General features: G+C 41.8%; 5 protein-coding genes across 5 annotated transcripts; all 5 read right to left on the bottom strand.

Moving 5' to 3' along the window:
* Positions 1-25,203: 25,203 nt before the first annotated feature.
* LOC124151079 lies at positions 25,204-41,833 on the bottom strand. The gene is made up of 11 exons (XM_048389150.1): positions 41,815-41,833; positions 40,486-40,569; positions 37,516-37,705; positions 37,028-37,157; positions 35,637-35,735; positions 34,242-34,430; positions 32,421-32,578; positions 31,489-31,732; positions 30,592-30,688; positions 29,889-30,171; positions 25,204-27,988 (listed from the first exon to the last, which is right to left on the bottom strand). The coding sequence occupies exons 2-11, from the start codon at positions 40,497-40,499 to the stop codon at positions 27,695-27,697; spliced, it is 1,698 nt and encodes a 565-aa protein (XP_048245107.1). The 5' UTR covers positions 40,500-40,569; positions 41,815-41,833; the 3' UTR covers positions 25,204-27,694.
* A 49,580-nt stretch (positions 41,834-91,413) lies between these two features.
* On the bottom strand, positions 91,414-101,590 carry LOC124151069. Its single transcript, XM_048389701.1, has 5 exons — positions 101,480-101,590; positions 96,932-97,060; positions 95,866-96,004; positions 94,107-94,199; positions 91,414-91,854 (listed from the first exon to the last, which is right to left on the bottom strand). The coding sequence occupies exons 1-5, from the start codon at positions 101,585-101,587 to the stop codon at positions 91,616-91,618; spliced, it is 708 nt and encodes a 235-aa protein (XP_048245658.1). The 5' UTR covers positions 101,588-101,590; the 3' UTR covers positions 91,414-91,615.
* Positions 101,591-113,925: 12,335 nt separating this feature from the next.
* Positions 113,926-138,420, bottom strand: LOC124151081 (sodium/glucose cotransporter 4-like). Its single transcript, XM_046523383.2, has 16 exons — positions 138,236-138,420; positions 135,060-135,194; positions 133,324-133,395; positions 131,625-131,729; positions 130,936-130,995; positions 129,962-130,066; positions 127,495-127,600; positions 126,263-126,343; positions 124,344-124,552; positions 122,888-123,023; positions 121,606-121,713; positions 120,586-120,736; positions 118,870-119,038; positions 117,710-117,922; positions 115,944-116,046; positions 113,926-115,032 (listed from the first exon to the last, which is right to left on the bottom strand). The coding sequence occupies exons 2-16, from the start codon at positions 135,165-135,167 to the stop codon at positions 114,833-114,835; spliced, it is 1,926 nt and encodes a 641-aa protein (XP_046379339.2). The 5' UTR covers positions 135,168-135,194; positions 138,236-138,420; the 3' UTR covers positions 113,926-114,832.
* Positions 138,421-157,673: 19,253 nt separating this feature from the next.
* LOC124151083 (valine--tRNA ligase-like) lies at positions 157,674-206,118 on the bottom strand. The gene is made up of 25 exons (XM_048389028.1): positions 205,984-206,118; positions 204,358-204,436; positions 202,334-202,434; positions 200,482-200,600; positions 193,415-193,579; positions 192,624-192,705; positions 191,727-191,846; positions 189,643-189,751; positions 187,893-188,072; positions 180,031-180,259; positions 179,267-179,348; positions 179,048-179,124; positions 173,652-173,718; positions 171,311-171,410; positions 170,772-170,842; positions 168,785-168,910; positions 167,477-167,581; positions 166,707-166,854; positions 164,937-165,064; positions 164,149-164,304; positions 162,938-163,144; positions 162,353-162,464; positions 161,661-161,836; positions 158,676-158,810; positions 157,674-158,390 (listed from the first exon to the last, which is right to left on the bottom strand). The coding sequence occupies exons 1-25, from the start codon at positions 206,086-206,088 to the stop codon at positions 158,322-158,324; spliced, it is 3,048 nt and encodes a 1,015-aa protein (XP_048244985.1). The 5' UTR covers positions 206,089-206,118; the 3' UTR covers positions 157,674-158,321.
* Positions 206,119-212,323: 6,205 nt separating this feature from the next.
* LOC124151082 (cell surface glycoprotein 1-like) lies at positions 212,324-231,506 on the bottom strand. Its single transcript, XM_048389492.1, has 3 exons — positions 231,382-231,506; positions 227,754-228,179; positions 212,324-213,726 (listed from the first exon to the last, which is right to left on the bottom strand). The coding sequence occupies exons 1-3, from the start codon at positions 231,470-231,472 to the stop codon at positions 212,735-212,737; spliced, it is 1,509 nt and encodes a 502-aa protein (XP_048245449.1). The 5' UTR covers positions 231,473-231,506; the 3' UTR covers positions 212,324-212,734.
* Between the last annotated feature and the right edge of the window lie 56,852 nt (positions 231,507-288,358).

Below are 288,358 nucleotides of genomic sequence, written 5' to 3'. Positions count from 1 at the left end.
GCTGTGAATATGGAACTGCTATCAGTTAATCGTGAAGATAATGTTCTGGATCCAATGACGGTGGCACTAGCAACTGTGCCACCATCCTTGGATCCATCTGTAAATATAGATTTATAAGTGTCGTAAGTGTTTCTTAATTGATGGTATTCTTGTTGATAAATTAATTGGTTAGTAACTGACTTCTTTAATTTTGTTAAGGAAAGATCTACCTCTGGCCTTACCATTTGCCAAGGAGGTGATGTAAACAGTTGAAAGGGAGCTATATCTTGCAATTTAATATTTGCGGCAGACATGTCAGACTGGATTCTGATTCCAAGTGGTGGAACAACAGACGATTTTTTATTATAAATATCTTGGTAAAGAGGATTAAAGACGCAGTTAAAAGCTGGATTTGACTGATTTGAATATAATTTAGTAACATATTGTAACGATAATTTCAGACGGCGATGTTTAAGAGAAGGTTCATCTGCTTCTATATACAGACTGTGAATTGGAGACGTCCTAAAGGCTCCAAGGCAAAGCCTTAGGCCCTGATGATGGACAGTATCCAGTTTTTTTAAGTTACTTTTGCAGGCTCCACCGTATACGATGGAGCCATAATCGAGTTTTGAACGGATCAATGACCTGTACAAGTGTAGGAGGGTTGTTTGATCCCCTCCCCACTTAGAATTTGAAACTACTCTCAACAAATCGAGTGCCTTCAGGCATTTAGCTTTAAGGTAATTAATATGCGGAAGGAAAGTTAAATGACTATCAAAAATAAGGCCCAAGAATTTGGCCTCTTGAACAATTTTGATAGGGGTGCCATCTAAATATAGTTCAGGGTCCTTATGCGGCTTATATTTTCTGCAGAAATGTATACAATTAGTTTTTGATTTCGAAAATTTAAACCCGTTTTCGAGGGACCATTTTTGAATTTTATTGAGACAGATTTGTAACTGCCTCTCTATTGTATGCATATTTTTACCTCGACAAGAAACATTAAAATCATCCACGAAAAGGGATCCATCTACTGAATCACTTAAAACCTTTGAAAGACTATTTATTTTTATACTAAATAAAGTTACAGACAAAATACTGCCTTGTGGGACACCCTGATCCTGATGATAATGATCAGACAGGGTAGAACCCACGCGGATCTGAAATTGTCTGCCAGTTAAAAACTTGGATATAAATTCAGTCAAACGGCCTCTCAATCCAAAATCATGTAAATCCTTTAAAATCCCGTGTTTCCACGTTGTGTCATACGCTTTTTCTAAATCGAAAAAGATAGACACTGCATGCTGGTCATTAATGATTGCATTTTTCACAAATGATTCTAACCGTACTAAATGGTCAACGGTACTGCGATTCTTTCGAAAGCCACACTGGATATTTGTAAGTAAATTATTTGATTCCAAGTACCATGTTTATCTATTGTTGACCATGCGTTCCATGGTTTTGCAAACGCAACTGGTCAATGAAATGGGTCTATAATTTGAGGGATCACTGTGATCCCGTCCAGGTTTCGGTACGGGTATAACTATGGCATCACGCCAGGAAGAAGGAAACTTACCTGATGTCCATATATCATCAAAAATCAACAAAAGGGTTTCTAAACACTGTTCTGGTAAGTGCTTCAGGAGTTGATAGTGTACATTATCAGCTCCTGTAGCAGTATCATGAGCTTGTCCAAGAGCTGTATGAAGTTCATGGATCGAAAATATTTCATTATAATCTTCCCCATTATCTGATTTAAAATTTATAGTTTTCTTTTCCTGCTGTTTTTGAAATTTTTGGAATTGAGGGACATAATTTGAGGAAGAAGAATGTTTAGCTAACGTTTCACCTAGTTTATTTGCAATATCCGATTTATTAGTTAGTAGTTCATCCCCATTCTTAAGATGATGGACGCTACATTTAGAACCCTTACCTTTAATTTTTTGTATCATGTTCCATACTTTGGACATGGGCGTTCGCGAGTTTATCTTGGAAACATAATGTTGCCAAGATTGCCGTTTGTTTTGTTTAAACGTACGCCTGGCTTTAGCATTTAAGATTTTATATTTATTCAAATTATGGACCATGGGATGGCGACGGAAATAGTGTTCAGCCTTTTTCCGTGCCTTCCTAGCTTGTTTGCAGTCATTATTGAACCATGGTTTACGGATATGATGATTTGTAGAGGACTTAGGAATACATTCATCTGCTATTTTGTTCAATTCATCTGAAAATAATTGCACAGGATCAGTAGCGTCAAGAAACAGATCAGGTTTTAATTTAGTGGATGCAAGCATTTCAAACAAAGGCCAGTTGGCCTTATTGAAGTTCCATCGTGTTGAAGGAGGAACATCTGAAGGCAAGACAGGTTTTAAAATGGTTGGAAAATGATCACTGCCACATAGGTCTGTATGGACAGACCATTCAAATTCGTTTAATAAAGCAGAACCTGTAACTGATAAATCCAGTGCAGAGTAAGTACCTGTACCGGGATGTAGATATGTGTTTGAACCATCGTTAAAAATACATAAGTCATTGTTTGAAATGAAGTCTTCCAAAAGCTTCCCCTTATTATTTGTCTGAACACTACCCCAAAGTGGATTATGACCATTGAGATCACCCATTATAACACAGGGCTTGGGGAGTTGATCATAGAGAGCTTGAAGTTCAGACTGTCGGAGAGAAGTAGATGGTGGAATATATAACGAGCACAAAGTAAAAACTATGTGCAAAGTTACACGGACTGCAACAGCTTGAAGGGGAGTAGTAAGATGAACGGGGCTATGGATGACGTCGTGTTTTATTAAAATTGAAGAACCTCCAGTGGCTTTAGCACCTGGAGGTGAAAAGAAATTGTATGAGGTATAACCTCTAATATCAAATTTGTCAGTGTCTTTATAATATGTTTCTTGTAAACAGAATGCAGATGGTTTAAAATCCTGAATTAAGAGTTGTAAATCATTATAATTATTCCTAAGTCCTCTACAGTTCCATTGAATTAAATTTGATGATTGATTCATGGTGGCTCAATTGGTGATCTCCCACGCAAACGTGAGGGAGAGGAACTCCTTCTGGTCTCCAAAGACGGAGTTACCTCCATGTCCAGAGGTTCAAAGGAGTTGTGAACTGGTACCTCTGGTGGAGAGGGTACCCTGGCAGCTTGTCTGTTCAGTTTTTTCTTTCCTTTTTTTGATGAGTGGACGATGTCAACGGCTGGTGCTGTAACAGCTGGGTCAAATTGACCCACATTCTGATTACTGGTCTGAGTTTCTGCTGTAGAGTAAGTGATTGAGTAACTAGGCTGATGTTCAACTGACTTTGGAGGAGTAACTGATTTGGTTGGAACTGGTTGATCAGATATAATCCAAGACAAATCAGTCTGACAATGAATAGAGGAAGTAGCGACAGGACGGGAAACAGCTGCAGAATAATGCAAAGTTGAGGGAGATGTTGACTGTTTTTTTACAAGTTGTTTTGCATCATTGTAGGAAATGTTTTGTTCACATTTAATTTTGATTATTTTAGATTCTGTCTGCCACACAGGGCAGGACTTGGATGAGGCGACATGGTCATTGCCACAGTTAGCACATTTGGCAGCATTTGTACAACTGGTTCCATCATGATCGTCACCACAGCGAGAACAAACCACTGAGTTACGACATGATTTTGAACCATGTCCAAAGTGTTGACAAGTGAAACATCGGAGTGGATTGGGGACATACACCTCCACTCCGATGTTGTTATAACCTGCTTTAATAGATTGGGGAATAGATGAGCGTGCAAAAGTCAGCATATATGTATTTGTATTTTGAATGCCACTCTCTTTCTTGACGGTAAAGCGTTTAACAGCCATGACAGCCTGATCCTCCAACTCTGCAGTGATTTCATCTTCTGACATGTCAGCCAGGCAACGAGCTCTATCGCGAACAATACCTCTGCAAGAGTTCAATGTCCTGTGTGCGGACACAACAACCTCTACATTTGCAAATACATGAATGGACAAAAGATTAAGAGATTGCTGCCTCCGCAAACATTCCACCAAGAGGGAACCACCACGGAGACGCGTGACATTCTTAACCTCGCCACAAATCCCAGAAACGGCTTTTGAAATCGCAAAAGGGTTGAGTTTAAGGGGCAATTGATCCTGGGCCTCAATCACCAGAAATCTAGACCACGAATCTATGTTTTGAGATACACTGTCCGTTGAATTGTCAATTTCTAGTCGTCTCTTTTTTTCATTTCTATTGGAACCAAGTTGTGGGAGAGACATGATGACAGAAAGTAGTTCAGAACTCCCGCTCCCCACCCACCATGGAGCGTCAACAGTGACGGTGTTACATTGCAACGGATATCCAAGATGCAAACACCAGGGATACAGGGGTTCTATACTCCAGCAAATATGACGCGAATAGCTACATTTATCTACCAACTCTATGCCAGACTGGTTCCGCCAATGACAGAAGTTGGAGACATATATTATTCGGAGGTCAACATCACCAGATTGGCCCATGAGCCACCGCCTTCTGGCGTAAGACTCTAGGCAATTTATATAATCCAAAATAGTTAATTCACACAAATTATGCTTGGCCAAGGCCAAAATAGACATCAAAATACAACACATATGTGCATTTACAATATTACGCACAGGGCCTGGCATGACCAGCCGATTGATAAGACCGGGCCCATCTTACCACCCGTCTAGGCGAAGTAAGGGTCGAAGTAGTGTGTTGGACAAAGGAACACAGTTCCAGGAACCAGTGCCCTCAACTACCAGACTCCCGTCCTCCGCCGACACAGGGACGCAACCCACGGCAAACAGGTTGCCCATTTTAGTCGCCTCATACGACCAGCAATGGGAGGCTGTGGAAATATTCTGCCCCGGTTCCACACGGGGGAAGAGCGATTAGCGTTACCCAGCACTCACCACGAGGAGGTTGCTCTTCACGAGTGCCTGTTTTGATCCGAGACGCGTCGGCTGTTAGCTGCATATTACAATGGCTGCAGAGATAAACTTGCTTAACAATAAACAATTAATGCTTTAAATAAAGAAAACAGGATTAATCACATGCTTAGATTACCTCAATATCATTAAAATCAGATACAAGTTCTCGCTATCGCCAAGGACATCCCATTACAGATCACGTCAGAACAACATTTCGCGAACTATGATCTACCAATGAAATGATTAACAGGAAGTCAACGTTAGCCACTAAGAAAGCAGCTTTCTTAAGCTTTGCGGTACCAGTTTCAAACTTGCGACTTCCATTCCAGACTATGCTTTTTAAAGTATTTTGAATAAGTAGTACAGCCCGTAACAGTAGTTTTGTGTTAAGCTTTAGAGGTTGTATGATTAGAAAGCATATTCTGCTTACAGTGTAACATAACAGTATGAATATTTATTTTATATTTTTTTATTACGTCTTTGAATTGTTATCGATCGTGTAGTTGTCCGATTGTCCATCATGAGTGAGTGAGTGAGTATGGTTTAACGCCGCTTTTAGCAATATTCCAGCAATATCACGGCGGGGGACACCAGAAATGGGCTTAACACAATGTCGGGTATCGAACCCGGGTCTTCGGCGTGATGAGCGAACGCTTTAACCACTAGGCTACCCGACCGCCCCTTGTCCATCATGAACGTTGATACTACATACAGAAAGGTCAAAATAAAATGGAGGTTTAAATTGTTGCGAAAAACGAAATGTATGTGTTGAGTCGAACTGCAAACTAAAACGCATGCAAATGTCAATACAAGTACAGATTCACCGTGCTTGGGCCATACATAGCTATTTCAGTTAAGCTGCCACGGTAGCCATATTTAAAATATAATTGGAACCTCTTGAACAAATTTTGTCGTCATCATTGGTGGGAACAATAATGTAATGTGTCAGCTTCATCCCAATGTCATATAGCTGGAATATGGCGGAGTGCCGCGTCCAACAACAAACACGAAGAGAGAGTCATCCTGTTTTATAGTGACTTCGTTTTCTAAAACAACCTTTGCTTGTTGTAGCACCACGCGGATGAACAATAAACCTCTCACAAATCATACCATACCATGACCACAAAAAGAGGATCCCACAGGCAAATTGTTCTCAGGTGAGCAGATATATTAGTGCTCAGGTCGTTTAATTATGTTGATAACTTTCTGTATTTTATATTGTTAAATTGACATACTGGTACAGAAATGAAACGTCAACAATTTATTCTTAAAATGATATACTTGGGCTGATATATTTATAACATACGGGTTTAAAACTAGGGATAAATAATTCAGTCAAATAATACTATTTACATAAACATCGTTATGATAAATGGGAACTTATGAGAAATGGAATCTATACTTGCACAGGGATCAAGTACATTTTTAACGACCTTTATGGATCATCTCAGAATATTGACAAGACAGATTAGGGGCCCTTTTAACTTATCTTACAATCGTTTAATACAATTATTACAGCATAGGATATATACGTGTTTATGGTTATACAAGTAAAAATATATATCCACTTTAAAGGTCTGGCTAAGTAATTATAACTGGCAATTTAAAATTTCGCAAAAAAGCGGATCATATTTTTTGAGCGCCATCACTAGCCATACATATATTAAACTTAATTACACTTGGAAATAAAAGGCAGGCTATTCAAAATGACCGCCCTGGTGTCTTTAATGAAAATGAGCTTGGGACCTCTTGAACAAAATGGGATGCCATTATGAGACTGAAATAGTGCGTGAAATTTGAGTTTCATTGCTCTTCATTGACAGAGCTGAGCTAAATATTCAGACAGAAAGTAAGAAGCGATATTAAACTTTCTCGCTTTCCGCCTTTGAAATATAAAATGGAAATATGAATTGTCAAGTGATATATTGAAGCGTAGGCTTACACAGACCTTTGGTCCTGGGGACCTAATTATTACCAAAATAACACAACAAATAGTGACACGTCATTAAAACATTGCAGTTAACGCTTTACAGTAAGGTATTGATGCCGGCAGTTCTTAAAAAATACTGCTGATGCATATCGATGTTTCCGTGCAGAATGTACAGCCGAACACTAGTGCTATTGATTAAATAATGCTGATCTTGTCTCATCGTTAGCAACTACTGTCTCCCATGAAACCCCACCACGACAGTTGTCGGTTATTCCACGATGATTCAAAACGAACATGTGAGACTGGCGTTTTTCTTCTTAAAGTGGTTTTCCATTTGCTGGGCATCATGTCAACAAGAGGGCAACTTGATATCCAACGCGCGAATTATTAGATCATCTTTCCATATTCTTTCTACACCTGGCATAAACTCGTGTGTAGCGAACTGCCAAATGCATGGGATGTGTAGATCGTTCAGCTACCACATCCTCAACCATGTCTGCTATCTTAACTATGTGGACACCAACTCATCAAGTACCACAATGAGCAGTGAAGATGGCTATGTATCTAGTGACATCAGCACCTGGAGTCAGGTAAGAAAGACATACAGCATATCCTGACGTGTTTAAAACATTTATAAAATCTTAATCCATTTTCATGCGAAATAAATTGAAACACAGTTCTCACTATATTATGCAGATTCTTTACATGATAATTTAAAATAATCCACAATTGAATCTTAAAAAAGCTTGGACATGCTATTTATTTTATGACTAAAGCCTGTCCTCATCCTACTCCCGATTATAATGATCGGACAGGGTTGAACCCACACCGACATTAAACTGTCCCACTGTGAAAAACAATTATAATTATCAATTAAGGCGAACGGGCTCGCAATCCACTTTCATGTTGTCAATCGACTTTCTAGACATATCTTTAGCATTCTGGTAATCCTAATCCAATATTTAATAACTCATTTACATGTGTGAGTATAGAATGGAAAACGACCGAATTCATCTAGATCCAGAACAGTTAAAGTTTGGTGTTTCGTTATGAAATATGAGGCTTATATACTGAACCGCAAAAGAAACGTCACCCCATGTAACATTGCATGAAAAGTTGTCATTTAAATATCTGGGTAATTTTTGTCAAAGTTTCTAAAATTTTACATTTGCTTGTCCGGAAAATGAAATTTGATGATAAAAAAATAAAGCAGATGACAATAAAAACGATAGCCCAAACGCATCACGGCAACGGCCATGGTAACCCGATGCACGTGAGTTCCGTGTAAATGGAAATGCACATATGCATGCGTTCCCCCATTTCTTGCCCTAGAAAAATCCACCTAGATCATTCATTCGTTATTGAATTAGTACCATATGCCAAAATTGACAACAAATCGGCGACACCAAGCCCTTGGACGATTGCAAGCTGGACAAACCGAAAGCATTTCAAATCCAGGTAAGAACCATATACAGGCTTCAGCAACGGTACCAGACCACCAACACTACAGATGACCGACCACGTAGTGGAAGACCGATGGTCACCACCCGACGCAAGGATGGTCAGATTGTGCGACAGCATCTTCAAGATCGCTTTGTTACTGCTGCGGAAACTGCTCGACAGACAATGGGGACATGAGCGACACATTAGTGCGGACACCGTGCGTCGACGATTGACGAGCATACACCTCCACTGTCACAGGCCACGCCGAGGACCCATGCTGACACTACGTCATCGCCGGAACCGTCTTCAGTGGGCAGCACAGCACTCGCATTGGCGCCACCAGCAGTGGAGAAGAGTACTATTCTCAGACGAGTATCGTTACTGTATCACAACAGCAGATGGCAGAGAGCTTGGCGACGCCGTGGGGAACGTTATTCGGATGCTTGTGTTGTTGAGAGAGACTCGTGGGGTGGGCCGAGCATCATTGTGCGGGGTGGAATTTGTCTTGAACAGAGGGTCGGCCCTGTGGTCTTCCAGAACATCGGTCCAGGGAAAAGCAATGGTGTCACAGCAGCTCGGTACATTGATCAAGTCTTGAGACCACACACCATACCTCATTTAGCACGTCGCCACAGCATGATAACGCCCGTGCCCACACTGTGGGAGCAACAGGAGACTTCCTCCAGCAGAATGGCATCAGAACCATGTCGTGGCCTGCCCTCAGTCCCGATTTAAATCCCATTGAGCACCGGTGGGACGAGATTCAAAGACGCCTGAATGACGTCCAACCAAGGCCGACAACTGCAGCTGAACTGCGTCAGGCGTTCCTCAGAGTGTTGGCTCAAGTGCCTATGGCCTTCATCAACCGCCTCATCCGATCCATGTATCGACGTTGCACGGCATTCATCAATGCACATGGCGGACACACGAGATACTGACTTGTGATGCCATTTTCTCAGAGACTAGTGTTGTGTTTCACTTTAAGAACATTTGACAATTTAATTTCAACCTTGATGATCAGTTTTGCCAAGTTTCATCTGTTTAATATGTCTCAAAGTATGTTTACAGTGTTTGGACAATTAAGGTTTCTCATATATCTATCCATGGTGACGTTTCTTTTGCGGTTCAATATATGTGAACTCGTGCTCGCAATGTAGCATTATTTACATTTAATCTTTCACAAAGGTTGAAAGTGCACAAAAGTGAACCGAGCAAATATTCGTCATAGTCATTTTAACATTTATTTCGGTGGTTATTATTCCAATGTGTTTCAGAATAAACGTTTCTTAACAGGTGTAGTTTTCAATATCATGAATAGGAACAGTTAATATAAAACAAGCATGCACTGCCAATATACCCTTTCACTTGCAAGTAAACATGTTCATTTAATGCCATTAAATGCGCTGAATGATTTAAAGGGATTTAGGAATGAAATAACAATGAAATAGCAATGATAAACAGAAGGTGTCAATGTCAATGTCATTGACCAATACCAAATTCATTTTCAAACTAAAGTGCAAGCAAATCGTACTTGCTTTAATGTTCAAAGTGAGGGAATGAGTCAATATGGTTTTTATCCGCTTTAAGTAATAACAAAAATTGTAATGTGCGCATTTCAAAATATATACATTTTGCTAGCGATAAACATCGTCATTGGGTTTTGGTCATGATGCTTTTAACAAGGTTCCAGCCATATCAGGGCGAGATTGACACCAGAAATGGCCTTCACACATTGTACCCATGTTTGTAATCGAATGCGGACATTCGGCTTGACCAGCGGCCGCTTTAACCTATCACCATAATAGTGAGCGAATGAGTGAGTATGGTTTTACGTCGCTTTTAGCAATATTCCAGCAATATCATGGCGGGGGACATCACACATGGGCTTCACACATTGTACCAATGTTGGGAATCGAGACCCGTGTCTTCGGCGTGACGAGCGAACTCTTTAACCACTAGGCTACCCCACAGCTTCAAATAAATCTGTTTTTAATGTGACGTTTACACGATATACGTCGTTTCCATTGTACGAGCGGTCGACACAATTTGACGTTCATATGTTGTTCACGTGACTGTTTTTTTTAAATGACGTAAACACTGACTGACAACGTCCACGTTTATGAGGAAACCCATAGGATTTCACTCGCACGAGTGAGTAAGTAAGTGAGTATGGTTTTACGCCGCTTTTAGCAATATTCCAGCAATATCACGGCGGGGGACACCAGAAATGGGCTTCACACATTGTACCCATGTCGGGAATCGAACCCGGGTTTTCGGCGTGACGAGCAAACGCTTTAACCACTAGGCTACCCGACCGCCCCTCACTCGCACAAAGCGTTGTTTCTGATCATTTAGACCTTTCAATCTTGAACTCGACGTTTTAGCATACATCGATAAACGTTGGACTGAATGAACGTTCACGAATATCCTCGCTACGACGCATCCTAGTGATAAAAACGAATGCCCATTAAATCTATCGTAGTATCGACTTGATCCGTGTCTGTACTGACAAGAGATTCTAAAGCAATCGATAAATTTACCTAAGTATCTACATAACGCATTCTCACTCATAAAGGTTCATACTCCAATGAGGGCGGTCGGGTAGCCTAGTGGTTAAAGCGTTCGCTCGTCACGCCGAAGACCCGGGTTCGATTCCCGACATGGGTACAATGTGTGAAGCCCATTTCTGGTGTCCCCCGCCATGATATTGCTGGAATATTGCTAAAGCGGCGTAAAACCATACTCAGTCAGTCATTCATACTCCAGTGAGCTCACACAGGTGAAAGCAAATTCTGAATTATTACTGTGAAATGTGAGGTCTAGTTTCTCTGAGGTGTCATATGATGGGTAGTTTGATTGCTTAATAAAATCCTCGGCCATGTTAAACTCATTATCGGCTGAAAAAAGTAGTGTTTCTGAAACTCTAAGAAGCAGGACTGAATTTGATGCATAAATGAACAATTAAGGTCATGTCGTATCTCAGAGCAGTGTGGCAACATATCCGTTCGCATTAGACTCCACACCAATGTAGATGTGAGTACATTTATAGAGAAGACTGGAGTATCCACTCTAGATTTGAAAGAACATGCTCTGTGAACATTTGTTTGTTTGTTTGTTGTTTAACGCCGCACTCAGCAATATTCCAGCTATCTGAGGGCGGTCTGTAAATAATCGAGTCTAGACCAGACAATCCAGTGACTGACATCATGGGCATCGATCACCCCAATAGAGATACGATGACATGCATCAACCAAGTCAGCGAGCCTGACCACCCGATCCCGTTATCTTCCTAAGTAAACATACTGCCTTATATGTGGTATTATTTGATATGATACATCAAATCCTTTTATCAGACAATTTATGTTGTGACGCTTACAGATAATGGTCATCCTATTTGAGGCCTTGTCAGTGATAAGAACTACAAAATTTTCATGTGGACATTTTTTGATATTTACATAATATTTGTTTCCCTTCATTAGAGATTGGACGGACCCTGCAGTGCAGAGACGTGCGATGTACATGACAGATGTACTGTGGACAGAACAGGCGTCGCTGCATGCTGCAAGTATTTTATAGTCTCGTGGAAGTATTCCTTAGGGGCATCACACGGTACAACTAGTTGTATACATGTACAATATATTGTATGCGCCAGTAAGGTTTGACGGACACTCTTAGGCCACTGACGATTGGGACACAAGATGGAGAGGCTTTTCGGTTGCGAGAGGTTTTATTTCCGAACACCACGAGGCGAGTACAAAATAATGAGAGAGAGAAGAGCGAAGACAAGGGAGGTAACTCGGGAGTCTTCCGTACCGCTAATAACCAGCCAACACTATTGGCGTAACTTCTTCTTTCCTTCTCCAGAAGGCCAGTAACAGAAACTGAGTAAAGAATTGGGCTTTCTGCCTGGGAATTAAGATGGACATAATGGTGGCACCATACACTAACCGCGGTGTGAACTAAATGTAACACAAACATTGCCTATAATGTACGAGAAAAGGTAACATTATGGGAATAGTGACAAACAAAACGTATGAAGCATATGATAGACCGTCATAGGGTAGACTGCCCTCAAGTCTATGGGATTATTCTGCCCAACACACTGTGTGAGTCCACAATGACTCGCTTGAGAATAAACTCACAGATTGTCTATATCAGTCAAGGACGTAGTCACGTAAACGGCTGGGTAGATGACGTGAGCGTGTAGGGTACCTCTGTGTCTGTACCTGACTAGTCACGGGTTCAGAGGTGTAGACGTGTCCGGGAATATCGCTGACTGTATCTTCTTGGTCTGTTTGGATAGTAGGGGAACTGCAGGCTGGTGCAGGCATCGCATGAGTCTGATACTCAGGTATAGGGTCATTCTCTGGAGGACTAGAAAGGATTAGAGGAATATGAGGGGGGTCTGGTGGTTGATAGCAGCTTGCCATTGACTTGTCTCCTTCAGTGTCGTCATCCTCATTGGCCCCTGCATGAGTGCGTACTGACGTCAGCGGCATGAAATTAGGTACTGTGAAGCACTCAGACTGTTTCACTCTGTATGAAGCACTCCTCAACTGCTTCCCGGCAAACTTTTGAATGTTGCACCAAGAACCATCTGAGTGGACCACAAGGTAGCGGTCTCTAGCTCGAGTCTTGTTACGGTCTGTGTGAAGATAAACCAGGTCACCAACCTGTACCTGGGCACTAGAGGGTAGAACTCCCTTCGGGGCTTTTGACTTCTGGCTGTGGCGGTGATTACTGGAACGCTGGGAATGTTGGTCAGTTATCAACTGCCTGTCGCTGATAGGTAACTGACTGTTAGTGAATTGGTCCCGTTGTGTCCACATTTCTCTGGCCGATAGGCCCCGTCCCCGTATACGAGCGTTCAACCGGGCTAGGGTCACACAAAGCGCCAGAACTGTGACAGAGCCACCCAAAGGATCTTGACGTAGAAGTTCTTCTTCTAGCTCTTGGACGGCTCTTTCGGCAACAGGGTTTTTATTGACATTCTTCACTCTCCCTATCTCAAGATTTATTCTGTGCTTGTGAAGGAGCTTATCATTGATGATAGAGGCAAATCCGGTGGCAGGGTCTGTTCTGATCACAGCTACTGGACCGTCTAATGGTCTGAGTTCAACGCAAAGGCGTATGAGACCATCGCGTAGTGTATCTCCCCTATCATTTTCGATGAGACATGCGCTGGTGTACGAGGTTACTGTTTCTCGCAAGACAAGAATGAGTTGTCGTGACCGCTTCAAGACATCTGCAGCAAACGACGTACCTATTGATTCTGGGGGGGTCAGAGGTCGACTGTTCTATGATGGTATGGGTCATCTTCTGTAATGATGAGCATTGATGGCAACTCTTCGTTGTTTGATCTATAGCTCTATCCATGTCGAGAGCATAGAAGAAACGGTGCACTACCTGTTTAAGTTGGTGGGAGGAGGGATGGTCTAACTGGATATGTATGGATGTGAGTAAACCATCTAGGACTTTGCAGGGTACTGCTATGAGTTCACGAGTTGGGGCTAGAGGTTCAACTCTTGGCACAACCAACAATCCATCCTTAGCTATGGTGACTGAATGGAGATATCTCTTGACATCCTTGATGTTGGTGAGCTCCTTAGATGGCCTGGTACCCTGAAGCAGGTGAGCATGGGTCCTTCTCATATCTTGACAGTCAGATTGTATGTCGTGCCACGCAGCTCTGCTGGTGAAGGGTAACTTAGCATCTCCGGCGATGATTTCTTGAACTGACATTGTACGGACAACCGAGTCTTCAGTTTTCCAGAAAAAGGAGCAAATTTGACAAGTTGGCTCAGTACAATCAGGGGCGTTCTGACTTGAGAAGTCTGAGGGTACATTTGCCGATCCAGCCAGGTGACGAATAGTAGCCTGATATCGACTGACTGTGGAAAGGAAAGTTGATACGCGTGGGCTCGCTGAGAATTCACCCCTGCACAATTTCTCAAATGCCTGAACACAAGGCTTGCTGTCAGTAAGAATGCATGTGTTGTGGTGAGATTGGATGATGAAGGGGCTGAAGTGTTTCGTGGCCGCAGCAACAGAAAGCGCTTCAATTTCACAGGGAAGCCATGAAACCTGGCGTCCACGAAGTTTGGCACTAAAGAAACCTGCAAGAAGTTGCCTACTGTCGCGTGTGACGTAAAGTGTTGCTCCGACACCACGAGACTTGACAGCACCATCAGTCACGATCCACAACTGATCCTCCGGACGTGGGAGCACAATAGTACGGTTGGAACTCAATGCAGCCTGGGCCTTAGCAAAGGCTGTTGACAAGTCGTCTGACCATATAATTTTGTCTTTGCTTTGTGAACCTGCTAAGGCTTCATCCAACGGTGAAATGAGGGTGGCACATCCATGAATGACACGGGCTAGTACTTTATAAGCTCCAATGAACGAACGAAGTCCCCGTGTTGTCTCTGGAGGAGCGCATGTCGAGAGGGTCGCTATTCGGTGGGGGCTAGCGTGAATGGTGCCTCGGTTCCATATCCAACCCAGAATCGTGACAGTAGAAGGACAGATAACAGTCTTAGCGGCTGACAGATGGAGACCATTCCGGTGTAGGGCCTGTAAGACACGCTTCCATGTATGTAAGAGCTCTTCATGGGTATCCCTACCACAGTACAAGTCATCAGCAAGTTTAGCAACTACTCCCTCTTCAAGTAATTCTCCTAGCACTCGGCACATGAGCTCTTCAAGAGCAGTTTCTGACCCCGGCATGCCCATGGCTGACCTGGCATAGACTCTCACTCCTCTGAAGGGGGTCGCTACACCACAGTACTTCATAGACTCACGTGAGAGTGGAATCTGGTAAAAGGCATTTGTGAGGTCTGTGCTAATGATGTGTCTCCATTGGGCTATTTGGCATAACGTTGAGTCAACATCAGGCATCAGGGATGGTTGTGGCTTACTGTAACGTCCAACGTCTGCAAAGGCAGTGACCAACCGGAAGCCTCCGCTAGACTTCTTGACTAGGAAGGATGGGTTTAAGTACTCTACGCAGATATTGGCATGCTCAGGTCTGACGAAGACACCCAAGTCTTCGAGTTAGTTGAACTTTGTCTGTAGTTCTAAAAGTCTGACCCTGGAATATTGGGGAACACGTCCTTTACGCTGCGGCGGTAGTACAGGTCCCATGTTCACAACAGCTTGGAATGGACCGGACTTCCCGTTATAACCCTGGAACCAGGGGTAAAAAACAGCGTCATACTCTTCAAGAAGCGACTTGAAACTGGCCACTACCAATGGGGGAATAGTAGAATCAGGATCTAACTTGACATGGCTAGAGTAGTTTGCGCCCTGGTGATGAACAGTTGAGGTTTTAAGACACGAAGTTGGAGGGTCATGCGCTGTCGCATTGTTGTCCGGTAGGATAGCAACTGGTCTGACTTGACAAAAGTGTTCATGTCGTCTCACGGCCTGTGGACTATCAGTCAAATTTGGGATGCGGATCCTGCCTGAGACACTTGTTAAGAGGCTAGGTGGAGGCCACATGTAGTCGTCTTTTGTAGTCACTTGTCTAGAGTCGATACGTGGCTCAACTGCCACGGTTCCATCTTGAGAGTACATGTCGTCGGGAAGGCTGACCTCCAGATATTCACAAGGCCATACTGTAGCAACATGGGGAGCTCGTATAAGGCTTGCACGCCGCACAGTGTGACGAGTGGTCGGTTCGTCGGTAGAGCCATAAGTATATGTAGCATTGTCACCGACGTGCACTTGTCGTTTAGCTGGTCGAGTGTACACATCATTGCACTCAAGGAAGGGGGTTCCTGCAATGACATCGACATCGAGGTCCTTAACCACCAAGCCTTCGAACAAAAACTGTTTGTCATCGCGCGCAAATGTCATGCAGGTCTCTCCAACGACTTCTAGGGGCGAGGATCCATCTGCTTGATGGGCTGACTGTGATGACTTGGTAATCTTAGCATCTAGACGTATTGCGGCTGACAGGCGAATCATGTTGCCGGTTGGTCCAGAGTCGAGTGTGAGGCGGACACCATGATGATGGTGGAAAACATCAATATATGGAGATTGGCGGACCTGGATCCTAAGTGCTGAGAGGTTAGACTTAGATGATGTTGGGGGCTCGATGGTGAAAACATCCTCTGTCTCCTCATTGTCATTGTCGTTTATGTCTAAAATGTGCGATATCTGTCTAGCCTTCGTCATGTATTTCCTGTCCCGTTCTGGCAGGTGTGGGCACACACTGAGGAAGTGGCGTATGTCTGAACGACCAGCTTGGCTGCACAGAGGGCACATCTTGTTTGGGCGTTGGGGGGAGGTCTTTGGAGGTCTGTTGGTAAATGGAGATCTTCGGTTGCCATCTGAGGACGCTGCAGCCCTCATAATCTTCACGTCATCCCCTGTCCGTATTTCATCTAGGAGAGATGAAAGCGCCTGTGAGACTTCCGGTTTGATGGAAGCTAAGGTCCGTGAGCGTAGTTCGGTTCCATATCTTTGCTTGACCAGTCTTGGCAATTCATGGTGAATCAATCGTAGCCATGTGAGTATAACAAAGTTCTCTCAAGTGGGAGAAAGTTCCTCGTCCTCGTTGATTATCACTCCATGGTGCGTAATAGCACCATCCCGACGCAAGAGATTGTCCTCAATAAAGGCCATGAGGCGCTGATATAAATCTTCTGGGCGTTCCTCAGGGTCAAGCTTAATGTCAGAAAAGTCTATGAAGTGAGCTCCGGTAGACTGAAATCCATAATGGAGTCTGATAACTTGCCAGATCTGACCAATGGATGTAGAATTCTTCACCATAGTGTTCCTTGAGATAACGGGGCAATAATTGGCTACTTGTCCAAGCATAAGTTCCAGGGCACTGACCTTTTGTAGAGCTGTTCGTCGCAACGCGACGGGAACCTCCTCATTATCATCCGTAAATCCACGCAAGGGAGCATGGGCGGTTTTCTTGAGCCATGTAGCACCTGTCGCTAGGAATGGAGCAAAGTTCCGATCTAGTGACAATGTATACAAAAGATTTTGACGCCAGTTCTCAAATGAATTAACTGTCTCGTGTTTGGTTAAACACCACTGTTTAGGTGCTCTCGCAGTACTAGCCATGATGAGGGTGTAACTTGTGCTATCCAGTAAAAGCAATACTGACCGATCGTCTGCTGTGAAGCGATTGTGATACTTTGAGTGTTTTGCACGATCCAACCGAATGTCAGGTGTGGGAACTTGTCCGTAGCGCTGCCACCACGCCAGTAAGGTTTGACGGACACTCTTAGGCCACTGACGATTGGGACACAAGATGGAGAGGCTTTTCGGTTGCGAGAGGTTTTATTTCCGAACACCACGAGGCGAGTACAAAATAATGAGAGAGAGAAGAGCGAAGACAAGGGAGGTAACTCGGGAGTCTTCCGTACCGCTAATAACCAGCCAACACTATTGGCGATGCAACACATTGCATCCTGTGAACTTGCAAGCCGTTCCAACTTTTAATGTGTGCAACTGGTTGGACGTGAGTTGTACGACACAGGACATGATCTATTTTCATGCGACTAGTTGTACGCATGCAGGCAATCAAAACGCGTATTAATTTCACGTGATATTTACAGAATAAGAATCAGTTTATTAAAAGGTGGTACAAGAGCATATTACAATAAAAAATTATATATATATATGTTCAATTAGAAGACAAGATGGCAGTTAATAACAACATGTGATTACCTACCATTTCGAATACTAATGGACATCAAGAAAAAAAGCTATGAAAAGTAGGTAGGTTGAATGACCTGTAACAAACTGACCTGTCTACGTCCCAAGGTTAATCTCAGTGTAACCAAAGACAACTTACAGTGTTACACTCTAAACTACAGTAGCATTTCTTACTCCATCGAGAGACCCAGTCGTCAATTTGTTGCATGCATTGGCTCAGTTTATTGCGAATATGCATGGGAAAAAAAGTCGTTGCGAGAAGTGAGAAATTAATAATTCCATAGGCTGCCTGACAATGACTTTGAAAGATCAAAAGAAATTAACAAGTTTCAGTTTTACTTTCCACCATGAATGACGCAAAATATCGCACAACAAAGACGTATATATCTGCCCTTTCGTGTCGCCTCAAGGCTAGAATGGAAATCGGATTAATGGATTAATTCTAATTACTTACATGACTCATTTATGGTTATTATGTATACATCTTCATGTAAGCTTGTTGGTTGGTTTGTTGTTTAACGCCGCACTCAGCAATATTCCCGTTATATGACGGCGGTCTGTAAATAATCGAGTCTGGACCAGACATTCCAGTGATTAATATCATGAGCATCGATCCACGCAATTGGGATCGATGATATGCATCAACCGAGTCAGCGAGCCTGACAACCCGATCCCGTTAGTCGCCTTTTACGACAAGCATAGTAACCTTTTACGGCAAGCATGGGTTGCTGAAGACCTATTCTACCCCGGAATCTTCATGGGTCTGCGATTCCTGCATTAACGAAAATCCTACTCTGAACATTCCACGCACTGCCATCAGTGGTGAAAGGAAGTCAGCGATATTGATGTTATACATCCATGAAAGAATCTTTGAAGAAATATTCGTTCTGGCAAATGTACATAAAAGGTTCATTAAAAAGACATTTCATTATAATTTTAAAGTAAATGTAAACATGAAGGATATTTGTCAAGGATTTATTTTTACACATGTACACAAGTGTGCATAATAGAAGTATTTGTTTTTCAGTTGTTTTTCATCGTTTGTATTTTATGATTATAACATTATTTTATTATAAAATGCACAACGTGTGCGTTTAAAGGGCCTTATCATTTGGTGTTCTTGGGGTGCAGGCGTGTATGTGTGATATGTGTGTATGCGTGTGAGCGGGGTGGGTAAAGGGTGGGAGTAAAGTCTTAAACTCGCCTCATGCTGTATACTATGGCGACACTTAGGGGAAAGGTCAGTGATTCTGCAAAAGACAACTGGGTATAGCACTTTTTCATGATCTTATCAACTTTTTGATAGGGCTTTCTTCCATATCATTAACACATTTTCAAAACATTTTCCAAACATTTTGGATGACAATGTTCTGGGTAAAAATCCCTGGGGTTCAATATCGATATTCATGTGGGAACATTTTGGTTACACATGAACTAAAAAACACACGAGAATGAATTGTCGTGAATCATAAGAAATTCTCACCAAGAATGGCTAAAACGTAAGAATAGCCGAGTTATGCCTATATTTCTTTTCGCATATGCAGATCTCTCCATCGTGTTTTCATAGCGGAAAATTGATTTTCGCCACATACAAGTAAGCTTTCGTATCGAATGTGTCATACTCGTTATACATACTCACAATTCTGGTATGTATGTCATTATGTCGTTCAGATATGAGGCGTTATGTTGTTCGCTAACCGTTTACATACAGCTGTCAAATAAAACTTTTCGTCGCACAGTACCTTTATCGGTGTACAATAAAAAGTGGCCACATGTTAAAGGGTTTTTCGTCAGCAAATCAGTAACGTGGACAACATTTACACTTTCTGCTTTTCTTTAATTTTACACTATGATGTAGAAAATTCAGTGCAATACAACTCTTGCACAACCTTCACGCTGTAGAACTTATAAAACGTGCGTCTTAAAATTATGTCGGCAACCAGGCTTCTATAAGTGATGGACTGAATGGATGAATGACGAATTTGTATCCAACTTCTTTTGTTTGTTTGTTTGTTTGTTGTTTAACGCCCCACTCAGCAATATTCCAGCTATATGGCGGCGGTCTGTAAATAGTCGAAACTGGACCAGACAATCAAGTCATTGACATAATGATCCACGCAATTGGTTGCTTGGTTTGTTTGATGTTTTACGCCGCACTCAGCAATATTCCGTTAATATGTAAATAATCGAGTCTGGACCAGACAATCCAGTGATTGACAACATGAGCATCGATCCACGTGATTGGGATGGATGACATGCATCAACCAAGTCCGCGAGCCTGACCACCCGATCCCTTGTCACTTACGACAAGCATACTCACCTTTTACGGAAAGATTGGGTTGCTAAAGACCTATTCTACCCCAGATCTTCACAGGCCTTATCCAACTTCTATTTGTGGAACTAATTTCACACAGGTTGTAACAAGTTATAAGGAGTGAATATCCCTTTATTACAGCAAGCCAACTCATGATCAACTTCAACCCTGATAGAATTCCTGGTTAGGATAGGCTCCAAGCACCCTACATTAACGTTTGTCGTAAGTGAGTGTGAGTGAGTTAATGTTTAACGTCACATCGGCAATATTTCAGCCATATCGTGACGAGACACAATTTGACATTTATAGTTTGTCGTATAGGGGCGAATAAAGGGATTGGGTGTTTAACCTTGGTGACTCATCGCACCGAGACGGCGTAGGACGTTGCTCATTATGTCAACCATTGGTTTATCTGGTCCAGAATCGATTATTAACAGGTGGCCGTCATATAGTTTGCCTATTGCTGACTGTGGCATTAAACAACAAGCCAAGTGTGGAGTCTTCAATTCAGTGCAAAGGTAACGTGCGTGCAAGGCAACTATCATTCTGTATTCTGGGCCAAATATCTGAACCACCTTCACTGAGCCAAGGTCTGTGTTTGATAGTTAACGTTAAACTTATTTGATGTGTTTTTCTCCCTTTTTTAAACACGTATCTTCTTCTGTTCCATATTTTAGCTCCGGTGTCTTTTAATGGCGACCATCCCTACATTCTTGTTCTTAATAAGTCTGTGTGGGACACGGCAAGGGTGAACTGTATGTCTTCATTTGGAGGACATCTGGCAATTGTGGACTCCATTGAGAAGATCAACTCTCTGTCAGCTTTGATTAACGCTACAGGTACGTTTAATATGTTACAAATCATTGTTTAAACATTTGTATGTGCAATTTCTTTATAGCCAATTCGGTAAAATAGCAATAGAAAGGACAAATTAGGAACGGAAAGTTGTTTGCATCAAAAGTATCCCGTCTAGGCCAAGCAAACAGCGAATCACGCATTCTGGGTAAACTGCTGCCAACACTTCGGTGACATGGTTGATATTGGTAGTATTGGTACCCCGGCGACTTGGGAATTTGCTCATAATATTAACCACTGGTTTCTCTTACTCATACTCGATGATTTGCAAGTCGCTGTTACAGCCCTTACGGCATAAACATAATTCACCTCTCACAAAGGTGTACCATTATATCCGAGATACACGTAGCAATCTAAATTGAGATGACATACACGTAGCTATGAATTCTGTGGCTGTAATCCTTACTTCAGGTTGGTTTTGGTTGTTTTTTTGTTTAACGTCGCACTCAGCAATATTCTAGCTATATATTACGGCGGTCTGTAAATAATCGAGTCTGATATCATAAGCATCGATTCACGCAATTGTGCGTGTGCGTGCGTGTGCGCGCGCGCGCGCGCGCGTGTGTGTGTGTGTGTGTGTGTGTTGTTTAACACCGCACTCAACAATACTCCAGCAATATGACGGCGGTTCTACCCCGGATCTTCACGGGTACAATAATACTCAAATAGACGATTCCATTCCACTGAATTACCCATATATATACTTCAGGAGACTTCCACAATACCAAGTTCTACATCGGTGCCTCGAATATACAGAACGATGGCAGTTCGAGATGGGTGGATGAAAGTCCTTTGAGCTTTACATTCTGGCAACCGGGACAACCAACAGGCGTCGCTGGTCATGACTGCCTTGTATGGAAGTTTGGCAGAGGATGGAAAAACCGCCCATGCACTGAGAATAACTTCTCTATCTGTGAAAGGTCGTTTTAAACACCTTACATCTGAATTGCAATTGGGTTTGTGCACAATTATGGATATATGTTATATGGAGGTCACGTCTGACTCACTTCATTCTGAACAATGTATGCTATCTGTGTACACATCGGATTTGCCTGTTTTTACATATAACCGTATGTCTCCATTATTTATTTACGTTTAGAGTTTTCTTGCCTTTTCAAGGCTGAAAGATTGCATGGCTTTCAGTTATTGTTCATTAAATATTTAAAAGTTATTCTTGTGCGTTAGCATTGCAGCCTCCTAGACTTTCAATGGAGGGTTGGGTTCGTTTTCAGACAACGCTTTAACGGCTCAGTATTTCATCATAAAATCTGTGTACACATACATTGTTTGCAATATGCAAGTATCACGATTTCCAAATATAAGAATGATCTAACATAAACCACTTCTGAATAAAAAGCTCTGTTTATTTAAAATACCATTTCTAGTTTACTTGACTGCAATTGACAGAGTGTTTGAAGGAACTAAGGAAGCATATGGTGCAGTGTTATCATATATAGTTAGTTGATTGTGCTGGTATCCATCAAAATATCACAAACTTATCACGGTTTTAATTGGAATTATGGGGCAAATGCCGTACAAATACTTACACTTTGATTTTTGAATTTATAATTGTGGTAAAAATGGTCGGGACAAGATGACGTTGTTTATAACTGTATCAAAAGTATTGCCAAATATTTGAAATTGAATACAACTGTTCAGTACTTGCAATCAGTCGTTATATGAAATACGAAGGGTTAATTTTTCTGTGAATGTTTGTATCATGTTTTTTATGTAAAATGTGAGTTATAAATGTCCCTATCTGTGATCCGTACCCAGGTTCAAGATATCTCAATGTCTGTACGTTGCTATTTTGATGAACAATTGCTGATGCCACGAAAACCATAATAAACCCAAATGTCAATACAAAGGGTTTAATTTTTTTAAGAATGTTTGAATAATGTTTTGGATGTCAAATTGTTGTTTTTACTGGAATGTATCCGTTGCGTTTATCAACAGAAAATAAAGATTAATCTTTAATTTGTCCGTAAATATTGCAGTCACAAAAAAGGGTATGCTCCGCTGGTTATTCATTAAAATGATTGGGTGAGTTTGAACTGTATTTAAGTGGTTTCAATGCGTGTCAGCTGTACGAGAAAAGCCAGAAGTGATACAGGTCTCAGAGACATTTACCACTTTGATGAAACCCACGACCACGGATATGACAAATTAAGAAACGAAGTTTGGGCGAACCGTGATTCGAACCCACGATCATAGGTTTCTGTCCTAGTGACTGAACACTACACAGGGAATTGCGGCGCCTTAGACGACTAGGCCACCACCTCATTTATTAGACCAAGGGATGACTCTCAAGGTTATGCACGTAAGATATGTTATATTCAAGATAACTTAGGAAGTGTTTAATTCAGTCGGATAAAATATGGTAATATCATCCTCAGGGTTTGTTTGCTTGTTGTGTAACGCCGCACTCAGCAATATTCCAGCTATATGACGGCGGTCTGTAAAACAATCGAGTCTGGACCAGACAATCCAGTGATTGATAGCATGAGCATTGATCCACGCAATTGGGATCGATGACCGTGCATCAACCAAGTCAGCGAGTCTGACCACCCGATCCCGTTAGTCGCATTTTACGACAAGCATAGTCACCTTTTACGGCAAGCATGGGTTGCTGAAGACCTATTCTGACCCGGATCTTCACGGGTTTGTTTCTTTATGTACATCCCGCAAACTGTGCGTACTGATAAAAGGTTCTTCAAAAGTATAGAGTATATTGAAAGATCTCTTATAGCTGTCATGTATAATTTCCTTTGGGAACCACAACGAAGTGGTGATATAGATGATTATGTTATTGGTGATGATAACAGACACATTTTCTGTCTGAAGGTAATGGACCATGCTTGTGACACATTATGTACACTAAGGACGAGCAGTGACGATGTCTATACTAATATGGAAAGGAGTAACTGTTGTGTTCTACGCTTTACATTCATATGCTAAATGGCCGTTGTCTGGGTGGATTTATGCGGCGCGTATGCATGCATCCGAGGTGAGGTAACGAATCTGGCCGATTACTGTTTATGTTCTAGTAGTATGTTTGGATATGACATTTGGTTTGGTTTGTTGTTTTACGCCGCACTCAGCAATAATCGAGTCTGGACCAGACAATCAAGTGATTAATATCATGAGCATCGATCCACACAATTGGGATCGATGACATGTATCAACCAAGTCAGCGGGCCTGATATAAACTCTTGAATGCAGACACGATACAAAACAGACCATTCCACAATTGTAATGATTTTCGTGAAGAGTAACTTTAAATCTAATGACCAAGACTACGAAGATTCCCTATAAAGTGGTATCTGACTAACCCAAATTTACATGGAAAGATGTTTCTAACGCCTTATTGATCAGACACATGTCGATTCCTCAAGCGGATTTCACAATGGACGAATTTTTTTTAAAACAAAACGTTGTTTAATGGATATCAATCTGAAAATAAGTTAGTCGAAATTATTCAGATATCTGCTCGACATTGTTGTCTTTAAAGACAATCCAGTGATTGACATCATTAGCATCCATCCACGCAATTGGGATCGATGACATGTATCAACCAAGTCAGCGAGCCTGACCACCCGATCCCGTTAGTCGCCTTTTACGACAAGCATACTCGCCTTTTACGGCAAGCATGGGTTGCTGAAGACCTATTCTACCCCGGATCGTCACGGGCCTTATCCAACCTCTGTTCGTGCAACTAATTTCACACAGGTTGTAATAAGTTATAACGAGTGAATGTCCCTTAATTACAGCAAACCAACTCATGATCAGCTTCGTCGCATAGTCGCCTTTTACGGCAAGCATGGGTGACTGAAGACCTGTTCTATCCCGGATCTTCACAGGTCGAACCCATCGTTGATGCGAATAGTCATGTTGTCTTAACAATACAAAACGGTCCATAGCAACGTGTGACAGCATACCCAAACAGTGAGACATTATTAATAATATCAATCAGTGATTTGTCTGGTCCAAATCGAAATTTACAGGCCGCCATCATATTGCTGGAGTATTGATGAGGGGCTGTTAATTGCAAACAACAACCAAATATTAAACGAAAAATCATGCATCTATTCATGAATAGTTTATTTATTTTCTATGTTGTTGTGAATATAATTAAAGTTTGAAAAACAACATTTATATCACATGAAAAGTGCCATTTTGAATATTGAAAAGTACCATTACGAACAAATGTTAGAGAAGGTTTTTAAAGCATTGACGTAGTAACCTTATTATAATGGCTCTCGTATTCACAAGCTGATATTTGTTTGTTTGTTGTTTAACGCCGCACTCAGCAATATTCCAGCTATATGGTCGGTAAAAAAAAGGTCTGGAAGAGACAATCCAGTGATTGACATCATGATCATCGATCCACGTAATTGGGATCGATGACATGCATCAACTAAGCGAGCCTGACCAACCGATCGCCTCTTACGCCTCATAGTCGCCTTTTACGGCAAGAATGGGTCGTTGAAGACCTATTCTACCCCGGATCTTCACGGGTCGGCTAGGATAAACTGCATGTCATCATTTGGAGGACACCTGGCAATTGTGGACTCCATTGAGAAGATCAACTTTCTGGAAGCTTTGATTGTGTCTGGAGGTATGTTTAGTATGCTTTTCAAATCCGTACAAAGGGAGATACTTTGCTTGGTCTAGCTAATCCCCGTCTCAAAGATTAACCACAATCATTAACACAATGACTTTCGTTATAGCTTATTCCCTTCCAGCGATTTAACCGCCTGAACTAGAAATAGATGACCCTTTCTTCGAGGATGTCAAACAACGTCATACGACTCTCACTCAAACGTTGTTTGATCAAGGTTATGACATCCACAGGCAAGCTTTTAAAACGTTTTAAGAGGACATTTCCAAATTAATCGAATCAGTGACAAAAATGTATGCCCGATGCAATTCCCTAGTTTGACTTGTTGTACCATGGGTTCCCGTGGTTGTTTTCAGGTGAACAATTGACTTGCCTTTACATGTATTTGTGACGAATGTCACGAATGGGTACGCTCACCTTTTCGGTAACACCTGGTACCGTCATAATCTGATAGTAATTCATAAACACATGCTCATGATACGTTCTGAATCGTACAATTGTATCTGCTTTTAGCAGAGATATGTTTGTTTGTTGTTTAACGCCGCGCTCAGCAATATTCCAGCTGTATGACGGCGGTCTGTAAATAATGAAGTCTGGACCAGACAATCCAGTGATTGACATCATTGGCATTCCTCAACCAAGTCAGCGAGTCTGACCACCCGATCCCGTCAATCGCGCCTTACGACAAGCATAATCGCCTGAAATATGTATATTGTGATTTTATGGAGTCCGACATACATGTATTAAAAAGGGCGGGGGATATGAAGAATTTGTCTTCAAGTAACTAATTTGTGCAAGTATTCTTTGCCTCTGTACTCTGTACTCTGATTCCTTTAATTCTGAATACATGTGTATGCATACCTGGCATTGATGCTTTTTAGAGGGTTAAATTACATAATTGCAACATTTCTAACTATTGAAATGTACATATATATTCCTGTTAAATGCGTTCTAGACACATTAAGATAAAAAGGACAATTATACATCCGGAGGAAATGGTTAGTTTGTTAGTTTTTCATGAAGGCAATATGTCCACAAAAGAAATTTCCACATCTAATTTTACTGGAAAAAAATCTTTCAATCAAAATTGTCCACACAATCCAACATGTGGAAATCTGTCTTCATAGGAATTCATCTAGACAATCTCTAGTGCACACATGAGGCGTTGGGGTAGCCTATTAATTAAAGCGCTCGTTCGACACGCCAAAGGACCGAGTTCGATTCCCAACATGGGTACATTGTGTGAAGCCAATTTCTGTTGTATCCCATTATGATATTGCTGCACTATTGCTAAAAGCGGTGTAAAACTATACTCTCTCACATAATGCATCCTCGATAATCCAGTGTATTATATCTACATTCCCTTACGATAATTGCCCTGGTCACATTCGCTAGCAAAGCTTGGTTTTGGGACCGAATTGAAGGAACAACATGTCAATCAAAGAACACTCATGTGCTGAAGAAATTATGTGCAAAGAGGGGAAAGTTGTTGGTTGGCTGGTTGGTTTGTTGTTTTACGCCGCACTCCGCAATATCCCAGCTATATGACGGCGGTCTGTAAATATTCGAGTCGGGACTAGACAATTCAGTGGTTGAAATCATGAGCATCGATCCTCGCAATTGGGATCGATGACATGCTTCAACCAAGTTATCGAGTCTGATCACCCAATCCCGTTAGTCGCCTCCTACGACAAGCATAGTCACCTTTTAAAGCAAGCATGGGTTTCTGAAGACTTATTCTACCCCGGATCTTCACGGGTCAACGAGGGGAAAGACAATATAAGATTAGGTAATTCCATTTTCGAAACGAAGTTATGTTAGGGTATGGGTCCAGGGTATTTATGGAGACTTAATACACTGCATAATTCTTTTGTTTCTGCAAAACGGACATGGCTACCAAATGCTCCAGTTACTGTTGCTTTAAGAGGTCAGGGTTTAAATTGCGAGTAGCGTGACAGCCAGGAGAGCTGTGACAACGATGGCTGGCCCCAATTGCTCCGCACTGCTGGTGGGCGGGAAGACGGTGACACCTGGGGGGTCTTTGCGACATTCGCATGAATCCATGGCTGCGAGGAATTTCACCATGTCCATGTTGGGGTGGAGGCCCCTCAAGAGGTCCATCATGTACGGCCCAACCTGTTCGTTGAAGCATGGATGCTGTCTAACCTCTGCAATAGCTGCGGGACATTCACTGCGACATTCGCCAAAGTAGTTGCAGCTGCTGAGCACCTGAAACACATTGTAGTGGTGTGATTATTGAAGTCAACTCTTCATGTCTTTGAGAATATAATTTGATTGGTTTGGTTGGTTTGTTGTTTAACGCTGCACTCAGCAATATTCCAGCTATATGACGGCGGTCTGTAAATAATCGAATCTGGACCAGACAATCCAGTGATTGATATCATGAGCATCGATCCATGAAATTGGTTGGTTGGATGGTTATTTGTTTAGCGCCGCACTCAGCAATATTCCAGCTAATGACGGCGGTCTGTAAATAATCGAGTCTGGACCAGACAATCCAGTGATTACTATCATGAGCATCCATCCATCCACGCAATTGGGATCGATGACATGCATCAACCAAGTCAGCGAGCCTGACGACAAGCATAGTCGCCTTTTACGGCAAGCAAGGGTTGCTGAAGACCAAATTCTTTATTGAAATCGTATCGGGAAAAGCATAATGCAATAAGGGAGGGTGAAGTGAGGTGAAATGGGGTTTAACGTCGCGTCCAGCTTAATTGCCCCTATATAGAGACGTACATGCACGTGTGTTTGGGGCTGCTTGTACCAGTCCGGACTGATGCCGATTTATTGTGCCGGCCTACTGACATTCCATGCCGCAGCTTAACATGAATACCCCACTCGGACACAGTATACTGTGACTGACCCGACCAGTCCTTGTTTTAGCCCCTTAATGCCGAGCGCTATACAGGGTAACAACAAGTACCATCTTTAAACATCTTTTGATATGACGTGGCCGGGGATAGAACCCCGAATCTTCAGCTCTATGGGCGGACATCTACCACCAGACCACAGAGGCTGTCCAATGAGGGAAGACCCATAGGTCGGTGAGGTGAAACGGGTGTATCGTCGCGTTCAAGATTATTGCACGAACACCCGACCTTCCGGAAGACCTACATGTATATGAGGAATTGGGTATATTTATAGTAGTTCAAAGACCACATACTGATATATGGTCTATGAGTAGCGGTTGCAAAGTCAAATTTATAGTGTGACTGTATAATTTGTCGAGTACCTTGTGTGAGACACCATATGTTAGACACCCAGTTTGTAGACAATTTACCAAAAGGAAATGTGGGCTTGTTGTTTAACGCCGCACTCAGCAATATTCCAGCTACATGGCGGCGGTCTGTAAATAATCGAGTCTGGACCAGACAATCCAGTGGTAGATATTATGAGCATCGATCCACGCAATTAGGATACGATGACATGCATCAAGCAAGTCATCGAGCCTGACCACCCAATCCCGTTAGTCGCTTTTACTGATATACATGTTCTTATGATAAAGCCGGAAACGTACAATGGACAGTGAAGATTGCTTAACCTTTGCCGACCCGTGAAGATCCGAGGTAGAATAGGTCTTCAGCAACCCATGCTTGCCGTAAAAGGCGACTAACGGGATCGGGTGGTCAGGCTCGCTGACTTGCTTGATGCATGTCATCTTTCCCAATTGCGTGGATGGATGCTCATGATATTAATCACTGGATTGTCTGGTCCAGACTCGATTATTTACAGACCGCCGTAATATAGCTGGAATATTGCTGAGTGCGGCGTTAAACAACAAACCACTAATGATGAAATGATAGCGCACATTCTGTACCTAGCTGGTGGTGATATTACCCAATCAGCTTGTAGGCCTAGCCGGCCGTGCTAATTAAACCACGGCTCATCCTTGGCGCTTTAAAATTCGTTTGGCGTGTCACAAAATTAATACAGACCTTAAAATATGTACTTTTAATGAAGCACAACAGCGCTAGGTTTAAATTGTCACAAATTACGTGGATCGATGCTCATGATGTCAATCACTGGTCCAGACTATCATTTACAGACCACCGTCATATAGCTGGAATATTGCAGAGTGCGGCGTTAAACAACAAACAAACTTTACCTTTGCCAGGAGTGACTTCCTGGTTGGGTGTGTGGCGTTGAAGATCATGGTGTACTCGCAGCCGTGGATGGCTGCATTCTCCACATAGCACAGCTCCAAGTCCTTCCACGTGTAACAGGAGTCGTGGGTGATACTCTCTGCTGGGAAGAATGTGAATACCCCAAGACACATTTCGTCGTAGGCAGCGTCTCCAAACAAGGTCGTCGTAGACCTTGATGTTGTTCTATGGACACACGTAGTTTCAAGGACGTCTCCAGGCAAGAGTTCATAAGGCTGTTTATATCTGTGAGTTAAACGTTAAAATCATTTCAGATTCAGTCACCATGCAGTAGGAGGAAAGCCTGAAGTGATGCAAGTCTTACATCATTACTACTTTGGTTAAATTAAGGAGCATGGGTATACCGAGTAACGTTGGATTCGTACCTACTAGGACCAGGATAGAAAAGGTCTTCAGCAACCAATGCTTGCCGTAAAAGGCGACTAAGTTTGTCGTTAGAGGCGACTAACGGGATCGGGTGGTCAGGCTCGCTGACTTGGTTGATGCATGTCATCGTATCCCTATTGCATAGATCGATGCTCGTGGTGTCAATCACTGGATTGTCTGTCCAGATTCGATTATTTACAGACCGCCGCCATATAGCTGGAATATTGCTGAGTGCGGCGTTAAACAGCAAAACAACCAACCAGTCAAATAATTACTTACTCATAAACATGAGGATTGCTGTAACTGTACACCTCGTCAGGAGTGAGGACGCCGATTTTCTCTCCATTCCGAAAGTGCTCAACTCTTCCAGCATAACCTGTAGACACAATCACGTGATAGGTGGAATATTTCACTAGATACGCACAGTTGAGGCAATATTCATCAGTAAATGCCCACGGAAACCTACCGCTGATAACATAAGACCAGCACCCCAGCATCAAATTGAGAGTTGCGAGAGTAGTCGGGTGCGTCAGGCTCAGGGGACCCTCGCTCTATTGATCGGTAGTCGTACATTGTAAATGGTTATAGCTCGATTATGTAATGTCTGTAGAAGCTCTATGCGTAACTTATATATAATGCAAACCGAATTTGATGCGTGTGACTATTTGGTTTGGTTTAATAAAGTGTTTGTTAATATCTCTCGTTCTCATTAATGTCTTCAGTTCTGCCTTGTAGTTGCAAAATGAATAACGTCTCGCGATTTTTTATGAATGAAAAAAGTAGTCCCGGTGTGACAGAGGACACGTATCTTACCACCTGTATCTTCACCACGTGGGTAATAAAAACCAATATGACCGCCTTCGTTAATTCTACAAACGTATTATTGACTCTTTGCTAGAAGGTGCCTGGGACCCGTGAAGATTCCGGGGTAGAAAAGGTCTTCAGCAACCCATACTTGTAAAAGGCGAGTAACGGGATCGGGTGGTCAGGCTCGCTGACTTGGTTGATGCATGTCATCGATCCCAATTGCGTGGATCTATTCTCATGATATTAATCTGGACCAGATTCAATTATTTACAGACCGCCGTCATATAGCTGAAAAATTGCTGAGTGCGGCGTTAAACAGCAAACCAACCAACCAACCAAAAGGTGCCTGGCATAGATGACAACGCCTACCGACGTAATGCATATGGTTTCGGCCCGTCATTAAGTACACGGGAGTCTTGATGATCTTCTTGGTGCACGCCGAGGAGCAGGTGGATTTGGTCACGTGTCTAGTTTGGCCCGGGGGGATGTTGAGGTGGATCTCCCCCGTGTGGACGTAACCAGCATTGTACTTCCTCATCTTCCTGGTCAGGTACAGCGTCATACCTGAGGAGTCCACGTAGTCTGATCGTAGCTCTGGGTTGAGCCAGTGGTGCTGGGAAAAGATTGAGTGGATTTTATTTGTTTGTTCCAGGATTCGAAATTCCGTTATTAGATTTGTTTTTGTTTGTTTGAGGTTTACTGGGTGAGTGAGTATGGTTTTACGTCGCTTTTAGCAATATTTCAGCAATATCACGGCGGGGGACACCGGAAATGGGCTTCACACATTGTACCCATGTCGGGAATCGAACCCGGGTCTTCGGCGTGACGAGCGAAAGCTTTAACCTCAAGGCTACCCGACCACCCCTGTTTGTGGGTTAACCCCGCACTCAGCAATATCCCAGCTATATGACGGCGGCTTGTAAATAATCGAGTGAGGACCAAACAATCCAGTGATTGACATCATGAGCATCGATCCGCGCAATTGGGATACGATGACATGCATCAACCAAGTCACTCTTACGACAAGCATAGTCGCCTTTTACGGCAAGCATGGGTTGCTGAAGACCTATGTTGTTGGATGTACAAATAATGCTCGGAAAATGGATTATGCATTGATGGTTATTTGAAGGTAGGTCCAGTTCTCGGTGCAAGATGAAAACTTTGCAAAACAAAATAATCAAGAAGACTACAAGAACTGATTGTTAGAAGAAAGCGTGAGTTTGGTTTATAGCTGCTTTGAAATTAATTTTAAGCCACTGTGTGACGTTCGAAGACGTGTCCATATATGACATTCACTGTACCTGCATAGTTAGTTTTTTTATTCCATTTGGTCCTCCAATCTTAAACCCTGCATCCTTGTGTACACAATCTCCCGTGATCCCCAACGACCAAATAGCCAGGTACTGCTGACACTGTGCGCCAGGCATATTGCACATCTCGGGTTTAGCTACAGGTGCGGCTGTTGAGAACATAAAAATTATGAGTTGAAGAAATTTCATACATGTGAATCAGAACATAAAAAAAACATAAAAATGAAACTTAAACCAGTTTGTAAACTATGCGTCAAAATCGTCAATACTTCAGGGTGTGTATCCTCTACGTTCACCAGTGAATAAATAGGGACAAAGCATTTGACGCGTGTCTGTTTTAAGCAAAGCAACAAAACAGACCGTGTATAACTCATTGAGTGAGTGAGTGAGTGAGTTGGGTTTAACGCCGCTTTTAACATTATAACAGTTATATTAGCGTGTCAGCTTAATGTGGGAGGAAAGCCCGATGTGATGCAGGTCTCAGACCTTTAGCACTTCGCTGAAACCCACGAGCACGGGTATGGTGCTGACAAACCTAGAAACATATTCGGGGCGAACCGGGATTCGAACCCACAATCATAGGCTTCTGGCGTTCCAAGGAACGCAACTCAGCACAGCGAATCGCGCCGCCTTAGAGGACTGGGCCCCCCGTGCCCCCCGTGCCCCCCGTATAACTCATTGAAGTCAAATGTGCCCAGAATTTGGTGCGAATCGGGTTTAGAGTAGATGGCTGCATAACTGTAGCACGTGTAGCAGGAGATGTATTGCCGTGTGTGCGATGTTGGTTGGTTGGGTTGTTTTTTTACGCCGCACTCAGCAATATTACAACTATATGACGGCGGTCTGTAAAATAATCGAGTCTGGACCAGACAATCCAGTGATTGATATCATGAGCATCGATCCACCCAATTGGGATCGATGACCTGCATCAACCAAGTCAGCGAGCCTGACCACCCGATCCCGTTAGTCGCCTTTTACGACAAGCATAGTCGCCTTTTATGGCAAGCATGGGTTGCTGAAGACCTATTCTACCCCGGATCTTCACGGGTCGTGTGCGATGTAAATTGGCTTCATTGGGTCTCACTGGCTTCATTCTTTGGTAAAAAAATATACATTGCACCGCGTCCATATCTATTCACGGGTAATTAAATAGTGGGCACAAACCCGTATTGACATTGTATTTCAGTGAAAATGATAATTAATGTGTAACAATTCAAGTGCTGGGCATTTAGATGCATACCAGTCCACACAGTGCATGCTGAAACCGCGTACAGTTAACACCTCGGTCGTCGGATAAATGAACATTAAATATCATGCATTCTCAGCTTCATAGAAAGTATTCGTCCAAAGGGGCCTGCGAGGCGCGAGAAGGTTCTACATTAACAGTACGCATTGCCGGAAACCACATTCTCGGTGAGCTGGACCACAGATTCCACGTTACATGTGATTGTTTGTTTGTTGTTTAACGCCGCACTCAGCAATATTCCAGCTATATGACGGCGGTATGTAAATAATCGAGTCTGGACCAGACAATCCAGTGATTAATATCATGAGCATCGATCCACGCAATTGGGATCGATGACCTGCATCAACCAAGTCAGCGAGCCTGACCACCCGATCCCGTTAGTCGCCTTTTACGACAAGCAGAGTCACCTTTTACGGCAAGTATGGGTTGCTGAAGACCTATTCTTCCCCGGAATCTTCACGGGTCTTATATATTTGAGTAGGAAGAGAACGTGGTATTTATGACTTTCTAGGACTGTCAATTCCCAGAGCCTAGCTTCCAGTGAAGGCAATGAAGTCCAACCTTACCATAGGGCCCGCATCCGTTCAGTACGGTGTGATGCATCACATAGGCGTTATCGATGAAGGGCTTGAATGCAACCAGATGATATTCCTCACTCAAATCCAACATGTCCAGATCGAACGTCATACAAAACAAGCTACTGTCGTCAGATGGGACTTTGGTGGGTGGAAATCTCAGCGTGACGTTGAACACGTCTGAAAGAAATATAATTGTTTTGTTTGTTTTTTTGTTTAACGCCGCACGCATCAATATTCCAGCTATATGACAGTGGTCTGTAAATAATCCAGTCTAGACCAGACAATCCAGTGATAGATATTATGAGCAACGATCCACGCAATTAGGATACGATGACATGCATCAACCATGTCAGCGAGCCTGACCGCCCGATCCAGTTAGTCGCCTCTTACGAAAAGCATGGGTTGCTGAGGACGTATTCTAACCCGGATCTTCAAGGGTGAAAGAAATATAAGACACGGAAACATTCAGGGATTGGCAATTGCCCTCTGCCATTGTTCTTAGTGAAAATGGCCAGTATCATATCTAATAGTATTCTGTAAAAGATGCATATGGCATTGGCTTAAGAAGTATCGTATCCCAAATACACTCACTTAAGTACATGATAATCATCCAACAAAACTATTATAAGTGAGTGAGTGAGTGAGTATGGTTTTACGCCGCTTTTAGCAATATTCTAGCAATATCACGGCGGGGGACACCAGAAATGGGCTTCACACATTCTACCCATGTCGGGAATCGAACCCGGGTCTTCAGCGTGACGAGCGAACGCTTTAACCACTAGGCTACCCGACCGCCCCTCAACTATTATAAGTAAGATAACGTGATCTCCCCCTTGTACTCATCGGCCTTCTTGCCTGGAAAATAATATTAAAAAAAGTTTTGATGGTTGCCTGAACACCTGGTCCGCATCAAGCATGCTGTATATGGGATGTATTCTGAAATTGAATCTCCACACACATTAACGGGACTCTTATGATATCCTGAAATTATCACCTCATATTTTAGTGCGAGTGTTTCACCTGTCAGTATTTGGATGCTTAATGAGTGAGTTAGTTTTACGCCGCTTTTAACAGTAGTCCAGTTATATCACGGCGTGTCAGCTTAATGTGGGAGGAAAGCCCGAAGTGATGCAGGTCTCAGACGTTTACCACTTCGGTGAAACCCACGAGCACGGGTATGGTGCTGACAAACCTAGAAACATAATCGGGGCGAAACGGGATTCGAACCCACAATAATAGGTTTCTGGCGTTACCAAGGGACGCAACTCTGCACAGCGAATCGCGGCTCCTTAGACGACTGGGCCACCCGTGCGCCCGGATGCTTAATGAACTCACCTGGGCTCTGATTAATGAACTCACCTGGGCTCTGATTAATGAACTCACCTGGGCTCTGAATGGCGTCGCAGATGAACTCCCCCGTGGAACAGTCCACCTTGGCGTTTTCCGCTGCACATTTCTCGCTTCCCCAGGGGTCGCATATACCTGTAGAACAGATCAGGGTATGGTTGTACAAAGTACAAAGTGATTTTTTCAGCTAATGTGATCGTAAGTCCCATACCTTAACATAGACTAACCACAGGCGTAGCGCTAAGGTTGTTTTGTACAACGGCACCCTGCAGCTGGCCATTAGTCAAGCCTGCTGAACTATCTTTGGAGACAGTGAGTGTGTGAGTGAGTACGGTTTTACACCACTTTTAGCAATATTCCAGCAATATCACGGCGGGGGACACCAGAAATGAGCTTCACACATTGTGCCAATGTCGGGAATCGAACCCGGTCCTTCGGCGTGACGAGCGAACACTTTAACCACTGGGCTACCAGACCGCCCTTTGGAGACCCAGTAAAACCCAGTGTATCATATGTGCGTACAAAATATTGCAACTGGTAAAAAGATAATATAAGTATGAAAACTCAAACGGTCTGACCAGACAGTCCAGTGATTGACATCATGAGCATCGATCTACGCAATTAGGATACGATGACATACATCAACAAACTCAGTGAGCCTGACCATCAGAACCCGTTAGTCGCCTCTTACGTTAGAAAAGTCGCCTTTTACGGCATGCATGGGTTGCTGAAGAGCTATGTTATTGGATGTACAAATAATGCTTGGAAAATGGATTATGCATTGATGGCTATTTGAAGGTAGGTCCAGTTCTCGGTGCAAGATGAAAACTTTGCAAAACAAAAAAATCAAGAGGACTACAAGAACTGATTGCTAAGAGAAATCGTGAGTTTGGTTTAAAAGGTGCTTTGAAATTAACTTTGTTAAGCCACTGTGAGAAGCTCGAAGATGTGTCCATATATAACATACGGAATACAATGACATAATCAACCAAGTCAGCAAGCCTGACCATCCGAACCCGTTTGTCGCCTCTAACGACAAGCATGGACGCCTTCTACGGCAAACGTGTTGCTGAAGACCTATTCTTACCCGGATCTTCACGAGCCTATACAAGACTGACAAATGGCACTTTCAGTGCAGATACACGATAAAGTTCTTTGAATGATATTATTGCGTAATAGCATGATGCATGTTATTAAGATGTCATGGGGACCATAGAGCATTTAGTCTGAAATTGCTTATTATTCACATCAGTAAGGGGCCGTACAGTGTGTGTGTAACAGTCAGTGTATTGTTGTACTATACAACATGTGTAATAATGCTCCATGGTTGTCTCGTCCAGACTCGATTATTTACAGACCGCCGTCATAGAGCTGGAATATTGCTGAGTGCGGCGTTAAACAGCAAACCAACCAAACAGTTTACGTACCTGGATGGGTTAGCATTGTAGTCCGTTTCGGAAAGGACCCTTCTTTCCACGTGCAATCTGGATCACCTAACTCTTGACCATTGGTCAAACCATCTCCGTCCGAGTCCATCATGCACAGTTCAGGCGTCCACTGAAAAGGTCAAGACACGCACCTGTTAATATTACTTGAAACAGTCTCATGTACGAGTGCCAAGTATCACATATTTAATAATTAATTTTACGTGTATACAGCTTTGAGGGACGCACGATGTCATTCATTGATGTAAATTGAAATTCATGCGAAAATTGCTAATAATTCCATTGAATAGCACACGTAAAGCGGGAGAATATTAGGAAAGGACTTGATATTTGATCCAGCTGCTACTAACCCATATTTCATCATGGAGTAAAATGTCTCGTATAATTTTATAACACATGTTAGAGGAGTCAATCATCGCATTCATTTGTGGACGCATAAATTTGATGATTTACAGTACATAAAAACTTACCTGCTTGTAACGTGCAAAGTCGAGACCAAATGGATTTTTCAACCCTCCCCCCACCGCTCTCATATGGCCGACACCTTTCCATATGTAGTTGGGTTTGCATGGGTGGGGGACACTGTCGCCATTTGGTATTCTGTCTTGGAAGAACAGGTACCCAGTACAAGCATGCACGACCAGTAGTACACAGACGCACCTGAAATATTAGAACATCAACCGTAACACGATACTAACACAGCGACAGCACAATGTGTTTCCCAAGCTTTGAAAGAACATGGATGAACACGCTTTTCTCTTTGGCGTGAACGCAAATTCCAAACTATTGAATTACTGTCTATAAAGTTACACATGGATTGCATTGGGTCGACTGTGTTTTGTTGATTTGGTGTGATTTGGTTTTGTTGAGTTGATTTGCACCGATACGTAGCGGTATATCTGCGTAATACAGATGTAGACCTTGTCTCGTGACCATTTGTTCCCGTGTTGTTTCGGGTAAAGAATTGACTTGCCTTTGCATGTATTTCTGACGGGTGTTACCGATGGACATGGTACGCTCACCTTTTCTCGAACACCTGGTATCATCACCATTGTGATTCATAACCACGTGCTCATGATATGGTCGGAATCGTACAATCGACTCAGCTTTTAGCAATTATTTTTTATGAATATGGCAAGGATTTTCTCGCAATGTCGACAATGTCGGGTTAGGAGATGCGCAGTCAAGCAGGTGACCGACCCTGGATCCATATAGTCCCATCTTACGCCAAGCATATCTGTGTGTGATAAAGATCAACGCCGTCGGGTGATGGTTCAATCTACCAGGTCATTGAGTAGAGCTACTGAGGTCAGTGCACTTATCGGACAGAGCGAATGACGATAAGGGAGCACATTACCTCACTGTGTTGTCTGGATAGGGAAGATTGACGTACATGGATATCCCTCACCGTGCCAGTTTACTGGTATGATGTGAATGCGATTACAATTCTACACCACAGGCGCTCGTCTCGTAACCCTATGGACATGTCAGCGCTCACCGTTATATTTGCGAGGGGGACTATGTCTCATCAGCGGTATGTATAATCAGGGTATATGTATAATCCCTTAGGTTATAGCGGAATACATGTCATATAGGTAGGCTCTGATGTAAATACAGAGCCATTCCTATACAGAGCGACCCGTGAAGATCCGGGGTAGAATAGGTCTTCAGCTACTCATGCTTGCCGTAAAAGGCGACTATGCTTGTCGTAAGAGGCTACTAACGGGATCGGTTGGTCAGGCTCGCTGACTTGGTTGATACATGTCATCGATCCCAATTGCGTGGATCTATGTTCATGATATTAATCACTGGATTGTCTGGTCCAGTCTCGATTATTTACAGACCGCCGTCATAGAGCTGGAATATTGCTGAGTGCTGCGTTAAACAACAAACAAACAAACAAAAAGTTAATACAGAGCAGTGTCAGGTTATGTGTAGGTAGGCGCTGATATTACTACAGAGCAACATCAGGTTATATAATTAGACGCTGATGTACCTGTAGAGTCACGTCAGGTTATAAATAAGTAGGCGATGTTGTTACTATAGAGCACCATAAGGCTACATCTATGTAGGCGCTGATGTCACTATAGATCCACATCACGTTATATATAGGTAGGAGCTGATGTTACTATAGAGCAACATCAGGTTATATATTGGTTGGTTGGTTGGTTTGTTTGTTTGTTGTTTTACGCCGCACTCAGCAATATTCCAGCTATATGACGGCGGTCTGTAAAAAATCGAGTCTGGACCAGACAATCCAGTGATTAATATCATGAGCATCGATCCATGCAATTGGGATCGATGACATGCATCAACCAAATCAGCGAGCCTGACCACCCGATCCCGTTAGTCTCCTTTTACGACAAGTATAGTCGCCTTTTACGGCAAGCATTGGTTGCTGAAGACCTATTCTACCCCGGTATCTTCACGGGTCAGGTTATATATAGTTAGGTGCTGATGTTACTACAGAGTAACATCAGGCTATAGATAGACGGTGATATTACTATAAGGCAACACCAGGTTATGTAAATGAGATACTGACAGGAGGTTTGCGGCCCCCACGGAATGTTCCCAACTGTCATGGTTTACAGTCTCAAGTAACCACAAGTGGTTTGTCCAACTTATAAAGTGACTCGTGATATAGATAACTTTGCTGGTCGGGTTTTTTTACATTTTAAACCAAAACCGACGAGTCGTGTTTTATTCAACGTATGAACCGTCTAAATGCAAGAAATACCAGAAAAACTAAGAAAAGATCGAGATACCTTATAGTGAAACAATACAGCGTGTCGCGCTATAAAGGAATTCAATCAATGCGTGCGAGAGAAAATCCACGAGCAGCATGAACCAACTGGATTCATGACATGTGAAATTCAACACCTTTTCAACACCTGCCCCGATGGCTCAGTGGGAAATCAGTGGCTTTCAAAACTAGATACAATATGTGAGGCTGCAGGTTCGATTCCCGTTACCATAATAAAAACTTTCATTTATTGCCTTCGATTTTAGAACAATGGACGTTTGAAACAATAAGAACAAATTTATAAGTATAGAAGTATTAGTACTACCGATAGGAGGGTTTCCAATGATTGTAACCCTTGTTGGAGGGTTTACAATAAATCATTGTAAGCCCTCATAGGTGGGTTTTCAATCATTCTAAACCCGACTGCAAGATATTACATTTAAACTAATGCGCTCTTTGGGGAAATTCAACCATTTAAAAAAACCTCACGGGATTACACAACCACCTCGGAGGTTTATAAATAGGTAGAGACCGACATAACGACAATGTAACATAAGGTATCTCCATTGTAAAGTTCAACTATTCAACTATTCAGTCAGCAAACAAAACGACATATAAATAACACTATTCCAGTCGTAATCAATCTGACAATGGGACTTCTCGTAGTTTCATGTAGACATTACATACGTCGTCTTACCTTAACAACGTCATCTTCAGGCCCGCTGTGCGAGGAGGTATGTTGAAGTGACAGGGCTGAAGTAACTACTGCGCCACCAAATCCCTAGGAAATCAGAGCGGAAGATCTAACCAACGCATCATGCCTACACGTCGTAAGGCTGTGTTGCATGCATGGGTGATTGTCCTGCCTTGAACCTACCCCAGTTACACCTTTTGTATACCCGTTCTGAAAGGACCTTGGCGGGTACACCAGGCCTAGGTGTAGTGTTTGTAACGTATATATGTCGACATTTGTAAGACCGCTGTGACACAGCTTAAAGTGCAAGGATAATGAAAAGTAAGATTTCTTTTATCATTATGTAGCCAGTTATATGTACAATACGTTAGCTATAAAACAATGTGACAATTTAAACCTAGCGCTGTTGTGCTTCATTAAAAGTACATATTTTAAGGTCTGTATTAATTTTGTGACACGCCAAACGAATTTAAAAGCGCCAAGGATGAGCCGTGGTTTAATTAGCACGGCCGGCTAGGCCTACAAGCTGATTGGGTAATATCAGAATGTGCGCTATCGTTTCATCATTAGGGGTTTGTTTGGTTTGTTGTTTAACGCCGCACTCAGCAATATTCCAGCTATATGACGGCGGTCTGTAAATAATCGAGTCTGGACCAGACAATCCAGTGATTAATATCATGAGCATCCATCCACGCAATTGGGATACGATGACATGTATCAACCAAGTCAGCGAGCCTGACCACCCGATCCCGTTAGTCGCCTTTTACGACAAGTATAGTCACCTTTTACGGCAAGCATGGGTTGCTGAAGACCTTTTCTACCCCGGAATCTTCACGGGTCTAATCGAGCCTGGACCAGACAATCCAGTGATTGACATCATACGCATCGATCCACGCAATTGGGATACGATGACATGTATCAACCAAGTCAGCGAGCCTGACCACCCGATCCCGTTAGTCGCCTCTTACGACAAGCATAGTCGCCTTTTACAGCAAGCATGGGGTGCTGAAGACTATTCTTCACGGGTCCTTTAACCACTAGGCTACCCCACATCAATTATATGATTTAACCATTATGGACATGTGTTCCTATTTTCATCACTATTTTCGGTCACGGGTTCAAGCAGGTAATAGGTTAGAATTGATCCTCAGGAACCTATGAGAAGACGAGGAGACCATTCGGATCGGATTAAACAACAAACCAACAAAATATATCTGTTTAAAAAAACAACCACAAATATATTTTTTCAAACAAGATACACGCAACAAAACAGCCTTAAGTAGCCTTGAAACAAACACTCCCTCAATGTTTCTCGATACTACAGCAACATACTTATCTTGGAGTAGATTTGCTCTAGGTCTGACGGTCTTGGAGTAGATTTGCTCTAGGTCTGACGGCGTCCTGCCATGCTTTACACACACGATGTCTTCTGGGTGACGCTGTGGAGACGCTACAGGAGACAAGCGTATTGTGTTTTCCGTGATGGGTTTCGTGTTCATCTGACATCTCGCTCTATCATGCAACGTCATGCAGTGTGAAGTCAATGATAAGAGCTCTGTAACACTTTGTAGGCTTGTATGACACTGCACTCTAGATATATCCTACAATCTAGGTTCCATCGTACATGTACATTAGTCATACAATACAACAAGCTACATTAAAGGTGTTTCATTGTAGAGTGTGTTTACATGTGTTTGAGACGCGTGCACCAACGGGGCAGCAAAGGCTCATCTTTTCGCAAACATCTTGTATCATAATTATGCTGTTGATATAGTCCGATTTGGAATCAGCTTTAAGCAGATTCCTTATGAATATGGAAAGGGTTTTGTCGCTTTTATTTTTTGCATTGTTTGTTTTGTGGGCTGTGCAATATTCCAACTATATCACGGCGGCCTGTTATAATAGAATCTGCCAAATGACTGAGTGTTCTATATTTTCATCAGGGGTATTGTAAGTGGGTGCGAATACATACAATCAAGACAAGTCAGAGACCCTGACCAACCAATCAAAAATCGCGTACGACAAACAACACAATCCTCGGCACCTCCAATAGATGCCTCACAAGATGAGAGCGGAAGGTCCGGTGTTCGATCCTCGGTCGCGTCATACCAAAATACGTTGAAAGATGGTATTTGTTGTTACCCTGCCTTACGCTCGGCATTAAGGGGCCTAAACAAGAACTGGTCAGTTCGGAGTCTGTATACTATGTGAGTGGGTATTCATGTTAAACTGCGGCATGGTATCTAGTGGGCTAGCACTATAAAATCGGCATTCGTCCGGACTAGTACAAGCAACCACGCACGCACGCACGCACGCACGCACGCACGCACGCACGCACGCATCGATGTACGTCGCTATATAAGTAAAATAATCTTGAACGTGACGTTAACCCCCTTTTTAAACCACCTCACCCACACAATATGACGTCAGTAAACTAGGTTACACTCAATCAGCCTTGTCCAGTGATTGACATCATGAGCATCGATCCGTGCAATTGGGATCGATGACATGTATCAACCAAGTCAGCAAGCCTGACCACCCGATCCCGTTAGTCGCCTTTTACGACAAGCATAGTCGCCTTTTATGGCAAGCATAGTCGCCTTTTACGGCAAGCATGGGTTGCTGAAGACCTATTCTACCCCGGATCTTCACGGGTCCCGTGTAAAAGTAAGGCCAAGCAACACATGGCAGTCGAATGAGGCGACCAGATGGATCAGGTGGTCAGGCTCGGTCACTTGGTTGATTTCGTGTCAACGTACGCCGACTTGGAACGACACTCAAATTATCTGTCACTGGACTGTCTGGTCCCAACTTGATATCGCCAACATATGGCTGGAATTTAACTGGATATGGTGTTAACCAGCAACAGACAAACACGCACGGGGGACATGAAAACACCTTGAAGAATGTACAATATGACACGTGTAACTTGAGATTATATGAACTACCCAAGGCTCAGACATTTGATGAAAGCAAAATATTCTTTAGTAACAGACACTACTTTTATTGCGTTAGTTCAGAGACTGTGTTCATTGTAAACAGTAAACACCCTTCTTGGGTGACAACTTAAAAGGAGACTGGGGTTTTGGATGTGACGTTCGTTGTATCAATGACATGTTTATTTAGATCGTCTTTTCTTTGGATTAAGTTTACACAACACCCCTGAACTAAATGACCACACAGACATCACAAGGGTAACACGATAAGACTGCTGATATGCTAATGAACCGGTTGTTAACTGGAGTTGCCTAGTTTATTTGTAAACGCTATGGATGACTCATCCTCGATAATCAAGCTGTATTTTAGCTCCATTCTGTTATAATAAATATCCCAGACCCATTCTGTTGAGGTCAGTTTTGTCGGAAACTGTTCTTTTATTAGTCGATCTGTCAGCGTACACTCAAGGGGGCGAGAAATGCAGTGTCAAGTTAAGAAAATATAGATGGAGACGTCACTTCTCAAAGGACAGTTTTCTGTCAAATAAGTCCAGGGTGATATTCAGAATGAAGACATCATATACCAGGTAATCGAGGATATGGGTGACAAAGATTTTACGTTTTGTTTTTCTATTCTTTCAACATCGCGAAACCGAATTACTGGGTGGCCAGCTATCTAAAATCAACAGTTAATAACGACATTGTCAAACAAATCTGGTTTTCGTTTTGATTTGTATTTGAAAGAAAATATTGGTTATCGTTGGTCGCCTGGCAGTAGGAGAAAGGAGAAAGTGAAAGTGAAGGGAGACGGGTATATTGTAGGAAGAGAAAGGAGAAAGGGAAGGGAAGGGAGACGGGTATATTGTCTGTAGAAAGAGGAAAAAGAGGAGGGAAGGGAGAAGGGTATATTGTCAGAAGAGAGAGGAGAAAGAGGAGGGAAGGGAGACGGGTGTATTGTAGGAAGAGAAAGGAGAAAGGGTAGGGAAGGGAGACGGATATATTGTCTGAAGAGAAAGGAGAAAGGGAAGGTAAGGGAGACGGGTATATTGTCTGAAGAGAGAGGAGAAAGAGGAGGGAAGGGAGAAGGGTATATTGTAGGAAGAGAAAGGAGAAAGAGAAGGGAAGGGAGACGGGTATATTGTCTGAAGAGAGAGGAGAAAGAGGAGGGAAGGGAGACGGGTGTATTTTAGGAAGAGAAAGGAGAAAGGGTAGGGAAGGGAGACGGGTGTATTGTAGGAAGAGAGAGGAGAAAGAGGAGGGAAGGGAGACGGGTGTATTGTAGGAGTAGAAAGGGTAGGGAAGGGAGACGGGTATATTGTCTGAAGAGAGAGGAGAAAGAGGAGGGAAGGGAGACGGGTATATTGTAGGAAGAGAAGGGGAGAAAGGGGAAGGGAGACGGGTGTATTGTAAGAAGAAAAAGGAGAAAGGGAAGGGAAGGGAGACGGGTATATTGTCTGAAGAGAGAGGAGAAAGAGGAGGGAAGGGAGACGGGTATATTGTAGGAAGAGAAAGGGGGAGGGAGACGGGTATGTTGTAGGAAGAGAAGGGGAGAAACAGGAGGAAAGGGAGACAGGTATATTGTAGGAAGAGAAAGGAAAAAGAGGAGGGAAGGGAGACGGGTGTATTGTCTGAAGAGAGAGGAGAAAGAGGAGGGAAGGGAGACGGGTATAATGTAGGAAGAGAAAGGAGAAAGAGGAGGGAAGGGAGACGGGTATATTGTCTGAAGAGAGAGGAGAAAGAGGAGGGAAGGGAGACGGGTATATTGTGTGAAGAGAAAGGAGAAAGAGAAGGGAAGGGAGATTGGTGTATTGTAGGAAGAGAAAGGAGAAAAGGTAGGGAAGGGAGACGGGTATATTGTCTGAAGAGAAAGGAGAAAGAGGAGGGAAGGGAGATGGATATATTGTCTGAAGAAAGAGGAGAAAGAGGAGGGAAGGGAGACGGGTATATTGTCTGAAGAGAGAGGAGAAAGAGGAGGGAAGGGAGACGGGTATATTGTAGGAAGAGAAAGGGGGAGGGAGACGGGTATGTTGTAGGAAGAGAAGGGGAGAAACAGGAGGAAAGGGAGACAGGTATATTGTAGGAAGAGAAAGGAAAAAGAGGAGGGAAGGGAGACGGGTGTATTGTCTGAAGAGAGAGGAGAAAGAGGAGGGAAGGGAGACGGGTATAATGTAGGAAGAGAAAGGAGAAAGAGGAGGGAAGGGAGACGGGTATATTGTCTGAAGAGAGAGGAGAAAGAGGAGGGAAGGGAGACGGGTATATTGTGTGAAGAGAAAGGAGAAAGAGAAGGGAAGGGAGATTGGTGTATTGTAGGAAGAGAAAGGAGAAAAGGTAGGGAAGGGAGACGGGTATATTGTCTGAAGAGAAAGGAGCAAGAGGAGGGAAGGGAGATGGATATATTGTCTGAAGAAAGAGGAGAAAGAGGAGGGAAGGGAGACGGGTGTATTGTAGGAAGAGAAAGGAGAAAGGGTAGGGAAGGGAGACGGGTATATTGTCTGAAGAGAGAGGAGAAAGAGGAGGGAAGGGAGACGGGTATATTGTCTGAAGAGAAAGGAGAAAGAGAAGGGAAGGGAGACGGGTGTATTGTAGGAAGAGAAAGGAGAAAGGGTAGGGAAGGGAGACGGGTATATTGTCTGAAGAGAGAGGAGAAAGAGAAGGGAAGGGAGACGGGTGTATTGTAGGAAGAGAAAGGAGAAAAGGTAGGGAAGGGAGACGGGTATATTGTCTGAAGAGAGAGGAGAAAGAGGAGGGAAGGGAGACGGGTATATTGTCTGAAGAGAGAGGAGAAAGGGAAGGGAAGGGAGACGGGTATATTGTCTGAAGAGAGAGGAGAAAGAGGAGGGAAGGGAGACGGGTGTATTGTAGGAAGAGAAAGGAGAAAGAGGAGGGAAGGGAGACGGGTATATTGTCTGAAGAGAGAGGAGAAAGAGGAGGGAAGGGAGACGGGTATATTGTAGGAAGAGAAAGGAGAAAGGGTAGGGAAGGGAGACGGGTATATTGTCTGAAGAGAGAGGAGAAAGAGGAGGGAAGGGAGAAGGGTATATTGTAGGAAGAGAAAGGAGAAAGGGTAGGGAAGGGAGACGGGTATATTGTCTGAAGAGAGAGGAGAAAGAGGAGGGAAGGGAGACGGGTATATTGTCTGAAGAGAAAGGGAGAAAGAGAAGGGAAGGGAGACGGGTGTATTGTAGGAAGAGAAAGGAGAAAGAGGGGGGAAGGGAGATGGGTATATTGTTTTAAGAGAGAGGAGAAAGAGGAGGGAAGAGAGAAGGGTATATTGTCTGAAGAGAAAGGAGAAAGGGTAGGGAAGGGAGACGGGTGTATTGTCTGAAGAGAGAGGAGAAAGAGGAGGGAAGGGAGAAGGGTATATTGTAGGAAGAGAAAGGAGAAAGAGGAGGGAAGGGAGACGGGTGTATTGTAGGAAGAGAAAGGAGAAAAGGTAGGGAAGGGAGACGGGTATATTGTCTGAAGAGAGAGGAGAAAGAGGAGGGAAGGGAGACGGGTATATTGTCTGAAGAGAGAGGAGAAAGGGAAGGGAAGGGAAACGGGTATATTGTCTGAAGAGAGAGGAGAAAGAGGAGGGAAGGGAGACGGGTGTATTGTAGGAAGAGAAAGGAGAAAGAGGAGGGAAGGGAGACGGGTATATTGTCTGAAGAGAGAGGAGAAAGAGGAGGGAAGGGAGACGGGTATATTGTAGGAAGAGAAAGGAGAAAGGGTAGGGAGGGAGACGGGTATATCGTCTGAAGAGAGAGGAGAAAGAGGAGGGAAGGGAGACGGGTATATTGTCTAAAGAGAAAGGAGAAAGAGAAGGGAAGGGAGACGGGTGTATTGTAGGAAGAGAAAGGAGAAAGGGTAGGGAAGGGAGACGGGTATATTGTCTGAAGAGAGAGGAGAAAGAGGAGGGAAGGGAGACGGGTATATTGTAGGAAGAGAAAGGAGAAAGAGGGGGGAAGGGAGATGGGTATATTGTTTTAAGAGAGAGGAGAAAGAGGAGGGAAGAGAGAAGGGTATATTGTCTGAAGAGAAAGGAGAAAGGGTAGGGAAGGGAGACGGGTGTATTGTCTGAAGAGAGAGGAGAAAGAGGAGGGAAGGGAGAAGGGTATATTGTAGGAAGAGAAAGGAGAAAGAGGAGGGAAGGGAGACGGGTGTATTGTAGGAAGAGAAAGGAGAAAAGGTAGGGAAGGGAGACGGGTATATTGTCTGAAGAGAGAGGAGAAAGAGGAGGGAAGGGAGAAGGGTATATTGTCTGAAGAGAGAGGAGAAAGGGAAGGGAAGGGAGACGGGTATATTGTCTGAAGAGAGAGGAGAAAGAGGAGGGAAGGGAGACGGGTGTATTGTAGGAAGAGAAAGGAGAAAGAGGAGGGAAGGGAGACGGGTATATTGTCTGAAGAGAGAGGAGAAAGAGGAGGGAAGGGAGACGGGTATATTGTAGGAAGAGAAAGGAGAAAGGGTAGGGAGGGAGACGGGTATATCGTCTGAAGAGAGAGGAGAAAGAGGAGGGAAGGGAGACGGGTATATTGTCTGAAGAGAAAGGAGAAAGGGTAGGGAAGGGAGACGGGTATATTGTCTGAAGAGAGAGGAGAAAGAGGAGGGAAGGGAGACGGGTATATTGTGTGAAGAGAAAGGAGAAAGAGAAGGGAAGGGAGATTGGTGTATTGTAGGAAGAGAAAGGAGAAAGGGTAGGGAAGGGAGACTGGTATATTGTCTGAAGAGAGAGGAGAAACAGGAGGGAAGGGAGAAGGGTATATTGTAGGAAGAGAAAGGAGAAAGAGGAGGGAAGGGAGACGGGTGTATTGTAGGAAGAGAAAGGAGAAAGAGGAGGGAAGGGAGACGGGTGTATTGTAGGAAGAGAAAGGAGAAAGGGTAGGGAAGGGAGACGGGTATATTGTAGGAAGAGTAAGGGAGAAAGAGGAGGGTAGGGAGTCGGGTATATTGTAGGAAGAGAAAGGGAGAAAGAGGAGGAAAGGGAGACGGGTATATTTTAGAAAGAGAAAGGGAGAAAGAGAAGTGAAGGGAGACGGGTATATTGTAGGAAGAGAGAGGAGGAAGGGAAGGGAGACGGGTATATTGTAGGAAGAGAAAGGAGAAAGGGGAGGGAAGGGCGAGGAGAAAGAGAAGGGAGGGGAGAGGAGAAAGCGAATGGAAGGTAGACGGGTATATTGAAGGAAGAGAAAGGGAGAAAGAGAAGTGAAGGGAGTTTGGGAAACGGAGTCGGAAAAGGTTAGCATAGGACGAGGGATGGAAAATGAATACTGGAAAGACAGAGAAGAAACAGAGCGGGGCGGGATAGGGGAAGTAGTTGAGAAAGGTAAAGGACGAGAAAGGGGAAAAAAGTTGATACAAAATATGTGAAAAGGTAGGCGAAAAGTAAAGGCTAGAGGGGAGGGGAAGAGGGTGTGTGGAGCAGACAACAGTAGAAGGGTTTCTGCCTCGAGATTAGTGCTTAAGATCCCTTATTTTTCTTTTGGAGTGTCAGTCATGAACTCGCATGGTGGGGAATGTTACAAGGCGCCTAATACATACAACAGAGCAGGTATTTTTTAAACAGGTAAACACACTGCCAGGTCATTGACCCCGACATTTAACGGGTCGGTAGACGAGCGGGTTGTCTATCCACCCGACATGATTGTTACTCGGGCTGGGCAGGGAATTCTGTCAATGATCATACACGCTTTGTCATGCCGATTCGGCCAAAATAAGGTCACGGTCACGCTTTGGAAGTCAAGGCTCACCTGCGTTGTAAATTGATGATATTGCTTGATGTTATCGCATTGTAAATTGTTTGACTAGTAGACAAGGAATGCTCGAACACTTTCTATCCTAGATGCCTGTTCTTGTTAAATGTATTTTGCAGAAATATGAGGCTGTTCGTATTATAGTGTGATTTCTCTTTGATCAGTTTCAGTGTGGCGGGTGGTTGGAAGTAAAGGAGGCGGAGAAAGAGGTGATGTTAAAAGGGTTAAAAAGTTTATTGCACCTTCAAAGCGACGTGCATGCACGTGTGTGTGTAGCTGCTTGTACCAGCCTCACTAATGCCGGTGTAGGAGGCTAAAATGACTCCCCAGGCTCAGACGATTCAAGAGTTATTTGAGCATAGGCTCAGATGACTCCCCTCTGGCCCAAACGACTCACCCGTCATAGGCTCAGATAACTCCCCAGGCTCAAATGACTCCAGTCCCCCATTTGTTTTGAAGAATACCAATGTTTTGACACTAATTGTGCCACGGTCTGTGAATGTCGTACCCAAATAATATATTTTCGATGATGCAGCACAGTATTTTCGATGACTGCATCCAATTTATTTTAGAGATTGTAAAATTACCAGATATTTTGCATAATAAGATTTTATGTGATACATTTGAAGGACATTATCAAGTCATTTTGTATAAACATTTTAAATACTGTCACACATCAACAACTTTATTTTCTGACATAATGGATTGATATGGATATTGGCCCTTTTATTGCAATATTTGTTTAACTTAGAAAAGATTTGTATTCATTATTCTGTTTCATTTACTAACTTTGTACTTCAAATAATACTGCACCTGATGTTTGATTGTAATGTCTGTAATATTTTTAAGAAAGATAATTATTATATTGGCACTATGACCTGTTTGACAATCCTTTTTCTTCATGCAAAATGATGATATGCATGCACGATCATTATGTAACAAAATTAATGGAAATATATATTTTTAAACATATGAAAATAATTACTTTACCTAATATGATATGTTAATGATTTTCCTTTTGGGGGTTATTTTTATCGTCAAATTACCTTAAAGTGTAGCTTTGTGTTCAGAAATTATTTTTTTGTGTACGATGTCGGGTAATGGTGGTTGATACACTTATGTCTCTTTATACACGAAAACTAATCGTCTTGTAAATTATAATATATTATGGGTTTTATTAATGTTACCTATTGTTTTAATGCAGCGACACGCCAATTACAATACACTAAATCTCGGTAACTGTGCATTATAAACTGTGAGCAAATAAAATCAGATGTATTTACCAACCAGGCTTTGGAGGACTAGCCTACTGAGATACCATGCCACAGTTTAACATGAATACCCAACTCACACACAGTATACTGACTCCGAGCCGACCAGTCCTTGTTTCAGCCCCCATCACACCAAACTAGTTCTCAATACGTTCGTGAAAATGTCGAACGGGCTCCAACTGTGTATGAACGTAGTGGACGTAGTAGCAACTATTGTCTGTCTTTTTACGAACTTCATGGACGGGCTCGGACGGGGAGGGTGCTCTAGAACTTTGAGTCTGCTCAAAATTTTATCCCGTCCATCCCGTTCTGCAATTAGTCGGATTGACAACGAGAAAGACGTATAACGAACGGAATTGCCGTACGTCCAATCTACTAGGGACGTGCTACGACGTGGTGCAGTCGGACATAAATTTCGGTGCGTGTGCACACCGACCGGGTCGACTTCTCTTTGGAGGCATGAAGTGTAAAGCTTGGAGCCCTAAACTTGAATGAAGACTGGCTACAACGCGCTCGGTATCCATAGGAGTCGGGCCAGGACGGGCCAGGGCTCGAATACACACGCACTTGGGACGACATGAGGACGTACTGCGAACGAGTTGGTCGGGTTAAGAATTTGTTAGAACTGGCTTGGACGTATTGTGAACGAGGTAGAACAAGGTTGAACTGGTTAAGAACGGGTTGAGAACGGCTATGGACGTGCTCGAACTGCTTCGAAACGTTGTCGGGATGAGGTGCACTTTTACACGATATGAACTGGATACAAACGGAATGCAAGATTGGCCAAACACGAGATAAGAAAGAGATAGACGTATTGAGGACTGCTTATGAACACACTAGCATCGTATTTTACGCCAAACTACGCGTTCTACTGTGATCACAGCCCGTTCTAGTATTTGTTTTAGAACGCGGTAGAACGGGATAGAACCACTTTGGTGTGATGGTAGCATAATGCCGAGCGCCGGGCAGGACACGAACAAGAATAAGTAATCTTTTAACGTGTTTTGGTTTGGCACTCAGCAATATTCCAGCTACATGTCGACGGTCTGTAAATAATCGAGCCTGGACCAGACAATCCAGTGATTGATACCATGCGCATCGATCCACACAATTGGGATCGATGACATGCTACAACCAAGTCAGCGAGCCTGATCAGTCGATCCCGTTAGTTGCCTCTTACGACAAGTAAAGTCGCCTTTTACGGCAAGCATGGGTTGCTGAAGACCTATTCTACCCCGGATCTTCACGGGTCAGTATGGATGTTAGAATATAGAAATAGGAATGTATTTTACCATACGTCTTCCTCGTGGATAGTTATTTCATTTAATACAACATTTCTCCACGTTTTCTTCACGGGAACTCCCCTGTGCAAACGTGGTGACATACATGATGAAGTAGGTTATATTACTTAGCTGATGAAAGCAACAATCCATATAATCCATGTAAGTTATTGTTATGAAAATAATGGAGTGCCGTAGATGCGCAGAAAACAATTTTAGAAATTGAGACACGTGTTGTTTCAGAGACGCCCCAGCAGCTGTAGTCTACATTTATCAAAATAGCCAACCATACTCCAAAGGCCTAGATTAGCAATAGTGGCAACAGTGGGAGAGCGTTTGTCAAAACATTGTACAATCCTGGCAAGCTAAAGCTTGGTGCTTTCATCTAATTCAAGATCTTCCCCATGTAGAGGAGGTAGTAATTCACAGACATAAAAGCTTGTTAAAATCATTCTTTTCCCTTTCTCAATACTTGCAGACGGATAGATGGTTTATTAAAGTCTCAGCTCGTTTGCTACAAATACTAAAATATTTACAAGGTATAAGGTCGTCACCACCACCTAAAACCACATCCCGCCCACTCCATTCCACCACCACGTCCTTTACCTCATTCATACGCCATCAAACAGGCATCAACTCATTGGAAATGTTTTCACCATCCCAAATAAAATCTAAATACCTAGCCGCCACTGTAAACAAACTTTTCCATTTAGGATCGCGATCCAAATTTCCAGCGCGGACCGTCCTCTACGACGTCCGCGCCGCCAAACTCTTTCATCCAGCCTCAATATAAACATTATCGCTTAACCATACTACAAGCTACTCAATCACTGCGAGATGCACAGCACACACCAACCAAGCTCTCTTCACCCCCACCCCCACCCCAGCTAATCTAGACTTACAGTAGTCTTTAATACCTTTTTCTTTCTTTATTCCAACCCTATATACTAAACCTGCAGCTTAACTGCATTTCTATCGCCCACTTTCCTTTACACTAACTTGATTAGATTAGTCAATCAGGATACATATCTCTACTCCTCTCTTTAATAGGTTTATATCCCCCCCCCCCCCCCCATCATTACAGTTTTTTGGGTATGGTGATTATCTTTATTACAACCTTATTGTTTATTCACTTCCCCACCTACCCCGTCCGCGAAATACAATCAATGTGAAGCGGACGTTAAACCACTTAATACGATCGAGGTATAACAATATGAAGGTGTAGCACGAGCCACTCTAAGCAGAGTTATGAGAGACTAAAATCATTGGGTAAAAGCGTATGACATATAAATACATAAAAAAGATCCTAAAAACCGTAATAAAACTCATCGTAAAAATCATTTGTATAAAGCACGTGTTCGTTCTAATAAAATTCTGTTGCAGGTTTTGGCAGATGTAAAAATCATTTCTGGGCTGGAAAGTATAAAACCTAGCTTCTGGTTATCACTAAAATCGTTAAAATCGGGACAGATTGAATTGCACTTTGAAAGGAGGGTGCATCTGTAAGACTGGTATAGTGGGCAGTGTAATAAAACATGTTTTTCTCCCTCAATTGTATCTCTGCACACATAACAAGTTCTTTCTTCAGTAGGGGTACTGTTGTAACCTTACATGCTGATGTAATCACTACTATTTAGACCAACAGAGAGAAATAATAGTGCGCATTGGTTTGTTAAGCACTCTTAAATCTATAATTTAACAGAAAAATAACTTTGTAGAACAACACCCGCATATTTTATATCATCAAACAAAGGTATGTCATATTCTCTGAAGTAATAAGCATGCGTACACTGCTTCTTTTGATGAAACACAGCAATTTTACTTTTCGATGCATTATTGGTTAATCGCAATATGGATGCTTATGTAACAGCTGTAGCTAAAGCTGTGTAGACTCATGGGGCTGTACCTGACACGCGTAGTGCCATCAGTATATAACACATATGGTAAACTAACATCTCACTGCCGAAGCTCAGTTATGAGGTCATTTATGTATACATAAATGACCCCATAACTGAGCTTCGGCAATACAACATATACAACAAAGAGCCAAGCTGAGATAACTCTTCCCTGACCTATACCTTGTCTAACAGTAAATACGTCAGATTGTTCTCCCTTATACTGAACACACGCATACATGGAAGTACAACACTGATGTAAGAGAGACCACATTTTACCTCTAATATCAAGATGATAGAGTTTTACGAAGAGACCCCAATGGTGAATTCGATCAAAGGCTTTCGCGTTATCGAGAAACGCTGTGTAGAAACATGATCCCCTGTTGACATAGCTTGTACACATTCAATGAGGGTAAATTATAGAGCGACATGACAGCACCGTGCTAAAGGCAAATTGCAACATATCGGAAAAATGACAAACATTTGGGGATGTCCTCGTTTCATATATTTCAAGGAGAATTTTATCAAAACGCTAACAAGGCAAGATGTTAGCGTAATACATCTCTTACTGACAGGGTTTGATTTATCGTTTTACCCTTGTAAATAGGGTTATGTATTCTGCACAATCATGAAATATTATATTGCGCGTAGTTAACAGGCAAGATACTCATATCATGATTCACGAATTAAATGTTTTTAACACGTTTATTATGTCTCATGTGAGTGAGTGAGTGAGTGAGTGAGTGAGTATGGTTTTACGCCGCTTTTAGCACTATTCCAGCAATATCACGGCGGGGGACACCAGAAATGGGCTTCACACATTGTTCCCATGTCGGGAATCGAACCCGGGTCTTCGGCGTGACGAGCGAACGCTTTAACCACTAGGCTACCCGACCGCCCCTGTCTCATGTGAGGGTGAATGGGGGATTAAATGCATGTTGCTGTGCTTGCTATGTTTGTTGGCATGCCGTGAAAGGCGACTTTGCTTGTCGTAAGAGGCGACTAACGGGATCGGGTGGTCAGGCTCGCTGACTTGGTTGATGCATGTCATCGATCCCAATTGCGTGGATCGATGCTCATGATATTAATCACTGCATTGTCTTGTCCAGGCTCTATTATTTACAGACCGCCGTGATATCGCTGGAATACTGCTGAGTGCAGCGTTAAACAACAAACCAACCAACCAACCTTTTGTTACATGCACTCGCCAGAAAAGTTTGATTATATATACGACCCATTTACCCATTTTTCTTGTCACAATTCTCTATACAACGTTAAAACACAAATCTACACACAAAACCTATGTCTGTAACATGTGATATTAAACATTTTATTGTTAGCATTCTTGCAATATATATCACAATATATCACAGAAAAAGATATTTTCAAATGTGTTTACATTGGACAGTCCCTTGAATTTTTTAAATAACATATTAAAAAAATCAAGTGAACACGTTATCAATGTATACAAGGAGATGGTGGTGTGTTTCTGTTGGATTGAGTATCTTTTATGCCGGTTCTAGCAATATTCCCGCAATATCACGGCGGAGGACACCGGAAATGGGCTTCCCACAGTGTACCCATATGGTGAATCGAACCGGGATCTTCGTGATGACGAGTGAACGCTTTCACCACTTAGCTATCCCACCGCGCTGCTTCTATAGAAATCGTAACAAGTTTTAGTTCAAAACATCGATTGATATGAAATGCCAGCCGGTTATGACAATCATTAAAAAACATAACTACTCTAGCAGCACTGATCATGGACGTTGAAATATGGGACCATCTACACAAGATTCACGAATGATCAACTTCAAATTAAATTAGATTACTGTCGAAACACTGTGTGTGCAATGGTTTGAGACATGATGTGGATTTCCATTGTCCATGCTTGTTTCTCGACTAATGCACGTTCAACATGCCCAGCTGGAGCGTCGTTATATAACACTGTCCGATGGGGTTGGAGGCTGGTGACGTTTCACAGGGCTGTGTTGTTCAAGACGCTTGCGATTTGACAACATGCTTGAGCTTCACGAGACTAAATCATTGTACACACTTTCAGCTGATTGTCACTGAACACCTTAATAGTCCCCGGGCACGTGCTTGTTGGCTTGACTGGGGTTAAGGGAGCAGCCATTTGATTTTCGGGGGAGGGTGGTAACTTTCTCAAATAATAATCAAGGCCCTGTTTACTGGGGGACATATGTGCCATGTTCTTGTAGACGGTATGTATTGAATAGTATATTCATGTTTATGTTTAAGTTGAAAAAAGTAACTCAACTCCTAAACATAAGTAATTCTGATCTCAAACCAAAGTCCCCCCCCCCCCTCCCATCACCCCCATTTCAATCAAATGGTTGCTTCCTAAGAGTGTACTATATAACGTGAATACTGCCACAGCTGCTCGCGCATGTCGTTTATCGCTTCGCTCTCAAAAGTCTCTCAACGCCATTAGTATTAATATTATCAGAATGTTCAATATCTTCAGTTCATTAGGTTTGACTCATCAGGCCCCGCAGGCCCCACCGGCTCCGCAGGGACCACAGGGACAACAGTCAACGCAGGCCCAGCAGGTACCCCCGGGACCACAGGGATCGCAGGCTCAGGCCCAGCAGACACCCCAGGCCGGGAACCGGACTTCGTCGATGTCGTCGACGTCGTCAACGCCATTTGTGACCCCGATGACGACCACACCGGCGACCACAAGACGGACAGCAGTGGCACGTCATCGGGGGGCGACGCAAATGAATGTGAGTAAGCACAGAATGTTTTATTGAATATTCCTGTCTCAACCTGTTCTATGCAGGCCTTCTAGTTCTATGCAGGCCTACAAATTCTATGCATGCCTACTCCGTCTTACTCGCATGTGTCCTATGTATATAACGGTTGTGTTCTTTCAAAATTGGGTGAGTCAGAAAGGTTTTTACGTCGATTTAAAAACGACGTGCACAAAATATATCAACGTGTGGAATCCAACATAAGCTTAGACGGCAGGTGTCTAAAACCTCACATCAAAGGTTAACGTTGTATCTCAACTCCGTAGATTGATGCCTCAGATATCAGTCACTTGATTGTCTGGTCAAGACTCGATTATTTGCAGACCGACGTCACATAGTGCTGATTTCGTTGTTAAAAGACGAGTTAATAGTTTGTAATTCTGTAAACGTGTACATAAACTTAATATATAATCAGTATTATTATTGCAATTTGCTGACATCTTTTATTTGTTGTCTGGCAGCTGGTTCAAGCTGAGGTTATCCAGCTGCGGGAAGAAGTCCGGAGACTCCGGGAGGAGAACAGACTGCTTAAAGTGGAAAACGAGCAACTGAAGGCGAATGTAAGTCAGACACACCAATTTGAACAACATAATAGTTTTATAATGGCGAGTTTGTTTTGTTTGTTTGTGGTTTAACGACACTCGGCAATATTCCAGCTATATGACGGAGGTCTGTGAATAATCGAGTCTGGACCAGACAATCCAACGATTGACATCTGCATCGATCTACGTACTTGGGATGATATACATCCTCCAAGGCAGCGAGCCTGACCAAACCCGTTCCCGTTAGGCGCCTCTAACGACAAGCATTAGTTGCTGAAAACCTATTCTCTTCATGAGTCTGATGATGGCGAGTCACAGGTCGTACAGACAGTGTTGGTGATACGACTTCTGTCTGCACAATGACGTCATTGAGTATCAGACCGCTAGACTCTTCGACTATTAATATAACTACCAGATGAATTGAAATCAGGTATCGGAATTTAATAGTGATTGGGTTTTCTATGTGCAAATACGTTGTGGACACATATGAATAATTTGGAACAGGTACATATGCACATAATGACGTAGTACATTGATGGAATAGTAAGAGATTGTTAAGAAACGCGTGCACATGCATTTGTATTCTTGTGGACATGTACTTCGGAAATGAGCTAAGGCAAAATGAAGGCTCTTACATTCAGTTCATAACTTTTATTGATGTCTAAGCACCCATGAAGATCCGGGTTTGAATAGATCTTCAGCAACCCATGCTTGTTGTAAGGGGTGGCTTTGCTTGAAAAAGGCGACTAAGAGGTTAGGGTGGTGAAGCTCCATGACTTGGTTGATACATGTCATCGTATCCTAATTGCGTGGAGCGATGCTCATGTTATTAATCACTGAATTGTCTGTTCCAGACTCGATTATTTACATACCGCCGTCATATAGCTGGATTATTGATGAGTGCAAAGAAACAAAACATTCTTTAATCTCGACCTGTTGGTATTCTGGGTAAGAATATAGGTCCCGCGCAACTTTGTTGTAGGAGGCGACTTAATGGTCGGATGGTCAGGCTCGTATATATGGTTCATTGCATGTTATCGTATATCAATTGCGTGGATTAATCTCTGGATTGTTTGGCCAGACTCGATTATTAATATATTGACCTCAAAAAGCTGCAATATTGCTGAAACAAGAGGCATAAAGCCATACTCACCCACTGAACATGCCGCAAAAAAACAATTTCACATCAAGAGTGCGGCGTTAAACACCAGAACAAAGATGATATCTAGGCGTTGTTTAAGTGTCGGGGTTATAGCTGGGTTTTTTTTTTATCAAGGTCAAGGTGTTAAATTATACAAGCATACAATTCCTTGACAAAACAAAATATATGTTTTAGAGTTGGTAACAAACGTCATTATTGGGGAAAAAACATTAGCTTGGACCACCTAGAGTTTCCGTCTTTTTTTCATAACGAGCAAGTGCCCTGTCAGTGTGTATGTATACACGTAAATAACGCCAGCTGTTTACATTACTTTGTTTCCCACAGTCTCGCAGCACGGCAACGCCCTCAGCAACGCCCTCAGCAACATGGACAGCACTGTCAACAACGTCTGTAGCAACATGGACAGCACCGTCAACAGCGTCTGCAGCAACATGGACAGCACCGTCAACAACGTCTGCAGCAACATGGACAGCACCGTCAACGGCCGCAGCACCGTCAGCGTCCGCAGCATCGTCAACGTTCGGAGCACCATCAACGTCCGCAGCACCGTCAACGTCGACAGCACCATCGACAGCACCGGCAACTTCTGTCACAATGGCGACCCAGACTGTGCCAACAGTGAGTGTGCTAAAATTCAGTTAGTTATATATAGTATAGTATAGTTATATAACTCACTCTCGCCACATAACCTAACATGCCTGAATTAATCGCCCTTGACCATCATCGGACATTCTGTATCTCCCCCGGCAAAGACAACCCGTGGGAATGCCGGGTTAGAATTATTAGTGCCCAGCAATCTGTGCAGGGCGACTTGGTTGATTGTGTGCCAATGTACCCCATAGGCTTGGACCGTTCCTCACAATATCGTGTACAAGAGTGCCTGGAGCAGATTCGATTATTTACATGCCGCCGTCATATTGCTGGGATATTGCTGAGTTTGGCGTTAAACAACAACAAATCTACAAAAACACCACCCTGTGGTAATTCCGGTCACAATAGGCACTGTATACTTGTACAAACTGATTGAAATTGGTCCTCGTCGCTTGTCACCCAACCCGATGGAGCTGATGGTTGATGGTTTCCATGTATATGTGGTTTGCCGGGTAACTTGTCCACACTTCACAGGTCGTCATCCAAAAGCTAAATGCTGCATGTGACGATGCAATGATGCCATAATAAAGTAGGATTCATCTTTCCTTAATATCTGGGTAATCACTGCACAAGAAAATGTAACCAAGAATTAAATCTACGTTCAAAACTTCTTTGAAACAACACCGCCCTCCAAACAAACCCATCCCATCAAAGAAACAAACAAATACACAAAAAACAACAAGCACGCAACAAGCAAGCAACAAGCAAGCAACAAGCAACAAGCAAACAAAACAGGACCCCTCACATGTCAGTTATTTATCTCTTTATAACATACTTTTGCACTGTACTAATATTTGCATTGGGTATTTTCTTTCACTCAGACCCAAGCTATGAACCAGAGAAGGGCGGACAGGCGCAGGCAGAGGAATGCAATGAGGACGCAACAACAGCAGCAACAGAGACAACAGCAGCAACAGCAGCATCGGGCAGAGCAGCAAAGATTGGCGAGAGAGCGGCAACAACGGCAACAACAACAGCAACAGCAGCAACAGCCGTACCAGGAGCTCTTGCGGCTTTTGGACGAAGCTCAGAGGACTTCAGTGAGATTATATTTCAGCATCTGTTATTAATTGAGATTTCATGCTAATACTGACTTCCGTACACAAATATTGTAGAACTTCTGGTCTATCAAGGATCGACTTGCATTTTGCCATACCTCCTTGATGCAATTACATTAGTCACATTAGTCCTAATGCGCTGTCAATCCAATGTGTGACATAATACGTTATACAGTTAAATTGTCATAGACCCGTGAAGATCCGGGTTAGAATAGGTCTTCAGCAACTCATGTTTGCCGTAAAAGGCGACTTTGCTTGTCGTAAAAGGCGACTAACGGGAACAACATTGATATTGATATGTATCATTTTTATTTACTATATTCCTGATAACAGTGACTGCCCCTTAAACTAGATCCTGATAACAGTGACTGCCCCTTAAACTAGATCCTGATTTCACATTGAGCTGATACTTCACCATAATACATATATACTCGGACAATATACCCCATGCCACTCTCCACCATAGGAACGTGATATATGACCTATAGCCTTATCATATATATTCCTGGTAAGTAGCACTATCACCCTTGGCTTGGGCGGTCGGGTAGCCTAGTGGTTAAAGCGTTCGCTCGTCACGCCGAAGACCTGGTTCGATTCCCGACATGGGTACAATGTGTCCCCCGCCGTGAAATTGCTGGAATATTGCTAAAAGCGGCGTAAAACCATACTCACTCACTCACTAACCCTTGGCTAGAGTAACAATATGATAATTGTTATTTTCATTGCAGAAGAGGGGCCGCGTTCGGAAGCCGGCAGGCGTGACGCAGATGGCGTTGGGAGGAGGGATGACAAGTAAGTTCGCTGACTTGGTTGATGGATGTCACCGTAATCCAATTGCATGGATCGAAGCGCCTGCTGTCAATCACCGGATTGTTTGGTCCAGACTCAATTAATTACAGACCTGTAATATAGCTGGAATATTGCTAAATTCTACTTACTGCTTCCACCACTATACCTTCTTCCATATGTTCTCTGAGTAACCTAGGAAAAGATATGGTAACCTAGGTTCAGGGGTAGAATAGGTCTTCAGCAACCCATATTTGCCGTAAAAGGCGACTAACGGGATCAGGTGGTCATGCTCGCTGACTTGGTTGATACATGTCATTGATCCCAATTGCGTGGATCGATGCTCATGATGTCAATCACTGGATTGTCTGGTCCAGATTCGATTATTTACAGACCGCCGTCATATCGCTGGAATATTGCTGAGTGCGGCGTTAAACAACAAACAAACAAACTGAGTAACCTAGGGCAGAAGAGGTAACACGTACCTTATGCGTGTTGTCGAATAAAATGACAAGTCACCATGTGATTGTACCTGCGTACTCATCCCATTGACCACTGTTTGCATATCAGTCAAACATTAGTTGTACTGTTGTTGACCCACTCACTTACATTCCTACATGCAACGGTAACTGTGCCTCCCTCAGACGTCCCACATACCTATGACGTGTTCGAATCCTGGTTTGCCCTGGTTTTTTCAGCACCATACTCTTGTTTACAGAAGTGGTAATGTCTGAGACATGCATCACTGCTGGCTTTCCCCAAACATCAAGCTGTTCTGTCCACTTAAACAATACCTCAACATATTGTCACATGAATATACTTGTAAAACTATCAAAAATTGAACTCTGAATGTATGTTGAGTGTGGTACGGGAATTGTTTGAAGACCTTGTTTGTTTGAATTGTGCTGAAATATGCTCACAATTGTCAAGTTGTCGTTTTATATGTCTCTATAAATTATAACATTTTGAAGATTTACATACAAGATTAATGTTTCTTTCGTAGGTATATGTAGATTCTTGCAGAAGTAGATCGGTGTGTATGTTGTGTACGTAATAGGTGTTTTTATTGCCTGTTTTTACATATGTCAACGACATTTTCCTTGCACTTTAGGCGTCGTTACGAAGGACCAGGTTGCATTCCTAAGGAAAAGGCGACGATAGCCAGGTCACCGACCTCCGTCACTAGCCTCGGGTGCCGTCCATCCCAAGCTGCCATTGGTCTTACCATCAACAGGCCAGCAGTCAACGACTTATCTATCCTTCAGTGTTACCTCTCCAAACCAGTAAGTGAAACGGAGCTATGTACGAATATTTCTTTTATAGGAAGTAATTCTTTAAGGCAAGACCAGTGAAGATCCAGGAAGGGAATATGTCTTCAGCAACCCATGCTTGCTGTAAGTGGCGACTGTCCTTGACGCACGAGGCGACTAACGAGATCGGGTGGTCAGGCTCGGTTACTTGGTTGATCAATATCATCGTATCCGAATTTCGTGGAATAATGCTCATAATATCAATCACTAGGTTGTCTGGTCGAGTCTTGATCATTTACAGACCGCCGTCATATAGCTGGAATATTGCTGAAAACGTGTGCCATCATCTTGAATCAAAATTGAATTTCTGCTATATATCCCTCTTCAACGGCTGTTATGTTAGTTCGTCCACAATCCACATCTTCAATATAGGCCACAGACATGTGAATTGGATTGTCATATGTGTTTATAAAAGTGATTGAATAATTCAGAAATTAACACAATATTGTTTCTTCTTCAGGTGTGGTGACAGGCTACCTTCTCAACTCCTGCCAATTGCACCGCTTCATGTGCAGGAATTTATACCTTCTGATATACTATGATCCTATCACCTAAAGTCCAAAAATTAATTTGCAAATCTTAGCATCTTCATGTCATCAGGATCTGGAAATACGTTTAAACCTTGGCACAACGTGCTGATCTTGACACATTCGTCCACTCACAAGTCCCTGATGGTCTCCGTGTGTACTTCCCGATAACTCGGCAGCTCTGAGGTGTTGAGGGGTGTTTCATGTTTCATGGCTCAAATTTCTACCTGAAACACCCGCTAACACCTCTTAGTTGAACGGTGACTCGGTTTTATTCACAAACATCTTCTCGGTTACTTGTATTTGGAGAGGTTCGTACTCACATACAAATGAACGTGTCCAATCTCACTGGGCAGTCTGAAAAAGTACCCCTGGTTAAAAAAAATGTCATCGTAATTATTTCGAGTTAAAAAGGGACGTTCCTAATCATGTGCGGTGCTATGGTAGGTAGGATGTTAGCAGTCTACAACTCAACAAAGTGACAGGTGAGTTTGCTTAGTTGATAGTTAAAAGTGAGACTCACTTGTAGACACTCTTCCAAATAACTTTCTAAAGAAGTCAAGACCTTCTTCTGATCTATTTACATAACATCCCTTTGGTAAATTATGTTCCAAATATTTGTTCCTGGTGTGTATGAAATGACATCTGATCACAATCTGTAATGTACAGGTACCCTTGCCGAAGTTGTACACTGCAACCGTCTACCACATCTGCATACCACACCTGTCTCCGCTCTTGTCTATGGTGAGTATATGAACGCTAGATCGCTGCCATTTTACCAGATACTTTATATAAACAATATATGATAGAAACATATGATCGTGTGTTCGAATCCTGGTTCGCCCTTAGACCTGTGGATTTTATGCAGAGTACAAAAGCGTATCAAAATGAAAACTCAATGTATGTCGAGTGTGATAAGGAAGTTCTTTGAAGAGCTTGTTTTCTTGACATGTGCTGAAATAATTCAATATTCAAGCAGTCTTTCTGAATATTTCAGTTGCCTTCTTCCCTGCCTCAGTTGTCACCATCCTGCCTCGGTTGCCACCATCCTCAGTTGCCGCCTTCTTGCCCTAGTTGCCGCCTCCCTGCCTCGGTTGCCGCCTTTCTGCCCCAGTTGCCGCCTTTCTGCCCCAGTTGCCGCCTTCCTGCCCCATTTGCCGCCTTCCTGCCTCGGTTGCCGCCTTCCTGCCTCGGTTGCCACCATCCTCAGTTGCTGCTTTCCTGCCCCGGTTGCCGCCTTCCTGCCTCGGTTGCCGCCTTCCTGCCTCGGTTGCCGCCTTCCTGCCTCGGTTGCCGCCTTCCTGCCTCGGTTGCCGCCTTCCTGCCTCGGTGGCCATCATCCTCAGTTGCCGCCTTCCTGCCTCGGTTGCCACCATCCTCAGTTGCCGCCTTCCTGCCTCGGTTGCGACCTGCCCACTTGCCACCAGCCTGCCTCGGTTGCCGCCTTCCTGTCTCGGTTGCCACCAGCCTGCCTCGGTTGCCACCAGCCACAGTTGCCACCATCCTGCCCCAGTTGCCGCCTTCCGTCCTCAGTTGCCACCAGCCTGCCGCAGTTGCCACCATCCTGCCTCAGTTGCCACCAGCCTCAAGGTACTTTACCTGACATGCAATAAGCAAACAGCCTTAACTTGGCAAGACTTGGTTATTAAATTCGTCCAACCTCAAGACCGTACCACGGTCTCAGTAACAAGTCACCACACAGACAAGAGCTCCAGCTGTCGGTTGTCTCGCCGTCAACAAGCTTAATATTTCAAAAAGTTGGTGTTAGTACATTCTTGCAGAACTGTATACGTGTGTATGTTGGACAAGTAATAAATGTTCCCACTCTGTTTTAATTGCCTCGTTCTACACATGTTAACAAAAAGCTCCTTATCATATCAGGTGTCGTTACGAAGGACCGGGACGCATTTTAGAAAAGGGTGGCAATAGGTCACCATCCTCGGTTGCAAGTCTAAGCTGGCATCCATCCACAGTTGCCAAAATCCTCAGCCCCAGGCCGCTATTGGTCTACCATCAACAGTCCAGCAGTCAATGACTCATTCCTCCAGTCAGCGACGACGTCAACCTGGTGTCAGCCCTCCAGATGCAGTAAGTAAAACTGAAGTCATAAACAAATCATTTATACTATAGCACTTAATCGTTATATACAAAGATTGAATTTCAATCATGTTAGTGCCTGTAAAGTGATTGCATAATTCTGAAATTAACAGAATACTTTTCTTCAGGTGTGATAACAGTCTACCTTCTCCAACACCTCTGCCAATTACACCGCTTCATGGTCAGAAATTGATTCCTTCTTATATACGCAGCCCGTGATCATATGATCCGATGAAGTGTAGATTTAAACAGTTTCAAGTTTATGTTAACTTGAGCCAGACACTGCATCGTATCGCGAAAGCATAACACTAATTCGGCAATTTGCACATTTCCAGCCTGATCCAAGATGACATCTTAATATCTTGGTGATATCAGTATCTGGTTTTGTATGTAAACCTAGCACGATCGTCCGCTTGCAAGTCCCTGATGATGTACGTGTGTACTTCCCGATTACTCGGCAGCTTTGAGGTGTTGAGGGATGTTTCATGTTTCATGGCTCATATTCCAACCTGAAACACCCGCTAACACCTCCTAGTTGAACGGTGACTCGGTTTTATTCACAAACATCTTCTCGGTTACTTCTCATGTCCGATCTCACTGGGGAGTCTGAAAAAGTACCTTTGGTTAAAACTAAAAACGTCAACAAAATATTTTATTAAGTATTGTTAATTCGTTGAGTTAAAGAGGGATATTCCTAATCATGTGCGGTGCTATGGTATGATGTTGGCAGAATCAGCCTTCCACGAAGATGGATGTCTGCTCAACAGAACAAAGTGACAAGGTAAAATTCATACTATTTATAATGGTTAAAAGTGTAAGACTGTTCTAACAACTTTCTGAAGTCAAGAACCCCTACCTATCTTTTTACATAACACCCCCTTGGTAAATTGTGTTCCGAGTACTTGTTCCTGGTGTGTATGCAATGACATCTGTAAACAATCTGTAATGTACAGGTACTCTTGCCGAAGTTGTACACTGCACCTGCCTACCACACCTACCAACCAGACCTGCCTCCGTTCTAGTCTATGGTGAGTACTAGTATTTGAACGCGAGATCGCTGCCATTTTACCGGATATTGTTATATACTCAATCAACTCTTGCTCCCTGAGACCTCCCAGAAACCTATGATCGTGTGTTCGAGTCCTGGTTTGCCCTTAGACCTGTGTAATTTCCGGCTTTCCTCCCATATCAAACTTTCTCTGCTCACTACGAAAATACCTTCAAATATTTTTAAATGGATCAAATTTCGTGGATTGTGTATGAAGCATACCAATTAAAATATCTAAATCTAATTGAATTCTCTCGTCAAAGAGGAACAGTTTTGACGTATATGAGATTAGTGGGGTTTCGAAAATTTCTAAATTAACAAATCACAATAACATGTTTTGATAACATACATCTGAGGACTGTTATGTGGATTTATGCAGAGTGTAAAAGCGTATAAAAAAACTCCATGTATGTCGACTGTACCGAGGAAATTGTTTGTTTGACATGCTAAAATAACTCAATAATTAAGCTGTCTTTCTAAATATTTCTTTGAATTAAGAATACGATTTTCAAACATTACTTTGTTTCAAAAGTTGGTGTTGATAAATTTTTGCAGGAATATCTTCGTACGTATGTTACATAAAGGGTAAACTAAGACGTTGAACAAGTAACAGATTTTTCCATCCTGCCCCTGTGTTGTTGAGATGATAGTTAAAAGTGAGACTCACATCCAGACAGACTGTTCCAAACAATTTTCTTGAAGTACAAAATCTTCTACCTGTTTCCTTTTCATGATGGTCTATTCAATTCTAAGAAATTGTTCCTGTGTGTATAAAATGACCTGATCATAATCTGTACATGTACAGGTACCCTTGCCACAGCTGTACACCGCACCTGTCTGCCACAGCTGTACACCGCACCTGTCTGCCACACCACACCTGTCTGCCACAGCTGTACACCGCACCCGTCTGCCACACCCATCTCCGTTCTAATCAATAGTGAGTATATGAACTCAAGGTCGCTGCAATTTAACCGCACACTTATGTCAGTAGGTTAATAATGATATCAACACAGTGATAAATCATATTATCCATTAGGGCAAGGATATTGTTGCAATTGCTTTCATTAATTCTCACTGAACAAATCAGCCTGGATTAGAAGCTATATATATTATGTAATTCCATTGTCCCATTGTTTGCGAAGCATCCTATAGAAACGTCACGTCAACTCAGTGTTCGCATATTTAGTTTGACCAGAAAGTATTGAGAATAAAAACATTGTAGATTTATTAAGTCACAGACCAAGAGACAAGTTTGACCAACAAATACTGCTTTCCTAAAGCTACAAAACAACAAACTATTTCCTAATACATGCTTCATTGCCTTAGAAAGTCTTGCGTCACACTGTCCCAATATCTCACCAATTCTTATTTCATATTGCATATATTTTGGATATTTATTTATTGATCTTATCCTTCATGATTCCCCAAATATTTTGATTTGGGTTCAGGTCAGGACTGCAACTGGGCCATTTTAGGAGTGTAACATTTTGACTTTTTCTTCTACAGGCACTTCCTAGGAATACAAATGGACGAGTTTGGACTCGCCCAGCTTCTTTTATCCACGATGCATATGAACTCTCAAGGACTGGAGTGGCCAAAAAGCCATGCTGCTCCAACCTGCAATTGTCACACCGAAAACTACAACACGAGAAATAGTATAATTATAGTCAGCACATGTATCAATTGATATCCATATAGACAACATCCTTGGTAACTAAGTCGTACTGCAATTCAAATCAGTTCTCCTTGTTAAGTTAGAGAGAGAATAGGTCTTAAGCAACTCATGCTTGCCGTAAGAAGCGACAGTACTTGTCTAAAGAGGCAACTAACGGGGTCGGGCGGTCAGGCGCTGACTTGGTTGATGCATGTCCTCGTATTCCAATTGGGTAGATCGATGCATATGTCAATCACTGATTGTCTGGTCCAGGCTCGATTATTTACAGACCGCCGTCATATAGCTGGAATATTGCTGACTGCGGTGATACATTACAAACAAACATCATCCATATTGTATTCCCACTTTCTTCTCCTGAACCGCCCTCTGAAATTTACCATAGTTTTCTATCCGGAGGATGTATATATACAGGCGTAGTTGAGCCATGCTATCCTGGATGTATACATTCGTCTGCCATTCTAAACAAGCATACAGTAATCGTTAATGTTTTGCCATAGTTTTGAAATCTAAAGCCACAAAGATCAAAGGTTATTGTTTATATGTTTGGGTACACACTGTTTTCCGTCATGCTTGAAATCCTGTCTGTATTTGTCATTTATTTCGAAACTTTATTTCGGCCTGTCAGAATGAATATATACAGATGTGGTTGAGCCATGCTGCTCTGGATGTATTCATTTGATACCTTCTAAATAATCCTATGGATTCTTCAAAGTATGAGTGCATGCAGGGGTATTAAACCATAAGTAAACTGTAAAGATCAGTCAAAGAGTTTCAATCGAAACGTTCAACAGATCGAGGGTCACATTTTGCCACTGTCATTGTAAATTCAAGTTTGCTGGGTTGGGTTCGATTGCTAACACAATGTCACAATGTTGTCTGCTGATCTGATATTATTGAATACTGCTGAAAGCGGCCATTATCCACAAACACGTGACAAACACAAGCATAGTTTGTCCTGTTGCCTTCATTGTGTCTGAATGATTGTGTAATGTCATTGTTTACATAAATCTGATTGTAAAACTTAGGAAGAACACGTGGCTGTGTAAAAATGTGTGATTACTTGGTGCGTTCCATCAAAATACTTGTAAATTTGTTTTGAATAAAGGCTTAAAATAAGCTAATGTTGTCAACTTGTCGACTGATGGCGTCGCAATTTGCTGTCACGTTCTTTTCGTGCCTGGATTGGAAATTTCAATTTGTAAGCACTACACACTACACTACACCGGTTTTACTAGTCCTAGGCGTGTACGACCTGCATCAATTTGGTATTTCCTACCACACGACACGCCGTCTTTACGACTGAAATAATGTTGAACAAGACGTTAGCCCCCCTAAATGGGGTCCCTGACTATCATGCAGTGGTTTTCATTTGTGTGATAAGAATTTTCTTTCACAAATGTCGAAATGATAATCCGCCAAGTGTATAATACTGATTAAGCACCAAGGAAGCGAAAATTATGGCGATTTTTCGGCAATTGTTAGATTTCATTATATCCACTTACCTACTTTTTTATTTTCATTGTTGACGTAATCGGAAAATTAGTTTAAAAAGAATTGTAAATATCTGTCATCACCCATTTCCCGATAACGGTTCCTTTGCTCTCAGTAACATGAGAAATACCAGGAAATACCTGTTTTGGAAGCTTTTAGGAATAACACGTGCGCCGTTTCGAACAATGTTTGGTATCGTCAGTAAGCGCTGGAGATAGATAGTATTACACTAACCTTCACTGGAGTATTTTCGTAGTTGTAACCTGCGATTTTTTGGATGGAAATTGGCTATTAATGACGCCTGTTTTGTCGTAATCTGCTACAAGAACGTGATCACCCAAATTCAAGCACGTGACCTAAAGCAGCCAAAAAGAAATCGGTGGACACCGTCCTCGTGTATGATAAATTTAAGTTTGGGCGAATCGTTTATTCGTGTTATTTTTAATTTTTTTAAGCGTTATCATTTTGACGTGGCTACGCGCCAGTTTGGGTTACAAGAAGTACCATTTTTTAACGTCTTTTGGTATGATACGGTCAGGTGATCGAACCACTGACTACACTCTCTGGGCCGACGTCTATCCACTACACCACGGTGGCGAGTTTAAGGGGCTGTATTTACAGACTTTGTGTAGAGGCGATGGAATTTGCACAAGTGGTCAACACCAGCATTCAGGAACTAGTTTATTTAGAAAGGAGACCATGCATATAGCAACAGTGTACAGTGAAACACATTTCTATTTGGAGTTTATAACATTATCACATGCTAAATAAAATAAATGCTTTGGAACAGTACATATATGGCGGAAAATATGAGAATAATCACAAACTATGACAGACGTCCTTGTTTTCAGACACATATTTATATTGGACATCCAGCCAAGAGGGCGGAAATTCTCTTCTCTGTTGGGAATAGCTGTCACATATCAATAATATATGTAGTTCATCTTCCACATAATCACGACCTCCAGCATGGCAGAATACAAAGAAAAGTTCTATATATGGAGTCTTTATATGATGGTTACGTTCAACTGCCAAGTCTGACGACATCACACTGAAACCTCGCAACTAGTATTAATTTCCATAGATCAGGGAGAAGGTCACAGGTAAATGAGGTTTGCAAACAATGTAAAGATTTAAATCGAGAATTAATAATAATTATGGTGTGACTCACTTGACTTTCTGGTTCAGACCGCCGTCATATAGCTGGAATATTGGTGACTTGATAAGTGCCCTTTAAAAAATAAAACCGAGACATATTTCAACAAATAGTTTCAGCAAATTCTATCCATTTATTATTTACATTGCCTATGTGTAAGTGACGGAGTAAATGCTTTGAACAGTTTTACAGTAACATTCGCCTAGAAATATATAATTTATATCTACATTACTATAGATTTCCATACGAATAGTCATTTGTTGAAATCGTATTTTATTTTAGTTTTGACATTTATTTTAAGAAATTAAAGCAGACATACTCATATAAAAATGCAGAAACTGAAATCAATAACCAATAACAGTTTTGTAACTGATCCAAGGCAATAGTGTTTTTAAAATACTATTTAAGTTGCTTACTCAGCTTCCCTGTATCTTATGTTTGTTTATTGAGTTGTAACACGACCCTTCTTTTAGGGCGCGACGCTCTGTCTCCCGTTACCGGTTTACCGGGTTTATCCATGATATCCGTTTTAAGAAACGATTGATCATGAGCAGACGAAATGACCAAACAGTACGTTGGTATTTACATAATACTTAGGCCTTCAACACTTTATATGAAGCACGGTATTTAATCAAAATAAAGGTGATTTTAGCTGACCAAACACGAAATCCCTACGTTAATTCCAGACGATTCCTTCACTTTGAGATTTTCATTCTACCGGGGCCAGCGTCAAATGCCAAAGGTTTCATTCTTTCTCGGGTGAATTAAGAACCTATAATATCTATATTATAAAGTAAAAATATTACTATAACACGTGATCTTTGGTAACTCAAGCCGCAACAAGAAATCATGCCGCAAGTAACTGAAGCACTAAGTAACACGCACGCACGCACGCACGCACGCACGCACGCACGCACGCACGCACGCATATATATGTGTATTTTACCTTTTGATGAGAGTGCAATATGTGCATATATTGAAAGGAAGTCTGTCGGAGGATGTGGAACAATAAATAAAGCGTCGAAGCATATGCACCAGTAAATGTTTAAAGTGTCTGTAAAATATATCTACACCAAGAGTGTTGGTGGGGGTGGAGTGGAATATTTGATCAGTTCATGTGAAATAACGAGAATACAGCTTTGTGAAATAAAAAAGATGCATTTTTTATTAGTTTGCAAAGAATTTGAATTTTGTAGTCACGTTACTTCTCGTAGAAAAATACACTACATTAATTCAATATAGCCTTGACAAAGCTTTACACTCAGGTTAGCCGATGACCTATTAAAACATTCTTCTTTATATTTCTGGAACTGTTATGAATGACACGAGAGTGCCGTATTTCGTACATATTAAATTATGGTTTTGTACCACACAGGCGAAGAACCTCACCCTTATTAGTAGACTTTAATAAACTAGTTATTTTGTCTTTACACCATGCAACACAATGGGATATTATGTTTAGATCTCGTGTGTGTGTGTGTGTGTGCGTGCGTGTGTGCGTGTGTGTGTGTGTGTGTGTGTGTGCGTGCGCGTGCGTGCGTGCATGTGTATGTGTGTCCTTTTGGGGTGGGTGGGTGCATATGTGGGTTTGTTTGTTTGTTGTTTAACGCTGCACTCAGCAATAATCCAGCTATGTGACGGCGGTCTTTTAATAATCGAGTCTAGAACAGACAATCCAGTGATTGACATCATGAGCATGGTGTATGGTGCCGACAAACCCAGAATCATAATCAGGTCGAACTAGGATTCGAACCCCAAATCATAGTTGTCTGGCACACGAAGAGACGCAACTCTGTGCAGCGAATTGTGCTGCCTTAAACAACAGGGCTACCTGTGCACCAGGTCGTATTTAGGCATAGCTCCACATCGTTCTCATCGACTACAACCAAAATATAACTACAACATATTCACGAATTATCTTCCAAGCGAATATAACGCTTCCTTTGCGATGATGTACGAGTGACAGTGACGTGGAGCTATATTCCAGCTATTTGACGGCGGTCTTGAAAATAAAAGAATCTGGCCCAGACTAGCTAGTGATTGACATCATGACCATCAATCTGCGCAATTTGGATACAATGACATACATCAACCAAGTCAGCAAGTCTGACCACCCGATCCCGTTAGTTGCCTCTTACGACAAGCATAGTCACCCATGGGTGCAAGCAAGCATTAGTTACCGATGGGTTGACGGGTATACTAGTAGTATTGGTGAGGTGAGGTGAGGTGAGGTGAGGTGAGGTGAGGTGAGGTGAGGTGAGGTGAGGTGAGGTGAGGTGAGGTGAGGTGAGGTGAGGTGAGGTGAGGTGAGGTGAGGTGAGGTGAGGTGAGGTGAGGTGAGGTGAGGTGAGGTGGGGTTTAACGTCGCGTTCAAGATCATTGCATTAATGTAACGTGCATGTATGTGTGTGTGATGCTTTTTCTGGTCCTGACTTGTCGGTTTTATAGTGCTAGCCCACTGTTATGCCATGCCGCAGTTTAACATGAATACCACACTCAGACACCTTATACTGACATCGAGCCCACCCGTCCTTGGTTTAGCCCCTAAATGCCGAGCGCAAGGCATCGTTTGACGTCTTTTGGTATGGAATTGAAGCCCGGACCTTCCGCTCTACCACTAGACCACGGTAGTAGTAGTAGTAGTAGTAGTAGTAGTAGTGGTAGTAGTTGCTGTTTTTGCAGTGGTTGTTGTGCCGGCGGTGGCGGTGGCACTGTATCATTCTATCAGCCATTGGTTTGACTGTTGCGATGACTGATAGTCAAGAATGAAAGTGGGAGACTAACTTAAAATGTACTGAACACAGAAACGTGTCAAATATTTACACAAAGGGAACACCATAACACGGGTAGAATAGGTCTTCAGCAACCCATGCTTGCCGTAAAAGGCGACTATGCTTGTCGTAAGAGGCGACTGACGGGATCGGGTGGTCAGTCTCGCGGACTTGGTTCATGCATGTCATCGATCCCAATTGCGCGGATCGATGCTCATCACAAAAAGAGATATTATCAAATGTTTTTACATCCGACATTCCCTTGAATTTTTTTTAGAAAAAACTTATTAAAAATGAACACGTTATCAATGTATACAAGTAGGTGGTGCTGTGTTTCTGTTGGATTGAGTATGCTTTTAAGCCGTTTCTAGAAATATTCCCGCAATATCACGGTGGAGGACACCAGACATGGGTTTCACACGCTGTACCCATATGGTGAATCGAACCCGGATCTTCGGCGTGACGAGCGAACGCTTTCACCACTTAAATCAAAACAAATTTGAAAATTCAATACACTGATTGATATGACATGCCAGCCGGTTTTGACAATCATTAAAAAAACCCTAACTACTCTAGCACTAATCATGGACGTTGAAATATGGGTCCATTTACACAAGATTCACGAATGATCAACTACAAATTAAATTAGATTACTGTGGAAACACTGTGTGTGCAATGGTTTTAGACATGATGTGGATTTCCATTGTCCATGCTTGTTTCTCGAGAGGTGCACGTTCAACATGTCCTGCTGGAGCGTCGTTGCATAACACTGTCCGATGGGGTTGGAGGCTGGTGACGTTTCACAGGGCGCTGTTGTTAAAGACGCTTGCGATTTGACAACATGCTTGAGCTTCACGAGACTAAATCATTGTACACACTTTCAGCTGATTGTCACTGAACACCTTAATAGTCCCCGGGCACGTGCTTGTTGGCTTGACTGGGGTTAAGGGAGCAGCCATTTGATTTTCGGGGGAGGGTGGTAACTTTCTCAAATAATAATCAAGGCCCTGTTTACTGGGGGACATATGTGCCATTTTCTTGTAGACGGTATGTATTGAATAGTATATTCATGTTTATGTTTAAGTTGAAAAAAGTAACTCAACTCCTAAACATAAGTAATTCTGATCTCAAACCAAAGACGGACAGCAGTGGCACGTCATCGGGGGGCGACGCAAATGAATGTGAGTAAGCACGGAATGTTTTATTGAATATTCCTGCCTCAACCTGTTCTAAGCAGGCCTTCTAGTTCTATGCAGGCCCACACATTCTATGCATGCCAACTCCGTCTTACTCGCATGTGTCCTATGTATATAACGGCTGTGTTCTTTCAAAATTGGGTGAGTCAGAAAGGTTTTTACGCCGATTTAAAAACGACTTGCACAAAATATATCAACGTGTGGAATCCAACATAAGCTTAGACGGCAGGTGTCTAAAACCTCACATCAAAGGTTAACGTTGTATCTCAACTCCGTAGATTGATGCCTCAGATATCAATCACTTGATTGTCTGGTCAAGACTCGATTATTTGCAGACCGACGTCACATAGTGCTGATTTCGTTGTTAAAAGACGAGTTAATAGTTTGTAATTCTGTAATCGTGTACATAAACTTAATATATAATCAGTATTATTATTGCAATTTGCTGACATCTTTTATTTGTTGTGTGGCAGCTGGTTCAAGCTGAGGTTATCCAGCTTCGGGAAGAAGTCCGGAGACTCCGGGAGGAGAACAGACTCCTTAAAGTGGAAAACGAGCAACTGAAGGCGAATGTAAGTCAGACACACCAATGTGAACAACATAATAGTTTTATAATGGCGAGTCCCCATGATGTTGACAGTACAGTGTGATACGTCTTGTCTGCACAATAACGTTGTTTGTTTTGTTTGTTTGTTTAACAACACTCGTCAGTATTCCAGCTATATGACGGAGGTCTGTGAATAATCGAGTCTGGACCAGACAATCCAACGATTGACATCTGCATCGATCTACGTACTTGGGATGGTATGCATCCTCCAAGGCAGCGAGCCTGACCAAAACCGTTCCCGTTAGTCGCCTCTAACGACAAGCATGAGTTGCTGAAAACCTATTCTCTTCATGCGTCTTATGTTAGCGAGTCACAGGTCGTACAGACAGTGTTGGTGATAAGACTTCTGTCTGCACAATGAAGTCATTGAGTATCAGACCACTAGATATACTCTTCGACTATTAATATAACTACCAGATGAATTGAAATCAGGTCTCGGAATTTAATAGTGATTGGGTTTTCTATTTGCAAATACGTTGTGGACTCATATGAATAATTTAGAACAGGTACATATGCATATAATGACGTAGTACATTGATGGAATAGTAAGCGATTGTTAAGAAACGCGTGCACATACATTTGTATTCTTGTGGACATGTACTTCGGAAACGACCTAAGGCAAAATGAAGGGTCTTACATTCAGTTCATGACTTTTACTGATGTCTAAGCACCCATGAAGATCCGGGTTTGAATAGATCTTCAGCAACCCATGCTTGTTGTAAGGGGTGGCTTTGCTTGAAAAAGGCGACTAACAGGTTAGGGTGGTCAGGCTCCATGACTTGGTTGATACATGTCATCGTATCCTAATTGCGTGGAGCGATGCTCATGTTATTAATCACTGAATTGTCTGTTCCGGACTCGATTATTTACATACCGCCGTCATATAGCTGGATTTTTGGTGAGTGCAAAGAAACAAAACATTCTTTAATCTCGACCTGTTGGTATTCTGGGTAAGAATATAGGTCCCTCGCAACTTTGTTGTAGGAAGCGACTTAATGGTCGGATGGTCAGGCTCGTATATATGGTTCATTGCATGTTATCGTATATCAATTGCGTGGATTAATCTCTGGATTGTTTGGCCAGACTCGATTATTAATATATTGACCTCAAAAAGCTGCAATATTGCTGAAACAAGAGGCATAAAGCCATACTCACCCACTGAACATGCCGTAAAAAACAATTTCACATCAAGAGTGCGGCGTTAAACACCAGAACAAAGATGATATCTAAGCGTTGTTTAAGTGTCGGGGTTATAGCTGTTTGTTTTTTTATCAAGGTCAAGGTGTTAAATTATACAAGCATAAAATTCCTTGACAAAACAAAATATATGTTTTAGAGTTGGTAACAAACGTCCTTATTGGGGAAAAAACATTAGCTTGGACCACCTAGAGTTTCCGTCTTCATGCGATATGCAATATTCATAACGAGCAAGTGCCCTGTCAGTGTGTATGTATACACGTAACTAACGCCAGGTGTTTACATTCCTTTGTTTCCCACAGTCTCGCAGCACGGCAACGCCCTCAGCAACGCCCTCAGCAACATGGACAGCACCGTCAACAACGTCTGTAGCAACTTGGACAGCACCGTCAACAACGTCTGTAGCAACATGGACAGCACCGTCAACAACGTCTGCAGCAACATGGACAGCACCATCAACGGCCGCAGCACCGTCAGCGTCCGCAGCATCGTCAACGTTCGGAGCACCATCAACGTCCGCAGCACCGTCAACGTCGACAGCACCGGCAAGTTCTGTCACAATGGCGACCCAGACTGTGCCAACAGTAAGTGTGCTAAAATTCAGTTAGTTATATATAGTATAGTATAGTTATATAACTCACTCTCGCCACATAAACTAACATGCCTGAATTAATCGCCCTTGACCATCATCGGACATTCTGTATCTCCCCCGGCAAAGACAACCCGTGGGAATGCCGGGTTAGAATTATTAGTGCCCAGCAATCTGTGCAGGGCGACTTGGTTGATTGTGTGCCAATGTACCCAATAGCCTTGGACCGTTCCTCACAATATCGTGTACAAGAGTGCCTGGAGCAGATTCGATTATTTACATGCCGCCGTCATATTGCTGGGATATTGCTGAGTTTGGCGTTAAACAACAACAAATCTACCAAAACACCACCCTGTGGTAATTCCGGTCACAATAGGCACTGTGTACTTGTACAAGCTGATTGAAATTGGTCCTCGTCGCTTGTCACCCAGCCCGATGGAGCTGATGGTTGATGGTTTCCATGTATATGTGGTTTGCCAGGTAACTTGTCCACACTTCACAGGTCCTCATCCAAAAGCTAAATGCTGCATGTGACGATGCAATGATGCCATAATTAAGTAGAATTCATCTTTCCTAAATATCTGGGTAATCACTGCACAAGAAAATGTAACCAAGAATTAAATCTACGTTCAAAACTTCTTTGAAACAACACCGCCCTCCAAACACCCCCATCCCATCAAAGAAACAAACAAAAACACAAAAAACAACACGCAAGCAACAAGGAAACAAGCAAACAAAACAGGACTCCTCACATGTCAGTTATTTATCTCTTTATAACATACTTTTGCACTGTACTAATATTTGCATTGGGTATTTTCTTTCACTCAGACCCAAGCAATGAACCAGAGAAGGGCGGACAGGCGCAGGCATCGAAATGCAATGAGGTTGCAGCAGCAGCAGCAACAGAGACAACAACACCAACAGCAGCAACGGGCAGAGCAGCAAAGATTGGCGAGAGAGCGGCAACAACGGCAACAACAACAGCAACAGCAGCAACAGCCGTACCAGGAGCTCTTGCGGCTTTTGGACGAAGCTCAGAGGACTTCAGTGAGATTATATTTCAGCATCTGTTATTAATTGAGATTTCATGCTAATACTGACTTCCGTACACAAAGATTGTAGAACTTCTGGTCTATCAAGGACCGACTTGCATTTTGCCATACCTCCTTGATGCAATTACATTAGTCACTCCTAATGAGCTGTCAATACAATGTGACACAATACGTTATACTGTTAAATTGTCATAGACCCGTGAAAATCCGGGTTAGAATAGGTCTTCAGCAACCCATGCTTGCCGTAAAAGGCGACTTTGCTCGTCGTAAAAGGCGACTAACGGGAACAACATTGATATTGATATGTATCATTTTTATTTACTATATTCCTGATAACAGTGACTGCCCCTTAAACTAGATCCTGATAACAGTGACTGCCCCTTAAACTAGATCCTGATTTCACATTGAGCTGATACTTCACCATAATACATATATACTCGGACAATATACCCCATGTCACTCTCCACCATAGGAACGTGATATATGATTTATAGCCCTATCATATATATTCCTGGTAAGTAGCACTCTAACCCTTGGCTTGGGCGGTCGGGAAGCCTAGTGGTTAAAGCGTTCGCTCGTCACGCCGAAGACCTGGTTCGATTCCCGACATGGGTACAATGTGTCCCCCGCCGTGAAATTGCTGGAATATTGCTAAAAGTGGCGTAAAACCATACTCACTCACTCACTAACCCTTGGCTAGAGTAACAATATGATAATTGTTATTTTCATTGCAGAAGAGGGGCCGCGTTCGGAAGCCGGCAGGCGTGACGCAGATGGCGTTGGGAGGAGGTATGACAAGTAAGTTTGCTGACTTGGTTGATGGATGTCACCGTAATCCAATTGCATGGATCGAAGCGCCTGCTGTCAATCACCGGATTGTTTGGTCCAGACTCAATTAATTCCAGACCTGTAATATAGCTGGAATATTGCTAAATTCTACTTACTGCTTCCACCACTATACCTTCTTCCATATGTTCTCTGAGTAACCTAGGAAAACATATGGTAACCTAGGTTCCGGGGTAGAATAGGTCTTCAGCAACCCATACTTGCCGTAAAAGGCGACTAACGGGATCAGGTGGTCATGCTCGCTGACTTGGTTGATACATGTCATTGATCCCAATTGCGTGGATCGATGCTCATGATGTCAATCACTGGATTGTCTGGTCCAGATTCGATAATTACAGACCGCCGTCATATCGCTGGAATATTGCTGAGTGCGGCGTTAAACAACAAACAAACAAACAAACTGAGTAACCTAGGGCAGAAGAGGTAACACGTACCTTATGCGTGTTGTCGAATAAAATGACAAGTCACAATGTGATTGTACCTGCATACTCATCCCATTGACCACTGTTTGCATATCAGTCAAACATTAGTTGTACTGTTGTTGACCCACTCACTTACATTCCTACATGCAACAGTAACTGTGCCTCCCTCAGACGTCCCACATACCTATGACGTGTTCGAATCCTGGTTTGCCCTGGTTGTATCATGGTTTGTCAGCACCATACTCTTGTTTACAGAAGTGGTAATGTCTGAGACATGCATCACTGCTGGTTTTCCCCAAACATCAAGCTGTTCTGTCCACTAAAACAATACCTCAACATATTGTCACATGAATATACTTGTAAAACTATCCAAAATTGAACTCTGAATGTATGTTGAGTGTGATACGGGAATTGTTTGAAGACCTTGTTTGTTTGAATTGTGCTGAAATATGCTCACAATTGTCAAGTTGTCGTTTTATATGTCTCTATAAATTATAACATTTTGAAGATTTACATAAAAGATTAATGTGTTTCTTTCGTAGGTATATGTAGATTCTTGCAGAAGTAGATCGGTGTGTATGTTGTGTACGTAATAGGTGTTTTTATTGCCTGTTTTTACATATGTCAACGACATTTTCCTTGCACTTTAGGCGTCGTTACGAAGGACCAGGTTGCATTCCTAAGGAAAAGGCGACGATAGCCAGGTCACCGACCTTCGTCACTAGCCTCGGGTGCCGTCCATCCCAAGCTGCCATTGGTCTTACCATCAACAGGCCAGCAGTCAACGAAAAATCCATCTTTCAGTGTTACCTCTCCAAACCAGTAAGTGAAACGGAGCTATGTACGAATATTTCTTTTATAGGAAGTAATTCTTTAAGGGAAGACCAGTGAAGATCCAGGAAGGGAATAGGTCTTCAGCAACCCATGCTTGCTGTAAGTGGCGACTGTCCTTGACGCATGAGGCGGCTAACGAGATCGGGTGGTCAGGCTCGGTGACTTGGTTGATCAATATCATCGTATCCCAATTTCGTGGAATAGTGCTCATAATATCAATCACTAGGTTGTCTGGTCGAGTCTTGAGCATTTACAGACCGCCGTCATATAGCTGGAATATTGCTGAAAACGTGTGCCATTATCTTGAATCAAAATTGAATTTCTGCTATATATCCCACTTCAACGGCTCTTATGTTAGTTCGTCCACAATCCACAACTTCAATATAGGCCACAGACATGTGTACTGGATTGTCATATGTGTTTATAAAAGTGATTGAATAATTCAAAAATTAACACAATATTGTTTCTTCTTCAGGTGTGTTGACAGGCTACCTTCTCAACTCCTGCCAATTGCACCGCTTCATGTGCAGGAATTTATACCTTCTGATATACTATGATCCTATCACCTAAAGTCCAAAAATTAATTTGCAAATCTTAACATCTTCATGTCATCAGGATCTGGAAATACGTCCAAACCTTGGCACAACGTCTTGATCTTGACACAATCGTCCACTCACAAGTCCCTGATGGTCTCCGTGTGTACTTCCCGATAACTCGGCAGCTCTGAGGTGTTGAGGGGTGTTTCATGTTTCATGGCTCAAATTTCTACCTGAAACACCCGCTAACACATCTTAGTTGAATGGTGACTCGGTTTTATTCACAAACATCTTCTCGGTTGCTTGTATTTGGAGAAGTTCGTACTCACATACAAATGAACGTGTCCGATCTCACTGGGCAGTCTGAAAAAGTACCTCTGGTTAAAAAAAATGTCATTAAGTATCATAATTATTTCGAGTTAAAGAGGGACGTTCCTAATCATGTGCGGTGCTATGGTAGGTAGGATGTTAGCAGTCTACCACTCAACAAAGTGACAGGTGAGTTTGCTTAGTTGATAGTTAAATGTGAGACTCACTTGTAGACACTCTTCCAAATAACTTTCTAAAGAAGTCAAGACCTTCTTCTGAGCTATTTACATAACATCCCTTTGGTAAATTATGTTCCAAATATTTGTTCCTGGTGTGTATGAAATGACATCTGATCACAATCTGTAATGTACAGGTACCCTTGCCGAAGTTGTACACTGCACCTGTCTACCACATCTGCATACCACACCTGTCTCCGCTCTTGTCTATGGTGAGTATAGGAACGCTAGATCGCTGCAATTTTACCAGATACTTTATATAAACAATATATGATAGAAACATATGATCGTGTGTTCGAATCCTGGTTCGCCCTTAGACCTGTGGATTTTATGCAGAGTACAAATGCGTATCAAAAAGAAAACACAATGTATGTCGAGTGTGATAAGGAAGTTCTTTAAAGAGCTTGTGTTCTTGACTTGTGCTGAAATAATTCAATATTCAAGCAGTCTTTCGTAATATTTCAGTTGCCTTCTTCCCTGCCTCAGTTGTCACCATCCTGCCTCAGTTGCCGCCTTCCTGCCTCGGTTGCTGCCTTCCTGCCTCAGTTGCCGCCTTCCTGCCCTAGTTGCCGCCTTCCTGCCTCAGTTGCCGCCTTCCTGCCTCAGTTGCCGCCTTCCTGCCTCAGTTGCCGCCTTCCTGCCTCAGTTGCCGCCTTCCTGCCTCAGTTGCCGCCTACCCACTTGCCAGCAGCCAGCCTCACTTGCCACCAGCCTGCCTCGGTTGCCGCCTTCCTGTCTCGGTTGCCACCAACCTGCCTCGGTTGCCACCAGCCACAGTTGCCATCAGCCTGCCTCAGTTGAGACCCGCCTCAGATGCCGCCTTCCTGCCTCAGTTGCCACCAGCCTGCCGCAGTTGCCACCATCCTGCCTCAGTTGCCACCATCCTGCCTCAGTTGCCACCAGCCTCAAGGTACTTTACCTGACATGCAATAAGCAAACAGCCTTAACTTGGCAAGACTTGGTTATTAAATTCGTCCAACCTCAAGACCGTACCACTGTCTCAGTAACAAGTCACCACACAAACAAGAGCTCCAGCTGTCAGTTGTCTCGCCGTCAACAAGCTTAATTTTTCAAAAAGTTGGTGTTAGTACATTCTTGCAGAACTGTATACGTGTGTATGTTGGACAAGTGATAGATGTTCCCACTCTGTTTTAATTGCCTCGGTCTACACATGTTAACAAAAAGCTCCTTATCATATCAGGTGTCGTTACGAAGGACCGGGACGCATTTTAGAAAAGGGTGGCAATAGGTCACCAACCTCGGTTGCAAGTCTAAGCTGGCATCCATCCACAGTTGCCAAAAGCCTCAGCCCCAGGCCGCCATTGGTCTACCATCAACAGTCCAGCAGTCAATGACTCATTCCTCCAGTCAACGACCACGTCAACCTGGTGTCAGCCCTCCAGATGCAGTAAGTAAAACTGAAGTCATAAACGATTCCTCTATACTATAGCACTTAATCCTTATGTACAAAGATTGAATTTCTATCATGTTAGTGCCTGTAAAGTGATTGCATAATTCTGAAATTAACAGAATCCTTTTTCTTCAGGTGTGATAACAGTCTACCTTCTCCAACACCTCTGCCAATTACACCGCTTCATGGTCAGAAATTGATTCCTTCTTATATACGCAACCCGTGATCATGGGATCCGATGAAGAGTAGATTTAAACAGTTTAGTGTTTCATGTTAACTTGAGCCAGACACTGCATCGTATCGCGAAAGCATAAAACTATTTCGGCAACTTGCACATTTCCAGCCTGATCCAAGATGACAGCTTAATATCTTGGTGATATCAGTATCTGGTTTTGTATGTAAACCTAGCACGATCGTCCGCTTGCATGTCCCTGATGATGTACGTGTATACTTCCCGATAACTCGGCAGCTTTGAGGTGTTGAGGGATGTTTTATGTTTCATGGCTCATATTCCAACATGAAACACCCGCTAACACCTCCTAGTTGAACGGTTACTCGGTTTTATTCACAAACATCTTCTCGGTTTCTTCTCATGTCCGATCTCACTGGGGAGTCTGAAAAAGTACCTTTGGATAAAACTAAAAACATCAACAAAATAGTTTATTTAGTATCGTTAATTCGTTGAGTTAAAGAGGGGTATTCCTAATCATGTGCGGTGCTATGGTAGGTTGTTGGCAGAATCATCCATCTTCGTGGAAGACTGTCTGCTCAACAGAACAAAGTGACAAGGTAAGATTCATACTATTTATGATGGTTAAAAGTGTAAGACTGTTCTAACAACTCTCTGAAGTCAAGATCCATTACCTATCTTTTTACATAACACCCCCTTGGTAAATTATGTTCCGACTACTTGTTCCTGGTGTGTATGCAATGACATCTGTAAACAATCTGTAATGTACAGGTACCCTTGCCGAAGTTGTACACTGCTCCTGCCTACCACACCTGCCTACCACACCTGCCTACCACACCTGCCTACCACATCTGCCTACCAGACCTGCCTCCGTTCTAGTCTATGGTGAGTACTAGTATATGAACGCGAGATCGCTGCCATTTTATCGGATATTTTTATATACTCAATCAACTCTTGCTCCCTGAGACCTCCCAGAAACCTCCCAGAAACCTATGATCGTGTGTTCGAATCCTGGTTTGCCCTTAGACCTGTGTAATTTCCGGTTTTCTCTGCTCACTACGAAAATACCTTCAAATATTTTTAAATGGATCAAATTTCGTGGATTGTGTATGAAGCATACCAATTAAAATATCTAACTCTAATTGAATTCTCTCGTCAAAGAGGAACAGGTTTGACGTATTTTGGGGGTTTGGAAAGTTTCTAAATTAACAAATCACAATAACATGTGTTGATAACATGCATCTGAGGACTGTTATGTGGATTTATGTAGAGTGTAAAAGCGTATAAAATACTCCATGTATGTCGACTGTGACGAGGGAATTGTTTGAATAACTTGTTTGACATGCTGAAATAACTCAATACTCAAGCTGTCGTTCTAAATATTTCTTTGAATTAAGAATACGATTTTCAAACATTACTTTGTTTCAAAAGTTGGTGTAGATAAATTCTTGCATGAATATCTTAGTACGTATGTTACATAAAGGGTAAACTAAGACGTTGAACAAGTAACAGATGTTTTCATCCTGCCCCTGTGTTGTTTAGTTGATAGTTAAAAGTGTGAGACTCACTTCCAGACAGACTGTTCCAAACAATTTTCTTGAAGTACAAAATCTTCTACCTGTTTCCTTTTCATGATGGTCTATTCAATTCTAAGAAATTGTTCCTGTGTGTATAAAATGACCTGATCACAATCTGTACATGTACAGGTACTCTTACTAGAGCTGTACACCACACCTGTCTGCCACAGCTGTACACCGCACCTGTCTGTCACACCCATCTCCGTTCTAATCAATGGTGAGTATATGAACTCAAGGTCGCTGCAATTTAAACGGACACTTATGTCAGTAGGTTAATAATGATATCAACACAGTGATAAATCATATTATCCATTAGGGCAAGGATATTGTTGCAATTGCTTTCATTAATTCTCAATAAACCAATCAGCCTGGATAAGAAGCTATATATATTATGTAATTCCATTGTCCCATTGTTTGCGAAGCATCCTATAGAAACGTCACGTCAACTCATTGTTCCCATATTTAGTTTGACCAGAAAGTATTGAGAATGAAAACATTGTAGATTTATTAAGTCACAGACCAAGAGACAAGTTTGACCAACAAATACTGCTTTCCTAAAGCTACAAACAACAAACTATTCAATATTTTGTCAGACCACATTTTCCTAATACATGCTTCATTGCGGCGACTTGCCTGTCAAGGAAGTTAGAAATTCTTGCGTCATACCAATTCTTCTTTCATATCGCATATATTTTGGATATTTTTTTATTGATATTGTCCTTCATGATTCCCCAAATATTTTCATTTGGGTTCAGATCAGGACTGCAACTGGGTAATTTCAAGAGTGTAACATTTTGACTTTTTCTTCTGCAGGCACTTCCTAGGAATACCAACTGACGAGTTTGGACTCGACCAGTTTCTTTCATCCACGATGCATATGAACTCTCAAGGACTGGAGTGGCCAAAAAGCTATGCTGCTCCAACCTGCAATTGTCACACCGAAAACTACAACACGAGAATCAGTATAATTATAGTCAGCACATGTATCAATTGATATCCATATAGACAACATCCTTGATAACTAAGTCGTTCTTCAATTCAAATCAGTTCTCCTTGTTAAGTTACAGAGAGAATAGGTCTTCAGCAACTCATGCTTGCCGTAAGAAGCGACAGTGCTTGTCTTAAGATGCAACTAACGGGATCGGGCGGTCGGGCGCGCTGACTTGGTTGATGCATGTCATCGTATTCCAATTGCGTAGATCGATGCATATGTCAATCACTAGATTGTCTGGTCGAGGCCGCCGTCATATAGCTGGGATATTGCTGAGTGCGGTGATAAATAACAAACAAACATCATCCATATTGTATTACCACTTTCTTCTCCTAAACCGCCCTATGAAATTTACCATAGTTTCTATCCGGAGGATGTATATATACAGGCGTAGTTGAGCCATGCTATCCTGGATGTATACATTCGTCTGCCATTCTAAACAAGCATACAGCAAGCGTTAATGTTTTGCCATAGTTTTGAAATCTAAAGCCACAAATATGAAAGGTTATTGTTTATATGTTGGGGTACACACTGGTTTCCGTCATGCTTCAAATCCTGTCTGCATTTGTCATTTATTTTGAAACTTTATTTCGGCCTGTCAGAATGAATATATACAGATGTGGTTGAGCCATGCTGCTCTGGATGTATTCATTTGATAGCTTCCAAATAATCCCATAGATTCTTCAAAGTATGAGTGCATACAGGGGTATCAAACAATAAGTAAACTGTACAGATAAGTCAAAGAGTTTCAATCGAAACGTTCAGCGGATCAAAGGTCACATTTCCCACTGTCATTGTAAATTCCAGTGATGTTAATGGCGATAAATATGTTTCATGTCTACAGACAAACATTCACACATGCATTAAGTATTTTATAAGAATAAACGTTTTCCTTCAGGTGGCATAGGGGTTAAAGTGTTTGCTGGGTTGGTTGCTAACATGGTCACGATGTTGTCTGCTGATCTGATATTATTGAATACTGCTGAAAGTGGCCAATATCGACAAACACAAACATAGTTTGTCCTGTTGCCTTTATTGTGTCTGAATGATTGTGTTATATCATTGTTTACATAAATCTGATTGTAAAATCTAGTAAGAACACGTGGCTGTGTAACATGTGTGATTACTTGGTGCTTTCCATCACAATACTTGTAAATTTGTTTTGAATAAAGTTTCAAATTTAGCTCTAATGGCTCTATTATGTTATCTTGTCGCCTGACGGCGTCGCAATTTGCTGTCACGTCCTTTTCGTGCCTGTATTCGAAATTTCAATTTGTAAGCACCACACCTATGCAGACTGCTTTTACTAGTCCTAGGCGTGTAGGACCTGCATCAATTTGGTATTTCCTACCACACGAAGTTGACACGCCGTCTTTATGACTGAAATAATGTTGAACAAGGCGTTAACCCCCTAAATGGGGTCCCTGACTATCCTGCAGTGGTTCATTTTGACAGAAAATCTTGTTATGTTGGGATAACTTTCTTTCACAAATGTCGAAATAATAATCCGCCAAGTGTATAATACTGATTAAACACCAAGGAAGCGAAAATTGTGGCGATTTTTCGGCAATTGTTATATTTCATTATATCCACTTACCTACTTTTTTATTTTCATTGTTGACGTAATCGGAAAATTAGTTCAAAATAAATTGTAAATATGTCATCACCCATTTCCCAATAACAGTGGCTTTCCTCTCAGTAACATTAGAAATACCGGGAAATACCTGTTTTTGAAGCTTTGTATGAATAACACGTGCGACGTTTCGAACAATGTTTGGTATCGTCAGAAAGCTCTGGAGATCAATAGTATTATACTAACCTTCACTGGAGTATTTTCGTAGTTGTAATATGCGATGTTTTTGATGGAAATTGGCTCTTAATGACACCTTTTTTAATCGTTATCTGCTACAAGAACGCAATCACTCAAATTCAAGCACGTGACCTAAAGCAGCCAAAAAAAATCAATGGACACCGTCCTCGTGTATGATAAATTTAAGTTAGGACGAATCGTTTATTCGTGTTATTTTGAACGTTTTAAGCAAGACAACGCGACCTATATCAAAACAAGGATGAATTGTGCTAGGGGACGACTTGTGAGAAAGATTACACATTACTATAATTACCTCATGTCTATAATTTTGGTTTGGTTTGTTGTTTAACGCCGCACTCCGCAATATTCCAGCTATATGAAGGCGGTCTGTGAAATAATCGAGTCTGGACCAGAAAATCCAGTGATTGAATACATGAGCATCGATCCACAAAATTGGGATCGATGACATGTATCAAGTCAGCGAGTCTGACCACCCAATCCCGTTAGTCGCCTTTTACGACAAGCATAGTCGCCTTTTACAAGTATGGGTTGTTGAAGACCTATTCTTCCCCGGATCTTCACGGGTCAGCGTGCGTGCGTGCATCAGTACTCCGGACGTATGCCGGTTTGATAGTGCAAGCCAAATGAGATACTATGCCGCAGTTTAACATGAAAACCCCACTCAGTTTACTGAGATACTTGCCGTAAAAGGCGACTAACGGGATCGGGTGGTCAGGCTCGCTGACTTGATTGATACATGTCATCGATCCCATTATTCACAGACCGCCTTCATATAGCTGGAATATTGCTGAGTGCGGCGTTAAACAACAAACAAACAAACAAACAGTATACTGAGTCCGATCTGACCAGTCCTTCTTTTATCTTTTTGAAGCCGAGAGCTGGCCAGGGTAACAACAAGTGCTATCTTGTACCTTTTGGTATGGCGCGGCCAGTGTATCGAAACGCCGACCTTCCCCACTCCCGGAAGGCGTTCTGGCCACAAGACGTCGAAGGCGATACGACAAGCATGAGATGACGGAAATCTGTTCTGAATATTTGAATGTAATTTACAATGTGATAGTAATGTGGACAAGTAAAACTAGCGAGTCCAGGGCCTACTTGCACAAAACGTCATTTTGTTACTGATGCGTCACATTTGGAAATGTCCTCCACATGTCTTCAATAAAACTTTTACGAGGCTTTTGAGGGCTTAAATGTTGTAACCTTGATCAAACAACTCTTGAGAAAGAAATCTCCGTAGAAAGCGCATGCTCGATTTACCTTTTGTTATGATAGGCCAAAGCTGCAGGGATATTGCTCAACATAAACGGAAAGTTGACGATTGGAGGTGAGGTGAGTTGAAATTGGGTTTAACGTCGCGTCCAAGATTATTGCACTTATATAGCGACGTGCATGCACGTGTATGTGTTTGTGTGTGTGTGGCTGCTTGTACTAGTCCGGACTGATGCCGATTTATAGTGCCAGCTCACTGATAAACCATGCCGCAGTTTACCATGAATACCCCAGTTTTATTTTTACACAAAAAACAGCCCCAAATTACTTTTTATAAACTGTTGCAGGAAGGAGTGATGGTTGAATAGACATAATCATATTTAACAACAGTTCTTTCAATGTTCAATGACATAAAAAAAACCAACTCGGTGTACCTTCTATTTGGCCCTCAGTTTATATATTCGTCACCTAGTGGACAGAGCGTCTACAGGAAAAGCGGTAGGTCACGTCATACCAAAATACATTAAAAGATAGTACTTGACCCTACCCTGCCTGGCGCTCTGCATTAAGGGGCTAAAACAAGGACTGGTCGGCTCGGAGTCAGTATACTGTGTCTGAATGGGGTATCCACGTTACAGTGCAGCATGGACCGTTACCTCAGTGTGTACCTACAATCTCGACATCCCCCCCCCCAAACTGATTTGTAACCTCTTTGCGTGTTATTTATACTAACATATTTACCAATGAATGTGTTGCATTTGTGATAAGTCATTTGTATCATCTTCTCATATTAAACTTCTATAAAAGACGATGAAAGTAGCGTAACAGTAAATCTAAGTGAATGTTTGCTTAAAAGGATCCGGGATGTCGTAGGAAAAGCCGCAATAATCGAAATGTCATATGAATTCTTCGATACACATTAAACTGATTATATAGTCAAAACGCCGTGATACACATTCACAATTTCCAAGAACGTTTTGGTATTTTGGTAATAAAAATTTCATTTTCTGTTTCTCTTGATTTATAATTTTTACACCAGAGTAGAAGAGTTTTATATATAATGCAATGATGCATATAAACTGCCGGGAAAAAAGTATTCCCTCATGGTGGATGGTGGCTAAAAATGACAGACAGACAAATTTATTCGGTACTTCAGGCCACCGGCCCATAATACAATGGAAATATCCCGTATATATATTTGCATGCTGAGTAGATTTAATAATGATTTACTGTTCCACACTGATTTTCCTTTCGATGTTCAAAGAGTTTCTTCTTGCTCTAGAATACTCGTCACAAATCATAAGAACATGGATTCATCTTCAACATGGTTATGCCCCTTTGAAAAACAGAACGTGCAGACACGTTCATTATATGGGATGTTGTTGTGACGCCCCAGTTCAACAGCAAGTCTGAAATTATTACACCGGAACATGGCTATAAGTCTACGTTGGTAAGAAGACATATCACAAGTAATATATGATTCCGCATTTAGTAATGACTTGATGTGTGAGTAATAATTGCATTTCGTTGATGATGTCAGGGAAAAGTGCCAAATTGAGTGAGGCAGTCGTAAAATCTTCGTTTAAAATCTGTCATGAAATGTTGAATATTACCAATCTCCTGGCTTAGCCAAACAAAACCAAATCCAAACTGGAATAAAATCATTCTAATATGTGATGCCCAGAGATTTTAGTATATAATAAGCTTGGATGGGTAGCCTGTGTTGTTCCATCTGAATTAGTCTGCACCAGTACTTGACTGCTCTTGACATGTAGTTATATATCCTACCACAGTCTCCTAGAACCATGTTGTTGTTGGTGAACTTATTTACTTTCAAAAAGGATTTGCAGAATCTGTTATGGACACTTTCAATAATATCCCAAGATATCTGATCCATAACACAGGATTGGTGAAATCATAGCATCAAAAATATTAAAAAGATCATGGTGATTAATGTATCCAAATTGTTTTTGATAATTATATATTGATAGAAAATTGCTAAAAATGAAACAAACAAGAAACGGTTATTCGATGGTGATATATTTGATACGATTTTCACCGTTGTGTTTGGACCTTAAATTTGCAATGTTACAGCGACTGTAGCTGTTACCCTAGTAACGTCATGATGATGTTTGTATTTTTTGGTCAATCCAATTTTACAAGTGTATATTCTTTTGCCCGGCAGTTTAAAATGAATATCCTTTAGTTTTGTGATCTGCCCTGATGTTTGTATCAAGAATGGGGCGGAGTTATGCAGATTCTTAAAAAACGAGCTCCCGTGTAGTACTAGTATTATGAATAGTCCTGGTATCTGACAAGCCAAGCGAAGTTTCTCAAATTTGAAAAATTCCTACATCGCGTTGGACGTCTTCGGTCCTCGATAAGTGTGAAATAAAATCAAGTGTGTCTTTATGTAAAGTAGATAATCTTACCGAAGCGTAAACCTGGACTTAATCCCATTTTAATAACTAGACAGGGGCGGTCGGGTAGCCTAGCGGTTAAAGCGTTAGCTCGTCACGCCGAAGACCCGGGTTCGATTCCCGACATGGGTACAAGGTGTGAAGCCCATTTCTGGTGTCCCCCGCCGTGATATTGCTGCAATATTGCTAAAATCGGCTTAAAATCACACTCACTCACTCACTCACTAATGACTAAACACATAGTCCCACGGCACTGTAGCTCACCTTGGTATGTAGTCAACAACGTACATGTACAATGACCGCCACACTAAAATCAGGTTCGGTCTTCATTACAAATTCTGGTGTCGACATTCGTACGAACAAGCCTGTTCTAAGGAGATGGTGTTCACAGACAACACGCCGCCGAGGACAAAGAGGCCATGCATAAAGCTCACTTGACTTTAAGTCAGGTGAGCTAATATATCGAAGTGTACATAAACTCTTAGCAACATTCCACATTTAACTTGTTAAGAGTAAGATAAGTTCAGAGAACTGTATTTGTTCCTGTTCGTCCTTTTTTTATCTGGAAGATCCAGTTGGCTCACCTCAGTTTCATAGGTCATCGTGGCCAGCACTGACAGGATCATGACTCACTAGTTTCACTAGTCCACGTTACTATCATATTGTACACCACAGAACAGATCCTCGTTACCCCCTGATTGTCGTACAGCCTCCGTGGTCTAGTGGATAGAACGTCTTCCAAGAGTGCGGAAAGTGTTGGTTCGATCCCCTGGCTGAGTAATACCAAACTATGGGTTTAAATTGTATATATGTATCAATGATTATCATAATAAATATACATCCAGGTGTCTATTAGAACATACAGAAGTCTTCTGAAACATACAGCGGTCTATGGAAACAGACGGGTTTTGTTTGTTTGTTTGTTTGTTTGTTCTTTAATGCCGCACTCAGCAATATTCCAGCTATCTGACGGCGGTCTGTAAATAATCGAGTCTCGACCAGACAATCCAGTGATTAATATCATGAGGATCGATCCACGCAATTGGGATCGATGACAACCAAGTCAGCGAGCCTGACCACCCGATCCCGTTAGTCGCCTTTTACGGCATGGGTTGCTGAAGACCTATTCCAACCCGGAATCTTCACGGGTCGAAACAGACAGGTGTCTATTGGAACATACATGTGTCTACTGGAACACACACATGTCTATTGGAACACACAGGTGTCTATTGGAACATACAAGTATCTATTGGAACATACAGGTGAATATTGAACACACATGTGTCTATTTATTGGAACATACATGTGTCTACTGAAAAATACAGGTTTCTTTTGCAACCTCCGTCCCGTAGGCCTGTGGGTTTGACGGGCTAGCAGGTTGACTGCGAGTCATCGTAAACTGACAGAGTGAAACACTGCTTATATACAAGCCGCCGTCATGTAGCTGGGATATTATTGAGTCAAGCAAACACACTACATGATATATTAACACTGCATTAAGATTCATAGCAGCATTTAACCAACAGGACCTAGTCTGTCAATAAATTTGGCTGCATCTATATCAGATGCCTTCACAACATATCTGAAGATGTTTCCGGGATTTGCGTTATCGTAAAAGTCATGGCAGTATTTCGTATCCACGAGCTCCCACACGCCCTGCTCTTCCATCAGCTCCATCAGGGGAGCCAGCCTGTCAACGTAGTCCTTCACCTCAGTGAAGCGGGAGTCCGGGATGCCGAAGCATATCAACCCATCTGAAATGCGCCATTCATTTATGGTCCTATTAAACATTGCGATTGAGTGAGTGAGTGATTGAGTATGGTTTTACGCCGTTTTAAGCAATATTCCAGCAATATCACGGCAGGGGACACCAGAAATAGGCTTCACACATTGTACCCATGTCGGGAATCGAACCCGGGTCTTCGGCGTGTCGAGCGAACGCTTTAACCACTAAGCTACTCGACCGCCCCGTTTTTAACATTGTGGAGACATCCAGCACATTTTTGTTCAATGAACAATTATTTTGTGCAATTTGACCTGGAGCAAAATTATGTTTTCTAGTATTTCTTGAAACAAGTGGGCGGTCGGGTAGCCTAGTGGTTAAAGCTTTTGCTCGTCACGCCGAAGACCCGGGTTCGATTCCCGACATGGGCACAATGTGTGAAGCCGTGATATTGCTGGAATATTGCTAAAATCGGCGTAAAACCATACTCAGTCAGTCTTGAAACAAGTTATTTTTTTCAGAACATTTCCAACTCGTGCTTCCGATTCCTGACTTTGGACAGTATTCATGTTCATTCGAAATTGTTGGAGTACTTAGGGTGAAAGGTTTGGGAACTAGAGGATATACAATATGCTTTCTTTGTTTATTGTTTAACGCCGCGCTCAGCAATATTCCAGCTATATGACGACGGTTTTAAATAATCGAGTCTGGACCAGACAATCCAATGATTGACATCATGATCATCGATTAACGCAATTGGGATCAATGACATGCATCAATCAAGTCAGCGAGCCTGACCACCCGATCCCGTTAGTTGCCTCTTACGACAAGCATCGTCGCCTTATACGGCAAGCATGGGTTGCTGAAGACCTATTCTACCCCGGATCTTCACGGGTCCCACAATATGCTTAAGGGTACACTCCGAAGGAGCTTGTGACTTCCGGTGAAAACTCAGTATCGGACAAAGAGAAATGGATTCGTAGCTTTGAATATCCATTTGGTATGTCCGTTATAAAAGCAGAGCAGTATATACCGGAAATGTACGAATTTAAATCTTTCATTTTTGCCCATGGGCATAAACATACAAAAAATAAAAAAAACTTTTTTAATTTAGTCTCTAGGCACAGGAAAAAACCACACCCCTCCATATACAATGTACATTATTTTCTATACGAATATATTATGCTATACACGCTGTCATCGAGTTCCTGTGTCTCAAGGGTCTGGGAGGGAAACGAGTGTTTTGGCTGCTTGTACTTGTCTTGACGTATGCCAGTTTTATAGTGCTGGCCTGCAGTGTACCCTTCTCAGACATAAACCCTTGATAGCCGACCCCTGACGCGGCCTGGGAACCGAACTCCTAACCTCAGACGGCACATCCACGAGACCATGTCTTTAAAGTGATCATTTGTTCCCTTTAACTTTAAATGTCAAATTTTGTTATTATCCCAGGGCTTAAATTTGAATATAGATTCCCACTATATAAATGAGAGTGATTTAACGCCGCTTTGATGAGTATAACATTTGAATGATAAAGGTCGTAGAAGCCTACTTTTGACAAACTTAGGCTAGAGACATATTCAGGGCATAGCTGAATTCGAGGTCAAAGGTTTCTGGCAGGACTAAGAGGTGAATGACAGCGCCTTAGATGACTGAGGTACTCGTGCCCCCATACGCGATAAGAATGATTAAATCCCGTGAGTGAAAAGAGCGACATTAACATTTCCATAATCATAAGAAATCTCTACTAAAAGCAAAATCCGTTGAGTGAGTGAGTGAGTTTGGTTTTACGCCGCTTTTAGCAATATTCCAGCAATATCACGACGGGGGACACCAGAAATGGGCTTCACACATTGTACCCATGTCGGGAATCGAACCCGGGTCTTCGGCGTGACGAGCTAACGCTTTAACCACTAGGCTGCCCGACCGGCCCCAAAATCCGTTGAACGATTCCACTTATTCAATAAGCATGTGTCATCACTATCAATTGGAGATGATAACAGGTGTTCGCGAAAAGGTGAGCGTATCCTGCCACACTGGTGAAACCCGTCACAAACACATGCAAAGGCAAGTCATGGTTTTACATACACACATTGCCCGCAGTACGACATCGCTGCTCACTTGGTTTAAATGAGTGAGTTTTACGCCGCTTTTAGCAATATTCAAGTAACATCACGGCGTCGGGCACCAGAAATGGACTTCACACATTGTACCCATGTGGCTTTTCGATCCCGACGTGACGAGCGAACGCTTTAACCACTCGGCTACCCCACCTCCCCTCACCTGGTTTGACTAAGCGCGTCATCTCGGGAAGAGCTGCACAGGGGATGAATCCTGTATTGAAGGCAGCGGCCACCACCAGACAGTCGTAGGCATCTGAAAACACGAGACGTTGTTGTCATGAACACAAGACCATCCACATTATTTTGTGCTCTTGTCATTTACATGCTCAGTATCCGAGAGGGCGGGCGAAGAATATTAAAAAGTTTAATTTAAAAAAAATAGAAAACTGGTGTAGATTACGATATGTGAAAGAAAGGTTCACCTTTTGACTATCGTCCTCGAGAGTTCAATACTGGTTATGAATTTTGAACATTGGCCAAAAGTGCATGTAACCCATAAGGTTGCGGGATCGGTAGAGCTTGAAAGTGCTCGTGAGTTTCACCGAAGTGGTAAACGTCTGAGACCTGCATCACTTCGGGCTTTCTTCCCACATTAAGCTGACACACCGCGATATAACTGGAATACTGTCTGTTAAGAGCGGCGTTAAACCCAACTCACTCACTCACTCACTGCAATGAAATCTGAGTTTTCGCATCCTATTATGAAGTGCCACACCGCCCGTGTATCAAGAAGACCAGTTTTGATTTCGAAATGTAAGAATACCTCCATAAAATACTTATTTTTGTACCAAATTGACGAGGCATGTAATAAGTCTTTGAAATTCATTTAGAAGTGTTACCCATAAGGGACTAAGTATATACTCCGAAACGTTGCGTTCCTCATAATACAGGAGTTGACGTCCATAATTTCTCTTCCTTCAGATTCAGAGAGTTTAAATTCTGTTACATGGAATTATATATATTATAAGTCACACAAAAGTTTTTTGCAGTTTCCATTGTCACAGTAATGCCATCAAATAATAGCCACAGTAATATTACACTGAAAACAATTATATTTCTATGTTTAAAAATAATATATTTTTTATAAATGTTATTTATTTTATTGACATCACCTCGTTAGGATGTCTCATAACATAAAGTGTTTTGGCTGGTGAACTATAAAAAAATGGTAATATTTACACTAATGCGTAACAAAAAAAACTCTGTTTGTCTCCACCATCTTAATTCTAGTTTTAAACAATTATTCAGTCATATCATGACATCCATAAATTCTCTTCCTTTGGCATGTAACGATCACCGATACCCCCTGCTGCGAAAGACCCGTGAAGATCCGGAGAAGAATAGGTCTTCAGCAACTCATGCTTGCCGTAAAGGTGACTATGCTTGTCGTAAAAGGCGACCAACGGGATCGGGTGGTCAGGCTCGCTGACTTGGTTGATGCATGTCATCAATCCCAATTGCGTAGATCGATGCTCATGATATTAATCACTGGATTGTCTGGTCCAGACTCGATTATTTACAGACCGCCGTCATATAGCTGGAATATTGCTCGATGCGGCGTTAAACAACAAACAAACTAACCAACCAACGAACTCTGCTGCGATATCGTGAGCTCATATATACACACAAATAGGTATTAAATAGGGGGGACATGCTAAAGTAAACACTGTTTTCTGCTGATATATTATGGGGTCTCAATCCGTTCTTTTTTAACTGACCAAATTTACGAATTTTGATTTGGCGGCTTCTATGATTTTTTTTGGTGATCGAACGTTCCCTATCAAGTGTCGAGACATACTGTACTGTAATGTGTTTTGCATCGCCCAAATATTGATACACGCTATAAGTGGTTCTTTTATAAAAGGGCCTTAATGTATTTTTAGATTCGATTTGAAACAAGAGGAATAGTTAATGCCCACCTGTCGCAAAACAGTCCAACCTTTTGCCATCCATGAACTCCGTGTAGTAATTGGTGTAGACACCTTTCTTGGAGGCTTCGACCTTCATGCCATGCGAGGGGTCAAGGCCGTCGATTAGCCGAAACCCCTTTCCCCATAACTGCAACAGATCATAACATACCATTGCTTGTTTTACTAAGAGTTATCCTACCGTGAAGGTCCAGGTTAGAATTGGTCTTCAGCGAACCATGCTTGTCGTTAGAGGCGGCCAACGGGATCGGGTGGTCAGGCTCGCTGACTTGGTTGATGCATGTCATCGTCTCCCAATTGCTTAGATCGTGAAGATCCGGGGTAGAATAGGTCTTCAGCAACCCATGCTTGCCATAAAAGGCGACTATGCTTGTCGTAAGAGGCGACTAACGGGATCGGGTGGTCAGGCTCGCTGACTTGGTTGATGCATGTCATCGTCTCCCAATTGCTTAGATCGTGAAGATCCGGGGTAGAATAGGTCTTCAGCAACCCATGCTTGCCATAAAAGGCGACTATGCTTGTCGTAAGAGGCGACTAACGGGATCGGGTGGTCAGGCTCGCTGACTTGGTTTATGCAGGTCATCGATCCTAATTACGTGGATCGATGCTCACAATGTCAATCACTGGATTGTCTGGTCCAGACTCTATTATTTACAGACCGCCGTCATTTAGCTGGAATATTGCTGAGTGCGGCGTAAAACAACAAACCAAACCAAACCAAACCAAACTAGATAGATAGATTCTCATGATGTCAGTCACTGGATTGCCTGGTCCAGACTCGATAATTTACAGGCCACCGTAATACAGGTTGAATATTTCCGAGTGCGGAGTTAAACAATAAATAAACAAAGTTATTGCGAACGAGTCAAGGTGTTCCCAGTTGTTTTGTTGAATGATGATCGAGACACGTTTATGATTTCTGAACAAAAATACGTTTTACGTATAATGCAATATATCTTCCATTAAACATAAGCGAAGATGGGAAAAATTACTTTTGGGTTTGAAAACAATCCAGGTATGACGAAATTGCAAAGTTTTGTAATGTCTCCACACCAACCTCCTCTGCCAACATGCCAGTCCCGGCACCCACGTCCAGCACCTGGACAGACGCTCGGTCCCCAGGGTAGAAGTCGGCCACAGCCTCGGCTACATACACGTGGTCCTTATAATGTCGAGCTTTCCAGGTCTGGAGCACAGAAACCGTGAGCTTTACGCAGCAGTCTTGTTATTATTATGATGGGACTTTTTTTAATTTGTATTCAACAGACTCAGTAAAGGAAAGTTGAAAAAGAAATAAACCTAAACCAAATGTTTTGTTCCAAATTACGTGTTCACCGCAGACATTGGCATGCATACATGAGTGAGTGAGTGAGTGAGTGAGTGAGTGAGTGAGTGGGGTGGGCTTAACACCCCTTTCAACAGTTGTCCGGTTATATGACGGGGTGTGAGCTCAATGTGATGCGAATTGCGGCCCCTTAGACGACTGCCCCCGTGTACATGATGTTAAACTGCAGGACAGTAGTAAAACGACGAGACAAAGCTTACCCAATGCTATACACATGGCAACATATTCAGATAACCTCTGAAGGCAAACAAATACCTGTGATTTTTAAAATGTATCATCTGCCTACCTGCTAAGAATGTTATTAATAAAATAACATATTTTCAAAAAAGAAATATAATAAAAATGTCTGGCCTAAGCTTAATGGCAATACCTACACTTTTCAAGAAAGCTACAGTCTCTTCTAGATCCTACGAGAGGTTATTCTGACGTGACTCATCACACTCCGGGTGGCCCAGTCGTCTAAGTCGCCCAGATTCCCAGAATGATTGTGGGTCTCGAGTCCCGGTTCGCCCCGATTATGTTTCTAAGTTTGTCAGCACCATGCCCGTGCTCGTGGGTTTCACCGAAGTGGTAAACGTCTGAGACCTGCATCACTTCGGGCTTTCCTCCCACATATAGCTGACACGCCGCGATATAAGTGGAATATTGTTAAAAGCGGCGTTAAACCCAACCCACTCACTTTATATGGTCCAATCAAAATTGCGTTGCGAACTAGATTTTGTCAATGCATGGGTACCTCCAACTTGGCGTCGACAGATAACTTGCAAATGATTTCATGTTTTTAATCAAGATGCTCAAGTGATTTGATGCACTTCGCGGGGTTAGACCCGTTTTATTATACTATTGATCTTGATTATCGATCAGATCGTCTTACTGGGCGCCGCCATTTCGTCTGAATCAAATGCAAGCGACATGAGCCATGGAATCAAAAAGAGGGACTTAGAACGGATATAAATAGTATTATAGCTAAGATGGATAGACTTATCATTAAACCGCCCGCATGTTATCAGAAATCAGTGGGCCACTGTAACTTGATAATGCCCTCATATTGCTTGACGACTGGCCATTATCACGCCAGTTGTTAGGTGACGTCATAGGATAGGGATAGGTGACGTCACCTGACCATGTTGAATAGTGACGTCATCTGGTTTGTTCTATGTCGTTTCCATATGCGTAAAATGGGGCAGTGGTATTCGTGTTGATTGCAGTAAATGTTTCAAAACCGATATTGTTGCTTATTTCTATCCATTTTAGCTATAATAATGGTAACACTATTTTTCAGGGCATTATCAGTTGCAGAAGCCCTCGGTCTTTTCATATGCCCTCCTTCGTCGGGCCGTTAATGGAAGACCTCGGGCTTCTGCAAATGATAATGCCATGAAAAATAGCGTTACCCTTATAATTGCCACTGGTGTCGCTGTGATCGAGCCTGGAAATTCCATCCTAGTTCGGCAAGGGTGGAAACTGTACATTTATAGTCACTTAACTCCATTGTCTCGGGATTATGGGGGTAAACAACAACAAACAAACTTATCACGGATGAAAATAAGTACCCGAAGCGGACATAAAATATTCAGAACGCAATAAATAATTTCCAAAACCCTTTTTATCGATGCATTATCCCACGTGGCCGATAACTTGAATGGTCGGTGATCTATCCGAGGGAGGAAAAGACGGATATTCCGTTGAATAGGAATTTAAATCACGCGTTACAAATTTTTTTTTCGCTCTGCAGCAGTAAAACGTACTATTTAACACCATCGGGACTGCCGCATAAGACTAAAGGTCCCAAGCAACCTATGCTTATCGTAAGAGGCGACCAAATAAATCGGGTGGTCAGGCTCAGTGACTTGGGTGATTGGTTGTCATCGTATGCCAATTGCGTGGATCGATACTCCAATCACTGGATTATCTCGTGCATACTCAACTATTAACAGATCGCTGTCGTACAGCTGGAATATTGCTGAATGCGACTGTAAACAAGAACGAAAGAAATAAGCAAATCTGAAAGTTTCTCTTCATTCCGCCGTCTCAGTGATAAACTCACCCAAAATACCCCTTGATTCTACCCTTACTGATACATTGGCACTGTACATGGATGACGAATCTGACCAAAGAATTGACTTTGGTTCCGATGAGGGGCCGTTGCTCCAAGATTACTAAAAACAAGTATCAGTAATATAACAGGCATATCTGCAGTAAGGTATCTTCAATGACAGTGTTAAAGACACAGTGAGTGAGTGAGTTTGGTTTAACGCTGCTTTTAACAATATTCCAGTTATATCGCGGCGTGTCAGCTTAATGTGGGAGGAAAGCCCGAAGTGATGCAAGTCTCAGACGTTTACCACTTCGGTGAAACCCACGAGCACGGGTATGGTGCTGACAAACCTACAAACATAATTGGGGCGAACCGGGATTCGAACCCACAATCATAGGTTTCTGGCGTGTCCAAGGGACGCAACTCTGCACAGCGAATCGCGGCGCCGTAGACGACTGGGCTAGAATACAATGGAGATTCCTAGTCTTAGCAGTCTTAGCAAATTTGATTTGCGTCCCTCAATAACAGTTTCTTGGTATTCTTCTAAAACATTAAAATTGTATAACGTATACAAGTTTACTGTTAATTACACCCCTAATTACACAGACACCATGTCAATGATTCACTCATGGTATTAATAACAATGTCCAATGTCTACACCTTAGCAGGTGGCATCTTATATTTCAAGATTCTTAACTTTTAAACGGCATACCACGCTATATGTGGCAAATTGTTGTTTGTTCAAATCGGTATACTTTAATGCGCAAGATCTTACACAGTAGTTTTCTGAAAGCGGTGTACCATTATTACCCCGGTCAGTGGATTATCAGCTCCCTGGGGAGTATACAACGCAAGCTGCCTTTGTGGCTCTAAAAAGTTGACAATCATATTGTCATTGAATCCTACCGGGTTCTGGTGTCATATTGCGGGACTTAAGCCAAGAGCGGCGTAAAACCGTGCTCACTCACTCCTACCGGGTACCCATTCGCTGATGAGTGAACAGGGGCATATTCGCTTACTTGCATGAGTTGCAGATACACCACAAGTAAAATGAAAACTGAAGCCCTAAAAACTCCCAAGTGTGATTCTTGCACCCAGACATCCATCCACGGAATCTCCGCGACGACGGACGTTGTTTAACTTCATCTACAGCAAACTACGGTTACAACGAACTCAAAGGGACTACTATTTTCAGTTCGTTATAACCGTAGTTCGTTATAAGCATATAGACAGCATAACTACAGCAAATAGTCGGGACTAAAAAGTAAGTTCGTTATATCCGCCAGTTCGTTATAAGCGTGTTCGTTATAACCGTAGTTTACTGTAGTTTGTGATCTGTAGCCTGTGTGCAGGACCAGGTGCCACCATGAGATGAAAAGAGTGACATAAAATACTTTCTATTTTCAACGTTAATCAACGCGACACAACACTTCATAATCATAAGAAACATCTATTGGAAGATTCGGTTGGTTGGTTGGTTGGTTGGTTGGTTGTTTAACGCCGCACTCAGCAATATTCCAGCTATATGACGGCGGTCTGTAAATAATCGAGTCTGGACCAGACAATCCAGTGATTGACATCATGAGCATCGATCCACGTAATTGGGATCGATGACCTGCATCAACCAAGTCAGCGAGCCTGACCACCCGATCCCGTCAGTCGCCTTTTACGGCAAGCATGGGTTGCTGAAGACCTATTCTACCCCGGAATCTTTACGGGTCTGGAAGATTCGGACCACATGTATGTCAATAGCACGTGTTTAAGTGGTGATGATAGCAGGTATTTGCGTAAACGTAAGCGTATCCTATCACACCGGTGGCATGGTGTGATACACAAAAAACACATGCATGGGCAAGTCAAGTGTTCATTTGAACAAACAAGGGAACGTTTAGCCTCAAAATGTTACACGTGAAATGTTAAAATCGGAACTGCTGGAATATTGCTCGACATAAGTGGAAAGTTGATTATTGGAAAGTTGGAAGTCTCGAGGATAGTTTTCGTCACTCTTTTTGAGACGGAAAACAAGAATTTTGTTTGCGGACGTAGTGATATATTGTATGGACAGGCCACCCTTGCACCCACGCTTTCACTGAAAACATACTCACTCACTCACTCTTTCAGGATAAGCCACAACATACCATCTTTTGTCTCGATATTTCGTTCAGAGAACAATTTCCATGTCATGTTTGCTCACTCACTCACTCACTCACTCACTCACTCACTTCATCATATGTTCCTGCGACCTTTGTGAAGACTTCAGCGACCTGATCAGGTGTCATTTCTTCTCTCTTCTCAAAGTCACAGAATGCAATGCGTCCTGGTTCAGCCATCCTGAAACTACAGCATCAGTCATCAGCTACATGCACGGATTCAAACAATACAGTTGAACGGTCCTATTGAGTTCCTTGTGAGTCAGCAATAACGTAAGCATGTATGTCTACCTGTTACAGAGAGGGCCTTACACCCCCACATCATGTACTGTTAGCAACATGACATAATCCTTGTTCAACACAGTACAGCTCATGTTACATGGATGTTCCACAAAGTACAGCTCATGTTACATGGATGTTCCACACAGTACAGCTCATGTTACATGGGTGTTCCACACAGTACAGCTCATGTTACATGGATGTTCCACACAGTGCAGCTCATGTTACATGGGTGTTCCACACAGTACAGCTCATGTTACATGGATGTTCCACACAGTACAGCTGATGTCACATGGATGTTCCACACAGTACAGCTGATGTTACATGGATGTTCCACACAGTACAGCTCATGTTACATGGGTGTTCCACACAGTACAGCTCATGTTACATGGATGTTCCACACAGTACAGCTCATGTTACATGGGTGTTCCACACAGTACAGCCCATGTTACATGGATGTTCCACACAGTACAGCTGATGTCACATGGATGTTCCACACAGTACAGCTGATGTTACATGGATGTTCCACACAGCACAGCTCATGTTACATGGATGTTCCACACAGTACAGCTCATGTTACATGGGTGTTCCACACAGTACAGCTCATGTTACATGGATGTTCCACACAGTACAGTTCATGTTACATGGATGTTCCACACAGTACAGCTCATGTTACATGGATGTTCCACACAGTACAGCTCATGTTACATGGGTGTTCCACACAGTACAGCCCATGTTACATGGATGTTCCACACAGTACAGCTGATGTCACATGGATGTTCCACACAGTACAGCTGATGTTACATGGATGTTCCACACAGCACAGCTCATGTTACATGGATGTTCCACACAGTACAGCTCATGTTACATGGGTGTTCCACACAGTACAGCTCATGTTACATGGATGTTCCACACAGTACAGTTCATGTTACATGGATGTTCCAAAAAATACAGCTCATGTTACATGGATGTTCCAAAAATTACAGCTCATGTAACATGGATGTTCCACAAAGTACAGCTCATGTTACATGGATGTTCAACACAGTACAGCTCATGTTACATGGATGTTCCACACAGTTCAGCTCATGTTACATGGATGTTCCACACAATACAGCTCATGTTACATGGATGTTCCACACAGTACAGCTCATGTTACATGGATGTTCCACACAGTACAGCTCATGTTACATGGATGTTCCACACAGTACAGATAATATACCATGGATGTTCCACACAATACAGCTGACATAACATAGATGTTCCAAACTGCAGCTCAAGGCAAATGTTAGAGTATATTCACAGTCTTTTGCTTTCCGTCAGAGGCGACGTATGTGGGCAGGCTTCATCGCATTATTTACTTGTTGTAGTGATGACGCTAACAGTGGCGTAGACAACACATAAACACCTGTCTCCGGCCTGACCCAAATAGACGACTTACATGTCGACAATGTGAGTCTCTTGTCACAAACAGATGGTATTTGCAATTAGTTCCAACACCCAACAGTCACTGAGTAAGTGAGTGAGTGAGTATGATTTTACGCCGCTTTTAGCAATATTCTAAGCAATATCACAGCGGGGGACACCAGAAATGGGCTTTACACATCGTACCCATGTCGGGAATCGAACCCGGAATTTCGGCGTGATGAGCGAACGCTTTAACCACTAGGCTACCCAACCGCCCCTTTATGAGTAAGTGAGTACAGAGTGTGCACACACAGGGCACATAGACAACACAAACAGAGCATACACTGGGCATAGAGAAAACACACACAGGGCACATAGACAACACAAACAGAGCATACACTGGGCATAGAGAAAACACACACACAGGGCACATAGACAACACAAACAGAGCATACACTGGGCACACACAGGACACACACAGGGCACATAGACAACACAAACAGAGCATACACTGGGCATAGAGAAAACACACACACAGGGCACATAGACAACACAAACAGAGCATACACTGGGCACACACAGGGCACATAGACAACACAAACAGAGCATACACTGGGCACAGAGAAAACACACACAGGGCACAAATAGAACATACACAGGACACATACAGGGCACAAATCGAACACACAGGGCACAAATAGAACACAGAGAGAGCACAAATAGAGCATACACAGGCAACATACAGGGTACACAAAGAACACACAGGGCACAAATAGAGCAAACACAGGACACTCACATGGCACACATAGAGCATACACAGGACACACAGGGCACACATAGAGCATACATAGGCCACACAGGGCACACATAGAGCATACATAGGACACACAGGGCACACATAGAGCATACACAGGACACACACAGGGCACACATCGAACATACACAGGACACACACAGGGCACACATAGAGCATACACAGGACACACACAGGGCCTTCATTGTACAAACACGGGACACACACATGGCACAAACAGAACATACACTAGGCAGAAACAGCATACACAGGACACCCAAAGGGCACAGATAGAGCATACATAGGGCACACACATGGCACAAAAGAGCATACACTCGACACACACAGGGCACACATAGAGCACAGACGGAACACACAAAGGGCCACATAGACTATACACAAGACAGACACATGGCACAAATAGAGCACACACAGGGCACACACGGGACACAAATAGAGGACACTCACTGGACATACACTTGGCACACACAGAGAATACACAGGTCACACACATGGCACAAATAGAGTACACACGGGATACACACGGGGCATATATAGAGCACACACAGGACACACACTGGGAACAAATAGAACACACACAGGGCACACCCAGGGCACAAATATAGAATACACAGGGCACACACAGGGCACAAATATAGAGCACACACAGGGCACAAAAAGAGCATACCCTCGACACACACACACCACACACAGGAAACACACAGGGCACACATAGCGCATACACAGGAAACACACAGGGCACACATAGAGCATACACAGGACACACAGGGCACACATAGAACATACACAGGAAACACACAGGGCACACAAAGAGCATAAACAGGAAACACACAGGGCACACAAAGAGCATACACAGGACACACAGGGCACACATAGAACATACATAGGACACACAGGGCACACAAAGAGCATACACAGGACACACAGGGCACACATAGAGCATACACAGGACACACACAGGGCACACATAGAGCATACACAGGACACACACAGGGCCTTCATTGTACAAACACGGGACACACACATGGCACAAACAGAACATACACTAGGCAGAAACAGCATACACAGGACACCCAAAGGGCACAGATAGAGCATACATAGGGCACACACATGGCACAAAAGAGCATACACTCGACACACACAGGGCACACATAGAGCACAGACGGAACACACAAAGGGCCACATAGACTATACACAAGACAGACACATGGCACAAATAGAGCACACACAGGGCACACACGGGACACAAATAGAGGACACTCACTGGACATACACTTGGCACACACAGAGAATACACAGGTCACACACATGGCACAAATAGAGTACACACGGGATACACACGGGGCATATATAGAGCACACACAGGACACACACTGGGAACAAATAGAACACACACAGGGCACACCCAGGGCACAAATATAGAATACACAGGGCACACACAGGGCACAAATATAGAGCACACACAGGGCACAAAAAGAGCATACCCTCGACACACACACACCACACACAGGAAACACACAGGGCACACATAGCGCATACACAGGAAACACACAGGGCACACATAGAGCATACACAGGACACACAGGGCACACATAGAACATACACAGGAAACACACAGGGCACACAAAGAGCATAAACAGGAAACACACAGGGCACACAAAGAGCATACACAGGACACACAGGGCACACATAGAACATACATAGGACACACAGGGCACACAAAGAGCATACACAGGACACACAGGGCACACATAGAGCATACACAGGAAACACACAGGGCACACAAAGAGCATACACAGGACACACACAGGGCACACATAGAACAAACCCTCGACACACACAGGACACACAACACATAGAGCATACACAGGACACACACAGCACACAAATAGAGTACACATGGGATACACACAGCGACAAATAGAGCACACACAGGACACACAAGGGACACATATAGAGTATACACGAGACACACAAGGGACACATATAGAGCATACACGAAACACACACAGAGCACACATCGAGCCTACACAGGACACACACACGGCACAAATAAAGGCCACACACTGGACATACACTCGGAACACACATTCACCATGATACACGCCCATCATTACACTGATAATGAAAAAACACAGCGCCATCAGGTGTGTTCGTTTACCGAAATATATGAAATCAATGTACAGCGGCTTTTGGCAAGCTTCAGGAAAAGACCTAAATCAACGTTACGTGCGTTCCATTACGTCCGCTGACAGTCATCGATTCCCGAGAAACTATTTTAAATTAGTAATTACATGCCGTTATGACGAGATCGTGCTTCGTCATGGGTCTGTTTCACGTGAAAGGGATCGATACACCAATAACCATGTAGACAGTCCTTGGATGTAGATATTCCCAACGAATCTGATTTCATAGTATGGGCTCACCTGATGAGTGAGTGAGTGAGTGAGTGGGTGAGTGAGTGAGTGAGTGAGTGAGTGAGTGAGTGAGTGAGTGAGTGAGTGAGTGAGTGAGTGAGTGAGTGAGTATAATATTTCATTTTGTGTTTAGTGTCCCAGTCGTCTGAAGCGCCGGAAGTTGTCAAACAGAGCTGTGTGCCATATGCGTGCCAGAAATGTAGGTTTGCATCCATGCCGTCATGAAAACGTTTCTGGGGTTGTCAGCGCCATACCCGTGCTTGTGGGTAATCACTTCGGGATTTCCTCCCATATTAAGCTGACACGCCCAGAAATAACACAACTAATATATAAAGCGGCGTTGAACCCATCTGACTCACTTACTATTACATGTAATGGGTTTCACATCATTTGTTCGTGTATGCTTTGTTTGATTGCATTTTGTTTAACGCCGCATTCAGCAATATTCCAGCTATATGACGGCGATCAGTGAATGTGAGTCTACAAAAATGGAACATGAAGTCAGCGAGCCTGCTAATGGCATCCTATGACAAGCTTGACAGGTTTTTATTTCGTATAAATATGTGTATTATTCATGTACTTCTCGTCACGATTTGACTGAAATACTGCCGATGTGACGTTAAATCTTAACTCACTCACTCACTCACTCACTCACTATGACAAGCAAGTCAAACTCGGGTCTTCACGGGTCTGTTCGTACATGTACAAGGCGACAATACATAAGTTATATACTCAACTATAAAAGCCACTGAGCGACATGGTTTCATGAACATTAGAAAATGTGTCCTGGTTACTAAGCACTCAATTATGTTATTTTCTTTCATGCAATAATAACAACAACAATAACCACAATAATAATAGTAATAATTATCTCCAGGCCATCTTCCACACTGAAGTTACGTACGAATAAAGAACATGAGAGAAGGAATGAGTGAATGAATGTTGTTTTACGAAACAGTCAGCACCATTCCAAATCTTTTCCCATGATCTGTATCAAAACAACTCTGGACAATTCAAATAGGTGGATGACAGTATGTTTGTTTGTTTGCTTTTTGTTTAACGTCGCACTCAGCAATATTCTAGCTATATGGCGGCAGTCTGTAAATAATCGAGTCTAGACAAGACAATCCAGTCATTGACATCATGAGCATCGATCCACGCGATTGGGATACGATGATATGCATCAACCAAGTCAGCGAGCCTGACCACCACATATCGTCAGTCGCCTCTCATAACCAGCATAGCCGTCTCTCACGAAAAACATAGGATAACAGTATGACATCGGTCGCACCTGTAGCCACATTTGTCAGATGCTTCGGCAATACGGGTATCTATTCTGTTTCGGAATCCCCACGGGAGAAGTGACAAAAAATACTGTTTAAACATTATGGAAACAATTCAAAACTAATTTTGATTCTTAAAATACTGTTCCCAATCCAAACTATAGCAACGTGGTTTTCTTCTTTCTACGTAAAGAGACCCAGAACGAAAACAGCTCACAAACAATCAATACTGACTTACCTTACCGCCTGTACAGAAAAGATATGTTCAAATTTAGAACGACGTTTCCCTATCCGATGCACAAAAAGTATAAACCCACCTGATCCCTTCCACCCCTCTCGCTCTAGTTCACTCGGGCGGGACCAAAGCACTATATGACACGTCATTTGCGATTGTTTCCGAACAGGTGGATCAATACTCATTAGGTCACTAGTCGTTGCAAGCAGTGACAGTTTAATTTGGTATATAAATGTACAACAGCTCAAATTACTTTAGTCCGGATCGCGTAAAACCACATATCCGGATGTTACTGTTTCCAACGTTTCTAAATTTTCCCTTTGGGCGGTCGGGTTGCCTAGTGGTTAAAGCGTTCGCTCGTCACGCCGAAGACCCGGGCTCGATTCCCGACATGGGTACAATGTGTGAAGCCCATTTCTGGTGTCCCCCGCCGTGATATTGCTGGAATATTGCTAAAAGCGGCGTAAAACCAAACTCAGTCAGCCAGACTAAATGTCCCTGGTTTCTCCTGCAATGGCGCTGACCAGGCCACAGGCTTGAGTCATATAGAGACAACCTTATCAAGATATAAGAGTATGGAGTGCGTTACAAATAATAACATAGCATCAAGAATACCATTGAACAGACACATATGTAAGACTCCACATCCATCCGACATCATTATTCGTCTCATAATAACCAGCTGAATGCAAGATGGACTCGTTGGTGGTTTGCCAAGCGAACCGTTTTACCTGGTCGACACAACGACGCCACAGTCAAGTATCATCATGCTCAGGGTAAACAGATGTATGGGAAAAAAGTTCTGCTCGAACCGACTGTGTCAATAATTTCAACAAATGTTGTAACATTTGATGAAAGGTGGTTTTCCTCTGATGCACAGCCAAATAAAATATAGTTTAGCGAGAACATCACATTAGTGAGTGAGTGAGTGAGTGAGTGAGTGAGTGAGTACACCAGAGTACACTGGGACACCAGAAATGGGCTTCACACATTGTACCCGTGCCGGGAATTGAACCCTGGTCTTCGGCGTGACAAGCGTACGCTTTAACCACTAGGCTACCCGACCGCCCTCATCACATTAATATATTGTGGGATTAGTTAAGTTTCAAAATGGGACCAGACGAGACTAATGCCTTTTATGCAGGTGGATATTGTTGTTGACAAGATGTGTGAAAAATGATCGATAAACAAATCCTTAGATAACTGTCAGATGATACACTCCGTAGCATGAATCACCAGCAGGGCATTGAATCGATACCAGAGGTTTACATCAGCTACCCAACGGCATGTAAGTAGCCGACAGCGTTCCACCAAAGAGCGGGAGGCAGGTTTCTCTTGATTGCAGCAAGACGTCATCACTTCGTGACTGCCACCACACTCAGAAATGACCTGTGGAACGCCAGTGGGGTTAATGTTTCTACTCAGACAATGCGTAATCGTTTCGACAGGCAGGGACGTTTGGTTGGGCTGAAGATCACGTCAGTTGGACAGGCCGGGACTGGGCTCTAGTACATTTCACTGATGAATCCAGATACTGTTTAGACTTCACAGATCGTCGTGTCCAAGTGTAGCATAGACCACGAGAAAGACCATTTTTTCAGACTTTCAAGGTAGCCGGACACGATGAATTGGGATGGGATCAGTAGACCTTGAAGAACCGATCTCCATGTCCTTTACAAAGAATGATGACAGTTGTGTGCTAGAGGAGGGATATCTTGGATGTGTACGTGAGACCGTATGTTGGTGTAATCGGACCGGACTTAATCCTCGATCGCGGACGATAACACCTGATTCGTACTTAGTGCAGGAGACAAAAGTTTGCACGTACTGGCCAGCCCAGTCACCAGATCTATCGAGCTCATGTGGAACGAAATGCAAATCGCCCTCTCGCGACTCTACAGGAACTCGGAAATTCTCTTACTAAAAAGTGGAACAATCTTCCCTTGGCAACCATCCAGACACTTACTGGGAGTATGAGAAGGCGGTGCCAGCTTGTGATTGCATCATATACGCACCACTGAGCGTTGATTTTTTGGACAATGAATTTGATTTCGTGATTTTGTTTTCCGATTTGATGAGGTACTTTCATTTTGAAGGGTGATCTGACTGATTATTGGTCACATGTTGTTTGCTGGCATTGTCTTTGGCTATTTCAACAGACGCACGCAATTTTACGTCTTATACTTGGTGATCCTATGCAAACGTTGAGAAGTATATTTATCTTTATTTTATTTCATTTTATCTCAATTTAAGGTTCGTGTCGACCACAGTCAAATGTTTAAATTATGAAGCCACGATAAGAAAAATGAAAAATACGTAAGAGAATCGAGGATGATCAACATTAGTACACAGTTTACTGTTCACGATGCTTGTAAGAAACGCGACAACACAAATAGAGCATACACTGGGCACACACAGGACACACACAGGGTACATAGACAACACAAACAGAGCATACACTGGGCACACACAGGACACACACAGGGCATATAGACAACAAAAACAGAGCATACACTGGGCACACACAGAACACACAGGGCATATAGACAACACAAACAGAGCATACACTGGGCACACACAGGGCATATAGACAACACAAACAGAGCATACACTGGGCACACACAGGACACACACAGGGCACATAGACAACACAAACAGAACTTACACTGGGCACACAAAGGGCACATAGACAACACAAACAGAGCATACACTGGGCACACACAGGGCACAAAGACAACACAAACAGAGCATACACTGAGCACACACAGAACACACACAGGGCATATAGACAACACAAACAGAGCATACACTGGGCACACACAGGGCACATAGACAACACAAACAGAGCATACACTAGGCACACACAGGGCACATAGACAACACAAACAGAGCATACACTGGGCACACACAGGACACACACAGGGCATATAGACAACACAAACAGAGCTTACACTGGGCACACACAAGACACACAGAGGAATAGACAACACAAACAGAGCATACACTGGGCACAGAGAAAACACACACAGGGCACAAATATAGCATACACAGGCCACATACAGGGCACAAATAGAACACACAGCGCACAAATAGAGCATACACAGGACACATACAGGGTACACAAAGAACAAACATGTTCATCGATTTACGTAATGGGAATACGATGACATGCATCTACCAAGTCAGCGAGCCTGACAACACATCTCGTCAGTCGCCTCTCATAACCAGCATAGTCGTCTCTCACGAAAAACACAGGATAACAGTATGACATCGGTCGCACCTGTAGCCACATTTGTTAGAAGCTTCGGCAATACGGGTATCTATTCTGTGCCGGAATCCCCACGGGAACAAGAGACCAAAAATACCGTTTAAACATTATGGAAACAATTCAAAACTAATTTTGATTCTTAACATACTGTGCGAGCCTGACCAACCGATCACGTTAGTCGCCTCTTACGACTCGCTGACTTGGTTGATGCATGTCATCGTATTCCCATTGTGTGGATCGATTGCCTGGACAAAAACCACATAAAAATCGTAAAAAGTAAAAGTATGATCACTTACCTTTACAGTTTAATCTTTAAAGCAAATATCCTAGCTCTGAAACTGCAGCCGCTTGGCCTTCTGCACCAGTATGATCAAGTTGTGAAGGGAGGATAACTCTTAGTGTTGCTTTGATTTGTCTTTCAGTCATTTTGTGTCCCACGCCCGATGATATCACCATTATGTGCGTTTACAAAGGAGTGCAAACTCTTTGAAATGTTGAATGTTTACTTTACACATAAGGATAAGAGGGGAAGAAAAGAAGAAAAATATTTTATTAATGTGTCACTTGATGCATAAAATCAGTAACATTGCAAATATGACATGAATTAAAAGTACATCCACCGGCCAGCATTGGCCTACGAGACCGGAATATACGTATTACATCAATAGTTAAAATATAAAATATACAGCAATGCATTAAAACGGGATTAATTGGGTAGTGACATGATATTAAGAACGTGTGTGACAACGACGCTTATACATTTTTGTTAGCAAAACGGCTAACTTATTACATATTGAATCATTATTCATTATATAATTAAACTGGTCTGCTGGATTAAGTTGTACGAAGGAGGGGTCTAAACTAGAAATAGAATTAAACAAATTGTAACGTAAATCTGAGTAAAGATCACTAGTTACAAGGAAGTGTATTTCATCCTCAACACAGTTGGTACAAAACTTGCAGAGTCTATTTACTAAAGGTGTTACAGGTTTTTAGTATCTCCCTAATTCAATCTCTAAAGGCAGGGTTCCACACCGGAATTTATTCAGAATACTTCTTTCATATCCATCAAGCGAAGCACTGACATACTTCTCAATATAAAAATCAGTTTAAAATTGTCTATACGTTCTTAGCTTATTACCATTTACTAAATTTCTATCATTCCATAATTCTACAAGCCAGAGATGTACAGAGATGTATGAAGTCTTTGGAGTCTTCAGATCATAGGGGGGGCACGGATGGCCCAGTCATCTAAGGCGCCGCGATTCGCTGTGCAGAGTTGCGTCCCTTGGGCACGCCAGAAACCAGTGATTGTGTGTTCGAATCCCGGTTCGCCCCGATTATGTTTCTAGGTTTGTCAGCACCATACCTGTGCTCGTGGGTTTCACCGAAGTGGTAAACGTCTGAGACCTGCATCACTTCGGGCTTTCCTCCCGCATTAAGCTGATACGCCGCGATATAACTGGACTACTGTTAAAAGCGGCGTTAACCCCATCTCACTAACTCACTCACTCACTCTTCAGATCATAGAGTCAAGCCTAAAGATGGTAGTAATGTTACGTGGTTCTGGCATATTTCTTCCTCAGTTCACAAACTGGCTTATATATAGCAATATTCGATATGTCACTCAAACTAAGTTCTTCGAAGAAACAATTGAAGTAGTGATGCTCACATTAATTATTAATGATCACACCATGTGAGGTTAGTGGAAACAGATACAAACTTTCCATTTAGGACAGCCATACTTTGGATCATAGCCGACTGGGACAGAAAGAGTTTATTTAAATTCAGTTGTCATATCAATGACATATCTAGCACTGACATCAACCACTCTGAAGCAACGTTCATCAGGTTCACCTTCTCCATTGGCCAAATTTTGAACAAATGATTCAACAGCATAAATTATGATTTTAGTTGTGATCCTAATTGATAGCAAGGTGTTAATATTTGGGTCATATTCGAAAAACTGACGAAGGTTGTTGTCAACACTAGAGAAATCACACGTGATTATATGACATTATAAAAGGTTTGGACTTGTGCTCATTTTCTGTTCTGAAATCCTTACCCTAAACCCTGTTATAAAATGTAATGCGTTGCGAAACACACAACAACAAAATTAGTAAGTTTCAATCTAGTTTGGTGTATGATCGCTGAAATCCTGGACAATGTTCACTTGTAACATATACCACCTTCTGATATATGCTCTCTGTCATTAACAATGACAATATAGCTACTATGAATTTGTCAAGTGTTTGATTTGCGGGGATGTTTTTGAAAAATAATAATCAGTTCCCAAAGTGCTGGAAAACATCCCTTCCCACCCAATTTCACACCAAAATACTCTATGTTCTGAAACAAACTGTGATCCCAAAACAGTGTTGAGCTCTCTCACTTAAAATGCCTGGCACTCGGCATTCTAAGGTGAGGACTGGTCGGCTCGGAGTCGGTGTTCTGTGTTTGTGTGTGGTATTCATGTTAAAACTGCCGCATCTCATTGGGCCAGCACTATAAAATCGGCATTTGTCCAGACTAGTACAAACAGCAACACGCAAGAACACGCACATCCACCCACCCACCTTTCCACTTGCACATAGCGATCTTAGAGCTACGACGATCGTTACTCCAATACTTTAACATAGAATTCTGTAACGCTAATATCGGTGTGTACAAGTGGGTCCTGAGCAGTTTAGATTTGGCCTGCGCCAGAGACACGTCAATTTATTGTCGTTGTAGACCAACAGACAGCAGGTCAGAGACACGTCAGTATATTGTCGTTGTAGACCAACAGACAGCAGGTCAGAGACACGTCAGTATATTGTCGTTGTAGACCAACAGACAGCAGGTCAGAGACACGTCAGTATATTGTCGTTGTAGACCAACAGACAGCAGGTCAGAGACACGTCAGTATATTGTCGTTGTAGACCAACAGACAGCAGGTCAGAGACACGTCAGTATATTGTCGTTGTTGACCCACAGACGGCAGGCCAGAAATACGTCAGACGTATTGCCTTTGTAGACCCACAGACAGCAGGTCAGAGACACGTCAGACGTATTGTCAGCGAAGACCTACAGACACACTTGGGTCAAGCTCTAACTTCTATAAACGGGAAACATGCCCGAAATTCCATGCACAGTATATTTCAGCTGGTGTGGTATATATTGTGGAAATCATTGTTAAACCTCGGTGGCACTGCAAGTGCCAATTGTTTTGCTCAGGGACCGACCATTCAAAGTTCTGGAGGAGGGGAAGAGCAGTGTTGGAAACAGTAAAAGAGTTTTGCCTTCAAAACATAAATTCTGTGTATTGTAGAACAACATGTAAGGGAGTCACAAATCACTATTTATCAGATCAACAGATTTATCAGGTTTGCTAAACCTGAGGATAAGTTTTTACAGTATCTTTGGGAACAGCATTTCCCTTCCCAGAATATGAAATGGTAGGACCCTTATAACGTATTACTATTCAGCAAATAGCACAAGTTGATATTAAATAACTTCTTATCACACGAAAAACATGTTTCTGAAGATCAAGGCTAAAACACAAATGAACAAATGAATAACGGCGCATTCTGCCTAATTGTGTAAAATAAACTTCATAGGAACTGTTCAGGCTGTCCACTGACAAGTAAAATCCAAATAGGGCGGGTACTATTTCGGCGAGTCAGGCGCGGTATTCCCGCATCCCAAACTACCACCATCGCTAAATTCAGTCGCCCTTATTTAAACTAGTGGTAGAAACCTATGATAAAGGCAGTTATGCCTAAGAGAATCACTGCATTTATGTCAAGTAATAATTTGGTTCTTGGCTTCTCCTTGATGGAGGTCAACTTTGCTTGGATGGCCTTCGACTCATCTTCAGAGAGCTTGTCTGGTCGCTTCTGTAGGCCGCAGCACGTTTCCAGTCTTGACAGCCATTTTGGTGTCCCTGAAACATGCAACACACCATTTTCTTCATGGTTGGGAGTTCTTCCAGGCCTCCAAATTCATTGCATGGGTGCCAATGGCATGGCTAGAATCTCATAGTACGGTTAAAAAACCGTTTCCGGAGCAACAGCTAACAAATAATATATTTGAAACAAAACCTTTTATGGTATGAAGCCAGTGGAACGTCTAAACAGCTTGATGCTGCTCTGTGGCACATTACAAAAAACACCTTTTCTATCCTGTGATGGAGTGGTCGGTCATTTTGGGTCTGTCTCCACAAACCACAGGACAACTGAGTGAGTGAGTGTGTTGGGTTTAACGCCGCTTTTAACATTATTCCAGTCATATCACGGCGTGTCAGCTTAATGTGGGCGGAAAAGCGCGAAGTGATGCAGGTCTCAGACGTTTACCACTTCGGTGAAACCCACGAGCACGGGTATGGTGCTGACAAACCTAGAAACATAATCGGGGCGAACCGGGATTCGAACCCACAATCATAGGTTTCTGGCGTGCCCAAGGGACGCAACTCTGCACAGCGAATCGCGGCGCCTTAGACGACTGGGCCACCCGTGCCCCCACAGGACAACTGAAGGTTCTTGGGGACAAATATCACTAGCATTGGTAAGGTGCTGAATGACAAATAAAGATAATATTTGGAGCCAACTGTCAGCTGATTCTACCAAGGCTAAAACACTGCCCCGGAGCTACGATGTATTATATTTACAATGAATGAATTTGTTTTAATCAGCAGATATAGATTTGAGCTGTGCTTCTGTCCGGGCCACAAACCAGAAACAGACAGAAGTCTGACGTAAAAGATTGAGATTATTTTTTTGAAATGGTGTATATAATCCATATATTATGTTTATCTTTATTTGACGAGATGAAGTATGCTGGAAAACATAATATTACCGTTTCCATTGTTTGGATCATCGCCGACGTCAGCTTCTTCTTCGTCATCAGTGAGATCGGGCAGTGTTACGTCATTTCTGGTCCACCACGTGACCCGGTGTAACTAAAGTATAAATACAACACTTGATTGGAAACTCTTAGAGATAAATGAAGGTCATGTACATAGTTTTGAGTGAGTGTGCTTTTTTAAGGATGGAGAGGATCATATTCCCCTTCCGATTCTCTGCGTTCATTCTCTGTACGAGAGTGCTAATTTAATTCCTGGCTTCCATTTGTCCATTGCTAATCACCTATCAACGTTCATTAACTGCTTGTTTTCCTTGCAATTTGCGAATATCTGGTGTCATCACTGATTTATAGACCTACAGGTGATAATCTACGTCCGCTCAATAGTACTCCAATTCCTACTCTATCTGGATGCCCTGACCAAGGGCGCTACTTGACATTGACATTATTCCTAAGATTAAGAAAAGACAAATATTTTCGAAGTGATTCAAAGTTTTTAGTCCACTCGCCCAAGTACTTCTATATACTTTGAGTGCAAACGTCATGGTTTTCTAACTCGAACGAGAACTATTTTAAAGGCTTATCCCACTGACTAAGATGCAGCGCTATTTTTATACTACCACATCTGAGCGTTTCATGTTACTGCATTAAGGAGAGTTACTTGAAACTGTGTAGCCTGTACGCCTCTATCCTTGTAAGAGCAAATGTTTGCAGTAATACGTATCTTTACTGTGGTAATCTGTCTTTTTGTTTGCCTGTCAGGGATGAAATGATCCTATCGTTATATGATCGACAAGGTCGTCTGCTATTCATCTGTGTGAAGCAAAATAAGAACAGCGATCTGATTGGATACCGCGTTTTCATTATAAGGGACACAACTCGTGTTCTACACCAGGTGGCACCACGATCAAGGCCCGAAAATTAGGTTTGAAATAACAAGGGTGGAAACAGGCGAGTGATACATTCTAGTGGACACACGATCATGCCTCGGAAAGACAACAAGAATTGGGCTTCTCCTTGTACCCATCTGGGAAATCGAAAACGGGCTTTCGGCGTGACTGACAAGAGAATGCTCTATCCTCCAGACTGATCATAAAGGATAAGGGACTATGTACCACGAACATGTACCTTCGACCGGGAGCGTCTCTCAGTCAGGAGACTCAGACTGATCATAAAGGATAAGGGAATATGTACCACGAACATGTACCTTCGACCGGGAGCGTCTCTCAGTCAGGAGACTCAGACTGATCATAAAGGATAAGGGAATATGTACCACGAACATGTACCTTCGACCGGGAACGTCTCTCAGTCAGGAGACTCAGGCCGATCATAAAGGATAAGGGACTATGTACCACGAACATGTACCTTCGACCGGGAACGTCTCTCAGTCAGGAGACTCAGGCCAATCATAAAGGATAAGGGACTATGTACCACGAACATGTACCTTCGACCGGGAGCGTCTCTCAGTCAGGAGACTCAGACTGATCATAAAGGATAAGGGAATATGTACCACGAACATGTACCTTCGACCGGGAGCGTCTCTCAGTCAGGAGACTCAGACTGATCATAAAGGATAAGGGAATATGTACCACGAATATGTACCTTCGACCGGGAGCGTCTCTCAGTCAGGAGACTCAGGCTGATCATAAAGGATAAGGGAATATGTACCACGAACATGTACCTTCGACCGGGAGCGTCTCTCAGTCAGGAGACTCAGGCCGATCATAAAGGATAAGGGAATATGTACCACGAACATGTACCTTCGACCGGGAGCGTCTCTCAGTCAGGAGACTCAGGCCGATCATAACAACGCCTGACACTGCCGTCTCTATGGCAGCTACGTACAGGAAGTGGATCTTCAGGAAGTAGATGCGGTTGTCTTCCTCGCCGCAAGGTGGCGTTGGGTACACAAACGCCAGGATGAGACGCGAAAACCCGACCGCTTGTCCAGCCAACATGCCGAAAAATGCAGCCTGCAAAAGAAACGGACAGCAACATATAAATAATACATCTGAAAAATGAAGCACCGCTAACTTTATATTTGCATATAAAATTATATCATTTTTTAAAATCGATTACTATTTGTAACAGGTTTGTTTTTGTTTATACCTTATACGACAATACAGAAACCGATATCGATTATGTATCGACATCATTTGCAACTTTTTCGAGTTAATATTTCTTTTCCCTCTACTTTCAATGACTTAATTTGCAACTTGAAATCGTAGAAAATGACCCAGTCCTTGGACCAACTGGAGGAACATATTATGCTCTTATACATACTTTTCAGCAGGTGTGGGTGTATTAGTATATTCTCAAAATGGGGTCATTGTGATATGTAGATATTTACGCAAGATACATGGAAGGTCGGAATATAAGAGAGTATATAGTAGGAGCAGTGCTTAATGTTTTTCAGGTGTATATATCATCGATGGGCCGGACAAACCTTGTCATCTCACTGCCTACTCCTGTTAATGCCATCAGACTGTCGACATCAATTTAATGTTGAAACGACGTCAAATAATGTCTAAGACGTCATTAACAGTACACAACATCACTGTAAAATAGTTACGCTTGTTTTAAAATTTTAAGACTATCAGATTAGGATGGCTGGGGATACCAATAACATCTCGGTTTCAACAATTCAAGGAATTTTTTTTCGGATCGTGTCAATCAGGTACCTATATGATTTTCGAAAGGAGGGTGTTTCAAGCACCAACCCGTCGTCCAATCCAATAAACCTGTAGCGGTCTTATTATATCTGAGTACACTGATGAATTCGAACCACGGATCCGAGATCGGACGCCTTGTCCACATGACCAAAAAGGTTCACCCCGTCAGCAAGGTACGGATGCCATCTTATGGATGACTCCACGCCCTGTAACACATTCATGCTACACTCATGGTGTCTGCTACTCACAGGCTCTGTTGTCCCCTTCCAGAAGAAGCCCATGATGAAGACCATGGCCCACGGGGGCCCGACCGCCGACATCAGCATCTGCCAGTACTGCCACAGCTGGTCCCCTTGTGCTGCCTGCATGATGGGAATCCACATGATCGCCAGACCAACTAGCACAATGACGACCACCCTGGAAAAGACAGGCATGAGATTTCTTGAAAGACGTAATATGTTGACCAATGTCAACGGATCGAAATCAGAAGTGGCTCCAGACTTTGGACTCTTTATTATCTGTCCAGTCGGTGTTATCCACCGACACAGATTCCATTGGGCGTAAAAGGTACAATAGTGGTGATCCTCTACATGAATGGATCTCTGAAAAAAAGTAAAGAAGTCCCGCCCTACTAAAAACGCCTCGCAATTGCGATCCGATCGCTATCAAAGGTTCGCCTAGTCACGATGGGGCCGCGATTTTATATGTTATATTTTATTTGCCGTGCCACATCGTTATCGGCGTCAGTTTTTTTTTTTTGCAGTGTGTGTTTTGTACACACGTGGTTTCAACATATACTATTTGTGAAGTGGAACACTTGCTTCGACCGTTACGTAGCATCTCACGTCAAGTTAATATTTCCATACAGCCGAACATTTATATACAGTATTGGTCATCCAAATGTCGTCTTTTATATTCCGCGCGGAACATTTACAGACAGTATTGTTCATCCAAATCTCGTCTTTCATATGCCGCGCTGAACGTTTACACACAGTATTGTTCATCCAAATGTCGTCTTTCATATTCCGCGCTGAACGTTTACACACAGTATTGTTCATCCAAATGTTATGTTTCATATTCCGCGCTGAACATTTACACACAGTATTGTTCATCCAAATGTCGTCTTTCATATTCCGCGCTGAACATTTACACACAGTATTGTTCATCCAAATGTCGTCTTTCATATGCCGCGCTGAACATTTACACACAGTATTGTTCATCCAAATGTCGTCTTTCATATGCCGCGCTGAACATTTACACACAGTATTGTTCATCCAAATGTCGTCTTTCATATGCCGCGCTGAACATTTACAGACAGTATTGTTCATCCAAATGTCGTCTTTCATATGCCGCGCTGAACATTTACACACAGTATTGTTCATCCAAATGTCGTCTTTCATATGCCGCGCTGAACGTTTACACACAGTATTGTTCATCCAAATGTCCTCTTTCATATGCCGCGCTGAACATTTACACACAGTATTGTTTATCCAAATGTCGTCTTTCATATGCCGCGCTGAACATTTACATATTGTATTGTTTATCCAAATGTCGTCTTTCATATTCCGCGCTGAACATTTACACACAGTATTGTTCATCCAAATGTCCTCTTTCATATGCCGCGCTGAACATTTACAGACAGTATTGTTCATCCAAATGTCGTCTTTCATATTCCGCGCTGAACATTTACACACAGTATTGTTTATCCAAATGTCCTCTTTCATATATCGTGCTCAGCATTTTACTTGCGGAATTGTCACGATATGACTGAAATATTACCGATGCGACGTTAAATACGCGCGTCCGATGTAAAGTCACCGACTTTGATATTCTGGTGGAAAACTGTACTATTCTGTACGGCTCTTCCTTGTATGCTTGTATTAAGTGACCGAAACAATTTCCTGTCTCCAACAAAACACCCAGACACACCCAATCCCCAACACCGTACTCTTCTCAATACGCACCTTCCAACAATGAGCAACTCGAAATCCTTGGCCTGCTTCCTGTATCTCCTCCACAAGTCCATGGTGAAGATGCTACTGGCAGAGTTGAACACTGACGTCAGTGTACTCATCACTGCTGCGAACAGCGCAGCCAGCATCAAGCCTCTCAGACCTACAGCGTGTGAGTGAATTGGCCTTTACGTCGTAGAGAAATATACTATCAATATCACGGCGAGGGACAACAGAATTGTGGTTCACATATTGTACCCATGTGGAGATTCACCAGGCCGATACGACCCGTGAAGATCCGGGGTAGAATAGGTCTTCAGCAACCTGTGCTTGCCGTAAAAGGCGACTACGCTTGTCGTAAGAACGGGATCGGGTGGTCAGGCTCGCTGACTTGTTTGATGCATGTCATCGTATCCCAATTGCGTTGATCGATGCTCATGATATCAGCAGTAGATTGTTTGTTCCAGTCTCGATTATTTACAGACCGCCGTCATGTAGCTGGAATATTGCTGAGTGTGGCGTTAAACAACAAACAAACAAAAACAAACAAAAAAACCAGTCTCTATCAACAACCCCATCAATAAATGGTCGGTATAAACAGTTTATCTGGCAACGTGATACTACTTAGAACGGATACGCTTAGGTTGATGTTGATTTTGTTTAACGCCGCACTCAGCAATATTCCAGCTGTATGGCAGCGATGTGAAAATAATCGAGTCTGAACCAGACAATCCAGTGATTCACATTGTGAGCATCGATCTACGCAATTGGGATACGACGAATGCATGAACCAAGTCAGCAAGCCAGACCACCCGATCCCGTTAGTCGCCTCTAACGACAAGCACAGTCGCCTTTTACGGCAAGCATGGGTTGTTGAAGACCTATACTAACCCGGATCTTCACATGTCGGTTCCGCTTAGGGGTTTCTCTATTAATTTCAAATCTTAATTATTCAATACAAATAATAAATACAACAAATAATTTGCATCACAAACTCTATTTCAGGATTGTTGATGACGGCAATGGGCTTACCTGGGCCGAGGATCCTGACGACGAGTAGTGGGTATGCTATATTTGAACATCCGGTTGGATTATCACAGATACACTTGCATACCTCAGGATCCGCGCACGCAACTTCGTCTGAAACAGTCATGACCATATACATGCTTTCATTCAGTAAGTAGGGGGCACGGGTGGCCTAGTCGTCTAAGGCGCCGCGTGCAGAGTTGCGTGCCTTTGCCAGGCCAGAAACCCTTGCTCGTCGGTTTCACGGAAGTGGTAAACGTCTGAGACCTGCATCACTACGGGCTTTCCTCCCACATTAAGCCGACACGCCGTGATATAACTGGAATAATGTTAAAAGCGGCGTTAAACCCAACTCACTCACTCACTCACTCACTCACTCACTTACTTACTCATTCAGTAAGAAACATTTCATTAGTAGGATGCATTGGATACACAATATAATCCTGAGAAACAATGAGTTAAAATACAATGTCTTTTTAATATGAAGTTTTTAGTTTATCCCGAGCTTGTATTCTGTATGTTATCACTGACGGACTACTTCCACATTCCCGTGGATACCGCTGGGAATTCCCTGGCACGAATGTCTATAGAAGCGTTGTTAGGATCAATTAGCCTTCAATCTGGAACTCGTTATTTTGCATACATGTATGCGACCTCCGTGCAGTTTGGCCTTCACGTTTTGAAGGTTTACACAAAGTGAAAGTCATTTCGTAAATTCATGATTCATGTATATCAATCTTATAGTTCACAATATTTCACAATGACGCCTATTACAATTCAGAGATAGAATTGAAATGGGGCGCAGTCCCTCTTTACTAGCCACATCTCTTGGACAAAGATGATTATTTCTACCCTGCCTGGCGCTCGCACATAAACACGCACACATGCGTACATGCAAGTCGCTATATAAATGCAGCAATCCTGAACGCGATTTTAAAGCACATTTCACCTCACCTCACCGCACCTTACTTCAGCTCACCTCACAGCACCTCACCTCACCTCACCGCACCGCACCGCACGTCACCTTACCTCAGCTCACCCCACCTTACCTCACCTCACCGCACCTCACCTCACCTCACCCCACCCCACCCCACCTCACCTCACCCCACCGCACCTCACCTACGCCCCGCTTGTGACATGCCTGTGAGGACATTGTCTCCTGGTATGTGTTTCCATAGATGTGTGTACAGTAACCCCATTAGTAAGATCGGCGCTGGTCGAGATATACTAGTGGACCGAGTGCGGTTAGTGTTAGTCGACTGTGTAAGAGTGTGACGATCCGAGTTACCTGGGTAGAGAATCCTTGCTACCATCCCTGGCACCATGAACAAAAAGAAGGGGAGGATCTTCAGGTACCCCGCCAATATAGACCCGCCCTTAGCGTGGGACAGATTCTTAGCTGCAAGCGACCGTTGTACCATGATCTGCAAGAAATCATACAACATTCTTGACAGACCGTTGTACCATGGTCTGCAATATACCATACAACATTAGCCAGAGACGTTGTACCATGATCTGCAATAAAGCATACACTATTAGCAAGGGACCGTTGTACCATGGTCTGCCATAGAGCATACAACATTTGCCAGAGAAGTTGTACCATGATCTGCAATAAAGCATACAACATTATTGACAGAACGTTGTACCATGGTCTGCAATATACCATACAACATTAGCCAGAGACGTTGTACCATGATCTGCAATAAAGCATACACCATTAGCAAGGGACGGTTGTACCATGGTCTGCCATGCAACATTAGTAAAGGACACTTGTACCCTGATCTGCAAACATTGTTTGGTCATTCCTTTCACGCAAAAGAATTGTATGGCTTGTAGTGGTGAGTGAAACATACATTGTATGGTCTTTCCGTTCGTACAAAACATTGTATGACTTGTAGTAGTGAGTGAAATACAGTTTGTCTCCATCTCAAATCCCATGAAGGTATCAACATTTGCTGTAAAGAAAGTTGACGAATCCATGGCATTATCATAGCTAGTCTACAGAAAATTAGTTTTTGTCATTCTGAAAGAAAATGATTCTTGTATTCAATTTCAGAGGTTTATTTTCATTTTTGTTTCCTGTTAAAAGTTTTCTATATGGAAAACGAATCACAATTCCAACAATGTCGTCATGATTGTTATACATGAAAACAAGGACGTCAGTTGAGAAACAACGACCGCTCCCAAAAAATAAATAATGAATAAGTGGGGTAAGTGAGTATTGTTCCATGTCCCTTGTAGCAACATTCCAGCAATATCACGCTTGGGGACACCAGAAATGAGCTTCAAACATTGTACCCATGTGAGGAATCAAACCTTGATCTTCGGCGTGACGGGCGAACACTTTAGTGAGTGAGTGAGTATGGTTTTACGCCTCTTTTAGCAATATTCCAGCAATATCACGCTTGGGGACACCAGCAATGATCTTCACACATTGTACCCATGTCGGGAATCGAACCCGGGTTTTCCGCGTGACGAGCGAACGCTTTAACCACTAGGCTACCCGACCGCCCCTAGCGAACACTTTAACCACAAGGCTACTCCACCGCCCCATAACAAATAAGATGTGATGATTGAAGTGAACAAAGGGAAAACATACGGATTGACGTGGCTCTTTACCAACATTCAAGTCACATGACGGAAAGGACAAACGTTACTCTTTCCAATATGGATTCCTTTCAGTGCTGGCCGAGGTCCAATTATTGGACTGAGTCGAGCCGAATGTATTTGATAATTTTTTGTACCTGATCCGAACACCAGAACCAGATGTCGCCGGGGATGTTGAAGATCATAGTTCCTGGCCAGGGGTAGTCGGACTCGAGGGGGTCCCGGAGGAGGCTGAAGGAGTCGGCCCGGGGGATGCCGCATGTCGTGTTGCCATATATGGTCGTGTTAGGGATTGCTCGCATGAACTTTGTCTCCAGCTTGTCGTAACCTCCTATCTCTGAGATACCTTCAACAGTAGAGTGAGTTGGGGAGTAAGATAAAAATAAAGTGACAAAACCCTTTCCATATCCAATAGAAATATCTAAGCAGAGTCGAGAATACGATTCCGACTATAACATGAGCATGTGTTCTTGAATCACTTTCAAATAGAGTTGATACCAGGTGTTCGCGAAAAGTTGAGCGTATCCTGCCCCATGGGTGGCACCTGTCACAAACACATGCAAAGGCAAGTCAATTGTTCACCTGAACAAAAACACTGGAACATATGGTACAAGTCAAAATAGGTAATTGTATCGGACATCATTTTTGTCACTGATGCGTCAACTTTGGATATGTCCTAAACATGTCTACCATAAAACTTTTTGAAAGCTTAACTGAGGCCTTTAATGTTGAAACCTTGATCAAACAACTTCTGAGCAATAGTCGGATGACGCACTCCAGAATATACTGGGAAAGTACAGTTTGAAGCGGGCTTACCTTATTCCAGAATATACTGGGAAAGTACAGTTTGAAGCGGGCTTACCTTAGTCCAGAATATACTGGGAAAGTACAGTTTGAAGCGGGCTCACCTTAGTCCAGAATATACTGGGAAAGTACAGTTTGAAGCGGGCCTACTTTAGTCCAGAATATACTGGGAAAGTACAGTTTGAAGCGGGCTCACCTTAGTCCAGAATATACTAGGAAAGTACAGTTTGAAGCGGGCTTACCTTATTCCAGAATATACTGGGAAAGTACAGTTTGAAGCGGGCTCACCTTAGTCCAGAATATATTTGGAAAGTACAGTTTGAAGCGGGCCTACTTTAGTCCAGAATATACTGGGAAAGTACAGTTTGAAGCGGGCTCACCTTAGTCCAGAATATACTAGGAAAGTACAGTTTGAAGTGGGCTTACCTTATTCCAGAATATACTGGGAAAGTACAGTTTGAAGCGGGCCTACTTTAGTCCAGAATATACTTGGAAAGTACAGTTTGAAGCGGGCTCACCTTAGTCCAGAATATACTGGGAAAGTACAGTTTGAAGCGGGCTTACCTTATTCGAGAATATATTTGGAAAGTACAGTTTGAAGCGGGCCTACTTTAGTCCAGAATATACTGGGAAAGTACAGTTTGAAGCGGGCTCACCTTAGTCCAGAATATACTGGGAAAGTACAGTTTGAAGCGGCCTTACCTTATTCCAGAATATATTTGGAAAGTACAGTTTGAAGCGGGCTTACTTTAGTCCAGAATATACTGGGAAAGTACAGTTTGAAGCGGGCTCACCTTAGTCCAGAATATACTGGGAAAGTATAGTTTGAAGCGGGCTTACCTTATTCCAGAATATATTTGGAAAGTACAGTTTGAAGCGGGCTCACCTTAGTCCAGAATATACTGGGAAAGTTCAGTTTGAAGCGTCTTTAAACGGCGACCGAAAAGAATCACCTAGTGTTCCTTCTTATATTTGGGTCAATGTGGGGATTGACTTAAAAAACATTAAAAATTAAATTATCATTTATTTTTGTCTAGAGCTAGTTGTAACTGTCGGGCAGCAAAGTTAAGGAGTAACAAAGGGTGATAGTGTGGATTCAGTTGAGACTGGTGCACTTATTAACCACCGAATCAGATTAACGCTTTATTTCAGTGAGTGAGTTTGGTTTAACGCCGCCTTGACGTGTGCCACTTAGGAGAAACCCCCGAGCACGGGTATTTACCTCTGAACAGCACTGGAAGACGAGACCTACCTCTAAACAACAGGAAGAAGGCCCCTCCCGTCAACACGATGGTCTGTAGGGTGTCCGTGAACATTACCGCCGTCAGCCCACCTGTCACACACCGTCACAAAGTATCTCAGTAAGCGTCATATGATAAAGAATGGATGAGTGAGTAAGGTTGATTATCTTTTAATTTAACATTGCTAATATTTTGATATATGAGCTTAATACGAGAGGAAAGCAGGAAAGTCCAGTCAAGCTGACAGGCGAAATATCATAACTGCGGATCAAACAGCAAACATAGTCCATAGACTATTAGGCAACTTAACCCCCAAGTGATAGAAAACTATTGAAACATTTTATATGATAAGTGAAATAATAATCTCTTACTCTGAAGATCAACGAATGTATCTGTTCATATGTTAACTGTCAAACAGATATGAACAACATATGTTTCCATATGCGGTTATTGTTGAGTATTCGATGCCCGCTTATTTCATTTGCGAGCATATGCGTTTATCGGAGATTCCAAATCAAATATGCAATAACAACCACGATTCTAAAAGAGACGTCTATTGACGTTATTAATACAACAGTTAAAAGTAAATTTGAAAAGCAAATTAATAAAATAATATATATGTGTAGTAGACATGACGTCACTCCTAAATAAAATCTCGGCGTAAGCTTCCATGACAACCGAACGGCCAGGTACGTAGAAGGCAGAAAAGATCTCTCCGTATAAATTTGTCTGTATAAATGTAATTCAGACTGAATATAAAATATATTACAACACTTCATCTTCAACAATATTGGACTGACAAACATAATGGAAATTTTACACTTATATTTTCTCGAGAAAATATCCATAGGGCGTATAATCATTAGTCACGTGTTTCAACCAATTTGATTTAGGCACATTTATTTTACTCTGATGTTTTAATCTCTTAAATGAGAAATCGACTATTATGTTTATATATTCACAAGCTATATATTCACCTAAATTAGGACATGTTACATTCACAGGGTGAGTGAGTTAATCACGTTCTATGCAGTCTGGTTCCATACCACGGTGAAAGCGGTGAATTGGCTTCGCAACATGTTACAATTTGGGCATCGAACCCTAATTAGATGCGTATCCGGTGAACGCATTTAAGATTAGCTACTTCACCTACCTTTTAGAAAGAAAGGTCTTTGTAGCAGTATTGTATTGTCAACTAAAACTAATGATCAACGTACAGTTCTGTTATTTATTTACAGGTTACCTGTCATGGTGAAGGCTGCTGAGAAGACCAGGACGAGAATCCCAGAGGCATACATACTCCACCCCAGCAGTAGCTGAACAAACACGGCCCCAGCGTACATCTCCACCTTCAAACATATAGCGTTGGCATACATCTCCACCTTCAAAACATACAGCGTAGGCATACATCTCCACCTTCAAACATACAGGGTAGGTTTACATCTCCGCCTTCAAACATACAGTGTAGGTATTCATCTCCACTTCAAACATATAGTGCAGGCATACATCTCCACCTTCAAATATACAGTGTAGGCATACATCTCCTCCTTCAAACATACAGGGTAGGTTTACATCTCCGCCTTCAAACATACAGTGTAGGTATTCATCTCCACCTTCAAATATACAATGTAGACATACATCTCCACCTTCAAATATACAGTGTAGGCACACATCTCCTCCTTCAAATATATAATGTAGACATACATTTCCACCTTCAAATATACAGTGTAGGCATACATCTCCACCTTCAAACATACAGTGTAGGCATACATCTCCTCCTTCAAACAGACAGTGTAGGCATACATCTCCACCTTCAAATATACAATGTAGACATACATCTCCACCTTCAAACATACAGTGTAGACATACATCTCCACTTCAAATATACAGTGTAGGCATACATCTCCACTTCAAATATACAGTGTAGGCATACATCTCCACTTCAAATATACAGTGTAGGCATACATCTCCACTTCAAATATACAGTGTAGGCATACATCTCCACTTTCAAATATACAATGTAGACATACATCTCCACTTCAAATATACAATGTAGACATACATCTCCACCTTCAAATATACAGTGTAGGCATACATCTCCTCCTACAAACAGACAGGGTTGGCACACATCTCCACCTTCAAACATACAGTGTAGGCATACATCTCCACCTTCAAACAGACAGGGTAGGCATACATCTCCACCTTCATACATACAGTGTAGGCATACATCTCCGCCTTCAAACAGACAGGGTAGGCATACATCTCCACCTTCAAACGTACAGTGTAAGCATACGTCTCCACCTTCAAACATATAGTGTAGGAAAACATCTCCACCTTCAAATAAACAGTGTAGGCATACATCTCCACCTTCAAACAGACAGTGTAGACATACATCTCCACTTCAAACATACAGCGTAGGTATAAATCTCCACTTTCAAATATACAATGTAGACATACATCTCCTCCTTCAAATATACAGTGTAGGCATACATCTCCTCCTTCAAACAGACAGTGTAGGCATACATCTCCACCTTCAAACAGACAGGGTAGGCATACATCTCCACCTTCATACATACAGTGTAGGCATACATCTCCGCCTTCAAACAGACAGGGTAGGCATACATCTCCACCTTCAAACGTACAGTGTAAGCATACATCTCCACCTTCAAACATATAGTGTAGGAAAACATCTCCTCCTTCAAATAAACAGTGTAGGCATACATCTCCACCTTCAAACAGACAGTGTAGACATACATCTCCACCTTCAAACATACAGCGTAGGTATAAATCTCCACTTTCAAATATACAATGTAGACATACATCTCCTCCTTCAAATATACAGTGTAGGCATACATCTCCTCCTTCAAACAGACAGTGTAGGCATACATCTCCACCTTCAAATATACAATGTAGACATACATCTCCACCTTCAAATATACAGTGTAGGCATACATCTCCTCCTACAAACAGACAGGGTTGGCACACATCTCCACCTTCATACATACAGGGAAGAAGTACATCTCCACCTTCAAACAGACAGGGTAGGCATACATCTCCACCTTCATACATACAGGGAAGAAGTACATCTCCACCTTCAAACATACTGGGTAGGTATAGATCTCCACCTTCAAACATACAGGGTAGGTATACATCTCCACCTTCAAACATATAAGATAGAAGTACATCTCCTCCTTTAAGCATACGGTGAATTACATCTCCACCTTCAACTATACAGTTCAGGGTTCCAAACATATGTGGGGTCTTTTCCATTCTCAGTCGTCATGGAGACATAAACGTGGGGCACTGGGGATATATATTGTCCCGGAATCTCCATGGATTCACAGACATGGGGTACTTGGGATTTTTTCCATCCCGGGATCTCCATGGAGACACAGACGTGGGGTACAAGGGATTTATTCTCTCCCGGAATCTCCATGGAGACAGAAATATGGGGTACTTGGGATTTATTCTCTCCCGGAATTTCCGTGGAGACACAGACATGGGGTACAAGGGATTTATTCTCTGCCGGAATTTCCTTGAAGACACAGACATGGGGTAGTGGGGATTTATTCTGGCCCGGATTCTCCATGGAGACAGAAATATGGGGTACTGGGGATCTATTCTCTCCCGGAATCTCCATGGAGACACAAACATGGGGTACTGGGGATTTATTCTGCCAAGGGTTTACTGCGTGTATCAATGACTCATACCGATATCTTGGTGATGATGTACAGCACTATAGACAGCAGAGACAAGTACACCCTCAGCCTCGTTCTGCCGTATCGCTTCTTCAGGTACTCGGGCATAGTAAACACCTGGAAACAGTTCAAACATTAGGCAGGTCACACCAGGGTTAACTGTAAGGTGACGTATGGGATACTAGCGTAAACACAATTTCATACCACCACACATCAAAACCGCACCAATGTTCTGCAAAACGATCATATTTCTTAAATATTTTTCTTTCTTTTTAAGCAGCAGAATAATTGCACTTGTACCAAGCAGACATAATTCAAAATTAACGTATCGTTTGTATTAGTTTCAACAAAATCAGTAAACGCACTATCGCGTCACTGGATTTTCTGGTTCATCGATCACTTGATTGTCTGGTTTGGTAACAGGCAGCTGTCGTATGGCAGGAGTACTGCTGTGCTGCGTCAGGTAATAAATACTTACGTTTTTATGCAAATTTGATAAAAGACGGTTCTAGCGGTAGGGCAGGACATGCGTACCCTTTTCGCGAACACCTGGCGTCATCACTGATTTTCAGTGGACCTTTCATAATATAATTTTCACAGCTATTCTGCATTTACGTCAATTTTTAATCTGTTTCGGCGCATAATCTAGACTGGTTATTCTCTTGCATTGACAATTTATACATTTTGACAGTTTACATAATATACAATTCTTTTATAAGAGTGTACTAGTCCGGAGCTTTGCCGGTTTTATAGTGCAAGCCGTTCATATTTGAACGTATTTTATGGTGACGCGGCCAGGGATCGAACGAACGACCTTTCGTTCTCGGGGTCGACGCTCTATCCACTACACCACGAGTTAACTCTAAGGACTTACAGTAATATACAAAGTATATTCTTGAGTAAGATAGATAAGCCAATCCGGGCGGTACCGTATTATCATGGATTCTGTGTAGTTTAAGCGTGTCTTGCTTGCAACAGTAACGTACCCCCGAGGCCGTGAACACCGGCACGAACACCCACGACAACATCAGGATGAAGGGAATAGCCTGTTGAGAAAGGTTAAAATATATACAACACAACTGTTGATAGGGATATTCCTATTATTCTACCTCATGTTTACGTATCGCTATGAACTGGTATTTGTGTGAGGTTATTGCGCACATATGTCGAGGAATGCTTTTTATATTATTATTACTATTATTATTAGTAGTATCATTATTATGCACCTAATTGATTTCTTAGTACATTGATGCCATTTGCCCGGAAAGTTTCCATATATCGATATCTCTCTCAAAAGCTGAGGTGTATACATATACATCATTTAAGTACAAAATGCTCTGAACTATAGACTCTAGATACTTTGATAATTACTTTTTTATGTTAAGATTTAGACATGTTTTAATATGAGTTGATGTTGATATTGGCAACAATATCCAAGCTATATCACACAAACCGGTAAATAATCTAGTGTGAACCACACAAACCAGTGATTGATAACATGAACACCGATTCATATCATCAGACTACGATGACATATGAGTAAGCCAAAGAACAGGTGTGGTGCTGATTAACCAATGATCGCAATCGGGTCAAATCTGGGATTCTAACCCACAACAAGCAGATCCTGACAAGGGTTGTATGTGTGTACAATGCTGTAGATATATGGGATTATTACATGCCACTCAAAGATCATGCCGCCGATTCCAGCAGCAGCCGCAGTCCCAGACAGGCCCACGAAGATAGGAGCTCCGATATTGCTGGCAAATATGGAGGCGCCAATCTGAAACATGGCATCATCAGTATCGTATTTCTTCGAGAAGACGTCGTGTAAAAACCAAATGGGAAGAAACTTGGGTTGGATCTCTAATAGATGCCGGGTCACCGAATCCTATAGAAATGCACGCCTGGGGCGATATTTAATGGGTTTGAACACCGTTGTGTCGAACTCTGATATGTCGAATCCTCGGTTTTGTCGAACTGATTGTCCTGTCTCAGGGAACAGACATGTACTGCAGTCTGCTGCTGTTCACGTACAATATCATTTTTGTATCTTTAAGGTTGTATGTGACATGTATATTAATATTTTTCGGATTTGACGAACACTTAATTAGAAGATAATTCTTCATTTTGTTCAGATCCCTTCTCGTTCGACACAACGGTTTTCGAGTGTACAGGTGATGCTCGAAATTACATTAACTTCGATAAACTTGGGTTTCAGTACACGAGAAGCTGTTTCTGAATTGACCTGTAGATCATATTATTTGAAAATGTTTAAAATGCATCGCCGGAGTTCAAACTCATTACCTCACCAAAGGAAAAAATGTGAGGGACCTTTTGTTTTACATTCATGAGTTTGGATAATTCGAAATATTTTCGTGAATTTAGAAATCGGTATAAATGCTAACAGGCGTACGAATGGTACGATTATTCAGTTGAAATGTTGTTTGGGTTTGACAACCAGTGACGACAAGCATATGTTCTGGACACCAATGCTAACACAGGGTTGCGTGTATGGTGCCAAATACACAGATGAAACGTATCAAGGGTCTGCATTTAGAGGTTCTTGACAGAGTTTGATCTTATACTTGAACCTATGGTTATTTTCTAAAGTGATGCACGAACAGACCTTAAAGACGTACATTGAAACCACTGTGGACTTATTTATAACAAGTTCTAAACATCTACATTTTACACTAATTGTAGCTGTACGTCTGTCTAACTAGCATGGAATATAAAGAAAACAAGAGATGTTACTTGTTGTATTAACATGCCCGATAATTGTATTTTAAACATAAATAAACCAGAGAGATTATACAGACATCCTGAATCGGCTTGTTGGGATGAAGAGGACCATCTGTAATAAAGATGCGTGCTTGGGTATACCTTTTGTTTGTTTCTTGTTTAACGCCGCACTCAGCAATATTCCAGTTATATGACGGCCGTCTGTGAATAATCGAGTCTGGTCCAGACAATCAAGTGACATCATGAGCATCGATCCACGCACAATTGGGATACAATGACATGCATCAACCAAGTCAGCGAGTCTGTCCGACTGATCCCGTTCGTCGCCTTTTACGTCAAGCATGGGTTGGTGAAGACCTATTCTAGTCCGGATCTTCACGGGTCCTGGGTATACCTAGGTGCCGTTGTACAAAGCTATCTTAGCACGAAGGTGATCGTAACACCCATACCTTGACATAGACTTACGACAGTCGTAGCGTTAAGGTTGTTTTGTACAACGGCACCCTGGACCAGTCACGAACTAGATATCAATGAATCACATTATGGTTAAGTTGTCAAACTAAATAAAGTAAAAAATCTTGATCTCCAAGAGCAAACGCGTTTTTTCAGCTTTTACATGTAGTTTGTCCTACCGGGAAAAATGTCATGCTCTTCCCCGCCAGGAAATAGCCAGTGGCGCTTGTCTTGCTGGCTCGCACCGTCGCCTGAAATGGGAAGACCGTGGTTGAAACCAATTCCGTCAGACATCCTTGAAATAATACCTCGCCATTTTAATTTATTCATACTGAAACTTTATCCATTTATATGTAGCAATAGTGTTCTTTCTAATATAGCATGGTTGTCACGGAAACGCCCCAAAACGACATGTTGCCTTACACTGTCATGTCCACAACATTGATTTTGAAAAACTGGAGATTTCAAGCTTTCCAATGATACCAAATACATGCTATACCTCAGATAGACCCGTTCCAAGTTATGACACAAGGAACCATTGCTCAAATTACTTTGCTTTATTTACTGAGGAAAGGTCAAAGTTTTTCTTTCATACACGATTTAGGAGACTTTAAGAACATTTATTGTACCTAAAAAAGTCGATATATTTATTTTAATATCATAGATACAAATATGAAATATCTCGATAGCCACATGTTGTCGTAGTACAAAGGCATTGAAAACTGTTCATTGTCATGTCACATAAGGCCACAAGATTGCGCTGAACTCAGTATCTCGTGTGATTGCCCCGGGCAGCAATCACGGCTCTGCATCTCATCGGCACTGACTGGATACATGTACGAATTCTGCCCTGCGGAATGCTGTGCCATTCTGCTTGGCCAGTAGTGGGAGTGTCTGCGGCATGTTCTGACGTTGACGTACACGTCGATCGAGTTCAACACGCACGCACGCACGCACGCACGCACGCACGCACACACACACACACACACACACACCATGACACTACCGCCACCGAATTTGTCGCATTCACGCACACAATGTGGGGCAAAACGCTCATTTGCACGACGATAAACACGTTGTCTTCCATCTCGCCGGTCAAGAAGACATCTTCTAAACCACGCTCGGATCCAGTTTCTCAAATTCCAAGGCTGTGAGGTATGGCACCAATTCAAGCGTCGATGGATCTGTTGCAAAACAGGGACGATAACTGATCTTCTGGGTCAGATTCCAGCCTCGCGACATTCTACGTAGCTGTGGTATTGTGGGACAGCCAAATGTAGCGATCCTGTGCAGGGGTGGTAACTCTTGGTCGGCCGGTTCTCGGACGGTCTGTAGTGGAATTGAACTATATGTATCGGTCACAAAGGCGGCAGATTGTGCCGTGGTGGCCATTGAAGTGGCGTGCAAGAGAAGACTGCGAGTCCCCTCTTTAGATACGTCCTATGGCGATATTCCGATCGGCAGCGCTGAGTCTCGGTATTTTCGAACTTGAAAAATGTTGACAATTAAATGACAAATTATTGGCTTATGCTTGCCTTTTTATAGCCACTACCACGAGTTACGAATGCCCTAACTTGCACGTGCATTTTGCTTTACTGTTTTCCTCAATGACATTTTTTTAACAAGTGTGAAAACAATGCCGTCAAAGACATTGCTAATCGACAATGGCTGCGTTTTGACGCACCGTTTGTCGAATATCAAGCCACCAACATTTTCCAATAGCATATATCCAATTTATATACCGGATGTTTTGTGTAGTCAGATTCAATGAACTACATTCTACCTGTGCGTTTCCTTTTTTTGAAGAGTGTATTATACATACAGGTGTTTAAAATTGAGCAAAGTGTTTGCCAACATACTGTATTGCTATTTACTGTAAATGATACAATGTTGACCTGCCCTGTTTAAATCTCACCCATATTCCAACCGCAAGAACCACCACAAAGTACAGCGTTATAGTGAGGATGTCACCCCAGTGTAACGAGGTCGTCGAGCTGATGCTCTGGCATACGGGCTCCGCCATGATACATCAACTGGTCTTCTTGAAAATCTGAAATAAACCAACAATATCAGATGAGGTATTTCAGTTGTTGTTGTTTTATATCTACAATGTGTGTATTCAAATTTAATTCCACCTCAAGGAGCCCATTGAGGATGACTAGTTGTTTACTAGGGTCAATGATCCAGGCTGATTGTGCATCGAGTACTCCGACGACGTAGACTATATTCATGCTATCAACGAAAGAACAAGCTCAAGGCGAATTTGAGATTCGAACCTCGAGGCGATTCGTTTCTTTGCATTCAACCCGAGATATATATAATGTGTTCAGCCTTGGGAATTTACTCACAAGTAATAAATCATTACGGGTATTGATATTTTTCAATATATACTCTTCAAAAAAAGAAACTTGACATAGATGTAAACCACTTTTTGCCAAATATCTAAAATAATTACATTAATTGAGAACCAAATAAGTCAAACAGAAAGATGATGTGTCTAAAATTCGCGAAAACACATGCAAAGCACATAAACGTAGCGTTTGGGGATCAATTTTACAGCTTCATCCAAACGCAACCGCCTGTAAAAACCGTGCAGCACAGGATCCTACATTTAGGCATGCAGGTCCCCCTGCTGAATGGGTATAAAAATCCACATAACGGCTGTTTATACAGTCCTTATAACGGCAGTAGAGGCGCTGACAGAATGCCAAGACTGAATGCAGCTCAACGGAACAATGTCATTGGGAGATTACAAGGTGGGTCAATTCAGGCCAGGAACTTTGGCGTATCCAGACAGACAATCTCCGCACTGTGGACCCGATACAAGGGTGACAACCCAAGCAGAAGATCGATACATCCGATTGCGACACCTCCGAGACCGCACTACCACAGCCACGTCTACAACCACACAGATACCTGGGGTACGCAGAATATCAGATCAAACGGTACGCGACAGACTGAGGGAGGCTGGACTTTTTGCACGAAGACCTGTTCGACGTCATGTATTGACCCCGCGTCATCTGGCGGACCGTCTGATTTGGTGCCAACAGAGGGATAGATGGGCACGTGCAAGGTGGAGAAAAGTACTGTTTCAGACGTTGGGATCTACAGACGTCGGGGTGAACGTTACGCCCCCAACTGTGTGCAGCAGGTTGTCCCATTTGGCGGCGGGAGTGTCATGGTATGGGCCGGAATTCATCACGGTGGTAGGACGCCTATCGTGCATGTGGCGGGTGCATTGGCAGGTGTGCGTTACAGATACTTGATCCTACAGCCTTACGTTCTTCCTAACGTCAACGTTCATGGCGGACAGTTCAAGCAGGACAACGCACGACCGCATATTGCACGTGTTTGTCAGGACTTCTTAAAGCACAACAACATCCAGACATAACCTTGGCGAGCCCGGTCACCAGATTTGTCCCCGATTGAGCATCTGTGGGACGAGTTGGATCGACGCGTTCGCAGAAGTAATCCACCGCCCCAAACACTTCCGGCGCTTCTTTATGCATTTCAGCATGAATGGCAGCACATCCAACAGCGTGTTATTGACAACTTCATTGCATCTATGGGTCGTCGGTGTCAAGCGGTGATTGATGCACGTGGTGGGCACAACCGATACTGACATTTTCTGTACCCCTGTGACATTAACTGTATCGTGTACGTGTGTCTGTCTAGGTGACACGATTAATGTTTTGAACATTGTGTACACTGATCTTCAAACAGTGTTTCAATTATGGTTTATGTGTCCTATTTTGAAACAATCGCATAATATTTCATTTTGAAAGTCAGTGTCAAGTTTCTTTTTTTGAAGAGTATATTTTTCCAGGTGGCTTTCAAATGACATCTGTTCATTTCATGCCCAGGTGTGTCACATGCCACATAAGTTCACATAAGTTTACGGCAGTGTGTAAGATACTACTCAAAAGAACGTCTTTGGAGTAGTGTATGTCTAAGTTTCAAGGAGCTAGACTTAGCGCTTTAGTCAATTGTCCACTGCAGTAGGAGGTGAGGTGAAATGGGGTTTAACGTCGCGTCCAAGATTATTGCACTTATATAGCGACGTGCATGTATGTGTATGTGTTTGTGTGGCTGCTTGTACTAGTCCGGACTGATGCCGATTTATAGTGCTAGCTCACTGAGATAGCATGCCGCAGTTTAACATGAATACCCCACTCAGACAGAGTATACTGACTCCGACCAGTCCTTGTTTTAGCCCCTTAATGCCGAGCGTCAGACAGGGTAACAACAAGTACCATCTTTTAACGTCTTTTGGTATGACGCGGCCGGGGATCGAACCCCGGACCTTCCGCTCTCCGGGCGGACGCTCTTCCACTAGACCACGGAGGCGGTCTCACTGCAGTAGGATTATATATGTGATGCCTGTGTTCGATGAGGGCCTTATTCCACAAAGCGATCGTAGCGCTAAGACTGTCGTAAGTCTATGTTAAAGTATAGGAGTTACGGTCGCCTTAGCCCTACGATCGCTTTGTGGAACGGGGTCCTGTAAACATATAGAAAGAAATACAGATACTCAAGATGAAAAAGCTCGATGGGTAATAAAGCAGTATTAATAGGCAAGATAGACACAATTTTTATGGAAGTATTAATAGGATTTTCATTTGTTTCATGTGTATTTGAACGCACGCAGCTCAAAGTGAATTGGGTAATGGTGATTAATTTTGCGTATTTTCGATTAATCTGCAGCTTACATGGAATTGGTAAATCAGCAGAAAAGTGCGTTACTCTACCATGCTTCATCGTTTTCTCTTAAACGATGATGATCAGCCATCCCATTGTAAACCTTAGGTCTTCAGCAACCCATACTTGTCATAAAAGGCGACTATGCTTGTCATAAGAGACGACTAACGGGATCGGGTGCATGTCATCGTATCCCAAATGCGTAGGTCGATGCTCATGATGTAAATCACTAGAATGTTTGGTCCAGACACGATTATTTACAGACTGAGTGCGGCGTTAAGCAACAAACAAATGAACAAACATGATTAACATACATGTACCACCTCGCCGCCGTAACAGCGCTATTTACACTGCAATAACGATGATGCATAAACTGATGCGTCTAATACTTACAGTTGTGGCAGCAACTTCAAGCAAACATAAATCTTCCTGTCTGATCAGAGGTTTACACCATATTCCAGGTTATACAAACTGACATTCTCTCATCTTCTCGTATCATTAATCCCCGGACAAAACAGGATACACGAGACGCTACATTACATATTCGTGACCTGGCCAAGTAACAGAGCACAGACTGGGTTGCCATAGCGCCTAGGTGGAGGAACGTGGCCAGGCATATACCGTATTCCAAGTATTAAGCGTCCAGGGCGCATATAGGGGCGGAAGGGTAGCCTGCTGGTTAAAGCGTTCGCTCGTCAGGTCAAAGGTTCTGGTTCGATCACCATTTGTGAAATCCTTTGCCGTGATATTGCTGGAATGTTGCTAAAAGCGGCGTAAAACAATACACTCTCACTCCAGGGCGCATACTATAATGAAAGATTTGCCCTTGTTAAAGTGAGGTCAGTGAAATGTTTGTTTTTACGTCGAGTTAAGATTATTTCATTCATACAGCGATTGTGTGTGTCTGGCTGCTTGTGCGAGTTCTGACTTATACCGGATTTATAATTCTGTTTCGACCAGTCCTTGTTTTATCCCCTTAAAGCCGAAAATCAGGCAGGGTAACAACATGTACAATATTATAACGTCTTTTGGATCATGCGATCGAACCACCGACTTTCCTCTGACAGGTCAGAGGCTGTATCCATTACACCATGGATGCGGTTCCTTATTGGAGTGAGTTCGGATGCCAGAGGGTTTTATGCCATTTTAAAAGATTTCCAGCAAATGAACGGCTAGCTATTTGAAGTTCAGAGAAAAGCTTCCACGTAGTGACTTTGTTCAGAATCGATCTCAGTCCTTTCATTACAATTTTACAATGTTACAATGACGAATTCGTTCAGTAGTACTGTAGCATTGCTATGCGGCGGCGGGCAATAGACGAATTCGTTCAGGAGTGCTGTAACATTGCTGTGCGGCGGGCAATAAATTCTTCTTGTTTGTGCAAATTATGTGGGGGCTGGGTGTTACCGGTAGGGCAGGACATGCTTACCCTTTTCGCGTAAACCTCATATACTCATATAATTTACACAGCCAATTTAACCTTTCCGCCAAATTTTCATCTGTTTTTGTATATAATCTAGACAGGGTAATTCTCTTGCATTGACAATTCATATTAAGAATCTACGTTTACCACTTTGTTTCAATCTCAGTAGAGCTAGACTATATAATAACAAAACCGACTTTTATTTAATGTGAAAAAGTCGACAATCAGAAGAAAATCGCAGTGTTACCTGTAGAAAGTATGTATGTAAAGTTGTTTTCAAAACGTGATTGCGCAGTTCAAACGTCAGATGTCGGATTAAAACTTAGTTCCGTGCGTTCTGAGAGATACACCTACACCCTTATACTTCACTGTCAAAATTTTAAAATCCCTTCATATTTTCATAGTCTTGTTGATTTAAAAAAAAATCAAATTACCACTGCATAAACGGCCTAAAAATTTTGGACTTCAGAAGCAACACTAATACCACCAACAACATCACCACCAACACCAATATGAACACAAACAAACAAACCAAGCTTGCCGTAAAAGGCGACTACGCTTGTCGTAACAGGCGACTAACGGGATCGGGTGGTCAGGCTCGCTGACTTGGTTGATGCATGTCATCGTATCCCAATTGCGTGGATCGATGCTCATGATATCAATCACTGGATTGTCTGGTCCAGACTCGAAGATTTTGAGTTTTCTCACGATTCCGACCCCTCTTTTGTCAATGATCTTTCTAATGATCCTTTGTAAATTTTGTTTATGTCATTCTACAATCAAATCTGTGATTTACCGATTAAGAAACGGACGCCAATTATACAATTTAACAAATCATTTCCACAGAATCAACTTGATAAATTAAATGAAATTATTACTGTCACTCTCGATGCGGACTGCTCTTTGCATGACATTAACTGTTGCGTGTATGTTGCAAGTCGAACATTGTAGGAACTCCATACAGTTTCCAAAGACGATGAACCGCAAAAGGGTAATAAACAAAATCATCCAAATAATAATAATCCATAAAAAGCTTTGGAATTTAGATATTTATCTGCTTTGACTTTGGTGCTGCTCCCTTACTTCAGCTGGGTGTTTAATACGTCGAATACGGTATGTGACAACCACACGCCTGCAGGTGACAGCGACTCTCTATACTCGCGTATGTAAATATGTACAGTACTCCAATGTAAGGTCTACGCTGATATAGAAGACAAAGAAAACAAGACATGTCAAGGCCTCTCCCTAATTCTTATTTTAGACCGACCTGGTTTTACAAGATGCAATTAATCACACAACGTGATGCACATAATGCATGCTGGCAGGTTATCACGGAGAAAGTCAGTATTATGCAGCGACATAGCTACAACGCAGCGCAACAAGAACGTGCTTACACTTACATATCGTTAAATAATATACATGTAACATTAAAAGAAAGAAATTGTACCCTGACTGTACATGAAGCCAAGACATCAGACATCATTGACCTTGACATCGGGTTCATTACGCTGCATAGGACCCGTGAAGATCCAGGTTAGAATAGGTCTTGAACAACAACACATGCTTGCCATAAAAAGCGACTAACGGGATCGGGTGGTCAGGCTCGCTGACTTGGTTGATGCATGTCATCGTATCCCAATTGCGTGGATCGATGCTCATGATGTCAATCACTGGATTGTCTGGTCGATTATTTACAGACCGCCGTCATATAGCTGGAATATTGCTGTGTTTTGCGTTAAACAACAAAACACTTTAAGCTATTGGACATACAGTCTGAGTCAAATCGTTCCACATTTCTGAGAGCAACAGTCCAGAGGCAAGTGCGTTTATTACCATATCAAAGTCAAGTTTCGATGTAGGCCTGTGGACACTCTTGCCGCGAAAATATGCAAATGCAAATGCAGAAATGTCAAGTCATTTAAATTTCCATGCACAGAAATATAGTCCGGCACACCACGAAGATCACCCACACTTAGCTACTTGCCTTTGAGAAAACGTATGTTTTGTTAATCATGTGCTCTTCATGTCAATGACAACCGAAACAGTTAGTCCTTGGTCCCAGAAAGAAAATATGGCAAATTGGTACCACTTTGGGGGACAAAGGGACATATGCATTTTTGTACAGCCTAGTATACATTAGTCATATTATGATATGATAGCAAGGTTTTTACGGCAGCTTATTTATAGAAATGACCTTTGACATTTGAGGGTGTCTAAAAATAGTAACAAATATTGAACATTGGAAATGAAAGATATCCTGTCCCTTTTACCCATTTAAAGCATAAATATGTATGTCTTATTGATGCTTTAATATCATATAGCCATATATGTATGCTCATCTGGGTTGTGAAATGATAATATGTAATTATTTTAGACCTTTTTCGTATGTTGGACATGATTTTGTCCACCACAAGGTATCAAAATCCCAATAATAGAAAATAGAATCTGTTAGCAATCTTGATTGTCATTAAGGTTTTGTCTACTGATTCTCCATCCACAATTTCATTGAAACACAACTAAGTCACGGTACTGAATTCATGGTACCTACATGCACTAGTGTGTCCAAGGTCAAGGTCAACATGAGAGAACATGTCTAAATAGTCAGAGATAACATGCAATCCCTCTTGATGCTGAGTGGTTGAGATTCGTGAAGACTCTATGTCCATCTTGTTAAAGAGTGAAGTGCTGTCCTAAGAACTGTCTTCCAAGGTAAGCTGTTCTTCAACAAATATAGGCTGGATCTCACATAGAAGAGCATGGGGTGAATGACTACTGTCCTTGTAGTAATGTTGAAAATATTGACATCCACAAATCCTTTCTCTCTGTCAGTAATCAAGTTGGGTGAGATTTCAAGGTCATCGGTAATAGCTGAATGGCTAGTTCTTTGCAATATATCACATATATTCTGTTAGGGAAGCGCCTTGTCAGTGAAAGTGACATCTGAGTTGGGTGGAATGACAAGCTTCCCAACTCCTGTGCACTTGACTAATGTCTTCTCTCAAGCTCCCATTCCTGTAGCACGATGCCTGTGCTTGAGGGTTGTTTAACCAGCATTGTAGGCATCTAAGACCTGCCTTACTTCAGGCTTTTCTCCCAAATAAGAGCTGACATTAAAAAACACTTGATGATATCTACATAATCACAAACATTATCAGTTCAAGTCAATCTTTTTCGTCTCCACAACTGTCGCCTGACTCGCTCTCCTCACCAAAGTTGGTGCATGTTTGGAGTTTGCACATGCTAGTACAGGTCAGTCCATTTAAGATGCATGTGCAGCTGGGAAGTTTGCATGACTTGGGACACTTGCAGGCTAACAGCTGCAACACAGCTTCAGGCGCTGGAAGACCTCTCATCCAGTCAACTGCCAGGTCGTATCCATCAGCCGTCTGTTCCATGGTCCATCCAAAGCCATCAGGTGATGGGATGTTGGGCCTGTTGTCGAGAGCTTTCTTCCATATTGCTGTTTCATAGTTGGCTCTCTGTGAATGTTTCGTCAAACAATCTCTGCATGGTGGAAGTTGGTGGGATTCCATTTCACCTTTTTTGAAAGGAAAAGGTTGTGCCGCAATATATTCACATGCTTGAGAGAGAAACCATACAAAGAGCAAGTAAACTCCTCAAGTATGGAAAACACTTCTTCTGGCAACTTATGATGGAGTCCCAGTTCTTTGAAGCAGGCTTGGTACTTCTTGTTACCTTTAAGTAATCTCAAGGCAGACAGTTTACCTTTCCCAGCAAAGGAGCTGATGGTGTCACATCATGTGAAGGCATGGCATCCAAGAATGGCTTCAGATACATTTTGTCCCAGTGCCTTCCTAACATTGGATATACTGATGAATCTTGTTCTGTTTCTTGTTCCAAGCTTCATGTAGATGTCCGACTGCAGGTGGGAAAGCAAAGACGGGCATAGGAGAAATACATCGGTATCCTCAGAACATACAATTATGGTTCTGTAACCTTGAGTTGACGCATGGCTGGCATGAAGAGGAACAAACTTGGATGGGTTTTTCAAATCTGATGGTTGTGGTGGCCATGGCAATTCGTCTTTCATATTCTTTATACACTTGCGCAGTAGAATTGCAGCTTCCTGTACAACTTTCTCTGTGTCACTCTTTGTCCTCAAAACATTCAACTCTTCTTGCATCTTTTGATTTTCTCTGGCAATGGTTTCAATAGATAGGGTGTTTGGTAAAAGAAGAAGCTTGCCATTGTTGTCAGTAAATATGTGAAGGCTGTCACCAAATTCAGAACTAAGTTTACGATGCAGGTGCTTCATTGTTGATGCCTTGATTTCCTTGCATCCAGCATTTTCAAGCAGACTTCTCAACTTAATAGCAAGGTCTGTCATCTTGAGCACAGATGGGTTTGAAAATACTGTGGTTCTAAGGTACTCACAAACTTCTTCAAAGGCAATTGATTCAGCATGTTCATAAATTTGATCTTCTTCGGTTTGCTCCACGGGAGATGAATGGTGATACCTCTCTTCATCCCTTGTGTAATCTCTATAGCAACTTCTGTGGTAGTGTACCTCAGCTGCAACAATATCTCTGCTAGTAACTGCAAGGATTTTAGAATCTAACTTCAGTGTTGCTATTCTCCTGAGAGTTTCATCAGTTCTAAGTTGTGACGATATTACTAACTGCTCCCTAGAGTTGGTACCTTTTTTATACTTGGTCTTGCTGCAAAATACACATTTTGCCTCATGCACAGTTGTTGAAGAATGGCCTGACCTGTTCAGTTTCTCTCTCACGAGAATAGACTCTGTTATTGCTTCAGGTGACAGGAACTGTTTCAGATCTCTTTCATTTGTAAATCTGCTCCGACAATTTCGGTGGTACAGCAGTGATGGAAATTTATCTTCTTCTGTTATTTCCGCTATTCTTAAAATATCGCAGACCAGGAACAGCTAACATGTGAATGTCCGCGAGGGAGGCATCTTAAGGCGGGATACCTGCGTTGATTCCGGGGCGGAAATGAGAAATGTCAGTCGCTAACGAAGTCGAAAATTTGCTGACAGCCCCCTTTAAAAATTCCAGAATCAGAGAATGTATGTCATGTGAGTGAGTGAGTTTGGTTTAACGCCACTGAACTAAATTTCAGTTATAGCGTGGGGCGGGTGGGTTAGGCTTGTGGTTAAAGCGTTCGCTCGTCACGCAGAAGACCCTGGTTCGATTTCCCGCATGGGTACAATGTGTGAAGCCCATTTCTGGTGTCCCCCGCCGTGGTATTGCTGGAATATTGCTTTCTCAGTTATAGCGTAGCGTGTAAGTATATTTATGTCAGCACTTAGTGTGCGCCTCAGAACGATCGAGGGACGCAAAACGTCTTGATATTGTTGTAAATGTGATTTCATGAAATTAGGATGAAGGGTTGACGTTTCGAATTCGTGGAGAAACGCTATAAAACATGAGCAAGTCCGTGACCCAGGATGATCTTAATTATAACCATGTGAGTGAGTTAGTGAGTTGGCTTGAACGTTGCTGTTCACGGTATTTCAGTAATATCACAGCGTGTCAGCTTAATGTGGGAGAAAAGCCAAAGGTTAGTCCCCATCACTCCATCCCTTCAGTCCCCACCACCCCACCCCGTCAGTCCCCAACACTCCACCCCGTCAGTCCCCATCACACCTGCCCGTCAGTCCCCAACACTCCACCCCGTCAGTCCCCACCACTCCACCCTGTCAGTCCCCACCACACCTGCCCGTCAGTCCACAGCACCCCACCCCGTCAGTCCCCACCACCCCACCCTGTCAGTCCCCACCACACCTGCCCGTCAGTCCCCACCACCCCACCCCGTCAGTCCCCACCACCCCACCCGCCAGTCCCCACCACCCCACCCCGTCAGTCCCCACCACCCCACCCCGTCAGTCCCCACCACCCCACCCTGTCAGTCCCCACCACCCCACCCGCCAGTCCCCACCACCCCACCCCGTCAGTCCACAGCACTCCACCCTGTCAGTCCCCACCACCCCACCCCGTCAGTCCCCACCACTCCACCCCGTCAGTCCCCACCACCCCACTCCGTCAGTCCCCACCACCCCACCCTGTCAGTCCCCACCACCCCACCCCGTCAGTCCCCACCACTCCACCCTGTCAGTCCCCACCACCCCACTCCGTCAGTCCACAGCACTCCACCCTGTCAGTCCCCACCACCCCACCCCGTCAGTCCCCACCACCCCACCCGCCAGTCCCCACCACCCCACCCCGTCAGTCCCCACCACCCCACCCTGTCAGTCCCCACCACCCCACCCCGTCAGTCCCCACCACTCCACCCTGTCAGTCCCCACCACCCCACCCCGCCAGTCCCCACCACTCCACCCTGTCAGTCCCCACCACCCCACTCCGTCAGTCCACAGCACTCCACCCTGTCAGTCCCCACCACCCCACCCCGTCAGTCCCCACCACCCCACCCTGTCAGTCCCCACCACCCCACCCCGTCAGTCCACAGCACTCCACCCTGTCAGTCCCCACCACCCCACTCCGTCAGTCCACACCACACCTGCCCGTCAGTCCCCACCACCCCACCCCGTCAGTCCACAGCACTCCACCCTGTCAGTCCCCACCACCCCACCCCGTCAGTCCACAGCACTCCACCCTGTCAGTCCCCACCACCCCACCCCGTCAGTCCCCACCACTCCACCCTGTCAGTCCCCACCACCCCACTCCGTCAGTCCACAGCACTCCACCCTGTCAGTCCCCACCACTCCACCCTGTCAGTCCCCACCACACCTGCCCGTCAGTCCACAGCACCCCACTCCGTCAGTCCCCACCACTCCACCCTGTCAGTCCCCACCACACCTGCCCGTCAGTCCACAGCACCCCACCCCGTCAGTCCCCACCACCCCACCCTGTCAGTCCCCACCACCCCACCCTGTCAGTCCCCACCACCCCACCCCGTCAGTCCCCACCACCCCACCCCGCCAGTCCCCACCACCCCACCCCGTCAGTCCACAGCCCTCCACCCTGTCAGTCCCCACCACCCCACTCCGTCAGTCCACAGCACTCCACCCTGTCAGTCCCCACCACCCCACCCCGTCAGTCCCCACCACCCCACCCCGTCAGTCCACACCACCCCACCCGGTCAGTCCACAGCACCCCACCCCGTCAGTCCCCACCACTCCACCCAGTCACTCCCCGCCACCACATTGCTAGTCAGGCTCGGGCAGCGGGAAATGCCTGGGTGATACGGGTAAGAATTAGTCCCCAGCAAACTAACAATGCTTGTCGTAGGCTAAATGGGCGCGGTGGTCAGGTCATGTGACTTGGTAGACAGTGTCCACGAAGCCAACATCATTAAAATCAGATATTTTATTCCGATACGTGGAGACGTAGGTATCCACGGGGCGGCTTGTAGTATCAACCCTGGACTCGAGTCATTACGGTCCGCTGTACCATAGCTGTGATAATGCGGAGTTCGGCATTATAGCACGCGCGCTCGCGCACACACACGCACACACGCACACACACACACACACTACATTCAAACTAGTTTCACATACCTGCATCACACATCGCACCCCGTGGGGAATACAGGGTAGAGTAAGTCCCCTGTATCCCTTTCGTTTTAGAGTCGTATCGTTGCTCATGCTGTCATCCACTGGCTTGTCTTCTTACACTTTAAGTGAGTGAGCTAATATTGTTTAACGCCGCAGTCCATGGAATAGATTGTTTCTCGTGTTTTCAGTCACTGGTTGGCCTGGTCCACTCGATCATTTTTAGGCCACCCGATACAATATAATACTGCTGACGGCGTAGGAGTGAGTGAATTTTGCTTTTCGCCGCTTTTAGCAATATTCCATTAATATCAAGGACACCAGATATGTACTTCTCATATTGTACCAATATGGAGAATTGAACTCTAGTCTTTGGCGTGACAAGCGAACGCTTTAACCTCTAGGATACCCCATCGCCAACAAACCAAGGATTATATCAGAAGTGAATATGTGAATCCTGGCACGGCAAAAGGGGACAAGTCTGTAAATTTACATGCATCTGTCACAACTAAGGGATTGTCACGTAACATTCATTTTACGTTTTTCAAGGGATGGATTCATTAAGTGAAAGACAATCTTTGTGCATTTCAAACAAATTGTTTCAGGAAACTTTCTTGATCACCAAGTTATAAGTTTCCGAAATCATTCCGCAAACATATTCTACGCCAATACGTTCAAAAGAAACTACTTTCCATAGGTTAATGCCTGTTTCAGACATTTTATTATCTACATACGATTCAGTCCCTTTCGCAGAATGAGAAATATATCTAAACTTACACTTACTATTCTTTGTACCTCGTCACGATACCCACGTGGTGAAGATACAGGTGGCAAGATACTAAATCCGTACGTCACACGTGTGTCGTACAAGGTTGACCTTGTTTTATTCGTTTTGATTGGATAACCGTGACCTCTGTCACACCGGGACTACTTTTTTCATTCATAAAAAAAATCGCGAGACGTCATTCATACAAGGCAGAACTGAAGAAATTAATGAGAACGAGAGATATTTACAAACACTTTATTAAACCAAACAAAATAGTCACACGCATCAAATTCGGTTTGCATTAAATATAAGTTATGCATAGAGCTTTTACAGACATTATATTTATATCATGTTCGTACCATTTTGGAAGAGGGAAATCAGAGTGTTCGCCAAAGACATTCATGTTAACTGTACCACCCTAACGAGAATGAGTGTAGTATTCTCTATAGCTCAATCACTATTATTTGTACGACATTCTTTTGCGTCACAATGAGCGATATGACGTCATAATAGTGAAGTGCGGTGTAGAACGACATTTTTGCAAGGCTTGCTGTTTTCTTTAGGGGTTCCCACCTCATGTTAGTTTACAAAATTGCCGTGCTACATGCTACCCGTGCCTGTCATAAGTTCGTGTGAAATGTGACAGTGTAAACAAACTGCCTGAACATACAGAGCGCCCTATTTTTTTTAAGGCTATGATTCCGTAAATTCTGATTGACAACCCACTCAAAACACTGGACTCATCCGATGCGGCTCTACACAATATTTTTGCTGACTCCAAAAAGTTCGCGTTTTAACTTAAGTCAAGGTAGAGTGGACATAGATAAACTGTGATAGATATCAACGTTATGTACACCCTCTACAAGGATGTAAATAAAATGTACACGCTTTAAAAATATGTACCAGTATTTAAATACTGGTGTGTTTCCCTGAATACAAACCGACCTCGACAATGTCGGACAAGTCCATTTTATGAACAGGTGGGGTTAAGTTTGTTATTTTACGGATATTCCCACAATTGTCAGTGTGATTATGTGTACCTTTCCCCCTAATGCAGATTTCCATATCTCGCGCATTAGGTGAAATAATATTTGTTAACAGCCACACACTGCGTCGATCAGGTGCACGTGAACTTCGTGAGGCAAACTTGATGACGTCATATATTGGACGACGTCATTTTGAGAGGTAAGTGTGTATAGTTCTCCGTCGATGTAGCTGGGGTACGCAGATGAGCGCAATGGCCGAATGATCACATCTAAAAGAGGGATAGATATGACTACATAGATATGTACAACCTCCTTAAGAGGTTGTACATAATGTTGATATCTCATATAGGAAATAAAGGCTTGTGGACGTTGTTTATTGTACAATAAAACACTGCAGGGAGAATAAACCACTCGAGGCTGTGCCCGTCATGGGTTTTTTTGGTTGTTTTTTGTTTGTTTTGTTTTTCATAAATATCGCTCTCCGAGCAAACGCATTCGTCAGCACTCGCCCCTTTTCGTAACCTGCAAGAACATTCGTCCCCCAATCGATAAATATTATGTGCGAAAATACGACAAACCAATCAGAATGCGCGTATGATTTCAAGTTCATCGTCAAATGAATCCCTCAGAAATAATTTTTTGATTTAACCCATATCTTGCATCTAGACATATACCCAAGACACAGTTAAATGTGTTCAAGCATACTGAATAATTCCGCATGTCCCGATGTGCTTTAAATTGCATCTGTTGACAATTGTTTTAGGTATGCCCGTTTGCGCTAAGACGGAACCCGGTTGCTAAAACAGCTATGAGACGTGCACTAGTCGCTATTCGGCTTGTCCCGGAATAACACGAGTTGGTCACGAATGCGGGCAGACGCTGCACCGTACCTGTACTCCGCCAAGGTAAGGATGTCATCTGTGGGATGACTCCACCTCCTGCTAGAGGCGGTCGAAGAGTATGGAAGTTTTGATTTATATAGTGTGGGACTGAGGCTTATCCGTTCAGAGATATAATTATCCGTCTTGAAGCGCTGATATGAATAATCCTCAAAAAACATTACCGTTGTGTGAGCCAACTGTAATTAAACATACCATATCGTGTCTCTGTTATCATTTGGGTGTTAACGTGTGTGAAGGCTTACACCATGACATATAATTTTGTTACGGCCGGGGGGCTCAGCGGGAGAGCGGATTGTCTCGTTGCTGAGAAACAACAGAAACATTGTAAATGATCTGAGACTGAGCAGAGCAATAGACCGTGATGAGATTAAGGCCACTTCTTTGTACGAGTTGGTTTTCGGATGTTTTTGTCTTTAAAACCTTCGGTCGGTGGTAATTTTTTATACATATAATTGGACTCTTCGATAATGTTTAATATTTTTTAAAATTGATTTACAGTAAACTACGGTTATAACGAACTCAAAGGGACTACTAATTTTAGTTCGTTATAGCCGTAGTTCGTTATAAGCATATATACAGCATAACTACAGCAAATAGTCGGGACCAAAAAGTTAGTTCGTTATATCCGTCAGTTCGTTATAAGCGTGTTCGTTATAACCGTAGTTTACTGTAATTTTAAATTATCTATTTGTTCACATGGCGCTTCGTGAAATATTACAGGAATGCTTTGTGTTGTTTGTTTGTTTGTTTGTTTGTTTAACGCCGCATTCAACAATATTCCAGCTATATGACGTAGGTCTGTAAATAATCGAGTCTGGACCAGACAACCCAGTGATTGACATCATGAGCATCGACCCACGCAATTGGGACACGATGACATGAATCAACCAAGTCAGCGATCCCTTTAGTCGCCTCTTGCGACAAGCATGGGTTGCTGAAGACCTATTCTACCCCGGATCTTCACGTATCATTCACATAGGCACCCGCTGATTGATTACTATCAAAGCAAAATATGAGACTGCCAACCCCCTTTTGGTAGCTTAATTCGGAGTTTATTTAAGGGTGAGGTGAAGTGAAATGGGGTTTAACGTCACGTCCAAGATTATTGCACTTATATAGCGACGTGCATGCACGTGTGTGTATGTGTCTGCTTGTACTAGTCCGGACTGATGCCGATTTATAGTGCTAGCACACTGAGATACCATGCCGCAGTTTAACATGAATATCCCACTCAGACACAGTATATTGACTCCCAGCCGACCAGTCCTTGTTTTAGCCCCGTAATGCCGAGCGTCAGACAGGGTAACAACAAGTACCATCTTTTAACGTCTTTTTTGTATGACGGGCGGACGCTCTACCACTAGACCACGGAGGCGGTGCGTTTATTTAAAGAGTATTCGGGACGCGGGGCGCATATAAAAATCGTATTTTGTACGCAGATTCAAAATTAAAAAAACAATAGAACTGTTTACGTAACAATCATATCATGTTTTGTCGATGTTTTTTTCTGTAAATTAACTTCAAATCGAACCATGTTCTCTTTTTGAAATTTGCGTTAAGTAGTATTCGGAATTCAGGGCTGAGCAATGAGACTTGGAGTAAAATACAAGAGATGGTTTGGGGGATTCAAAGAGGGGGTGGGGTGGTGACACCTTCATGTATAGGTGACTACATCGCTTTGAGACCCGTGAAGATCTGGGGTAGAATACGTCTTCAGCAACCCATACTTGCCGTAAAAGGCGACTATGCTTGTCGTAAAAGGCGACTAACGGGATCGGGTGGTCAGGCTCGCTGACTTGGTTAATACATGTCATCGATCCCAAATGCGTGGATCGATGCTCATGCTGTGAATCACTGGATTGTCTGGTCCAGACTCGATTATTTACAGACCGCCGTCATATAGCTGGAATATTGCTGAGTGCGGCGTTAAACAACAAACAAACAAACAAAACATCGCTTTGAACTATTATAGGTCGATGAGCATGTATCACTTGTCTGGTTCGGGAAGCGTATATATATGATTTGTTTTGTATGTGTGATTTTCCGGCACGGTGGTAATACAAAAAAACCCTGTAAATTGAAATTTAATTCTGTCCTTATTCGCCGTGAAGATCCAGGTTAGATTGACCTTCAGTAACCCATGCTTGGTAGACAAAGTTAACGAGATCGGGTGGTCACGATGGCTGATTTTGTTGATGCATGTCATCGGTTCCCAATTGCATAGATCGACGCTCATGATGTCAGTCACTTGATTGGCTGGTTCAGATTCGATTATTTACAGATTACCGTTACATTGTTGAGTGTGGTGTTAACAACAAAGACGTTATGGCTAACAAAGAAAAAACTAACCATTGTGTGACACTGCATTTCTTGGCAGTACATAGTGCATAATCATCAATCGAGTCGGGCGTTAGTTCTGACAAGACGGGCAATTATGTACATGAGTCACGCAGTCATGAGTCTTGTCTGTGACTCTCAAGGTTGAAATTTGATATGGCGTGTTAAAATGTATGAAAACCTTTTTTTATAACCGTGCTCTGTAGCTCACCTGGCTTACATTTTGTGAGGCGAGGTGAAATGGGGTTTAACGTCGCGTTTAAGGTCATGAAAAGATCATTGAACTTATACAGCGACGTGCACCACGTGTGTTTGTGTGTGTTTGTGTGTGTGTGGCTAATTCTACTCGTCCGAACCAATGCCGATTTTATAGTGCTAGCCCTGATGTACCACGCCGCAGGTTAACACGAATACTACAGACTCAGACACAGTATACTGATTCCGAGCCAACCACTCCTTGTTTCAGCCCCTTAATGCCGAGCGCCAGGCAGGGTAACAACAAGCACCATCTTTATACGTCTTTTGGTATGATGCGGCCGGGGATCGGACCTCCGACCTTCCGCCCTCCGGGCAGACGCTCTGTCGACTAGACCACATAATAATGACACTATATCAACAGGCTCTACAACTGTATACAGCATACTATGTCTAGCTATTCCCTATGGAATACTGTAAGGGACATTTGGGTCTCGCGTTCTCGCGATCTCGCATTTTCGTGTTTTGGGAATATTTACCTCGTTTCCAAAGGTCGAGATCGCGAGAATGCGAGATCGCGAGAATGTCCCTTACAGTATTCCATAATTCCCTGTATAATATTATTGAGATAAATTCAGACACAGCGTGAATGCGAGTTTACAACCTTGTTAGTATTTTGCAAGCCAGGGCAGTGAAGTAGTCGCGTGGTTAAGCATTCGCTCGTCACGCCTATTTTCGTTCCCCCGTCGTGATAATAAAGCATTACAGCTAAAAGTCACGCAAAACACAATTCCTGTCATTTCTCGGCTCCGGACATAATGAGAAAGTGAGTGAATGGTGTTTTGTGTCACAGTCTGCAACATTCCAGCTAAGCATATAGAGCTATATACCTGAAATAATAATGGTATTACGTTATTTTTAAATCAGTACTCCCAAGCAGTAAAAGCGGTTCTGGGGGCACGAGTGGCCCAGTCGTCTAAGGCGCCGCGATTCGCTGTGCAGAGTTGCGTCCCCTGGGCACGCCAGAAACCTCTGATTGTGGGTTCGAATCCTGGTTCATCCCTATTATGTTTCTAGGTTTGTCAGCACCATACCCGTGCTCCTGGGTTTCACCAAAGCGGTAAACGTTTGAGACCTGCATCACTTGGGGCTTTCCTCCCACATTAAGCTGACACACCGTGATATAACTGGAATACTGTTAAAGCGGCGTTAAAACCAACTCACTCACTCACTAAAATCGTTTCTGGACCAAGCAATCTAGTGACTTGAATCATGAGCAGCGTTAACACGCAATCATATCACCATATACCACTTAGTTGTGTCCTTTGTGCACGCCAGAAACCTATGGTCGTGGGTTCGATTCCCGGTTCCCCAGATAATATTTCTAGGTTTGTCAGCACCATATCCTTGCTCGTGGGTTTATCCAAAGTAGTAAACGCCTGAGACCTGCATCACATGGGGCTTTCCTGTCCCAGTAATCCAACCCCTCGTGTTATAACTGAAATACTGTTGAAAGCGGCGTTAAACAGAACTCACTCACTCACCTGATCCCCATTTTACTCGCCTCTTGTGACAAGTATGGGTGGGGACCACTAACTCATTAACCACTGGACAACCGACCACCTACATCGTCTTACATCCATCAGATGTTTCAGGGGGCATATTAGTAATAGATGACTGAGACTTTGCGGCCTATCTTGACCGTAACACCATAGATCGGCAGTTTTCTTAAAATAAAGAAAACACCCCCAACACCGCCCCCCCCCCCCCCACACACACACACACACACACACACACTAAAAAAATAAAATAAATAATAATAAAGTAAAGTCAAATAAAATAAAATTTAAAAAAAATAAAAAAAAAAAAATATTAATAATAAATGAATAAAGAAAAAAATAAAATAAAGAAAAATAATAATACAAAATGTCAGTGTTGATGGTTCTGTACTGCTGAAGAGAAATGAAAGTGCCATATCAAATTGCCCCAAGGAGAGGCTATCTGAACGACCACTGCAGAGTCCTTCGCTTGGATTAAGTCGACTGGCCTGAAAAGTAAAACAGAAGGCTTTCTGTTTGCTGCTCAGGACCAGTCACTTCCCAATCAAAACCGTCAATGTGTGATTTTGCATCAATATGTAAATATGAAAAGTATAATATGCAATGAATTAAATGAGACTGTCCAACACATTGTCAGTGGATGCCCAGCTTTGGCACAAACACAGTATCTTAAGCGACATGATGGAGTGGCTCGATTATTTTATTACTGTCTTCGCCATGCTTATGGTTTTGACACAGGTCCATCCATGGTACGACCCAGAATATGTAGAGGGTGTCATGGAAAATGACAAATACAAAATTGGAATAGGCCCGTATACAGCCTCAGACTTATCCAGGCCAACAAACCTGATCTTGTCCTTGAAATCAGTTAAATCATTTATATTGAATTTTCTGTCCCTTTTGACACTAATGTGATTGACAAGATTCAGGTAAAACGTGGCAAATATGCGGACCTCGCTTTCGAAATGTCACGCTTGCATCCCAAGTACCAAGTTGTCGAACTCCCACATCGTTTTCGTCGCCTTAGGTATGGTAACTCCCAATCTGTTAACTGACATTGGGAGAGTACCCAGGCTTACTGCCTTAAATACAGCCCTTCTGACAATCTGGGTTATGCAGAAGGATGCAGTGTTGGGGAGTCTTCACATTCTCCGAAAAGTTCTCGGTGGGTTTGCCTAGGCAGCGCTTCCTGGGAGAAGTCCAATTCGCTGTGGAAACTATAGGCTTTGATATAGGCTACTGGGCACGCTTGCCTCGGGAAGCTATGTTAATATAAACATTGAAAGGATCTTAAACAGCGTTTAGTTTACAATAAACATGCGACGGACGGATAACATACTAACAGCTAACGCTAACATTTGGTTAAGGTGAGCTACAAATGTGTTCAATTAGTGGTTCAGCGCATATGTTGGAACATGCCCCAAAACACAAAAAGACTCAGATTTAAAAGCTACCAAACCTGAAACTTTAACCCACTTGTACCGGTAACGAAATGTGTGTTGTTCACAATGCTTCAACTGGGCCTAGATTTCAGAAGGCCATTAACCCCTTCAAGGTCAGAGACTCTAAGATCGTTTGTTTGTTTGTTAACGCCGCACTCAGCAATATTCCAGCTATATGACGGCGGTCTGAAATAATCGAGTCTGGACCAGACAATCCAGTGATCGACATCATGAGCATCGATCGACATAATTGGGATAAGATGACATGCATCAACCAAGTCAGCGAGTCCGACCACCCGATCCCGTTAGTCGCCTGTTACGGCAAGCCTGGGTTGCCGAAGACCTATTCTACCCGGATCTTCACGGGTCAGAGAGACTCAAAGTACTTGTCCGAGAGTGAAATTATTTTCTACAGTCATTTCTAGTGTTCCCCGCCGTGATACAGCTGGAATAGTGCTTAAAACGGCGTAAAACCATACTCACTCATTCGCTCACTATTCCCAACAGCACTGGACAACGGGGCTAAAATTTCCAATTTCAGATCTAAGTAACCAGCTTTCTCAACCCTACCAACACAGGGAGAAATCTGGCAGCAGAGAAAGGAAACATTTTTCAAGTTTCAAAAAGGCTAGAACTTCAATCAGCAATATTCCAGCTATATGACACCGGTCTGTAAATAATATAGTCTGGTCCAGGCAATCCAGTGATTGACATCATGATCATGGATCGACGCAATTGGGATCGATGCCACGCATTAACCAAGTTAGCGAGACTGACCACCCGATCAAGTTGGTGGCCTCTAACGACAAGCATATAGTCGCCTTTTGTGGCAAGAATGGGTTGTTGAAGATCTATCCTAACCCGGATCTTTACGGGGTCATGTATACTTTTCGAAGTGCATCTGACAGTGCCCATACAGATTCGTCGACTGTTTGCTTATTGGCCGATATACCGAGGTGTGGAGGTTCTTAACTTAAATTTACCTTTTTAAAACATTACATACGTATCAAAGCTGACAAAGGTAACCGAAACGGACAAAAATATACACAAGAAATCCTTGAAATGCGTCTTCAAGGCCGTGTGGCAGCGCGGTAATGCAAGTGGCTTGACAATCAGGACAGGAAGTTTACATCTGTAGTCTATACTCTTGACAGGGATATTAATTCAAGTTGAATGGTAAGAAACCATTTTGCATAAATTATTTTAACATAGCAACGTTGAAAAGTAGACATTTAAAATCGCAAATTCAACACTATCAGAATGAAATGTTGAGGTGTGTTTGTGTGCATTGTTTCCAACGCCTATTTGGTAGAGAAGAGTCATGATAGCATATAATTTCACTGTGTCTAAAACTAAGTGTTCTCTTATTCATTTCCGTCGGTCTATGTGCTGCTGATAAACCTAGAAACATCATCGGGATGAACCTGGATTCGAACCCACAATCATAGGTTAAAGTTTCTGGGGTGCTCAAGGGACGCAACTCTGCAAAACAAGTTGCACCGCCTTAGAATACTGGGGCAGACGACTACTTGCGTTCCATCTTCCCTTCAGGAGTGGGTGTGACCCGTAGGTGACACACATGGGATATTAATCAACAAATTTATTACTGTTGGCATACTCAAATCCCGGTTTGTCCCTTTTATGTTTCTAGGTTTGTCAGCACCATATGCACGTGGGTTTCATCGAAGTGGTAAAGTCTTAGACCTGCATAACTTCGGGCTTTCCTCGCACATTAAGCTGACATGCCCTGATATAAATGGAATACTGTTAAAAGCAGCATCAAACACAACTCACTCACTCACTCACTCACTCACTACTGTTGGCATACCATACAGACCTAATGTTAATAATACATAGGCGGATCCAGAGAGGGGGTCCAGGAGATCCGGACCTCACTTTTGAAAAACAAATGTAGCATGGTATAGATCCTCCCTACACCCACGCACACTCGCTGAGAGAGGATTTTGACATTTTTTTTATTTTTGACCCCTCCCTTTTAAAAATGCAGGATCCGCCTTTGTAATATGTATGTTCTTATTCAGAAATGGTTTCATGCAAATATTACCCGGAGGATAATCATTACCCAGCATATATGTTGTTATAAGCCATCAATAAAACAACCCTGAATGAATTGAAAATATGCATTAATTTAGGAAACCAATTATTATGTTGATGAGTCTATCAGCAGTATATTCGTTTCATGTTACAATGTTGGTGAAAGAAACTAAGTGGAACAATTATTGGATTTGTGTGTTTGTTTGTTGTTTAATGCCGCATTGAGATAATCCAGCTATATGACAGCGGTCTGTAAATAATCGAATCTGGACCAGACAATCCAGTGATTGACATCATGAGCATCGATCCACGCATCGATCGATCGATGACATGCATCAACCAAGTCAGCGAGCCTGACCACCCGATCCCGTTAATCGCCTCTTCCCACAAGCATAGTCACCTTTTACGGCAAGCATGGGTTGCTGAAGACCTATTCTACCCCGGATCTTCACAATTATTGGAACATACACTTGCAGTTTACAAATCTATTTAAGAACTGGCAGACTGACCATATATCTTTGTGTTTATGGAGGTATTAATACAAACAACGATGTGCATGCTGTAGGCAGATTTACACAAAGTGTACACATTGTTTTTACATTCATGCCTCCATAAATGCAAATAAATATTGAAGTTAGTTCTTATAAATATACAAGTCAACAATAATAACAATATAGATTTCATTATTTAATCAGTAACACACAAAACATGTACACAACAACATCATATAGTGCAATAAAGCAATTCCCACTCTATTATCAGCATAAAGGAAACAGCAGTCCACTCAGGGCGTGGTCTATAGTTTTTCAGTTTGTTGATAATTGCTTTGTTAGCAAATCAATAACATGGAATCACTTGCAATTTATTTACATATCTTTCCATGACACTACATGGCAGACAAATTGGTGTCCTTTGTTCTTAGGCCATTCAATTTACAATATTTAGAGAATTTATTAAACAGGCCTTCTATATATCAATAACAACTGATGGATCCTTTATAATTCTATAGATATCAACTTCATCATCAAGAAAACTGCTTTTCACTGATGGTTATTGAGTAAATATAACTGTAGCTCTGAGACAGCACAAGACGGTCAGTGGAGCACGTAATCTCCACCAATGTCATTTTAACCAGACTCCATAAAAGGCTCTGGGGTCAAACGCATCCAGGGTTTATATCATGACTGAGTAGGGATAAAATACCCTGGATAACTGAGGATGATAATCAAGATGGAGCCTGTGACACTCATGAGAATCTGGTTTTGCCACAAATAATTTTTCAGGATGTGATGTAAGAATGTTCAAGGTCTTGTCATGTTTTGTCATCGTAGTTTCTCTACAGCAGAAATATAGATCTTGATCTTTTCAATCTCAGCTTTCAACTTTCCACTCTGAAAATAAACAATAATAGTTCCATTTATTGAGGACCTAAACATTATCTTTGGGACTTCTTTACTTGTGACTAAGTGTAAATATTGTTTTTGTTTTCATTTAAATTTTTTTGTGATATCTATCAACATTTAATTATAACAGCTGTATTGTTGAGCTGATAACACAAAAAAGAAGATTCTGCAAATATTCTGCAAAAAATGGAATTACATGGAATTCTGTTAATTTTGTAACTCTGGAATCCTGGAATCCTGTAGAACCTGACCAAGTATTCCTTATCGCCTCACCTTTTCTAACATCTTATGAGTCACGAGTTTGTTTTCCGTCCGACTCATCCCGATGTTCACACGCTCCAAATCGCTCTCAAATTTGCTCTTTCTGTTTCTCAGCTTGGGCAGCTGCTCATGTGGATTGATGACATCCTGTGTTTAAAGAAAAAAACACTTGCATTGCAAGCTTCAACTCCTTTTTCACATATCTTGGTTCATGGATTTGACCAACCTGAACCAAAACCCCCAATAAGCAACCAATGAAGCTTTTTTTTTATACATGGTTGATGGATACGAAGAATACCAAAAGTACAACAACAAATATCTAACAAAAAGTATCTTTTAAGACCTTAATTTATAACTGTTCAAATGAACTGTATATATACTACTCAAAAAAAGTTAAAGAACGCTCAATTCTTTCATATTACTTTTGTTGATCTGTCATGTCATGAAAAGTATACAATGTACGGCCTCCGGTCACTGCAAACAATCATATGAATTAAAGACCGACTTATTGTGAGCAAAGTATTTTTCGACAGAAACAAACAATACACACACATGAAACTGTAAAACTAGCAAACATCCTTAACTTCAAGCAGAACAAGCTTTTATGTTTTATGTCTTCCCAACAAGTGAAGATTCCGGGGTAGAATAGGTCTTCAGCAACCCATGCTTGTCGTAAAAGGCGACTATGCTTGTCGTAAGAGGCGACTAAGGGGATCGGGTGGCCAGGCTCGCTGACTTGGTTGATGCATGTCATTGATCCCAATTGCGTCAATTGATGCTCATGATATCAATCACTGGATTGTCTGGTCCAGACTCAATTATTTACAGACCCCTGTCATATAGCTGGAATATTGCTGAGTGCGGCGTTAAACAACCAACCAACCAAACCAATTTTATGTCTTCCCCAAACTGAAGAACAGTTTGTCAGCATAAATATGCCTCTGTTTACCCAGCAGTGAATCAGTACCCGGTAGGATGAGATGGTAATATGACTGCTAACCTTCTAGTGCCTCACAGGCAGCTTGGGCTGCATACTCCCTAGGGAGCTGAGAATGAAAAATCAAGGGCACACTGATCTATTAATTGGGGTAATGATAATGTAGCGCTTTGAGCACGCCCCTATGTGGTGTGGAAATATAGTGCAATATTAATGGCTGACCCATATTTTTTAGCTGAAAAAATGTCATTTCGATTTCAACCTACCCAACTACTAGGTCAGCAAAACTGGAAAAAAATATAACACATAACAGTTCGGCCTTGACAATGAGTGGATGCTGTGACTGAATCAGACAGCAGAATTCCAGCAGCATCCCCGTGAGGTAAAGTGGTGAGGTGAAATTGGGTTTAACGTCGCGTCCAAGATTATTGCACTTATATAGCGATGTGCATGCACGTGTATGTGTGTGTGTGTGTGGCTGCTTGTACTAGTCCGGACTGAAGCTGATTTATAGTGCTAGCTCACTGTGATACCATGCCACAGTTTAACATGAATACCCCACTCAGACACAGTATACTGACCAGTCCTTGTTGTAGCCCCTTAATGCCGAGCGCCAGACAGGGTAACAACAAGTACCATCTTTTAACGTCTTTTGGTATGACGCGGCCGGGGATCAAACCCCGGACTTTACGGGCGGACGCTCTACCACAAGACCACGGAGGCGATCAGCATCCCCGTGAGGACCTGAATGAGTGAGTATTGTTTTACGCCTCTTTTAGCAATATTCTAGCAATATTCCAGCATTCTCACGGCAGGGGGACACCAGAAATGAGCTTAGCGAACACTTTAACCGCTAGGCTACCATACCACCCTACCTGGGTCGAAACTGGTCTCCAGCTACCCATCCTTGTCACAAGTGGTGACTGTAGGATTGTGTGATCATTGCATAGATCAATGCTCATGATGTCAATCACTGCACTGTCTTTCCCAGACTGCCATCATATAGCTGAATCATTGCTGATAACGGGTTTAAACAGCAAACACTCTAATCCAGCAACATCACAGCAGCTGGTAAATAATCGAGACTGGACCCAGCAAACTAGTGATTGATATTACGAGCAATGACAAACCTGCTACTGAAAACAGGAGCAAGATCCAGTGTGGTACCACAACATTTGCTTTTTGTCAGCTCTTGGGTACTGAGGATTTATTCTGACCTGGAATCGCCCCTGGGAGACAAGCAAGGGGTACAGGGGACCAATTCTGACTGTGAATCCCCACTGGGAGACATGCATGGGTAATGGGTACCTATTCTGACTAGGAATCACCATGGGAGACAAGCAGTGGGTAGTGAGAAAGTATTCTGACAGAATCCCCACTGGGAGACAAGTATGGGTACTGGGGACGTATTCTGATCCCAAACTCAACTGGGAGACAAGCATTTTCAAAATGAGACCTATTCTGACCCTAAACCCAACAGGGAGACAAGCATGGGTTAATGGGGACCTATTCTGACCCGGTAACCCCACTGGGAGACAAGCATGGGTTAATGGGGAACTATTCTGACCAGGGCCCGTTTCACTTAGCGATTGTAGCGCTAAGACCATCGTAACTCCCATACCATAGCATAGACTTACGATAGTCGTAACACTACGATCACTTTGTGGAGCAGGGCCCTGAGTGCTAAGCCGATCATAAGTCACAGAATTTAACATAGACCTACGATTTGTGGAGCAGGTCCTAGAATCCAATCTGGGAGACTATATATTAACATAGATTTACAACAGTTCTAGCACTACGATCACTTTGTGGAGCAGGGCCCTGAGTGCTAAGCTGATCATAAGTCTCACACTTTGACTTGGACCTACGATTTGTGGAGCAGGTCCTAGAATCCAATCTGGGAGACTATACATTAACATAGATTTACAACAGTTCTAGCACAAAGATGACTTTTTGCAAGTGAACTGGGGTCTGGGGTTAAGATATTGAGGCACTAAAATCCCCTTGTGGAACAGCCCTGGATGAGACCACCTGAAGAAGAGTGTCCTCCTGTTACACACCTTCAGCACTACAGCCAGACTGCATGTGTCTGACACCTGTATCTGCAGACATCCGTCTGGCACTCCCTGTCCGTCAGACATCACACTGAAGTCACTAGCCCTGGACAGTGTCTGGAGGCTGAGTCTGAAGTCTGACAACTGACCTCTCTGGCTTGAGTCTGTACACGTCAGGAAATCTGTAGCAAACAATTAAGCTATTAGCAGGGTAGACTAGTTGAAGTCTTCTAGCCCACCAATTAGTACCTAAATTCTAGGTACAAACCAGCCTAACATTCAGAAGAGCCTATCTGATTTCTGTATCTCAATCACTTTGGGCTTTCCTTCCAAAATAAGCTGACATGCTGTCATGTAACTGGAATACTATCAAAGCGGTGATGAACCCAACTCCCTCACTCATTCCTTATCTCAAAAAACAAACATAGACTGGCAGAAATAATTCAAAATAATAACGGAGCACCATGACATGCACACCCAAAAGAGAGTACTATCAACGGAATATTTGTGTTTTTTGTGCGTTTTAAGATTAAAAATATCTGAGTTGAAAATGAAGTCGAAGCCGAAATATGACATCCCACCACAAGTGGATTGGTGAGGATAATTTGCAAAGCTACATCGAGAGTTATCTCCCTTGACAAAAAATACATTCCAATATCATTATGAATTAAGAGACGTGAAGTCTATGGAGAACATACTGGCAGCTCTTGTCTTGGTCAGATTCAACTCCTTCCTGACAGACAGAGAGTGGTAGGCGATGTTCCTCACTGTGGCCATGGTGTTGTCCAGACTGGCGTTGGTCCACTTGTACTGAAATATCAAACAGTTCTCAAAGTGTTATCACACATTTTGTTTTGTTGTTGTTGTCACATTTAGCAAATATGTCATCTGAATGATGTAGCCCTGGTAATTATCAAGTCTGGACTTGATAATCCAGTGATTGATATTATGAGCAACGATCCACACCATCAGGGCAAGATGACACACAATCCACCAAGTCACCAAGGTGTACAAGTATGACTAGATTTAGACTAACATCTAGTCTCTGAAATGAACATATCGAACAGAAAAAACAGTTGTTCAGTTATCTTAATAAAAATATAATAAAAGGGAGCCCAGTGACCCTCTTCATTTTCAGATACTGCAGTGATCTAGACTTGCCAAACATTATAGACTTGCATGGGCTTTATTTGATCTATATTTGTATCAGGGTCTGTAAGACAGACTAGACTAGATTATGCCGTGAGATTATTTGTGATGCATATCCCAGTCTCCATACTTACATCTTCAGGCTGGGGATACTGAGCCACACACACGCTGACAGGCCAGTTGTCTCCCCTTGCTGGTAAGCGCTGGAACAACTCTTCAGACAGGAATGGCATGAAAGGGCTGATTGCACGTAAATATGTGTCTACGCAGTGGTACAGCACGTGTCGCACATTGTCCTGCTCAGAATGGGCCCTGGACTGGAACACTGGCTTCACACACTCCTGGCGTTCATGGGGAAAAAATTCATTTGTGAACTTTTAGAAGAATAACTAAAACTAGAAGTGGTTTGAACACTGGTTTGAACAGAAATTTAGTCATACCATGGCATGTCTGCTTAAAATGGGAGGAAAGCCCATTCAAAAATTATTTATCACTTTGAGTAATATGGTCCTGACAAGCCAAGGATGTGTACTCATTCGCGATAATATCTAGATTAGCAGATCATAGCATGGCTAAGGGAGGTAACTCTAAGACAATTCTGGGACCATAGACTAATGTACCAGCCTCCTGCAACAGCACATAACTATCCTTTGGAAGTTACTGCTACTACTGACAAAACACAAAGGAACGCCTTTCAACCTTTGAAACGAGTGAATGGGTGGTTTTGGATCAGCAGTAGTCAACTATTACAGCTACATTAGAAGATGACAGAAATATTACAAGATGACTTCTCCAGTCAGAGTTACAATAATACACTTATGAACTAGATCACAGCTGGAAGTTACTTTCCAGTCATCTATAAAGAAACCAACTATAATCCCTGTTCAGGATACAGAAAGTGGAGGCAATGAGCCTGGCAGACATGGGGAAGACTTGTTATTAACATGATTAAGCATTAGCTCGTCACCCAGAGCAACCAGATTTCTTTGCAAACATGGCTTCCTCAGAAAATATTGATTTGGCGAGATTCAAGCGATATATTTCTCCCTGCAAATATCGCTACAATGAAAACCAGTGTCTTGCTTATAAAGAACAGCTAACCAGCTTCAATGGCAGAGAGATAAGTGATTTCATGTCATCGTGATGTCATGGTAACCGATGACATCACAATGGTCTGCAAAGCGTTCTGATGCTTAATCTCGGGCTAGCGAGCTGGCGTCAAATTGCACTACTAACAAAACTTTGATGAAATAATGGATGCATTAGCCATGTTATCCTATTTAAAAATAATGGTGCTTAAAACTTCAAAATTCCTGCAGTGACAAAATGAGCATCTCATACTTACTAAATATACATCGCTAAATTCCGTCAGCCAGAACTGGTGAAGTGCCCTTGTCACATGATGCAGATCATAAGTGCCAAAGTGTAGATCACATGACTTGATCATGTGACTTAGTCGACTGAGAATCCACTGGTCAACAGCAGAAAAGGTTTCGTTGAACTGAAGTACAAAACAGGAGTAATCATAGAAGCATGTTTGTATTTAAACAACATGATGAATGGCATGGTACTTGAATAAGAACAAATTAAGTTGTGTGATATTAAATTTGAAATGACATTCCACAATACAATAGCTCTTGTCAGTTAAATAAACCATGTGACCAGTGAGTGAGTATGGTTTTAAGCAGCTTTTAGAAATATTCCAGCAATATCATGGTGGGGGACACCAGAAATGGGCTTCACACATTGTACCCATGAACCCGGGTCTTTGGCATGACAAGTGAACGCTTTAACCACTAGGCTGCCCGACCGCCCCCCATGTGACCAGGGTAGATAGCAAGCACAGTTACTGACTTATGTAGACTGATAGGGTTGTCGTTGGCATGGCTTTGTCAAATAGTACCTTTTAGAACAGAGTATCCTACATTACCATATTCACCATAATAAGTGCTCAGGTAATTGACACAAGGAGGCACTTAATAAAACAATACACAGCTTTTCATTGCATACATATTTTATGCAAATTGACAATATCATGAACATATTACAGCACTGAAAATGAGACAAAGAAATGAAATAGATGCCTAATTAAACATGTTTTTGACTAACTGACAAACATGATCTATACTGTACCCCAAAGCGAGCCCCTGGACGAAAGTCGGCACCCAAGTTGGTCTGCACAAAACGGAATGCCTGCCACACTTTGTTGCAGAAGTGTCGATAGTTCCGGGCATGTGTGATGTCCATGTTGATTTCACCAGCTGTACAATACAGTAAAATAGGTGAATAAGTGAATGTTGTTTTATGCTGTCAACAATAACATAATCTGAAAAATAATATATGTGGACTTAATAATGATTGTTTGATTGTTTGTTGCTATATGACGGCTGTCTGTAAATAATCAAGTCTGGACCAGGCAATCCAGTGATTGATATCACGAGCATCGATCCACGCAATTGGGATACGATGACATGCATCAACCAAGTCAGCGAGCCTGAACACCCAATCCCGTTAGTCGCCTCTTACGACAAGTAGAGTCGCCTTTTTCGGCAAGCATGGGTTGCTGAAGTCCTATTCTACCCTGGATCTTCACAGGTTTTCTTAATAATGAGTTATACAACAGTCAAAACTGGTAAAAATACCTATATATCATCTGTGCCAATATTAAATTTCTTTTGCCAAAATAAACCCCACGGAAGTTCACTTATAATATGTGGCTATTATTATTCTCCATTTGGAACTGAATGATCATGTACATTTTCATCACAGCTGGTGATGTGTGTTTGTTGTTTAACATCTGCATGACACAGTCTAAATAATGGAGTAACCACCAGACAATCCAGTGATTGATGTCATGAGCAACAATCCATGCCATCAACGAAGTCAGCAAGCCTGACCAGCTGATCCATTAAGTCACAACAGTATATATATGGGTATATAATCGAGTCTGGACCATTGGGTGACTATATGAGCAATGATGACATACAATCAACAAAGTCACAGATTCTGACCATGCAATCCAATTCACTATGTGAAGGGTTGACTTATCTGCAGGCCCAGTGGCCCATGGCCAAAAGAAATGGTATAGGGCCAGTTGTTACCACATGTGTTGATACTGTTTTATTTGGCAGTTTGTGTACAGTTTTCATGTTGATATAGTTTCATTTGATGAAAATTTATCCCCAAATGAGTTAATCACAATATCGCATACTATTGGTGTTCCCGATCACTGAGATTTCAAGTGGACTGATGTTTAGTATGCAGGCCCTGCACCTCCCCGCGTATGTGCTGAAGTCAGTGGTCCAGTGGGTAAACCAATACTCTTCATTCCCACAAGTTATATATAGTAGTCAGCTAGCTAGAATTACAGAGGGCCAGTTCCTTACAACAGTGTCAATCCCTACTGGCAAATAGATGATTCTTTCTCAATTCTTCTCTGAGTGTGACAATGTGAACATGCTGACATCAAGGTTTACACAGATATGGAACACTAAAATTCAAAGCCTTTTCAAGGCTTTCAACTGCAAAGGCTTCAGTTTCAAGGCTTTCAACTGTCAAGGTTTCAGTTTCAAGGCTTTCAACTGTCAAGGCTTCAATTTCAAGGCTTTCAACTGTCAAGGCTTCAATTTCAAGGCTTTTTTAGTTATTAGCCTTAGTCAGTCAATATTTTTTTAAATCCAGCATACTTTATATCATATTTGATATATAAGTGCTAAGACCTAAAAACACATTTATTTTCCAAACAAGCAAATAAAATAAATTAAGTCAGTCATGAATCTTAATACTTTCACAAATTCAAGGCTCTTCAAGTTATTTTGGTGATTTTCGAAGCTTTCCAAGATTGACACTAAAAATCATGGCTTTTTAAGGGGCTACTAAAACTCCAAGGCCACGTGTACTTACATTTGAAGTAGTACGAGCACAGCGTGAACCTGAGGGCATCAGCTCCACACTCGGGGATACCCTGGGGAAAGTCCTTCTGTTGACCTTCATAAGCCTTCTTGACCTCTGAGGGGTCAAGGTTACTTTTCTTCAACTGGTCATGGAGACCCTGTACAATGTAATCATTTATCAGCATGTGACTTGTCGAGGAAAGCTTTCCTACTGTTCATGGTTTCTTGATGGATGAGAACTGTGATTCTGTGATTTTCATATTTTATAGGTTTTTCTTGACATAGGTCACTGTTGACATTAAGGGTCAAAGGGAGACTACTCATCAAACCTTAGAGGCCAAACCTTGTTGATGATATTAAGTCAAGAATGTGATCTAAAGAAAATATTAATGCCCTTGCACATAAAAAATAAATGATATTAAAACACCAAACAGTGTCGAATAACAAATTTCAGTGTTGGAAAATCCAAAATGGCTGTTACTGACAGTATATGGTCTCGTATTAGGTCAGTAACAACCATCTTGGATATTTACAGAGGGAATAGGGGCTCAAATGGGGTGAGTAGTTCAGCTCTCTGATTGGTCAGTGGCAGAATGGGGCATCATAATGAGGTATGAGGTACTGTTTTAGGACAATGCCATGCAAACAACCAAGTCACTGAACCAGACGACCCAATGACAAGCATAGGTTACTTCTAGCCTGTATTCTCTGTGAAGTATAAAAACAAATATGACAGATAAACATTCATGATGTTTTCAACCAACAAGACTGATGACATACCTGTAATGTGGTTCCGTGTATAACATCCATAGGGTCTATCACATTGCCCAGAGACTTGCTCATCTTTCGACCATGGGAGTCTCGCAGGATACCATGGAGAAGAACCTTCAACAGGTAAATTTACTATGGAATTGTTTCTGTGTTGTGCAATGTCAGTGAATTGAGGAAGTGAGGTTAAATTCCACATTAAAGATTATTTCAGTAAAACCAAGGAAAGGTCAAGGTCAAGGTGATCATGAGTCAAGGTCAAGGTGATCATGAGTCAAGGTCAAGGTGATCATGAGTGAAGGTCAAGGTGATCATGAGTCAAGGTCAAGGTCATCATGAGTGAAGGTCAAGGTGATTATGAGTCAAGGTCAAGGAGAATCTGCTTAAGCTGAGAGGAACACCAAAGTGATGCAGGTCTTAGATGTTTACCACTTTTGGTGCGACTCACGAACACAGGTATGGTGCTGGAAGCAGAGGATCATAATCAGGTAATATTGTGCCATGATACTGCAGCTCACCTGGATATGTAGTCAGTAGTTTGAAATATCAATATGAAAAGCCACTTAACAGAAGCATTGAAATTCAAATATGTTTTGCAAATAATGAGGACCAAAAATCAACATTAAAATCCTAATGATTTAAACAAAATATGATGTCATTGTTAACAAATTGGGTGTCATCAGTACTGGGAACAAGCATGTTCAGCTTCATTGGTTCAGTGGTTGCTAAGAAGAGTGAGTGAATATGGTTTTACGCCGCTTTTAGCAATATTCCAGCAATATCACGGCGGGGGACACCAGAAATGGGCTTCACACATTGTACCCATGTCGGGAATCGAACCTGGGTCTTTGGCATGACGAGCGAACGCTTTAACCACCAGGCTACCCGACCGCCCCTTGCTAAGAAGACAATGCAGTATACCAGACACAGGAAAAAACATACACTTGAACAAATATACATGTTACTCCTAAAGGACACAACTCGGCACCCATAACTATACTCTTAAAAATGGAAATGATTATTCAGTTAAATACACTACCTCTTGGGTTTGTTTGTTTGTTTGTTGTTTAACGTCACACTCAGCAATATTCTAGAGATATGACGGCGGTCTGTAAATAATCAAGCCTGGACCAGACAATCCAGTGACTGACATTATGAGCATCGATCCATGCAATTGGAATATGATGACATGCATAAACCAAGTCATCAAGTCTGACCACCCGATCCCTTTAGTCTCCTCTTACAACAGCATAGTCGCCTTTCAAGGCAAGCATGGGTAGCTGAAGACCTATTTTACCCTGGATCTTCACAGGTCCCTACCTCTTGGAAAGGAAGCTGATTCGTCAGTTTGAGTCCCATCATGACCATCCGTGCCACCCAGAAAAATATGATGTCACTTCCTGTTTCCATCAGACTTGTGGGATAGAAATGAGATAGGTCAGGATTCTGAAACATTAAGATGAGGAATGAAAAATAGCTTCCAAGGTGAGGTGAAATGGGGTTTAACCTCGCGACCAAGATTATCGTACTTACATAGCAATGTGTGTGTGATTGTGTGTGTGCGTGTTTGTGGCTACTTGTACTAGTCCAGACAAATGCCGATATTATGGTGCTAGCCCAGTAAGATACCATGCAGCAGTTTAAGATGCATATCCCACTTAGACACAGCATACTGACTCCGAGCCGACAATACTCGTTTGATCCCCTGACAGGGTTACAACAAGAACCATCTTTTAACGTCTTTTGGTATGATGTGGGCGGGAATCGAACCCCGGACCTTTCGCTCTCTGGTTGGACACTCTACCATTAGACCACGGTGGCAGTCAATAGTTTTCAAAAGATTCAGGATATGGCAGCCATGGGGACCTCCAGGCCAGAAGCAGACACAGACAAGGTGCTTCCCCATGAATGTTTGTTTGTTGTTTAAGACACACACAAATGCCAGCTACTTGACAATGGTGTGTAAATAGTTGAGTATGGACCAGACAAACTAGTGATTGGTATATCCGTAACGTCCCATATTGTCGGGGTATGAGGATGGGCAAGTCACCGAGTCTGACCATCCAACTTAAGTCACCTTGTACGACACGCAAAGGTTGCTGAAGACCTTATGTAACTGAGAACTCCCACAAGGGAACAGACTAGTGTCACTGTCTAATTATTAGTATCTGATACTCTCCTTTAGATGTAGACAAGGTTCAGAGACAAAAATGTCAAGAAAGTTTCATGACATTTCCATGGAAATCCCAATGGATATAGACACACAACTTAAGGTCACATTGAGGATTTCAAGATGAGCTCTGAATGCCGTTGATAGTTGCCCTTAGTCTGGACGATGTCAAGTCAGCTATGAATGCTGTTGATAGTTTCCCCTAGCTGAATGATGTCAAAGCTATGAATGCCGTTGATAGTTGCCCCTAGCTGAATGATGTCAAAGCTATGAATGCCGTTGATAGTTGCCCCTAGCAGAATAATGTCAAAGCTATGAATGCCGTTGATAGTTGCCCCTAGCTGAATGATGTCAAAGCTATGAATGCCGTTGATAGTTGCCCCTAGCTGAATGATGTCAAAGCTATGAATGCCGTTGATAGTTGCCCCTAGCTGGATGATGTCAAAGCTATGAATGCCGTTGATAGTTGCCCCTAGCTGAATGATGTCAAAGCTATGAATGCTGTTGATAGTTGCCCCTAGCTGGATGATGTCAAAGCTATGAATGCCGTTGATATGCCCCTAGCTGAATGATGTCAAAGCTATGAATGCTATTGATAGTTGCCCCTAGCTGAATGATGTCAAAGCTATGAATGCCGTTGATATGCCCCAAGCTGGATGATGTCAAAGCTATGAATGCCGTTGATAGTTGCCCCTAGCTGAATGATGTCAAAGCTATGAATGCCGTTGATAGTTGCCCCTAGCTGAATGATGTCAAAGCTATGAATGCCGTTGATATGCCCCTAGCTGGATGATGTCAAAGCTATGAATGCCGTTGATAGTTGCCCCTAGCTGAATGATGTCAAAGCTATGAATGCCGTTGATAGTTGCCCCTAGCTGAATGATGTCAAAGCTATGAATGCTGTTGATATGCCCCTAGCTGAATGATGTCAAAGCTATGAATGCCGTTGATAGTTGCCCCTAGCTGAATGATGTCAAAGCTATGAATGCCGTTGATATGCCCCTCGCTGGATGATGTCAAAGCTATGAATGCCGTTGATATGCCCCTCGCTGAATGATGTCAAAGCTATGAATGCCGTTGATATGCCCCTAGCTGAATGATGTCAAAGCTATGAATGCCCTTGGCCCCTGACCTCACCTGCCGAGGCCAGCCGTGTACGGAGAAGGGGAAGATTGCGGAGGAGAACCAGGTGTCTAGGACATCCTCATCTGAAACAACCAGATCAAGGAGCATCAATATGCAGGGTTCTTTAGAGAAGAAGAAGAAGAAGAAGAAGAAGAAGAAGAAGAAGAAGAAGAAGAACACCACCACCACCAACAACAACAACGACTACTACAACAACAACAACAATGCTACAACAACAACAAGGCTATTTCTATAGCGTACAATTCCACATCACATAGAGACATGCTCAATGTACAACAAAGCATATGTACTTGTATATAACAGAAAGTTGAGAGTAAATTAATAAAAATATACACATATACTTATACATAAAGTTACAATTCTAAGCTTGATTACTCTGATATTCATTGGTTTTTTTATTTTCAATTAAACATTAGTTTAATCACCTTCATTGTAGTGCTACATAAACAACCTAAACATCAACTCTCTCATCTCTTTGCTTTCTGAGAAGATACTAAACATCAGTAAAATATTTTCTTCACACTAAACACCTTGTTGCAGAGTTATCTCCCCTTCTGTCACCGCCAGCTTCTTGGCTGCTTTCCTTCTCGCCTCATCCTCCGTTCGTCCGCTCACCCACAAAGTCTCCCCCTGGGAAAACAAACAGTGAGTTGTGTAAACACTGTTTACAATCTAATTTCCATCACAGTGTAACAACAAAGGAAGACCTTGTTACTTTCAGAGAAACATTGCATATTTCTTTCTTTATTGATTGTTTGTGAACAATACCATTTCCGATGAGTTTTTTTGTTTTTCATTGTTATGTAAATATGTTATCATATGAACTAAAGTTACGTATATCTCATTGTTGAACTTTTCTTGCAATTTTACCTATTTCGTGTCCAATTGTCTTGTTCATAAACATACATTTTGAGGGATAAATTAACTTAGTTTATCATACCTCCATGTCAGAATAATATGATCTGATTGGTCCACGTGATCTTGATAAAATACTATGTACACCACCTTGGAGGAAAACAAATTTCTCAGCAAGCTTTTTCCAAGTCAATGAAAGTCATGTGACATAGCACAAGTAATTTTCAACTCATTCAAACAGCTGTTTTCTATCAATTTTGAATTTGTGTTAATTCTTTTACAACATCGCATTAAAACATGTTGTAAGGTAAGTTTGTCATAGCAGGATCACTCACGGTACATGGGATTTTATGCGTCCCTCGTTAAGTTTTCTACCACGAGCATAAAACCCCATGTACCCCTCTTGATCCTGCTACAACTTATAATATATTTTTTTCTGCAAGGTTTTTTGTAATAATAAATGTCCTGTAATAGGAATAAACATTGTACTTGAGTATTTGGATATTTACCATCCTAAAACACATCCCTGCCAACCTCTTTATAAAATATTGTAGTTCTTTAAATCTATTGCCGAAAAGCATTCCCATCATTCCCATCATGTGTGCATTAATATATTACATTACAAGGTCAGTAATTAGTCAGAAGACAAAAGGTGAGGTGAGGTGAAATTGGTTTTAACGTAGCGTCCAAGATTATTGCACTTATATAGCGACGTACATGCATGTGTGTGTGTGTGTGGCTGCTTGTACTAGTCCGGACTGATGACGATTTATAGAGCTAGCCCACTGAGATACCATGCCGCAGTTTAACATGAATACCCCACTCAGACACAGCATACTGACTCCGAGCCGACCGGTCCTTGTTTTAGCCCCTTACTGCCGAGCGCCAGACAGGGTACCAACAAGTACCATCTTTTAACGTCTTTTGGTATGACGCGGCCGGGGATCGAACCCCAGACCTTCCGCTCTCCGGGCGGACGCTCTACCACTCGACAATGGAGGCAGTCCAGAAGACAAAAGGCAGCTACTACCAAGGTTTGTTTTGATTCAAATCACTGCACATAAGAATGGACCATCAGTCAAGGGTTTCCTGGATCTTTTCTGAATAAATTATTGCCAAATGACGGCATTTTGGTGTAGAGGGTTTCTGCTCAAGAACGATGTTCACCATGTTTTCTCCTAATGATTTGTTTTGTTTGTTTGTTGTTTAACGCCGCACTCAGCAATATTCCAGCTATATGACGGCAGTCTGTAAATAATCTGGACCAGACAATCAAGTGATTGACATTATGAGCATCGATCCACGCAATTAGGACACAATGACATGCATCAACCAAGTCAGCGAGCCTGACCACCCGATCCTGTTAGTCGCCTCTTACGACAAGCATAGTCACCTTTCACGGCAAGCATGGGTTGCTGAAGACCTATTCTACCCCGGATCTTCACGAGTCTTCTCCTAATGACTTGAAGGACCACAGACAAGGACAACACGAGCCTGACCTTTTTCATTTACATATTCATCCATAAATGACCCTGAGGGATACCATTTTTATCCATTGGCTTTATGCTGGTGACAAACCTACCCATTATAATATATTTCTTATAATAATAATTCCATACACAATGCTGCTCAGAGCTCTGCAGTATTATCACCCCAGTCAATGGATCAGTGGGTGCTCAATTTTTCATTCTCAGCTCCCTGGGGAGTATACATGCTGCTGCCTGTGAAGTGCTACAAGGTTAACAGACACATTACAACCTTATCCCACTAGGTACCCATTTACTGCTGGGTGAACAGCAGCATACTTCAAACATAATTCACTTGCCTAAGGAGACAACATATATAACATGTGTTTCAGTGTGGGGCAGGATCGAAGCCCTAAAAACTCTCAGGAGCCAAGCTGCCGAACACAGTCCCCCATCCCACTGTGCCTGACTTGTGACCTGTGCGCTGTACACAGGAACAGGTGCCATCACACAGAATGTTTTGTTGCTAATCCTTCCCCCTGTAGCTCACCTGGTGTGTCACTTGGTAGGCGGGAATCCGGTGCCCCCACCACAGCTGCCTCGATACACACCAGTCCCTGGGGAGGAGATATCAGTTACCTTGTAGCCTTGACCTCGAGTGGCAGGTCAACGATATAACTTACTTTATTTTGTCTGTTTTTATTAATGGATATTACACTTTATACAGAGAGACCTCACATATAGACTTCAATCCAGTGAGTGAGTTGGGTTTAACGCCGCTTGTAACAGTATTCCAGTTAAATCGCCGCGTGTCAGCTTAATGTGAGAGGAAAGCCTGAAGTGATGCAGGTCTCAGACGTTTACCACTTCGGTGAAACCCACGAGCATGGGTATGGTGCTGACAAACCTTGAACATAATCGGGGCATACTGGGATTCGAACCTACAATCATAGGTTTCTGGCATGCTCCCAGAATCTACCCCCCTTTCCCAGAATCTATCCCCAGGGGGTATAATCTGGGAGTTCCCAGAATCTACCCCGGGGTATAATCTGGGAGCTCCTCCCAGAATCTACCCCGGGTTATAGCTATAATCTAGGAGCTCCAAGAATCTACTGCAGCCCTGTTTGATTTAAGCATTTTTATTTCATTTTATTGGGGGATGCATCTAACTCAGCCTTGATCTCTCCTGGTCAATTGCTGTAAAAACATTGTCATCTGATTAAGTTTACATAAATGCCTATTCAGTACACATCTAATTAGTTTTAAAACATTCATATCCCAGAATCTACCCCCAGGGGGTATAATCTGGGAGTTCCCAAAATCTATCCTGGTGTAGATAATACCAGTAATAAATTGTTATCGAATACAAAAATTCAAAATGTTGTTTTATACATGCAAAGAAGAAATAAATATTGTTTAAACTAATAAAAAAATATCTTACAAAACACATTGACTTTAACTCATTGTCGTCATCATCAATTTGTAAGTTCGAAAGCTGGTGTTGAGAATTGTGTGAGGAAACGTCTTACACTTATGTTATTGAATAAGCTTTAACATGCTTTGTGAATAGACCTACCTACTTTTGATTGCATATAAAATCATTTTGAAACCAATTATAAGTATGCACTTGTTTGGGGAGGCATGTATCACAGTATCAAGAATATATTCTGACTATAGAAGACATCACATCATTAAAACCATCTAATTATTTGTCCATTTACATTCTTACTCTTCTCAATATAGTAGTCAGATGGGTGTAATAAATTTCACGAAGCAATTGTCATTGTCTTAGTCAGAGTTTTTATATTATTATCAATAACAAATAGAGAAAACTAACATAAAATATGCGAGCAATTTATTCTGAAAACCAATATCCATTGATTCCTTGAATTATTTCAATGTCACTGGACATTTATTATAACATCAGAGTGTTCATGGAGGTTGGTCAGATACACTGCACCAATGGACAGTTTCTCAAGTGTGAATGATGCTGGGTAGCATAGCATTTCCATAATGCGTATAGACAACAATGTCCGTTTGCAGAAGCAAAGCAGTGGCCATAATCTCTGCATCCGCTGCCCAGACACCATTTTCGGCCATTCTTGACGAATTCAAGAATTTAAGATCAAAATGCCAAAGCAGCCAAGTCTGCACACAGTCTTGTACAGGAAGTCAGCCACAGAATCTGCAGACTTCTAGATTCTGGGAACTCCCAGAGTATACCCCCGGGGGTAGATTCTGGGAAAGGGGGGTAGATTCTGGGAGCTCCCAAAATCTACCCCGGGGTAGATTCTGGAAGGCCCCAGAATCTACCCGGGTATACTTTGAAGGGGGGGTATTCTTTCAGACTTTACACCGGTATATCCAGAGGGTGCTGGGGATCTAACCAGGAATATCCAGAGGGTATTGGGGATCTAACCAGGAATATCCATAGGGTGCTGGGGATCTAACAAGGAATATACACAGGATGCTGGGGATCTAACCAGGAATATCCAGAAGGTGCTGGGGATCTTACCAGGAATATCCAGAGGGTGTTGGGGATCTTACCAGGAATATCCAGAGGGTGCTGGGGATCTAACCAGGAATATACAGAGCGTGCTGGGGATCTAACAAGGAATGTCCACAGGATGCTGGGGATCTAACCCGGTGTAAGGTGCCAAAATCTACCCCCCTTCAGAGTGTACCTAGGTAGATTCTGGGAGTTCCCAGAATCTACCCCAGGGTAGATTTTGGAGACTTCCCAGAATCTACCCCCCTTTCCCAGAATCTATCCCCAGGGGGTATAATCTGGAAGTTCCCAGAATCTACCCTGGGGTATAATCTGGGAGCTCCTCCCAGAATCTACCCCGGGTTATAGCTATAATCTAGGAGCTCCAAGAATCTACTGCAGCCCTGTTTGATTTAAGCATTTTTATTTCATTTTATTGGGGGATGCATCTAACTCAGTCTTGATCTCTCCTGGTCAATTGCTGTAAAAACATTGTCATCTGATTAAGTTTACATAAATGCCTATTCAGTACACATCTAATTAGTTTTAAAACATTCATATCCCAAAATCTACCCCCAGGGGGTATAATCTGGGAGTTCCCAAAATCTATCCTGGTGTAGATAATACCAGTAATAAATTGTTATCGAATACAAAAATTCAAAATGTTGTTTTATACATGCAAAGAAGAAATAAATATTGTTTAAACTAATAAAAAAATATCTTACAAGTCACATTGACTTTAACTCATTGTAGTCATCATCAATTTGTAAGTTCGAAAGCTGGTGTTGAGAATTGTGTGAGGAAACGTCTTACACTTATGTTATTGAATAAGCTTTAACATGCTTTGTGAATAGACCTACCTACTTTTGATTGCATATAAAATCATTTTGAAACCAATTATAAGTATGCACTTGTTTGGGGAGGCATGTATCACAGTATCAAGAATATATTCTGACTATAGAAGACATCACATCATTAAAACCATCTAATTATTTGTCCATTTACATTCTTACTCTTCTCAATATAGTAGTCAGATGGGTGTAATAAATTTCACGAAGCAATTGTCATTGTCTTAGTCAGAGTTTTTATATTACAAATATTATAATAACAAATAGAGAAAACTAACATAAAATATGCGAGCAATTTATTCTGAAAACCAATATCCATTGATTCCTTGAATTATTTCAATGTCACTGGACATTTATTACAACGTCAAAGTGTTCATGGAGGTTGGTCAGATACACTGCACCAATGGACAGTTTCTCAAGTGTGAATGATGCTGGGTAGCATAGCATTTCCATAATGCATATAGACAACAATGTCAGTTTGCAGAAGCGAAGCAGTGGCCATAATCTCTACATCCGCTGCCCAGACACCATTTTCGGCCATTCTTGACGAATTTAAGAATTTAAGATCAAAATGCCAAAGCAGCCAAGTCTGCACACGGTCTTGTACAGGAAGTCAGCCACAGAATCTGCAGACTTATCAGGATACGCATCTGTACAATCATGTACATTATCATCTCACACTTGAGATTTCTTTAATTATAATGTATACTGTTTGGAAAAACTGGTGCTCCCACCTTTGTCTTCTTAATATAAATAACAGGAAATGCATGTTTTAAAACTAATTAGATGTGTATTGAATGGGCATTTATATAAACTTAATCAGATGACAATGTTTTTACAGCAATTGACCAGGAGAGATCAAGGCTGAATTAGATGCATCCCCCAAAAGAAAACTTCAAGTACATTCATGAAATAAAAATGTTTGAATCAAACAGGGCTGCAGTAGATTTTTGGAGCTCCTAGATTATAGTTATAACCAGGGGTAGATTCTGGGAGCTCCCAGATTATACCCCGGTGGAAGATTCTGGGAACTCCCAGAGTATACCCCCCAGGGTAGATTCTGGGAAAGAGGGGTAGATTCTGGGAGCTCCCAAAATCTACCCCGGGGTAGATTCTGGAAGGCCCCAGAATCTACCCAGGTATACTTTGAAGGGGGGGTATTTTTTCAGACTTTACACCGGTATATCCAGAGGGTGCTGGGGATCTAACAAGGAATATACACAGGATGCTGGGGATCTAACCAGGAATATCCAGAAGGTGCTGGGGATCTAACCAGGAATATCCAGAGGGTGCTGGGGATCTAACAAGGAATATACACAGGACGCTGGGGATCTAACCAGGAATATCCAGAAGGTGCTGGGGATCTAACCAGGAATATCCAGAGGGTGCTGGGGATCTAACAAGGAATATACACAGGATGCTGGGGATCTAACCATGAATATCCAGAAGGTGCTGGGGATCTAACCAGGAATATCCAGAGGGTGCTTGGGATCTAACCAGGAATATCCATAGGGTGCTGGGGATCTAACCAGGAATATCCAGAGGGTGCTGGGGATCTAACCAGGAATATCCAGAGGTGCTGGGGATCTAACCAGGAATATCCACAGGATGCTGGGGATCTAACCAGGAATATCCAGAAGGTGCTGGGGATCTAACCAGGAATATCCAGAGGGTGCTGGGGATCTAACCAGGAATATCCAGAGGGTGTTGGGGATCTAACCAGGAATATCCAGAAGGTGCTGGGAACCTAACCATGAATATCCATAGGGTGCTGGGGATCTAACCAGGAATATCCAGAGGGTGCTGGGGATCTAACCAGGAATATCCACAGGATGCTGGGGATCTAACCAGGAATATCCAGAGGGTGCTGGGGATCTAAACAGGAATATCCATAGGGTGCTGGGGATCTAACCAGGAATATCCACAGGATGCTGGGGATCAAACCAGGAATATCCATAGGGTGCTGGGGATCTAACCAGGAATATCCACAGGATGCTGGGGATATAACCAGGAATATCCAGAGGGTGCTGGGGATCTAAACAGGAATATCCATAGGGTGCTGGGGATCTAACCAGGAATATCCACAGGATGCTGGGGATCAAACCAGGAATATCCATAGGGTGCTGGGGATCTAACCAGGAATATCCACAGGGAACTGAAGACCTAATCATAAATATTCCCAGGGTGCTGGGGACAACTGGGAATATCCGTAGGGTGCTGGGGACCTAACTAGTAATGCACGGGCTGTGGGGACCTAACCCGTAATGTACGGTGGTGCTGGGGACCTAACCCGTAATGTCCGGTGGTGCTGGGGACCTAACTAGTAATGCACGGGGGTGCTGGGGACCTAACTAGTAATGCACGGGCTGTGGGGACCTAACCCGTAATGTCCGGTGGTGCTGGGGACCTAACCCGTAATGTCCGGTGGTGCTGGGGACCTAACCCGTAATGTACGGTGGTGCTGGGGACCTAACCCGTAATGTCCGGTGGTGCTGGGGACCTAACCCGTAATGTCTGGGGGTACAGGGGACCTTATCAGTAATGTCCCTGGGTGCTTGGGTCCCAACCAGCAATGCCTGGGGGTGCTGGGGATTGTCAAGTCTGGATTACCTGATGCCGCGCAGCCAGTCCAGCCAGACCTTCTCATGGCTCCGTGGGATCAGCTTCAGCTGACCGCTCTGTACAACCTGGGTACAGAGGCAGTACTTCAGACTTATGTCAATATGTAAAGAATGTCCTTAATTTCATAATTGACAGTATCTGTTCTAGTAAAAATAGGACATCTTATCTTTATTGGATTCAAACTGAGGTCATATATCCTGAGCTCACCTCAGCAGCCATCTTGGCCATCTGGTGACAGTCAACGTACCACTGCTCTTTCAGCCTCGGCTCAACGATGTCTTTGGACCGACTGGACACAATATAAAAAATATAAAAAAAGTAAATGCGTAAGTGACTTTACTTAATGCTGCAGTCACATATACATAATACATGTACATCACAGCGACCTGTAAATGTACATATTAAGTCTGCCTAAGACAATCCAGAGGTTGACAGCATGAGCAAAAAATCCACACCTTTGGGGAATGCTGATGCACACTCAGGGAGAGTGAGTGAGTGAGTATGGTTTTACACCGCTTTTAGCAATATTCCAGCAATATCATGGCGGGGGACACCAGAAAAGGGCTTCACACTTTGTACCCATGTCGGGAATCGAACCCAGGTCCTCAACATGACGAACAAACGCTTTAACCAGAGAGATAAGCATGGGAAACATTTGACCTATATTGCCCTGGAATCCCAAGGAGAGATAAACATGGGATACAGTGGACCTATATTGCCCTTGAATCCCAAGGAAAGACAAGGATGGGATACAGTGGACCTATATTGCCCTAGAATCCCAGGGAGAGACCCAAGCAAGGTGCATGGAGGACATGTTCTCATTCACAATCCCCAATGATTGACTTATGCTGACATTGAATCAACACAGGTAGACAAATGTATGGGGCTGGGAACTGATTCTGACATTGAATCCCAATGTTGTTATTGTCAGGAGCAGGTGAGTGGACCAGGTTTATGAGAGAAGAACGCACCTACACACGGGCACAGTCATGTTGTGTTCTTCCTCCCCACGGAACAGATTCTTCTCCTTGAGGAACTTGGCGAGATAATGTCGAGCAACAAATCTCCTCATGCCATTGAATGGCTCTGTGACATTCACCATGTGACCGTCATCAGTGAAGATAGTCGGTTTGTCCAGGTCATGCCTCTCGCCGACCTGGAAGTCTGTGTGGTCATGCCCTGGAGTTATCTTCACTGCACCTGTTGGGATGAGTGAGTGAGTGAGTGAGTGAGTGAGTGAGTGAGTGAGAGTGAGTGAGTGAGTGAGTGAGTGAGTGAGTGAGTGAGTGAGTGAGTGAGTGAGTGAGTGAGTGAGTGAGTGAGTGAGTGAGTGAGTGTTGCTTCACAGGAGTGAGTGAGTGAGTGAATGTTGCTTCACAGGAGTGAGTGAGTGTTGCTTCACAGGAGTGAGTGAGTGAGTGAGTGAGTGAATGTTGCTTCACAGGAGTGAGTGAGTGAGTGAGTGAGTGAGTGAGAGAGAGAGAGAGAGAGTGAGAGTGAGAGTGAGAGTGAGAGTGAGTGAGTGAGTGAGTGAGTGAGTGAGTGAGTGAGTGTTGCTTCACAGGAGTGAGTGAGTGTTGCTTCACAGGAGTGAGTGAGTGAGTGAGTGAGTGAATGTTGCTTCACAGGAGTGAGTGAGTGAGTGAGAGAGAGAGAGAGAGAGAGTGAGAGTGAGAGTGAGAGTGAGAGTGAGAGTGAGTGAGTGAGTGAGTGAGTGAGTGAGTGAATGTTAGGTTTCTGGCAAGCCCATGGAACACAGAATAAACAATCTATATCATGGCAAACCTGTAAAGATATTTGTCTGTTGTTTAAATGCCACACCTGTTAATAATCAAGTCTAGTCCAGACAAACCAGTGACTGATATGAGCAACATCCCTAACGATCAGGGCACTATAACCAGGGTATTTTGGTGAATGGCTGAAAAATAAACTTCTACATAGGTCTAGGTTAAAACATAAAATAGGGATAAGAGGGGTGACTGCACTGCAAGGTGTAGATTTATGAGGTCAAAGATTATTGATTCTGTTTCTCTTGGGGATAGTCAAATTTATTGATGTGTAGAGTTAAACTAGCAAGATTTGGTCTTGTAATCTAAGTGCCAGGGAGCAAAGGAAAAAGGATGGAATAAATGGTTAGTCTTAAGATGACCAAATATTGTGAGAACGACTGCTTGTCAGCAATGATCCATGCTGTTGGGGTATTATGACACACAATCAAACAAGCCACCGAGCCTGACCACCCGATCCATTTGGTCACAGGAGACTTATTCTTGGTCGTAATGAACACAGGTTAAAAACCTATAATTATAAAATTAGTAAAATCTAAATATTTTTTACATTTGTATACTTATCCTGCATTACTCCTTAATGCATTCACTGCTTACTTACGACAACTAGAAGGACAGCGCTGCGAAGGTCCTGGGTGAAGAAATAAAGTTGTTGTTCTCAAGTCCCAATCAGTGGCCTTCCGTCGCTGTCCTGTGACCTTGATGACACCTAAGGTCATCTTCACATCACTGCCTGTCGCCCAAGCTCTTAGAAAAACATACTTTTGAGGTTTCTGAAGCCAAAGTGGGGAGGCAAGTCTAACGACGGGTGGGCCTTAAGCGTAGTAATGCAGGATAAGTATACAAATGTAAAAAATATTTAGATTTTACTAAATTTTTTACTTATCCTGCATTACTCCTTAATGCATCTGTATCGGACGGTTTGGAGGTGGGTCAACCTTCAGAATACAGAAACCTCAATAATTCACACCCTGCAATACGACCCCATTTGGTCGATAAACCGTGAAGCGGAACAGTTCAGACAAAAACGCCATTACGGTAGGGTTGTTCAAAAATCAAAAACATTGAACATAGGAATTAAAGAGAAATTCCCTATACACGCTTAGTAATAAAGAAAATAATAGCTATTCAGCTAATTCTTTACTTACTGCGTCATAGAGCCGTCGCTGACAAACAAGATTGTCTAATATTCTTCCACTGGTGGCGACTGAGTGACTGCACATGGAAGTTGACTGGCTCTGTATAGGGCGAGTTCATTATTTGCGTCAGTGGTTGGCAATCTGCAGGATAACAACCAGAGGGCCAAACTTCGAACGTCTTTGACATCCTCGAGAGTCACAACGCGAAGGTTATGACTAACGAAAATATGTGTCGAATCTCCAGAAATATCCTTCCGTGATTGTTCCAAAACCACAATTGCCGTGTTGAGCCCTGGTAAGGCTGACACCTTGAGATCTTGAGGGTAATTCGCTCTCGGCGAGTTCCGTTTGATGATCTCGTAGGCCTGAAGGATTACTGCGCGTCACCATATAGATATGGTGTTTGCGATTATGCGACTAACTTCTGTCGTGGACGAACCACGCCTTGTCTTGGAGCGTCGAATGAAAACTCGAACTGCTCGCACCGAGCCCAGGAGAACTTCACCATGTACGATTCCCACAATAGTCGATATCGGTGGGATGGTGAAGAACGGTCGGGTTGGCCTGGTAGTAGATTTTAGCAATAAAATCCCAGCATAACCCTAGATGTCCTGTTCCGTGCGTCCCATGCTCAAAACGGATCCGGGTTGAGTCGACCACATGTAGTTCGCTCACCCGTACCGCCATTGCTAATGCCAAGAGAAACCATTGTTTCCTTGGTGATGTCCAAGCTCCTCACAGCGATAGCCCGTTCGCGGAGCTCTCTATACTATACCGAGAGTGTAACGAAGGTGTCACGCGCTGGGAAGGAGCTTGAAAATGAGGATGCAATGAGGGGCTCGAAGGGGGCCCTCGCAAACCTCGAAGTACCACGTTCAAGTCCCAATCAGGTGGCTGGAACTTGGCCTTCTGATCCTCAAACCTGAATGAGCATAATATGGCCTGTAGTTCCCTGACCTTAATCACACTGTGATTTTCCGGAAACGGCCAACACTAAGATAATTGCAGCCAATTACGTAGTAATGGTGCTACCTTCCAAGTGTTTTTGGGTACGCAATGTAGGAGGTATTCCTCTAGGAATTGTGACGCAATCGTAGGGTCTTGATTCTTTTCTTCCCTGTAAAAAGTCTCAAGTGATCCCCACTTGTCATCGTCGTCTCTGGGAGAGTAACGATGAACTAAAGCTATAGCTTTGCTGCCCGTGTCGAAATAACCCTTCGCACTTAAACGCCTTTTAAAGACGAACCATGCGTGCAGACGTTGGGTGAGGCAATTTTCTGTTGAGGGTGGATGAGTAGGTTGGACCACTGTGAGAGGGGAAGTGAATCGTTTTAGATTTTTCCGAGCTTGACGAACTACCCTCTCGCCGGTTACCATGGTGCGACCAAAGGAGAGATCGAGATACCTTGTCTCCTTGATCCCCTGTAGCACCTTGGGAAGTTATAGTGGTGGCAGAAGAGTTTTAGTTCTTTGCCCTTCCCAAGTGATACTGAACTCGTCCACCGCCCAAGTCTGCGGATCCGGCAACGGGGAGATATACGTCATGAGTTGGTGGCCTAGGCAAGTAATAAACAAGTCAATGTTTGGTTGCCTGAATTCCTGAAGCAGTAACTGGAATGCTTCTGTGAGAAATTTCCACTCAGTGGGAGCCACCCTGTCTGGACGTGATAAAGTATCGGCCAGTATGTTTCTACATCCGGGGATGTGCTGAACTATGAACCTTAGTCACAGCCGATCCACTAGATGGAAGAAATCTGAATGTCCTTAGAAGTGGAGAGTGGGAGTGTGTTGTTCCCCGATTGCACAGGCACCACACCGCCCGCAGTGCTGTTGTCTGTGGATATAGCGAGTCGGGCTAACTGTAGTTGATTCTGCCAATGTGATATAGCCAGAATTAAAGCTTCCAACTCCAAGTTGTTTATGTGCCACTTCCATTGTGCGCCGGGCCATAGCCCTGAGCTTATCTGGTCTTGTAAGTGAAGACTCCACCCCTGAAAGGGGACGTCCACAAACAGGTGTGTATTCGGGGAAAATCCGAATAAACAGACTCCGCAGACATTCAGCGCCACAAATTGAGGCTCTAGCTTAGTTGGTAGAGTGATGGCCTTGAGTGGATCCTGACTCCTGATGTAAGGGTTCAGGAAAAAAATTGAATTGGTCGCTGTTGTAAGCGGCCCATGCTAGTTAACTCCTGTGCCGAGGTGATTAACCCTAGCAACACTTGCCACTGGCGAAGTGTGTGTGGTTGGTGTAGAGTAGATGACAAAAGAAGTAGAAACTTGTGCCATCTGTCCCTCGGTACAGATAGGATATCCTGGTCTGTCTTAACCAGGTCTCCTATGAACTGAAGTCAATAGGAAGGAGAATACTCCCGACTTCGCCTCGTTGATTGTCTATCCCAGTTATTGACATGTGTTGATGATACAGTAGATCGCCCTCCATCTACGACTCGAACCAAGTGTTCGTCACGTGTAGATAGTTATTGGCTTCATTACTCCTGTAAATAGCCATAAGTGTCACTGACATGTCAAATGTGAAATACTACCATTGGTAGTGAACCCCAATGAACTGGACCTGAAAAGTCTACGGTTGGGATGGATAGTCGAGACTGATGAAGAATCAAACGTTCGTTGAACACAGAGATTGTGGATCATTCTCATCTTGTCTGGGTCCTTCATGAGTACCAGGTAGGTGTGAGGATAAAACCCCGGAGTAAAGACTGGGTTGTGAACCCACTCTACAGCTCTTCTTACCAACAGTATGTCTATGTTGGATTTTCCCAATCAAACTGTGGTCAACGGTGGGGTTAACTCTACCCTTATACGGACACCATGATATAGTGCGATAAGTACGAAATCGTCCTTGAGACTTGTCTCTGCCACTCCCTTTCTCAGTAAGGGAATGCTGGTCTTCCCTGAGAAATGCGCGTCTAGGCTTATAATTCCCTGACTTGGACTTTCCAAGCTTTTTGGGAACTTGACGTGCGTGTCTGCGATCTGTTCGTTGAACAGGGGAGTAGATGATCAAGGTTGACGTAATAGACTGCCCTTGAAACCAGCATCTCAGTTGGAAACGCTATAAAGTCTTGTGTGTAACGGTAATCACCGTCAGAACGGTCTCAAGATGAATTTTCCTGTGGTCAAACTGACGCTGTAGGAAAAACACCATAGTTTGGAAGTGATCTAATCAGATAGGGTTATCCTCTAATAGATTCTGATCCACTGCAAACATTGACGATATTGGTCGCTTAAATCACGGAGCAAATGTGAGTTTTGGAGAAGGCTTCCTCCAATGACCTCGTGGTGTCCCTCTTATTTACCCTGTTATCAGGGGAGGGCGTTACTGACACGAGATGGTCTGCTTCCCAATCGGGTACATGTGCTAAGCTGATCATGTGCCGGTTACGTAACCGAGTACACTGTAAGCCTTGGGCTAACGTCATTGTAGAGACCTTGATTGATACGCAGACGCTGCGCTCAGCGCAGGTCTGGAATGTTGGAACAGCGCTAAGCTGATCGTGCGTCACTGGCGTGATAGGAGCGCTTGGGTATCAGTCAGACGCTGCGCTCGGCGCAGGTCTATGCTGGATATGTTGGAACAGCGCTAAGCTGATCCTGCGTCACTGGCGTGATAGGAGCGCTTGGGTATCAGTCAGACGCTGCGCTCGGCGCAGGTCTATGCTGGATATGTTGGAACAGCGCTAAGCTGATCGTGCGCCGCTTGCGTAATAGAAGTGCTTTGGTTGTAGTCAAGTGCTGCGCTCGGCGCAGATAAATCAGACACAAAGCTCAAAAGTATTGACTGGATCAAGGCTTGTGTCTAATCTACCCCCATCATAGCATCTCGATACGCTGGTGCTGTCGCCGACGTCACAGATTATCATACATGTATCTGGAAGTGTCCGGCGGCTGAAAAAATAGGAGCAGTTACGATACTCACAAAATCCTCCGGTATTGTTGATTTCGGTGGATGGTGTACTTCTGCAATCACAGTCGTCATAATACCTGCCGATAATAACGGTTGGGTGGTAATGACAGAACCATATGTCATTCGCTATTCTGCGATAGTGACATTCCTCTCGTCTCACGACGGAATAACTGCAAAATATGATTGTGAGTAATCTGCTTTTATATAGTAAACTCGTTGGATTAGAGATTTACATAAAAATTACATTTTGAATTTTGGCGAGCACATCTACGTGCATGCCTATGACCGTGGATAAAGAGCTTTGGGCGATTATTCCACGACAATATGTACACCGAGCAAACATAATTATGTTACGCAATTAAACCATTGAAGAAATGGTACTGGAAGAATGCCGTAGAATTGAACAGTAATCTATCGGCAAAAATACGAATTGCAAGGGTATACAATATTTTTATATACGCAATTCAATGTAAACCAAGGCTATTTACATTTAGAGATTGGAGAGCACATCCGCGCGCAAACCAACCAATCGTGGATGATAATCTTGTAAGGTTTTTTCCACGACAATTAGTAAAATGCTCAAAGGTATGTTACGCAATGAAACCCTTGTTGATGAGATAATACTGGAAGAGTGCCGAAGAATTTGAACACTAATCTATCGGCAAATTTATGAGTTGCAAGGATATACAATATTTTTGTATGCGCAACCCAATGTAAACCAAGGGTATTTATATTTTCATTTAGGGTTTGGAGAGCACATCTGCGCGCAAACCAAACAACGTGGATGATAATCTTTGTAAGATTTTTCCCACGACAATTAATACCACGCTCAATCATAAGTTACACAATTACATATATATATGTATGTATATTCAATGTCTGTACATATAGAGTAGGGAAAGGGCCACCTAAGTTGGATAACTTTTGCCCAATCCCGTTGACCATATATGTCAATAAAATATGTTTAAATTAAACACAATTACGCCATTGTTGATGAGGCGGTACTGGAAGAATGCCATAGAATTGAACAATAATCTATCGGCAAAAACTACGAGTTGCAAGAGTATACAATAGTTCATATACGCAACTCAATGTAAAACCAAAAATACCAACAAAAAACTATTTAATCGCATAAACATAGGTACGCAATAAAAGAATTGTTGATGAAGCGGGACTGGAAGAAAGCCGTAGATTTGATATTAATCTATCGGCAACCATATTTTTAACGAGTTGAAAAAGTATACAATAATTTTAGTATACGCAACTCACTGTTACGCCAAAGCTAGTAATATTTAAGAACATAAGAATATGTTATACATACGTAGCTGAGAATTGTAAACAATATGACTACCTTGGCAGGCAAACGATTGTAACACAATTCAAAATGGCGGCGAACAACAATATTTTGGCGGGAAAAAAAAACAAGTGTCTTTTCACGCCTAATTAATTCACATAAAACTACACAACATGGTGAAAGTAATATGAAAAGAATACATCACCCATCGCAGATCAATTTTTAAGATTGTAGACAAACTGAAGGTCTAAAATTAATCCAAAAGGAGAGCTCCGCTTGGACACGTCCTAGCTGTGCTGCGACAAGCAGTGATGTGAAGATGACCTTAGGTGTCATCAAGGTCACAGGACAGCGACGGAAGGCCACTGATTGGGACTTGAGAACAACAACTTTATTTCTTCACCCAGGACCTTCGCAGCGCTGTCCTTCTAGTTGTCGTAAGTAAGCAGTGAATGCATTAAGGAGTAATGCAGGATAAGTAAAAAATTAGAACAATCAGACGACAGATACAAAGTCTAATTATCTATGTTGAGTGATCAGAGTTGTGGCGTAACAAACACTGTTTCTTCCAAAATATCCCACGTTCCCATAGAAGAAATAATCCCTTAGCATTGCAGGTTTAAGCTGTGTGAAGCAGGCATGAGAACAAACTGTCATCTACCAACCCTTCAGCTTACTCTACGTACCCGTTCCAAACTCCATATCTACAAAGTCATCCAGCAGGATGGGCAGGAGTTGATTTGTGACGGGGTGTCTCACATGACAGCCATGTAGGTGACGGTACCGGCTGTCATTGGGGTGGACGGCCACAGCAACATCTCCTAGCATGGTCTCCAGGCGTGTTGTCGATACAACAACCTCACCATCTGCAACATCATCCAGTATCAGGGCAGTCAGCGTTGATCACTGCAGAAACTTTTCATGTGATTAACTATTTCCCTGTTATACTCTAGGAAAGAAACTGCTGTATAACACAGAAATAGTTTCTTCCCTAGAGTATAACAGAGCAATAGTTTCCTCCCTAGAGTATAACACGGAAATAGTTTCCTCCCTAGAGTATAACACGGAAATAGTTTCCTCCCTAGAGTATAACACAGAAATAGTTTTCTCCCTAGAGTATAACACAGAAATAGTTTCCTCCCCAGAGTATAACACGGAAATAGTTTCCTCCCTAGGGTATATCACGGAAATAGTTTCCTCCCTAGAGTATAACACAGAAATAGTTTCCTCTCTAGAGTATAACACAGAAATAGTTTCCTCCCTAGAGTATAACACGGAAATAGTTTCCTCCCTAGAGTATAACACGGAAATAGTTTCCTCCCTAGAGTATAACACAGAAATAGTTTCCTCCCTAGAGTATAACACGGAAATAGTTTCCTCCCTAGAGTATAACACCGAAATAGTTTCCTCCCTAGAGTATAACACAGAAATAGTTTTCTCCCTAGAGTATAACACGGAAATAGTTTCCTCCCTAGAGTATAAGACGGAAATAGTTTCCTCCCCAGAGTATAACACGGAAATATTTTCCTCCCTAGGGTATAACACAGAAATAGTTTCCTCCCTAGAGTATAACACAGAAATAGTTTCCTCCCTAGTGTATAACATGGAAATAGTTTCCTTCCTAGAGTATAACACGGAAATAGTTTCCTCCCTAGAGTATAACACAGATATAGTTTCCTCCCTAGAGTATAACACGGAAATAGTTTCCTCCCTAGAGTATAACACAGAAATAGTTTCCTCCCTAGAGTATAACACGGAAATAGTTTCCTCCCTAGAGTATAACATGGAAATAGTTTCCTCCCTAGAGTATAACACAGAAATAGTTTCCTCCCTAGAGTATAACACGGAAATAGTTTCCTCCCTAGAGTATAACACAGAAATAGTTTCCTCCCTAGAGTATAACACAGATATAGTTCCTCCCTAGAGTATAACACGGAAATAGTTTCCTCCCTAGAGTATAACACAGAAATAGTTTCCTCCCTAGAGTATAACACAGAAATAGTTTCCTCCCTAGAGTATAACACGGAAATAGTTTCCTCCCTAGGGTATAACACGGAAATAGTTTCCTCCCTAGAGTATAACACGGAAATAGTTTCCTCCCTAGAGTATAACACGGAAATAGTTTCCTCCCTAGAGTATAACACGGAAATAGTTTCTTCACCAGAGCATAAAAGGGAATAGTTTCTCCCCTAGTGTATAACACAGATATAGTTTCTTGCCTAGAGTATAACAATGAAAGCATGTCTTTATTTGTGTATAAAAGGTGTTACACAGTACGGCACACACTATTTCTGGTGTTCCTTGTTTACAAAAGTTGCCCTTGAAGCAATCTTCACTGACTGTTTATCAACCACCTGTGTAAGTTTATCCCCCGACATACCGATGGAGTCCTGCTGCAGTACACAAACTAAAACAAGTCAAGTCCTACAGATGTACCTTTCTCACTGACTGGGTAAGCAAATGACGTGAGAACTCCGAAGGGAATCTTGCGGTCATATCCTGGCACCGTCATCAGGGTTCTTCCTGAAACAGCAACACTGTCCACCTGGAACCCAATATATTAAACAGAATGTGCTTTTCTCCATACCTGATATACACAGCATTCTTACCTCTATATCTGATACATCTGAATGTGTTTACCTTTATATCTCATATAGCTGAATGTGCTTACCTTTATATCTCATATAGCTGAATGTGCTTACCTTTATATCTGATATAGCTGAATGTGTTTACCTTTATATCTGATATAGCTGACTGTGTTTACCTTTATATCTGATATAGCTGAATGTGCTTACCTTTATATCTCATATAGCTGAATGTGTTTACCTTTATATCTGGTAAAGCTGAATGTGTTTACCTTTATATCTGATATGTGTTTACCTTTATATCTGATATAGCTGAATGTGTACCTTTATATCTGAATGTGTTTACCTTTATATCTGATATAGCTGACTGTGTTTACCGTTTATATCTGATGTAGCTGAACGTGCTTACCTTTATATCTGATACAGCTGAATGTGTTTACCGTTTATATCTGATATAGCTGAATGTTTACCTTTATAACTGATACAGCTGAATGTGTTTACCTTTATATCTGATATAACTGAATGTGTTTACCTTTATATCTGACATAGCTGAATGTGCTTACCTTTATATCTGATATAGCTGAATGTGCTTACCTTTATATCTGATACAGCTGAATGTGTTTACCTTTATATCTGGTAAAGCTGAATGTGTTTACCTTTATATCTGATATAGCTGAATGTGCTTACATTTATATCTGATATAGCTGAATGTGTTCACCTTTATATCTGGTAAAGCTGAATGTGTTTACCTTTATATCTGATATCTGATATGTGTTTACCTTTATATCTGATATAGCTGAATGTGTTTACCTTTATATCTGATATAGCTACATGTGCTTACCTCTATATCTGATGTATACAGCATGTGCTTACCTCTACATGTAATAAACAGAATAGGCTAACCTTTATATCTGATACAGCTGAATGTGCTTACCTCTATATCTGATATAGTTGAATGTGCTTACCTTTATATCTGATATAGCTGAATGTGCTTACCTTTATATCTGATATAGCTGAATGTGCTTAACTCTATATCTGATGTATACAGCAGGTGCTTACCTCTACATGTAATATACAGAATAGGCTAACCTCTATATCTGATATAGCTGAATGTGCTTACCTTTATATCTGATATAGCTGAATGTGCTTACCTTTATATCTGATATAGCTGAATGTGCTTAACTCTATATCTGATGTATACAGCATGTGCTTACCTCTACATGTAATATACAGAATAGGCTAACCTCTATATCTGATATAGCTGAATGTGCTCAACTCTATATCTGATATTGCTGAATGTGCTTAACTCTATATTTGATGTATACAGCATGTGCTTACCTCTACATGTAATATACAGAATTGGCCAACCTCTATATCTGATATAGCTGAATGTGCTCAACTCTATATCTGATATAGCTGAATGTGCTTACCTTTATATCTGATATAGCTGAATGTGCTTAACTCTATATCTGATGTATACAGCATGTGCTTACCTCTACATGTAGTATACAGAATAGGCTAACCTCTATATTTGATGTATACAGCATGTGCTTACCTCTACATGTAATATACAGAATTGGCCAACCTCTATATCTGATATAGCTGAATGTGCTCAACTCTATATCTGATATAGCTGAATGTGCTTAACTTTATATCTGATATAGCTGAATGTGCTTACCTTTATATCTGATACATCAGAATGTGCTTAACTCTATATCTGATGTATACAGCAGGTGCTTACCTCTACATGAAATATACAGAATGGGCTAACCTCTATATCTGATATAACTGAATGTGCTTACCTTTATATCTGATATAGCTGAATGTGCTTAACTCTATATCTGATATAGCTGAATGTGCTTAACTCTATATCTGATATGGCTGAATACAGAAAGTGCTTATGTCCATATACAGCTGTTTAGACAATATGCTTACCTCTATATCTGATATGGCTGAGCGTAAGGCACACGACCAGTTGACCAGACGGTTTCTCCTGTATATAAGTCCCTCTTCGTGCAATCGAACGAAAGCTTCAACCACAGCATCAGATAATTTCTGTGTAAGAAAAATGCCCTTGTCTTATACAAATCTACACCAAACTGTACACAATAAATGTTTACAAAATGTTGCAATAACATTAATGGGACATATCCACACAGGTATTTGTTGATGAAGATTGTTGATTTTCAACGCCTCAACACAAAGGATTTAACAGCTGCTTCTGAAGCTGGAGGCCTTCTGATATTGAAAGCCAGTCCCGTCAATCGTCAACTCTCTTTTTGTTCGTTTGTTGTTTGACACCGCACTCAGAAATATTCCGGCTATATAACAGAGTTTGTTTGCTTGTTGTTTAACATCTCACTCAGCAACATCCCAGCAATATGATAGCGGTCTGTAAATAATTGAGTCTGGACAATCCAGTGATTGACATCATGACCATAGATCCACGGAACTGGAATAGGATGACATACATCAACCAAGTCAACGAGCATGACCTACCGTTCCGTTAGTCGTTTCTTAGGACAAGCATAGTCGCCTTTAAGGGCAAGCATGTATATATAACAGTGGATTGTAATTAAACAAGACAATCCAGTGATTGAAATTATGAGCAGCAATCCACACTGTCTGGGTATGATGACACACATCAACCAAGTTGTCACGCCAACCACCCGATGGTTTTAGTCGCTGCTTGCGGCCAGCCTAGGTTGCTGGGGACCTATTCTACTCCGGAGTCCCTGGGGGCAGTCAGCACTCACACTTGTGTACACAAGTTAGCTAGCGACGTCCCAACTTTGTAAATATTCCACATTCAATTCCACAATGGTGACTCACATTGTCCATGGTGAAAGAAGCTCTGCTCCAATCCAGGGAGGAACCAAGTCTCTTCATCTGCTCGTAGATTATCTCCCCTTTTCTGAAATGGGGAAAATATGACACTTCAAACAGTGTGAAATGGAGTGAGTGTCACACAACCGGTTCAGAAGGAACATCTCAATTCAACATTCAAAGTGCTTTAACAGAACTATGAGGTGCCAACCTCTAGTCTAATTCACTTGTACCAACTTTGTACATTTATATGATATGTGTTTGATATGCTAAAAATGTATTTTGTAAAATGTGAAAATATCATTTGCACTTATCCTGAACTCACACATTAAAGCAATTAATAGTGTGAGTCAGGATAGGGTAAAGTAATGCTTGACTTATTGGTTGAAAAAATTGCTTTGATATATTGATGATAGATTTCATTTCACGGTTAAACGTATTCGACGTAATAAGCACCCAGGGCGCTCTCAAAATTAGAAATAGGGGGCTCTTATTAGAATATTATTTTGGTGGAAAAAACAGAGTTGAAAGATAAATTTCATGGTTTATGCTGACAGTCTGAACTGTTTATATGCGACAGATACATTTTTCCAGAATTTAATTGCCCATAATTAAGAATGCATATAACACAAAAATGCGTATTATACGCGAATAAATAAGTTTTGTGTACATTGCTCAATCGGAAGGAGTGCTAATTGGGATTGTTCACTAGCCAATATATTAGCAAATATCGCTTATTAGAGCGGGGCGCTTATTATGTCAAATACAGTATTTTTTCTTTCACATCCTGAACCTACTCATTCTTCCATTTCCACACTTCCTCCACAAAGCTGTCGCGGCCAAGGTCATGTCGAGATTGCTGACGTTCCTGTTGCAGCTTCCTCTCCACAACTACCTGCGTTGCAATCCCAGCATGGTCGCATCCCGGCACCCACAGCGTCTCCCTCCCCTGCATCCGATTCCTGTCATAAACAACACAGTCTGCATAAAGCATAAGGGTTATAAATCAACAAAAACAGCTATCTGTAGGAACACATGAAGACGGTACAAACTTAGTTCAAGATCTATTTTAAGGCCAATTAATTTATTCTTTATAGATTTTCAATATGCCTGGAGTGAGTGAGTGAGTGAATGAGTTGGGTTTAACGCCGCTTTTAACATTATTCCAGTTATATCACGGCCTGTCAGCTTAATGTGGGAGGAAAGCCCCAAGTGATGCAGGTCTCAGACGTTCACCACTTCGGTGAAACCCATGAGCACGGGTATGGTGCTGACAAACCTGGAAACATAATCGGGGAGAACCGGGATTCGAACCCACAATCATAGGTTTCTGGGGTGCCCAAGGGACGCAACTATTCCAGCTACATGTCAGTCTGTAAATAATCGAGTCTGGACCAGACAATCCAGTGATTGACATCATGAGCATCGATCCACACATTTGAGATACGATGACATGTATTAACTAAGTTAGCAAGCCTGAACACCAGATCCTGTTAGTCGCCTCTTACGACAAGCATAGTCCCTTTTTACAGCAAGAATGGGTTGCTGAAGACCTCTTCTACCCGGGTCTCCAACTACGTATCTCAAAAACCCTGTTAAGGCTTTGAAAAATATTTAAGTCTTAGCCAGGGCAAACCAGTGGTTGATAATATGAGCCTTTCGAGGTCAGGTCTAACATTGTATAAGCATCCAATGTTTACAAGTGTAAACAAATCAGGTAATATATATGTCCTTGTTCGGGGCTCTATATTTCCCATTATTCCCTTCAGCATGTATTGACAATGTGCAAGCGAGTGATATATACTAGTTTAGGACTCAACGAAATTATAAAGAGCCGTGTACCATGCATTATAAATGTCAGCTTGCAACGGAGCTTGGCGCACGTGCAACAGTGGCAGCGAACGCATTCCTCGTGCATCACCCAAGGGCGACTCACGCAGTATAAATAGACAACAAAGAGTTCTGGTATATTTGCCAAATATTTTCCACAGAATATACACAGAATATTTTGTCAAAGTTTAAAAGTAGGGATGAGTTTTAAGTAGGGGAATATCCTCGTAACTCTCCATTTCTATAAATAATGGGCCTCAGCCCCTGTGGGGCCTCTGCTCCATTGTTTTTCAGGAATGGAGAGTTACTCGGACATTCCCCTCTACATAAAGATATCCAAATTATGTTTTCATACTTACTCACCAACTACTAGAATGCCAATCAAACAATTACTCTCAGTGTTTCGCTTGATGGTCCACATTCCTCACTGTCTTGAACAGGATGAGAGAGAAAGAAGACCAATCGACAAAAAAATTTAAGTTATAAGCCGAAAGCAATCTCATTAAAATATCATGTTTTACTCCCTATTCAGCACCTGTTACCATGGAGATCTGACAAACCCTGCAGAGGAGTCCACAGACAGGATGCTGCCAGGAGTCTTCCTAGCCATGGTCATCCGAATAGTTTTTGTTTGTTTGTTTGTTTGATTGTTTGTTTCATTGTTGTTTAAAACCAGAGTCAGCAATATTACAGAACATTAAATTGAGTCTGGAGCAGCCAGTACAGTGATTGACATCATGAGCATCCATGGGTGGATACAGCTTTTTTGAAAAGGGGGGGTACACAATTAAGATCTATTTATTGTCTTTGGTGGTAATTTATACAGAAATAGAGATTTTTTTCGAAATAAAAAGGGAGGGTGCGCACCCCCCCTCTGTATCCGCCCATGGCATCGATCTATGCAATTAGGATACGATGACATGCATCAACCAAGTCAGAAGCCTGACCACACGATTCCGTTAGTCGCCTCTTACAATAAACAAGGGTTGCTGAAACCTATTCTACCCCGGATCATCAAGTGTCTGAATAGAGTGGGTGAGTGAGTTTGGTTTAATGTCGCTTTGAACAGGTATTTCCGTTTCACCGTATATTTCTGGCATGAAACTCTGGCACAGAGAAAGCTTGCAATGGGGCTCCCTTCTAAGAGTGAGTGAGTGAGTTGGGTTTTACGTCGCTTTTCCATTTATTCCAGTTATATCGCGGCATGTCAGCTTTATGTGGGAGGAAACCCCGAAGTGATGCAGGTCTCAGGCGTTTAGCACTTCAAACAAACCCACGAGCACGGGCATGGTGCTGACAAGCCTAGAAAAATAATCGGGGCGAACCAGGATTCGAAACCACAATCATAGGTTTCTGGCAAGCCCAAGGGATGCAACTCTGCACAGTGAATTGCGGAGCCTTAGATGACTGAGCCACTCATGCCGCCCCTGTCCCCCAATCCCCCTTCTAAGAACAAAACACACTCTCCATGATCATACAAATTTATTCAAAAGCATACATCAGAGATACATTCTGTCCTTGCTTATACAGTCAAAAACAATCTTTGGTGTTGTTTGTTTGTTCTACAATCACAACACAAAATCTTGTCAATGACATGTAATGGTGTAATTGACAACTAAACATTTAATAAATAAAATAAAGAAGTTGTTTTAAAGCACTATAGGCATGAAAACAAATGTCCTTGAAATTATGTTTTTCAGTATGGAAGAAAGAATTAATGTGATAAATGAAACAGTTTTATCATTATTACCATATCAAACTAAATATCAAACTATAAACTTATTATATATTCTAATTTTTGTTAAAACTTAAATTACCTTAAGATTTCCTGCTTTTTCTCTCAAAGCATTAATGCTATTTATAACTTCTCTCAAAGCATTCCTGCTATTTGAAACTTAACTGAAAGTATATTCCTGTTATTTAACTTAACTTAACTCAAAGTGTTTCTACTATCTTCAACATTAGTAAAAGCGTTCCAGCTATTTTCAACTTGACTCAAACTTCAAAGCATTCCTGTTCATTTTTACTTAACTCAAAGTGTTAAACAAGGAACAAAATAACAGTCAATATGGATTTCACTTCAGAGTGTGAATCAATGAATGTTTTACATTGCAGCCAGCAATACCTAAGTAACATAAAAAATTGGTATACATCATGAAAACCAGTTCTTGATAGCAGGAACAACAATCCACACTTTCAATGCACAATTACAATACACCTGATCAGCCAATCAACCACCAGATCCTCGTTAGCATGGTTAGTCGTCTCTTCCTACAAGCACGGGACACCTCGGACTCATTCCGCCCCCGGAAACCCAATGAAGCGTTCCATTCAGAAAACCAACATGTCAATCAACTCCCTCTTTCTCACAGGCACAGCTACATCCATATTACGCCCTTGATCCAGGGGGATGGTTTTCAGTAGAATCCTGTACACCAACTGTCTCCGTAACTTCTCCGGGAGCCATGAGCGGTTGTTGTACACCCACCAGACAGTGACTGGCCCACAGGTGTCTTTCTGTGACTGAGCCGACGCCTGGTAACATAGTTTGGGCATTGTATCTGGTTTCATCTGTCGGATGAGGAACACCCCCGTTTCTCTGGAAGGGAATTTGTTCCAGTGATAATTGACATTCTTCATAGCCAGCTGGTAGTACTGTCGATACGTTGTTATGGATGACACACAGTGTCTATGCTCATTGGCTCCATGAACAAAGGCTCCAGGCAAAGAGGAGCCAATCTGCTGGGATCCACTCATCAAGGAGCCATGGCGATTGGTTCCAGACATACAGCCATACGGATGGGCTGCAGTCATTTCAGAGCCGTGCTGACTGGCTCCAGGCATCAAGGAGTCATGCTCATTGGCTCCAAATGTCATCGAGGAGCCATGATGACGTGCTGCAGATTTTGAGGAGCCAGGGTGGTGGGTTCTGGAGCGATAGTGATAGGTTTCAGTCACTTCAGCATGTTCAGAGTGGTCCTGATTATGTCCTGACATTGAGGAGCCATGATGATGGGTTTCAGTATCACAGTACGTTGTCAAAGAACGTCTGTTGGGAGACATATAGTTCCTGTTTTCCACAGACACTGTCTCAACCTCGGAATATTCAGAATGACACCCATCCCAGGACTCAGAACATGAGAAATCGGATGGCTCAGTCACACTACATATCTCCAAGTCATTATTACCGCATCCGTCGTCATGGCAACAAGATGTCTGTATATCTGTACCTGCCCACTGCACATCAATTTTGCTGTTGTTGCTGTTGCTGTTGCTGATGGAGGTAGGCACCTGGGTTTCAGCCTGCTTATGTTTCACAAATTGAAACTTGTCAAACTGAATCGTCACAAGCGACAAATTGGTAGACTCCTCCACATTGAATGCAACTACACTGTAACACGACAGTCGCTCCAGGTTTGTGATGACCTCCAGCGGGAGATCAAGAAGACAGCTGTTTAGTGACATAATACCTTCCTACCAGTTCCAAACTCACACAACTGTGATACAGTTCAAATACTGACACTGACATATATCTCTGAATCTGAGTCTGGAGGGTCCCTCAATCCAATACTCCACAATATTCAATTACAGGTACACCTTGCTTCTTCCACCCAGGCCGGTCTGGTCATTTAATGAGACAGTCAGGGACAACCTACCTCTGTCCCAGCAAAAGAACAAAGGAAGAAACAATAGAGTTACATAACCAGCTTGCAGTGGCAAGCCCAGTAGATGGGCCCAGCACATTTTCAACTGCCATATACATCTTTGGTGTAGCTATAGTCTGGAAGTTAATTTAAGGTACCGACGTTTACTACAATATCTGAAAAACTATTGGACCTACTCCAGTCAAAGTTGGTATAAGATTATTAAACAGTCATACATAACTAGATATTACATTTAAAGACAATCGGTGCATGAATAAAAAATCTGTCTATTTAGCTATCACTATATTTCATCAACAACCAGACCTGTTCATCGGGGGTGGAACGAGCATTCATTGAAACAGCCATCTGCATAATGCTACCCCTGCGTCACAGGGCCATATGACACAGTTGAACCAATCAACTCAACTCGAAAGGTTGCACAGGAATCACGCACGCACGCACAAATACGGTGTTAGCATTAGATTTCATAATGTCTCAGTGCAAGCATCTTTCCGCTGATGCGGAAGGTTTTGTTGTTAAAATATTTGAATACTTTAAGGCTGAAAGTGAAAGACATTCGCCCTTCTTTGACATTTCAAAGTACATGAAAAGAAGAATTCATGTGTTACAGCTTCCCAAACAAACCGTAGTTAAGATTTTGAGTGCGTGAGTATGGTTTTACGCCGCTTTTAGCAATATTCCAGCAATATCACGGCGGGGGACACCAGAAATGGGCTTCACACATTGTACCCATGTCGGGAATCGAACCCGGGTCTTCGGCGTGACGAGCGAACGCTTGAACCACTAGGCTACCCGACCGCCCTATGATTTTGAACTCTCATAAAAACACATGCTCCCCTGCACATCCCTTAGGGGGCATCTCAAAACAGGATAGGAAATTAAAGTTAGTTAAGGATTGACTGTGTATTTTTTTCGGTTCATTGAGGTATGAATCGAAAAGCCGATATGCAAACTGTATGAATCCGCGTAGCGGATTCTTACAAAAGTTTGCACATCGGCTTTTCGATTCATACCTCAATGAACCGAAAAAAATATACAGTCAATGCTTATAATTAAATTCGACAACGTAAAACATGTTTTATCTACAATAGTTTAACCCAAAACAGTTGCATATATCAAAACAGACAAAAATGACGACATTGATAAACATTCCAGGTGTAGGAATATATACAGTGGCGTGACATGAATCAGGTGATCGTTTAATTTATGCACATAACTTGACACGCCTACACAGTCAGTAGCCAATCAACGGAGAGTGGGATTAAAACAATGTTCATTTGACCTGTCAATTAAGGCAAGAGGCGAAAAGAACTGCAACAGTCAGACTGTAACGAACCGGAAGAAATATGTCCGAGAGAAGGCGGCAGTTTCAAATAACATGGTCATTTACTGCGTGATTCAAACATTACTTCCCTGATTACGGTAAATCACAGTTGGAGAAATGCTAGTTATTAATGAAACCCGAAGACATGAAAGTTGAACCGGGGCGAGCGGGAAAAAAACAGGCGAGCGAGCCTGCCCGTTTGCTGTTTCATTCATTCTTGGCCTTCGGTTTCAAAGGGTAGTTTGGACAATGAATATGCATGAAAGTCGCTAAATGTCCTGTGCATGACGATACACGTGAGCAGAAAGGGAATTCCCTCGACTGTAATATTGGGATTCCCCGACATTCCGAAGTAATAAAAGTAGTGCGCCGCGGTGGGCGTGGCTTAATTTTTTACATTCATTGGGAAATGAATGCAATAACACGTGACCAATTCAGCTAATCAGAATGCAGGAATTTCCATGAACACAACGAAAATTTAATTATATTCCTTTGATAAGAAAGTTGTCAGGGACGTGATTCGGCGGTTTACATGAGAAACACAAATTCTCCTTACAGAGCATGACTTATATATTTCCAAATGGACCATTTGAAAACTCCTTTCCAAATTTGGATATCAGTACAAAAAGATGAAAGGGTCGAAACTAGCAATGTGTGAATGACCAGATATCATTCGTTTGTGTATCAATTATTTGTGCACTATTAAAAAGAATAAGAAGAAGGCTATAAGCCTGTCTATTTGGACGAAACCTGGGTTAACGCCTGCCACACAGCGGCTTACCAATGGTCTCACCCAGATACCAGAGAGCCTCAGTGCAAGATCTCCCCTGGTAAAGGAGAGTGTCTGATTGTCCTCCATGCAGATAGGACACCAGAAATGGGCTTCACACATCGAGATATAAACCCACGATCATACCTTCCTGGCGTGCTCAAGGAACATAACTCTGCACAACACACAACCTTGTTCGTAGTTTTCCTTATTTTGGCAATGAAGGCCTGTACAATGTCAATAGCCCCCTATAGGTTTATGATAGGTGAGAATTACCATCTGATGATAGCATCTTGTATAGAGCAAGTGAGGGCGTGTCCCAGGTGGAGTGTTCCAGTCACATTGGGGGGTGGGAGGACCATCACGAACGGGGGCTCCTTCCCTCCAACCAGTCCCTGTAACCAATAATAATGATAAAAAGTTCTTGATGGGTTCGACTGGGCAGCACTTCCCCGGAGAAGTCCCATTCACTGTCTGGGCTGCATGTAAGGGGGGCAAGGGTGCTAAGCTGTTGATGGCCTAACCAGCCTGACTGCCAGGAAACCAACCCTGTTTGCTGCATTTTGTATTTTAATCTGTTTGTATGTATGTATGTATGTATGTATGTATGTATGTATGTATGTATGTATGTATGTATGTATGTATGTATGTGTGCGTGTGTGCGTGCATGTGTGTGTGCGTGCATGTAATAATAATGATGATGATGATGATGATAATAATGATCATAATAATAATCATAATTATCATCATCATAATAATAATAATAATCATAAGAAGAAGAAGAAGAAGAAGAATAGTAGCGTACTTATGTTGCTATATTTAACAATACCCTCATCATCGGGATAGTGTGTATTCCATTTCCAAATGTATTCTCTGCTCCCTGGAAATAATGACAACATAGCTGCCTTTTTGATGCATAAACATTTCCATCTGACCCTACTGGGTACCCATTCACTGCTGGGTGAACAGTGGGATAGTCTGTCTGAACACAATCACTTGTATAAGGAGGCACCAGATTATTATAACCTGTGTTTCACTTTGGGGCAGACTCAAAACCAGAAAGACTCCCATGCAGTCATCCCACTTTTAATGACTCAGTTCTATTTTGTCAAACACAGGTTATAAATTTGAACATTATTTACAGACTGGTCATTTATAAAAGAGAGGGGGTGTTACATGTTACATAAGTGTGCGTGCGTGTGTGTCAGTCAGCAAAATATGATACAGTCCTAAGACCAATCTCATCCCCACCAATTACTGTTCCTTTAAGGGCCTCTAAAACATTTAAGAAATTAACAAAACATACAAACATAAAAAATAATTACTTTATAATATTAACATGCTTTTATCATTCCTGTTAGCAATTATAGCTTGAAGGAGTACACTACAAAACAATGGTTGGTGACAGAGGATTATACGCCAAATAGACCTTTATGGCTTCTCAATACTTCTGTACACCAAGTGATTAACAAAAACTGCCAAACTATTTACTGTAACGCAGCGTCCCATTCCACACATCTTCCCGAGGCAAGAGAGTTAACTGACAATAAAAGTCCAGATTCCACCCTTGCCAAACTAGGCTGGTATTATGGAGTCTGGATTAACGAGTCAATGCACAGTCCAATCAAAATTGCTCATTGAAATTAAAATCCAGTTCGTTAACTGAAATGCAGATTTCGGTCGATTGCAGGGTTTGCAAAGCATGTGCACTGCCAACTCATTGTCAACAGATACTTTCCCAATCTTTTCATGTTTTTAATCAAGGTTCTCACGTGATTTGATGAACTTTGCGATGTACGATCCATTTTATCACAATATAGACCTTGATTATCAATCAGATCATTTTGACTGTAAGCCGCCATTTTGTTTGAAGCAAGAGCAAGTGATACGAGAGGTGGAATCTGATTGGTCCATAGGAAAGGCATAGAAGGGACATAACTTGTAATAGCCACTGGGGGCGCTACGATCGAGCCCAGGAATTCCAGCCTAGTTCGGCAAGGGTGGAAACTGGACTTTTAAAGTCAGTTAACTCTCTTGCCTCGGGAAGATGCGTTCCTCAAGGCGATCCATAGGCTTACGTTTGTCATAGCACAAAGATCACTTTTTGAAACAGGTCTGGTAGACTTACCTGTGCCTGTGGGGTGAAGAATTCTTGCTGTACCCACCACTCGTACCACCCTGACTCCACATACTCCGGGGTGTAGGTGGGAGGGAGGGGGCCAGAAACATCTGTGAAAAAACATGTTTCAAGATTAATATCAGAGGACGATTTAACTGCTGGCCTGTTGGCCCGTGGCCAGTTACAATTTTGAAAGGCTTGCTGAAATGTAAAGTAGATGTCGGTGACCTGGACACTGCTCATGAATCATGTGATTTGGGTGAGAAAATATATATAGGGGATGAGGTCGTGTCAATGCCACAACCGGTGACCAGTTTGTAATGTTGTATACAAGAACATCTTTGTTTGCTCAGAAGTCGCCACGAAATGAGGCAACTGGAAGCCAACATTTGATCTCAGAGTTCAGGAAAACAGGTTTTAGGGATGAGGAGTTCTAACATTTTGGGAGCCCCCTGGGTAACACAGTTGTAGCCTGCAACAAATAGGTTTGGAGAAGGGCCAGTTAGTTTGGAGAAGGGCCAGTTAGTTTGGAGAAGGGGCAGTAACTTTTGAAAGGAGCAAGCCCTGCAGGCTATATACAAATTTGTTCTTCAATCTACCCCTGATAAAATTCCAGGTATTAGAGCCGTTTACATAAATTGTAATGGCATGGATAGATTAAGTTCCACGTGCATGAAGGGCACACTTAAAAGTGTTATAACAACAACTGTTTATTAAATAAAGTCATCCGTAAATGTAAAATGCTCAAGTAAACAGGACAAACACATGGATAAAGATCATATGAACATCCTGACAGCAAAATTCACAAAATATTTCTCAGGTGCACCAGTCGTCTAGGGCATCACAATTTGCTGTGCAGAGTTGCATCCCTTGGGCACTCCAGAAATCGAAGATTGTGGGTTTCATCAAAGTGGTAAACATCTAAGACCTGCATCACTTCGGGTTTTCCTCCCACATTAAGCTGACACATCGAATATAACTGGAATATTGTTAAAAGCAGTGTTAAACCCTACTCACTCACTCACTTTATATGGGACAAACTTTTCTGATTATGAAGGTCAAGGTGAAATAACATTCACAGATATCGTAAAAGGATCAAAAGTATCGTTCTTGTTGGCACACTTAAATTGTAAAAGGGCACAATAAAACATCTTTATGAAGCCCTGTTCCAAATGAAAAACAAAATATTACTTAGGCAACTCATCAGCTCGGACACAAGAATTTGTGATTTTGTTGAACATTGAGTATTAGAATTTATTTTTACCACTGAAACAAGATATTCTACCAACAAAACCATAGAGCTGCACATATGTACCAATATTTCGACCTACTCAAGCTAATTGGTTAGCATGAAAGTTATAAACCATAAATAAGATAAGTATGGTCTTATCAAGTGATATCTTTTCTGGTACTAAAAATTGTCATCACTGAGATAGATATAGTATCATCATTGGTTGCTTTACATTATATATTAACCATATTTTATTTTTAAATGCACAATTGTCTGCTGGACATGCTGGATGTACTGTTAAAATAAATACCGTATTCGCTGAATAAGCGCCCCGCTCTAATAAGCGCCCATGGCGATATTTGCTGATAAATTGGCTAGTAAACAATCCCAATTAGCACCCCTTCCGATTGATCAATGTACACAAGACATATTTATTCGTGTATAATACGCACTCATGTGTTATATGCACCCTTTATTATGGGCAATCAAATTCTGGAAAATATATCTGTCGTGTATGATACGCCCATACTTTTCTTTTGTATCATTCAGGCTGTCGGCATAAACCACGAAATTAACGATCTTTCAACTCTGTTTTTTTTTCTCCACAAATTATATTCTAATAACAGCCCCCATTTTCTAATTTTGAGAGCGCCCAGGGCGCTGACTGCGTCAAATACGGTATGCGTTGAGCAATACAAAAAACTTATCTTGTTTCTATTTTCTTGAAGGAATGCCTACCAAATATTAAAAGATCCATCCCTGAATATATCTCTCAAAGGATGGATGACATCAGGCTTCTTACCTTTCTTCTCTCCTGGGTGAGAAGACACTCTGGAAGATGTATGCTCTGGGTTTCTGCTACCAGTAGTCGTTGAATAGGCCTGTTTGTTATATAAACGAGTGGACATATGCAGTTATGTGAAAAGGATAAAAGTCTTATTTACATCAAAAGTCATAAAAAGACTTATTTCATGCTTTTTGTCATATACCATGTATGTCTCATCTTGTGAAGTCTGAAAAACACATTTCTTTGCAATTCGTTAAAATCTGTTTTTTTCATACTTTACAAAAAGCATGAAACAGTCTCAATATCTGACAATGTACAAACAAGACTTTCATTACCATACAGGTTCCACAAATATATCACAACATGTTGAACAAACATCACCAGTCAGATCATAACATGTATGTTTCTTTGTTTGCTGTGTAATGCCACAATCAGCAATATTCCTGCTATAAGACGACAGTCTGTAAATAATAATCTGGGCCAGACGAACCAGTGGTTGATACCATGAGCATCATCCCACTCCATCTGGGTATGATGACACACAATCAACCTCATCACCACCTGACCCATGTAGGTGCCTTGCAAGCATAGATTAATTGCTGGGAGATATTAGCCGAGAGCTACGATGGGGTCCTACATCACAGTCATGTCCCGACTGTAGGATCCCATGGTGGCTCTCGGGGAGGGAGATATATATCCTAGTCTCCACATGGGAACAGTCAAGTGTCAATATCTAAGCTTGAGTATCAATTAGATCTGAACAGGGTTCGTACACTCACATACCTATATAACAAGTCTGTGGTACACTAAACTTCAAGAAAGTTTATGACTTTTCCATGACTTTATACACAAATGACTTTATCAGATTTAATTAGTTCCACAGTGTGAAATTTACTGCTGTAGCAGGTGTATATATTTGCATTTTAGTTGGTTTTTTTGTAAATAAATCTATTTCAAGTTTTGTTTCTGTTGAACTATATTCAAGAAACCAAGAAAACCCGGTTACACTACTAATTATAGTGATATGGTTGTATACTCTATGAAGTAATTATCAATGCAGAAGCAAGACTTCAACAAATGTTCAAGTACAGTTAGTCAAATATGAATTAGTCCCATATGCATTTTCGGCAAAACCAAACCAGATTGATTTCTCTCTTTCACGGCACAGATTTTCGATGCATAAAGATCCGAGTTGGAATTGATCTTCAGCAACCCATGCTTATCGTAAGAGGCTGACAGTTTCGGGTTGTCAGGCTCACTGCATTGGTTGATGCATAGCTGGAATATTGCTGAGTGCGACGGGAAACAACAAACAAACAACATATTTTCGTGCACTTCGTTACTCTGTAAGCAGTGTAATCATACGATTCACATGTGCATGGTGTGTGCACAATAGATACATTACTTGTGCAAAGTATTAGCAGAGATCCTCTATCATATGGTCTCTGGTATTAGTGAATACATGCTACAAAGGATAGAAATCTTCAGAGGTCACCAGCTGATGGCAAACAGCCGTGACAGCCAGCTGATGACATCTTACAAAATAATTCAATTTGTAAATTTATAGCAAATTTACGCTTTGCTATGGCAGTGTCAACAATATAATGTCACAGTAAATTGCTGAAGTAAGCTGACAAATACCGTATAGCTTTTCGATGCACTCGATGCATGAATCCGATGTCCCTTGTATATTTTTAGGCCATATCTTTGATAGAAAAATCGCATGTGACACCAGGAGGCTGCCATTTTGTCAACATGTACAAACTCTGAGCAGCATGTTTCACAAATTTGGTAACGCAAAGTTGCAGCCTTATGCGCGGTATGGATAACATTGAGCTCTTTGCAGCGTCCTCTTTGTTACACGCGGTGTCGGGATTTACATCGTTCAAGTGAAGTCTGTGCCGTTCCGGATCTCTCTCTCTGCCCCCCCCCCCCCCCCCCCCCCCCCATCCTTGAATACCAAATGTAGTATGTTGTAGGCAGTAAAATTATATGAGAGAGTTTTTTTGATATTTTGGACCCCTCCTAAACATGCTGGATCCGCCCTTGTTGTGATTCATAGCTTGATATTTATTCATGTCATGTAATAGTGTAATGTCAATAGACATATAACACTAAAAAAGGTTGATTTATTTAAAAAGGTTGATTTATTTGAGGCCGTAAATGAAACCCGGTTTTGCCATTGCATATGTTTTTTGGTATACTATCGACTATCGGGTGTAAACTGAACAAGAAGTTATCAATACCCTCCAAATTTGAATATGTGCATAAGTCAAACAATATATATGTCATAATTATACATCATTATATCAAAAAGGGTTGTGAGTACAACTGACAGTATGACAGATGAGTAAACCGCAAAATGAAAGCATCATTTGAACCTAAAAAGCTAAAAACAACAAAAACACCTCAATAGCAAAACCCTAGAGTTCAGCACTTCCCTGATACAAACAATTATTTGAGAATTATTTGATGAACTATGCTCTGGAAACAATCCCTAGCCTCGTATGAAGTCTTACTTGTTGCCATGGGAACGCAAAGAAATATTCCCGAATAGAACAAGGTCCTGATGTGTATACAAAGTTGCATGAAAAAGTAACAATGGTTTATGAGTTATGCTGCGGAAACGAAACGTGACGGACGAACCACTTTTCTACATACCCTGCAATTCTACATCCTCTGCAAATCTTCATTTGAGAGTGAGTGAGTGAGTGAGTTGGGTTTTACGCCGCTTTTAACAGTATTCCAGTTATATTGCGGCGTGTCAGCTTAATGTGGGGGAAAGCCCGAAGTGATGCAGGTCTCAGACGTTTACCACTTCGGTGAAACCCACGAGCACGGGTATGGTGCTGACAAACCTAGAAACATAATCGGGGCGCACCAGGATTCGAACCCGCAATCATAGGTTTCTGGCATGCCCAAGGGACGCAATTCTGCACAGCGAATCGCGGCGCCTTAGACGCCTGGGCCACCCGTGCCCCCTCATTTGAGAGGGCATGAAATACATGCGTATACAGCAAACACATGTACGTATTATTTTGACAACAATGAAGTTCAGTTCATATATTCAAAACAACAACGACCCTTATTTTTCAAGATACTAAATTGCACATTATTCAACAATTACTACTCCTTTGTTGTCATCCATGTTTCATGTTATAACTCTGTACATTGTCCTATATTGCCTTTGCTTGGCCTGTATCATAATAATATGTAAATGCACCGATGAGCTGTATAGCTCATAGTCAACAGAGAATGAACCCTACACCTGTGTAATTGTCGTCATTCACTTGATGCCCACTTAATGAATTTATTACAGGTATAATTAGTGGTTCCTCTTTGGCATTTCTAGTTCTTGGGTAGTTATTCAATCTAAGATCGGCTTATAAATCCAGGTCTCTTGTGGCGAATGTTTTACATGTTATGTGATATTGTCGCAACTGCGTTGTGAGGTTAACTGGCCCCTACAACAGTTACCTAACCGAATTGTCGTTCCGCGACGTCATGGTCAATGTAAGCCATGGCTCTACAAGTTGCCTGGTAGCCAAGGATCTTTAAAGGAAAGGAGTGCTTGGTCTGTCGGTCCTTACTCCGAACTGTCTCCATCACAATTCATGTACCGGCCCTTGCTCTCTGCTGATTAAGTAACTAATCGACGACAACGTGGAAACAATCCGATGACAAATGTGAAATGTCCTTTCTCTATAAATTCCCTTCTTAACCCAAGTTAATGTCACGAACTTTACGTATAATGCAACTACATCATTGAAGCTATCCAAGGTTTTATTTGTTACAATTTTGTTACAATTTTCTAATGTTTTTTAGATGCATTTTAACCTTGTAATAATATGCATGTGACAGCGCAACAAGAGAGGAATTTGTTTAGTTTGACAATCAAAGGGGTAACCGATAATATGTTGATTGATTAATCACTCACGGTGATAAGTGCCGCGTGACGATTCCGGGATAGAATAGGTCTTCAGCAACCCATGCTTGTCGTAAAAGGCGACTAACGGGATCGGGTGTTCTGGCTCGCTGACATGGTTGATGCATGTCATCGATCCCAATTGCGTGGATCGATGCTCATGATATCAATCACTGGATTGGATTGTCTGGTCCAGACTCGAGTATTTACAGACCGCCGTCATATCGCTGGAATATTGCTGAGTGCGGCGTTAAACAAGAAACCAACCAACCAGCCAAAGTATAAGTGTTTGTACGTGTAGGTTTACTTCCTAATTACTAAAGCAGACGGAATATACCCATATCTAGGCGTGAAGTGCCGATAAAAAAAACCCAACAATTTGTTCCAAGGGTTAGCCGACAATACGTTGATTGCTCATTGTTATCAAAATCAATGTATTTATTTATAGAACCGTGGACATCGTGAACATAGTTGGCACGTGTGCTTTCTCAGCTGACCAATGAAACTTGACACCTATGTGGAACACATTAACCAAACTTACGTGATCAGTTGAGAAACGAACACGAGTTATAATATCCCGAAACGCTATATATATTATAGAATATGAGATTATTACAAAGACCAAGTTCCTTTGTACAGCTGCACATGTATGGGATATTGTTCGAATACATTCCTCGAACAATGTAACTGCCTATATTATACGAACAACTTTTGTCGGTTGTTTACATTCATTTGCTTTAGCATTTATATAACAGAATCATTCTTGTTACCACGTTATCGTTCGGAAGTTCTTTGATGCGAGACAGCCAACACTAGGTCGTTGTTTTAACAAGCCGTTTCGTTTGTAGGCGTGTATATGTGATAGTCAATGTCCAAAATGTTGCTTATAAACAAATTATACAAATTGACAGAAAAATCGGCCCATCTTCTTAACAGATTGACTAAAACTTATTAAAAAGTTCAAAAGGGCTTAAAAACATCCCATTAGACTCATGCCAGGATTAGAAGCAAAAAAACATAAATAACTTTCGTTTCCTTTTAATCCAATCATTTTCCGTCAATTAATTTTCAGAAATTAAACATCAAAATGTTTGAAAGTCATTATCATAATAAAATAGATGGACAGATGTTTTAGTCAATTTTGTGAAGTAACTGAAATATTTAGGCGTTTTATAAATTGCCTGAGTGACAATTTCGTTCGTTTTACACTTTTCCTGTGACAAAACAATCAGTAGATTGTATTACAAGTCAAAATAGTTGTTTGACTGCGTTATAGAAGTTGGTGAGTAAATATGAAATCATACAGCTTTATTGATTACAACCTGTGGTATATTTCTTCCATTCTTACACCGTAATCTTACTTCGCGAAGTTTATCAAATCACGTGAGCACCTTTATTAAAAACATGGAAAGATTTGGAAAATATCTGTTGACGCCGAGCTTGCGGTATACATGCTTTGCAAATCCTGCAGTCGACCGAAATCTGCACTGCAGTTTACGAACCGGGTGTCGATTTTTGTTTAATACGCGATTTTGATTGGACTATGCATAGACTCGTTAGTCCAGCCAAAGTGAAACTCCATAATTCAAGCCTAGTTCGGCAAGGGTGGAAATTGGACTTTGAAAGTCAGTTAACTCCCTTGCCTGAAACAAGATACATTAATGGTGTTGTATTTGCACAAACACAGTTTTTCCCATCGTAATACGCCATTCGCTTACCTGACAGGCATTGTAAATGCATGATAATACTTATAAAGTGAAAACACTGCGTCAATCGAACAGTGACAGTTCAACAACATGCCAAGATTAACAGAAGTGTAAAGAAACAACGTCATAGGCCGCTTGCATGCAGGGGAATCCCGATCAGCTGTAGCTGGGTTTTCAATGTAGCGCCCAGCACCATCCCAGGCTATGGGATCGGTTTCAACAGCATGGGTCAACACGTGATTGGCCAAGATCGTAACCACCCCCGCTCAAGATCGCTTCATCCGACTGTGCCACCTACATGAATACCCGTACTGCGCAGAATCTCCGAAGAGACCGTACGAAACCGTTTAATAGCAGCAGGTCTACGAGAAAAATGTCCTGTTCGACGCGTCATATTGAGTCGACAACATCGTCAACAACGACTGCATTTGTGTCGTCAATACAGGGCATGACCTCAACTGCGATGGAGAGATGTCTGGTTCAAGAGCACGGATCTGCAGACGTCGGGGAGAACGTTAAGCCGGAAACTGCGTACAGGAAGTGAACAGGTTTGGTGGGGGTAGCGTTATGATGTGGGCGGCTATCTCTAATCATAGCAGGACAGGTTTGGTCCATATCAAGGACAATGTAACGGCTCAACGATATATCAACGAAATTCTCCTACCACACGTACTCCCAATTGCAGCCAACGGCAACGATGTATTCGAGGCAGCGGGACAACGCTTGACCGCAGACAGCGCGGATCACAAGAGCCTGTCCACACAACAACAACGTTGATGTTCTCCCCTGGCCCTCCAGATCCCCGGATATGAACCCGATAGAGCACCTGTGGGATGAATTGGATAGACGGCTACGCCGACGTCAACCACAGCCCCAGACGTTGCAGCAGTTGGCCTTTTCGTTGCAGGGCGAGTGGGCTACCATTCCCAAGGATGCGATTCGTGTCTTCCATGGGCAGGAGATGTCAGGCCGCTATCGATTCCAACGGGGACATACGCGTTATTGATGGTAGATGACCTTCACTTGGACTTTTCCTATGTACGTATAACTGAGATGACTACAATCACCAATTGTTCTCTCCACAACATTTTGGCTCAATACCTTGTACGGTCCCTCGTATAAATGTATATTTCCTACCTCACACAAAAATGGCTTTGCGTTTCTCTTTTTGAAGAGTTTATTACTTACAGTAATAACGAAAATTGTAATGTGCGCATTTCAAGATATATCCATTTTGCTAGCGATAAACATCGTCATTTGGTTTTGGTCATGATGCTTTTAACAAGGTTCTAGCCATATTAGGGCGAGGTTGACACCAGAAATGGGCTTCACACATTGTACCCATGTTTGTAATCGAATGCGGACATTCGGCTTGACGAGCGAACGCTTTAACCTATCACAATAACAGTGAGCGAGTGAGTGAGTATGGTTTTACGTCGCTTTTAGCAATATTCCAGCAACATCTCGGCGGGGGACACCAGAAATTGGCTTCACACATTGTACCCATGTCGGGAATCGAACCCGTGTCTTCGGCGTGACGAGCGAACGCTTTAACCACTGGGCTACCCGACCGCCCCCTTTCACCATAATAAGCGTGTACGTTATCTCAGTGGCCATTCGGGTTTAGAATCGGTCCCTAGCAACCAATGCTGGTCGTAGGAGGCGACTAACGGGATCGGGTGGTCAGGCTTGGTGACTTGGTTGATTGCGTGTCATCGTACCCTGACTGCATGGATCGTTGCTCATGAGATCAATCACTGGATTGTCTGATCCAGAATTGATTTTATATACTGGCCGTCGTTTTGTAGCTAGGTTCTTGCTGAGTATGTCGTTAGACAAGAACACACACTCCAACGAATGAGCGAATTAAAAGTAGATGAAGTATGTATTTAAACTAGTGATGTGTCATCCTAACACGGTATAGGATGAGTATAGCCGTGAAGATCCGGATTAGATCTAGAATTGTTCTTCAGCAACTAATGCTGGTCGTTAGTGGCGACTTACGTGATCGGGTGGTCAGACTCGCTGACTTGGTTGATGCATGTCATCGTATCCCAATTGCGTAGATCGATGCTCATGATGTCAGCCACTGGATTGACTGATCCAGATTCGATTATTTACAGACCGCCGTCATATAGCTGGAATATTTCCGAAACATAAACAACGTTTGGCGTCTTTAATTAAAGAAATCTTGTCACGATATGGCTGATATATTGCCGATTTGACGTTAAATCTTAACTCACTCACTCACTAATTAAAGAAATACATATGATAATTGAAGAAGAAAGGGGAATTTATTATTCAAAGTTGATTTTACATTTTAATTAAGAGACAATCAGATACAGTAGATTCATATTTCAAGACGTCTAAAGAAATACAAAGTAATAATTATTTCATGTATTTATAATGTTGATTTGCTTTAACAATTCGAAAGCATCATTAAACGTCGCTGAAGTCATTTATCATGTTCACGTACACGTACAACTGTGTATTTCTTAATTTCAGGAATATTTTACGAAATTCGAAAACGTCATTTACAACAGAGGGTAATTTGACTTTTAGCTTTCATATTGACAAACAATGTATGTGTGTTTTCTGATAGCAAATGTCATTGGGAGCGTAGTTTCACGGATAACTTCTCTTTTAGATATTTACTCAAAAATGTATCGCCACCCTAATGTGAAAAAGAAGAACATATGGAAGTACATGTGTGCATGAAGTCCACATCGGTATATATTTGGGGCATGCTATGGTCGGTATATCAAATTGCCTCGCTGTCCTTCAGCTGATCAGGTTTCGGTCTCTCCTCTGCAGCATCTTTCCGCTGATCTTCAGTTTCCGGTCTCCCTTCTGCGGCGTCTTTCCGCTGGTTTTCCGGTTTCGGTCTCCCTTCTGCAGCATCTTTCTGCTGATCTTCAGGTATCGGTCTCCCTTCTGAAGCATCTTTCTGCTGATCTTCAGGTATCGGTCTCCCTTCTGCAGCATCTTTCTGCTGATCTTCAGGTATCGGTCTCCCTTCTGCAGCGTCTTTCTGCTGATCTTCAGGTATCGGTCTCCCTTCTGCAGCATCTTTCTGCTGATCTTCTGGTATCGGTCTCCCTTCTGCAGCGTCTTTCTGCTGATCTTCAGGTATCGGTCTCCCTTCTGCAGCATCTTTCTGCTGATCTTCTGGTATCGGTCTCCCTTCTGCAGCGTCTTTCTGCTGATCTTCAGGTATCGGTCTCCCTTCTGCAGCATCTTTCTGCTGATCTTCTGGTATCGGTCTCCCTTCTGCAGCGTCTTTCTGCTGATCTTCAGGTATCGGTCTCCCTTCTGCGGCGTCTTTCTGCTGATCTTCAGGTATCGGTCTCCCTTCTGCGGCGTCTTTCCGCTGATCTTCAGGTATCGGTCTTCCTTCTGCAGCGTCTTTCAGCTGATCTTCAGGTTTCGGTCTCCCTTCTGCGGCGTCTTTCCGCTGGTTTTCCGGTTTCGGTCTCCCTTCTGCAGCATCTTTCTGCTGATCTTCTGGTATCGGCCTCCCTTCTGCAGCGTCTTTCCGCTGATCTTCAGGTTTCGGTCTTCCTTCTGCGGCGTCTTTCCGCTGGTTTTCCGGTTTCGGTCTCCCTTCTGCGGCGTCTTTCCGCTGGTTTTCCGGTTTCGGTCTCCCTTCTGCAGCATCTTTCTGCTGATCTTCTGGTATCGGTCTCCCTTCTGCAGCATTTTTCCGCTGGTTTTCCGGTAACGGTCTCCCTTCTGCAGCGTCTTTCCGCTGATCTTCAGGTTTCGGTCTTCCTTCTGCGGCGTCTTTCCGCTGGTTTTCCGGTCTCCCTTCTGTGGCATTTTGCCGTTGATCTTCAGGGTCCTGTCTCCGGTCTGCACCGATTTCCAGCTGATCGTCAGGCCTCGTCATGTTAACCTCCTCCAAAGGACGACCAGGACCATCAGGACGTCCTGTAGACGGCATGCCAAGACAGGCACCGATGGTACACGCTATGACCAGCACCATCAGAGTCTTTACAACACCTTCCATAGCTGCAAGAAAAAAAAAATCTTTTGATTGTCTCTTTCACGAGCTTCAACTATCCAAAAGATTTCACACAATGGGCCACTAGAAAATTGAAACTGTTTGGAAAAAGAACAACATTATTTCAACTTATAGTACAATTTTGCGATGGTCAGCAGTAATGCAACCTCAGCGTCGAATAATTTTCAATCTTTCCGACGTTTGTTTTCAGTAAATTGGGAAATCAAATTTGTTTTACTCCCCACTCAGCAATATTCCAGCTATATGACGGCGTTTGTAAATAATCGAGTCTGGAACAGACAATCCAATGATTGACATCATGAGCATAGATCCACGCAATTGGGAAACGACGACATTCTTCAACCTATTCAGCGAGCCTGACCACCCGATCCCGTTAGTCGCCTCTTACGACAAGCATAGTCGCCTTTTACGGCAAGCATGGGTTGCTGAAGACCTATTCTACCCCGGATCTTCATGGGACGTTGGAGTGAGTGGACCAGAGAGCCCAGTTATAATATGAGCAACGATCTGTTCTTTCAGGTTACGATGACATGCTCTCAACCAAGTCAGCGAGCCTGACCAACGGATCGATTTGGTCAGCATAATGTGGGAGGAAAGCCCGAAATGATGCAGGTCCTAGGCTGTCATCGCTCTGGTGTAAGGAACTGACAACAATTATGACATGGTCTATATAGATATACTACCGACCAAAAATAAGGGAACTAATGATTTGAATGTAGCTATCATTGAGTGTACATTTATAATCTGAACGCAACATCTAATCACAATGAAAGTTCACATCATGCATAAGCAGCACACAGAAGCCAAAGTATGTACTCCCCATTACTTATGGAATTGTCCTCAAAATGTCCGAAAGGGAGGGGAGGGATTGGACGTAAATATCCCAAGTTGCCCGCGAATGTATGGGATGTAAAGAAAAGGGTAATTTCTCGACTGTTGGACAAGTACCGTCAAACGGGTGGGGCTGCAATGAGACCTATGGCAGGCTCTCATTACATTAATTGCACTATGCAATAGATTCAAATCTGTTCCTGCTGACACTACCGAATTCCGAACAGTAACAGGAAGGCTAATTTCAATATCTACCGTTAAAAACCTTTCTTTCTTAAAGGAAGGCGTCCTGTGAAGGTTTGACCCTTACAGTGTACCATAGTCGGCAAAGATTGGGTGGGCTAGGCAACACCATGGACGGGATGTGCGCCAATTGTGTCAGACCATGTTTACAGACGAATCAAGGTTTTGCATCCGATTCACACAGATGGCAGCAAACGCTGTTGGCGACAATTCTTGACCATTATCGGTTTGGGGGCAGTAGTGTCATGGTTGGGGGTTATATCTCGGGTGGAGAGTGTACGCCAGATTGAGTGAGTGAGTAAGTGAGTGAGTGAGTATGGTTTTACGCCGCTTTTAGCAATATTCCAGCAATATCACGGCGGGGGACACCAGAAATGGGCTTCACACCGGGTCTTCGGCGTGACGAGCGAACGCTTAAACCACTAGACTACCCGACCGCGCCTGTACGCCAGAGACCCAGCACCCGCCAACGTGACCCAGCTTGGGGTAGTTCCTCAGGCGGAATGACGGGCAATACCAAGGGCAACAATACGCAAGTTAATCAACAGTATGCCATCAAGGTGTCGTGCATGTATTGCCCAACATGGTGGACACACCAGATATTCAGATCAACACGACCGAAATCACTTTTACAGAAGTCATCACACATTCACTATCTCAACATCAGTTCCCATATTTTTGTCTGTGGTATATGTGGAGCTTTACACTACTGATCAATGTTATTTACTTTGAACAAAACAAATCACTTGACAGACTAAGGTAGCAGGATGCCATTTTATGGCGTATTGGGAGAAACAAACATCTAGAATTTTCCAACCCTTAAAACGGATGAACATCTTGCCTTCATCGCCGAAACACATGCAAAGAACCCAAGGCAGAATAGAAATACCTTTATATCTTTTTAGCTTATAGGATCGATCTTTAACAAAATTAAACTCTTATTATCCTATTAAACTCTTTTTATCCAATTAAACTCTTCTACCCAGTTAAACTCTTATTAACCAATTAAAGTCTTATTATTCGATTAAACTATTATTATCCAGTTAAATTCTTATTTCCCCAATAACATCTTATTATCAAACGACAGTAAAAGAGAGGCATTTTCTGTTTTAGGCATCAGAAAATAATAGCACATCGAATTGAACCTTTTTTGCTTTAGACTATGTCACGATATTTAGAGGCCTCTAACCCATCACTACAAGATGCAGTTGCCAGTTGACAGGTCATCAAAATAATAATAATAATAATAATAATAATAATTAATAAAACATGTAATACAACTTAGAGACCCGTGAAGATCCGTCCTCATCAACCCATGCTTGTCGTAAAAGGCGACTATGCTTGTCGAAAGAGTCGACTAACCGGATCGGGTGGTCAGGCTCGCTAACCTAGTTGATGCATGTCATCGATCCCAATTGCGTGGATCGATGCTCATGATGTCAATCACTGGATTGCCTGGTCCAGACTCAATTATTTACAGACCGCCGTCATATAGCTGGAATATTGCTGAGTGCGGCGTTAAAACAAAAAACAAACAAACAAATAAAACTTAGAAAATAAAGTAACAAACAAACCTGTCGAATATCGTCCAGACGCTGTGAATTTTGCAGTCAGCCTCGAGAACGATGATTCCAACTTCGAGTTTCAAGACAAATACCCCCTCATTTATACCACCCTGCATCGTGACTCCCTGCCGTAAACTTTGCCCCTCAACATTGGAAATTGCACCCCCGGTTGGGACCACCTCCCGTCATAGTCTTGTGACTGTGACAAACTTTTCCCAAAATAGGCCAAACGTGCTGGAGTATTCATTTAATGAGAGCCTTTAAAAGCCTTCTAAGGTTTTATGTTCCTCAAGGAGGGGACAGGCTTGTTTAATGCTTTACTGTCAATGTTTTCAGGTGGACGTTTGATTGCATATAAATTGTTATGCAGTTTTCCCACAATATGGTGTTTGCTACACATTGTTGCTATAGGTCATTCACAGTTCAAGTCGTGATGTATTTAATTTATTATTATTTACATGAACGTATCGTCATGGGCTTTTGTAATAACAGTTTCCTTTTGAGTGCATTCACGCACGTGACAAGCACATGTTCATATAAACTAATGCCCAAAAGAAACGATACCAAGTGTTTGAAAGTTTATGGAAAAAAAACAAAACCATATAGAAAATTCATATTGGTATATTTCATTAGAGCTATCTTTTAACATTATGTGTACAAACAATAATTTCAATCAAACTTTAATATGTAGACGGACAGACCCAAAGAGTCGTGTCAACAATGAAAGCCACAGTCATAACACATGACGAGGCAAGTGTGTAAAATGTCAGAATACTCTTCATAATGTCACATTAATATCGGGTATGTCCACCTTGAGCATTAATACACGCCAGAACACGTCGACGGGCCGATTACGTCAAACGTCGAAAGATGTTGGGGGGAATTGCGTTGCCATTCGGCAAGGAGGAATTGTTCCAATTGCTGGTGGTTGACCTGACCCACTGGTCGACCTCTGATTTAGCGATCGAGGTGATCCTATAAATTTTCAATGGGGTTCATGTCCGACAAACATAACGGCCATGGTAAAACCTGAATGTTCGCGTTGTTAAGGTCAACCATGCCGTATGCGGCGTCGCATTATCGTGCTGGAAAATGATTCCATGATTATTGTCTGACATAACCGTTGCATCAACCTGGTAACAGTTATACGGGCGCATCTAAACGTTCTGGCATTGAAGGCGTGCGTCGCTCTTCGTTGGGCCATTTCTACGGCTCTCTCCATCTCTGTCACAGTTAAACGTGCTATTTCTTTGGTGTGCTTTTTGGTGTTGTGTTCCAAATGTATAGTGTCAACAGTTTTAGACAGTAGATCTGCACGTGCATTTCATGCTACCGCACCTGACATCGTTTTCCAAATTGTCAATTTTTCCCGCTTTTCCCCACCGATCGGATTTGGCTTGGTACGTGGGACATGTTTAAGTATGTTTTCATATAAAATAGATCACATACAAAAAAAAATAATACAAAAAATAGTTGGTATCGTTTCTTTTGGACATTAGTTTATTAATCACCTATAAGTGCCAATTTGCTTCCCTTGTTAAGTTTCCACCTTTTGTTATCTTATTACTTTGTTGTTCTTACACGTACATATATATGCTCTCTGCATCATATCATCCATTCACCTGATGAAGGAGTAAGCATATATCCGGAACGTTGTGTTCCTCATAATTGACATCCATAAATTTTCTTCTTTATGTGTATCACTTCTGAATAATCAAATTAATATATTTGTTTCATTTGACACTTCTACTACTACTACTACTACTACTACTACTACTACTACTACTACTACTACTACTACTACTACTACTACTACTACTACTACCACTACTGGCACACGTTTTCTCACCACGCCAATACTTTTTAAACAGTTAAGTTAGATATTTGGTTCATTTCTTGTAATGTGTTTGTTAAGCTGTTGCACGATGATACGAGTATTCACTTTGTATACGTTATGAGTACCCATCGTGTGGTATGGCAACAGTATACAGTTTATGGCCGCCTTCGTCAAGGTGGGTCATAAATATCTAGACACCCACCTTACAACTGACAGCATCATCCGACTCATACACTCCTGTATCAGCTCAACATACTTCACCTGGAGAGATAACTTCTATCAACAAACCCACGGCCTCCCAATGGGATCCCCACTATCACCATTGATCACCGAGATATTTATGACCCACCTTGAAGAAAAAGCCCTGGAAACATCCCCAATAACTCCCCTCTGCTGGTTCCTCAAAGTCGATGACACCTTTGTCATCCTACATCCCAACTCTATTGGACCACCTGAATTCACAAAACCCACGAATGCAGTTCACCATGGAGGAAGAAACCAATCGACAGCTCCCCTTCCTTGATGTACTCGTACAGAAAGATAATAATGACAAACTCCAGACCACTGTTTATCGGAAACCTACCCACACAGATCAATTCATACACTATGCCTCCAACCATCCACCTCAAGTCAAGAAAGGAATTGTTTCAACCCTAGCAAGACGAGCTCACAACATCTGTTCCACGAAGCAACATACAACTGAACTAAACCACCTCAAACAGGTATTTCCACAGTATAACTTCTATCTTGAGCAACTAGTACAACAGACGATACAGAACATCACCAAGATGTCTACTTCCATTTCATCACTTACTGGAACCCACCGTCCCACCTGTTACGACAATAGACATGATATTTGATTATGGCTGATATTGAACAATACAGGCTGGAAGTGGGTTACTTTGCTGCAAAAGTGCATTCTAAATTTGCTGTCCGATTTATGAAATCCATTCACAATTTTAAGTTGTTGTGTCTCTACAGCCCTCACGTATCGGTAATTGTTTCTCTCATCCTACTATGCTGTGGCGATATTCACCCCAACCCAGGGCCGAACTATTTCAGAGACCTTAATATAATACATTTAAACGTACGCAGTTTGAAAGATAAAACTGATTTACTTGACGCAGAATTTCGATCATATGATATTATATGTCAAACAGAAACCTGGTTTCATGCAGACATCCGCAGTGTTGATATAGCAATACCTGGATACCACCTTTCATTCAGGAAAGACAGGCAAACTCGCGGTGGCGGTGTCGCGATCTATGTCAAAAGTAATCTACACGCAAAACAGTTGTGCTATCTTGACACTCCTGGGCTTGAGGCGGTGTGGGTACAGATAAAATGTCAAAAGCGTTCTTACAAAATCGGTTCCGTCTATCGAGCAGATAAGAGTGCGGCGTACTGGGATCTGATTGAGGAATCTATCGGTATATGCAGTCGATCTGAACATGTACACTGTCGTTGCGGGGACTTTAAAATTGACGTCATTCGGGAAAATCGAACAAAAATAGATTTCCTTCAATTAATGTATGATCTTAAACAGATAATATATCAGAACCAACTAGAATTACACCACATTCAAGTACCTTGATAGATTAGATTTTTGTTTCTAATGTTAAAACAGTAAACGAATCTGGAGTTCTTGACCTTATCTGCAGTGACCACTGTCCGATATATGTGACCATCAAAGAACCAATTTATCTCCCTACAAACTATAAGAGGAAGGTTTATAACTATCCCTTAGCTGATACAGAAAGTATGAACAGGTGTGTCTTCTAAAAGTATAGAGAAAATCGTAACCAATTTAACATCCGCAATAACGAGGATCTGTGATGAACACATACCAAATAAGACTGTCACCATCAGACCTGCAGATCCACTTTGGATGACGAACCATATACGATCTTTGATTCGGAAACGTAATCGTTTACATAAAATTGCCAAACAAAGTAACCATCCAACTAAGTTGGCTAATTTCAGATCAGCAGGAAATAAAGTTTCTTCCGCTTTCAGAACTGCTAAACAAATATTCGTCTCTAAAATGGAAGATACTGTTAATAACTCGCCTTGTACCAAAACGTGGTGGCGCCTGATTAAAGCGTTTATAAAATTACGCAACGATAACAGCCATAATTGAAGACCATAATCGAGATGTGCCCGACCCCCCGCTTCCCTGTAACTCAACATTATCTAACATCACTCTAACCCGCGATGACGTCAGAGATATTCTGTTGTCATTGGACACATCAAAAGCGACCGGTCCGGACGGAATAGGAAATAAAGTACTTAGATACACCGCAAATAGTCTAACATCCATACTTTCGAAATTGTTTAATTTATTACTTAGCCAGTCAATTTTTCCCTGTTTATGGAAAGAAGCATCAGTTATACCTATCCACAAAAAAGACAGCGTACATGAATGTTCAAACTACCGTCCTGTCGCACTCACATCTTGTTTATCGAAAGTCTTTGAGAAATGTGTATTTAAATATGTATTCAACTTCCCAAGAGATAACGACCTACTAACAAATCTACAATCAGGATTTATGCCAGGAGATTCCACATCAAATCAATTAACCTATTTGTATAATTTCATAGCTAAAGCTCTTGATGAAGGAAAAGAAGTTAGAGCAGTCTTCTGCGATATAAGTAAAGCCTTTGATAAGGTATGGCATAGAGGAATTATTAATAAACTGAAAACTCATGGTATCCAAGGCGAACTATTAAAATGGTTTGAAAGTTATTTAGAAAATAGATTACAACGGGTAGCAATTAACGGGTGCAAATCTGACAAGAAAGCTGTACTAGCTAGAGTAGCTCAAGGCTAAGTCCTTGGACCACTTCTTTTTCTGATATACATTAACGATATTGTATGTGATATTGACAGTAACATTCGTCTCTTTGCAGATGACACTTCATTATATGTTATCATAGAAGATCCATCAGTTGCTGCTACCTGTCTTAACAATGATCTAGATACAATTTCACAATGGGCCCGTAAGTGGCAGGTTACATTTAACCCAAATAAGACCGAAACATTTAACCCAAATAAGACCGATACAACGCCCATACAGTCAAAGAAACGGCCAACATTCTAGCTGAGCACTTCTCATCTGTCAGCAGCAACACAAATTGCAGCGAAGAATTCAAACAGGAAAAAATGCTTAATATGCTTAAGATCTCAAAACGGCCACAAAGCAAGCATCTGGTATACAATATACCTTTTACTGTGACAGAGTTTGATGATGCGATACAACATAAAATAGGCACATCACCTGGTCTTGACACAACCAGCTACGAGATATTGAAAAACCTACCTGATCAAACCAAAGGCTTACTCACTGAGTTGTATAACACGATATGGTCCAAAGGAGAAGTCCAAAAGCATGGAAACATGATACAGTTATCCCGCTGCTACTGCTAAGCAAGGGAAAGACGAAGCCCTACCAAACTCTTATCGACCGATCTCACTCACCTCAAACATGTGCAAAGCCATGGTAGCCATGGTTACGAAAAGGCTCATGCATTACCTTGAAACTGGCAACTATATAAAACCTGACCAAAGTGGCTTCAGGAAGGGACACTCGTGTCTAGATCATATTCTAAGACTGGAAAATGAAATAAAAAAAGCTCAATTAAACAGACAATACCTAGCCGCAGTATTTCTTGACTTCAGCCAAGCCTTCGACATGGTATGGCATGACGGACTCCTCTCAAAACTAGCACAAAATGGAGTAGAAGGGAACATGGCAAACTTCATAGACAGCTTCCTGCAAGACAGGTCGCTATCAGTTAAAATAGGGAACGATCGATCTGATCCTATGGCACTGGACAATGGCACGCCACAAGGCAGCATTATAAGCCCAACCCTGTTTAATATCATGATCAGTGATCTTTTTGACCATGTCAACTCTCCTACCCAAACTTCTAAATTCGCTGATGACGGAGCAATATGGGTAAAGCACAGAGATATTTCACAAATCAGAAAAAAACTCCAGTCAGCCCTGGACGGAGTAGATCAATGGTGCAATAAATGGGGATTCACCCTTTCAAGTGAAAAAACTGTTGGAGTTCTATTCAAACGCCGGGGGAAAGATGCTATGATACCCCGTGTCTCAATAAAAGGCAAACCTATCAAATTCGAAAAATCTGCAATATTTCTTGGGGTGATCCTTGATCAACACCTCACTTGGCGCAAACATATAGAATATGTGGAAAACAGATGTAAAAACGACCTGAACGTATTACGGGCAATTTCAGGCACATCTTGGGGCACATCGAGGGACACTCAGCTGGACCTCTACAAATCTCTTATCAGATCAAAAATTGACTATGGTTGTGAGGCTTTTCATTCAGCATCAAATACTGTCTTGAGGCGCCTAGACAGAATACAATACAAAGTCCTAATGCTGGCCACAGGCGCAGCATCAGGCACCTCACTAGAAGCACTACAAGTAGAAACGGGAGAACTCCCATTGAAACTAAGAAGACAGCAGGCAATATTATCGTTCTGGGGACGAAAACCAAACCCTTTGGTTAAAAAGACATGGCAAGACAAAAACACTCGAGATGAAGCCCTAGCTCGAAAAAATCCCTCACTAAAGCAATCTGGGATATTAGTACGTGAACTCATTCGAAGTCACAATTGTGATGTCATTCAGCCTCCAGAAAGTCACTACAAAGGGTTACACCCTCCCTGGACTCCCAAAGTTGACACTGCTTTAACATCAGAAGTCACTAAAAAAGAAAACCCAACCCTACTACGATCAGTAGCTATCACTAAAATTCAAACTACCTGAGACAGCTGGGCCCATATATACACTAATGGATCCAAGAATCCTATCAACAACAGTGCTGGTTACTGGATCCATATCCACAGCTCCAAACCCCAAGCACATTCAGTTCGCTTGCCTGATGGTCAGTCAGTATTCACGGCTGAACTGGAGGCAATTCATCATGCACTCAAACTCAAACCGGAACTTCCGGAAGCAAAGGCAGTCGTCCTATCAGACTCGCTAAGTGCACTTCAGGCCATCAGTGGCAGAAACTCAAACTCCAGGCCAAACACAGTCATCAATATTCTATACGAATATACACAACTATCGGACCAAGGGCGACAGGTGGAGCTGTGTTTGATCCCCTCTCACATAGATATTCATGGAAATGAAAAAGCAGACTCACTGGCGAAGCCAGCTCTAGACAAAGCGGATATACAGCCTATTCCCTTTAGTAAACTAGAGATAAAAATCAAAATCAAAACCTCCATAGCAGAAAGATGGCAAGCCCAATGGGACGCAAGTAAGATCGGCAGATGGCTATACAAAATTCAACCCAAGGTCCAACAAAAGCCAAACTCATCCTCAAATGAAAGGAAAATTGAAATTGCTATCTCACGCCTCAGACTCGGTCACAAAAAGCACTATGACAAGGTTTGTCCATCTTGCAATCAGGCTGAAAACATTGATCACGTGTTACTAGAATGTCAAGACCATGCCCCAGTCCGGGCTAGGTTAAAACAAGAATTGCAGTTATATCCGCTATCTGTCATAGATCTCATAAAGCCAAGAGATGCAATAGCGAAGGCCAAACTAACTTTATTTCTGAGAGATGGACAGCTACTCGAACGTATATAAACAGAGCAGCCAAGGATAAATATGAAATCATATCAATATGAGAAAATAGAAATCATATCAATACAAAAACAGAAATTATGTGAACACCAAACTCACAATAGATATGTGTACCCTACTCACACACAGGAGTCCCAAAGAGGGACAGGTCAGCCGAAATTGCCTAGGCAGAAAACGACCTCTTAAACACTTAATGCAACAACAACAACAACACTCTGTATATCACTAGCTTGATAACTGTGTTAGAACCTACACCGAAACGTCGTTCTTAATTGTAATAAAGAAGTTGTTTATACATAAATTCTTATCCTTACTTAGTACTCCAACTTCTAAATGCCTATCAAAGAAGTCACTGACCTTTACATCAACATCTTCACTAACAATGATTGGAGATAAAAATGTGCTAGATTTAGAAGTGACTCTGGTGGGCTCAACAATAACATTCCTAAGGCTTGTATTTTTTCTGTGTAAAATTTCGTTTCTATGATTTTTTCTGTTAGATAATGAATTTTCATTTAAATCACCGACAATCACCATTTTATTAGATATATCCAATGCAACTTCGATAGAATTATCTAAACGACTCCAAAACTGTATAGAATTGTGTTTCGGTCTGTAAACAACACAGAGTAATAAAGGCCCTTGAGGAAGAAATATTTTTATCCATATACTTTCATCAGTAATATTTTCTAGTTCGTGCATTCTCTTGTATGTTAAACACTTAGTGATATATAGCATAACCCCTCCCCCAAAAGGATTTCTATCTTTCCGTACTGGATCATGAAATGATTGCCACAGTTTCATTGTCTGCAGATTCATCCAGATGTGTTTCAGTGAAACAAACTACATCATGATAATACAAATGATAATACTTATAAAGTGAAAACAAGTCATTCCGCTGATAAGACATATACTCTTAAAACAAAAGAAACGGAAAACGGATATTTTTGGCCATAAAAGCAAAATTAGCGGACCAAGAGGTGCAACATGAAGAGGTTTAATGTGTTATAGTGTGAGTGACAAATTTCACGGAATGAAATTATCACAACAAGGACATGCAAACCATTAGTCGGGAAACACGTACCAACAACGACTGCATTGGTGTCGTCAATGAAGGGTATGACCTTAACTGCGATGGAGAGATGTCTGGTTCAGCGACGAATCAAGATTTCTCCTCCGTCAAGGGGATGGAAGAGCACGGGTCTACAGACGTCGAGGAGAACGTTACGCCGGAAACTGCGTACAGGAAGTGAACAGGTTTGGTGGGGGTAGCGTTATGATGTGGGCGGCTATCTCTCACCATGGCAGGACAGGTTTGGTCCGTATCCAGGACAATGTTACGGATCAATGATACATCAACGAAATTCTCCTACCACACGTCCTCCCAATTGCAGCCAACGGCAACGATGTATCCAATGCAGCAGGACAACGCTTGACCACAGACAGCGCGGATCACAAGAGCCTGTCCACACAACAACAACGTTGATGTTCTCCCCTGGCCCTCCAGATCCCGGGATTTGAACCCGATAGAGCACCTGTGGGATGAATTGGATAGACGGCTACGCCGACGTCAACCACAACCCTAGACGTTGCAGCAGTTGGCCTTTTCGTTGCAGGGCGAGTGGGCTATCATTCCCAAGGATGCGATTCGCATACTCGTCTCTTCCATGGGCAGGAGATGTCAGGCCGCTATCGATTCCAACGGGGGACATACGCGTTATTGATGGTAGATGGCTTTCACTTGGACTTTTCATATGTACCGATACCTGAGATGACTAAAATCACCAAGTGTTCTCTCCACAACATTTTGGCTCAATACCTTGTACTGTCCCTCGTATAAATGTATATTTCCTACCTCACACAAAAATGGCTTTGCGTTTCATTTTTGAAGAGTTTATTACTAAAAGTAATAACGAAAATTGTAATGTGCGCATTTCAAGATATATCTATTTTGCTAGGGATAAACATCGTCATTGAGTTTTGGTCATGATGCTTTTAACAAGGTTCCAGACATATCAGGGCGAGATTGACACCAGAAATTGGCTTCACACATTGTACCCATGTTTGTAATCGAATGCGGACATTCGGCTTGACCAGCGAACGCTTTAACCTATCACCATAATAGTGAGCGAGTGAGTGAGTATGGTTTTACGTCGCTTTTAGCAATATTCCAGCAATATCTCGACGGGGAACACCAGAAATGGGCTTCACACTTTGTACCCATGTCGGGAATCGAACCCTTGTCTTCGGCGTGACGAGCGAACGCTTTAACCACTGGGCTACCCGACCGCCCCCTTTCACCATAAAGTGTACGTTATCTCAGTGGCCATTCGGGTTTAGAATCGGTCCCTAGCAACCAATGTGGTCGTAGGAGGCGACTAAGGGGATCGGGTGGTCAGGCTCGGTGGCCTGGTTGATTGATTGTCATCGTACCCTGACTGCATGGATCGTTGCTCATGAGATCAATCACTGGATTGTCTGATCCAGAATTGATTTTATATACTGGCCGTCGTTTTGTAGCTAGGTTCTTGCTGAGTATGTCGTTAAACAAGAATACACACTCTAACGAATGAGCGAATTAAAAGTAGATGAAGTATGTATTTAAACTAGTGATGTGTCATCCTAACACGGTAAAGGATGAGTATAGCCGTGAAGATCCGGATTAGATCTAGAATTGTTCTTCAGCAACTAATGCTGGTCGTTAGTGGCGACTTACGTGATCGGGTGGTCAGACTTGCTGACTTGGTTGATGCATGTCATCGTATCCCAATTGCGTAGATCAATGCTCATGATGTCAGTCGCTGGATTGACTGATCCAGACTCGATTATTTACAGACCGCCTTCATATAGCTGGAATATTTCCGAAACATAAACAACGTCTGGGGACTTTGATCAAAGAAATCTTGTCACGATATGGCTGATATACTGCCGATTTGACGTTAAATCTTAACACACTCACTCACTAATTAAAGAAATACAAAGAATAATTGAAGAAGGAAGGGGAATTTATTATTCAAAGTTGATTTTGCATTTTAATTAAGGGAAAATCAGATACGGTAGATTCATATTGCAAGACGTCTAAAGAAATACAAAGTAATAATTATTTCATGTATTTATAATGTTGATTTGCTTTAACAATTCGAAAGCATCATTAAACGTCGCTGAAGTCATTTATCATGTTCACCTACACGTACAACTGTGTATGTCTTAATTTCAGGAATATTTTACGAAATTCGAAAACGTCATTTACAACAGAGGGTAATTTGACTTTTAGCTTTCATATTGACAAACAATGTATGTGTGTTTTCTGATAGCAAATGTCATTGGGAGCGTAGTTTCACGGATAACTTCTCTTTTAGATATTTACTCAAAAATGTATCGCCACCGTTATATGAAAAAGAAGAACATATGGAAGTACATGTATGCATGAAGTCCACATCAGTATATATTTGGGGCATGGTATGGTCGGTATATCAAATTGCGTCGCTGTCCTTCAGCTGATCAGGTTTCGGTCTCTCCTCTGCAGCACCATTCCGCTTATTTCTCCCTTCTGGGGCGCTGATTTCCCGGTTTCGGTCTCCCTTTTGCAGCGTCTCTCTGCTGATTTTCCGGTTTCGGTCTCCCTTCTGCAGCGTCTTTCCGCTGATCTTCAGGTTTCGGTCTCCCTTCTGCGGCGTCTTTCCGCTGGTTTTCCGGTTTCGGTCTCCCTTCTGCAGCATCTTTCTGCTGATCTTCTGGTATCGGTCTCCCTTCTGCAGCATTTTTCCGCTGGTTTTCCGGTAACGGTCTCCCTTCTGCGGCATCTTTCTGTTGATCTTCTGGTATCGGTCTCCCTTCTGCGGCGTCTTTCCGCTGGTTTTCCGGTCTCCCTTCTGTGGCATTTTGCCGTTGATCTTCAGGGTCCTGTCTCCGGTCTGCACCGATTTCCAGCTGATCGTCAGGCCTAGTCATGTTAACCTCCTCCAAAGGACGACCAGGACCATCAGGACGTCCTGTAGACGGCATGCCAAGACAGGCACCGATGGTACACGCTATGACCAGCACCATCAGAGTCTTTACAACACCTTCCATAGCTGGAAGAAAAAAAAAAATCTTTTGATTGTCTCTTTCACGAGCTTCAGCTATCCAATAGATTTCACACAATGGGCCACTAGAAAATTTTCGATCTGTTTGAAAAAAAGAACAACATTATTTCAACTTATATTACAATTTTGCGATGGTCAGCAGTAATGCAACCTCAGCGTCGAATAATTTTCAATCTTTCCGACGTTTGTTTTCAGTAAATTGGGAAATCAAATTTGTTTTACTCCCCACTCAGCAATATTCCAGCTATATGACGGCGTCTGTAAATAATCGAGTCTGGAACAGACAATCCAATGATTGACATCATGAGCATAGATCCACGCATTTGGGATACGACGACATGCTTCAACCTATTCAGCAAGCCTGACCACCCGATCCCGTTAGTCGCCTCTTACGACAAGCATAGTCGCCTTTTACGGCAAGCATGGGTTGCCCAAGACCTATTCTACCCTGGATCTTCGTTGGACGTTGGAGTGAGTGGACTAGAGAGCCCAGTTATAATATGAGCAACAAGAATGTCATGACAAAATGTGTACGGGTACTGATAGTCGACGGCAAAAATAAGTGTGACAATCTAGATGTTCAAAAGCTGTGAGCGAGTTGGGTTAAACGCCGCTTTGAACAGTATTCCAGTTGTATCACAGCGTGTCAGCATAATGTGGGAGGAAAGCCCGAAATGATGCAGGTCCTAGACGGCCATCGCTCTGGTTTAAGGAACTGACAACAATTATGACATGGTCTATATAGATATACTACCGACCAAAAATAAGGGAACTAATGATTTGAATGTAGCTATCATTGAGTGTACATTTATAATCTGAACGCAACATCTAATCACAATGAAAGTTCACATCATGCATAAGCAGCACACAGAAGCCAAAGTATGTACTCCCCATTACTTATGGAATTGTGCTTAAAATGTACGAAAGGGAGGGGAGGGATTGGATGTAAATATCCCAAGTTGCCCGCGAATGTGAAGAAAAGGGTAATTTCTCGACTGTTGGACAAGTACCGTCAAACGGGTGGGGCTGCAATGAGACCTATGGCAGGCTCTCATTACATTAATTTCACTATGCAATAGATTCAAATCTGTTCCTGCTAACACTAACGAATTCCGAACAGTAACAGGAAGGCTATTTTCAATATCTACCGTTAAAAACCTTTCTTTCTTAAAGGAAGGCGTCCTGTGAAGGTTTGACCCTTACAGTGTACCATAGTCGGCAAAGATTTGGTGGGCTAGGCAACACCATGGACGGGATGTGCGCCAATTGCGTCAGACCATGTTTACAGACGAATCAAGGTTTTGCCTCCGATTCACACAGATGGCAGCAAACGCTGTTGGCGACAATTCTTGACCATGATCGGTATGGGGGCAGTAGTGTTATGGTTTGGGATGGTATCACACATGACAGGCGAACTGATTTGGTTATTGTGAATGGACATTGACTGGCCAGCGATATCTTGACGAAATTTTGCGCCTTGTCGCTGTTCAATTTGCTAGAATTATCGGCAGAAGTTTTGAACGGCAAGGTGACAATGCCAGACCACGTCGTGTCAAGGTCGTCACCGATTATCTTCGACGAGAAGGCATACGGACTTGGTCTGGCCCGCTAAGTCCCCTCTGATGTGTGCTTGACATCTGTGGGATGTTCTCGGGTGGAGAGTGTACGCCAGTGACCCAGCACCCGCCAACCTGACCCAGCTTGGGGTAGTTCTTCAGGCGGAATGACGGGCAATACCAAGGGCAACAATGCGCAAGTTAATCAACAGTATGCCATCAAGGTGTCGTGCATGTATTGCCCAACATGGTGGACATACCAGATAAACAGATCAACACGACCGAAATTAATTTTACAGACTTCATCACACATTCACTATCTCAACTTCAGTTCCCATATTTTGGTCGGTGGTATATGTGGAGCTTTACATACTGATCAATGTTATCCTTAAACACAACAAATCACGTGACAGACTAAGGTATAGTCTGGAAGGTAATTTAAGGTACCGAAGTTTACTACAATATCTGAAAGACTATTGGACCTACTCCAGTCAAAGTTGGTATGAAATTATTAAACAGTCATACATAACTGGATATTACATTTAAAGACAATCGGTGCATGAATAAAAAATCTGTCTATTTAGCTATCACTATATGTCATCAGCAACCAGACCTGTTCGTCACGGGTGGAACGAGCATTCATTGAAACAGCCATCTGCACAATGCTACCCCTGCGTCACAGGGACATATGACACAGTTGAACCAATCAACTCAACTCGAAAGGGTGCACGTGAATCACGCACGTTGAGACGCCCAACGCTAACACCGTATTCGTGCGTGCGCGATTCCCGATATTGTAGTAAACGTCGGTACCTTAAATTACCTTCCAGACTATAGCAGGATGCCATTTTATGGCGTATTGGGAGAAACAAACATCTCGAATTTTCCATCCCTTAAAACGGATGAACATCTTGACTTGATCACCGAAAGACATGCAAAGAACACGAGGCAGAATAGAAAATACCTTTATATCGTTTTAGCATATAGGATCCATCTTCAACAAAACTAATGTCTTATTATTCGATTAAACTTTTATTATCCAATTAAATTCTTATTTCCTAAATAACATCTTATTCTCAAACGACAGTAAAAGAGAGGCATTTTCTGTTTTGGGCTTCAGAAAATAATAGCACATCGAATTGAACCTTTTTTGCTTTAGACTATGTCACGATATTTAGAGGCCTCTAACCCATCACTACAAGATGCAGTTGCCAGTTGACAGGTTATCAAAATAATAATAATAATTATTATTATTATTATTATTATTATTATTATGATGATGATGATGATGATGATGATGATTATGATTATTAATAATAATAATAATAATAAAACATTTAATACAAGTTAGAGACCCGTGAAGATCCAGGGTAGAATAGGTCTTCAGCAACCCATGCTTGCCGTAAAAGGCGACTATGCTTGCCGAAAGAGGCGACTAACGGGATCGGGTGGTCAGGCTCGCTGACTTAGTTGATCCATGTCATCGATCCCAATCGCTGCTCATGATGTCAATCACTGGATTGTCTGGTCCAGACTCAATTATTTACAGACCGCCGTCATATAGCTGGTATATTGCTGAGTGCAGCGTTAAACAACAAACAAATAAAACTTAGAAAATAAAGTAACAAACAAACCTGTCGAATATCGTCCAGACGCTGTGAATTTTGCAGTCAGTCTCGAGAACGATGATTCCAACTTTAAGTTCCAAGACAAATACCCCCTCATTTATACCACCCTGCATCGTGACTCTCTACCGTAATCTTTGCCCCATCAACATTGGAAATTGCACCCCCGGGTGGGACCACCTCCCGTCATAGTCTTGTGACTGTGACAAGCTATTCCCAAAATAGGCCAATCGTGCTGGAGTATTCATTTCATGAGAGCCGGCTTTACGTTCCGCTAGGAGGGTACAGGCTTGGTTTATGCTTGACTGTCAATGCTTTCAGAAAATGCAAAATTGTTACGAAGTTTCCCACAATATGGTGTTTGCTACACATTGTTGCTATAGGTCATTCACAGATCAAGTCGTGCTGTATTTAATGTATTATTATTTACATGAACGTATCGTCATTGTCACATGGGCTTTCGTAATAACAGTTTCTTTTTGAGTGCATTCACGCACGTGACAAGCACATGTTCATATATTATCACCTATAAGTGCCAATTGGCTTCCCTTGTTAAGTTTCCACCTTTTGTTATCTTATTACTTTGTTGTTCTTACACGTACATATATATGCTCTCTGCATCATAGCATCCATTCACCTGATGAAGGAGTAAGCATATATCCGAAACGTTGTGTTCCTCATAATTGACATTCATAAATTTTCTTCTTTATGTGTATCACTTCTGAATAACCAAAATTAATATATTTGTTTCATTTGACATAATCTTTTCTTTCAGTGTTTTCTATATTGACTTCTTGATAACCCATTGTTTTTTTTAGTTATATTTTTCATTATATCTTTCTTATTGTTTCTATCTTTCTTTCTTTACTTGTTTGTTTGTTTGTTTGTTTATATATTTACTAAAATATGTATATTGTATTGTACTGTATATTTACTACTGTGTCTCATAAGTTAACATTGATGCACTTATTTCACACTGAACACTACTACTACTACTACTACTACTACTACTACTACCACCACCACTACTGGCACAAGTTTTCTCACCACGCCAATACTTTTTAAACAGTTAAGTTAGATATTTGGTTCATTTCTTGTAATGTGTTTTGTTAAGCTGTTGCACGATGATACGAGTATTCACTTTGTATACGTTATGAGTACCCATCGTGTAGTTATGGCATCATTATACAGTTTATGACCGCCTCCGTCAAGGTGGGTCATAATTATCTAGACACCCACTTAACAACTGACAGCATCATCCGACTCATACACTCCTGTATCAGCTCAGCATACTTCACCTGGAGAGATAACTTCTATCAACAAACCCACGGCCTCCCAATGGGATCCCCACTATCACCATTGAAGGAAAAGCCCTGGAAACATCCCAAATAACTCCCCTCTGCTGGTTCCTCAAAGTCGATGACACCTTTGTCATCCTACATCCCAACTCTATTGGACCACCTGAATTCACAAAACCCACGAATGCAGTTCACCATGGAGGAAGAAACCAATCGACAGCTCCCCTTCCTTGATGTACTCGTACAGAAAGATAATAATGACAAACTCCAGACCACTGTTTATCGGAAACCTACCCACACAGATCAATACATACACTATGTCTCCAACCATCCACCTCAAGTCAAGAAAGGAATTATTTCAACCCTAGCAAGCCGAGCTCACAACATCTGTTCCACGAAGCAACATATAACTGAACTAAACCATCTCAAACAAGTATTTATACAGTATAACCTCTATCGATCTTGAGCAACTAGTACAACAGACGATACAGAACATCACCAAGAAATCGCAGAAATCCCCACGTCAACAGTCTGCACCCTTTGTGATCAGCCTCCCAACTTCGGAACCGTTAGCCACAAAAATCCAGAGACTCTTAAAGAAACAGGCCAACATTGATGTAGTTTTCAAGAGAAGTCATACCATTCAGAACACAATTAAAGCCACAGGGAAACCACCATCGAGCCACAAGCTAGAACCATCAGGAGCAGTGTACCACATTCCATGCAATTGTGGACAAGCTTACATAGGAGAAACATCTAGGCCCGTCAAAACCCGGATAAAAGAACATCAAAGCTCCGTCTCCAAATATGACTCTAAATCAGCTCTATCAGACCACATCCGTGACAACCCAAGCCACAGCATTCAGTGGGAGAGAGTCACAACCCTCGCCACCAACCTCAAAGACTTCAAGATCAGGAAACTACAAGAAGCCATCAACATCAAAAGACTCCGGCTATTACATACCCCTGGCGTACCATCAACTCATCAGCCATAATCCCGTTGTTTATATTACTGGCTTCATCCTTTGTTTATGTCACTGACTTCACCGATGATTGTCATCACTACCCTTGTGTGAACATAACAGGCTTCTCTACTCCAGCACAACAATATCTACTCTACTGTATACACATTGCCTCTTACTTGTATATATACTTGCCAACCACACTCCATATATCACTTGCATGATAACTGTGTTAGAACCTACACGGAAACATCGCTCTTAATTGTAATAAAGAAGTTGTGTATCCATAAATTCTTATCCTTACTTAGTACTCCAACTTCTAAATGCCTATCAAAGAAGTCACTGACCTTTACATCAACATCTTCACTAACAATGATTGGAGATAAAAATGTGCTAGATTTAGAAGTGACTCTGGTGGGCTCAACAATAACATTCCGTGTATTTTTTTCTGTGAAAAATTTCGTTTCTTTGATTTTTTCTTTTAGATAATAAATTTTCATTTAAATCACCGACAATCACCATTTTATTAGATATATCCAATGCAACTTCGATAGAATTATCTAAACGACTCTAAAACTGTATAGAATTGTGTTTCGGTCTGTAAACAACACAGAGTAATAAAGGCCCTTGAGGAAGAAATATTTTTATCCATATACTTTCATCAGTCATATTTTCTAGTTCGTGCATTCTCTTGTATGTTAAACACTTAGTGATATATAGCATAACCCCTCCCCCAAAAGCATTTCTATCTTTGCGTATTTGATCATGAAATGATTGCCACAGTTTCATTGTCTACAGATTCATCCAGATGTGTTTCAGTGAAACAAACTACATCATATTCAGACAAATATTCTGTGAGATACGTTTGCCTATTGTGGACACTCCTGGTATTTAAATTGAAGATCGACAATGAGTGGTCAAAATTAGTCATATCACCGGTCAGTGGGCCAGGATTAAGTTCAACGTCCCCTGCAAGCTGTATTAACAATAGGAATACGAGAATTACATTTACATTGCCGAGATAAGCCTGCAGAACACAAAGGCACAGTCGAACGTTACAAGCTTTCACTTCTAGTGATAAAATACAATGCATTATGTCCAGCTCGTTCAAAAGAAACTTTGTGATAGAAGATTGGCATATAACAATTGACACAACCTGTTAGCTGACTTAACACAGCTGAATACCCCGATCGCTATCCCTCTACTTATATTTCGTACTTCATGCCACCACGTACCAATTGAAAAAGGGAGATGGAATGGGATACCTATTTGTGAAAGAAAATGGAAACTGTGTTTTATTGATGATATTGGAGATGAATTTCACTATATTTTTAAATGTCCATATTTTACTAAAGAAAGAATTTTGTATATCCCACCTACATATTCTAAAAGACCTAATATGATTAAATTTCAAAGACTTTTCACTTGTAAAGAGATATCTGTATTAAAAAACCTGTATGTAATGCAAATTGTAAAATCTTCCGGCTAACCACATATCCGCTATTATAATGTGTATTTTGCTGTCATTTTGTACCTCATATGCCGAGGATCTCGGCCCGAGCGTAATAAAGCTTTGTTCTGTTCTGCAACGCTAGACAAACCTAGAAACATAATCCGGGCGAACCGGGACTCAAACCCACAATCATAGGTTTCTGGCCTGCCCAGGGGACGCAACTCTGCACAGCGAATCGCGGCGCCTCAGACGACTGGGACACCCGTGCCCCCCCAAAGAGAGTGGAAGGTCGGTGATTCTATCCCTGGCCCCGTCATACCAAAAGATTGTACTTGTTATTATCCTGCCTGACGCTCGGCAATAAGGGGCTAAAACAAGGACTGGTCGGCTCGGAGTTAGTATACTGTGTCTGGGTGGGGCATTCCTGCAGCGTGGTATCTCAGTGGGCTAGCACTAACAAAATTAACATGCACGTCGCTATATGAGTGCATTAAACTTGAACGCGACGTTAAACCAAATTGTTATTTAATTTTGTGTTTTCATACGTTAAATGAACACGATTTTCCTGTTGTGAGTATTTACTCACACTCATGTGATCTCTTCGTGCTTTGTGCACGACGCTGCTATATGAGTGCATTAATCTTGAACGCGACGTTAAACCAAATTGTTATATAACTTTGTGTTTTCATACGTTAAATGAACACGATTTTCCTGTTGTGAGTACTTACTCACAGTCATGTGATCTCTTCGTGCTTTGTGCACGACTGAGCAGGAGGGTTAATTGAGTAAGGGCGGAGTGATCGCGGTATACCGAGGACGGGGGTCAATAAGATACAGTATGTGTGCATGCATAGTTACACGACCGTTACACTATATGCATACAGTCAAGTCTCGTTAATCTAACACTTTCGTTAATCCGAAAATCGGCTTTATCCGACACACATGATTGGAAGTGATTAAATCAGTGCTATTTGGACCCGTTAATCCGAGAGTCTCGCAGTTGGGAGCAGCTCATGAATTAGTAGGTAAGACCAGGCGCAGTTACACTGGTCACACTTGACTGGTCTGTCTGACGATTGAGTCGTCTGACAAATGGGATGTTTCACAATCTGGAGTGGACCACTCCGACACACCGAGTGTGCAACACATTGCTGAAATCACTCATTAACAGTCTCATTCGTGACCAACTCGTGTTATTCCGGGACAAGCCGAATAGCGACACGTGCCCCTCTCATGGCCATTTTTGCAACCGGGTTCCGTCTTAGCGCAAACGGGCATACCTAAAACAATTGTCAACTCGTCGCGTAATATATTTCCCAATATAATATATATATTTCAGATGCAATTTAAAGTACATCGGGACATGCGGAATAATTCAGTATGATTGAACACATGTAACTGTGTCTTGGGTATATTTTTAGATATAAGACATTTGTAAAATCAAAAATTATTTCTGAGGGATTCTTTGACGAAGAACTTCAAATCATGCGCGCATTCTGATTGGTTTGTCGTATGTTCGCACATAACGTTCATCGAAAGGGGGGACGAGTCTTCTTGCAGGTTACTGAAAGGGGCGAGCGGTGACGAATGTAACAGTCTGGGTGATTCGACACAACGATCAGCTTGCTCCGGAGTCATCTGGCCGTGATAACACAGCCCCGTGAGCGAGTCGGCTGTAGTGAATGCAAATTGCACTGGCTGCAGAGATTAACTTAACAGAGACTATCTTCACATTCTGTTTGCATGAATTAACACGGGTGGCCACGTCGTCTAAGGTGCCGGAATTCGCAATGCAGAGTTGCGTCCCTTTGGTGTGCCGGCAACCTGTGATCTTGGGTTCGAATCCCGGTTCGCCCTGGTTATGTTTCTGGGTTTCTCAGCACCATACCCGTGTTAATAGGTGTAAGACCCGCGCGGGCATCACTTTGTACTGTCCTGCCACACCAAGCTGACTGCCCCAAATATCAATGAAATACTACTTACCAATCTTTGACTATTGCGATTACATCTGGAATAATAGTGCAGAGAATCAAGTAATGGTAATAGTGAGTGAGTGGTTTTACGCCGCTTTTAGCAATATTCCAGCAATATCACGTCGGGGGAGACACAAGAAATGGGCTTCACACATTGTACCCATGTCGGGAATGGAACCCGGGTCTTCGGCGTGTCTAGCGAACGCTTTAACCACAAGGCTACCCGATCGCCCCCATATTGCTATTAGAAAACAAACCATTTAGATGCATTAAGAACAATATGTGGATCTGTCAGAATGACACATTCTAAAAAATATAATGAAACGGGCTTTTCATCTCTGAGCGCTCGTCGTTTAACCCATTCAGTGTTTCTTTGATAAAATGTTATGTAAATGAACGCCCGATTATTTGTGAGATCTAATTCCAGTTATTGTATCTGTCAGTTCTTTATCTACTAAAATGTCTTCCAACATACTGCAAAATCCCTTTTGCCGCAAAGAAACGAACAAAAAATCATAAGGAAGAGAATATATGGATGTCAACCTCTCCATTATGAGGAACACAAAGTTTCGGAGTATATGATTACTCCTTCATCATTCATCATTGATGAATCATTCACCTGATGAAGGAGTAAGCATATATTCCGAAACGTTGTGTTCCTCATAATGGAGAGGTTGACATCCATATATTCTCTTCCTTATGTGTATCACTTCTAAATGCCTTTCAAAAACCTGAACAAAAAATCGTTTTTACAATCTGCTGTTCTCGACTGTAATATGTTGGATGGACACTCTACATTTTCTATTTAAAAACGATAATGATGAAAATGTATCAAGCAATGTTTATCACATATTCGTAACATGTGGAACTGGAGTTAACATTGGTTTGGTCTCTGAAACGTACACTGACTTAAATGTGCCTGTGTACCAATCCCATTATGCCTGTGTACCAATCCCATTATGCCTGTTTACCAATCCCATTATGCCTGTGTACCCATCCCATTATGCCTGTGTACCAATCCCATTATGCCTGTGTACCAATCCCATTATGCCCGTGTACCAATCCCATTATGCCTGTGTACCAATCCCATTATGCCTGTGTACCAATCCCATTATGCCTGTGTACAATCCCATTATGTCTGTGTACCAATCCCATTATGCCTGTGTACCAATCCCATTATGCCTGTGTACCAATCCCATTATGCCTGTGTACCAATCCCATTATGCCTGTATTCCAATCCCATTATGCCTGTGTACCAATCTGAGGTTTCATTTAATTGAATTAAAAATTGTTTTAACTAAACTATTTTCAAAGCTACGACAATTTCACTCAATCATTTACTCAAACTAGGAGTTCACACAATCTGCAATAGATGGTACAACGATGGTTTATGCCGTCGACAACTGGTATAGTCACATTACACAGACTCGCGTACATGACATTGTTGTGCAACAATAATAAAACTGAATGTGACAACAAAGATAAACTATTTTTTTTAAAACCCATTGCATTTGGAAATACATAACTTTTCGTGTTACGTTCGTTACAGAGCCACCCGTGCCTATTAAGCGTTCAGTAGAATGATTAAGTAGAAACGCAACACCGTTTATCAAGTTTGGTGAAATATCCTTGAAATGAAAACCCTTTATTTATTTCTCAGATGCCACAGTGTTCCAATCTGTACCAAACGAATGCATCATAGTATAAACACGTTTTGTGTTAATAATAATCAAACTGCAAACAAATTATATTGCCTAGTGAAGACACGAAACATTTAACGTCTTTATTGTTTGTAACGACTTGTCAGGGCTACTGCTGAATGATTTGTTTTTGTTGTTGTTATGGTTTTAAGTTTTTACGAGGTCGCCTTCTGCCTTAGTTTGAATTTCTGCCGCAGATGGCTTTTTGTGCTCTTAGCGAGTCTGATAGGATGACTTCCTTTGCTTCTGGTAGTTCCGGATCTCGTATCCACAGCTCCAAACTCCAGGCACATTCGGTCCGCCTGCCTAGCGGCCAGTCAGTATTAACTGCTGAATTTGTCCTTGGGGAAAACACGACAAAGGAGTATTACATGAAGGGTTTAATAATGGTAGTTAATTACCAGAAACAGTCACATGCAGCAAAGAGCTAAATAAAGAGGATTGTGAAGTATATCTTAATGCTGTAATAAATTAGCATTTACATTTCACGCCCTATGTTTAGTTTCTGTACGTGGGCGTAATGTTCAGTAAACCAAAATGGCGACAAACATGCTATAAAATTAAAACCTTTAGGCCGGGAAAGAATAAATTGAAAATAATATTCCATTACCCTTTTATATGTACTGTTTGAAACCACAACAGAAGTGTGTAATACGTGATGATGTGTGGATGGTTGCCCTGGTTGTGACATCGTCTACGATTCGAGGATGAGTGGATGGTTGCCCTAGACGTGTTGTTCAGTCTCTGTGACAGTACATGCACCGGAAGCGTTTAAGCCTTCACTTTGACGTGTCGACCCAATAACCAGTTTAAACATTTGTAGTTACACCCGGCCCCCGACCACCGACCTTCCGCTCTCCGGCGAACGCTCTACCACTAGACCACGGAGGCGGCTATGGCGCTAACAAAAAAGGATCAAATTCAGATCGAATATGGGATTCGAACCCACGATCATGGGGTACTTCCATACCACGATGAAATATTCTTCTACGCCTGTGGACGAAGCGGCTTTAATTTACCATTAAATCATGGACGTAACTTAACAGATTAAGCAAACAAGGGACGTACATCTTGTCCTTGGATCGACGTAAATATTGATGATGCACATAGTGCCACTAACAACATATGTACCAAGCACTTATGTTTTTCCATTATTTTAGTAAGTGTTACTTGTATAAAACATATTACATATGGAAAGTGTTTAATCATATTTTTTTTCTCTTGGATTCGTACTTCTTTTCAAATTTGTATATTTGCATTAGGTTATTGCATTAGGTAATAATTAAGCCCCTGTTTCATCGTTGAATTTTACATATATACAGGATAGAACTATCCAAGTACGATATGATCTTCCCACTCCGACAAATGCACCCCAACCCCATTGAAGACCTGTGAAGATCCGGGGTAGAATAGGTTTCAGGAACCCATGCTTGCCGTAAAAGGCGACTATGCTTATCGTACGAGGTGACTAACGGGATCGGGTGGTCAGGCTCGCTGACTTGGTTGATGCATGTCATCGTATTTCAATTGCATGGATCGATGTTCATGATGTCAATCACTTAATTGTTTGGTCCAGACTCGAGTATTTACAGACCCTCGTCATATAGCTGGAATATTGCCGTTAAATAACAAACTAACAAACAAAGCCTATTGAAGTTAAGAGGTGAGAGGAAATTGTCGCCGACCGTGGGTGATTGAGGCAGATCACCAGATGAGAGGTGAGGCCAAGCTGCAGCTAGTTGCCGAGGATAAATGAATTCGATCAATAATAATAATAATAATAATAATAATAATAATAATAATAATAAAAATAATAATAAAAATAAAATAGTTTATTAATGTGTCATGTGTACATAATACACCTAGCCATTACTGGCCTAAAAGACACCTACAATTATACAATCAATAAAATACATTAAAAAACCATTATAACTAATAATATCTTCATATGTATACAGCAACCCGTTTTAGAGTCTTTATTTCCAGTAGCCACATCCAGATTGACTTGAAGTTGCCAGGTTATCACAGAGTGATCTGGTAATGAGATAGGTGGTGAAAGATTATGTCTGTTTATTATGTCTGTGATCTTATGTACTTGGAAATCTCCAACAAAATTCAATTGTTCATAGGGTGTTAAAACATAATCCACGACAGATCTACCTTGACCACTGATGTATGTGTAATCTTGATATCCAACTCTTCCATTTAGCATGCACAATCCACTTCCTGACATAAAGTTAATCATACTTTCTCCATTGGAATTGACACAAGGATCAATTATTTCTCTCAATTCTACTTCATCAACATCTTCGATGATATCTTGTAAACTGCCACACCTCGCGTTGAAATCTCCACAAATATAGATTAATCCCTTATTTTGGTAAGTATAAAATTGTTGTTGCAACTCTAGGAAAATATTTTCACAATCAATTAATCTACTGGTTCCACGAGAAGTTAAATAGCAAACACATAAATAGATATCTGGTTGATGCTGTCTTCGGAGCTTAATCCACAGAATTCCTTCTGTATTAAAGTCACTCAATTGTTCCGTGTATGGGACAAGCTTACTATTCACCAAGAAACCAACACCACCAGAGCCTCTTTTTGCACGAGAATGTAAACCAGATCTATTTTGACCATACCATTCATAATTTTCTATTTCTATTAATTCTTTACCTTTTAAAAAAGTCTCACAAACACCAACAATATCACATTTTAAAACTTTTAAAATATCACATTTGAAATTAAAAGCATAATAATTTTTTGCATTTTTGATAAAACCCCTAGAGTTCCATACTCCAAGCCGTAACCCCTAATGGGCTGCAGATGTCTTTTCAGATAATTTACCATTCTTTTGCAATCTTAGCTTATTGCTCGTGTCAAGTGTCCTTAGCAACAAACGCATATTTCCATCACTCTTTAGTTCTTCTTTTGTCTTATAAGAGTCGATGTACACTCGCTGCATATGGTCCATACCCTTCAGCTTGTGTTTGGTCCTCAGAACTTGTATTTTCTGTTCCTCTGATGCCATCTGACAGGTAATGTGACCTGGGTTGTTACCTTTAGGATTCTGTTTCCGTACACAGCTCACAACTTTAACATTTTTCAGATCTAGTTTACCTGTATTAAATGTTCTACTTTTCTCTTTAATTCATTTTGGGATTCACTCACTTTATCAGAGTTTAGCCCTTTAATTACTATTGAACATTTCTCAGAGTTCAGATTCTTGTCTTGTCCAGTCTTAACTATACTGGCATAAGATTTTTCTAAATCATCAATTCTTTTCTGCACTGAGCTTAAGTCTCTTTGGAAGTGTTCTTTCATGTTCCTTACTTCTGTCTCTATTGTTGTGGTTATTAAAGTTTTTAAGTTCATCTCCAGGTTTGATTCCATAAATGCCATTCTCTGTGTAAGAGACACCACAGCACCTCTCATTTCTTTAGCAAGTTCTGTCACTGCACCAAGTACTGCTGCATCAGTGCTACTGTACTGAATAGTGTTTGCGTGTTTATCTCCCAGTGACGAGTGATTTTCCGACGCTTCACTCCCATTTGACACGACACTCTCGCCACTTGCATGCACTTCAGCTACCACTACATCAAGATTTTCGGCATGTAAGCTTTTTGACTTCTTATAGACAGGATTATTACAATCATTGTCACTATCCCCCGAAAAGCATCTCTTGCGTGCGTTCTGTTCGTCAAATAATTCGTTCTCCATGCACTCAGGTCGACATAGCTTATCCGCCATGACAGACTCCACAAGTTCAGTGTCCATACTCATAATTTAGTTCTATTTCACGTGTTTCGGCCGTAAATATAGCATCTAGGGTTTATTACAACGCTACCCTGATATAATTTTGGTATTGTGCTCACCTAATTTGGCACCCAACACAAATTTTCCTCAGAGCTCGAGCACTTGTCTTCTTCTCGCCAGGGGACGTAACTGGATCAATGAAGAGCAGGAGCAGCCAATCTACAGCAGACTAAATCTACAAATGGTTCACCTGCAATAGCTCCTGTCATTCCCGACTATGCACGTACAACCACAAAGACTGACAACTTACTTTCCTTCAACTCTGCCCCAGATCCATGGTCTTCCGAGATCGACGGATGGCTATCCTGTACAGAAGACTATATTAAAGTGTTCAAAAAATAAAAATCGTTATTTCTATTTATTTAAATATGTTTTTTTTTAAAAAGGAAAACATGTTTATGTCAGAAAAAATAATCGAGCTCTTAAATATTAAGAAAAGGAATGCTGATCTCAAAACCATATGTTATACACAGTGGAGGAAAAGAGATGCAGGAAACTGATTTTACTAAGTAAATATTGCGAAACATCCAATTAAAGGTACAAGACTATTCAAAACAAATGGATAATATGTTTTCAACTTAAAAACCGACGACAAATTGGTATGAGCGTGTATTGGAGATTTCTGCAACACAATCAGAGCTTGACATTGGGCGCAAAACTAGAAAACATTATTTGTGCACAAAATGACGATGGCCATTGTATATTTTTTACATACAACTGACGAACCCCACTCACTAGCCCGGCTCCTTTTCGTCGATCTTTATCAGATCTTTTCTGTCACACAGTTCTCCAAAACGACAAAATCTATTTTCTTCATCTCTTTTCAATCTTCTCCATGCGTCAACTGCACTCAGTGCACGTTAATATTCCACGTCTTGTATTACTTCATTTGCACTCTCAGCCGCAACAATCAATACTGATCTGATATGGGGAGCCTTTCCTGAGTCTTAATTGGCAGCGAACTGATAAAGTCCTTATCCGACACCGTGGAAAAGAAGAACCTCCAATGTTGACTTCATATCAGTTTCAGAGAAACCTTGATATAAACAACCAGTGAACGATTACGAAAACACACTAGGGCAATTATGTCTTGTTTGAATACGTACAAACGTGTCTCAGCTATTAGCTCACCTTGATAATAGGTCAAATTAAAAGTATGTCCCCTGTACGATTGTTGTCTATTATCTTTGTCAGCACAATAAAACTAAAAGTTGTCTTCAACAAGGTAAGATTAATGCAACCGAAAGATGCCGTTTAACAAGGTAAGGTTAATGAGAAACTAAAACTTGCCTCAAACAACGTTAGGTCATGAGGCGGCTCGTATACACTTAATTCCTTTCAGATTTAAAAAAATCTAAAATCTAAGTTGACAGCTTGTGTTTAAATCATAATTATTAAAGTAAATCATATAATACATAACCATGTGAGCTACAGTGCAGAATGGTTCCTGAAACAGACGATGCGTTGACTCCAAAGTAAATACTAACAATAAAAGCAGCTCATTAATGACAGCATTTAATCGGTACTTCTAGAATAGAACACACTTGTGAGTGGTAGTGTGAACAGCTGCACGATGGACAGTTGATTTCATTTGGGCTGAGTGTAGTAACGATGAGTTTGCCTGGTTCCTTTGTGACTGTCCTGTCTGGATCCTACGCCTTCTAGTCCCGGATTCTGTATACCCCCGTGTGAGGATCATACAAATATATGGTTGGATCCATTAACCGTGAGTGTGGATGCTTGGTTTCGCAATGTTGAACCTGTGCACTGTTTTAATACTGTGTGTGTTTCTGTGTGGGACCTGCAGTCTTCAGTCCAGTACTGATCAGGGTCCTCTGTACACCTTGTATAATGACCTGTTGGAGCACTACAAGCCGCATATCAGACCCAGGAAGAATCCTAATGAGACCGTGGACGTACAGGTCTCCTACAGTATGGTATCTGTGGAAGCCTTGGAGGAAAACACTCAGATACTGGCTTCAACAGGTTATTTAACGCTTGAATGGACAGATGACCTCCTGACTTGGAAATCAGGGAGATTTAGCGATATAACCAACATAACTATACCTGTTGAAAAGCTGTGGATTCCGGACTTGATTTTGTTAAATGGATTACATGACCCGTCTCTGATACTCCCCAATGGGGAAATGGCAAGGGTGAAAAGCGACGGACGGGTAACGTGGTATAAATGGATAACAAAACGTACAAAATGCCCTTTAGACATGACAACGTTTCCGTTTGACACCCAAACCTGCAGTATCAAGTTTACCCAGTGGACTTCTGTCATTTATGAAATTAATATGAAAGTAGATTGGATCGAAATTGACCCATTAGTTTTTCAACAAAATGGAGAATGGGAAATAGTAGGAAAGTCGGAGGAAACAATTGTTAAATTATATGATCAGAACAATAGTTACCAAGAGATGGCTTTTAGATTTGTCTTCAGACGCAAGTACCTGTTTTACATCATCACCAACATCCTTCCCGTCATGCTTCTCTCCGTTCTTAACCTTGGTGTGTTTCTACTTCCTCCAGAGTCTGGGGAGAAGGTATCGCTGTGTATATCTATTGTGCTGTCCTACGCAGTGTTCTTGTCTGTCATTGGAGAAAGTCTACCGGAAGTGTCAGATACTGTCAGCATCTTCAGCATCTACCTCCTCGCCATGATGTTTCTCAAGGTCACTACGACGTTGATTACAGTCGCCATTTTGAACGTTTACCATAGAGAGACTGGAAAAGAGTATTCGTGTGCAAACTCTCCAAATCTTAAAACAAATGAAACAGAAATCGAATCTCCACCAGATAATAAACGCAAAAGCACATCCGGCAACATGTCTGATCAGAAGACAGCAAAAGAAGGGCACAAACAGCTTGTGGCACGTTTAAACAAAATTGGCTTCGGAATTGTATTTTCCTTGACAGTCATTTTCACTTTTGTTTGTTTTATCCTGCTCTTAAAACTTTAGTAACTAGGTTTCGAAACTACTGGATGTTATCATTATTGCCAATAATTATTTTTTTCTCTCAAACTAGTATAACCAGGAGTACTATTTTCTTAGTATTAATTCTTGAATGCACGTTTTTGTTCAGATACTTCATATGTCATAATGAATTTATTCATACACGATTATTTGTTTAATACAATTCAATATATATGCTTGAGGAAGGTGAGGTGAAATTGGGTTTAACGTCGCGTCCAAGATTATTGCACTTATATATCCACGTGCATGCACGTGTGTGTGTGGCTGCTTGTACTAGCCGATTTATAGTGCTAGCCCACTGAGATACCATGCCGCAGTTTAACATGAACACCCCACTCAGACACAGTATACTGACTCCGAGTCGACCAGTCCTTGTTTTAGCCCCAGACAGGGTAACAACAAGTACCATCTTTTAACGTCTTTTGGTATGACGCGGCCGGGCATCGAACCCCGGACCTATCGCTCTCCGGGCGGACGCACTACCACTAGACCACTGAATTTAAAAGGAATGCACTGGTATGACAAATGCTTATACTCATTGGTTTTTCGAATAGCTTTTCTGTGGGTTTAAGGCAGAAAATGCCAGATATGTCCTTAATGATGTTCCGTGTTTGATGTTTTCGACGAGTAGCACACCTTTGTATCCAATAACCACAAATACTCCATGTAGAACATAATATTGAAACCGTGTTATTTTTATGCTGAAATATGTGTTATTGTTCAGTGTTTCAAATTATGGTATTAATTAATAACTTATAGTAATTTATTTTACAAAATACATTCTGCTTCAAATACATAATTGTCAAAAAACTTAATGTTAAACGTCAGATAAGAATAAAAAAATGATTACACATCAGTGAGGAGATCAATAATGTGTTTATAAATCATATCAAATACATCACGTGCGCACGTGACAAATTCCGGTCATCTGCTGTTCATTCAGATGGTGTCATCGGTATCCGTGGATAACCAACCTTCCTACGACTAACAAACTATTATGGGAACTTAGGTGTGTGTGTGTGTGTGTGTGTGTGTGTGTGTGTGTGTGTGTGTGTGTGTGTGTGTGTGTGTGTGTGTGTGTGTGTGTGTGTGTGTGTGTGTGTGTGTGTGTGGCTGCTTGTACTAGTCCGGACTGATGCCGATTTATAGTGCTAGCCCACTGAGATACCATGCCGCAGTTTAACATGAACACCCCAATCAGACACAGTATACTGACTCCGAGCCGACCAGTCCTTGTTTTCGCCCCAGACAGGGTAACAACAAAGACCATCTTTTAACGTCTTTTGGTATGGCGTGGCCGGGCATAGAACCCCGGACCTACCGCTCTCCGGGCGGACGCACTACCACTAGACCACGTAGGCGGTCTGCTTGAGGAAGGGCATTATAAGTAGATGATACTGAATTTAAAAGGAATGCACTGGTATGACAAATGCTTATACTCATTGGTTTTTCGAATAGTTTTTCTGTGGGTTTAAGGCAGAAAATGCCAGATATGTCCTTAATGATGTTCCGTGTTTGATGTTTTCGACGAGTAGCACACCTTTGTATCCAATAACCACAAATACTCCATGTAGAACATAATATTGAAACCGTGTTATTTTTATGCTGAAATATGTGTTATTGTTCAGTGTTTCAAATTATGGTATTAATTAAAAACTTATAGTAATTTATTTTACAAAATACATTCTGCTTCAAATACATAATTGTCAAAAAACTTAATGTTAAACGTCAGATAAGAATAAAAAAATGATTACACATCAGTGAGGAGATCAATAATGTGTTTATAAATCATATCAAATACATCACGTGCGGACGTGACAATTTCCGGTCATCAGCTGCTCATTCAAATGGTGTCGTCGGGATCATTTTACATTTGTAACCAAACAATTAAGAACACTTTATGGACAACATCTTCTGGTTTGATGCATATAGCGACATTTCTTTGTAGACCCTTACACCAATAACTCTAACTTGATAACGGTGTAAGAATCTATATGGAACCGTCGCTTCATGCAATCCATAAAGTTGTACGTTTTCTTACTTACTCACCAACTTCTTGAATGCCAATCACACAATGTCTCTACGAGCTCCCAGGGGATCAGCAACTCCCAATAATTCCTTATGTTCACGAAACACCAGACACATCTGAAATCTCACTCAATGTGTCAAGTCCGTGAATTGTTGCTCACAAACATAAACGTTTGAAATACTTGCAGTGATGCAAATATAAATTGTCAATGCGTGAACGTGGCCCGTCTAGATTATCCCCCGAAACAGATTCCATTTGGAGTAAAGGGCAAAATAGCTGTGCCAATTACATAAATGGACCACTGGTAACCAGTGATGACACCAGGTGTTCGCTAAAAGGGTAAAAATTCTCCTGTCCTATAGGTAGCACCCGCCATTCACTCCATTTGCATAAACACATTGGTTTTATATTGCCGGACGTTGCAAAGCAGTACTCCTGCCATACAGCGGTGGCCTGTGAACAAACCAGACAATCAAGGGATCGATGAGCAAGAAAGCCAGTGACACGATATCACATTTACTGACTTTGTTGAAACTAACACAAACGATATGTTAATTTTGAATTACATCCGCTGTGTACAAGTACAGAGATTCTGCTGCTTATAAGTAAAGAAAACGTACAAGAAATGTATTCGTTTTAAACACTTTTCGGGGCAGTTTTAATGTCTCGCCTAAACATTCTTACATGTATGTAGTTGAATCAACACAGGTAAATGCCACTGAGCTTTTGATGAAACGCGGGATTTCAGTCCACCAGCAGAACCATCGTCCCTGTTCAAGTAAATATTAATTGTCAATGAAGAGAATAACCAGTCTACATTTTCCGCCGAAAAAGATTCCATTTGGCGTAAAGGGCAAACCTTGTGATATTACAAATTTCAGAAAGACACTAATAAAAAAAATACATTCTTAACATCTGAGTAACCTCCAGACGTGTTTAAAATGTACCAACAATCGACAAAGACTCAACAAATGGTACACATATATATGAGTCTCATTTTCTATTAATAAGAGGGGCGTTTGGGTAGCCTAGTGGTTAAAGCGTTCTCTAGACCCGCCGAAGACCCGGGATCGATTCGCGACATGGGTACAATGTGTGAAGCCCATTTCTGGTGTCACCCGCCGTGATATTGCTGGAATATAGCTAAAAGCGGCGTAAAACCATACTCTCACTCTCTTAATACGTTGTACATAATTTGTTTTTTTAAAAACAACAAATGTGTTGTACATGTATACTGTGTCTGTGCTGTAGCATATGTGTCTTTGTTTACTGTCTCAAATGTTGGTGTTGTCTCGTCACTCCAAAGGTGTCACCTGTCATGGTAGAATATTTTATCCAGCAGTTACGGGAATCACATTTTGGTTTATAAAACACAGAACGCCCCCCTTCTCCTCCACCTAACAATACTCTGTTTTTCTAGTAATCCGTGGATAACCAACCTTCCTACGACTAACAAACTATTTTGGGAACTTAGTTATTTCCTTGTTCAGTCAAAGTGACAGATAGAGACTTGTATAACGTCCATTAAGACTAGTTTTCAGACGTAATCGTCTAGTTTTGTAGTCTAAGTGACTCATTTTAGGGATAATCTCTCGGTGTTTATTTCCCCTTTGTTTACTGAGCCGAGGTCATTCACTAATTAGAGTATGCAGTTAATTGATTCAGGTATTAATTGGTCGGAAACGACTTAATTGACAGTCGCTGCTCGGGTCGATATCTTGTCAAAGTGTTGTGTTAGCTACCTTCCTTTTTATAGTTGCTGTAATACAGTTGTTTGGCAAAAAACTGTCTTTATATTTGCGCAGATAGAAATAATTTGTGATCTGTGTAAGCGTAGGGTGGATTTTTTGTAATTGTCAAGCATTAGTACAATTAGTAGTTATTTAATAAACCTGTGAAACTATTACCACGTTTTCTTTATCACTTTATTCTTATTTGATGACACCCCTGATCATTGAAGTACAGCTCTGTGACACGTACTATGGCACAATGTCTAACGTGTCACAATGCTTGGACAATGCTGTACAATTAAAATCAAGACGTTACAAACATACCGCTAAACGTTTGCTAGGGATCACCACTTTAAAAGGTAATACGTAAATTATGTGCATCTGTTGACATAGCCAGCAATATTGCGTGAAGACATGTGAAAGGAACAAAAGTGTCATGTGCCAAACAATGCCAAAAAACATTATCTGACTAATAATCAGTCTGATCACCCGTTAAAATGAGAGTATCTGACCAAAACTGAAATGTCAAAAATAGATCTCGAAAACAAATTCAAATTTTAAAATTAAAATCTTCAGGGCGGGGAAGAATGAACAGTAAATAGTATCCCATCAGCCTCTTTAGGTACTGCCTGAAACCACCTCAGAAGCGAGTAATACGTGTGTGCTTGGAATGCGCCTTGGAATGCGGAAGGTTAACGATCAACACATGTCATCTGTCTCTGCTAACCAGGAGAGTTAGAAACTTGAATAGAGCGGTTACACTAAGCGTGTAGTGAGCGTGTGACATACATACCTGCAATAAACAGACCATGCGATCTTCAAAATAGTACAAATAGTGTGGTCAAGACAGGTGGCATTCAGTTTATAGCCAACCACCGATGTGTTAACAAGTATATTTGCTCCAAATGGATTTCGACGATGAAGTCTTAAAAGGTCTACGAGCGAGCAAGACCTTCAAAATGTACACAAAGATTTAGACCACGTTGGGAATATTGGAAAAGCAAGAAAAGGGAAACGAGTATTACTTGGTGCTTTGGACTGGGTGGCCATCAAGTTTTGATTCGTGGATTGAAGAAAGCCAACTACAAAACATCAATGAATATATACTGAACCAAATTAAAAACTTCACAATCCTAAAATTGTAACATTTTGACCAGTTATCATTGTGGGCCCTTATCGCGTATTTAAACAGTAATCGCCACGTATCGTCTTCAGATAACACCCGTTTTTGTGCAGATGAATCGATCAAAATCATGTGCACAGCACTATAGTGGCAAAAGTGTTTTTTCACGTGAAACTGGTCACGTGGCCATAATACCGCACGTGTTTTCAGCCATACTTGTTAGCAGTCATTAACAAAAAAAGAAAAACACAAGAAAACAAAAGTCTTTACGGTCATTTGTCATGTCACGCCTTTCAAATGTGCAACGTGAACGTGCCATCGGCATGTTGCAGACGGGAACGTCCGTAGCTGAAGTCGCAAGGACGATGGGTTGTAGTCGACGGACTGTTTATGACTTACAGACGCGTCTACAGCAAACGGGTACCACCGCTGATCGCCCTCGGCCAGGTCGACCACGTGTGACGTCACATGCAGATTATCGTCAGATTGTCTTACGTCACCTCCGTAACCGATTTTTGACGGCTACATCAACCAGAAATGAACTGTTTAGGGGTAGACTGAGTGCGCAAACTGTTCGAAACCGTCTGAGAACTGCTCACCTTCAAGCACGACGGCCATACTGCTGGCCGATTCTGACTCAATTACACAGACGTCAACGTCAATTATGGGAACAGCGACACTTACGATGGACTCAGAGGAATTGGAATCAAGTCGTCTTCAGTGATGAATCCCGATTTAATCTTCGATTTGCTGATGGTAGAGTGTGGAAGTGCCGTCATAAACGTTACGCTCAGTGTTGTGTACAGGAAGTTGACAGATTTCGAGGCGGAAGTGTCATTGTGTTGGGTGCTTTCTGTGGCAATGCACGTTCCAGGCTTCTTGTCATCCGTGGCAACCTCAACGCTGCTGCTTACCGCGACCAGGTACTGGCACCAGAACTTCTGCCTTCTATGGCAGCGCATGGACCCGGTTTGATCTTCCAACACGACAATGCCAGACCCAACACAGCAATTTTGACAAGGAATTTCCCTCAGAATGCGGGAGTCAACGTCATGGACTGGCCGTCAAGGTCTCCCGACCTCAATCCCATCGAATACGTCTGGGATGCTCTTGGCAGAAGTCTGCGCACTCTCCAGAAACAACCACAGAATTTGCAAGATCTTGGCACCATTTTGCAGCAACAATGGCGTCGTCTTTCCAATCATGTGTTCACAAGCATCACAAGGTCCATGCGGAGGTGTTGTGTGGCAGTTGTCAACGCACATGGTGGCCACACACGCTACTGAACTTGTGTGCCATCAGATTCTCGTACTTGGGACTTATGATTTAAACTGTTGATGTTATTACCGAATACCGTAGGTGCTTGGAACAAATGATGGTTACCACCGTTAATTAAAGTCCTTCTTTGGACATTAATGATTAAAAATTATCTTCTCTGATACATTTGTCCGTTGTATATCATATATGGGATTACTTTTAAAAATGTGAAGTTTTTAATTTGACTCAGTATAGATTGTCGTTATGGATAAATATGTTGTCTTTAACAATTCAGATTCCAAAGTCTATTTTATAAACACACCTTATCGTTTCCGTTTTAGTTTGTCACATCGTCTACGATTCGAAGATGTGTGGATGGTTGCCCTGGCTGAACTGAGGTTTGTTGAACTGGATCTGACAAATATTGATAACCCTTATATAGACGTAGTGTGCAGTCTCTGTGTCAGTAGATGAACAGGAAGCGTTTAAGCGGTCATTGCGCTTACAAATCAAGGATCAATATCAGATTGAATATGGGATTCGAACCCACGATCATAAGATTCTTCCATGTCACGATGAAAGGATTCTTCTACGCCTGTGGACGAAGCGGCTTTAATTTACCATTTAATCCTGGACGTAACATGAGACGCCAATGCAAAGCGAATGCAGATGCAGCAAACAAGGGACGTACATCTTGTCCTTGGATCGACGTAAATAATGATGATGCACATAGTGCCACTAACAACATATGTACCAAGCATGAATATTTTTCCATTATTTTAGTAAGTGTTAATTGAATAAAACATATTACATATGGAAAGTGTTTAGTCATATTTTTTCTGTTAGATCCATACTTCTTTTTAAATTTGTACATTTGCATTAGGTTGTTGCATTAGGTAATAATTAAGCCCCTTTTTTATCGTTGAATTTTACATATATACACGTAAGAACTATCCAAGTAAGATATGATCTTCCCACTCCGACAATTGCACCCCAACCCCACTGAAGTTGAGAGGTGGTAGGAACTCGTCGCCGACCGTGCGTGATTGAGGCAGAGCACCAGATGAGAGGTGAGGCCAAGCTGCAGCGAGTTGCCGAGGATAAATGAATTCGATCCATGAAGAGCCAGAGCAGTCAATCTACAGCAGACTCACTCTACAAATGGAGAGGTGGAAGGAACTCGTCGCCGACCGCGGGCGATTGAGGAAGATCACCAGATGAGAGGTTAGGCCAAGCTGCAGCGAGTTACCGAGGATAAATGAATTCGATCCACGAAGAGCCAGAGCAGTCAATCTACAGCAAATTCCATCTACAAATGCAGCAACTGCAATAGCGCCTGTCATTCGCGAAAATGCATGTACAGACACAACACACTGACAACTTACTTGCCTTCATCTCTGGCCCAGATCCATGGTCTTCCGAAATAGATGGATGACCATCCTGTACAGAAGACTACATAAAAGTGTTCAAAGAATAAAATTATTTATTTCTATTTATTTAAATATATCTTTAAAAAATAAACACATGTTTATGTTGGAAAATATAATCGAGCTCTTAAATATTAAGAAAAGGAATGTTGATCTCAAAACCATATGTCATACACAGTGGAGAAACAGAGATGCAGGAAACTGATTTTACTAATTAAATATTGCGATTTATCCAGTTAAAGGTACAGGACTGTTCAAAGCAAATGGATAATATGTCTTCAACTTAAAAACCGACGAACAATGGGTATGAGCGTGTATTGGAAAATTCTGCAACACGTGCGTGACATTTGGCGCAAAACTAGAAAACTTCATTTGTGCAGAAGATGAAGGCCATTGTATAATTTTGAATCCCACTCACTAGCTCGCCTCCTTTCCGTCGACCTTTTTCAAATCTTTTCTGTCACAGAGTTCTCAAAAACGACGAAATCTATTTCCTTCATCTATGTTTAATCTTCTCCATGCGTCAGTTGCACTCAGTGCACGTTAATATTCCACGTCTTGTATTACTTCATTTTCACACTCAGCAGCAGCAATCAATGCTTACCTGTCAATGTCAGAACAAGGTTGACACTTTGCCTATTTCTCGTTTGTAGTCAACAATTGCACAGTGTCGTAATTGGCATCTAACTGATTGCGTCTTTATCCGACACCAAGGATAAGAAGAACCTCCAATATTGTTTGCGTCAGTTTCAGCAGGGAACGATTAAGAAAACACACTTTGTGTAATCGTGAGGCAATTATTTTTTGTTTGAATACACACATACGTGTCTCAGCTTTTATCCCACCTTGATAAAAGGTCAAATTAAAAGTATGTCCCCGTCATGACTGTTGTCTATTATCTTTGTCAGCGCAATAAAACTAAAAGCCATGGTCATGAGGCGATTCATGTTCATTTAATTACTTTCGGATGTCAATAGATGTATCTTGATGTTTACAAAATCTAGGGTGACAGCTTGTGTTTAAATCATAAATATTAAAGTAAATCGTATAATACATAACCGCGTGAGCTACAGTGCAGAATAGTTCCTGAAACAGACAATGCGTTGACTGTAATTATCTCCAATGTAAATACTTCCAATGACAACAGCTTTTTAATGACGGCATTTGATCGGTACTTCTAGAATAGATCACACTTGTGAGTGGTAACGTGAACAGCTACATGATTGACAGTTGATTTCATTTGGGCTGAGTGTAATAACGCTGAGTTTGCCCGGTGCCTGTGTGACTGTCCTGTTTGGCTGCTACCCCTTCTAGTCTTGGATTCTGTTACCCCCGTGTGCGGATCATACAAATATATATGGTGGGATCCATTAACCTTGAGTGTGGATGCTCGGTTTAGCAATGTTGAACCTGTGTGCAGTTGTAATACTGTGCGTGTTCCTGTGTGGGACCTGCAGTCTTCAGTCCAGTACTGATCAGGGTCCTCTGTACACCTTGTATAATGACCTGCTGGAGCACTACAAGACGTACATCAGACCCAGGAACAATCCTAATGAGACCTCGGAAGTACTGGTCTCCTGCAGTTTTTTGTCTGTGGAAGCCTTGCAGGAAAACACTCAGACACTGGCTTCAACAGGTTATTTAACGCTTGAATGGACAGATGACCTCCTGACTTGGAACCCAGGTAGATATAGCGATGTAACCAACATAACTATACCCGTTGAAAAGCTGTGGATTCCGGAATTGATTTCGATAAATCGATTAGATGACACATCTCTAATTCTCCAAAATGGAGACATGGCAAAGGTGAAATGCGACGGACGGGTGCCGTGGTATAAATGGATAACCAAACGCACAAAATGCCCTTTAGACATGACAACGTTTCCGTTTGACACCCAAACTTGCAGTATCAAGTTTTCCCAGTGGACCGTTATTTATGAAATTAATATGACAGTAGATTGGATCGAAATTGACCAATTATTTTATCAACAAAATGGAGAATGGGAAATAGTAGGAAAATCGGAGGAAACAAGTGTTTATTCATATGATCAGAAATATAGTTACACAGAAATGGCTTTTACATTTGTCTTCAGACGCAAGAACCTGTATAACGTATTCACCAACATCCTTCCCGTCATGCTTCTCTCCGCCCTTAACCTTGGTGTGTTTCTACTTCCTCCAGAGTCTGGGGAGAAGGTATCGTTGTGTAAATCCATAGTGCTGTCCTACGCAGTGTTCTTGTCTGTCATTGGAGGAAGTCTACCGGAAGTGTCAGATAGTGTCAGCATCTTCAACATCTATCTCCTCGCAATGATGTTTCTCAAGGTCGCTACGATATTAATCACACGTTTACCAAAGCGAGACTGCAAAGGAGTATTCGTGTGCAAACTCTCCATGTCTTAAAAACAAATGAAACAGAAATCGAATCTCTACCAGAAAATAAACGCGATGGCACATCTGGGAATATGTCTGATCAGAAGATAGCAAAAGAATTAAACAGCTTGTGGCATTGTATTTTCGTTAACAGTCAATCTCACTTTTGTTTGTTTTGTCCTGCTCTTGAAACTTTAGTAAGTATGTTTCTAGACTACTGGAATTTATCATTATTGCCAAGAAATATATATTTCATCTGACCTTGTATAATAAGGACGACTATTTTCTTAGTATTTATTCTGGTTGCATTTTTTATATTTTTGTTTTAAACAATTCATTATATATGCTTGAGGAAGGGCATTAGCTGATGATTCTGAATATAGAAGGAATGCACTGATATGACATATGCCTTTACTCACACCTTTGTATCCAATTTTAGCAAGCACATATTCCCTGTGTAGAATATATATTGAAACCGTGTCATTTTTATGCCTACATTTGTATTATTGTTCAATATTTTATTAATTAATAAATGATTGTATTTTATCTTAGAACATATATTCATATTCAAATTGTCCAAAAACTAAATAACACGTCCCATTTTAATTCTGGAAACCCAAAAGTCCAGAAACTCTACGCTCTTTGCCCAGTCTCGGTTAAAGGTATTTACAAAATTAAACATGCCGTTTTCATGGGAACATACCAAGGAAGAAAAAATGAAAATTTTTTTTTTTAAAAACTCAATATTTAGACTATGTCACCCATGGGCCTGCCCATGGGCGAAGTCTGGCCCATGGGTAGGCCCATGGGCGAAGTCTGGCCCATGGGCCAGAATATGTTCCTTTACTTAAAACTCATGATTTTGTTTCGCAAATACATTTAATGTATTCATTCAAGTATCATGACACAAAAATTAATTCATTTTAACTTAATTCAACGATTTTATAACGATATTGAAATATTTCGCCTATAGGCGAGAAAAAGGTTTGGCCCATGGGCGAGAATATGTTCCTTTACTTAAAACTCATGATTTTGTTTCGCAAATACATTAAATGTATTTATTGAAGTATCATGACACAAAAATTAATTCATTTTAACTTAATTCAACGATTTTATAACGATATTGAAATATTTCGCCTATAGGCGAGAAAAAGGTTTGGCCCATGGGCGAGAATATGTTCCTTTACTTAAAACTCATGATTTTGTTTCGCAAATACATTAAATGTATTTATTGAAGTATCATGACACAAAATTTAACTCATTTTAACTTATTTCAACTATTTTATAGCGATATTGAAATATTTCGCCCATGGGCGAGAAAAAGGTTTGGCCCATGGGCGAGAATATGTTCCTTTACTTAAAACTCATGTTTTTGTTTCGCAAATACATTTAATGTATTCATTCAAGTATCATGACACAAAATTTAACTCATTTTAACTTAATTCAACGATTTTATAGCGATATTGAAATATTTCGCCCATGGGCGAGAAAAAGGTTTGGCCCATGGGCGAGTATATGTTCCTTTACTCAAAACTCATGTTTTTGTTTCGCAAATACATTAAATATATTTATTCAAGTATCATGTTACAAAATTTAACTAATTTTTACTTAATTCAACTATTTTACGGCGTTATTAAAATATTTCGCCCATGTTTTCGTCAGTCCCTTTCAAGCATCAACTAACTGTTTGCAAAGTATATTGTATCATGTGAAATATACTTTATATTATATCAATACATTACTATTTAAAAGGGCATTTGGTTGATTGTTTCCTTTAGTTCTACAAATTTCACCTGTTTTACATATTGTAGCGATCTTTAATGAACCCGGCCTTACCTCTCAAAACGTTTTGACAGTTTATCATACGAATTCATTTGCGTGTACTCCAATTCATTGGAGTTATTTTCCACAACATTAAATTTTAGTTAGTTTCTATTTCATTTCCCATTTAATGTCCCGTTGATACATCACACTGGGCAATTACGTGACACCAGGTATGCAATATACAGGTACGCGTGCGCGTATTTTAATGAAAAAAGCTATTCGTCTTTTATTGCATAACGTTTGGCTGAATATCTTACATTCTAACGAAATCTCGAAATAATTATTTAATTACATGCGGTTTCGAACTGACCAGTGGGAATTATGTTTCAATGCGATTGAGGAAAACGTGAGTGAATATTGTGACACTAAAGCAACTTTTAACTGCATTGTCACTTTTGGTATGAAAATGGTAATAGTTAAGAAAAACGTAACAGCCTTCTTATGATAATTCTCATATTCTCATTAGTACATTGTGTCTAATTACAGTGTCGGCCTTATTTACAGGTGATTCTACAATACCTGCTCTCGGTCAATTACGATCTACCACACCACGCGTGAATAAACAGTTATGCAGGTGTTGCTGTGGGCAAATACCTAGCCTGAAAATATTTATCTTTTTTAGGATACATGTTTTACAAATGATCGTTGATATGTGGATATGTTCACAAAGACAAAAAAATGTTTATGAAAGATGAATTAGTGCCTTGATATATTCATCGAGATGTGTATCATCGTTTAATGGGGTCATTCAATAAACGTTTGTTTGGAGGAGATATCAAAGGAGCCGCCCAATATACACAGTGTCGTCCGGTGAACTACCACCCCACCCTGTCCATTAGAGTTATGTAATCGGTACACAAATATATTTGATGCGGTGTCAGTGCGGAAGGAGTTTGAATTACGTCCGCCAGTTGTCACAGAAATCCTCAAAGTATAGAAACAATAAACAAGGTCAATCCGTACTAATTACCTAGTGACGCACGTAACAACGACTGTCAATAGGGAAAATGGTGAAAACAAATTGAAATAGATTTTAATAAAACATTATTGTACTACATAACTCGCAAAAGCGGTGCCTAAAATTGTTTGACCGTGTTATGTGTGTTGTAAACTGACGAATAGCAAGTAATTGTCATGCTGTACGCATGGTTCCATATACAAATTCAGTTATACAACCGGTATGAAACTGAGAACTGAGATACCAAGTACAATCTGCATTCACACACGGAAGCAATATACTTGTGTGTATGCCCTCTCCTCTAAAAAATGTATCACTAAAGTATTTGCATTGTAATAAATATAGTAATGATAAAACTTGGTAATTTGGTAGGTCTCCGACAGATATGATTTTCAGTTTTTTTACACCTTTGATTGATACGGATTACGTACCTGTAGTCTAGTCACTGTCTCTAATGTATCTGCTTGTTAGAAATTTCAAATGTCTTGTTATAGCACTGTTCCTAAAATACGGCAGTTTCTTTTATCGGGTATAAATAGTTGATTCGTCTTGTCACGCAGTCATTTTTTATTTGATCGAATGATTTCCACAAAAAATTACGGCAGAGAGTTTTGTATTTTATTATATTTTTAGAAGATTTTAGAAGATGCTTACATCACTGTATCTCAGAACGTAAAACTGATAACATTCAAACATGTAATTAGTACACAGTTAATTGTTACATACAATTTCCTGCATATTCCTTTTTGACAAAAAGCCTACATGTATACTGATATCTGTGTCCACTGTTAAAAGGGTATTAGTGCAGTCAGCCATGGTAAATGAAGAGACAATAATAAGGTGATTAATTATAGTCTGTTGCAGAATATGCGGTATAAGTGTAGTCATTGATTCATATACACATTACACATATACAGATGAAATACACGATATGATGCAGTGCAAGAACAAATTAAGATACGGTTTCTATTAAAAATAATTATACGATTTTGGATTTAATTAGCATGTTTAAATTTTCAGGCCAACACGGCTGAGATACAGCATCGGCATACTCAACTGGAGTTGTTTTCTGCCGGTCGTAAGTTCATTGTTTGACTGAGCACACTCGTGTCGGGGTTGCGATATTTTCTTCTCTTTGTTGGCAGCCTGCCACCGGTCTGAATTTTGAGAAAGGTCTCAGCATGGGATTGTTAATTACTTCTTAATGATGTCTACAAGCTTACAAACTTGTAGATGTTGGTTGCGGTTAGGACCAAACTTTTTCAGCTCAGAGTGTTAGTGGTCCTGGAACCCATAGTGTCAAACAGGTTCTGCACAAAACGTCCATCAGATTCTACTTTTCAGCAACATTGTCACTGAATTTCAGAACTCTGGCATGATATAATAATCAAGGATTTCGAAGGTGAACGAGGGGAAAGGCAGACGCACGTGGATTTACCCTCAGGTTATTATTGTCTGGAGTTCACATTTTGGGGCATTTCATATACTAATTGAACGGTGTCCTCCCAAAACTTCTACATGCCAAAACTTCTACAGCTTAAAACAACAAAGTTTATGGTCCACTGCACCACTAATCTCCTGGCTATTACCTGTTGGGCATTGATTGGAACAGTCCAATAAATTAAGTGTACAACATACAACAAAACAAAACAATTTGAAGACAATGAAGACAATTTACTCATATAGCACTGGTATAAATAAATAGTACACACACTTTTTGCACTAGACTACTTACTAATTTAATGTAAGCACTGGTATAAATAAATAGTACACACACTAATTTAATGTGACAACTGGCCTCACTCTGTCACATACAGCACTAAAATTACTATATTTCAAGTCTCTTAACCAAGTTTGAGAAGATGACTAACAGCATCAAGGAACTCGATAGGGGTTTTCTGTCCTTGAGTCAACATGTCCTTAAGACGTCTCAGGCGATTTTCAGTCTCTCTATAAACTCGCTTCCTGCTGGGTGGGGCGGCACCAAAGTCTAACTGTGCGATTTTTGTCCTGTCTGCACACTCAATCTTCTTACTCACTTCTAAAAATCGGTAGATATTCGGGTGGCGGTGGGGTAAGGATCTGTTAAGACGATGGTGAAATCCCTCAAGATTGTTGTTGGTGCGAGGGCCGGCTGTCTGGTGGTGATTCCACAAAGGTATTGGAAACCGAGCATCATCGTCAACCCAGTTGATGACCATATAGTCATTGAAGTCTTCAGCTCTCGGAACTGGTGGAGTTGCCTGCATAGCATCCAACCAGGTGTCCTGGACATCAAGTAAGGGCAGGATGGCAAGTCCAGCAGCTCTTCTGATCCATTGTTGTACTGCAGGATCTTCCTTGTACTGTACTGCTAATCCAAGATCCTGTGTCTTCCGCCAGATCGCCTGACAATAATGAAAAAAACAACCTTTGACGTCGGCATTCGGGAACTCTGTGTTGACGGCACGAATGGCAGCCTTCTCAAAATCCGTCTGGACAGTGGCAGGAGCGAGGGGACGGTTGAATCTCTGTTGGACTTCTGTTTTGAGTCGGCTGAACAGTCTGGTGTAAGTTGTGGTCTGTCTGTCAGGCAGGAGGGCGAAGACAAGTGGGTACATACAGGAACCACTTCTTGCATGTATCATGTATACTTGGTTCCACAGATCTGGGCAAGATGTAAATGTCCCGTCCATGTATACAGTGTCTGCAGACTGCAAAGCTTGGAGTTGGTCATGGGTAGAAAATACAACAATCTTGTTGGCATCTCCATCAGTGAAAAGCAGGAATGGTCGGCTGTCTGTTGTTTCAGTCCAGTATCCTTCAAGTTGGACTTCAGCTCTTGTCTGTGGGAGTGCTGGGATGTTCTTCCGCCTGTGTCGGTACAAGGCACTGCTCATGGATGGGAACGATGGCAGCAGCTGTGGCTGGTCTTCTGTAGCTACCTCATCGTTGTACAGGGTACGCATCGACGTGGTTTCTTCTCTGGCCCTCTTCCTCATGGTACTGATGAATCTTACTCTACTGCTGTCTTCAGGTGGATGGGTGTGATCAGAGACATTTCTGATGAAGTCACCTACAGTGGTGCATCTGCCCTTACAAGTGGAGTCTACACACTTCCAGTGAATGCATGTCTGTCTGACAACATTCTTGTTATAACGATAGCCATCTAGGAATACCTGCACAGTACCCTTCTGTGACATGACATACTCCACTTTCCTGATACCAGCCATAGTGATAAATTGTCATCATGATGGACTCTAGTTATATACTATAGTGTTAATCCACAATAAATTGAGTAAACCCAATTTAAGGTTCAAACTTCTCTCAGCCCGACAACTTGTAAGTTGCTTTTCCTACATACACATGAAACCTTTTGATCTTTAACAGTGTATAATTGTGATTTCCTTAACCAGTTAATTGCATTGTAAGTGACGGGTCTTTTTATTATAATCTTCTTTATCTCCAAATAAGTTGTTTTCATTAGGTACATATGTAACTATTTAATCTTCCCAAAGTACCCTTCTTTGCCTTTCTAAAACAACATCGTAAAGAAGCTAATGAGTCTTCTTAATTACAGGAGGACTATACCATTATAACAATAGGTAAACTCAATCAGCCATGACAACTCTCTTTAGATGTTTTGGCATGTAGAAGTTTTGGCATGTAGAATTTTGGGAGTGAACCAATTGAACAGAGTTCACCTGCACATGTCCACTTTAGTGATACAGACTGTAACCAAAAATGCAATGAGCCGTAGCTCTTAATCCCTTATAACAACGGTAACAACAACCAGGGTGAGGACACAGTAAGGTTAAACCGTGTCCAACAGACAATCTGAGGTGGCTATCTCCCATCAAGTCAGCTCTGTTTTTAAGCGCATAGTTATGTTTTTACATATTGAAATAAAAGGAATTTAAAAAATTATATTTAACAAACCTACACATTACCAAATACAAAACTTTATAACCCTCTCTAGACTTCGTTCCAATTAACCTGGATCATTCAACTCGCTCGCGAAGGTCGTATGCGACTTTAAAGTGAATACGTCTACAGTGTACAAGTAACTTTTAACTGTATCATATATACTCATGATAAGCAATTATTTTCGTTCCTAATTCGAATGAGCACATTCTGAGGCTAAGTCTGCAAAAGGACAGATAAAATAATTCTTTGTACAATGCAAACGATACAAACGTAGCGGCTGATAATAGAGACAATGATTTAATAATCTGCAATATATCAAGTGTTCTCGTTCAATCTATTGTACATATTGAAGTGATTGTAAAGTTTCAAGGAGTACTAAAATGTTGTGGTATTATGAATGTATTTAGAATATGAATAGCGAAAAACAGTCACCATATCGGATGTACATGTATAACTTGTCTTCCAACACCACGCTTGTGCCGAGGCCCATGGTCATAAAACTAATCGGTCCCATAAAAGGAGCAAATAGTTTCGCAGATACTTCTTGCTATGGTTCACTCACAATTGTCAGACGACCTAATCATCAGTCAGACCAGTCAAGTGTGACCAGCGTACCTGCCTGGTTTTGGCTCCTAATTACTGAACTGCCCAATACTTTCATACTGTGGGCAAAGTAAGCGGCCTCGTTGAGTGATACAGACTAACCAGATTATGATTGTGTTTGTAAGTTGCGTTTAATCTGTGTCGGGTTGCAGTTGTTTTATAAGTCAAGACTAGGGGTAGTTTTTTCAATGAAACCTTTTAGCCGTTGAGTTTGTTTTGCAGTCATTTCATTAAATACATTGTTAGGTAGAATAATAACACGTTATATGGATAAAACATCTCCCTAATCTGAGTATAATCTCACATGTACTCTAAGTACCGTACTATGTTACTTTGCGGAGACACTGAGTATAATTTTTTAGTTGGCATTGTATGCTGTCTGAATGACTTTACACAAATCCCTGCATTCAATAGACCCGTGAAGATCTTCAACAAACCATTCTTGGCGTAAAAGGGCGACAGCGCTTGTCGAGCAACACCTCTCCAAGCCTCCAGAGCCTCCTCAAGCCCACGCACAGCACCGCTGATAGCAAGCCCAGGGAGAACTTCAAAGGTAATTATATAACCACTCACCCATCCATTCACAACAACCTACACCTCCTAATCAACGCTCACACCCAAGCCCAAACCTAAAACTTCACTCACAAAGCCCACCTAAACAAACTCAAACACTTCAAATTAAAACACAAGCCCTCTAATTAATCTCTTAAAGCTTTAAACAACTCACAAACCCAAAACAACCAAAACACCGCAAACACTACTCACCCCTTCCAAAACACTCCATCCACAACCCCTCACCTCAAACACCACAACAACACACACTCATCCTATACACCCAATCCCAGTATGGCAGACCAAAGACAAATCGAGATAAGCGAAATCTCTGGCATTACATCCCCTACACCTGCGGAGGCGCACAACACCTCCAACAGGGCAACACCCTCACTCATTCCCACAGGCTACGGCGATGAAGACCCTCAAGCCTCCTACATGGAAACTCAACCCAGCACCCCACCTCCCCAAGCATGCAACACAAAAAAACGCAAACTAGACGCATCGGCATCACCTATCTCACACACCCTCTCACCCGCAGCCCTCATCACCACGTGGGCCCTCTACTTCTTTTCGGCCACCCCCTCAGTACAACTAGCTCCAACACTAACCATAAATAAACTAGGCATGTGGCTAAGGCAACAAAAAATCAATTACCTAAACATCAAACGTAGCTTCAAAGGATATCAGATAATCTTCCCAAATCAGGAATCCTACATAGCAGCAACTAAACTTAAACAAATATTCCAATTCACCGTAAATAGCTCTAAACCTAACTGGCAAATATACACTAGGGGAGTTATTCGAGTGCACCCAAGGGAAACCGACGAGGACCTCGACATATACGCCCAAGAAGCTAACACTATCCAAACCCAACCACAAATAACTAGCCTCCGCAGGATTAAATCAAACAGAAACGGGAAAACCACCCCCACACCTATTGTAATAATAAACTTAAAAAAAACAGCTAAACACCCTGAAGCCCCCAAACATATCACTTTCGGCGCTAACCATAACTTAGAGGTCAAACCATACATCAAACAAGTAAAGCAATGTTCCAATTGCCTACAATATAATCACGCCGCTAACCAATGTACTTTCAAAAAAACTAAATGCAAAAACTGTGCCCAAACGGACTGTCCAGGCATATGCACACCCTGGTGCATCCACTGCAAATCCATAAAACACTCATCACTCTCGAACCAATGCCCCCACAGACTATCACTCACCCAACAGGCCAACAGACATATAGACATAAACACGGCCAAAATCCAAACCAAAAAACCCACACCGCAAGCATACAAACAACTACTACCAACACCACCCCCAAACAACAACACTAACGCACGCAAAACAGTATACCCAATCTCCGTATGGGACCAAAATCAGCGAGACGCATACATCGCAAATGAAACAAACACCCCACACATCCCACACATCCCACAAACTCACACTCTCACCCTCCCCGCCTCTCACCCCACAATAACCACATCTACACCCGCAAGCAAAACCCAACGCACAACGACCACCACACAACCAGCACAAACACAAGCCATCACAGCCACAAGGGCAACAACACTCCAAAACCTACAGGCACCCCCCGAACACCCAGTCAACAGTGAAACTACAGAAACCACTCAGACTCTCACACCCAAACCCAGCATGCAACCCACCACCGAAGAGAGTGACCAAACTAAAGATAACTTAACCGAAGAGGACGAGTACACATCCTCAGAGGAAATAAACGATCTTACCTTGTCAGCCCCCAAAACCAAAAGCTATAGAAAAAAACTCACCCAAAACGTAGCAAGCAAAAAACTAAACAACTTAGTCCTCCTACTAGCTTACATGTTAAAGCAGTCTAATCCAGAAGCCAGCTCCAAAGCCTTCTTTGGTGTAGCACATAAACTAAAACTCGTCACCACCTCTTTCGACCGTTTCAGCAGCAACCTTAATAACCTACTAAAGTAAATACCTAAACCAAGCCTAAACCAAACATAAATCCACCCAGTTTCCCAATGGAAGGCCTAAACATTTTTCAATGGAATGCCAATGGCCTCGCCGGCCATGGTTCTGAACTTAAAGCTAAATTCAAAATAGATAAAGGTCCCCATGTAGCTTGTATTCAAGAAACCAAATTCTCACATAAAACTAAATTCAACCTACCAAATTATAACGCAGTAAGAACCGACAGGTCCAAAACCATCCCAGGCAGAACAGGAGGAGGTCTAATCATCTACGTTAGAGAGGATATTAACTACGAGGAAGTTAAAGTAAACACTCCTAATCTAGAAGCTAATGGAATCCAAGTCACCATCAATAACCAAAAAATAAAAATCATTAACATCTATCACTCAACACTAAAACCAATTAAAGATACAGACCTAGACATCCTTTACCAATTAGGAAATAAATCAACAATCTTCCTAGGAGACTTCAATGCCCATCATCCTACCTGGGGCATTGCAGATAAACTAGACAACCATGGACAGCTAATATCAGAGTGGATCGAAAAAAATGACCTAATACTATTAAACAATAACCAACCAACTAGATACGACAAAATCCACCACACCATGTCGGCTATCGACTTAACAATATGTACGCCAGACTTAGCACAAAGTCTGATGTGGGACGTCCACCCAGTACCTCTAGGCAGCGACCACTTTCCCATAAATATAACCCTAGGAAATATAAAAATACCAAATCAAACCCCTAAACAGGAACCTAAATTTCAGTACAAAAACGCCAACTGGGACCAATTCCAAGAATTATGCAACGAAGCTAATCTAAACGATTTAGAAACAACAGACCCCGAAACATTCTGTCAAAACCTAACTAACTTCATAATCAACGCAGCCAAATCCGCAATCCCCTTCAAATCATCCAACCCAGGAAAACCCACTGTCCCTTGGTGGAATGAGGAAATAGAGCTAACTAGACTAAAACGCAAATCAGCTTTCAACAGAGCTAAACGAGACCCCTCTCATCTCAAAACAGCTCATGAACTAAACCACCAAGTCCAAAACCTAGTTAAAACTGCTAAAACCAAAAACTGGAAAAAATTCTGTGAGGAGCTAAACCACCACACCAACGCTAGGAAGGTGTGGCGCAAAATTCACGCCATCCGAGGCATCAAACGGCACAAAAAAGCCCCAATATAAACAACTCAACCAACCCCAACCAAAAGGCCAACAACCTAGCCAAACACTTCTCTAAAGTTAGTAGCAACAGTAACTTCAGTAAGAAATTCCAAGATAAACTAAATAAAGAAATAAAATTCTCCAAAGAAATCAGACAAGACAACCTAGAAATAAATCAACCTTATACCATAGAAGAACTAAATCACGTACTAAACAATAGAAAAAAAGGAACAGCCCCTGGCCTAGACCTCACCTCTTACCAAATAATCAAACACTTACCTACCAAACTACTCCAAACTCTACTTAAACTATACAACCTGGTTTACCTAAACGGACAGGTCCCATCCTCATGGAAGGAAGCTCTAGTAATCCCAATACCTAAACCAAATAAACCAGCAGATCAGGCAAACTCCTATAGGCCCATATCCCTAACCTCAAATCTCTGCAAAATAATGGAACTTATGACTAAAAATAGGCTACAGCACTACCTAGACCAAAACAACATCATAAACCCCGACCAAAGCGGCTTCACTCCTGGCCGATCAACTCTCGATAACCTTGCCCGACTAGAACAGGATATAAAAACAGGACAGCTAAACAAGCAATACACCATAGGCATATTCCTCGACTTCTCTAAAGCTTTCGATATGGTATGGCACCACGGGCTAATACAAAAACTAAAAAAAATAGGACTAAAAGGCCAAATAATAAACTTCATCCAAGATTTCCTAAACAATCGCAAAATTACCGTGGGTATAGACCATACGCTATCGGACCAGTGTCCCCTAGAAAATGGCACTCCCCAGGGCAGCATTCTCAGCCCAACCCTCTTCAATATAATGATAAATGATCTATTCGAGGGCTTATCCCCTAAACTAAACACTTCAAAATTCGCGGATGATGGAGCCCTATGGATCCGCACTAAAAGCATTAAGATGGCAGAAAACTTAATCCAAAAATCTCTAAATAAAATACAACAATGGGCAGACAAATGGGGCTTCTCCCTTAACTCAGATAAAACAACAGGAGTAGTATTCAAACATAAAAACATGAAACCTGCCTACCCAAACCTCCAGCTAAACAACCAAACAATCAAATTCCAAAAACAAACCAAATTCTTAGGACTTATTTTCGATCAACACCTCACCTTGGAGGCTCACGTCCAAAACCTAAAAACTAGATGCAGCAAAGACCTTAACACATTAAGATGTCTCACCGGCTCCAACTGGGGAGCCTCCAAAGATACCCTCCTCTCACTATATACAACACTAATTAGATCAAAACTAGACTACGGCTGCGCCATATACAATACCCTAAACCACTCTCTATCTAAAAAACTTGACTCAATCCAATACCAAGCCCTTAAACTAATTACACGCACCCAACATGGCACCTCCTACACCTCACTTCAGGCCCTTACAGGAGAAATGCCACTAAATCTACGCAGGGAACATCTAAGCCTTAATTTCTGGGCCGCGTCCCAAACAAACCCTCTCATCCAAAACCTAATTAACCAAAACATTAGCCCAAGAAACCAAGCTCTAGCTCGCAAACACCCCTTACTCACCCCAATATCCCAAAGAATAACTAACTACCTCAATGAACACCAAACTCAAAATCTTAAACAAAACTGCAAAAAATCAAATATCTTCACCCCTAAACTCAAAATACCCCAAATAGACACAACGCTCACTAACCAAATAAATAAACAAACCGACCCAAACATAGCTAAAACAACCACACTTTCATACATACACGAAAATTGGCCAAATTGGTGTCACATATACACTGACGGATCTTCAGACCCGATCTCCAAACACACAGGTTTCGGAGTCCATACCACACAACCAGTTATATCCACACAATCTTACCGACTCCCAAACAACCAATCTATATTCACGGCCGAACTTATGGGCATGGCCTCAGCCCTGCATAACCAACAATCAAAAAAACACAAAAAAATCCTAATTCTCACTGACTGGCTTAGTGGACTACAAGCCCTCCAAAACAAAAATACCAAAAAACGACCTAAATTAATAAACCAAATACTTAAAAGCTCCAACGACCTAACAAAAGCAGGCAAACAAATAACCTTCTTGTGGATCCCCGCCCACGTAGGAATTTACGGCAACGAAAGCGCCGATAAAGCAGCTAAATTATCTCTCAAAATACCAGAAATAAGCCTAAACCTACCCATCTCAAAATCAGAAATTAAAAGTGTAAACAAACAAAAAATAACCAAAAAATGGCATAATCAATATCAAAACTCAAATAGCCAAATCAAAAAAGTGCTCAGAAAACCACTAGCCAAACCTAAAATCCTTCACCCCTCTAAAAAAATTGACAGATTAATTACAAAACTCCAAACAGGACACACGAACCTAAATAACCACCTAAAACAACTTAAAAGACACACCACAGGCAACTGCCCCCACTGCAAACAACCCGAAACCACAGAACACGCACTCATCCACTGCACCCACTACCAAACACACAGAACCACACTACAAACCAACCTCAATCTAAATAAGGTTCCTACTCTAGATGAAATACTAAACCCTCAAAATAAACTAGAAAACTTCAAGGCCCTAGGCGTATTCCTAATCAAAACAGGCCTATTTAAGCGCATCTAAAAACTAATTAATCTACCAACCCAAAATCCAATAAACATACAAATACCCACCTCACCCAGGTCCCTTAGTTCCCTCCTCCATCCACCTCGGCATTTATTCCAAATTTTAAAATTTCAAAAATCGATATAAGCAACCCCTAAAAGCCCCCTCTTGTGTTGCACACACCACTTTCACCCTTCTCGGAATACACTAAATGGTCTGGCCAGGCCCGTGTGCGAAATACGCTGCAGTCGGAAAGCGCACGTTAAATCTTCTATATCAGTCAGTCAGTCAGTCGTAAGAAGCGACTACCGGGATCGGGTGGTCAGGCTCGCTGACTTGGTTGATGCATGTCATCGTATCCCAATTGCGTGGATCGATGCACATGATGTCAATCACTGGATTGTCTGGTCCAGACTCGATTATTTACAGACCGCCGTCATACAGCTGAAATATTGCTAAGTGTGGCGTTATACAACTAACAAACAAACAAAACACAAAAAGAGAAAGTGTATGAGTACTAAAACTTGCAATAGATATGCGTACCCTACGTACACACATGAGTCCCATTCGACAGTCTAAAACACACGAATAACTGTCAAACAAGTTTGGGTACCCCTTCTGTTCAGGCAAGTTATTTAGTTCGATAATTTTGTATTAAATTCCTTTTCAATTTGTTTTCATCCTTTTTCCCTATTCCATGCATGTTTATGTTGCTACATCTTATTGCTCATGTTTCCAAGTATTGTAAAACACTTTAATGTTTCTCCTTCTTAATCTAACGTTATAACATTTCCGGTCATTGCCATCATCTAATACACAAGAGATGATACCAAGACATATTTGATTCGGTTTTATGGTCTATGCGGTCTTACAACTGATTTTATTAGTCTTTAAATCTTATGGCTTGTAAATATTTTCACAAACAGGGCTGTTAACTGATATAAGGAATGTAACATCCAGTTGAGGACTGAATACGACGTACGTTAGTCTGGTAACGACATTTCTACAATTAATATTTTGAATAAGCCGTTAATACGCCAGTTGTGACAGGGATGATGGTATGGTAGATGTAGCAGACATATTGACAGCCGTTGTTACGCGAGTCACTAGGTTATTAGTACGGCATTGGCCTTGTTGATTGGTACTATACTTTCTGTGGCCACTGGCGGACGTAATTCAAACTCCTTCCACACTGACATCGCACCAAATATATTTGTGTACCGATTACATAACTCTTCCTGACAGGGTAGGGTGGTAGTTCACGCGAAACGGACAACACTGTGTATATTGAGCGGCTCCTTTGATATCGCCTCACAACATACTTTTAATGAATGACCAATTAAACGATGATACACATCAGGATCGCGGAGAAAATACAAGCTTCGTTCGCGTTGAATATATATATCAAGGCACAAATTCATCTTTCATAAACTTTTTGTGTCTTGGTGCTTAATATATCCACATCTCAACGAAAATATGTAATACATGTATCCACAAAAATATACATGTACAGGCTAGGTATTTGCCCACAGCAACACCTGCATAACTGTTTATTCACGCGTGGTGTGGCAGATTGTAATTGACCGACAACAAGTATTGTAGAATCACCTGTAAATAAGGCCGACACTGTAATTAGACACAACGTACTAATGAGAATATGAGAATTATCATAAGAAGGCTGTTACGTTTTTCTTAACAATTACCATTTTCATACTAAAAGTGACAATGCAGTTAAAAGTTGCTTTAGTGTCACAATATTCACTCACGTTTTCCTCAATCGCATTGAAACATAATTCCTACTGGTCAGTTCGACACTGCTTGTAATTAAATAATTATTTCGAGATTTCGTTAGAATGTAAGATATTCAGCCAAACGTTATGCAATAAAAGACGAATAGTTTCTTTCCATTAAAATACGCGCACGCGTACCTGTCACGTAATTGCACAGTGGGATGTATCAACGGGTCATAAAATGGGAAATGAAATAGAAACTAACTAAAATTTAATGTTGTACACGCACATGAATTCGTATGATAAACTGCCAAAACGTTTTGAGAGATAAGGCCGGGTTCATTAAAGATGTTGGGTGCGGTTAGGACCAAACTTTTTCAGCTCAGAGTGTTAGTGGTCCTGGAACCCATAGTGTCAAACAGGTTCTGTACAATACGTCAATCAGATTCTACTATTCAACAGCATTGTCACTGAATTTCAGAACTCTGGCATGATATAATAATCAAGGATTTCGAAGGCAAAACCTTTTCTCGCCCATGGGCGAAATATTTCAAAAAATCTGTAAATTAGCTGAATTGAGTAAAATTGAGTTACATTATGTGCCATGAAAATAGTAAGAACACCTGCATGTATTTGCGAAACAAAAACACAAGTTTTAAGTAAAGGAAAATATTCTCGCCCATGGGCCAAACCCTTTTCTCGCCCATGGGCGAAATATTTCAATATCGCTATAAAATCGTTGAATTAAGTTAAAATGAGTTAAATTTTGTGTCACGATACTTAAATAAATACATTTAATGTATTCGCGAAACAAAAACATGAGTTTTAAGTAAAGGAACATATTCTCGCCCATGGGCCAAACCCTTTTCTCGCCCATGGGCAAAATATTTCAATATCGCTATAAAATCGTTGAATTAAGTTAAAAAGAGTTAAATTTTGTGTCATGATACTTGAATGAAAACATTAAATGTATTTGCGAAACAAAAACATGAGTTTTAAGTAAAGGAACATATTCTCGCCCATGGGCCTACCCATGGGCCAAACCTTTTTCTCGCCCATGGGCGAAATATTTCAATATCGCTATAAAATCGTTGAATTAAGTTAAAATGAGTTAAATTTTGTGTCATGATACTTCAATAAATACATTTAATGTATTTGCGAAACAAAATCATGAGTTTTAAGTACAGGAACATATTCTCGCCCATGGGCCAAACCTTTTTCTCGCCCATGGGCGAAATATTTCAATATCGCTATAAAATCGTTGAATTAAGTTAAAATGAGTTAAATATTGTGTCATGATACTTGAATGAAAACATTAAATGTATTTGCGAAACAAAAACATGAGTTTTAAGTAAAGGAACATATTCTCGCCCATGGGCCTGCCCATGGGCCTACCCATGGGCCAGACTTCGCCCATGGGCAGGCCCATGGGCAGGCCCATGGGCGACATAGTCTAAATATTGAGTTTTTAAACATTTTCTTTTCATTTTTTCTTCCTTGGTATGTTCCCATGAAAACGGCATGTTTAATTTTGTAAATACCTTTAACCGAGACTGGGCAAAGAGCGTAGAGTTTCTGGACTTTTGGGTTTCCAGAATTAAAATGGGACGTGTTAAATGCTAAACGTCAGATAAAAAACAATTATTTATATAACACATGCGTGAGGAGATCAATTACGTCTTTATCAAGCACATCAATAACATCACGCGCAGGCGTGACTATTTCTGGTCAACAGCTGGTCATTCGAATGGTGGCGTCGGTAATATTTTACAATTGTAAGGAATTGAGAAAACGTTAAACATTATGGATAACAACTTCTGGATTATTGCATATAGCGACGTTTGGTATATAGCTTGATAACGGTGCAAGAATCGTCATCGAAACGTCGCTATATTCAATAAACCAGAAGCTGTTATCCATAACGTTGTACGTTTTCTTATTTACTCACCATCTTCCAGAATGCCAACCACACAGTTAATAGTAAACAATGTCTCTACTAGCTCCAACGGGGAAACAACATACGACACGATAAACACCTTGGTGACACATCTCTAATCTCACTCAATGTGTCAAGTCCGTGAATTGTTGCTCACAAACAAAGACGTTTGAAATACTTTTGAACTTACAGTAATACAAATATAACTTGTCAATGCATGAACATGGCCCGTCTAGATGATCCCCCGAAACAGATTTCATTTGGAGTAAAGGGCAAAATAGCTGTGAAAATGACATGAAGCACAGCCTGGCACCGACGGCTCATGCTTCCAGTAACTGTCTTGATGATTGCCAGAGGAAGATTGTGCCAATCTTCAGAAGGGGCATCGCCGAGTTTCTGTAGAGTTGATGAAAGTATAGGGCGTCGTGAGAGGGATATCTGCAGCTGGGGCGGTCGGGTAGCCTAGTGGTTAAAGCGTTTGCTCGTCACGCCGAAGACCCGGGTTCGATTCCCGACATGGGTACAATGTGCGAAGCCCATTTCTGGTGTTCCCCGCCGTGATATTGCTGGAATATTGCTAAAAGCGGCTTAAAACCATCCACACTCACTCACTCACTATCTGCAGCTCTTTCCACAGGGTTGAGGTCTGTTGACCGGGCTGGTCACTCGATGCGGACAATGGTTTCCTGCTCTTAGTTGGCATCAAAGACCCTGGCACGATGAGGTCGTGTGGTATCGTCAACGAGGATAAAGTCTAATCCGATAGCACCAACATATATACAGTCTCACATCCGTACACATCCAGAATGGCATCCCTGTAGTGCCTTCCTGTCATCGTGCCCAGCTGTGCCCCTTGGAACGTGGAGATCAGGCAGTCAAGCTCTACCAACCCAAATCATGATTGAGCCCCCTGCATAGTGGTCATGTCCGACCACGTTGGAATCCTGAAATCTTTCTCCACACTCGGGAACGACGATCTGTGAAGTTTCGGCAGTATCTCGACTCATCAGTGAAAAGTAGATGAGCCCTGTACTGGTCTGTCTAATTGATGTGATCTTCAGCTGAATCCGAACGCACCTGCCTGTGATGACGGGTCAGTGGGATGCAAATGCATGACATCCGTTACCAGAAACCAGCCTCACGGAGACGATTACGCACTGTCTGAGTAGAAACGTTAACGCCATTGGCGTTCCGCAGGTCATTTCTGATCCAAACGTCTGGTATCAATTCCATGCCCTGCTGATTGTGCCTGAGCACCAACGACGTTTGTAACTTTGCGTTGTGTTGACCCAGTTTCAAGCATGCCCATGCATCTGCCTAATTCTTCGGTCCTCAAACGACGTCTTTGAAACTGAGGGGACATACATGTAAGTGCATTCAGTTGTTGCAATCCTCAGTAACAAATGTTGTTGCGCTGACTGAAAATGATGTGCAACGATTGTGAATTTCTGAGGGAAACAAATTCATAACATAAGTAGTAAGTATGTAAATGTCCAAGTGTAAGTGTTCAAATCACACGCCCTGTAATCAGTTTTACAACAAATATACTTGGAGGCGTTGCCGGCTCAGCGGTGCGTGACAAAGGTTTTCACTGGCTGATGTGTGATTCTTTGCAGCAATACATATACATATACTGTTTCTGCTATTTCTGTTATTCTTGCAAAAATAACAACATTGCATACATTATACGGTACCGGCGGGTGTCTGAAACACATAGATAACGATATGCGACACAAAAAGTACGCAATATGTACGTTTTTCCTCCACATCTCATATTTACATATTCGCAGTCCAACTAAAAGTGAAATAGCAATTTGATAATCGTTCACTAGTTTCCGATTGGCGAGAAGTTGTCTCTTCTCCCTCTCATGGGCATGGTCTAGGTTTCAAAACTTCTTTTTCTTGGGTGGCATCAGACTAACTGAATGCAAATGTTGATCGCAGTATTATCATGCTCAACCTGCAGTGTCCAAAGGAATTTGTACAGATTAGGATGCCACCCCTGAGGTGATTTCGTGGGGTCGACCAATGCTCAGTTACATATAATTGTGTTTCGTGGCAAAGTCATCACTGATGTTAATGGTCGTCGTGCATCCTCTTTGGGAACATTTCCAGTGAATTGAAGTTTGACGTCCGTTCTTAGTCAAGAACTTGTATCCGGCAAAAACAAAGTGCCGACCCTCTTAGAATTAGCAATAAACTGTAAATCATATGCCACAGTGGAATACTGTTTCTTCTCTGTATAATTCCTTTTACAGCCCAAATCGAACTAAATGATTAATATTTTCACTCATTCATTGCAATATATTTTTTAAAGTTTTCACGCAGTAGAGTGTATGTTAATATAGTTTCCCCAGTTAGTGTTTCGTTATATTTTGTGAGATATTCACCAATAAGTCATTTCATATGTGATATGCCCCACTAATGCCATATTGTCTTACCAATCACTAGGCTCTGGCGAATTTGTACCTATCACAACAGAGGCTGGACAAGTAAAAAGACACTCAATAAAGCACAAGGCAGACTGGACGCCGGCCCGATAATTGAAATTGCGCGGCGCGTCAAACACCGTGAACCCGTTTTAACCCCAGTAAGGGGAATCCCCTCAGTGGAGGAATTTTTCGTTTGAGGGACGATTTCGCCTGTCTTGTTTTTATCGTCTGTATTACGCTATGTTCTTTTTCTCAAATGTAATTTTGGTCCAGCATTTGTGATTAAGTTGTCCTAAAGTATTAAAATCTGCAAAGTTTTGTTGTTGACTATACTTGCCTGGTAATTTCCACTTTATGTATCTCGTCAAAAAAGTTTCAGTTTGTCCTCGAAAAGCCTCGGATAAACTAAAAAATATTTCACTCAGGACATAAACTTGATATTAAACTGAAGCTCGTGTAATGTCCTATATGTAGAACAGAACAAGGAAACAATCTCATCTTTGTGCTAAATTTGTGTTAATGTGTATAGTTTAAAAAAAGAAGATATTAATTAATAAATAGTAGTAATTTATTGTTGTACATTTTAGAATAAGTGTAATACTATTCGACTTTCCGAAAAGTGTTGTTATCTCCCTTTGCAAAGAAAATTAGAGTGATGTCCCCTTTTCACGTTCACTTCCGCCGAGTGAACCTTCAAAATGGCGGCAAATAACAATATTGACGTTGTTGATGAATTCCATCAAATGACAGTTAAAGAATTGCGTGAATACCTACGGGAACGAAATCAAAAGGTGACTGGGGTAAGAGCACAAGTTTTAGCGCGAGCAAGAGGGGCGAAGGCACTTCGTTTGGATGCAACCACCTTAGTACAACCCAGTAAAGGCGTTATATCTATGAAACGGAAGCTCGTCACACCCAGCGGATATCGAATTCCAGACCCCACTACATAAATGATTGGATGGAACGATGCTGTTGAATCATTGCCGGAATTCTCAGAGAAGAAAATCTACAATTATATGGTACTTAGCAACCATAGGACTTCAGACACGAAACCCATGATGGCTAAACGACAAATGAAGGCAGTGGTGTTTTACCAAGATAGACATGTTCACGGCGTAGCTCTACACAACATCCATCACGACTGTGACCATATGTTTGTCAGATGCCGTGTCATACCATCACTACCAACAGCGGATCCTAAGAAAAGCCCCGATCACGAAGTTTGGGCAAGTCTTTCAAAAGTAACAGGTCGTGTTCATTCAGCAAATTGTACTTGTGCAGCTGGGTATGTAGACTTTGCATTTATATAACTACAGTCGTGTCATCTATATCTAGATCGCTGTTTTTTTACAAACAAAACGTTTAAAAACCTTTTCAAAGAAATATGTTCCAAATATTAAGTTTGATCAAAAGATATGTAAATTATTAATTCCAAATACCAGCAAAGTAATTGATACATTTTAAAATCTCATCCTTTGTGGGACCTCTCATTCACTTTCGTTAATTTAAATAAATAAACAGATTATTGATATTGTTGCTTATTAATATGTGACATCTTTAGCTGATTACATTAAATATAATAATTATTTAGGGTGAAATAGAGGAAACATGACTGTGTCATTTTATATGCATTTGATTGTTATTTCATAATATTAAAGCTAGAGTCCAAATAATATTAATAAATATAACTAATTTTGTTTTTGCAGTGCCGGGGAGGCTTGTAATCATGTATCAGCCCTGCTTCATGCCCTTGCAGACATTAGTCAGAAGAAAAAGGATGGTTTGTGTTCATGCACATCAGTTGAGTGCAAGTGGAAAATGCCCAGAAAAAGGAAGTTGGATCCAATGAAATCGGATGACTTGAACCTGATGTCAAGTGGCAGGAAGAGTCAACAAAAAGGTACTGGGACTACACAAGGTACTGTCGGAATACATAATGGAACAATCAACAAAAGATCAATGTGTCCCAACAGCAAGATGCCACAGACAACAATAAATCTCACAAGATTTAATAAGAAGTTAATTGGTCAAGAAACAAAAAGTAAATGTGGATATGTTGTTAATACAACTACTGTTACTCAAGCTCCTGAACCTATGCCAGAACTTCCAAAAATACCATGCATTGATCGTTGTATTCCTGACTATGTTGATATTAAATCGCCAACCTGTCAAACTACCTTTCAAAATTATTTTGATTCCATGATAGTGTCAGAAAAGGATGTGAGGTCAATAGAGAGAATGACAAGAGGACAACATAAAACAAAGTTTTGGAAGGAAGCCAGATTGGAAAGGATAACAAGTTCACAGTTTGGCAAAGTATTTATCCGACAGACATCTACAGCTCCAGATAGACTTGTATGTGACCTAATGGGATATCGGGGCGAATTTGGTAACAGACATACCAGATGGGGACTTTCACATGAATCGGCAGCAAGGCGGCAGTATATCAACAAAATGGCAGGTCTTCATCCACAGTTGAAATGTCTTAGTGTGGACTAATTGTGAATACAGACTACCCTTACCTTGCAACTAGCCCCGATGGACTTGTATCATGCACAGATTGTAGTACATGTAGTAATCAACATGGCTTAGTAGAGATTAAATGTCCATCTGTTTTCAGAGATCTAACACCAGAAGAGGCTGCATCAAATACAAATTTCTTCTGCCATATTGTGGACAATAATGTGACTCTAAAAGAAAACCATGCATACTACTTATAAGTACAAGGACAGATGGCCTTGACCAAAAGAACTTGGTGTGATTTTGTGGTGTGGACTCTCAAAGGGATATCTATTGAAAGGATTACATTTGACGAGAACAAGTGGCATCAGATGGTCACAAGGCTTCGCAGTTTCTATCTGTCAGCCATTATTCCTGAAAAATATACCCTACGTGTCCAGCGAGGTGTTTCACTGTATTAGATTGACCGTTGTACTACCATCTTACCAGTTGTTTTACTCTATGCTCACTCAGTCAATTCAATGTTTCACTCAATACCATATCATATCTTTCTTTGATAGTCATAGATACTTACCATTCAGTGGGTGAATTGTTACTTAACGCCGCATCCACGGCGACTGACCATTCAGATAGTATGTCGCTTAGACATATGATATCTTTTTCTCCTTGTACTTTCTTGAACCATTCTATTAAGCCATAACATATCATAACATACATGTATTTTCTGTAACGTCTTGAAATGACAACATGGACAACATGATTAAAGAAAATCATCAAGCGTTTATTTCTTTCATTTTTAGTTATTGTTACAAAAATTAGAACCATGGGACTATGATCCTGCTGTCACAGCTAAAACATGAAATTGTTTATCTACTTATATGAAGAGTCAGGATTTTTATATCAATTCTTTGATTCAATAAGTAAAACAAAAATAGACAACCAGTAGGTGGTCATGTCAATAGTCATATTGGACAAAAATAGACTTATTTGTCTAGACTTATTTGGCTCAATGTTTCCAATACAAAATTGTTATCATGATACCATGATTATTAAGTTTAAATATAGCAGAAAATATCATGTGACCATTCACATCTGGAGCTGCAATAAGATTATGCTAATCCTACTAATTACAGAGCAAGCAAGGAACAAGTAATTGTCATCAATTTCTTGGTCATGAGGATAAAGAGGGGGAAGCAGAGTAGTCAAAGCATTACAGATTTTCCAGATTTTGTTTACAGATTTTGAAATTGTAATTGGAATTATACCCTGCAAAATTCTGAAATTCTTGACACGTTCCATGTGCCTTTCAACATGTATTCTCAAGTTCGCTATTCTCCTAGTTTGTTCAATTTCTACAGCAGTCAGCTGTTTTCTCTTATGTTTCTTTGGTGGAATTATTAGGAGTATACCTTTTGGTGTTGTCAAGTCTGAGATTGTAAATCCCTTATCCGCCATGATTGCATCACCTACATCACACAAATCTAAAAGTCCTGATTCTACTGTTATTTGCCGGTCACTTATAGCTCCTGACCACAAGTCAGAGACAAAGCTAACAAACAACACCATTTGGAGTGACACCAACAAGCGCTTTAAATGTTATGTGACTTTTATAATGACTGTACATTTGTGACTGTTTACCCATAGAGTAAGGTTTTTCTGTAAATAATTCTGTACAATCTATAACAACCCTTGTATTTGGATACAGATCTGTAAAACCTTGAGGCATAGTTGTATTAATAGTATCCATTGATGGCCAGACAACTAGGAAGGATAAATTGTTGTACAAAATATCAATCCATCTATTAATGACATCAGCACAGCACCTTCTGGAAATATGAAATCGCTTTGATAAATCAACAACTAGGAGTCCAAGTCTAAGACGCATCAACACTAGAAAGAACTTGTCTATCAAAGACAAAGATTTAGGGCATCCGATATTGGATGTTGGATAGTCCCTGTCATGAACCTCAGAAAACTCGTCAAATAAACATGAAAACTTTTCTGCATCCATAAGACCTGTATAATAGGTTACCAATTCTGAATCATTCTTCACATCAAAAAATGTTAAATCAGGAAGTTTGACTTGAGTGGCTTGATTGCGAAAGACTTTTTTATTTTCAGTCTCAGTCTGAGTCATTGCACAGGAGCTTTTCACAGGATTCAAACACTGGAACATTACATCGTCAGTTTGAGTAGACATGCTTCTAACTTCCACCATTTCTGTTTGCGATGATCCATATCTTATGCAACTGATGTCGTCTTCACACACAGCCTCACAGTAGTCATGCAGCATAATTGATGCAACGTCATAGGATCTGTCCAAATAATAAATAGCTTTCCATCACATTAAATAAATAGGGTTTTTTCCGATATTTTGAGGTTAAAGGAATTAAAATTAATAAAAAATAAATTAACATAAATCTGTTAATACAAAAGCTAATATAAGAAGTGAATTACCAAGTTTATTGGTCAATGCTCTATTATATTTTATGCTCTCTATATATATTTTATGCTCTTTATATTTTATTGTTCTGTAAGTAAGAGAGACTACACCATGATTTTTATATTTTGTCTTGTTAAGCATAACTTCTCATAATAATCAACAAATTCAAAAAAGAGAAAAAACTTATGTTCCCGCTGTACCTGGCACCTTGACTGAATGTTGTGGAATTATGTTCAATTTCATCAGACTGAGGAGTCCCTCCATGTATCTGCATAGTCACTTTGGGAGATTCTGGGTCACAGGCCTGCTTGAATGGGCTTTCATTTGGCTTAGGGGTATCAACAAAGTCAGCATCAGCCACCTGCAACAAATTATTAACAGACACTGAGACATTTTTTTCTATTTATTCAAACAAATAAGATGAAAGAGAGGATACATAGAATTTTAAGATCAACACAACTTGAAACGTTTTTGTTTGTTTTTTTCATTTCAAGTTTTAATCATAGCACTTTTTCACAATCACATAACATTCACAAACGATAAAAAACATTAAATACACCAACAATAGCATAAATCTTATAAGAATCAACATAACTCACTGTGCAAGTACTGTAATTTTTCTTCGGAAAAATCGATGGAACATCATGCCCTGTGCCTGGACCGTTACCACCCACGAAATCTTCTGAGCATATTTTCGTGTGCTTGGTCACTGTGAGGTCTTTTCTCACTAACCGAAGTCGCCTTATCCACGCTTGTCGCTTGTCGTAGGGACTTGCTTACTGGAATGACGTGTAGAGATACTATTCTTTCACCGACTATCTTTCCCCTAAAATTGCTACAAATACAGCAGTATTGCTTCCCCATTTTGACAGCTTCGAAGCAGCGCGCTATTTTCGACGGAAGTTGACAGTACTCGGCGGAAGTTCATCCAACCAATTAAAGAGTTCCAACTCAAGACGGATAACTCTCATTGAACTTGACTTTTCGGAAAGTCGAATACAATGTTCGATATGTTCCAATTAGAAAGCTGTAAAGACTAAATGTTAATAACATCTTTGGTTAAGAGCAAAATACATTTTTTAAACAGTGTTTGGTCGTAATTTGGCGATTAGAGTGGTAGCGTCGGTGGCAATGTGCAACTGTAAACAATGTCTACTTTACTATATCCTAGGCGGATTATCTACTCCCAATAGACAACAGAGATACGTTGATGACACGATATGCATGTCAAAACTAAAAGCGACTAATCAATTTCCAGAATCATTAGAGGGCGGTGGGATAGCCTAGTGGTCAAATCGTTTGCACCCCACGCCGAAGACCCGGGTTCGTTTATCCTCATGGGTACAATATGTGAAGCACATTTCTGGTGTCCCCCACCATGATATTGCTGGAATATTGCTAAAAGCGGCGTAAAATCATACTCACTCACTCACCCCCACAATCATTAGAAATCTGATCAAAGAACCTTTGCACATGAACCATTTGTTGCAGTAGTCTGTGATCTAGCGAATGACAACTATGCTGAAATATAGAGAGCATACGGACCCACTACGTTTGAATTGCAGTAAGTGGTGTTTGTGTGGAACTTCGTGTTGGACCCTTGGACTAAGTGGACACTCATTTAAAATTTCGTCTTCAAAGGTTCAACCGGTATTCCAGTGTCGTGAATCTTTGACGCTCTAATTGGTGTTGCTTTAAAGTAATTACAACAAATTACAAACGTATGAAATCTTATAGCCGTCATGACATGATTTGATCGTCTCAAGCTTCCAACGCCAAGACTGAACCCAGTTTGATATTTTCTTTTTAGTTCAAACAATATTTTAGTTCCATGAATGAAAACCTGGATTGCTCAACAAGCATAATGCCTATTTGAAGACCTCCCCGGTACACATATGATTGATACTATTTTCAGAATTACATACTATAGACAATTATATAACATACATATGTTAGATATTAACAGCTCGACTAAGGTGGTTAAACATCATTTACACAACGTAATCGTTTTGTATAAACATGTGACGCTTATGAACTTCCAAAGCGATTTGTTTGGGTAAAATAATCATAACCAGATTAACAAATCTTCAATAATCTTTAAATTTAATGCATTTGGAAAATCTGAGTTACCGACCAATATAGTCGTTATACTGTATGCCTTTAGAAAAAAAAAGTTGCATCATACATGGATGAAATTTAAACACTTAAACTTAAAACACTTAAACACAAAAGATAATGAAGACTGTCTTCGTAGTCATATCCACAGCTACAAGTTGAGATATCATCAATAGAACGATCACATCTGTGTCAATTTTGGTCACTGCAATCAAATCGAAGTTTACAATGAGTAATCGTAATCACTCTAGTTCCATTTGTTTTAAATATGCGATGTACATTGCATGATATATTTTTACCATAAGCGTGTTAGATTCCAATCATATTCCAGTCGCGACAAGCAGATGTTAAAAACGATTTATTGGAATTAGATCTGAAAGATGTTTGGACGTTCGTTTATAAAACTGTTTGAAAGAAACATATTCTTAGAGACGAAAACCCCGTTTCATTATATACAAGTATTTCAGAATAAGACACTCATCTGACGGATCCACATATCGGTCTTAATGCATCTGACCGATGTTTTTCTGATAACATTTCTTGCTTCTTAGTACAATTATTTCAGATGTAATGACCAAAAGCAAATGTTAGTAAAATGAATAAGTTATATAAAGTTTGGAGGCTATTCCTTTGAAGACATTATTTCAAGCTTCTAAAACAGTTGATCATTGCACTAACTTTGGCAATAATACTATCGATATGCACCTGCCACTGACCATCATGCTGCATAGTAGGTCCAAGACGTTAATGAGAATTAACAGATTCAATATTGATTTCGTTCACAAAAAGATCTGGCATTGTACTTGCTGTTCTTTTCCTAGAAAATAAAATTGATTCAGCAAGATGTTTTCGCTGAAAATGAAGTTCTAACCTGGTGATGTTTGTAGTTAGGATATTATTGTTGTGTGGCAGTGTATTTTACTGTTGAACAATGATTTTTACTGTGTTACACTGTTTTTTGTTTTGTTGAGATTCGGTAGACGCTCATTGCATTGTGTTTGGGTAGTGATCAGTCGTCAGGAAGTTATTACATTTAGATGCTAGTGTGGTGTTTAAATGTCCGGTCCGGATACCGGTGATAGTATTTTTAATAAACATGGAGAATGTTCTATGTTGTGAGAGTATTATATGGCACTTTCCAGTATCTTGTTAGACTATATAAGGGGACAATAGCGTGTTTACTTAAATCACACGCATTTTCATCGCTAAGGAATCAGCTTTCATGTGAGGATCACTCATCATCCCTGAATCCCTACCTAGCCCATCTCGAAAGCGTGACCACTGTCGCCGTCGGGTGCATATATGTTATTATCACTGACTTTTGCTACCACCACTGTAGTTTTGTATTTCATTCTGGTTTTTGTTTTTGTTTGGTTTGTTGTTTTACGCAGCACTCAGCAATATTGCAGCTATATGACGGCGGTCTGTAAATAATCGAGTCTGGACCAGACAATCCAGTGATTGACATTATGCGCATCGATCCACGCAATTTGGGATCGATGACTCGATCAACCAAGTCAGGGAGCCTGACCACCCGATCCCGTTAGTCGCCTTTTACGATAAGCATAGTCGCCTTTTACGGTAAGCATGGGTTGCTGAAGACCTATTCTATCCCGGATCGTACTGACCACTGCCATCATGTTATATACTGTCATTGAATATTGTGCTACCGCTGTAGTGTTTACTGTCATTGTAATTATTCCACTTTTCTTTGATAAAATCTCTCAGGCGATGAAGCATAGAGTAGGCACCGGTAATCGTCTTTTGACTTTCTGAGTAATCAACAAGGACCACACCCTTTGCTTCCCTGAATACAGTGGCCATAACCTTCTTCACTGATCTTGACAACCGATCAAGGTCAGCAATAGTCATTCGTCTATCTGACAGTATAAGTTTTTCTCTCTCCTTGATTGATTCTCCATTGATGCAAGTTGGGGGAAGTTCAGGCCTTGGGTCATCATCAAGGTTTGTCCTCCCAGCCTTAAACACAGCTGTCGAACGTTTAACAGTGGAATAGCTAGGGCTCTTATCCCCATACACTTGTGACATGCGATCATGAATTTCTCGGGGAGTGCTTTTTCTCTAAAATCAAAAACCTGATGACTGCTCGGTACTCGCTCTTTTCCATTTCTTTGTCCATTTGTACCCCTATCACGTTCAGCTGGCTGTCACTAATATACAAACGGCCTCAACAGACTTGTATTTTATACAACATACATTTTACGCCAGTGACCTTAGGTTCGTGGAAAGTATACTGAGTCAAATAAAAAACTTCACATTTTAAAAAGTAATCCCATATATGATATACAACGGACAAATGTATCAGAGAAGGTATTTTTTAATAAATAATGTCAAAAGAAGGATATTAATTAACGGTGGTAACCATAATTTGTTCCAAGCACCTACGGTATTCGGTAATAACATCAACAGTTTAAATCATAAGTCCCAAGCACGAGAATCTGATGGCACACAAGTTCAGTAGCGTGTATGGCCACCATGTGCGTTGACAACTGCCACACAACGCCTCCGCATAGACCTTGTGATGCTTGTGAACACATGATTGGGAAGACGACGCCATTGTTGCTGCAAAATGGTGCCACGATCTCGCAAATTCTGTGGTTGTTTCTGGAGAGTGCGCAGACTTCTGCCAAGAGCACCCCAGACGTGTTCGATGGGATTGAGGTCGGGAGACCTTGACGGCCAGTCCATGACGTTGACTCCTGCATTCTGAAGAAAATTCCTTGTCAAAATTGTCGTGTGGGGTCTGGCATTGTTGTGTTGGAAGATCAAACCGGGTCCAAGTGCTGCCATAAAAGGCAGAAGTTCTGGTGCCAGTACCTGGTCGCGGTAAGCAGCAGCGTTGAGGTTGCCACGGATGACAAGAAGCCTGGAACGTGCATTGCCACAGAAAGCATCCCACACCATGACACTTCCTGTACACAAGACTGGACGTAACGTTCATTGCGGCGCCTCCACACCCTACCATCAGCAAATCGAAGACAATACGTGGCCATTACTGTTTAAATACACAATAAGGGCCCACAATGATAACTGGTCAAAATGTCAACATTTTAGGATTGTGAAGTTTGTGTAATTGTGTTTGTGCAATTTGGTTCAGTATATGTTTGAAACGTATAAATGTTGATATTTTGTTTTAAGTTTCTTTTTTCGGTTGATACGTTAGATAAGACACCTACCCTTGGGTTTTATTTATTTCAGTCATTTCTAAGTGTTGGATAAAACGCGTTAATTAAGGGGTTTTATGAGGTATTTCAATGGCATTTAGAAGTGATACACATAAGGAAGATAGGTTATGGATGTCAACTTCTATATTATGAGGAAACACATAGTTTCGGAGTATCTGATGAAGGAGTAAGCATATATGCCGAAACGACGTGTTTCCTCATAATAAAGAAGTTGACATCAATCAATTATCTTCCTTAATTTTTTTAATGATATTTAAAACTCCCATCTTCAGAATAAAACCTCAGGACTGACGCCTCTTGGGTTTATCCCTTGGATCAGGATTCATGATCTCATAAAAACCCTTTGACGCTTTTTTATTCTACACTAAGCAATGACTCAAATATATATTTATAGGCGACAAATTCTAAAAAACGTTGAAATTTAGACATGATAGGTGCACAAGTTGATTATTATAACTGGCCACATTGTATCAGACGAATGATATGAGGGCATCCCTGAAGCTTCATCATGGAACTGATCTACTAATGGGAGCAAGAGATGAAATTAATCTCAATAACCTTTTTCAACATTTCTGTGTCAATTGTGAAACGAATAGTTCAAAATATATTATATGAAGATTACAGACACATGTATTGTACTGTGTGTTTACATCGAAATGATAAATTTGTTTGTTTTTGCTATTCTTTGTTTGTTTGTTCTTTAAAGCAGCACTTCAGCAATATGACGCCGGGCTGTAAATAATTGCGTCTGGACCAGACAATCAAGTGATTGAAATCAAGAGCATCAATTTATGCAATAAAGATTCGATCAAATGAAATCATCCAAGTCACCGAACATTCACGACAGGCACGGACACCTGGGTACCCATATTCTTGCCTGGAATCTCCACGCTAATTACCCTGGAAGAATAAGACAATATAACTCACAAAATATGAATGCATCATCCAACACCAGATTCTAGAATCAAAGCTGGCTGGATCTGTGATCTAATCCCAGTTTATGGAGACCAAGAGATTAAACTGACTGCCGAGTGCACTTTTTCACCCCGGCCCTTTTCCTCACATCGTTTCTGAGCCAATATGCTTGTAAAAGTTGGTAACCGAGCTGACGACCAATAGTTTTGTAGGACATTCCTGCAGTAATCCTGTCTATTTCACGCCACCCACGCCCGTCAGATATTCTCCAACGAGCTTTGTTGAACAAGAGTGAGTGAGTATGGTTTGACGCCACTTTTAGCAATATTCCAGCATTATCATGGCGGGGGACACCAGAAATGGGCTTCACACATTGTCCCCATGTCGGGAACCCGGGTCTTCGAGCGAACGCTTTAACCACTAGGCTACCCGACCTCCCTTTGTTGAACAAGGATTAAGACAGTTCAGAATAATTTCAAATTGTTCTTGGACCTAGCATCGACTGATAGAGTGTGTTAAATGAGTGGCGTGTGGCTTCTTGCACGTGCTGCTGGCATGTGCGTTATGCGTCTGAACCACCAGGGGCTTAATTTTTTCTTCATGTGTATATTACTGGTAGGTTGCTATTAGGAGTAATGCTGCCAGGGAAATGTCAATAGTTGCGCTGCATTGTGAGTTGAAATGCTTGTTTCAATAGCCTCGTTATGTAAACTGAGTGAACTTCCCACGTACTGTTTTTCTTCATGTGCACGCATAACTGCAGTAATGAATGTTTATAATGTTCCAGAGACAGGTTAAACAAAGACGACACCGCCCCTGTCTCTCGTTTTTGTACAGTCATTATCCAGTCGTCTGTTACAGAGCTGTTACTTATCAAACGGATTGTTGACTTATTCTGAGTTGGAGATCTTCTTTGCTTCACGGCAGCACGATATGCTTTTATTCCATTAAATCATGAATACAAGCTTTGTGTATTTGGGATGCAAATGTTTCTTGTGTGAACACATTATTTAAACCTGTCTCGTCTATTGACTGATCGTGATCACAGGTTTACATCAAATTTAAAACTGAAAGCCCAACGTTGTTCTCGAAATCGAAGAAGGGTTGTTTGTAAAGTAAATACTGACAATGACAACTGCTAATGACAGCCTTTTAACTGGTGTATTTGGAATAGGATGTAGGTAAGTTAAACATCCATGTGACTGACAAACTGTTTCATCTGTGCTGCATTTCCCTTTGTTCCTTTGTGACTGTCCTGCTTTGCCACATCTAGTCCCGGATCCTGCATATCCTTATGTGAAGATCACACAAGTGTGTGCTGGCATCAGTTAACCTTGTGTGTGGACCTTTGGTTTTGTGATGGAACACCTGGGTACAGTTGTAACACTCTGTGTGTGTCTGTGTGGTGCCTGCAGTCTTCAATCCAGTACTGATCAGGGTCATCTGTACACCTTGTATAATGACCTGCTGGAGCACTACAAGACGTACATCAGACCAAGGAAGAATCTTAATGAGACCGTGGACGTACTGGTTTCCTACAGTATGGTATTTGTGGAAGCCTTGGATGAAAACACACAGTCATTGACTTCAACTGGTTTCTTAACGCTTGAATGGACGGATGACCTCCTGACATGGAACTCTTGGAACTACGGTGACATAACCAACATAACTATTCCTGTTGAAAAGCTGTGGATTCCGGACTTGATTTTGATAAATGGATTACATGAGCAGTCTCTGATACTCCCCAATGGGGAAATGGCAAGGGTGAAAAACGACGGACGGGTGAAGTGGTATAAATGGATAACAAGACGTACAAAATGCCTTTTAGACATGAGAAAGTTTCCGTTTGACACCCAAACTTGCAGTTTCAAGTTTTCCCAGTGGACTTCTGTCATTTATGAAATTAATATGGCAGTAGATTCGATTAAAGTTGACCCATTATTGTCTCAACAAAATGGAGAATGGGAAATAGTAGGAAAATCGAAGGAAACAAGTGTTTATTCATATGATCAGAAATATATTTACC

This window comes from Haliotis rufescens, unplaced genomic scaffold, assembly GCF_023055435.1.
Source record: "Haliotis rufescens isolate VD_foot unplaced genomic scaffold, xgHalRufe1.0.p SCAF_8, whole genome shotgun sequence".
NCBI lineage: Eukaryota > Metazoa > Mollusca > Gastropoda > Lepetellida > Haliotidae > Haliotis > Haliotis rufescens.
Note: the sequence above shows the minus strand (reverse complement) of the source record. Positions and strands in the feature narration are given on the sequence as shown.

Coding starts and splice junctions, on each gene's coding strand:
- LOC124151079 (XM_048389150.1), bottom strand. Junction 32,579..34,241: donor GAACGGATGCGGGCCCTATG/GTAAGGTTGGAC, acceptor TGTTCTCAACAG/CCGCACCTGTAGCTAAACCC. Junction 30,689..31,488: donor AAACCATATGCATTACGTCG/GTAGGCGTTGTC, acceptor TTGTGTCTACAG/GTTATGCTGGAAGAGTTGAG.
- LOC124151069 (XM_048389701.1), bottom strand. CDS start 101,587: ATGGCTGAACCAGGACGCATTGCATTCTGTGACTTTGAGAAGAGAGAA. Junction 94,200..95,865: donor GTTGGACTGTTTTGCGACAG/GTGGGCATTAAC, acceptor TCGTGTTTTCAG/ATGCCTACGACTGTCTGGTG. Junction 91,855..94,106: donor GACGCGCTTAGTCAAACCAG/GTGAGGGGAGGT, acceptor GGCGCATTTCAG/ATGGGTTGATATGCTTCGGC.
- LOC124151081 (XM_046523383.2), bottom strand. CDS start 135,167: ATGGCGGAGCCCGTATGCCAGAGCATCAGCTCGACGACCTCGTTACAC. Junction 116,047..117,709: donor AGAGACGCTCCCGGTCGAAG/GTACATGTTCGT, acceptor TTTATACTTTAG/TTACACCGGGTCACGTGGTG. Junction 115,033..115,943: donor TGATCCAAACAATGGAAACG/GTAATATTATGT, acceptor TGCATGTTTCAG/GGACACCAAAATGGCTGTCA.
- LOC124151082 (XM_048389492.1), bottom strand. CDS start 231,472: ATGAGGGGGTATTTGTCTTGGAACTTAAAGTTGGAATCATCGTTCTCG. Junction 228,180..231,381: donor GTCTGGACGATATTCGACAG/GTTTGTTTGTTA, acceptor TTTTTCTTCCAG/CTATGGAAGGTGTTGTAAAG. Junction 213,727..227,753: donor AGGGAGACCGAAACCTGAAG/ATCAGCGGAAAG, acceptor CGAAACCTGAAG/ATCAGCGGAAAGACGCTGCA.
- LOC124151083 (XM_048389028.1), bottom strand. CDS start 206,088: ATGGCAGCCTCCTGGTGTCACATGCGATTTTTCTATCAAAGATATGGC. Junction 202,435..204,357: donor TCACCCAGGAGAGAAGAAAG/GTAAGAAGCCTG, acceptor GTTTTTTCACAG/ATGTTTCTGGCCCCCTCCCT. Junction 171,411..173,651: donor CCTACCAAGTGACACACCAG/GTGAGCTACAGG, acceptor TTGTTTTCCCAG/GGGGAGACTTTGTGGGTGAG.